At 45.0% G+C, this 288358-nt stretch overlaps 1 protein-coding gene across 2 annotated transcripts; it reads right to left on the bottom strand.

Moving 5' to 3' along the window:
• Window positions 1–106924: 106924 nt before the first annotated feature.
• LOC144792203 (stonustoxin subunit beta-like) lies at window positions 106925–239370 on the bottom strand. 2 transcript variants are annotated; one of them, XM_078667103.1, is made up of 3 exons: window positions 239258–239370; window positions 182837–184861; window positions 106925–108970 (listed from the first exon to the last, which is right to left on the bottom strand). In XM_078667103.1, exons 1-3 carry the CDS (start codon window positions 239349–239351, stop codon window positions 108873–108875), a joined length of 2217 nt encoding a protein of 738 aa, XP_078523229.1. In that variant the 5' UTR covers window positions 239352–239370; the 3' UTR covers window positions 106925–108872. The 2 variants fall into 2 exon arrangements, with proteins under 2 accessions (XP_078523229.1, XP_078523230.1); XM_078667104.1 differs by lacking the exon at window positions 106925–108970 and adding an exon at window positions 157719–158264.
• Between the last annotated feature and the right edge of the window lie 48988 nt (window positions 239371–288358).

The raw sequence follows: 288358 nt of genomic DNA, 5'->3' as shown, positions 1-288358 counted from the left end.
CATTTCCCCCTTCGCTTTGGCCTCCTCTTGTCTCTCGATCCTACCGAGAGACAAGATGGCAGCCGCTACGGACTGTTTGGAATGTTGACAGACGCCGGAGAACCAATCAGCTTCGCAAAGCTCCGTAACGCGAAAACTACGCGAAGCGGAGCGCTGTTACAGATATATATCTTTTTTTGAACGTTAATTTCTCAAAATCCACTGGAGCACATATATTGAGACCTAGCAAAGGCACATCGGGCTACCAGTCCCTAATATTTTGCCAAGTTTCGTGCAAATCCATTCAGCCGTTCGATTATTGACATTTAGATACGTCTACAGCCTGAATGGCTGAACGGAATTACACCAAACTTGGCAAAATGGTACATCAAACCTAAGAGGTCAGGGAGGATCTACTATGCCCCCTTATCGTCATTTGCCCCTTCCCTTTTGCCTCCTCTTGTCTCTCGATCCTACCGAGAGACAAGATGGCGGCCGCTACGGACTGTTTGGAATGTTGACAGACGCCGGAGAACCAATCAGCTTCGCTTCACAAAGCTCCGTTGCGCGAAAAGTACGCGAACTGGAGCGCTGCCCGGTCCGCTGTTACAGATATATATCTTTTTTTAAACGTTAATTTCTCAAAATCCACTGGAGCACATATATTGAGACCTAGCAAAGGCACATCGGGCTACCAGTCCCTACAATTTTGCCAAGTTTCGTGCAAATCCATTCAGCCGTTCGGGCTAAAAGTGAGGCCAACCGCCCTATGGAAAACTCAATGTTAAAAACACGTTTTGGGACCCCCCTTTTTTCTCGACCCCCCCTGGACGAACCCCCCCCCTTCATTTTCAAGGGCTGCTCAGAAACAAAATGTGCCATTTTCCTGAAAATTTCAGCCAATTCCGTCCACAAACGCCAAAGTTATTAGACATAGAATTTTCAAAAAACCCATAGAGAAAAAATCCTAACTATATATACCTACTGGCGACCGCCAGTAGGTAATATATATATATATATATATATATATATATATATATATATTACCTACTGGCGGTCACCAGTAGGTAGTTATAGTTAGGACCTAGTTTCCATAGAAAATCCGCAACATTCTATTGGGAATAACTTTGGCGCCGGTGGACGAATCTTCGCGAATTTCTCAAAGAAGATGGCCCGCTCCGCTCTGCTCCTTCCCTGAAAGTTTGGGGGGATGCGTCAAACGGGGGCCGAGATAAAAGGGGGGGCCCAAAACGTGTTTTCCCCATGTTAATTTCCATAGGGCGGTTGGACTCACTTTTAGCCCGAACGGATGAATGGATTTCCACCAAACGTGGCAAAATTGTAGGGACTGGTAGCCCGATGTGCCTTTGCTATGTCTCAAGATATGTGCTCCAGTGGATTTTGAGTAATTTAGGTTAACAAAAATATATATATCTGTAAGCGCGCCCCGGTACGCGCACGGGGGCGCGTACCAGCGCGCTATGCGAGTTCGTGAGCGGAAAGCTGATTGGCTTTCGGGCGTCTGTCAACATTCCAAACAGTCCGGAGTGGCCGCCATCTTGTGTCTCGGTAGGATCGAGACACAAGAGGTGGCAAAAACAAAGGGGGAAATTACCAAAAGGGGGCAGGGTAGACCCCCCCTGACCCCCTAGGTTTGATGTGGGGCCCATAAAAGTGCCCCGTGGGGGGAGCACCCGGTACGCGCACCGGGGAGCGTACCATGGGGAAAAAAGAATGACAGTTTTTTAAAAATGTAGCATTTTTTTATAAATTGGAGGTAGTTCTAAAAAGAACTGTTTTTTTATTCTTTTTGTTGTTTTATATTTTTTTCATTGTTTTTTTGAACATTTTTTACTTTTTTTGGCTTTTATGAACAATTTTATATTTTTTTTGTAATTTTTATGGGGACAAACAAAAAACAGGGAATTGTAAACGGCTCAACTGGAGCAAAAAAAAAACAGGAAAAAATTAAGGTTTTTTTGGGCACTTGTGGTTGTCACCAGCATGGTTGATGAGGTTAATACTTTGCTCACCATAGGTAATTGTTTTTCCACAAAATATACAAACAATTTTGTATCCACCAAACTTGGTTTAGATGTTTGGGAACATCTCCCTTGTCTCTGGACCCGATGGAGTAGGTTGTTTGCTTGTTGAGGTTCTGGAATAAGATTGGGGAAGGTTTCTGGACAGTTCTCTCACCTCTGCCGCAGAATAGTAGTTGGCATGCCTGCGTTGCATGTGGTGAATCATGGTGTAATTACCAAAAGAATACTTTTTTGTAGGGTTCCCCCTGGAAAGTTCAGTGTCACAGATCAGACAAGTCACGTTTGCCGCATTGACTTTCTTTTGGCCTCTTGGGAATTTAAAAAACTCCCACACAATGTGCTCTCTTGGTTTATAAGGGGGATTGTCTTCAGGCAAGAAGTGCCTTCTCTCCTCCTCCTCTTCCTCCTCCTCCTCTTCTTCTTCACCACCAATGTGGTGTTGTGGTGGTCCTTGTGGTGGTGGTGGTGGTGGTGGTGCAGATGCTCCAGCTGCTGCTGCTACTGTAGCCATTTTTCAATGAATGGAAACAGGTCATCCTCACTCAAAGAACAAAGTGAGAATGAGGAAAAAAGGTGGGGGCTTTCATCATTTGGAAAACAAAACTGTTCTGAACCAATGAAAAGTGTTATTTTCAGGTCACATGACCCGGGTTTTCATCATTTGGAAACCAAAAGTGTTCTCAACCAATGAAAAGTGTTATTTTCAGGTCACATGACCCCACGCGCTTATGCTACGCGCCCCGTGGCGCGCCCGGGGGTGCTTACGTTGCACGATCGTATGCGCTCGGGCGATTCCGGGTGCGCTTACGCCGTGCGTCATAAGACGCATCACGCGACTACGCGCTACGTCACGATGATGTTTTCGTTCGCGGAAATAGCGCTAACGGGACGCTCACCGGTACGCGCACCGGGGCGCGCCGTAACACTGCGCTTACCGGTGCGCTCACCGGTACGCGCACCGGGAGCGCACCAAGGCAAAAAAAAGGGGGAAATATACATAAAAAAAATAGTTTTACATAAATATACAATATAAAATTCATTATAAAAAATATTATATTTCATACCTATAGAGATTTGCTATTAAAAATCTTTTGAAATTCACTGAAAAACAACATAGGTTTGAGGCCCTATATATAGTTAGGAATTAGCATTTACAAAACCTATGAAATTCACTGAAAAAACCATAGGTTTCACACCAGTTATAGTTAGGAATTAGCATTTAAAAAACCTATGAAATTCACTGGAAAAACCATAGGTTTCACACCAGTTATAGTTAGGAATTAGCATTTAAAAAACCTCTTAAATTCACTGAAAAAAACATAGGTTTCACACCAGTTATAGTTAGCTGGAAATTTTACTCTCATAAAACCATTGAAATTCCCACGTTATAGTTAGTTGGACTCACTATAACTTGCGCGTGCAATGCACTGCTGATGACGTCACATATTACATCACTCATGACATGGTCAGTGACATCACTCATGACATCACTGATGACACCATCCTTGTGACAGAGTGACAGACCTCCTATCAATGTAATGTAACCCTTGAAACACATATTCAAAAATAGAAACTAACATTTTCGAAAAAAAGGAGATACCCATACCAGTTACAACAACCAATTCAATAATTCCACCATTTATATACACATGCACTCATTCACCAACAGTTCTATATAGTCACTCATACATATACTCACTCATCATATGTAGTGATACACCTATACATCCTGTTACACACCGACAGTCATCCAAAAGTTACTCTCACACATACTCACACATGCAAGTAAACTATTGAGCATCCATTTATTTGCATATACAGCTATACACACACTACCACCTTACTTCTAATGAAACTTACACATACTTACTCTCTTAAACAATCACTTATAGAAACACATACTTATTTAAACAGGAACTCTTACATTCTCTTACTCTCACATATACTCACTTATATACATCAATATTCACATATACTAGATTAAAACATATGTAGTTACTGATAAAGACACTAGTGAGACAGTCATTCACTCACTAACACACACATATACACACTCATCCACCCATACAGTCCTGCACATATGCTGTCTTCAAAACACATACAAAGAGAGAGTCAGTCATTCATGCATCTATGTGCTAAGTAATACCCCCACCAAACCATACAAACACTCATACTGATACTAAGAAAAACATCTAATAACCCATATACATACACATGTATCTACTCACCAGCCCATGCAGCCACTTATACACAAAGTGATATACTAATACATATATTTAAATATTTAAACATTACTCACTAATATATGTATTCACTAAGATACACTTAATAAGCCAGTTAACCAATCAAATAAAAAAAATCCATGTAAACACTTATTTAAACATGTATTCTTCCATCAACTTTTACATATACATATATAACACATATTTATTTTTCAGAAAGACACACATTCACTGGATGGTGTCATCAGTGATGTCATGAGTGATGTCACTGACCATGTCATGAGTGATGTAATATGTGACGTCATCAGCAGTGCATTGCACACGCAAGTTATAGTGAGTCCAACTAACTATAACGTGGGAATTACAATGGTTTTATGAGAGTAAAAGTTCCAGCTAACTATAACTGGTGTGAAACCTATGGTTTTTTCAGTGAATATATATATATATATATAAATATATATATATATATATATATATATATATATATATATATATATATATATATATATATATATATATATATTCACTGAAAAAAACATAGGTTATAGACCATATATAGTTAGGAATTAGCATTTAAAAAACCTTATTTTACTCACACAAAACCATTGAAATTCCATATATAGTTAGTTGCACTAACTATATATCGCGCACCCGCAATCCACTGCTGATGATGTCACATATTACATCATTCATGACATGGTCAGTGACATCACTGATGACATCACTGATGACATCTCAAATGACATCACTGATGACATCACTGATGACATCATCCAGTGACTGTGTGTTTCTGTAAAGTTTAAATATGTTTTACATATTGAAGAATGAGTAGATGTATAACTGTCTGGACGAAGGATATGGTAGGTGCATGACTGAATGTATGAGTGAGTGATTAAATGTGTCTCACTGAGTGCATGGGTTAGTGACTAAACTGTCTTAATTTGTGCATCATTATGTCTGTTGTTCTGTAAACTGCTGCATGTGTTGATCAGTAGCTATATGATTAACTATATGGGTTATTGATTGATTGTCCAAGTATTTGTATGGGAGACTGAGTGTGTGTGTGGCTGGCTGGGAGGTGTGTGAGTCTGTGCAGATCAATGTGTACTTGTATCAATGATTGTATAAGAAAGTAAGTATGTGTTAGTATATGTTTGAAAATGTAAGGTGCTCTATGTTTAACTGTATAGACAAGAAAATGGAAGTGTGATTGATTCTTTACAGGACTGACTAGGTGTGTGAGTAACTCCATGGATGAGTGGCAGAGTGTGAGTGTCTGTATAGGTGTATGAGTGCATATGATAGTGTTGTAAATATGAGTGATTGTATGTATGAATGATTGTATGGGTGAATGAGTGAATGTGTGTGTAGACGTAGGAATCAGTGAGTACGTATGTAGTAACTAGTATTGGTGTGTCAATGGTTTCAAAAATTATACTCTGTATTTAACACTGGGTGAAACAGAGGTTATATTAAAATGTGAGGAGATGCATTGTATTGTCACATGAATGATATCATCAGTGATGTGGTCATTGATGTCAAATGAGATGTCATCAGTGATGTCATTTGAGATGTCATCAGTGATGTCATCAGTGATGTCACTGACCATGTCATGAATGATGTAATATGTGACATCATCAGCAGTGGATTGCGGGTGCGCGATATATAGTTAGTGCAACTAACTATATATGGAATTTCAATGGTTTTGTGTGAGTAAAATAAGGTTTTTTAAATGCTAATTCCTAACTATATATGGTCTATAACCTATGGTTTTTTCAGTGAATTTTCAAGGTTTTGTAAATGCTAATTCCTAACTATATATGGTCTATAACCTATGGTTTTTTCAGTGAATTTCAATGGTTTTTTAATAGCAAATATCAAAAGCTGTCGAATGTCAAGTACGTGGTAAGTGAAAACATTTTCGTGTTTATGCACACTGATCTGCTTTGAATGGTGCCCCCCCCCCTCATTTCTATTAGGAGTACTCTCTCTTTGCACATAGTGAAGGGTAGTTAACGCAGGCCTTTGCCCCCGTTGTAATACGTCGTGCCTGCTTCTCTCTCCATTTGATTGATTGTTATCCAAGTATTTACTGTTTTAGAATTGGTTCTCTTTGGTTCATTCTCTATTTACAAACAAACACAGAGTCGCAATACTCTGTTTAGTCTTTGCAGATAACGAAAAATCGTGTAAAAAAAAAAGAAAAGGAATCGAGCAAAATCAGTAGGCCACTAATGGGATCTCTTTTTGACCTCGCTAAAATAGAAACATTAGGAACAACCCCTCATGACAAATACAAAACTAGTGAAATGAACTGAACTCCACACAATGATGGCTGCAAAACAGCTCGGCTCCGCCACCCACCCCGCCCAAAATAACGATAAAGAGCGGCTGCCATGATTGGTTGCGGAATGGCCACGACGGAGCTACGAAATGGTGCTGCTCTCATGCTAACCACAGCTTCAGTCTGAAACATCCAGAAACACTGTAGACTACCAATTCGATCAGTTCCGGTAGCGCCCCAATGTAACCCGGTAGAGAAGAACTAGCCCTCCCCTCTTTGACTAATGGTTCTTGTTGCCTGTCCCTTCTGTTGTCATTTAACAGAACTATTTAGCCTGCTGAAAGGGGTTGTGTTCCGACCGCTGGTTGGTGGAGACATTTTGACTATATTCTGGACCTGCGTTGTCGCGTAATGCGTCATATGACGCGCCGCGTTAGCGCATCCGGAAGTCATCCGGGGCGCGCAGCGCGTAAAGTAAGCATAACAAGTCATGTGACTTGTTAATAAAACTTTTCATTGGTTCATTTTACTTTTCTTATTCTAATGATGAAAGGCTTGGTCATATGACCTAAAAATTACGCTTTTTATTACTTCCGAACATTATTTTTTCTTAAATATATGTTATAATGTTCCAGGCTAATGTACTTTCCCGGAAAATGTACAACTGTCCTGCAAGTAAAATATATTCTTTTTTCGAGAAAAAGAGCGTTTCTTCGTCCCATGACGGAGCCGTTGAGCAAAAGAGGGTCGACCTGCTGTCTTAGTCGCCGATACGCCTGAATATGAGATTCTTATCGATCACTTTATGTTGCAGGAATAGAAAACACAACAGCCCATGACCATTTATCTTTACTGCGTTCCTTCGTATTATACCTTTTACCCTTCATGTAATTGGTCTGCTTTATTTCACTTGCCTTTTAATGATTCTAAAACAGTGACTATTATTAAAAACTTTACCAATGTATATACTACTACCATGTTTTCTTTTAAAAACCTTTATTGTGAAAATTTCATTATACAAATACGAGCCTATAACCACGTGGGCCGGCCACGGAGCAAACTGTAATCGTATATGATGAGTAGACATTTACACTGTAGAGGAACGTAACGGGCGGGCCATTAGGTTGCAAGAACTAAGGTGTCTAACAGTTACGGAATCGGTGGACGTACATTTTATAATTAAAATACGACAGGGCCAGTTACAATAAAATTATCTAGATATACATTTGCGGGCAAGTACCATGGGTGACGTTAATTCGAACTTTCAATAGTACAGTAATCAATAACACATCAGAACTTAATATCAATAGGGATGTCGAAATATTCAATCAATTTTCGTCCCCACCCGCCATGTGCTTCAAAACTGCATACGTATCTCGTGATTTCAAGGTTCTGCAACCAGTACACAACAAGGAGTTACGAGTCCCATTTATTCCGGCGCCATTTTTGGCGAGGACGGGCAGGTCCAGGATATAGTCAAAATGTCTCTACCAACCATCGACTATGATGATGTTCATATGCTGTATTTATTAGAGTAACACTCATCTGTCCACATGAAATTAATTTGCCACAATCTAAACATGTCATTTTAATCTTTCCAAAGTTCTTCTAAATATTTGGGACCGGTTCCCTTGCCTCTGATGCTGTCAGTGCCACTTCTTTGATGAATGTACTAGCAGGTCAGGGGTTCTCCTCCAAATCTCTCTTTTATGCAGCACTATAATGGTAAAGGGGCGCCCCACTACAGCAGACGAGCCTCCACCTAGGAAGGCCCGTTCACGCCGCCCCCCCCCCCCCCTTCGGGCACCCCACGCCGGTATTCGGAGCAGTATTGTAGGATGGCCACACCAGTGCGGCAACTTGCTAGACATCACCTCGGTGGTAACCGAATCTCAGCGCCTTTTGGTGTCTTCTCTTCAGAACATATTGTTGCGCTGCCTTTGGCCCCATTCGCACATCGGTCCGCTACTGACGCCATCTCACAGGCTAATGGGGCGCCCCACGCCGAGTTTCAGCATTGTAGGATGACCACACCAGTACAGCAACTTGCTAGACACCACCTCGGTGCCATCCGGATTTTGGCATCTCAACGCCTAGTGGTGTCTTCTATTCGGAAAATATTGTTGCGCTGCCTTTGGCCCCATTCGCACATCGGTCCGCTACTGACACCATCTCACAGGCCAACAGGGCGCCCCACGCCGACTTTTACCATTGTAGGATGGCCACACCAGTGCCACAACTTGCTAGACACCACCTCGGTGCCATCCGGATCTTGGCATCTCAGCGCCTTGTGGTGTCTTTTATTCAGAAAACATTGTTGCGCTGCCTTTGGCCCCATTCGCACATCGGTCCGCTACTGACGCCATCTCACAGGCCAACGGGGCGCCCCACGCCGACTTTCAACATTGTAGTATGGCCACACCAGTGCACCTTACTAGACACCACCTCGGTGCCATCCGGATCTTGGCGCGTTGTGCTGCCTTCGGCCTATTCGCACATCGGTCCGCTACTGACGCCATCTCACAGGCTAATGGGGCGCCCCACGCCGAGTTTCAGCATTGTAGGATGACCACACCAGTACAGCAACTTGCTAGACATCACCTCGGTGCCATCCGGATCTCGGCGCCCCACTGCAGATGAAGTGCCTCTCAACTATGAAACCACCACGGTGACATCCGGATCTTGGCGCGTTGTGCTGCCTTCGGCCTATTCGCACATCGGTCCGCTACTGACGCCATCTCACAGGCTAATGGGGCGCCCCACGTCGAGTTTCAGCATTGTAGGATGACCACACCATTACAGCAACTTGCTAGACATCACCTCGGTGCCATCCGGATCTCGGCGCCCCACTGCAGATGAAGTGCCTCTCAACTATGAAACCACCACGGTGACATCCGGATCTTGGCGCCTTGTGCTGGTTCCGGCCTATTCACACATCGGTCCGCTACTGAGGCCATCTCACAGGCTAATGGGGCGCCCCACGCCGAGTTTCAGCATTGTAGGATGACCACACCAGTACAGCAACTTGCTAGACATCACCTCGGTGCCATCCGGATCTTGGCATCTCAACGCCTAGTGGTATTTTCCATACAGAAAATATTGTTGCGCTGCCTTTGGCCCCATTCGCACATCGGTCCGCAACTGACACCATCTCACAGGCCAACAGGGCGCCCCACGCCGACTTTTACCATTGTAGGATGGCCACACCAGTACAGCAACTTGCTAGACATCACCTCGGTGCCATCCGGATTTTGGCATCTCAGCGCCTTGTGGTGTCAGTCAGAAAATATTGTTGCGCTGCCTTTGGCCCCATTCGCACATCAGTCCGCTACTGACACCATCTCACAGGCCAACAGGGCACCCCACGCCGACTTTTACCATTATAGGATGGCCACACCAGTGCCACAACTTGCTAGACACCACCTCGGTGCCATCCGGATCTTGGCATCTCAGCGCCTTGTGGTGTCTTCTATTCCGAAAATATTGTTGCGCTGCCTTTGGCCCCATTCGCACATCGGTCCGCTACTGACGCCATCTCACAGGCCAACGGGGCGCCCCACGCCGACTTTCAACATTGTAGGAGGGCCACACCAGTGCGGCAACTTGCTGGACACCACCTCGGTGCCATCCGGATCTTGGCGCGTTGTGTTGCCTTCGGCCTATTCGCACATCGGTCCGCTACTGACGCAAACTCACAGGCCAACGGGGCGCCCCACGCCGACTTTCAGCATTGTAGGATGGCCACACCAGTGCTGCAACTTGCTGGACACCACCTCGGTGCCATCCGGATCTTGGCGCGTTGTGTTGCCTTCGGCCTATTCGCACATCGGTCCGCTACTGACGCCGCCTCACATGCCAACGTATTTTCTCCGCATTTTATACCCTATGCCGCATAACAGGTCATGTGACTTGTTTATAAAACTTTTCATTGGTTCATTTTACTTTTGGTTTCCTAATGATGGAAGGCTTGATCATATGACCTAAAAACAACACTTTTCATTGGATGAAAACTTTTTTTTTTTCCCAAACGATGAAAGCCCCACCTTGTTTCTGGATGTTTCAGACTGAAGCTGGCGTCAGCATGAGAGCACCACCATCTCGTAGCTCCGTCGTGGTCATTCCGCGAGCAATCATGGCAGCTGCTCCCCACCAGAAGCCTACAGGAGTCGGGGGCCCCCAAAACTTTTGATGAATCCTCAAGGCGGAGGGGACGCTTTCGAGAATGGGGTCCAAGACCTAGCAGACAAGCGTCCGATTTCCAAGGTGTCCCAGGGCCATTTCAGTGGACCAGGCCCAAAAAGGAAACAGCCTGCCGCCATTTTGAGAGTCCTGTGACAGCCGCCTATCGCTGCACCGCAAGAGTGGGCGCAACTCAGCTGAATTGCGGCTTTTGACACAGTGGACCAAAAACGGACGGAATGGCAACTGAAACGGTAAAGGGGCGCCCCACTACAACAGATGAGACTCCACCTGGAGAGGCCTGTTCACGCCGCCTCCCCCGGGGCGCCCCACGCCGTTATTCGGAGCAGCATTGTAGGATACCAAAACCAGTGCGGCAACTTACTGGACATCACCTTGGTGCCATCGTTCTGCTGCCTTGGAACTATTCGCACAACAGTTTGCTACTGATGACCCACCCCCCGCGACGCCCCACGCCAGAAATCTGGACGTTGTGCTGCGTTGGGACTATTCGCACAGCCGACCGCTACTTCGTTGTTTTTCCCTAAAAATGTTTATATGTTATTACTGTTTTTGTTTTCTTGTATATATTTATAAGTTATTAAAGTTTTATAATCTTACTACTTTGTCGGAGTGCTATATATTTTTAATGTGACACATAATTGTAAAAACTTTGATGTACAAAGAGTCATCCCTGGAATCTTCCGCTTCAGGCTCGGTCCCCTCCCCAATCACAATACAGGATGGTTTTCAGATAATAGGAACGCGTCTGCTGTGACGGATCTCATCGAGTGTGGGCCTTGATCTACTATAACTCCTTTGAAGAGGGGTGATTCTTTACAGCTGGGGCCATAAACTACATCTACAGGGCTAGCTGATACCCTAGGACCGGCCTGGACAATCGGACACAGAGGAAAAGGAGTGTCAGAGGGTGCGGTAGTGAATAGGGCGAAAGGGAGGTGTCGGGCGGGCACAGGGTGTGATTCTCAGGGAAGAGCAGCGCAGATGGGGGGAGATTTATTACCCATGCATAAGACAGAGAGCGGGGGTGACCACTGCCTGGGGGAGATGCTTGCGAGGGTGGGGAGCCATGCTAAGGATCGACAGCGTGCACAGAGTGGGTCTGGTCAAGGCATCTAAAATGACTGCCGTGCACGACAAAAGTGTGGCATTTGAAAAAAGACAAGATGGCGCAGACAATGTTTTTCAACACTTCCTGATTTCCTTCTAATCGAACGTTAACAGACGTTGGGGCATATTACCAAAGTTAAGCGATATTTATCCCTAACGATGCTTAGCAACGATTTTTTTACCGCTAAGCATCGTCAGAAATTATCGCAGATAAACCTCGCTATTATCAAGGTTTATCGCAAATACGATAAAAAACGACCGCAATGCATTAATATCGCTGAAAACTCAGCGATATTCATGCATTACCGAGCTAATGCTCTTAGCCATGTTATCCACCTCCCATTGGATAACATGGCTAAGAACTGCTCAGGGCAGGTGCTAGCTTTTGGAGATATTCGCGCTTATCGCGAATATTTCCAAAAGTTGATAATAGGAGATAGCGATGTTAGCGACTGTTTCCAGTCGCTAACATCTTGGCATGCCCACTTTGCATGTCATTAGTGATAAATATCACTCACATGCAAAGTGGGGCCCAAGATGGTCGCTATCTCCTACTAGCCGTCGCTAACTGGTGTTAGCAACAGCTAGGTAATACAGATATAATTTTATCTCCGCGAAGCGGAGCGCTGTTACAGATATATATCTTGTTTTTGAACGTTAATTTCTCAAAATCCACTGAAGCACATATATTGAGACCTAGCAAAGGCACATCGAGCTACCAGTCCCTACAATTTTGCCAAGTTTCGTGCAAATCCATTCAGCCGTTCGATTATTATTATTATTTTTTTTGCCCCGCGGGGCCCTTTTAAAACCTCCACATCAAACCTAAGAGGTCAAGGAGGATCTACTATGCCCCCTTATGGTCATTTGCCCCTTCGCTTTGGCCTCCTCTTGTCTCTCGATCCTACCGAGAGACAAGATGGCGGCCGCTACGGACTGTTTGCAATGTTTACAGACACCGGAGAACCAATCAGCTTCGCAAACCTCCGTTACGCGAAGCGGAGCGCTGTTACAGATATATATCTTTTTTTGAACGTTAATTTCTCAAAATCCACTGGAGCACATATATTGAGACCTAGCAAAGGCACATCGGGCTACCAGTCCCTAATATTTTACCAAGTTTCGTGCAAATCCATTCAGCCGTTCGATTATTATTATTATTTTTTTTTTTTGCCCCGCGGGGCCCTTTTAAAACCTCCACATCAAACCTAGGGGGTCAGCGAGGATCTACTATGCCCCCTTATGGTCATTTGCCCCTTCGCTTTGGCCTCCTCTTGTCTCTCGATCCTACCGAGAGACAAGATGGCGGCCGCTACGGACTGTTTGGAATGTTCACAGACGCCGGAGAACCAATCAGCTTCGCTTCACAAAGCTCCGTACCGCGAAAAGTCCGCGAACCGGAGCGCTGCCCGGTCCGCTGTTACAGATATATATCTTTTTTTGAACGTTAATTTCTCAAAATCCACTGGAGCACATATATTGAGACCTAGCAAAGGCACATCGGGCTACCAGTCCCTACAATTTTGCCAAGTTTCGTGCAAATCCATTCAGCCGTTCGGGCTAAAAGTGAGGCCAACCGCCCTATGGAAAACTCAATGTTAAAAACACGTTTTGGGACCCCCCTTTTTTCTCGGCCCCCCCTTGACGAACCCCCCCCAAATTTTCAAGGGCTGCTCAGAAACAAAATGTGCCATTTTCCTGAAAATTTCAGCCAATTCCGTCCACAAACGCCAAAGTTATTAGACATAGAATTTTCAAAAATCCCATAGAGAAAAAATCCTAACTATATATACCTACTGGCGACCGCCAGTAGGTAATATGTATGAGAAAACAAAATATTATTGTTTCAGTTTTCCTCTTCATTTTTTTAAACCCATGTAAACCCTTTGTACAGGGTCCAAATCCTCAAACTGTGGTAAGAAACCTAAAAGTTGTAGCTGGAGACACAAATGATTGAATTTAAAAGAGTCCCTAGCACAACACTGGCAACAAACCACTGTTAAGGGTTATTCTGGTTACTGGAGCATTACTAGGCAACAGAACTCGAAGCTCCGTCTGCTATCCAGCAAGAAACAACCTCTACGTGCACATCCTCATGCACCTGCCCCCATGCACTGCTTGTCTTTGCAGTGCTCGTTCTAGATTGTTTCAGTAGTCTCCCAGCGCTGTCGACTATCCATCACCTTTGGCCCACCAGCTTGGGCACACCGCCTACCCCGAAAGACAATATCAAAAGTCTAGGGGTCTGGCTGGACAAATCCCTAACTCTCAACACTCAGGCAACCAAAACTTCTGCAACTTGCTTTGGCCTTATCAGGATGCTCAAAAAAAATCCTCCCAGTCCTTCCTTTTGAAGCAAAACAGATCGTGATACAGGGTCTAATACAATCCCGACTCGACTTCAGCAACGCCTTGTACGTGGGGGCACCAGAATGCATGCTGCAAAAACTCCAGCGAGTCCAGAACTGTGCTGCACGCACGCTGCTCCAGATCCCACGCAGAGCTTCAATAGAATCCGGACTGAGAACCCTACACTGGCTCCCAGTCAGGGAGAGAATAAAATTTAAAGCCCTGTGCGTATCCCATCAAGCCTTTTGGAGAACCGGTCCCAAGGTCAACCACTCTCTTCTTTCCCCTTACTGCTCCAGCAGGCAGCTCTGCTCCTCTCAAGCTTTTTTGGCGGTAGTCCCCCGGATCAAAAGGTCAAGAGCAGGAGGAAGATCTTTTACGTTCAACGCTGCTAAACTGTGGAACTCACTTCCTATACACCTAAGATCATATTCCAACCTGTCATCCTTCCGCAAACAGCTCAAAACCTTCCTCTTCACCAACTGAACTCCTCTCTATGCTATGGCCTCATGTGGCACTATCCTTCTTTTAGCGCTTGGACGCCTTAGGGGAGCAGTCGCGCTCAACAAAACCCCTTTTCATTTCATTTCATTTCAACTCATCATTATCTAATGATGTTCATGTGCAGGAAGGGAAAACGTCCTGCACATGAAGGACCTTCCTGCACATGAACAATCACTAATGGCGATTTGCTCTTTCTATATGTCCTGAAGAATGCAGCACACATAGAAACAGCAAAAACGAGGAGAAATTATTAATTTAGCCAGTGTAAGACTAGATTTTCCCTGGTCATATTTTTGTGCTGCCCCATATTTACGTCAACCTTGTAAATAGGGGGCAGCATCAAAAAGCAATGGGTGCTGTGGTGGAATGTCCACTGCAGCACTCATTGCCAGCCCATTTCAAGCTAAGTGCTGCGTGAATAGGGGCATTATTTACAAGGCTGTGTTAAGCCACGTTGAGTGGCTTAATGCCGCCTTGCAAATAAGGGGGAGGGGCCATCGCCAGCAGAACATCAAAAAAAGTGACATTCGATGGCAATAACCCCTGGTAAATATGTCCCACTGTTGTTTATTATGGAGCAGATAGGTGCGTCCTGTCCAGGAGGAAGCGCTCCAGCAGCTGACTCAACATGTACTTTATGATTCCATTACAAAAAGGAATCCCGAAGAGCTTCAAGTCACTACAGCAACCCTATTCAGTGGTGTGCATCCTGCAAGGTTAATTTACATACTTTGTATGAGCAAAAGCCGTGGCCCCGATTTTGTGCCTATTCTCAGCTTTCACACTAAATGGTTGCAATAGCCAAGTTTATCTTATTTAATTTGAGATGGGGCTTGTGCAATGAGGTAACTCTAGGCATTTGTTTGACCGACTGCTGCAAGCTCTTCCCAAAGGCACAAGAAGGATCTGTAATCATTTGACCTTCAACTTATCAGTATTTAAGTTCCTAGTACCAGGGCATCCAGTTCAGTAGCACAGCAGATGTATAAGGACATCTTCATGTGATGTCCCCATGTTTTTGTCTGTTAGGCCCTGGAATAAATCTAAAGTTACAAATTCTGCTGCTCTACCTGAACACACACCACTGCCCACCTCCAGCTCTCTCCATGCTGCAGCTATCACCTCTCTGTTCATGGATATCCTAGTGCTCATGGGTTGACCATGTAAAGTGATTTCCTGGGGGTCTAACGGAGCATCCATAGGTTGTACTTCTATTGTTCTTGAGTAGGTTTTCAAATAGTGATCTACTTGTGGCTTAATAGTTCGTCCAGAGGTCATGTTTCTATCAATCTTGGGTGGATTTCCACGTAGTAATCCTATCAGCATTGATCAGTGCAGAAGGAGTAAGGGTGGAGAGAGACAATGTGCCCTTTCAGCCTAACCCAAGTTGATAACTATTTTTGGCTGCGCCCTCAGAGGGTGATCCCCTAACAGAGATTCAGTCACTGGGCACCATGGATTCATTTGGGCGAAGGCGGCCCACCTGAGAAAAGTGCGTATGTTGCCTATAAGAAAATCTCTGTTCCTCTGAGGGGAGTAGATTGGGGTATTTACCAGGGACATTATACTGGATGGGGCTGACCACCGTGGCATTGGGGTATGCCCCCACACTCTCCAAAGAACAATCTTTCTGCACATCCTAAAGGGTAGATTGGTGTGTTTATCCCAAATCTGCACCCTGGGGTGGCTGAAATACCTCTAGAATCCAGGGCAAAAAAATAAAAAATAAAGCAGAGGGGGGTCAGCTCGCCCAGACATGGACCATACCTTTACCCAAAAGGGCATCATAGACTTTTTGCCCCCAGTGGGCAGAGTGAGCATGTTTATCATGAATCGTGATTTAAAAAGAAGGTGTAGAAGGGGTGGCGTGCCTAGTCATTGGTATTTGCCCTCACCTCATATCGAATCCAAAAGTAATTCTGTCCCCCACCTCTCTGGCCGGTGCACATTGAGGCTTACCACCAAACAGAAATAAAGGAAAATGGTCAAAAGAAAAGGAAGGGGTGGGGATGGCCTATGCAGGCAATGGGCAGCGCCCCACCACAGAATGGCCCCAGCAGACTTTCTCTCCTCTGGGTAAGAACATTGAGTGAGATCTATGCAAGGCAAGTCACACCTGGACTCCCTGGGTGTCTAGTTTTCAGAAATTTCTGGGTTTAGTAGGTTTCTCCAGGATGCGGCGAGGCCTAGGCCAAAATACCACCGCTACTCACTTCGACAAACTGGGTGAATTTTCATTGTGAAAATTTTATTTTTCCGCATGGGGTTTGGGTTCTATGCCTGTGCAGGCTCTAGGGGATGTATGGCGTTACAACGCAGGCTATTACAACGCCTGCCTTTACAACGCGGTTTTTACATCGCATACCATTACAACGCATAGCGCTTTTGGGTGCTGGATAGTGAATAGTTGAATTTACTATTCCAACTCCAGTCCCCGTGGACACTAGGGAAGGTTATTGGATAGTAAATTAACCTATTCCCTATCCTAGAGCGCCCCCCAGAGCAATGCGTTGTAATAGTTTGCGTTGTAATGACCGCGTTGTAATGGTAGTGCGTTGTAAAAGTTTCGTTGTAAGTGATGTTTACCGGCTCTAGGATGACCCTCACAAGTAGTGTACAGTTTTTCTCACTAGAAGTGTGGGGATAAAGACTAGTAGAACATTTGTTACTATAAATGTAATTTCTCTCCATGTATGACTTCTAAAAAATGCTGAGTTGTACAAATAACCACTGCTCTTAAACTCACAAAGGTAAGTTAAACTTATGAGTAATTTATACATGTAAATTTGCTCATACACTTTTGAGTCACTTAGGGGTTTATTTTCAGTCTAGCGGTCCGCAGACCGTCAGACTCCCAGGGACGCAGCAGTGGCGGTCTTCCAATTGCCCTAGTATGACCAGGGCAATCGGGCCACCCTGGGGCCATCACAACCACCAGGGATCAGAGATCCCTGGAGGTGTTGTGTGGTCTTGAGACCACAATATGCATGATGGGGCCACTGCAGCCCTGCCAAGCATATTATGAGTTTCCTCACAACCACAACTTTCAGGGCGGTGCGACTGCCATGAAAAGTGCGGCGGTGATGCAAGGAAGGAGGCCCTACAGGGCCCCCTGGTGACTCACGCCATATAGATAAACAGAGTGGGGCATAGCATTTGCCCCACTGTGTGCATGCACCCCAGGACCTACCCAGCATGGACTGCAGCAGACCAAGCCATGCAGGTCCTGGCTGCTACGGCCTGTGCCGGTAAGAGCGGTGGGGCCGGGTGGAGAGGGATTCCGACAGACGACGTAAGTGAAAATTAATATTTTATTTAATTTCCGCTCGTGGTCGTCTTTTGAATCCCCCATCCCCCTTTACTAATTTTGGCTATTCACAAAATCAACCTGAGTTTAAAGTTACAAGTCTCCAACCCTTCAAAAAGAGAGTGGAGTCTAACTTACAAGTGTGAGTTATGACTATAACAGACTAATACCACCCATTTCTAGTAGAGCTACACCATCCCCCCAAAAATAAAGGATGCATGGTAAAAATATTTTTTCTTAAAATATAAGGGTTAATCTTTTCAGGTCTTCAGGGAGGGGGCACATCTGATTTCTGCCAGAAGCTTGTTCCAGGTCTTGGCAGCGATGTAGGAGAAGGATTTTCTGCCTGCTTTGGATCGGTGGATGTGTGGGGTTTTGGCGAGTACAAGGTTGGCTGATCGAAGGTTTCTGTCGGGTACATGGAGGGTGATTCTGTCATATAGATATTTGGGTCCAGTGTTGTATAGGCATTTGAAGGCATGGTTAAGGATTTTGAAAGTCACTCTCTTCTCCACAGGGAGCTAGTGGAGCTTCCGTAGGTGTTGGCTGATGTGCTCGTGTTGAGGGATGCCGAGGATGAATCTAGCGGCGGTGTTCTGTATCATCTAGAGTTTGCGGAGTAGGGACTTGTTTATGCCGGCATACAGTGTGTTTCCATAATCCAGCCTGCTGGTGATGAGTGCGTGGGTGACTGTCTTTCTTGACTTGGGGGGATCCATTTGAATGTCTTATGGAGGATGCGGAGGGTGTAGAAGCAGCTGGAGGCGACGGCGTTGACCTGTCGGTTCATGGTGAAGGATGAGTCTAGTACAATGACGAGGTTTCTGACATAGTCCGTGGGGGTTGGTGGTCTGCAGAGGGCGGTGGGCCAGGAGGTGTTATCCCATGCTGAAGGGATGGTTATGAGGATGAGGACTTCTGTCTTCTCGGCGTTGAGCTTTAGGCAGCTGTTGGTCATCCAAACTGTGACGTCCTGCATTCCTTTCTGGAAGTTGAGTCCTCAGTGGTGGGGTCCTTGGTGAGGGATAGGATGAGCTGGATGTCATCAGCGTAGGGTACAATGTTGAGGCTGTGTTGTCGGACGATGGCGGTGAGGGTGTTATGTAGATGTTGAAGAGGGTCGGGCTCAGTGATGACCCCTGTGGGACTCTGCAGGTGATTTCCGTGGGATCGGAGAGGAAGGGTGGCCGTCTAATCCTTTGGCTTCTTCCGTTGAGGAATGATTGGGTCAAGTCTGGGTGGTGCCTTGTACGCAGGCATCGTGTAGTCTGGCTACGAGTGCGCGATGGGAGACTGTGTTGAAAGCTGTTGATAGGTTGAGTAGAATCAGGGCTGAGGAGTGGCCTTGGTTGAGGAGGGTGCGGATGTCGTCTGTTGCAGCGAGTAGGGTGGTCTCAGTGCTGAGTTGCTTAGGAATCCAGATTGGGACGGGTCAAGAATTGCGTTGTCTTTTATGAATCTCATCAGTTCCGCGTTGACTGTTTTCTCTGCAACTTTGGCAGCACAGGGAAGAAGCGAGCTGGGTTGGTAGTTCTTGAGGTTCGTGGGTTCAGCTGAGGGCTTCTTGTACAGGGGCCTTGCGCGTTTCCTGTCATCTGGGAAGGTGCCTGTTTCAAAGTTGGTGTTAATGGTGCATTGTAGTTCAGGTGCGATGGCAGCTTTGTGGTAGATGTGCGGTGGGTACCCGAGTGGATGTCTTTCATGGTCGAGGCGGTGTCTTCGGCTGTGATCGACATCTAGGAGGAGATTGTGGGCTGACTGCTATGCGTGGAGGGCAGACCGGCAGCAGAGTCTGGCGTATGGTTGATGAAGTTGTCGTAGAGGTTTCTGATCTTGAGGTGGAAGTAGGATCCAAGCTTGTCGCAGAGGTCTTGGGTTGGGGTGATGTCCGTGACTTCGCTGTGGGGGTTGGTGAATTCCTGGATTACACTAATAAGTTCCTTGGAGTTGCTGGAGTTAGCAAGAATATTGTATAATTAATTAAACAATATATACTAAAGTTTATGTCTGGTAACATTAAAATAGTTAATTTAATATGGAAACTACGGCAAAAAAATTGGGAGTGAAATGGGAAGTAGATCTCTCTTTCACAGCTCAAATTTGGCAGGTGACAGCCTCATGCTTCAGTAAATTAAGAAGCCTGAGGAAATGTTTACATCTACTGCCAGTGGACTGTCGCAGAGTCATTGTCCATGCCACAGTGACATCTAGGCTGGACTATGCTAACGGTCTATACCTGGGTCTGCCCATGTACCTAGTCAGAAGACTGCAAATGGTACAGAATGCGGCTGCGAGATTGATTAGACGTGTACCGTTTCGTCATCATATCTCTCCGCATATTAAACAGCTCCACTGGCTGCCGGTAGCAAGAGGGATTAGGTTTAAGGCTTGAACTTTGGCATTTTGGACAATATATGGCAAATGCCTAGTTACCTTAGTTGAAGATGCATAAGTTTTATGATCAACAGCTTATGATTCAATACATTATAGACATATTTTCTACAGGCTGAACTATAGAAGCTAAAAGCACAAAGACCAGAAAGAACATAAATCCACACATGTCGGGAAAAGAAAGCATGGCCTCACTGCTCATGGCGATGGTCTGTCTTTATTGCTCACACATTCAACACAATATCAACATTAAATTCCTGATGCTGGCACTTAGATTTGATTTCTTGCTCATGAATAAATATGAATGTACAAAAATCAAATTACAACGGGGCATTCGAGTCATCTGTCATTAGATTTCCTCTCGTTTCGAAGGTGGTTCAACTTTTCTGTTATTTTATTTGATATGAAATATATTTGTATATATTAGGGGATACATTTATTTTAGTATTCTTTTTTTTATCCTTTTCCTTTTTATGAATGTTTACTTAAAACACATTTGAAATAAACACTGATATGATGTTTGGATTATTTGCCACATATTTACAAAGAGCGCCCAGTATCCTGACTTACGGGCTCTGTAAATCGTATTTTTTTCACAGTTGAGGGGTGTGTTACGGTTACCTTGATCTCTGAGCACAACGGTAAGGGCCTGTGTGATAAGGAGTACACAGTTCCCTCTTATTAAGCAAACAAAGACAGAAATTTCTTCTACCCAGAACTTATTCTTGCTGATGCATGTCTCTCTGCCTGTTACACCCTTACAGTAGGTTGACAACAAGGGGGCCGTATCAATATTAGTCTGAGTCGAGTGTCAGCTGACAATAAAGGTGCAGGTGCACCATTTTAGCGCAGATTAAAGAGGCATTTTTTTATTAAACATACTTCATGCCTCCTTAATCTTCTACCAGACACTCCCTCCCCCTTTATCTCACCCCCTGCTTTCTTCCTTTGTACCAGTTTTTCCATCTGTGCTTTCCTCTGTTTTATTTATATTTTCCTCTCTTGCTTTCTGTAAATGTCTAATGCGGAAAAAAAGTGCTGGTACTAAAAAATGAGTGCCGGCCCATCGGCAACCGCAAGGCTCAAATTGAACACTGAGTCCCATATTTATCAATATTTATGAAACGCAGCAAGCCACCTGCATTGCGTGAATGGGAGAGGGAAGGAATGTGCTGGATTTAACATTATAGAGCCCATTCCTGTCTTTGCCTGCGCTGGCACACAAACTGCTGCCTAGCAGCAATGCAGGCCCTCTTGCACAATGGTGCAAGAGTGCCTGCGTTGTAGGCAGGATTATTTTTGTGCAGGAAGGGGTACCTTCTTGCACAAAAACAATCCTCTTAGGCATATTCCTCTTTCTAAGGTCCTCATGTTTGAGGCCCTACCGTCACTTTTGTGCCACCGGAATGTCACTTTTTGGATGTTCTGGTGGCGCAATGTGCCAATGGCATATTTATAAGGCCACGTAAAGCCACATTATGTGGCGTTTCATGGCTTTAAAAATATGTTCCCCTTTCATGCAAAAAACTGCATGAAAGGGGCATTCCATGTGTGTTGCTGGGGGCGATCCCAGCAACATCCATGGCTTTTTGACACAGCCCCAGATTTACGAGAAATCGTAAGTCTGATGCAGCTCCAAAAACATATGCCTCCCCAGGGGAGGCGTAAGGGAGACACAACGAGGAGAAATATCCTTATTTATCCTAATTTTTCTATGTGGGCTGCATTTTGCAGCACACATAGAAAGAGAAAAAGCCTCCCTTCCTGCACAAAAAGAATCATCCCCTCAATGCAGGCGCCCTTCCACCATGGTGCAAAGGTGCCTGCATTGGCGCAAGGCAGCCCATTCTGCGGCGGCGCAGGGAAAAAGGACAGGAAGGCGCTATATCTAGTAGATACGGCTCATTCCTGCCCTTTTCTTTTGCCGTAGGTCAGCGCAGCAGCACGGCCTGCTGCACTGACCTGGCAAAAAACCCGTAAATGAGGGCCTAAGACAAAAGCACACTTAGAAAGAGGAGAAATAAAGAGATTTCTCCTCACTGCATAGAATTCTGAAGCATTACCAGGTCTACCAGCGTTGGTAATTCTGGGAGTATATCATAATGCATGGGTGCATGCGTGGGAACACCCACACCCCAGCCATGGTACGACTCCCTGCCGCAGTGTAGCGCAAGGCAGCGATTTGCAGGGCCTTGCTTTACTCTAGATTTATCAAGGTGGCCTTGCGCGGTAAGTTGTGAATCACCCTTGTGTCCCTTTGCATGGCGTGGCAAGGGAAACGCAAAACCATGGTAAATCTAGGCCTGAGTATGCAGATGTTTATTGGGGGAAGCACTTTAAAATGGGGAGAACGTAGGGCTGCAGTGGAGGACGTACATACGTACATCTATCTGAGAATCACGGAGAAGTACAAGCAGCAGCTCTCGATCAGAGCAGTACTGTACTAGTCCCTTCTTAGCTTTCAGTTGAGATGCCATCTCATATCCGAAGTTATGAATGCTGAGATGCATTTCTTTACAATTTAAATCCCTTATACTCATGAAGGCAATTCATGTTTAGTCTGTATTTCCTTTTTAGGTATACTTTGCCTAGCTGAGTTTTTTTTAACATGTAAATGCACTATATTTACACAGAAAACCTAATTATACCTCATATAAATGCAATTGCATTTTTGCTCAAAATGTAAAAAAAGGTGCCATCATCGGACAAGTTGAAAATACGCATATGTTTTCCATTTAAGCAATTTTACTAAATATAAATATAAATATAAATCACCAGGAATGTGGATGTGTTCTCTGAGTTAATTGAATAGGTATCTCATTCCAAATAATACTATTCAGCCAAAAAAGACATTTGTGTCAAACGTTCAGTCCCAGCGTCGGCCTAGACTTCAGGAACCAGTTTATGGGTTATTGAGCCGCTGAATATTCTTTTCCTGAATACCTTTCGCCCTCTAGTGGTTCTTTTTCTTCACTGTTCTTTTTTCAAATAATAGCCCGGGTAGACTGATTGACATTACAAACGACAATAAACTTTCACCAATCCATTGATCCTGGCATTAGAAAATACACCGTGTGTGCACCTCTCCTCGTTTTCATTGAAAAAGGTAATTTCAGAAACTCGGAGATCTACCATGGAAATATTTAGGTATTTCCATAATTGTAGCGGCTATTTACCTGGTCACCTGGTAAATAGTGAATTTTCACTGCTATTCACTTGCCTGCTGGCTAAATAGTATAAATTATTTACTATTTGGCTGGCGTCCACAAATATCGCAGACACACATTCAGGGTCTTATTTATGTGGCCTTCTGTCACTTTTACGCCGCCGGTGCGTCACATTTTGTGATGCACCAGCAGTGTAAAAAATGCACCATGTTGCGTCATATTTACAAAGTGATGCATCTAGGTAGATGCGTCACTTTGGAAACCTCTGCGCCTCATTATACCTGCACCAGGTATAATGTATGTAGGAGAGGGCGTTCCGACGTAAGAAAGGGTAGTAGAAGTGATGCAGGGAAATCTATGAGATTTCACTGAGCCACTTCTAGGATGCAAATGCGTCAACATCTCACGCCTGCCTCATGGCAGGTGTAAGACTGATGCAGGCACAGTTAACATGGGACTTACCCATGTGTAATGACCTAAAGCTGGAGTTGCGTCACTTTTGTGACACACTCCAGCAATGCGTCATTTTTGCGCCTACAGATACGTCAGAAATACTGATGTATCTGTAACTCCCAGCAGCCTGGTAAGTAGAGAAGAAATTTCTATATTTCTATATTTTCCCAGCAGTCTGCTAAATTGTAGAAATGAGGTACTGTATTTACGATAATCTTGCAAATAACTTGAAAATAAACTTAATTATTTAGCTAATGGCTAGCTAAATAGTAGACAGTGTGAAAGACTTCAACATTGGCCATGCACATAGCAGAGGAACTTCACTATTTACCCAACTTCTGTCTAAACAGCTTACATTTTATTGTATTATGCCTTATGCAGATTTGAACAGGTGCCTAGACATCCGTCTTGTTATGAAAGTTAGGGTCCTGATGTATTATTTTTTCATTCGCAAAAAGTAGTTGCAAGTTATGCATGTAATTATTATGTGAACTATGTGAAATAAGAATAAAATAGTGTTTTACAAACTGATATATGTACTGTTCGGTTGGTTCACAAAATACTGAAACTCAGGGGCTTGCAGAAGGACCGGACTAAATAATCTTGATTAGGAAGGTGCCAATTTGCGACCCTCTGTGATTGTCTGTAATCACAGATTTGGCGGCCTGCAACGAACAGCACACCATCATCTCTATGACTACCTTCCAACTTTTCTTATTTTAAAGCAGACCATGTTCCTTAAAGGAATCACTGCTTGTTTGAAAAAATCAGTAATAGAAAACTTCCCCCTGTTGAGCCTGCCACTTTGATTCCCAAAGTGAAAGGGATCCTAGCGTTACCCCTTCCCCTTTGCAAATTAGTTATCACTCCGACCTGACAGTTGTTAGCCCATCAATAGTTTGCAACAGCAGTTCCAGTCACAAACTATTTACAAATTCCTTTCCAAATTGGAATGGGGAAGGAGGAAACCTCTTTCGTGAACTCTTCTATTTGCAATTCAGAATTGATTACAAAAGTCATTTTACTTGCTGAAAGCATTTTCCATCTCATAAAAAGGGGTTTCTACATGTGAGAGAGTGGGTTAATGGTTGGGGAGAGTAACCCTTTTCAAGCAATAGCCACAATATCTTTTAGGGTGAAACACAAAACGTCCCTAAATGTACCTGGGCTTAACCCTCTGGTAGCTTGGCACAAAGCACCCAGGCTTAACTTAGAGGCTATGGTTGAAACCAAAGTGACACAATTCCAAGAAACAAAACCGGAGCTATGACATTTTAAAGATGTAGGTGAAAATAGTGCCTAGAGCACTGGATGGGTACAGGGACCAGGTTAAGCCCCCTGAGAGGTGTCCCTTATGGCCTGAATGTGGGGCATGTGCCATACGCAGCAGTTTAGAGGAACGATACAGGAGTTCTGCGTTGAGTTGTGTCATACTGCATGGGTTCCAATGAGGAGCTGAGTAGGCTGGGAGGCTTGGTCCACATCGAGTTGGACTTTGCTGTATTGGTTCTGATTGGGATCTATGAGGACTGAGATGCGAGACCCTGCATCAAGTTGCATTGCACTACATCAATTCCAATGACAAGCTGCGTCAGGTTGCGTCTCACTCTTTCAGTTTTGATGGGGACCCCAGCCGGGCTGGCAGAGTGCATGCTAAAAGAAAATGTGTTCTTATTATCGCTTTTCATGTAAAAGACAAACAAATTAAAGCCTTACATAATGGCAAAACTGTAACTTTAAAGCATAGTCCTCCCAAAACACATAGGCAATACATACAGTGTCAGAGAGACAGTCGGCATTGGTGTCAACCTGACAAATGAGGACCAGGACTCAGCATTATCGGTGCAAAGGAGAGCCACTCTAACCCCCATTGTGAGGTACGGGAGGAGAGGGTGTTAGGGTCACTCCACCATCGACCAACCATTTGTAACCACCAGGCATACCCCCTATCTGAACTTGATTCACTCATCCTCTTGGGAGACATGGAGCAGGGGCTGCCTTCATTCTCCTCCAGTGTATCCAAGCATTCTATCATGTCTTCCCACATCTCTAGATCACGTTCTGTGATTTCATCCATTTGCACCCATTTCAACCTTCACTCATCTACCACTGTCCACTCTCAGAAGTACAACAACCATCTATGGAGTGGGGGGTCAAGGCACTGATCCAATGTATCACAATACACAGCCTAGCTAACACCAGTTCCAGAAATGCAAACCTATGTCTTATCTTTCTAGAGGAGTCCCAACAGGCGATGGAGAGCCGTCTTCTCCAGACAAACACCAACTTCTTCCCACAATGTCTGCACTACCACTTTCCAATAGGTCTGAGGTCTGTAGCATCCCCATATCATGTGGAAGAAGTCTGCAGGTGTTCTCGTGCCCCTAGGGCACTCACCAGCATGGTTCAGGTAAATTCTGTTCAGCCACTGCCGCATTAAATATGCCTGATGTAAATAATAAAATTGCATGAGTTTAAAATGTGCATTACTGGCGGTGTCTTTCACTTGGGCTCAGGCCCGTCTCCATTCCCTCAGGTCTGCAGTCCAGCTATCACCAACAGGTGTCATATCAATGCCCCTATCGCTTTTCAAGGCCACATATGGGCGGGAATTAAGACCTCTATACAAGCCCGGGACCAGCATTACAAACAGGCTGTGGGATTCATCCAACTCCTCCGGAAATGTATCCCTTCTCGTATTAATAAGGTGTGCATATTGCAGAAACTGCCCCTAGCCCATCACATATAGAGATTCTACTTCATCAAAAGTCACAAAATTGCCTTTCCCCTACAGGTCTGCTGCTCTCTGACAGCCACCTGCCATCTACTGCAACACGTCCATCAGTCTCTGTACATTCAAAGAAGGACATAGCCACCAAAGTGGAAGAAGCCTGGCATACGGCGATCTACCCACAACACTGAAATGGGTCACTGCAGGATCCCAAACTCTTGTCACTTGTTTCACTGTATAAGGAGCATCCTCCGCCACACCTCAGCTGCACATATACATCCTGGGGAGGTCTCCTTCCTCTACCAGGCCCGAAAGCAGTTTTTTTCTCACAGCCGCCACCATCCTTTCACCACAGCACCACAGTGTTGCATATTGTAATAGTCCCATATTATAATTCAATTGAAGGTCCAGTAGTCCCAGTGCTCCTCTATCAGGTTCTAATTTAGGGAAATCTAGCTTGAGTCTACACTTCTTGTCTGCCCACAGCCAATATACTAGGAGCCTGTTGAATTTCCTGAACAAGGTGTTAGGCAGGACACAGAAAGAATTCTGCATGACACACAGGCATCATGGCAACATTACCATTTTACATAAGGCTACTCTGCCCATGACGGACAATGGTAAGGTGTTCCAAAACCATATGGAGGCACACAGACTGTCTACTACCCAGCTCACGTTTAGGTCATATTGCTGCCCTGATCCATGCGCCACCTTGATACCCAATTATTTGAATTTCTCATTTTTTCAGGGGAGCCCCACCTCAGAAAGGTCTATCCGCTATTGGGTTGCCAGGTCCACCCGAGGAAAGATAACTTTCTTGTGTCTATTGACAAGGATTCCCCTTTTAAATCCTCCATTCCCCCATCAGCACTGGCACTGATCCTCCGGCTGAACCAGATATGTGAGGGTATCTTCTGTGTACTGGCAGAGCACTGTTGTCCCCACTTCCAGTGGTCCAGGACTAGGGATGCACCACTATGGGGGGTTAGGACTCAGAAGTAGTCACAGTCCAGGTGCAGGGTTTAAGTATGTTCTGGACCTTGGAATCACTCTGGTGTCAATGGTTCTCAGAGCATTTCTTCAGACAGGAGGGCAGCAGAGCAGTCTTTCTTGGAGGCACGGCATCAAAGCAGCTGGACAGTCCTTCTTCCAGCACAGCGGCTAGGGAGTAATTCATGCAGCAGGTCATGAGAGCAGCCCTTCTTCTGAGTCTTTCACAGAAGTCATCTGAAGAGTTGGGTATAAGGGTTCAATAGTTATACCTGGTGCCCACTTTGAAGTCGAAGAAGCTTCTGGAGTTTCCCCCTACAGAGGGGTCTGGAATTTCCTGCCTCCCTGTCCTGCTCCAGGTCTGTCAGGAGACATAATAGGCTAGTATGAAGTCCTTTGTGTGTAAGCTGAGCCAATGCCTTTGTGGTGTAAGTATGGTAGGTGATGGCTCTGCCCCCCAATCCTGGAGAAGACAGCCCATACTGCCAACACCCAGACCCTCTATTGTGATGCTGTCTGGGAGGAATTCAAACTGCACCTAGTCACGTGACCCAATTATCCGGGTTCAGGCAGAAAATGGTTAAGACAAGAAAATGCCAACTTTCTAAACCAGGACATATAAAACTTAAAAATACATGTCCACACTATTAAATAAAATGCACCCTGCCTTATGGGCTGGATAGGGCCTACCCTAGGGGTGAATTATATGTATGAAAAAGGAAGGTTCAATCATGCCAAAAGGTTTATTCTGCCAGGTCAAAATTGCAGTTTAAAACTGCATTCACAACCTGCAACAATGTTATCATGTTCAAAGGAGAGAACACAAGCACTTAAGTACTTGATAGCAGTGGTAAAGTGCATAGAGTCCTAAAAGCCAACAAAAATGGGTTCAGAAAACAGGAGGGGGTAAAGGCAAAACGCTTTGAGGTGAAACTGCAGAAAACTTTGTAAAAAAAACAGAACTGAAAGTGATGTATGACAGTGGCATAGATACATCTAATATTTAGGGTGATTTTATCAAACTAGAAACAATTGGATAGGGCCCCTTGTGAAGTGACCAACACAATATAATTGAGCGGCTTCATTCCCATTTCAGGACAAAGGCTAAAAAACTATGGGACTGTTTGGAGTTTTGAAGACAGAGTTAACTCCATCACGATGGTGGAGGACAATAACTTTGCCACCTCTGCCTGCAAAATTTAGAGCTGTCTGCAGGCCCTGTGGACAACTGTCTACATTGACATGAACTGCTGTCATGGTGGTTCCTGTCTATGCGCAAATATTTGTAGGTTAGTTCTGTCGGACATGAAGGCCAGGCAGCAAACTTTAAAAAATGTTTTGTTCTTAAAAAAAAAAGAAATCCCAAGTAAAACTTTGTTTTTGAAGCAAAAAATATTTAATGTTCCCACGTGCTGGGGTTTGTCTCCCAGAGTGATGGGGCAATTTTTTCCTCCTGTTTCTCACAGCCATGTTTTACCCTAAATATGGTAGACAGTATAAAGTCCTTCCTTCAAAGGCCCTACTCTGTTGAGCCATCAGAGGAAGTGTTCCATCAAGGAGCCACAAGCAAAGGAAAGGGACTATCATTAATTGAACTAAATGTCATTGGAATATATATTAATTTTCACAGTAAATCAGAAACAAAGACATTTAAGCAACAAAGACACAGAAAAAAAGAAACACAGAGATTTTTATTTATTGACTTTATTACAAGTATTGTAAGAAATAAGACACTGAATAAACAGAAATATTTTGCTCCATTCATTCCTATGACCTTTGGATCTATCATTTCACAGTTGGAATTTATTGCTCATTTCCAGACAGGGGATGTAGATCCACTATTGAGTGTTCTGAACTGATTTTGAGTGATTCTCTTTCAATTATTATTTTCTGGTTGTAGCTTAGATACAACTAGCCTAGACACCTAGCTTTGTGCTAGGTGATGGCTCTTGCAGCACTGGCAATAGTGATGGCTCCAAGCAGAAGTATCCAAAGCAAGGACACAATGAAGCATACGTTATCAGCACCTGATTGCCATCACCCTTCCTGAGCAGTCATCAGGCACAACAAAATGGCATGCCTTCTTAGAAACCATAATTTCAAAAAGGGGGTGGTGATGGACAGAGTGTCTGAATTAAGCAGACCACTCTTACCCAGTCCAAAGATCAGGGCTTGATCCATCACCGTTATTTAGCTCACTGCCCCATCCCAGCTCAGAACCTGGTCCCCGGAAGCTTGTTTCCTTCCCAGTGTAAGAATTGGCTTTTGTAGTTTGGTTTGCCCTGTTCCCATCATGCACTGGGACAGGAACAGACTAATTTGCATACAGCCAGGTTCTGAAACTGGGATGGTGCATTGAGCTAAAAAACGGTGTTGGATCTAGCCCTGATCTCTTGACTGGGTGAGAGTATTCTGCTTAATTCAGAGACTCTGTCCCTCACCACCCCTTGTTGTAAATATTTTTGTCCACCCTAAGCGTGGAAGGGTATACTCAGACATGAGTCCCTTGCTCATTGCACCATCAGGATTCAAGCAAGCCGGGCCGAAGACAGCTGTAATGCCAGAAACCGGTCCCCGGAAGCTTGTTTCCTTCCCAGTGTAAGAATTGGCTTTTGTAGTTTGGTTTGCCCTGTTCCCATCATGCACTGGGACAGGAACAGACTAATTTGCATACAGCCAGGTTCTGAAACTGGGATGGTGCATTGAGCTAAAAAACGGTGTTGGATCTAGCCCTGATCTCTTGACTGGGTGAGAGTATTCTGCTTAATTCAGAGACTCTGTCCCTCACCACCCCTTGTTGTAAATATTCTTAGAAACCATGACAATTTTAACAAGAGAAACCTATGACCTCCTCTTTACTCCTACCATCTACCCAATGGCATCACTCAGGAAGAACTAATCAACAGCCATTTGCTAAAAAGGTCTTCAGAGAATTTCTTGGGGTAGACGTTTCTCCATTCTCCCTCACTGCAGTTCTGGGTCTCCACTCTCCATCCACAGGTTTGCAGTCAATACACACCCACTGTGTAGGGAAGCTGGATCTACTCTCCATCATGTTGTGTCAAATGTACTTAGACTTTCATCACATATGGAGGCTTACTACTGCACACTTGCAGGATACCCACAGCACATTCACTCACATGGAATGTCAGCGCAAAGATCTGGCAGTCACTCAGAACCCCTCTTTGAGCCACCTGAGAGGATCAATGTGGTGCCTCTATTACCCCCTCGTCTGCTCATCAGCAGCTTCTTTGATCCTGAACTCCCCTCTGCTAATTGCCATAGCCCTTTGATCTCTTTCTTTAGCCAGTAACCATTCTCCCTGGCTTCTGCCATTTGAATTTCTAAAACCCTTTCTGCCACCCTTCACAGACCTAAGGAAATGGCTCTTTTTGCATGATAACCCCCAATGTCTTGAACTGATACTGCCGCTTTTTCAACTCTGAAAGTGCACTGAGAACTGCTAAAGAGACCTCACTATCAGTGTTCCAACCTCCAAAACTGTATGTTTAATTGGCTTATACCCGACTGACAGAGGTTTACTTACTTATAAGTCCCTAGTATTTGGTACCATCAGTACCCAGGGCCTGTAGGTTAGGTGGGCTGCAGCACTTCTTGTGCCACACTGAGTGTGACAAAGTAAAACATCTCTCAGTCTGCTATTGCAGACTGGCAGAGTAGTTTTAACTGATAAATCAACGTTGCCATTTCAACTGATGACAAAGTCCAGACCTCTCTTTTTAATATACATAAGTAACCACTAAAGTAGGCCTTTCTTCTCCTTGGGTAGGGTGCTGTATAATAAAAAGTAGGATATGCATTTTTATATACCATAACAGTTAAAAAAGCAAAACATGTTGTTTTTACTGTGGAAAGGCTACTAGTCCCACTGGCAAGTACAGGGTTATATGCTGACAACTCAGCTGGGCTACCTCCTGATTGGGATTACTAAACTTGGTACTTCAAGGTATCACATTCATTGTTACATTAAACCTGACTTGATGCCCAAGTTTAATTTACTGTACCCTTTGAGTAAATGGCAACTTAGGAAAAACAGCCTTCTGCCCTCCCAAGGAGAAGTGTAAATGACTCCCAGGAAAGGAAATAACAGAGGCCTGCCGTTGGAAGAGGGATTACCTCTGCCTGACAGAAAGCCACACAGGGTGTGAGCCCAAAAGGCGAGCTTCAAAGGGGAAGGCGCCTTTGAAGGGAAAATGGTGGTCACACACAAGACGGACCACTGTTTTGCTCAGGTAAACCAGTTGCCATCACGGACAGAGAGGGTAAAATAGTTACCAAACTGGTTTTCTTGTGGAAGTGTAGCCCTCGGGGAGCCACACCTCTAGGGTGGGCTACCAAGGTCCACACACCAACAGAAGGGTTCTGACATCCTGGGAGTGGGCAGAATATTCCATTCTGGGATAGCTAGATGCCACTCATTGCAGGAAGTTGTCATCAGGCGGGAGGGAACCTGTAGCCCCTTAGTTAGCAGTCACTGCATTCTCCATTGGCAAGTTGTGAGCATAAAAGTAGCACCCCTGGTATCCAGACCTCAGATCAAGTCTGGAGTGAAGAGAGGACTAAAGGACTGCCCTGCTGTTCCCTTGAGCTGGCAAAGAGAGTCTGCACAAAAGACTGGACTGCACCTGCTGCACCTAGGCTAGCAAAGAGAGGACTGTTCCTGTGGTGACCTGCTTGTGGAGAAGTCATCCCTGAGCCGAAGACAGAAGTGGTGAACTCCAAGAGTCTGGTGTCTGACTTCCTGATACAGCTTTAGGGATTGGAAAAGTTGGTATTTACAAGTGGTTGTTTATTACTGACTGCCAGATCAAAGAACAGTAGACCATACCTCGAAACTTGAAAATTGCACCTGAGTCTGCAGGCTCCAGGAGAGTTTTCAAAGTAAAGTTTGGTCGCTCAAGACAGACACTAGCCACATTTAAAGGGAACTGCTGGTTGCAATGTGACCTAAGGCCGATAGACAAGTGACAACTGGTTTTTGGCTGGCCTTTACCTGGACTTTGAGTGACATCAACCTCCGTAGCCAAAGTCTCGCCACCATGTTCGTGGACCAAGGGGGGCACCAGAAAGACCCATGTCCACTGGATCAGCATCTTAGCAACTTCAGCATCCTGTGTCCCTTGCATCAGGACCACTTCTTTGATGTCTATGGCAGTTTGCCCGTAGAACCTGGAATTGGAATGGAGACCATTTTAACTGCAAGAAAGCTGTCCTACTAAGCCTTACTGGCCCCCTTGACTTGCTGCCTGCCAGATTTGGTCACACAAAACAGGCTGGAGAAGCCAAACACAACTTTATTTAACTTTTTTCAAAAAAGTACCCAATTGTTTTGGTACTCCTAAAAGCTTTGCACTAGTTCCTTGTTAAAGCTTATTTGCTTGAAGCCACAGCTACCCAGGGTTGAAGTAACGTTTTTACAAAAGAGCCTGATAGGACCCAAGACAGGTTTGTGAGTTTTTACACAGTGAGATTGTATAACCACACCACATAATAAACAGCACTTCTTCACAACAGACCACACTCCTTTTCACCCCTCTGCCCTCAAGCCACTCTGCTAAATTCCAGTCTGTATACTCTCAGATCCACCCTCAGACTACTGTGCCAGCATCGGACAGCTTCTTCTATCACTCAGAGATCAGAGTCTAACAGTCCAAGCTTTTTATTCACTGTGCACGCTCTGATTTTTCAGAATATGCTTACCAGTTCTATACATGGGCGAAAGAGGTGAGGATTTCTTGGGGATGGAAACATAAGAAGCATGAATAAGAACCATTTACAAAGGGATATACTAATACATGTGACCTATACTCACATAGGTGTCCTCCTGCTCCCAGTCTTCTTCCATTTCTTCCAAGTCATTCTGTGACTTTAGCCATTGGTCCTCCTCCAAGTCCTGTTCCAAGTCCCAGTTTTCTGGGTTATCTTGGTCCTCATGATCCTCTTCCTGGACCTGGTCTAACTAGTTCTGACCACCGTTACTGGTTTCCTGAATCTGGCATTCCTGGTTATAGTCCTTTCTGTCCCAGGTCTTTCTAGTCCTGCTCCTGGCTTATCCAAGCATTACCCCTTCATGTATCAAATGATCCTGGCATGACTGATCCATACCCTGATTCTGCTCTTCTCCCGGGTCCTAATGCATCTAGCCCTGTTGTCCTGGTGCTGCTTGGGCTGGTATTTCTATTCTTCCTGGTTAGGGTAATCCTGATTATCCTTGCCCTGGTCCGTGTTGTCCACCTAGTAGTATGTCCACTGGTCCTGGCTCTCCTTATTAAGTCCTCCTGGTCATTCAGAACCTGGTAGGTCCTAATGGTCCTTAGGCTCTGGTTGTCCTGGTTCCCATGATACTTATCATACTGGTCATAATAACTCAGTTCCCAGTCCTCCTGCTTCACTTGGCTCTTTTGGTACTGGTCCCCTTGATTTTGACCTCTCAGGCCCTCCTAGCTCTGTTCTTGGTCCTGCTTATTCTGATCCTTCTAGTCCACCTAATCCTCCCCATCTAGTCACTCGTATTGTTGGCCCTCGTTTACCTGCTTCTTACTTGACTAGTTCTCTGGGTCCTCCTCCAACATGTCATGATACTATTGGCCCTGGTCCTCCTACTCATTGTCATCCTGGACTAACTTGTTCACTTTGTCCTGAATCTTCTTGTTCAAGTCATCCTGTTCTTAGCCACACAGCGTGGTCATCATGACTCATGTCACCCTGGCCTCCTTTGTCCTGGTCATCCTTTTCCACCCTGTTAGGGTCCTGCTGGTCCTGGTAAGCCAGGTCATGATACTCCTGGGCCTCAGCAACTTGAGCTTCCATTTCCCCTTGAGTGTGGTCTCACTTTTGCTACTTGTCCTGGCACTCATAGCTCTTTTCCTGCTGGTTCTGGTTACCTGGCCATCTCCTCCTGGTTATTCTCCTACTCTTCTTTACTCTCCATCTGCTTTGCCTATTCCTGGTCTTCACAAACCATATTCTGTTCCTAATGTTCTGCCGTCTAGACTTGATACTTTTGTTTTTGGTCCTCCTTGTCTGGGTTCTCATTTGCCTAATCCTCTTGGTGCTGGCTCTTCTGGATATCCTGGTCCTTTCAGGCCCCCTATTCTGCTACCAAGACATTTCAAAAAGCATTAATATGCCTTATACCACGATAATAAAGATCGTAAGTTATGCAAAATTAAAGACATATTTCCTTAGTTAATTTGAATTATAAGATATTTGCCAAGATTCGGGCATTACGCCTTGATCCTCTCCTCCCCAATTTAATTGGTCTCGAACAAGCTGGTTTTGATAAAGGTAGACAACTCTCTGATAATACCAGGATTTTCTTAGAGTAAATCTAAAGCTTATTAACATTCGTTAGCTGCCATTTCCTTGAATGCTGAGAAAGCTTTCTATCGAAAAAACTGGAAAGTTATATTCTCTACACTTTCATGGTTAGGTTTTGGGGAAAAGTTTATTAACTTAGTCTCCCTTTTATATTCTTACCCTTTTGAATCTATATTTATCAATAGCCTAATCTCCTCTCCTTTTCTTTTACACAGAGACAACAATGCTGTCCCCTATCGCCTCTTCTTTTTATTCTGGCTCTCAAAGCTTTTCTATCTACAATTTGACAATATAGTGCCATACAAGGATTCAAATATGGAGATAAACAAATTACATTTTCAGTCTACGCTGATGATATTCTTTTATATAAGGCTTCTCCTGATTAACCCTTTTTAAACGCACTTTCAGGTTATAAACTTAATTCTGACAAATGTGAAATCCTTCCACTTAACAAATGGTGTATCAAACCTGATTTCCTCCCTTCAGGATTTCTTTGGAGCCCTACCAAAATGAAATACTTTAGCCTTTGGTTCCCTACTTCTATAAAAGACACTATGGGCCAGATGTACAACTGTTTTTGCAGTTGTAGAGAGGCATTTTGCCCTTTTGCGACCGCAAAGATTGGTAGCACAATGTACCAACCCTATTTTGTGAGTCTCTAATGTAATAGCGACCCTCAAAATATGGTTAGCAACTCGCTATTAGGAAAGTGCGTTCCAGAAGCGTCCCTTACTAATAGCGACTCTGAACCCTAAGTAAGAATGTTTTGCAACCGCATTTGCGGTTGCAAAACACTCGCAGTTTACTACCCTTTTCAAGAGGGTGGTAAACCATTCGCAAACAGGAAGGAGTCCCCAGGGGACCACTTCCGCTTAGTGAATGGGTGCGCAAACATTTTCTAAGAGCAGGCAGTGGTCCCAGGGACCACTACCTGCCCTTAAAAAACTGAAACATGTTTCATTTAAAAAAAAAAAATGCATTTTGTTTTCCTTTAAGAAAAATGGGCTGCATTTTAAAAAAGAACTGCTTTATTGACAAAGCTGTCCCAGACATGGTGATTTGCTGACCCCAGCAGGATACCGTCCCTGGGAGTACCAGCCGTTCCCAATGGAGGTCGCAAATTGCGACCGCCTCGTAAATATGTATGAGGCATGCAATTTGCGACCCCATTGGGAATTCCAAACAGTGTCTCTGACACTGTTGTACTTTGATGTTTGCGACTCGCATATTGCGACTCACAATTTCATTCAATTTGCGAGTCGCAAACATCAATGGTTGTACAACTGGCCCTATATCACTCAACACTATGTTACTGTCTACTTTATCTAACCTTACTTAACGATGGAATCTGCTATTTCTCTTCTGGTGGGGTAGGTTAGATTCTCTTAAGATGATATTCGTTATAATCATTCTTTTTCATCATTCGGCAATTCCAATTAACTTTCCCATCTCTACTTGAAAAAAAAAAGTATTCTATTCTCACTACATTCTTATGGACTAATAAAAACCATTGTATATCTTTTTCCAAATTACAAAGGCAAAAGCAGCAAGGGGGGGTTACATTTTCCCATTTTCAATCTTATCAAAATGTTTTTTTTTTAAAAACAGTAAATACATTTTCAAGTTGGTCCACCTATAATTCCATCTCCCTTATGATCAGGATTGGAGTTATCTTTTATTCAACCTTTCTCTTTGCAGAATTTCTGTCGTTTACTCAACGCCCCTCTTCCATGTCTATTCCTATTCTCAAAAATGCTTGCAGAATATTAAGTCAATTTTAGATTTCTTCCCTTTCACCTCTAGATCAATTCCTTTAATCCTCAATCTGGTATAATACATATATTAAAATTAATAATAAAGCTATCTTTTGGAAAGCTTGGAGAGATAAAGGTCTATTATGGACTCCTCAATTGATACATAACCCTTCACCTATCTCTTTTTCACAAGCTCAAGACATGTTTTACTTCCCTCTTTTTTATATCAACACAAATTTCCATCTCTGATCTCTTCTACTTCTACCACATAGCTTTCACTTTATTTGTTACCCATTTCCCCACTTCCTTTTTCACCTATACCAACATTACTGCTAACTGCCCCTACTGCTTCTCATATGTATACCCACTTACCTCTCCCCCTGTTGATCGACAAAAATCAACCCTAGAATTACAATGGTAAGCAGATCTTCACACCTCCTTTCCTATTCCTTTGTGGAACAATTTATGCCTTAAAAGTTGCCAAACATCACATGCTGCAAACACAATTCAAAGGTTCTTTTTTATTTTAACTGCCTTTTAATCACGCCTGTTTCTTTACACAAACTTGATGGCGTCACTTCATCGTCTTGCTGGTCCTGTTCTGCATCAATTTCTGATATTAAACATATTTTATTTGAATGTCCCATCACCTATCAATTTTGGTTGCAAGTGTGGAAACAAATTAATTCTATTCTTCATACACATATACCATTCTTCTTTACTAATTTATTTGTAGGTAGTCTTTTTGATGATTGGCATTGTACTTATAATATACAAACTGTAGACTTATTAATTGCGGTTGCATTTCAACAGATTACTAAAAATTGGAAGATGCTCTGCATATCTCCTTTCAAGCACGGTGGTATGGTGTTTGCTATAACCGTAGACTAGTGTATACTGTCCCAATGTCTCTTACTATTAAATAAAATTCTCTCTGGTCTCCAGTAACCATTTTTCTAGATTCCTCTGTTTCACGGACTTTCATATATCAACACTTAACTGATGAAATATCTAAGTCACCTTAAATATATTATTTTTCTTCTTAGAGCTTCCATACTAATAGTAATATTTGCTTTTTTATTTCACTGATAATATGTACTCTATGATTTTTGTAATTCCACCACTGTTTGTATTTATGCTAATTTCATTACATGAGAAGTGCTTTTATTGTTTTCACTTTCTATTTTATATTTCCCCTCCCCTTCTTATCCTTTTTTCTACATATAATTGCAAACATTTTCCTATTCTACCTTATTATGGTTCAAATGTTTTCAATACATTGTTATATTATATTGTGAACTTGCTACCTGTTATTTCCCCTTTTCCTACTTAAAAAACTTTACTTTTAAAACTAAAAACAGAATGGGCCATGGCAACATGGTTGGGTCTGGCAGCCTATCCACCTCTGAAAGCAGACCTTAAACCTGCACACTATTAGTGAAAGCCTCACTGGAAGAATAGCCAGTTTGGCACAAACCCATATGAGTTTTCTGGGCCAGCTAGACGTTTGTTTTCCTCCAAGTATTGCACAAGCTTATACCATAGTAGAAATAATCCACATAAATCGATACAATAAAACATAAGCAAGTTATAAAAGTCACTTTTTAAAAGACAGGGGCAAATGATACAATATGAATGCAGAGTTGCAGAACAGAAGCTAGAAGACTCCCTGATAAACATCTTTTCCTGCCCCTTGGCCATGACATTTGATCTAAGGCACAAAAGATGACCACTCGGCTGTCAGCAAAAACAGCTGACTTCCTTGAACTTAGAACCAAGGTAGCTGTTGTCTCTGCAGAAAGCATTTTCTATACATTCAAGGAACGTGAGTTCGTTATTTTGGTGAGCCAGACCCACCCCCGCACCCCACCACCACCACCACATACCACCTCCCCTTCAAGGAAATTCTACTCAAAGGAGCAAGTGGACCGTGCACTATATACCTTTAACTAATTATGTTTGTTTTCTGAAATGTCAGTGATTACTTTTGTTTAGACATGATTATGATTGCTTGGGTCTCTATTTTTATGTCAATGGAGTTCCATTGATTCAATTTTTATAAAGTTGTAGTCGGACAAACCCTTTTGCAATTAGGAAGGTCACCATGAACATACTTGTCAATAAAGGTCATGCAATGTGGTTTCACACCCACCAATTAGCAACACCCACCAATTCCTTTGCCTGTGTCTCACCTCGTTACCTGGGAGATCTACCCTAGAAGGCACATTTCAGATTGCAGAAACGTAAGGGCTAAGTAAGAGCTTGAATGAGTACAAAGTTGCGGGCAGTGTGGAGCCCAGAGGCTCCCAGTGTACGGGTTCGAGAAATGGGCCAAGGGTCGGAAATGCTAGAGTCGCGAAGATCGTATGAAGGGGAGGGGGCGGTACATGTGGTGAATGTTAGTGTTAGTATGACAGGAGACTCCGTAGGTTGCATGTTAGTGTTAGTATGACAGGAGACTCCGTAGGTTGCATGTTAGTGTTAGTATGACAGAGAAAGTGTTTTTGCACCCACATGATGTCTGGAGGTGGTTCTTACCCGTATCACTGTGCGTTTATGACTGCTTAAGCATGGGATGAGCAGAAGACTGATCAGAGAATCGCATTTGCATAAACGTACCAACGATGGGAGGACGTGGGGCTTTAAGTGGGTTAAGTCTCATTTGTGCTGAGCAACGACACGTTTTTTAAAGGGGGGCTCGAAACGGGTCTCTATCGGGCGCTGTTTTGTGCCCTGGCACAGGCGGTCGGTTATTTCCGGACCGTAGTGACAGCAGGCATATCGATATGCGCTTCTTACTGCTAACTAGTGGAGATGTTACAGCATGAAGTCATGCCAGGTGAGCCTTCTAGGGGAAGGGAAATCCTTTAAAGAGAGTAATTTTCTCTCTGGATTTCCCTTCTCTTTTTGAAACACCAGAGCAGCAGCAACATTGTCGTGGTGTCACCAGGGCTTTAGTGGAAGCTTTTTCAATATTATACACAAGCCATAGTTCCTGCTTATTCATCTTATACAACTAACAACCATTGACAAAGCCAATAGTCCTGGTTTATTGTATTTATGATGTTACTTGTTGTATCATATATCTCGATGCTATGACAAACAGCAAAATACAGGTTGGGCGACACACTATGCTAAGCACAGATTTTTAGCTTATGTGTTTTTTAGCCTTAACTACATTGGCCACGCCTCTTTCAGAGACCACCCCAGTTTTTAAATCCCACTTAAAGCCCTGGGAGACGGATAGTAGCTACCCCATTGCTTGCATAACGCACGGAGCAGAAACTGACAAATGGCCCAGGTTTATTCCTGCCCGCCAGTCAAAGTGCATTTTGGGATGCGGACTCTTGAAGCACAATATCGTACAAGTATTTGCAATGCAATAGGTCTCGCATGTATGCACGTTTCAGTTATTGACATTTCAAATAACAATGCAATTAAAAAAAAAAAACGATAAATAAAAGTCATTGTCATTTACAATGCCAATAGCCTTAACTCGCGTAAATGCGAGACCGATTGCATTGCAAATGCTTTTTTTTTGTGAAGAAAGGGGATGTGTTATGTTATGTATTATAATGTATACAAACGAGTGTTGCTGTCCATCTGTGTCGTCTCTTGCTGACTTCACGCTCCATAGAATATGGAACGTGGAGCGAGCAAGAAGACTGATGGCAGATGATACCGGGACGAGTTACCAACCGAACCTAATATTTGTACCTGCCTAATTTCAATAAATTCTTCAACTACAAGAGCCTCTGCAGCCTTCATAACACCCCCTCCATCGCCCTCCGGATGACAGATGTTAGAGACGATGGTAAAAGCTGTCACCTGGGGAATGGAGTCACCCAACAAAGCAAGGTGATTAGTGGGCTCCGCGCTGCGGGAAGCCCCGTCTCCCTTTAAGCGCCTCTGGATGTGAAGAGCTGTCACTGGCGCCTCCTGGCGCACAGGAACCTGGGAAATGGAGTCCTCCAACGAAGGAAGGTTATTAGCAAGGTGATTAACGGCCTCCTTATATGCCTTATATGTAGCAGGTTTCTGGGTGATCACACTAACTCTCTAATATTGTAGTAAATGGAAGCTGTCTTTTTGTATGTAAGCTGCTGGCAGTACTGTGGTTCAGAACGAACATAATCTGTTATGCCTATGTTGGGTTGAACTACCTAATTGATTCGATTGGGTTGGACTTTGTTTTTTGTGGCAAAAAAAATGGCATCAATCGGAGTCAGGACTGTCAAAGGTCATTTTGATTGTTTGCAGGGCCTTGATAATGTTCTTCGAAGTCCGTAGTTCACATATCTGAAACATATTATCTCTGACATGGGTGTTCCCCAGTTTTATGATAACTCGATGGCTTAGGTATAGTCCCTAAAGCTACTATAATGAATTCATATCCAACAAATAGGGCTAGGATACGTAACCAAAAGGCAGAATCATTGATAACAGTAGCTGTGCATTTGGCCCTATGTGTTTCTGCAGGGCCAGAATCGTATATGATTTGTAACCAAGACTTTCAATTCCGATTTTATCTCGCTCCTTTTAGACTTAGTACTGTACATTTTTTGTATTGCTTTTCGGATCCTGGGCAGGTGGTTTGATTCACTCTCCAGATGTCATTGCGATCAACCCCAACCCCAAAGTCCCAGACACTTTATGCTATTTTGCACAATGTAGAGTGTTCCGCGTACGTGTTTTTTGGTACCTCATCTGAGCTGTGGATATTAGACATCATCACGCTGCTTTGGTATACCTATAGAAATTATCTTCACCTGATATATGCTTTGCTGTTTTATATTTTATCAGCACTGTACTTATCATAAGGAAGAGGTATGGCTCCTCTGTAATGCTAAAATGTTCTGCCTGTTTTTATTTTTCTGCCTTGAATATGCGTACAATTTTTATTTAATGTATCTGTATTTTGTTTTTATGGCTCTGGGCTGAATAAAGTATTTTTGTTCAATTGCAGAGATCCTATAACTTTTGTCTGAACCAGAGGAGAAATTCTTCATCTGCTCAGGGATTCTGGAGTGAGTGTAAGTATAACTGAAAATGTATGAGTAAATTTCAGGTAATAGAAAATCCAAATACAGCTGACAGAATCCTGGGTGTATGTGGTGGTATGACGGCTTAACTGAGTGGGTATTTTGAGTTTTGAATTTAATGAAAGAACATTATTTGAGGACGTTTATGTAGCTTTATAAGGATAAGCCATCGTTGGAATATCGGAACTAAGCTTGTTAAGCACAATGCAGCACATTTAGAAGTTGCAACTCGTCATTATCTAATGATGTTCATGTGCAGGAATGGAAAACGTCCTGCACATGAAGGACCTTCCTGCACATGAACAATCACTAATGGCGATTTGCCCTTTCTATATGTCCTAAAGAATGCAGCACACATAGAAACAGCAAAAACGAGGAGAAATTATTAATTTAGCCAGTGTAAGACTAGATTTTCCCTAGTCATATTTTTGTGCTGCCCCTTATTTATGCCAACCTTGTAAATAGGGGGCAGCATCAAAAAGCAATGGGTGCTTCGGTGGAATGTCCACTGCAGCACAGATCTTTTCCCAGTCCTGGTATGGGCGATCCCCCTCCCTAGGTGCTCTAACCTTTTTTGTTAGGTACAGGTTTAAGGAAAAATGAATTACTTTATGGTCTGACCAGGGGACAGCCAGCACTTCCCCAATTCTGATGTTAGGATTCGAGGAGAATATTCCGTCCAGGGTGTGCCCAGCGGAATTAGTTCCCTGGTTCACTAATTGGGACAAGCCACAGCTGGTCATGGTCTCTAATAAGGAACTCGTGATGCTATCATCAACTTTTTCCAAGTGGATATTAAAATCCCCCAAGATCTTAAAATCTGCCCTCGATAAGCTGGACTCTAGCGTTGGCCCCAATAGTTGTGCCAAGGGGATATTTGCCTTAGGAGGCCTGTACAGAAGATGGCCAGAGAATGTACAATTGTCAGTGATGCGAATTTTGAAAGGGAGTGTTTCACACTCGGTGGAATTCAGACCTCCAAACCCGGCACATGGAGTGAGTCCTTGCTAATAATGGCTAGGCCTCCTCCCCGCTTCCCGGTTCTGTCGGCGCGCAGGAGTGAGTATCCCATCGGCACTGCAAATGCAAGGTCAATGTCCGACGATTTATCTGCCCAGGTTTCAGTTACAAACAGCAACTCCAAGTTGTAGGTCTCAATCATGTTTGCCACTTCTATAATATGTTTCATAAGGGATCTCGCATTCATTAGGGTGGCCTTAGTTTGTTTATTTACTGGATGACCCAGTAGCTGGCAGCGAGGTGCTGCCATCCTACAACGCGCGTAGGAGAACTCAAGATGACAACTGGTACAATATTTGATTTCATCTCCTGGATTGAGGGGTGCACAATAGTGTTTTGGTCGTAGGTCCTTCAATTGAGAGCTGTTAAAGTGCTGCGTGAATAGGGGCATTATTTACAAGGCGGTGTTAAGCCACGTTAAGTGTCTTAATGCCGCCTTGCAAATAAGGCGGAGGGGCTATCGTCAGCAGAACATCAAAAAAAGTGATATTCCGATGGCAATAACCTCTTGTAAATATGTCCCACTGTTGTGTATTATGGAGCAGGTAAGTGCGTTCTGTCCAGGAGGAAGCACTCCAGCAACTGACTCAACATGTACTTTAAGATTCCATTGCAAAAAGGAATCCCGAAGAGCTTCAAGTCACTACAGCAACCCTGTTCAGTGGTGTGCATCCTGCAAGGTTAATTTACATACTTTGTATGAGCAAAAGCCGTGACCCCGATTTTGTGCCTATTCTCAGCTTTCACACTAAATGGCTGCAATAGCCACGTTTATCTTGTTTAATTTGAGATGGGGCTTGTGCAATGAGGTAACTCTAGGCATTTGTTTGCACATTTCTCTCCCCAAGAAGCCTCTACTTTAAAGCTGGTCTTGTCCACTCCCTTACCCCGACTGCTGCAATCTCTTTCCAAAGGCATAAGAAGGATCTCTAATAATTTGACCTTCAACTTATCAGTATTTACGTTACTAGCACCAGGGCATCCAGTCCAGGGGTCCAGTAAAACAGCAGCTGGATAAGGACATCTTCATGTGATGTCACCATGTTTTTGTCTGTTAGGCCCCGGAATAAATCTAAGGTTACAAATTCTGCTGCTCTACCTGAACACACACCACTGCCCACCTCCAGCTCTCTCCATACTGCAGCTATCACCTCTCTGTTCATGGATATCCTAGTGCTCCTGGGTTGACTCCGTAAAGTGATTTCCTGGCGGTCTAACGGAGCATCCATAGGTTGTACTTCTATTGTTCTTGAGTGGGTTTTCAAATAGTGATCTACTTGTGGCTTAATAGTTCGTCCAGAGGTCATGTTTATATCAATCTTGGGTGGATTTCCACGTAGTAATCCTATTACCATTGATCAGTGCAGAAGGAGTAAGGGTAGAGAGAGACAATGTCCCCTTTCAGCCTAACCCAAGTTGATAACTATTTTTGGCTGCGCCCTCAGAGGGTGATCCCCTAACAGAGATTCAGTCACTGGGCACCATGGATTCATTTGGGCGAAGGCGGCCTGTAAAAACCTGATTCGGGTCGGGGACAATCGATATTTGCCCGGCGGTATTGCCTCTGTGACCCTCTAGTTATTTAAATCAATGAAGAGGCAGGCGCTGGAGACTGGAAAGCAGGAAACAAGGTTTTTTTATTCTCTCCGGAGGAGAACACAACGAAACGGACAGAAGGTATCGTTCTGAGGTGCTCTAACTGTATTCCTGAGGCCTGGCCTCTTATACACACATTTATGACTTTATTGTAGATTACACATTCATGTTAAAGCTTTGATGAACGGAAAAGACATTCTCGGAACTCCCCTTTGGGCCCGTTCCCACACACATTTACAGTCGAAGTCCCCACCCTAGTCACAACAGGTGATGAGCATCGCGCAGCTGGATATTCCGCCGATTCAAGGAATGTGGGGGGTTTGATTGGATCTCATGGAGTGGGGGCTTTGATCAACCCGGGGATCCTTTGATGGGGGAAGCTTTCTATTGTACGGGGAGGGGCAAGGGATGGTATCGGCAGAGCTGGGTGTCGGCCTGGGAACGGGGAAGAAAAAACGGGCACACGGGGAAAAAGGGGGTTTGCATCTAAGGGCCGGGGATCATGAAAGGGAAGAAGGGAGGTGTCGCGCTGGGAACAGGATGAGGGCCTGGGGCAGAGCAGCGCCGAAGAGGGGTTTATGATTCAAGGCAGGTGCAAGCAGGGGGGTTGGTCAGCGTGCGGGCTTAGCGAAGGCGAAGGGCTATGTCAGGGGCCAGCGGCATGCAAAAAGGGTTCGTTCTGATCGGGGCATCTTAAAATGGCGGGTGCGCACGACAAAAGTGTGGCATCAGGGGAAGAGGCAAGATGGCGCAGATAATGTTCACCAAAACGTACTAATTTTCAACAGTCCTCCCTTTAACATATTCAAGACATCTTGCTGGTTCATTTTCTACTCGGTTCTATTGTGGTGGGCATGAGAAGGAAAACGGTAGGAACCCTAGGTGAAAAGAGTTGTAAACAATACATTTTAACATTTCTAGTTTTTAGGAGGTGGGCCTATTTGATAAACTTTGATAAACTTGTTCAGTAGGAAAGTCATAGGAATGTAATACAAAAACGGCGAGCAGCAAGTACATAACTGACAGGTTAATACATATTTCAGATTCGGATTGGAGCAGGATCAATACAATGGCGGCTGGGAGAGAAATGAGGCATAGAAAAAAACGGTGATTGAGGATGTCAAATGTTCGAAGTTTTACGAGTTCTCATTGTTCTTTGTGGTCTTTCGTTGGCGCTGTTGAGCACCGGCGGTGGAGCTACAAGTCCAGCTCTGTTCTAAGTTCTGCGTTGCAGGGCACGACCCTTTCCTCGCGTTTTCTGGCCGGGAAGGTCCTTTTCGCCCTGTGTCCTTTGAGGTGATAGTCAGAAAGTTCAGATGGAAGAAGAGCGTACAAAACAGTCCATAGGGTAGGTCAGAGGAAAAAGGGGGATGGAGCAAGGCCAAATTAGGAACAACTAGGGGAACGAGAGACTTCAGATAGGCGAGCATGTGACCGAATTCAGAGAGCGGGGACTTGTCGACAGGCACTGGACGTCGAGCAGGGGCATCAGGTCGACCCTTTCTCCTCATGTTGTCGAAAACAGTGCCTCGTCCTGCAGCTCTTTTCTGTCGTGGTCTCGCCTTGGCTAATGTCGCAGGTGTTCCTTAGTCTGCAGTCAGGCCTCGTGCTCCCACATCCGGTCCTTCTCTCCTCCAACAGCAGTACCCTTAAACAAGTTTGAAAAGACAGTCTTTAGAAAATTTGCAATGAAGATAATCAAAAAAGTCTATTTCTCTCCCAGCTCCAGGCAAAGAATGAAAATGCTCGTTATATTTAATGTTATGAATGACCGGTGACGGGCCTGTTGGATTTACTATGACTTTCCTTTACAATTATTTATTACAGTCACGACAGTTCATCTGATGGCGACCCACCTTCGTGAGACGAACCTGGCAAAGATATGCCGATCTCTAGAGTTTTACATTTACAAAGGGTACTGTGAGTCGTCAACATGGTAATACGCAGGTATTTTGCTGAGAGACGAACATGGCTAAACATTTATTTTGCTGAGAGACGAACATGGTTAAACATTTCCTTTCCATCGGTGCATCCTGCTTTTCAACTACTACGGGGTTCATTTCGATGCTTTCTTTACCTTGGACTAGTCTGTTAACCTTGTAAAACATCATTCTGGGTCCTACGTACTTAATTAGGAAGGACAGGGGTTTTATGGGAAACAACCAGGGACATAGGAAACTTGTGGCAAGGGCATAGATCGACCCATCTCTCACAACTGGAAATGAGGGGTAGTTTCATAATTCCAGTTTTTGGGCGGCTGATACAGGGGAGGTAACAGGGGTGATCATTTTTCCGGTTTGGGTTTTGCGACAATTCGGGGAGAGGAGGGTCGCGTATTCTGAGGTCCTTGTTTTATACTATAGGAGCCGTTGACATGTAGTTCCCTTATTTCGAGCCAGATTAGGGAACCTCTGCCGTCTTACCTGTCCTTTTTCTTACGGCCCAACCTGGGCTCATTGACTTCTAGCGGAAAAGGAGAGGTAATGACGCGGTCTCAGGGTGATTGTATTAAAGACTAGTTTTTGTGCAAATACTGACGGTATTTGAAGCCAATTAGGTGGTGTGCTAGGGGTGGCAATCTGCCAATTTCGGGGTTAATCACTCGGAAGAGTGGGAGCGCAAAGATAGAGGGAGAGAGAGAGAGAGAGAGAGAGAGAGAGAGAGAGAGAGAGAGAGAGAGAGAGAGCGTAACGGCAGGCTAAATAGTACACGTGCAACAGAGAGGGTGGCAGTGTATTCAAGAAAGGCTATTTAGTGCATTACACAGTAAAGGGCATTCACGGGTCTGGGTTAGAATCTTGTAATCATGCAGTTTGAGCATTAGACAGGGTAGAGGGGACGTGCCTTGAGAAAAAAGGAAAGAAGAAAGGAGGTACCATTTTGTCGCACTTTCTCGCATTCTCGGTCCTTCGACCAGTTGGGTCAACGTCTCAGTCACACACACACATTCCCTCATAGTTTCGCATCATACGTGACATGGGTTCATTCATCCGGTCTGGTTTAAGGGTGATCACTTTTTATCAGGTTGTGCTCATTTTTCGGGTTTGTTCGGTACGTGAGTAGTTTGCAGGCGTGCTTAGACACCACCTTGCGGTGCTAGTCCGCTTCGTGTATTAGGCATGGCAAGGCTTCAGATCTTCGCCACACCTCGGCTGTAATCTCTGATGTAACCTGCAGAGGGAGGAAAAAGGGGGTGGGGGAGACAGCATTCGCGCATATTCAAATACATGGATTCATAAGTCCTTTACTTACCTCTTACTCGTCTTTCCTCCTCGGGGCAGGGTCCCCGGGGATATGGTTTCTGGAGTCGAGGGGGGGTAGTATGTCCATATAGGTCGTGCACGGGGAAACGTAAAAAGGGAACCAGAGGCGCCTAGTGCGAGGTATCTAGTCAGAGGATATAATTTACTATCGGGATCCTTAAACCTCTTTCAACGCTGTGGCGTTCTAAGGTTCTTCGGTTCTTGGGTCAGCTCCGTTCCCTGATACTTTGGAACGTTGTACTTTATAATATTTACATTATTTTATTTCACCCTCCTTTTACATTCCCTCGTTTACGCCGTTCGTTTTACCCATCCTTGGAAGTCAAGGTCTTCTTCTACGCGAGAGTTCATGGGTCAGTCGCGTACTTTGAAGGCGGAGTGTCGTGTTGTCGATCCGATCCGTCCTCCAGGGCTGGGCAACCATCTTCTTTTAACCTTAAAGAGAGAGCAGAGTAGGGTGCACACAAAAAAAGCTTTCCCGCCGATCCCACATTTTTTTAAAATAAAGCATGCAATACCCGTCCATAGTTTCAAAAAAATTTTATTTTGCAAAATCATTTCAGCATATGGATTATGAGGATGCGGTCGTATTTGGCCGGTCGTGGCAATGGCTAAAGTGCGTACAGTGGGGGGTGTCGTTTGCAGCAATAAAAACATCGGAAAGTTTTACTCATTCATTTGTAAGAAACTAAAACGTCTATTAATTGGCTGGGGGTTCGGGGGCATTTATTTTCATAATTTAGAAGCATAATCATAATAGCTGTAATCAGATTTCCTATATGCATACCGTACGTGTGCGTCGTAAATGAGGTTTACATCAGTTATAAAAATATAATACATTGTACATTTGTAATCAACATTTGTAATGGGGATTCTTTCATACTGTTCGTCGAGTGAGTTCTCCTTGTCTTTTCTAGCCAAGTGTACAAAGGATCACAAAAAATCTCAGAACATCAAGTTTATATTAGTGCGAAGGAACACCACGAGGCGTTCGTAAGTTCCGATTGATACCAGCGCCATTTTGGGCGGGGCCGGCTCAGTCCGGAAGCAGCATCAGGGGAAATGTTTCTCATTACTGGCAGTTTGGACCAGAGTCCTTTTCGGCAGTTCTAGAATTCATGCTAACGGAAGGTGTGGCAATGTCATGTTTGTTTCGTTGGCGATCAAGGCAGCCGTCCCTTACCGGAAACCTGCAAAGGCCGAAGGTTCCGCCGGGGACCTTTGTAGGATCTTCAAGGCTGCGGAGATGCTGTCGGAGATGGGGGCTCGTGCTCCAGGGGGCAAATGTTCGAGTTATATTGCTGGACAAAGTTACTCTAGTGGCCGGGGCCCGCCTTCCAGCGGACCCAGACGCCATTTTGAGGCCCTACCGGGGCCATTCTCGTCGAGTTTGCAAGAGTGGAAGAGATCCTTCGGAGTGAAAGGAAGAGGTCCCTGTTTTGTGTAAGCGGGACGTTCAGCTGGGGTGCAGCTGTGATGCCCCCACCTGGGGGGCGAGGGAGACTCGTTCACATCGTCTCCTTCTCCCGGTGCACTCCATGCCGCTCCTTTTCATCGCCCCGCGTGAAGGTCTCTCCACATCCGGTGTTCCCCAAGTCCTGTGCTCGGTGCTGTGGGAGTATGGCCACCATTGTACGTTCGGTGCTGCGCAAGTACTTGGGTGCCACCATTGTGTGTTCGGTGCTGTGGAAGTATTGGCACCATCGCCTGACTGGGGGCGTTCGGCGTCGGGCCAGGGGCTGGGAAACCTCCTATCGGTGGAGGTGGGAGAGGCTCGTCCGCGTCGCCTCTCCCTCCCAGCCCAACTTGGACAAATTGTTGTGGGGGTACGTGCAGGACATCCCGCCGTCCAGGACTGCTGCGGCTGTGACGGAAGAGAAAAGGAAGAGGTGCCTCGTTCTTCTCCGGACATGTGGCGGGACCACTTTAGTCTTTCCAGGCCCGTTGCGGCCGGCCAAGGAGACATGTGGCGGGACTACCTGCAAATGCCCAGGCTGCGGGCTCCTGCCTCTCCTCCGGCTCCCCCATACGTTAAGATTTCCTGACCAAGAGTTGGCGGCCGGGCTCGCCTTATATGGGTTGCCGTTGGTTGGGCGTAGCCGTAACCCTGCCCTACTTTGGAAGGTTCCAGAATGGGGGGGGCGCGAATGTTCTGTTTGACTTTCATTTTCTACAGTTTACCGTTATTATTCCTTGTTTGTTGTGCTAAATTAAAAGTTCAAGTTCATTAATGGTCTACGGATTTTGTTTTACCATTTCTTTCTTTCCAGGTTGCTTTTTATGCTAAGTTTCTGCTAACAGAGGTTGAGTAACACGGAAACACGTGTAGAGGGATGACGCAGATTTGTACATTACATACACACAAACTCAGACGGGGGACAGTACAAGTACGACATACAAAGACCCAAGACAAATATAAAAACAGTTATTGGTCATAATTATCTCTTTCCGTCTGTGAATTTTAAACGAGGCTGGGTTCCCGTCTTGACATTGCCCGACCTAGGAGAACTTGAGCATGCCGCTGAGATTTTCCTGGCGAAATCTGTGCCATCGGGCATAATCAAACGTGGTAGTTCTGTCTGGTCTGTCTATGTAAGTCGGGTTCTTCTTTGTCTCGCGCTTTTTCTCGTACTGCCGGTTTGTCGTTCCTGTCGGCCCTTTGCCTTTACTCACGCTCAGTAGAGTCGGGCATTGGGCTTTCCAGTGTCCGACATACCTACAAAAAGCGCATTGGTTTGACCCTAAGTCTGGTCGTCCTTTGCATAGTGTCGGGGGGTAAGTCGTGGGTAGCGGTGTCCTGGGGTTGTCCTGTCGGTATATTTCTCTACTTTGTTTGTCCTCGTCTTTTCTCTGTCGTTGCATGGCCTCTCTGCGCCACATACCGAGACTGTCGAGCATAATTGGCGTTGTCTTATTATTTCGAAGGGCTATTTCTAACGTTTCTATTTTATCAAGGTCAAAGGATCCTGCCAGTGGCCACTGTTTGTCTTGGCTATCTTCGGTATACCTGTGCCATAATTTATTATAAGCTATGGTGACTAACCCATAGTTTATGAACATGTCCTTATTAGGGGTGCCTTCTAGTGGAGCTATATGGTCCACCTCTAACACCCGGTCCGGGCTAAACAGGCTATTTATCAGTGGGGAGAAGACAGACATGACGGCTCGTAACGAGGGACTAAAAAGTCAGCACTGCCTATCTTATCACTAGGTGCAAAGACTAGACAGAATATTTCTATTCTACGTTGTTTGCAGGCAGTGAATACCTCATGGACCAAAAACCAAAAGACCAATAAATATCAATGGGGAGAATGAGTAGGACCGCAAAGATCTGCGTTACCTACCCTTTTCACTATCTGCAAAAAGGGTGGTCACTTCCCTGTTTGCAGACAGGGAATCTCCAGGAGACAATATTTTTGCGAACAACAGTTCAGTTTCAAGCAATTATTGAGTGGGGGAGAAAGAAAACAAGCACGGCTGCTACCCTACCTATCCTCCACTGCTTGCAAAGAGAGAGAGCCTGTTGTTTCTCCGTTTGCAGACAGTGAATCTCCAAATAAAAAAAATAAAAATAAAACGAGCAATACTAGTATTTTGAACAATCAAGCAATCAAACAAATTTTTTCGCAACTTGTCGTGGCAACACGACCTTACCCGGACCATGTGGACAGTTTCTTGTCTTCCGAATCCAGCGCCCGATCGTCCTCTTTTTCTCGTATTTCTCACGGCACTCCTGATGGTTCCCAGTCAGGACCGTAGATCACTCGAGAGAGGTCTGTTCGGAACTAGTGAAGTTCGGATGATCGGCTGCCAGACGAGGGTCTATTGGGCAAGAGCTCTCCCGATCGTTGCAGTCGTTCACTCTGTCGTCGGGACCTCTCCCACTGGATCCACGAGTCGCTGATGGGCCCCACGCTTGGGACGCCAATTGTAAAAACCTGATTCGGGTCGGGGACAATCGATATTTGCCCGGCGGTATTGCCTCTGTGACCCTCTAGTTATTTAAATCAATGAAGAGGCAGGCGCTGGAGACTGGAAAGCAGGAAACAAGGTTTTTTTATTCTCTCCGGAGGAGAACACAACGAAACGGACAGAAGGTATCGTTCTGAGGTGCTCTAACTGTATTCCTGAGGCCTGGCCTCTTATACACACATTTATGACTTTATTGTAGATTACACATTCATGTTAAAGCTTTGATGAACGGAAAAGACATTCTCGGAACTCCCCTTTGGGCCCGTTCCCACACACATTTACAGTCGAAGTCCCCACCCTAGTCACAACAGGTGATGAGCATCGCGCAGCTGGATATTCCGCCGATTCAAGGAATGTGGGGGGTTTGATCGGATCTCATGGAGTGGGGGCTTTGATCAACCCGGGGATCCTTTGATGGGGGAAGCTTTCTATTGTACGGGGAGGGGCAAGGGATGGTATCGGCAGAGCTGGGTGTCGGCCTGGGAACGGGGAAGAAAAAACGGGCACACGGGGAAAAAGGGGGTTTGCATCTAAGGGCCGGGGATCATGAAAGGGAAGAAGGGAGGTGTCGCGCTGGGAACAGGATGAGGGCCTGGGGCAGAGCAGCGCCGAAGAGGGGTTTATGATTCAAGGCAGGTGCAAGCAGGGGGGTTGGTCAGCGTGCGGGCTTAGCGAAGGCGAAGGGCTATGTCAGGGGCCAGCGGCATGCAAAAAGGGTTCGTTCTGATCGGGGCATCTTAAAATGGCGGGTGCGGACGACAAAAGTGTGGCATCAGGGGAAGAGGCAAGATGGCGCAGATAATGTTCACCAAAACGTACTAATTTTCAACAGGCCCACCTGGGAAAAGTGCGTATGTTGCCTATAAGAAAACCTCTGTTCTTCTGAGGGGAGTAGATTGGGGTATTTACCAGGGACATTATACTGGATGGGGCTGACCACCGTGGCATTGGGGTATGCCCCCACACTCTCCAAAGGACAATCTTTCTGCACATCCTAAAGGGCAGATTGGTGTGTTTATGCCAAGTCTGCACCCTGGAGTGGCTGAAATACCTCTAGAATCCAGGGCAAAAAAATAAAAAATAAAGCAGAGGGGGGTCAGCTCGCCCTGACATTGGACCATACCTTTACCCCCAAAGGGCATCATAGACTTTTTTCCCCCAGTGGGCAGAGTGGGCATGTTTATCAGGAAGCGTGATTTAAAAAGAAGAGGTAGAAGGGGTGGTGTGCCTAGTCATTGATATTTGCCCTCACCCCATATCGAATGCAAAAGTAATTCTGTCCCCCACCCCTCTGGCCGGTGCACATTGAAGTTTACCACCAACCAGACATAAAGGAAAATGGTCAAAAGAAAAGGAAGGGGTGGGGATGGCCTATGCAGGCAATGGGCAGCCCCCCACCACAGAATGGACCCAGCAGACTTTCTATCCTCCGGGTAAGAACATTGAGTGAGATCTATGCAAGGCAAGTCACACCTGGACTCCCTGGGTGTCTAGTTTTCAGAAATGTCTGGGTTTAGTAGGTTTCTCCAGGATGTGGCGAGACCCAGGCCAAAATACCACCGCTACTTACATCGTCAAACTGGGTCAATTTTCATTGTGAAAATGTTCTTTTTCCACATGGGGTTTGGGGGCTATGGCTGTGCAGGCTCTAGGATGACCCTCACAAGTAGGGGACAGTTTTTCTCACGAGTAGTGTGAGGATACAGACTAGTAGAACATTTGTTACTATAAATGTAATTTCTCTCCATGTATGACTTCTAAAAAAATGCTGAGTTGCACAAATACCCACTGCTCTTAAACTCACAAAGGTAAATTAAACTTATGAGTAATTTATACATGTAAATTTGCTCTTACACTTTTGAGTCACTTAGGGGCTTATTATGAGTCAAGCGGTCCACAGACCGTCAGACTCCCTGGGGCGCAGCAGTGGCGGTCTTCCAATTGCCTTAGTATGGCATGGGCAATCGGGCCGCCCTGGGACCATCACAAGCACCAGGGATCAGAGATCCCTGGTGGTGTTGTGGTGGTCTTGAGACCGCAATATGCATGATGGGGCCACTGCAGCCCTGCCAAGCACATTATGAGTTTCTGCACCACCACAACTTTCAGGGCGGTGCAAATGCCATAAAAAATGTGGCAGTGATGCAACGAAGGAGGGCCTACAGGGCCCCCTGGTGACTCACGCCATATAGATGCACACAGTGGGGCATAGCATGTGCCCCACTGTGTGCATGCACCCCAGGACCTGCCCGGCATGGACTGCAGCAGACCAAGCCATGCAGGTCCTGGCTGCTACGGCCTGTGCAGGTAAGAGTGGTGCGGTCGGGTGGAGAGGAATTCCGACAGAAGACGATAAGTGAAAATTAATATTTTATTTAATTTCCCCTCGTGGTCGTCTGTCGAATCCCCCACCCCCAACCAGGCCCCATCACTCTTACTTGCATGGGCCGTGGCTGGTTACTGCTTTTGACATTCCCATTGCGGTGCTTATTTCTGGCGGGTAGTTTCTACACTGGTTTGGCGATGCAGGCGTGGGGTGGACTTGATCCCACATCGCCAAACTCATAATAATGCCCTTTACCACTTTTGGCTATTCACAATATCTGAGTTTAAAGTTACAAAAATGTTTAGACTTACATGTCTCCAACCCTTCAAAAAGAGAGTGGAGTCTAACTTACAAGTGCAAGTTATGACTATAACAAACTAATACCACTCCTTTCAAGTAGAGCTAGACCATCCCCCAAAAAATAAAGGATGCATGGTAAAAATATTTTTACTTAAAATATAAGGGTAAATCTCTTCAGGTCTTCAGGGAGGGGGCACGTCTGATTTCTTCCAGAAGCTCGTTCCTGGTCATGGCAGCGATGTAGGAGAAGGATTTTCCGCCTGCTTTGGATCGGTGGATGTGTGGGGTTTTGGCGAGTACAAGGTTGGCTGATCGAAGGTTTCTTCTGGGTACATGGATGGTGACTCTGTCCTTGAGATATTTGGGTCCGGTGTTGTGTAGGCATTTGTAGGCATGGTTAAGGATTTTGAAAGTGACTCTCTTCTCCACAGGGATTTAGTGGAGCTTCCGTAGGTTTTGGCTGATGTGCTCGTGTCGAGGGATGCCGAGGACGTGTCTAGCGGCGGTGTTCTGTATCATCTAGAAATGAGGAGTAGGAACTTGTTTATGCCGGCATAGAGTGCATTTCCATAAACCAGCCTGCTGGTGATGAGTGCGTGGGTGACTGTCTTCCTTGACTTGGGGGGATCCATTTGAATGTCTTTTGGAGGATGCAGAGAGTTTAGAAGCAGCTGGAGGCGACGGCGTTGACCTGTCGGTTCATGGTGAAGGATGAGTCGAGTACAATGACGAGGTTTCTGGCATGGTCCGTGGGGGTTGGTGGTCTGCAGAGGGCGGTGGGCCACCAGGTGTTATCCAATGCTGAAGGGGTGGTTCTGAGGATGAGGACTTCTGTCTTCTCGGCGTTGGGCTTTAGGCAGCTGTTGGTCATCCAGACTGCGACGTCCTGCATTCCTTTCTGGAAGTTGAGTCTGGCAGTAGTGGGGTCCTTGGTGAGGGAGAGGATGAGCTGGGTGTCATCAGCGTAGGGTACAATGTTGAGGCCGTGTTGTCGAACGATGGTGGTGAGGGGGTTATGTAGATGTTGAAGAGGGTCGGGCTGAGTGTTGACCCTTGTGGGACTCTGCAGGTGATTTCAGTGGGATCGGAGAGGAAGGGTGGCCGTCTAATCCTTTGGCTTCTTCCGTTGAGGAATGATTGGATCCAGTCTAGGGCGGTTCCTTGTACGCAGGCATCGTGTAGTCTGGCTACGAGTGAGCGATGGGAGACGATGTCGAAAGCTGTTGATAGGTTGAGTACAATCAGGGCTGCGGAGTGGCCTTGGTTGAGGAGGGTGCGGATGTCGTCTGTTGCAGCGAGTAGGGTGGTCTCAGTGCTGTGGTTGCTTCGGAATCCAGATTGGGACGGGTCGAGAATGGCGTTGTCTTCGATGAATCTCGTCAGTTCCACGTTGACTGTTTTCTCTGCAACTTGGCAGCAAAGGGGCGAAGTGAGCTGGGCTGGTAGTTCTTGAGGTTCGTGGGTTCAGCTGAGGGCTTCTTGTGCAGGGGCCTGACTTCTGTGCGTTTCCTGTCATCTGGGAAGGTACCTGTTTCAAAGGTGGTGTTAATGGTGCATTGTAGTTCGGGTGCGCTGTCGCTGGCGGCTTTGTGGTATATGTGTGGTGGGTAGGGGTTGGTGGGGGCCCCGAGCGGATGCTTTTCATGGTCGAGGCGGTGTCTTCGGCTGTGATCGACATCTAGGAGGAGATTGTGGGCTGGCTGGTGTGCGTGGAGGGCAGGCCGGCTGCGAAGTCTGGCGTATGCTCGATGAAGTTGTCGTAGAGGTTTCTGATCTTGAGGTGGAAGTAGGATCCAAGCTTGTCGCCGAAGTCTTGGGATGGTGTGATGTCCGTGACTTCGCTGCGGGGGTTGGTGAATTCCTGGATGACACTAATAAGTTCCTCTGGGTTTCAGGAGTCAGCAAGAACATTGTATAATTAATTTAAAAATATATACTAATGTTTATGTCTGGTAACATTAAAATAGTTATTTTAACATGGCAACTACGGCAAAAAACTTGGGAGTGAAATGGGAAGTAGATCTCTCTTTCACAGCTCAAATTCGGCAGGTGACAGCCTCATGCTTCAGCAAATAAGAAGCCTGAGGACATTTTTACATCTACTGCTGGTGGACTGTCGCAGAGTCATCGTCCATGCCACAGTGACATCTAGGCTGGACTATGCTAACGGTCTTTTCCTGGGTCTGCCCATGTACCTAGTCAGAAGACTGCAAATGGTACAGAATGCGGCTGCGAGATTGATTAGACGTGTACTGTTTCGTCATCATATCTCTCCACATATTAAACAGCTCCACTGACTGCCGGTAGCAAGAATTAGGATTAGGTTTAAGGCTTTTACTTTGGCATTTTGGACAATATATGGCAAATACCTAGTTACCTTAGTTGAAGATGCATAAGGTTTATGATCAACAGCTTATGATTCAATACATTATAGGCATATTTTCTACTGGCTGAACTATAGAAGCTAAAAGCACAAAGACCAGAAAGAACATAAATCCAAACATGTCGGGAAAAGAAAGCACGGCCTCACTGCTCATGGCGTTGGTCTGTCTTTATTGCTCACACCTTCAACCCAATATCAACATTAAATTCCTCATGCTGGCACTTAGATTTAATTTCTTGCTCAAGAATAAATATGAATGTACAAAAATCAGATTACAATGGGGCATTCGAGTCATCTGTCATTAGATTTCCTCTTGTTTCGAATGTGGTTCAACTTTTCTGTGATGTCATTTGCTATGAAATATATTTGTATAGATTAGAGGATCCATTTATTTTAGTATTTTTTTATCCTTATCCTTTTTATGAATGTTTACTTAAAACACGTTTGAAATAAACACTGATATAATGCTTGGATTATTTGCCACATATTTACAAAGAGCGCCCAGAATCCTGACTTACGGGCTCTGTAAAATCGTATTTTTTTGACAGACAATGGTGCAAGAGTGCCTGCGTTGTAGGCAGGATTATTTTTGTGCAGGAAGGGGTACCTTCTTGCACAAAAACAATCCTCAGAGGCATATTCCTCTTTCTAAGGTCCTCATGTTTGAGGCCCTACCGTCACTTTTGTGCCACCGGACTGTCACTTTTTGGATGTTCTGGTGGCACAATGTGAAAAATGGCATATTTATAAGGCCACGTAAAGCCACGTTATGTGGCGTTTCATGGTTTAAAAATATGTTCCCCTTTCATGCAAAAAACTGCATGAAAGGGGCATTCCATGTGTGTTGCTGGGGGCGTTCCCAGCAACATCCATGGCTCTTTGACACTGCCCCAGATTTACGAGAAATCGTAAGTCTGATGCAGCTCCAAAGACATATGCCTCCCCAGGAGAGGCGTAAGGGAGGCACAACGAGGAGAAATATCTTTATTTCTCCTCATTTTTCTATGTGGGCTGCATTTTGCAGCACACATAGAAAGAGGAAAAAGCCTCCATTCCTGCACAAAAAGAACCATCCCCTCAATGCAGGCGCCCTTCCACCATGTTGCAAAGGTGCCTGCATTGGCGCAAGGAAGCCCATTCTGCGGCGGCGCAGCGAAAAAGGACAGGAAGGCGCTATATCTAGTAGATACGGCTCATTCCTGCCCTTTTCTTTTGCCGTAGGTCAGCGCAGCAGCACAGCCTGCTGCACTGCCCTGGCAAAAATCCATAAATGAGGGCCTAAGAGAAAAGCACACTTAGAAAGAGGAGAAATAAAGATATTTCTCCTCACTGCATAGAATTCTGAAGCATTACCAGGTCTACCAGCGTTGGTAATTCTGGGAATATGTCATAATGCATGGGTGCATGCGTGGGAACACCCACACCCCAGCCATGGTACGACTCCCTGCCGCAGTGTAGCGCAAGGCAGCGATTTGCAGGGCCTTGCTTTACTCTAGATTTATCAAGGTGGCCTTGCGCGGTAAGTTGTGAATCACCCTTGTGTCCCTTTGCATGGCGTGGCAAGGGAAACGCAAAACCATGGTAAATCTAGGCCTGAGTATGCAGATGTTTATTGGGGGAAGCACTTTAAAATGGGGAGAACGTAGGGCTGCAGTGGAGGACGTACATACGTACATCTATCTGAGAATCACGGAGAAGTACAAGCAGCAGCTCTCGATCAGAGCAGTACTGTACTAGTCCCTTCTTAGCTTTCAGTTGAGATGCCATCTCATATCCGAAGTTATGAATGCTGAGATGCATTTCTTTACAATTTAAATCCCTTATACTCATGAAGGCAATTCATGTTTAGTCTGTATTTCCTCTTTAGGTATACTTTGCCTGGCTGAGTTTTTTTTAACATGTAAATGCACTATATTTACACAAAAAACCTAATTATACCTCATATAAATACAATTGCATTTTTGCTCAAAATGTAAAAAAAGGTGCCATCATCGGACAAGTTGAAAATACGCATATGTTTTCCATTTAAGCAATTTTACTCAATTTAAATATAAATCACTAGGAATGTGGATGTGTTCTCTGAGTTAATTGAATAGGTATCTCATTCCAAATAATACTATTCAGCCAAAAAAGACATTTGTGTCAAACGTTCAGTCCCAGCGTCTGCTTAGACTTCAGGAACCAGTTTATGGGTTATTGAGCCGCTGAATATTATTTTCCTGAATACCTTTCGCCCTCTAGTGGTTCTTTTTCTTCACTGTTCTTTTTATTTTTTTTAAATAATAGCCCGGATAGAGTGATTGACATTACAAACGACAATAAACTTTCACCAATCCATTGATCCTGGCATTAGTAAATACACCGTGGGCCTCATTTATGAGGCTGTGCGTCAATTTTACGCCGCAGGTGCGTCACTTTTTGTGACGCACCAGTGGCGTAAAAAATGCGCCTTGTTGCGCCATATTTATAAAGTGACGCATCTAGGTAGATGCGTCACTTTGTAAACCCTTGCACCACATTATACCTGCGCCAGGTATAATGTATGCAAGGGGGGCGTATTGACGCAAGAAAGGGTTGTAGAAGTGACGCAGTGAAATCTATGAGATTTCACTGCGTCACTTCTGGGACGCAAATGTGTCAATATCTTACACCTGCCTCACAGCAGGCGTAAGACTGACGCAGGCCCTTTCAGAAGGGGCTTGCCCCATGTGAAAGGACACATTGCTGGAGTTGCGTCACTTTTGTGACACACTCCAGCAATGCGTCACTTTTGCGCCATACAGATACGTCAGAAATACTGACGTATCTGTAACTCCTTGCGACATGATGCGTCATATTATAAATATGACGCATCAATCATGTCGCAAGGAGGGCGCACAGAGAAGTGACGCATCGCTGCTTTCACGCAGCGATGAGTCACTTCTCATAAATGAGGCCCCGTGTGTGCACCTCTCCTCGTTTTCATTGAAAAAGGTAATTTCAGAAACCCGGAGATCTACCATGGAAATATTTTGGTATTTCCATAATTGTAGTGGCTATTTACCTGGTCACCTGGTAAATAGTGAATTTTCACTGCTATTTGCTTGCCTGCTGGCTAAATAGTATAAATTATTTACTATTTGGCTGGCGTCCACGAATATAGCAGACACACATTCAGGGTCTTATTTATGAGGCCTTCTGTCACTTTTACGCCTCCGGTGCGTCACGTTTTGTGATGCACCAGCAGTGTAAAAAATGCACCATGTTGCGTCATATTTACAAAGTGATGCATCTAGGTAGATGCGTCACTTTGGAGACCTCTGCGCCACATTATACCTGCGCCAGGTATAATGTATGTAGGAGAGGGCGTTCTGACAAAAGAAAGGGTAGTAGAAGTGACGCAGGGAAATCTATGAGATTTCACTGAGCCACTTCTAGGATGCAAATGCGTCAACATCTCACGCCTGACTCATGGCAGGTGTAAGACTAATGCAGGCACATTTAACATGGGACTTACCCATGTGTAATGACCGAAAGCTGGAGTTACGTCACTTTTGTGACGCACTCCAGCAATGCGTCATTTTTGCGCCTACAGATACGTCAGAAATACTGATGTATCTGTAACTCCCAGCAGCCTGGTAAGAAGAGAAGAAATTTCTATATTTTCCCAAAAGTCAGCTAACTTGTAGAAATGATGTACTGTATTTACGATAATCTTGCAAATAACTTGAAAATAAACTTAATTATTTACCTAATGGCTAGCTAAATAGTAGACAGTGTGAAAGACTTCAACAGTGGCCATGCACATAGCAGTGGAACTTCACTATTTACCCAACTTCTGTCTAAACAGCTTACATTTTATTTTATTATGCCTTATGCAGATTTGCACAGGTGCCTAGACCAGGTAGAACTGCAAACAAGGAGTGAATACACTTGGCATCCGTCTTGTTATGAAAGTTAGGGTCCTGATGTATTATTGTTTCATTCGCAAAAAGTAGTTGCAAATTATGCACATATGAAATATTTGAACTATGTGAAATAAGAATAAAATAGTGTTTTACAAACTGAGATATATATTTATTTATTTTTAGTTTTATTTTAGCAGTTTTATATAGCGCTAGCTAGACCATAGGGTATCAAAGCGCTTCACAGCATATACAATACTGACCAGACATGAGATACAGGAGATTGGGGAAACATAAAGTTGAGGGGGCGAGGGACTGGCATATGGTCACAAGTTCATCCTTCCATAGTCTGTAATAGAAAAGTTTATACATAGAAAGGTTTCTTGAGCTGCATCAGAAGATAGGAACTGATAGTCTGATAGACAATAAGTTTGAACACCCAAGGATTTCTCGAACTGCATCAGAAGGAAGGATCTGATAGTAGTCGTAGGTAATCGGTAATCAGAATGATTATACATAAACGGATTTCTTGAGCTGCGACCATATTGTCAGTCTCAGGTATTAGTAAAGATGGAGTGTCGGTTGGGTGCCTAACCAGGGCCTGTCAGTTCCCTCGAGGGTGGTTGAGGAAGAGGGCTTTGAGTAGGCTCTTGAATTTTGGAAACAAGGGGATTGTTCTGATGTGGGGTGGGATGGAGTTCCAAATTTTAGGTGCGTTACCAGCAAACGATTTGGCCGTGGTTCTATGTTTGCGAGTTTTTGGCAGATGAGCAGTAGAGAGCTGGAGCTCCTGAGGTTTCTGGACTGGCCTGCCCTTTTGAGTTTGGCTGCCAGATATTCTGGTTTGCCTGTATGCATGGGCTTTGTGCATAAGGCAGGCTGTTCTAAAGCTGGATCATAACTCCACTGGGAGCCATCTGAGCTCTCTGAGGACTGGAGAGATGTGCTCGAACTTCTTAGCTCCGGTGACCATTCTTGCTGCTGCATTGAGTGCAGTCTTCAGGGGGGCAAGGTGGGTTTTTGCTGTCCCCATCAAGGTAGTGATCCCGTAGTCTATTCTGGAGAGGACCAATGCTTGGGTGGCTTGTTGGGGGTCCTTAGATGGGAGGAAGGGTTTTATTTTGTATAGTAATTTTAGGTTGAGAAAGGCACTTTTTGCGGATCTTGCGATGTGTTTCTTCATGTCCAGTTTTGGGTGTAGGGTGATCCCCAGAGATTTCACTGAATCTGCTAAGGAGAGGTTACCATTGAGGGCATCAATGGCTTTGAGCCATTCTTCGATTTGTGGGTTATAATCTTTGTTCGAGATGAGTAATATTTCTGTTTTTTCTTGATTCAGTTTCAGGTGATTGGTTGTGAGCCAGTGTTGGACCTCTTTGAGCGTGTTGTTTAGTCTCTGGATGTCATCAATCGAGGTCGTTTCCAAATATAGCTGTGTGTCATCAGCATATAGATGAAAGGGTATGTTGGATTTTCTGAGTAGAGAAGTGAGAGGTTCAATGTATATGTTGAAGAGCTGGGGGGAGAGTACAGACCCTTGTGAAACTCCTCTGATGACAGGGTGAAGGTCAGATTAAAAGTTTTTGATTTTTATTCTTTGTGAACGGTTGTGAAGAAAGGAAGAGAACCAGTGAAGGACCGCCTCTTGCAGACCAGCCCTTTCTTGAAGAACTCTTAAGAGCAGGTTGTGGTTTACTGTGTCGAATGCAGCCGATAAGTCTAGGAGGATAAGAAGGCAACATTGATCCGAGTCGAGTGACATGAGTAGGTCGTGAAGCCCGATTGTGGAGATCTAGTAATTTGATGTTTTCTAGGTGTTGGGTTAGCTGTGGGAGTACACATCTTTCCATGATTTTGGACAAAAAAGGAAGGTTCGAGACAGGTCTGAAATTGTTGAGATCTTCAGTGTCTAGCCCTGGTTTCTTTAATAGTGGTGTGACTTGCCCTGCCTTGAGGCAATCTGTTACGATTCCAGAGCTCAATGAGCTGTTGATGATCTTGCGCCATATTGGCGCCTAGACTTGCTTCAAGTCTTTGGTCAGGTGAGGTGGTAGCTGGTCCAGGGTGTGAGTTGAGGGCTTGGCGTTGGCGATTTGATTGATTATCTCTGCTTCCTGGATGGGAGTGAATGATGACCACTGTTTTGGAGAATTCACGGAAGCATTAACCAGGGTTTTGGGCATTTTTATCTCGCTGAAGGAGATGGGATTTAGGCCAAGTGCGAGGTCGATCTTGGTGATTTTATCGTTGAAAAAGGTTGCGAAGCTGTCGCATCGAGCTTTGGATGCCTGGGTTGAAGGAGGTGTAGGTTTGGAGGTTTGATTTCTTATGATATTGAAAAGTTCTTTGGGTCGGTTTTTTGCATTATCTAATGCCGAGCAGAAGAAAGCTGACTTTTTGATCTTAATGTGCTTTTTTTTGTATAGCCTACATGTTGCTTGAAGTTGTTCGCGGTGGAGGGCTGAGGGGTTATTCCTCCAGGTTCTTTCTGCGGCTCTGAGTTGTCTTCTTTCGTCGTTGATGTCAGTGGTGAACCATGTTCTGGATGGGATGTTTCTAGATTTCTTTAGTTTCAATGGAGCAATTTGATCCAGGGTAAGAGTCATATTGTCGTTGTAGAGAGAGGTGAGATCGTTGGTTGAGAGGTGATCAGTAGAAAAGGGTAGCAGAAAGCTGATTCTTTCTTCTAGGTCCGCTCGTGGTTTTTGGGCTGTGTTCCCGGCCCATTTTGGTGGGTCTGGCTTGGGAATTGGATTGGTCAAAATCGACTGGTTGATGTGAAAGAGGACTATGTGATGGTCAGACCAGTCAACAGGGAGGATGTGGTCGATGGAGATAGTCTTGCTTTCGGCTATAATAGCGTCAAGGATAGCTCCTCTGCGATTAGTTTCTTCTGAGCAGTGTTGGATCAGATTGTTAGCTAGAAGTAGGTTATTTAAGGTTTGAATAAGGGGATTCTTTGTTTCATTCCACCTTAGATTGAGGTCACCCAGAATTATGTTGTTGGAGTTGCCTAATGGGCAATGGGCAATTAAGTAGGAGAGGTGAACCCTGAATTCTGAAACTCAGGGGTTTGCAGAAGGACCGGACTAAATAATCTTGATTAGGAAGGTGCCCATTTGCGACCCTCTGTGATTGTCTGTAATCACAGAGATGGCGGCCTGCAACAGACAGCACACCATCATCTCTATGACTACCTTCCAACTTTTCTTATTTTAAAGCAGACCATGTTCCTTAAAGGAATCAGTGCTTGTTTAAAATAATCAGTAATAGAAAACTTCTCCCTGTTGAGGCTGCCACTTTGATTCCCAAAGTGAAAAGGATCCTAGCGTTACCCCTTCCCCTTTGCAAATTAGTTATCACTCCGACCTGACAGTTGTTAGTCCATCAATAGTTTGCAACAGCAGTTTAGTCACAAACTATTTATAAATTCCTTTCCAAATTGGAAAGGGGAAGGAGGAAACCTCTTTCATGAACTCTTCTATTTGCAATTCAGAATTGATTACAAAAGCCCTTTTACTTTCTGAAAGCATTTTCCATCTCATAAAAAGGGATTTCTACATGTGAGAAAGTGGGTTAATGGTGGGGGGGGGAGGAGCCACAATCTCTTTTAGGGTGAAACACAAAACGTCCCTAAATGTACCTGGGCTTAACCCTCTGGTAGCTTGGCACAAAGCACCCAGGCTTAACTTAGAGGCTATGGTTGAAACCAAAGTGACAACATTCCAAGAAGTAAAACCGGAGCTATGAAATGTTAAAGATGTAGGAAAAATAGTGCCTAGAGCACTGGATGGGTACAGGGACCAGGTTAAGCCCCCTGAGAGGTGTCCCTTATGTCCTGGATGTGGGGCATGTGCCATACAACAGCAGTTTAGAGGAACGATACAGGAGTTCTGCGTTGAGTTGTGTCATACTGCATGGGTTCCAATGAGGAGCTGAGTAGGCTGGGAGGCTTGGTCCACATCGAGTTGGACTTTGCTGTATTGGTTCTGATTGGGATCTATGAGGACTGAGATGCGAGACCCTGCATCAAGTTGCATTGCACTACATCAATTGCGATGATGAGCTGCATCAGGTTGCGTCTCACTCTTTCAGTTTTGATGGGGAGCACAGCCGGGCTGGCAGAGTGCATGCTAAAAGAAATTTTGTTTTTATTATCGCTTTTCATGTAAAAGACAAACAAATTAAAGCCTTACATAATGGCAAAACTGTAACTTTGCAGCATAGTCCTCCCAATACACATAGGCAATACATACAGTGTCAGAGAGTGAGTCGGCATTGGTGTCAACCTGACAAATGAGGACCAGGACTCAGCATTATAGTTGCAAAGGAGAGGCACTCTAACCCACATTGTGAGGTACGGGAGGAGAGGGTGTTAGGGTCACTCCGCTATCAACAAACTATTCGTAACCACCAGGCATACCCCCTGTCTGAACTCGATTCACTTATCCTCTTGGGAGACATGGAGCAGGGGCTGCCTTCATTCTCCTCCAGTGTATCCAAGCATTCTATCATGTCTCCCCACATCTCTAGATGACGTTCTGTGATTTCATCCATCTGCACCGATTTCAACCTTCACTCATCTACCACTGTCCACTCTCAGAAGTACAACAACCATCTATGGAGTGTGGGGTCAAGGCACTGATCCAATGTATCACAATACACAGCCTAGCTAACACCAGTTCCAGAAATGCAAACCTATGTCTTATCTTTCTAGAGGAGTCCCAACAGGCGATGGAGAGCCGTCTTCTCCAGACAAACACCAACAACATCCCACAATGTCTGCACTACCACTTTACAATAGGTCTGAGGTCTGTAGCATCCCCATATCATGTGGAAGAAGTCTGTAGGTGTTCTCGTGCCCCTAGGGCACTCACCAGCGTGGTTCAGGGAAATTCTGTTCAGCCACTGCAGCATTAAATATGCCTCATGTAAATAATAAAATTGCATGAGTTTAAAATGTGCATTAATGGCGGTGTCTTTCACTTGGGCTCAGGCCCGTTTCCATTCCCTCAGGTCTGCAGTCCAGCTATCACCAACACGTGTCATATCAATGCCCCTATCGCTTTTCAAGGCCACATATGGGCAGGAATTAAGACCTCTATACAAGCCCGGGACCAGCATTACAAGCAGGCTGTGGGATTCATCCGACTCCTCCGGAAATGTATCCTTTCTCATATTATTAATGTGTGCATATTGCAGAAACTGCCCCAAGCACATCACATATAGAGGTCCTACTTCATCAAAAGTCACAAAAATGCCTTTCCCCTACAGGTCTCCTGCTCTCTGACAGCCACCTGCCATCCACTGAGACACGTCCATCAGTCTCTGTACATTCAAAGAAGGACATAGCCACCAAAGTGGAAGAAGCCAGGCATACGGCGATCTACCCACAACACTGAAATGGGACACTGCATGGTCCCAAACTCTTGCCACTTGTTTCAGTGTATAAGGAGCATCCTCTGCCACACCTCTGCCGCACATATACATCCTGGGGAGGTCTCCTTCCTCTACCAGGCCCGAAAGCAGTTTTTTCTCCCAGCTGCCACCATCCTTGCACCACAGCACCACAGTGTTGCATATTGTAATAGTCCCATATTATAATTCAATTGAAGGTCCAGTAGTCCCAGTGCTCCTCTATCAGGTTCTAATTTAAGGAAATCTAGCTTGAGTCTACACTTCTTGTCTGCCCACAGCCAATATACTAGGAGCCTGTTGAATTTCCTGAACAAGGTGTTAGGCAGGACACAGAGAGAATTCTGCATGACATACAGGCATCATGGCAACATTACCATTTTACACAAGGCTACTCTGCCCATGACGGACAATGGTAAGGTGTTCCAAAACCATATGGAGGCACACAGACTGTCTACTACCCAGCTCACGTTTAGGTCATATTGCTGCCCTGATCCATGTGCCACCTTGATACCCAATTATTTGAATTTCTCAGTTTTTCAGGGGAGCCCCACCTCAGAAAGGTCCATACGCTATTGGGTTGCCAAGGCCACCCGAGGAAAGATAACTTTTTTGTGTCTATTGACAAGGATTCCCATTTTAAATCCTCCATTCCCCCCATCAGCACTGGCACTGATCTCTCCGGCTGAACCAGATATGTGAGGGTATCTTCTGTGTACTGGCAGAGCACTATTGTCCCCACTTCCAGTGGTCCAGGACTAGGGATGCACCACTAAGGGGGGTTAGGACTCACAGTAGTCACAGTCCAGGTGCAGGGTTTAAGTATGTTCTGGTCCTTGGAATCACTCTGGTGTCAATGGTTCTCAGTGCATTTCTTCAGACAGGAGGGCAGCAGAGCAGTTTTTTTTGGAGGCACGGCAGCAAAGCAGCTGGACAGTACTTCTTCCAGCACAGCGGCTAGGTAGTAATTCATGCAGCAGGTCAAGAAAGCAGCCCTTCTTCTGAGTCTTTCACAGAAGTCATCTGAAGAGTTGGGTATAAGGGTTCAATAGTTATACCTGGTGCCCACTTTGAAGTGGAAGAAGCTTCTGGAGTTTCCCCCTACAGAGGGGTCTGGAATTTCCTGCCTCCCTGTCCTGCTCCAGGTCTGTCAGGAGACACAATAGGCTAGTATGAAGTCCTTTGTGTGTAAGCTGAGCCAATGCCTTTGTGGTGTAAGTATTGTAGGTGATGGCTCTGCCCCCCAATCCTGGAGAGACAGCCCATACTGCCAACACCAAGACCCTCTATTGTGATGCTGTCTGGGAGGAATTCACAAAGTACAACTGTCAAACTGCACCTAGTCACGTGACCCAATTATCCGGCTTCAGGCAGAAAATGGTAAAGACAAGAAAATGCCAACTTTCTAAAATTGGCATTGGCAGAATCGTGACTTAAAATCTAACTTTACCATTAAATAGGTTTTAAATTTCAATTCTTCAGACTCCTAACATGACATTCCTACCTGCTCACAATCAAAATATATAACGTATGAAATGTAATAAGGTAACCCAATACTATACTAAGGGAGAGTTAGACCTTGCAATAGTGAAAAACAAATTTGGGCGTTTTTCACTACCAGGACGTATAAAACTTACAAATACATGTCCACACTTTTAAATAAAATGCACCCTGCCTTATGGGCTGGATAGGGCCTACCCTAGGGGTGAATTATATGTATGAAAAAGGAAGGTTCAATCATGCCAAAAGGTTTATTCTGTCAGGTCAAAATAGCAGTTTAAAACTGCATACACAATCTGCAACATCTCAGGCCTGCCATTGTACACTTTATATGGGACTTACAAGTAAATTAAATGAGCCAATTGGGTGTAAGCCAATGTTACCATGTTTAAAGGAGAGAACTTAAGCACTTTAGCACTTGATAGCAGTGGTGAAGTGCATAGAGTCCTAAAAGCCAACAAAAATGGGTTCAGAAAACAGGAGGGGTAAAGGCAAAATGTTTTGAGGTGAAACTGCAGAAAACTTTGCAAAAAAAACAGAACTGAAAGTGATGTATGACAGTGGCATAGATACATCTAATAATTAGGGTGATTTTATCAAACTAGAAACAATTGCATAGGGCCCCTTGTGAAGTGACCAACACAATATAATTGAGCGGCTTTATTCCCATTTCAGGACAAAGGCTAAAAAACTATGGGCCTGTTTGGAGTTTAGAAGACAGAGTTAACTCCATCACGATGGTGGAGGACAATAACTTTGCCACCTCTGCCTGCAAAATATAGAGCTGTCTGCAGGCCCTGTGGACAACTGTCTACATTGACATGAACTGCTGTCATGGTGGTTCCTGTCTATGCGCAAAATATTTGTAGGATAGTACTGTCGGACATGAAGGCCAGGCAGCAAACTTTAAAAAACTGTTTTGTTCTTAAAAAAAAAAAGGAAATTCCAAGTGAAACTTTGTTTTTAAAGCAAAAACTATATAATGTTCCCACGTGCTGAGGGGTGTCTCCCAGAGTGATGGGGCCATTTTTTCCTCCTGTTTCTTACAGCCATGTTTTACTCTAAATATGGTAGACAGTATAAAGTCCTTCCTTCAAAGGCCCTACTCTGTTGGGCCATCAGAGGAAGTGTTCCATCAAGGAGCCACAAGCAAAGGAAAGGGACTATAATTAATTGAACTAAATGTCATTGGAATATATATTAATTTTCACAGTAAATCAGAAACAAAGACATTTATGCAACAAAGACACAGAAAAAAAGAAACACAGAGATTTTTATTCATTGACTTTATTGCAAGTATTGTAAGAAATAAGACACTGAATAAACAGAGATATTTTGTTCCATTCATTCCTATGACCTTTGGATCTATCATTTCACAGTTGGAATTTATTGCTCATTTTCCAGACAGGGGCTGTAGATCCACTATTGAGTGTTCTGAACTGATTTGGGGTGATTCTCTTTAGATTATTATTTTCTGGTTGTAGCTTAGATACACCTAGCCTAGACACCTAGCTTTGTGCTAGGTGATGGCTCTTGCAGCACTGGCAATAGTACTTGCTCCAAGCAGAAGTATCCAAAGCAAGGACACAATGAAGCATACATTATCAGCACCTGATTGCCATCACCCTTCCTGAGCAGTCATCAGGCACAACAAAATGGCATCCCTTCTTAGAAACCATGACAATTTTAACAAGAGAAACCTATGACCTCCTCTTTACTCCTACCATCTACCCTATGGCATCACTCAGGAAGAACTAATCAACAGCCCTTTGCTAAAAAGTTGTCAGAGAATTTCTTGGGGTAGACGTTTCTCCATTCTCCCTCACTTCAGTTCTGGGTCTCCACTCTCCATCCACAGGTTTGCAGTCAATACACACCCACTGTGTATGGAAGCTGTGTCTTCTCTCCATCATGTTGTGTGAAATGTACTTGGACTTTCATCACATATGGAGGCTTACTACTGCACACTTGCAGGATACCCACAGCACATTCACTCACATGGAATGTCAGCACAAAGATCTGGCAGTCACTCAGAACCCCTCTTTGAGCCACCTGAGAGGATCAATGTGGTGCCTCTATTACCCCCTCGCCTGCTCATCAGCAGCTTCTTTGATCCTGAACTCCCTTTTGCTAATTGCCATAGCCCTTTGATCTCTTTGTTTAGCCAGTAACCATTCTCCCTGTCTCCTGCCATTTGAATTTCTAAAACCCTTTCTGCCACCCTTCACAGATCAAAGGAAATGGCTCTTTTTGCATGATAACCCCCAATGTTTTGAACTGATACTGCCGCTTTTTCAACTCTGAAAGTGCACTGAGAACTGCTAAAGAGACCTCACTATCAGTGCTCCAACCTCCAAAACTGTATGTTTAATTGGCTTATACCCGATTGACAGAAGTTTACTTACTTATAAGTCTCTAGTATGTGGTACCATCAGTACCCAGGGCCTGTAGGTTAGGTGGGCTGCAGCACTTCTTGTGCCACACTGAGTGTGAGAAAGTAAAATATCTCCCAGTCTGCTATTGCAGACTGGCAGAGTAGTTTTAACTGCTAAATCAACTTTGCCATTTCAACTGATGACAAAGTCCAGACCTCCCTTTTTAATATACATAAGTAACCACTAAAGTAGGCCTTTCTTCTCCTTGGGTAGGGTGCTGTATAATAAAAAGTAGGACATGCATTATTATACACCATAACAGTTAAAAAAGAAAAACATGTTGTTTTTACTGTGGAAAGGCTACTAGTCCCACTGGCAAGTACACGGTTATATGCTGACAACTCAGCTGGGCTACCTCCTGATTGGGATTAATAAACTTGGTACTTCAAGGTATCACATTAATTGTTACATTAAACCCGACTTGATGCCCAAGTTGAATTTACTGTACCCTTTGAGTAAATGTCAACTTTGGAAAAACAGCCTTCTTCCCTCCCAAGGAGAAGTGTAAATGACTCCCAGGAAAGGAAATAACAGAGGCCTGCCGTTGGAAGAGGTGTTACCTCTGTCTGACAGAAAGCCACACATGGTGTGAGCCCAAAAGGCGAGCTTCAAAGGGCAAGCCACCTTTGAAGGGAAAATGGTGGTCACACACAAGACGGACCACTGTTTTGCTCAGGTAAACCAGTTGCCATCACGGACAGAGAGGGTAAAATAGTTACCAAACTGGTTTTCTTGTGGAAGTGTAGCCCTCGGGGAGCCACACCTCTAGGGTGGGCTACCAAGGTCCACACACCAACAGAAGGGTTCTGACATCCTGGGAGTGGGCAGAATATTCCATTCTGGGATAGCTAGAAGGCACTCATTGCAGGAATTTGTCATCAGGCGGGTGGGGACCTGTAGCCCATTAGTTAGCAGTCACTGCATTCTCCAATGGCAAGTTGTGAGCATAAAAGTAGCACCCCTGGTATCCAGACCTCAGATCAAATCTGGATTGAAGAGAGGACTGAAGGACTTCCCTGCTGTTCCCTTGAGCTGGCAAAGAGAGTCTGCACAAAAGACTGGACTGCACCTGCTGCACCTAGGCTAGCAAAGAGAGGACTGTTCCTGGGGTTACCTGCTTGTGGAGAAGTCATCCCTGAGCCGAAGACAGAAGTGGTGAACTCAAGAGTCTGGTGTCTGACTTCCTGATACAGCTTTAGGGCTTGGAAAAGTTAGTATCTACAAGTGGTTGTTCGTCACTGACTGCCAGATCAAAGAGCAGTAGACCATACCGCGAAACGTAAAAATTGCACCTGAGTCTGCCGGCTCCAGGAGAGTTTTCAAAGTAAAGTTTGGTCGCTCAAGACAGACACTAGCCACATTTAAAGGGAACTGCTGGTTGCAATGTGACCTAAGGCCGGTAGACAAATGACAACTGGTTTTTGGCTGGCCTTCACCTGGACTTTGAGTGACATCAACCTCTGTAGCCAAAGTCTCCCCACCATGTTCGAGGACCAAGGGGGGCACCAGAAAGACCCATGTCCACTGGATCAGCATCTTAGCAACTTCAGCATCCTGTATCCCTTGCATCATGACCACTTATTTGATGTCTATGGCAGTTTGCCCGTAGAACCTGGAATTGGACTGGAGACCAGTTTAATTGCAAGAAAGCTGTCCTACTAAGCCTTACTGGCCCCCTTGACTTGCCCCCTGCCAGATTTGGTCACACAAAACAGGCTGGAGAAGCCAAACACAACTTTATTGAACGTTTTTCAAAAAAAGTACCCAAATGTTTTGGTACTCCTAAAATCTTTGCACTAGTTCCTTGTTAAAGCTTATTTGCTTGAAGCCAAAGCTACCCAGAGTTGAAGTAATGTTTTTACAAAAGAGCCTGATAGGACCCAAGACAGGTTTGTGAGTTTTTACACAGTGAGATTGTATAACCACACCACATAATAAACAACACTTCTTCACAACAGACCACACTCCTTTTCACCCATCTGCCCTCAAGCCACTCTGCTAAATTTCAGTCTGTATACTCTCAGATCCACCCTCAGACTACTGTGCCAGCTTCGGACAGCTTCTTCTATCACTCAGAGTTCAGAGTGTAACAGTCCAAGCTTTTTATTCACTGTGCACACTCTGATTTTTCAGAATATGCTTACCAGTTCTATACATGGGCGAAAGAGGTGGGGATATCTTGGGGATGGAAACATAAGAAGCATGAATAAGAACCATTTACAAAAGGGATATACTAATACACGTGACCTATACTCACATAGGTGTCCTCCTGCTCCCAGTCTTCTTCCATTTCTTCCAAGTCATTCTGTGACTTTAGCCATTGGTCCTCCTCCAAGTCCTGCTCCAAGTCCCTGTTTTCTGGGTTATCTTGGTCCTCATGATCCTCTTCCTGGACCTGGTCCAACTAGTTCTGACCAGCCTTACTGGTTTCCTGAATCTGGAATTCCTGGTTCTAGTCCTTTCTGTCCCTGGTCTTTCTAGTCCTGCTACTGGCTTATCCAAGCATTACCCCATCATGTATCTCATGATCCTGGCATGACAGATCCATACCCTGATTCTGCTCGTCTCCTGGGTCCTAGTCCTTCTAGCCTCGCTGTCTTGGTGCTCCTTGGGCTGGCATTTCTATTCCTCCTGGTTAGGGTCATCCTGATTATCCTTGCCCTGGTCCGTGTTGTCCACCTAGTACTATGTCCTGGCTCTCCTTATTAAGTCCTCCTGGTCATTCAGAACCTGGTAGGTCCTAATGGTCCTTAGGCTCTGGTTGTCCTTGTTCCCATGATCCTTGCCATACTGGTCATAATAACTCAGTTCCCAGTCCTCCTGCTTCACTTGGCTCTTTTGGTACTGGTTCCTTTGGTTTTGACCTCTCAGGCCCTCCTAGCTCTGTTCCTGATCCTGCTTATTCTGATCCTTCGGATGTATGTCATTAGCACGCATGCTTTTACAACGCATGCCTTTACCACGCAACTTTCACACCGCAAGTCGTTACAACGACTTGCGTTGGGGGGTGCTGGATAGTGAATAGTTTAATTTAGTATTCCAACTCCAGTCCCCGTGGATAGTAGGGAAGGTTTTGGATAGTAAATCCTAGAGCACCCCTCAGCGCAAGTCGTTGTAACGACTTGCGTTGTAAAAGTTGCGTGGTAAAGGTACTGCGTTGTAAAAGTTGCGTTGTAAACGCTGTTCCCTGATCCTTCTAGTCCACCTAATCCTCCCCATCTAGTTACTCGTATTGTTGGCCCTCGTTTACCTGCTTCTTACTTGACTAGTTCTCTGGGTCCTCCTCCAACATGTCATGATACTATTGGCCCTGGTCCTCCTACTCATTGTCATCCTGGACTAACTTGTTCACTTTGTCCTGAATCTTCTTGTTCAAGTCATCCTGTTCTTTGCCACACAGCGTGGTCATCATGACTCATGTCACCCTGGCCTCCTTTGTTCCGGTCATGCTTGTCCACCTTGTTATGGTCCTCCTGGTCCTGGTAAGCCAGGTCATAATATTCCTGGGCCTCAGCGACTTGAGCTTCTATTTCGCCTTGAGTGTGGTCTCACTTGTCCTACTTGCCCTGGCCCTCTTAGCTCTTTTCCTGCTGGTTCTGGTTACCTGGCCATCTCCTCCTGATTATTCTCCTACTCTTTTTTACTCTCCATCTGCTTTGCCTATTCCTGGTCTTCACAAACCATATTCTGTTCCTAATGTTCTGCCGTCTAGACTTGATACTTTTGGTTTTGGTCCTCCTTGTTTGGGTCCTCATTTGCCTAATACTCTTGGTGCTGGCTCTTCTGGACATCCTAGTCCATTCAGGCCCCCTATTCTGCTACAGAGATATTTCAAGAAGCCTTAATATGCCTTATACCACGATAATAAAGATCGTAAGTTATGCAAAAATTAAAGACTAGGGGCCAGATGTAGGTAGCCCAATACCGGTCGGTAACGGCCGAATTTACCGATTTTCGGCCGTTACCGACCGGTATTGGGCATTTGGGATGTAGGGGACCCAAAATCATCAGAATCGGTAAATTTACCGAATCGGTAAAGTTTCCGATTCGGAAACCTTACTGAATCGGAAAATATACCGAGTCGGTAAATTTATCGAATCGGTGAAGTTTCCGAATCGGAAACTTTACCGAATCTGTAAAATTACCGAATCGGTAAATTTACCGATTCGGAAACTTTACCAAATCGGTAAATATACCGAATCGGTAAATAAGAAATGATAAAAAATGAATTTCGAGATGTAGGTAACCTTTTAAATACCAAATTTGCATGAAATTCGGTATTTAAGAGTCGGTATTTACCATGGATTGAAATCAGGTGGTAACCAGGTGCAGGCTATAAAAAAGGCCCCAAAATGCAACAGTTTCACCAGAATGGCGGCATTCTATGTCATTGCGAGGCGGCTATGGCTTCAGGCAGAAGAAGAGAGGGTCTGGAGGAGGGAGGAGCAGGTGTACAGCCAGAGGATCACTCTTTTCCAGCTAACTGAGCCAGAGATCCTAAAAAGGTACAGATTGGCTCCCCAAACTATCCTGGACCTTATCAGGGACCTCCACCCACTGTTGGACCATCTAACCCCAAGGGCACACGCCATCCCACCCCATGTGCAGGTGCTGTGCAGCCTACACCTGCTTGCATCTGGGAGTTACCAGATTGTAGTTGCTGCGGTAGGTGGGGTGTCCAAGAGCTGTCTGTCCCATTTCTTAAAAAACTTCCTTGATGCCATGTTGCAGAGAATGCATCACTGCATCAGCTTCCCTGCAACGCATGCTGAACTGCTCAGGACAAAGACAGACTTTTATCAGATGGCGCATTTCCCAAACATCATTGGCTGTATTGATGGTACCCACATATCAATATGCCCACCTGCTGCCACAGAGTACATTTATCGGAACTGGAAGTCCACCCACACCATAAATGTACAGGTGATCTGTGATTCCAAGTACATGATCACTGACATAGTAGCCAAATTCCCCGGGAAGTACCCACGACTCCTACATCTTCCAAAACAGTCGTATCTACGCACGCCTGACAGCGGGGGAATTCGGCGAAGGATACTTGCTAGGTAACACACTGTGTGAAACTCCCTAGATACGTATTGCAGGTGGATGTGTGTGTGTGCATGTGAGTAATGTTTATTCTTCTTACAATTAGGGGACAGTGCTTATGCCCTCCGGTCCTTCATCCTCACACCCTACCTCAACCCTACAACACCAAGGCAGAGGAGATACAACAGGGCACACAAGACAACCCGAAACATTGTGGAACGCACCTTCGGTATGTGGAAGAGCAGGTTTTGCTGCCTCCATAAGAGTGGAGGGGCCCACCAGTACACACCAATCACATGCTGCAAGATGATTGCAGCCTGTGCAATGCTACACAACCTTGCGGTCAAGAAGGGCACCGAAGTGGATATCTCTGATTATGAGGACCATGACGACGAGGAAGCAGTGCCATCACCACACACATCTGGAGTTGCAACACCAACTGATGGCAGACACAGATGGGAAGAGATCACGCGCAACTTCTTTTAAGTAAGTAAATAGACACAGACAGGTGGAGTATGCACCCAATGTAGTTTAATTGTGTAATGACGTAGGTTACTAAAGCACAAATGTGCAACAAACAGCATTTAACTTCAATGATGTCAGTCCTGGTTCACTTCACCATGAACTGTAATAGTCATTTTCGTCCTCGCTTCCCAGTGCCACTTGTATGTTGCTCACTGTGCTCACTTTCTTGCTGGCCTGTTGCCTCAGCGTGGCGCCTGCTGCTCCTCCTCGTCTCTGGGACAAGGGAGCTTGCAATGCTGCTCCTGCTTGTGCTCTCCTCACTCACAGGCACATCCAGAGCAGCTGTCTGAGCAGTTTGGGCATTTAACAGCACCTCAAGAGCACTGGTCATCCTGCCCATGCCCCTAGTGACCTCATTGCTGTTTTGGGTCATAGCCTCCTGCATGTTACTGCTTCTCCTGCATAGCAGGGATATGGCAGTGGCCAGGCGGTTGTGAGCTTTATTTTGGCCATGAGCACGCTGCCTTTCCTTGCGCCTTGACTCAAAATCTGTGTCTAGTTTGGTGCATAGCAGCTGCACCGATTGGCTCATTTCGCGCATCCTTGCTGGCATCTCTTTGTTAACTTCTACAAGCTCCCTGATGCCCTTTCCTATGTCTCCTATGTTATTGTTCAGGGACCTCATTTGGCGTTGGCATGACTGGATGGCTCTTCCCTGCATCCTCTGGATTCTCACCATGCTCCCCTCCAGGCCACGGAACACACTTGGACCCTCCACAGGTGCATCTGCTGGCCTTTCTGCGGCGTCTTGCACCACTATGGCCCACCCCTGCACTGGAGTGCGTTGTGCCAGAGCTAACATCCACAGGCAAGTTGTGTGTTTCGTCCCCCTCCATGTCAGCTGCTGATGACTCCATTTCTACAAGTGGGGCCACAACATGCCTCCTGCTTTGTTGTGATGCAGGTGTTGTGTCATGCTGTGATGCTGGCATTTCTGGGGATGACAGCAACAGAGGGGATTGAGATCTGCGAGGGGACGCCGGCAACTCTGGAGCCATTTCTGAGTCTTGTGCGGGAGGCTGGCTACTTGGTGCACCTGTGTCCTGTGGTACGTTCAGGGTCGATGGACCTGGCTCATGACTCTCCTCCCTCTCTTGTGGTGTGCCTTCAGTCTCCTGCGAACACCTGCGTGACGTTTCACCTGTGGACATATGAGCGTAAATTAGCTAAGCGCTACTGTCTCACAGTCACTACAATTAAATATTTATCACTTCAGCTTTATTCTCTCTGCAATCATTTCCCAAACTACGTGGTTGCTGTGCTGTATGGCATGTTCATACCTTTCCTGACTACATATACCATGATGCATTGCTCCTGTATAGTGCTTGCAGTACTGGACTGGGGTGCACTTGGCCACATAGGGTACAGGTAAGGATGATGGTATGGGGGGAATGCTGTGCATTTAACTTACCTTTTTTGCTTGCAGACGCTGTCTGGTTCAATGGTTGAGGCCACTATCTCCTCCAGGTCAGTAAGGGGGTTGCTGGGTTCTTGCCTCCGCCAGTTTTTGTTGCCTGCTTGTGGTGTTCAGCCAATTTCTTTTTGGTTTGGTTCCTGAGGTTGTAGAATCGCTTTTTCAGGTCCTCTGTGTCTCTGGTAGTCACCCCAACTGCATTAACTTTGTCTAGTATGTCCAGCCAGAGTTTCCTTTTGGCAGATTCTGCCACAGTGAGGGACTGCCTGCCAAACAGTTTTTGGTGCACCTTCACCACCTCCTCAACAAGGACCTGCAGCTCCATGCTGCTGAATTTGAGTTTCCTTTTCCTCTCTGCCTGGTCTATTTCTTTGCTGCTTGCCATTTTGCAGTTTTTTAAAGTGCTCAAAACCCTTTCTGCTACTCAGGGACTCAGCTCAGCTCCAACTGCCTTTCCAGAAGCTTCTAATTAGTTGCAGCTGCCTCTGTAGCCACTTCCTGGTAGGGAGGGGGAGGGTGGTAGCACCTGATTGGCTGCCTACTTAAGTTTCACTTTTGTTTGCTTTCCGATTCGGAAATTACCGAATCGGTATTTACCTAATCGGTGTTTACCGATTCGGTATTCCCCATTCAGACCTATGGGCCAAAAGGCCCTTAGGAATGAATAGGGAATACCGAATCGGTAAATACCGATTCGGTAAATACCGATTCGGTAATTTCCGATTGTCCGATACCGAATTTTACCGAATCTGTATTTTTTACCAATTTTTTATCTACATACCATTTACCGATTCTAAAATACCAAATCAGTAAAATTCGGTATTTTAGAATCTGGCGCATATTTCCTTAGTTAATCCGGATTATAAGATTTTTGCCAAGATTCTGGCATTACGCCTTGATCCTCTCCTCCCCAATTTAATTGGTCGTGCACAAGCTGGTCTTGATAAAGGTAGACAACTCTCTGATAATACCAGGCTTTTCTTAGAGTAAATCTAAAGCTTATTAACATTCGTTAGCTGCCATTTCCTTGAATGCTGAGAAAGCTTTCAATCGGATACACTGGAAAGTTTTATTCTCTACACTTTCATAGTTTGGTTTTGGGGAAAAGTTCATTTACTTAGTCTCCCTTTTATATTCTTACCCTTTTGCATCTATATTTATCAATAACCTAATCTCCTCTCCTTTTCTTTTACACAGAGACAACAATGCTGTCCCCTATTGCCTCTTCTTTTTATTCTGGCTCTCAAACCGTTTCTATCTACAATTTGACAATATAGTGCCATACAAGGATTCAAATATGGAGATAAACAAATTACATTTTCAGTCTACGCTGATGATATTCTTTTATATAAGGCCTCTCCTGATTAACCCTTTTAAAACGCAGTTTCCACTTTTGCATCACTTTCAGGTTATAAACTTAATTCTGACAAATGTGAAATCCTTCCACTTAACAAATGGTGTATCAAACCCGATTTCTTCCCTTCAGGATTTCTTTGGAGCCCTACAAAAATGAAATACTTGAGCCTTTGGTTCCCTACTTCTATAAAAGACACTATGGGCCAGACGTACAACTGTTTTTGCAGTTGTAGAGGGGCATTTTGCCCTTTTGCGACCGCAAAGAATGGTAGCACACTGTACCAACCCTATTTTGTGAATCTCTAATGAAATAGCGACCCTCAAAATATGGTTAGCAACTCGCTATTAGGAAAGGGCGTTTCAGAAGCGTCCCTTACTAATAGCGACTCTGAACCCTAAGTAAGAATGTTTTGCAATAGCATTTGCGGTTGCAAAACAATCGCAGTTTACCACCCTTTTCAACAGCGTGGTGAACCATTCGCAAACAAGAAGGGGTCCCCAGGGGACCCCTTCCCCTTTGTGAATGGGTGCGCAAACATTTTTTAAAAGCAGGCAGTGGTCCCAGGGACCACTACCTGCCCTTAAAAAATGAAACACGTTTAATTTTTTTTTTAAATGCATTTCGTTTTCCTTTAAGAAAAATGGGCTGCATTTTAAAAAAGAACTGCTTTATTGACAAAGCAGTCCCAGACATGGTGGTTTGCTGACCCCAGCAGGATACCGTCCCTGGGAGTACCAGCCGTTCCCAATGGAGGCCGGAAATTGCGACAGCCTCATTAATATGTATGAGGCTTGTAATTTGCGACCCCATTGGGAATCGCAAACAGTGTCTCTGACACTGTTGTACTTTGATGTTTGCGACTCGCAAATTGCGACTCACAATTTAATGCAATTTGTGTGTCGCAAACATCAAAGGTTGTACATCTGTCCCTATATCACTCAACGCTACGTTACTGTCTACTTTATCTAACCTTACTTCACGATCGAATCTGCTATTTCTCTTCTGGTGGGGTAGGTTAGATTCTCTTAAGATGATATTAGTCATAATCATTCTTTTTCATTTCATCATTCGGCAATTCCAATTAACTTTCCCATCTCTACTTATTCTATTCTCACTACATTCTTATGGACTAATAAAAAGCATTGTTTATCTTTGTCCAAATTACAAAGGCAAAAGAAGCAAGGGGGGGGTTAAATTTCCTCATTTTCAATCTTATCAAAATGTTTTTTTTAAAACAATAAATACATTTTGAAGTTGGCCCACCCATAATTCCATCTCCCTTATGATCAGGATTGGAGTTATTTTTTATTCAACCTTTCTCTTTGCAGAATTTCTGTCGTTTACTGAACACCCCTCTTCCATGTCTATTCCTATTCTAAAAAATGCTTGCAGAATATTACGTCAATTTTATATTTCTTCCCTTTCACCCCTAGATCAATTCCTTTAATCCTCAATCTGGTATAATACATATATTAAATTTAATAATAAAGCTATATTTTGGAAAGCTTGGAGAGATAAAGGTCTATTATGGACTCCTCAATTGATACATAACCATGCACCTATCTCTTTTTCACAAGCTCAAGCCAAGCCATGTTTCACTTCCCTCTTTCATATCAACACAAATTTCCATCACTGATCTCTTCTATTTCTACCACATAGCTTTCACTTTATTTGTTACCCATTTCCCCACTTCCTATTTCACCTATACCAACATTACTGCTAACTGCCCCTACTGCTTCTCATATGTATACCCACTTACCTCTCCCCCTGTTGATCGCCAAAAATCAACCCTAGAATTACAATGGGAAGCAGATCTTCACAACTCCTTTCCTATTCCTTTGTGGAACAATTTATGGCTTAAAAGTTGCCAAACATCACATGCTGCAAACACAATTCAAAGGTTCTCTTTTATTTTAACCGCCTATTAATCACGCCTGTTTCTTTACACAAATTTGATAGCATCACTTCATCGTCTTGTTGGTCCTGTTCTGCATCAATTTCTGATATTAAACATATTTTATTTGAATGTCCCATCACCTATCAATTTTGGTTGCAAGTGTGGAAACAAATTAATTCTATTCTTCATACACATATACCATTCTTCTTTACTAATTTATTTTTAGCTAGTCTTTTTGATGATTGGCATTGTACTTATAATATACAAACTGTAGACTTATTAATTGCGGTTGCATTTCAACAGACTACTAAAAATTGGAAGATGCTCTGCATAACTCCTTTCAAGCACGGTGGTATGGTGTTTGCTATAATCGTAGACAAGATAGGGTGTAAACTGTCCCAATGTCTCTTACTATTAAATTAAATTCTCTCTCGTCTCCAGTAACCATTTTTCTAGATTCCTCTGTTTCACGGACTTTCATATATCAACACTTAACTGATGAAATATCTAAGTCTCCTTAAATATATTATTTTTCTTCTTAGAGCTTCCATACTAATAGTAATATTTGCTTTTTTATTTCACTAATAATATGTACTCTATGATTTTTGTAATTCGACTACTGTTTATATTTATGCTAATTTCATTACATGAGAAGTGCTTTTATTGTTTGCACTTTCTATTTTCTATTTCCCCTCCCCTTCTTATCCTGTTTTCTACATATAATTGCAAACATTTTCCTGTTTTACCTTATTATTGTTCAAATGTTTTCAATACATTGTTATATCATATTGTGAACTTGCTACCTGTTATTTCCCCTTTTCCTTCTTAAAAAAACTTTACTTTTAAAACTAAAAACAAAATAAGCCATGGCAACATGGTTGGGTCTGGCAGCCCATCCACCTCTGAAAGCAGACCTTAAACCTGCACACTATTAGTGAAAGCCTCACTGGAAGAATAGCCAGTTTGGCACAAACCCATATGAGTTTTCTGGGCCAGCTAGACTTTTGTTGTCCTCCAAGTATTGCACAAGCTTATACCATAGTAGAAATAATCCACATAAATCGATACAATAAAACATATGCAAGTTATAAAAGTCACTTTTTAAAAGACAGGGGCAAATGATACAATATGAATGCAGAGTTGCGGAACAGAAGCTAGAAGACTCCCTGATAAACATCTTTTCCTGCCCCTTAGCCATGACATTTGATCTAATGCACACAAGATGACCACTCGGCTGTCAGCAAAAACAGCTGACTTCCTTGAACTTAGAACCAAGGTAGCTGTTGTCTCTGCAAAAAGCATGTTCTATACATTCAAGGAACGTGAGTTAGTTATTTTGGTGAACCAGACGTCCATGGCAGGCACTAAGGTCAGGTTGTCAACTACCAAGGCTGCATAGTCTTGATTCCACCTCATGCCACTTTCATCCACTACAAAACACATTCAGCATCTTTATATTACTCCTGTAGCTAATTTGTCATCCGTTTCTTCCTCTGTCACTGTTTTCCATCTTTCTCCTTTTTTCCCCCTCTTATGTTTCTTTCTCTCCTGCTCTGAATTGAAGTCTGCTGAGGTAATGTGAGTGTCGGTTCCCAGAGATGAGTGCCTGGTGAGTATCACCTGCAACCACCAGCTCGAATTAAGCACTGGGTTATCCAAGTAAAGCAGAGTGCCTATTAAAAAATATGCATGCTATTGAAAGCACTACATTGGAAAATCAATGTCAGAATGGAGAAAGGTTGAAAATTGCCATTACATAACAACTATATAATATCAGAACTAATTTCAGAAGGCCACCCGGCAAGCAGGAGCTACTTGGCCCAACCGTGGGGGTTGAGGCCTTTCAATCCTGATATCCTGGAACCTGACCTACTTTGGGTCCTGAGAAAGTGGGCCAAGTACTATCCTGTCCATCAATTGACTCTTAGTGGTACTCTGAGTTGAGAAGTCAAAGGCTTTCCAGGTAGAGGTAGGTGCTAGGCAAACGCAGCCTGATAACTCAACATACAAATAGTAACAACAATAAGATGACTGTCCAGTCAAAGACTAGTTTTTATGACAAATGGAGTATTAATGTAAACACAAAAAGCATGTGATCGGCACACTAAATAATCCACACAGTTCACATAAGATAAGCATGCTAGCGCTCTTTGAAACAGAATTCCCTAGTCCCTCTGTCTCTTCTAGCAGGAGTGGTTATTCTCAATTCTATAGTGGAGGTGACCCCCTCGCTAGTCCCACAAAACAAAAGTCTATGTCAGCTGCTAACTTTGTGCAAGTCTCCTGTCAGCCCTACAGCTGCAAACAGTCTTACCCGTCCTGAAGGCAGCTGGTAATCTCCAAAGGAACGGAGTACTCCTTCACAAGCTCCAGTTTCCACTCGTTGAGGGTGCACACTACTTGAGTATTTTCCCGATGTTGCATCAGCCTCTTCGGACTCTGGACAACCACGATGGTGTCGCCTACACTTGGATACTCCAGCAATAAGTGTTCTCAGTGGTACCTTCAACACAACATGTGAGGGTGACAGCCCTGGCACAATAATGGCCCCCTCCTGGATCACAAAGGTCTCTGACTTCGGCTCCCTTACATTGATGGCCTTGTCTTCATGGTGGTCCCTCCTAGCACAGTGGGATTGGTGATTGTAACATTCACACAGACAACAGCCCGAACTTCATAGTGACCCCCACCTAACATAGGATGTCAATGACTACAGTGTATACTGGGGCAACAGACCCAATTTCAAAGTGGTCTCCTCCTGACGCACAAGGGTCAATGAGAACAGCAAATACACCTGGGCGATGGCCAAAGTTTCTGCAGAATTGGGTGAATTGCCCATGCTTTTGCAATGGTCCCAGCCAGAAAAGGTGTCTCACACTTTACTCATAGGGATCCATTCGACAGGATTCCCACTGGGCTTACCACCCTTGTGGTGATCTCACAAGACTCACTGGTCTTAGCAGGCCGGCAGACTCGAGGTGCTCCTCTCCTTACAGGATACTCTTGTCTTGGCAAGCAGGCAGAGAGTTACTGCTCCATGCACAGGGCAACATTGCAAGTGGTCTTGACTTCCAGGATGAAGTCCTCTCACCTGGCAGGGAGACTAGCAGACCGTGGTCCTCAGCCCTTGTTCCAAAAGCAAACATGTATTGGTGATCTTCTCTCGCCTGTCTAGACAGTGCTGTGCAACAAAGCTTGGAGCAAATACTGTCACCTTTATAGTCCAAATCCAGACACATATGTGATTCAGTGTATGGTCTTCAAAATTTGTGTTATGGATGTCTCTCCTTTTAAGTGATCTCCCTCTGCACTGCCCTTTGTCAAAGGGACAACCTTTCACAGCAGAAGTAGCTATAGTTCTGAGTGGGCCACAATACAGACCAACAGAATAACCACATCCCACACCTTGATATTAGCCTCAACTGAAATATCCCCATACAAAAAAACTGATTTATCAAGAAGTTGCATCAACCTTGTGCCATGCAATGGAGCGCAAGTGCTGTACATTATTCTTCATAGCTATCTACTATGTCCACACAAGGATTACATTTTATTCAACCCAAGGAATCTTCTTCACATCAAGCTTGGATGGAGTGGAAGGATATTTTATAACTGCTGAGGAAACATGTTTACACAAGAACGGAAAAAAATAGTCCATGAGGTTTGAAGAAATATTCTGGGGTACTTAAACAGTGTGGTGCGGGTGATGGAAATGCATATTTTGCAACGAAGGATGTATAAATATTATGAGGTATAACTTTTCCACAGAAAGCAGGATGTACATGAGAACAGTGATTAGCTATTGATTGTAGATTTGGCCTACTTCAAGAGGACTTAATTAGAGATCAAGTGGTAATGCATGCCACAGATCCCAGCATTCCAAACAAATCATGGTGTAATGGAGATGCGGATCTCAAAGACATATTGGCAATTGTACGCAAGACAAAATCTCTATAGCAGAAGTGCAAAAGCTATTAAATGTGATTGTGAACAAAACACTGAAAGGGAAAAAGTAGCAAAGATTAATAGCAAGAAGGAAAAGAGTAAAAAATTTAAATGTATTTTCAGTTGGTGGTTCTCAAAGGTGTGACCAATGTGATATCTGTGACCTTTTGTCATATTCAAAGACATGTCCTGCCTTATGTCAATTCAATTCAATACATCTTTATTCAATAGTTAAAATCAATGTCAGTAGCAGGCAGATGATTCATATTTGTGGCAAAATCTTGGTTGCTGTGGTTGGAGGTATAGTGTGTTGTTTTGGCTGTGAAGGTTCCATATTAGTGATCCCGTTTGTGTTCAAAGGGATGGTGGGGAGCTCTGTGGAGGACCTGGGATAGGGGCAGGCTCTGTCCTGATGTAGGCATAATATGGCAGTCTGGGCTGGTGTGGCCAATAGAGCTCATGAGGGGGGCGTGGTTAGAAAGTAATGTAGCAGTGTGGTCATGCTGTGGAGTAGGTGCTCAGTTGTGTCGTTAACATCAGCTTTTCACTAATGTTTTTGGGAATGAGACTGTAGACAACTTAATGGTTTCATTACTCCAGTGGCTATTTCCAATTTAAACATAAATCTTTAGAATTTTCTTCCATAGCATCCGTTTTTCCAAAGGCTTATGTTTAAATTGTTTCAGAAGTTTAGTGGTGTTCATTTTATTCAGGATGACATATTGATAAATAGAAAATATATTTTTGGGTATGATCAACATTAAGAAAAAAGTATGAAGCTTATTGACTGAAAAAGGTTCTACTATGAAGTAAGCTAAATGTAGATTTGCAGTAGAAAGCACGACATGTTTGAGACATAAAATTAGCCAGTGGTATAAAATCACAGAATCATTTGATAGAGGCTATAAAGCAAGTGTCAACCCCCTTGCAGGAGTCAGGCTTGCATACTGCGCTTGCTCACTACGCACTATATAGGTGAAGGTCTCACAAAATTTGCCTGGGCTGCTTTGGGTTCCCAGTCCAACCCTGACACTATGTCCTGATTTAGAGTCTGGCAGAAAGGGGATCCATCGCAGCTTTGATGGCATACTCTTCCTGCAAAACTGTGAATATGTGTGCCTGTCTCATTTAGAGGTAGCCAGCCCGAAAGTATGTCAAAGACGGAGCCTTCTCGAGGCTCCATCGCTGACATACTCCTCCGATGGCCCAACCGAGTACCCTGATCCACTTATATGATTTTGAGTGGTTTAAAAAATATGTATCTGGAATACAAAGGTCAGAGACCCTCTACATCTAGTTAACTGATCGTTTTTCTAAAGGATGAAGACCGGAAACTAGGGGAGCCCGGAGCTAACACACCATGCTGCACGTTTTAATCTGGACTCATTTGTTAGAGGCTATAAAGAAAGTGTCAAGCCCCCTTCCTGCAAAACTGAGTAGTATTTTCATATTACTATCTATCTCTTATGATAACTAGCTCCTAGCTGCTCAGCCTGTGTGAGTGTTATGAGTGGAATGTTTGGTGTGTGGGCTATGTGTGGAATGCTTGGGTGACTGGAGCAGAATGACAGTTGGATGGATGGGGCTGAGCAGCTAGCAGGCTGCTCCCGGTGGGACAGTTGATAGATATGAGAACTGCTGACAGAGATCTTCTTACCAGTTTATCTACTCTTCAATAAAGCTACGTTGACTTCATCACACCTGTGTTGTCCTGATTACTACACCTATTTTTGGCGACGATTTGGAGACGTCCCTACCCTCAACAGTGAGTACAAGTGGCATGAGAAACCTCATCAGGTTTTGTTACAATATCCTGGAGAATAGATACCACAAGTAACGGAAGACTGGTCAACGCAACAGAAACAAGATGCTACAGAAAAGAGTCACAAGAGGCCTTATAGGTATCTCTCTTTAAAGACATTCAGCTTCAAATGAAACAAAGGAAACAAGCACAAAGATAGCGCGCTATGCAGTCCCATCGGTGTCCATCACACCGGACAGCCCCCACACAAGCGCGCTGTACTCCATCTCCAGGAGCTTCTACAAGAACCTGCTTCAAGGATTCTGCACACACTGAGCCTTCTAGTACAGTAAGCCTTTTCTTTCACTTGATTGATGCTGCACAGAGTATGTGCCTGGGTACTGCCTGCATTGGAACAAAGCTTATCTACATGGATACTGCGCAGAATGTGTGCCTGACAACTCCTTGTGTTAGAACAGACTTTATCTACAATGACGCTACCCAGATTGAGTGTCTGTTCATTGCCTGCGTTGGAACTGAGCCAAGAAACATGTTTGAAGTTACTCTGTCACTTCATCTCAACAGTGGCACTGGCTGGGAGAATGATGTCAGGTGACAAGATGTTAAATGCCTACACAATTTCACTGAAATGCTTTCACAGGATATAAGTACAAGTGATCATTTGCAGCAGATACCACTTTCTGGATTCACCTTTCCATGTTCCACATGCCAGCTGACATCTCTGTTAAAGCAGTGATCAACAGAGTGTGTCAGCAGCCGGAGTGAACTTTTCAACCATGCTAGTCTTGACTCTTATTGATTTGACCTCTGCGTTGGAGTGTAAATCAGTCTGTGGCTTTCACATGAGAAATGTATTTTAACTTTATTGCTCTTGGCCCAGTGGATTTGTTTTACCGCTTTGGGAAACAGTCTGTTTTGAGTGGCACACAAATCGACAGACGAAGTGCCATCAGAGTGAACATTGTGTAATTTTCTGAACCTGTCAGTTTTCTTTGCATTGAGGCCACTAGGAACAACTGTTGTGCTAGGATTTAAATTACAAACTTAGCTCGCTCAGCTTACCTGGCTCGTACTGTGGCGTGGAGCAGCTACCGAACTCCTTGTGACATCTGCCTTCTTGCTGAGCACGCATTGCTGCCTATAGATGTATTTAGTGCTTGGATATGCCGGGAGCCATTCGGTGTGGCATAAGAATACGTGCCACCATCTTGCTGTAGACAACATTGCTATAGCATTGCCTTGCTTCACATAGCCATTTGCCAACTACACTCGTATTTGTCAACCACGTTCGTTTTTGCCAACCACGTTCATTTCACTGTAAATCAACGCTCGCTCACAGACAGCCATTTCATACTTTGTGTCAAGAGTAGAAGACGTCGAGGGTATTTACTCAATGTATTTATTGGCAGTGGAAGCTTTACCTGTTGTATGTGTGTTGTGCACATTGGAGCACCTGTACTTTGCCCAGACATTGCCTTTGAGAATTACATTCCAGTTTTCGTTTTACGTCTGAATAACATCATTAGTGACTCGTTTTGGGAAGGTGACATCCTTTTCTTGAGGGCAGTGTAGGACTGTTCTAATTTCTGAAATCTTGTTTTATTGCATTTCAGTATTCAGTGCTATGCTTCCATCTAGTGGCTGTTTCTCATATTGTTTTGGGATGTCTTATTTATATCACAGTTTAAAGTTTACAGTATTTCAGTCAATGCCTCACTGTTCAGTATGTATGTAGAGATCTTAAATGTCTTATTTCAATCACTGTTTTACAGTATTTCAGCTTCCACATTTCACATATTAAGTTTTCCCTTACGTTGGGGATGTTTTTTTTCAGTGATAAGCTGCACTTAATTATCCCTTACATGAGGGATAGCTATTTAAAAAATGTTACACATGGACTCTACACAGGGGTTAACCCTTACACGGTGTAAATGTTCCTTTACATGAAGGATGACCCTAAGTTGGGGGTAAGTTTTGGAATTTTTATGTCCAGTCTTACTACATATTTACATTTGTACTCTTACGTGAGGGTGGTCTTTTTGACTTCTTGCAGGGGTGGGTCCCTGCGTGCTTAAGACGCCTTACGCCGCATGAGTTTTGTTGCTGAGTTTTCACATTGTTTGCCTCCTGACAATGGAGAGTTTTCACATTTTATTTCACTGGTTTATCCCTTAGTTACTGCTGGGGCAGGACATTGAGTGCAAGTCCCTATGTTCTCATGACGTCTTATATTCTTTACATAGTGTGATTTTCTTTTCTAATCACAGGTTGTCTCTTTTGGTTTATAGGGGCAGGACATTGGGTATCAGTCCCTCTTGTCCACAGTCACATTCACGTTGTTCCCTGTTTGGGGTGGGGGCAGGAATTTGGGTTCCAGTCCTTCTTTCCACACCTTTACACGGAGTGTTCCTTACATGGGATTGTACACATTTTTTGTCATCTATTTATTGCCTTTATTAGGAGGGGGAGATTGGTATTTCGTATTTTATATAATGTACCTTTTTCTCTTCTCTTTTTCTCTTGCTTAGTCTATGCCCCTCTTGTGATGTTATTTCTGTCATCCCTGGGTTACTGACTATTTTACTTATCTTTTGCTGTTTTTATTACAGTCTTAAGATGTTTGGTATATGTATTTGTCTTATACATTTATGCTTGTAGTTTTAAGATGTTGTGATTATTTATCTTGATGTTTAGATTCGTCTTTTGCTTATAAGGAAAGAGATATGTAGTATTCTCTTATTACTATCTATCTCTTATGATAACTTTCTCCTAGCTGCTCAGCCTGTGTGAGTGTTCTGAGTGGAATGTTTGGTGTGTGGGCTATGTGTGGAATGCTTGGGTGACTGGAGCAGAATGACAGTTGGATGGATGGGGCTGAGCAGCTAGCAGGCTGTTCCCGGTGGGACTGTTGTAGGACACTTAGGACTGCTGACAGAGATCTTCTTACTGTTTATCTACTCTTCAATAGAGCTACGTTGACTTAATCACTCCTGATTACTACAAACTGTGAGTCTATCTGTCTGATTTAGAGGTAAGCAGACCGAAAGTATGTCGAGGATGGAGCCTTCTCCAGCTCCGTTGCTGACATTCTCCTCCAATGGCCGAATTGAGTATGGGTCATCTGAGGATAGCCATCTGACTGGCTGCACTAATGAGAGCTGGCAGTTAGATGGCTTTTTTTTGCTGCCCATCACCAACAGGTAAAACCTGTCTGTGAGAGTAAGTAAAAACCCCTTGGTGTGGGGCCATTAGTTTTACATTTTTCAATATATGACTCTGTTTTGGGAGTTTGTCTTTGAAAAATCTAAAACCTTTTAAAAGTTTAACAATGGGACATCATGTGTGATGAAACCATTCATCAAACTATTAGAAAATTGAATGCAACTGCTATAACAGTGGTTCTTGCCAATGTTAAGAGATGTTCAAGGGCCGGTGGACATCTCTGACTTTGGTAGACAGCATGTCCATGAGGGCGACAGAGTATTTTTCTCCATTACCCTGATGGACATACAATCACACATCAAAGTATAAATCAAGCCCATAGTCAGAATTAGTTTTCTTTGGGTAGAATTCAGGCCACTTTCTTGTATGCGTACCAGTGTTGTTCTGAGCAACTAGTGATGGTCAGGAAGATTGTCATTGTACATGGAAATATCATTAATGATATTCATAAACTCTCTCAATTCTGAAAGGGCTTCTCATATTGTATTCTAGAACACCTCCGCTGCTGACAAGACCCCAATACTGGCGCTTTACAACATGATTCTTTTCTAACATTTTACTGAAAAATTATATGTATTCCTATTAGTGCCTGATTAAGGTAACACATGGTATTGAGGTTTATAACCTCACACTGGACAATAACCTGGAGCTAGCATTAAGTACTGAAATGTGGCTGAAAGAGGATTCAGCCCGAGCATCACACTGGAAGTCCCAACGGCGAAGGCTGCTAGATTAGCAGCTTGACTGCTAGATTAGCAGCTTGACTGCTTTTCACGTCCTGGTGGCTGTGTTTGAGTAAGTTTTCAATCTACCAAAATCATATCTACCCTTTCCTTTGGTCAGATCAGTATGTGGAACCCTTTCCTGAAATGATAACCATCAGCCCTGTATTTGTATAGGGATTTGTAAAGCGCAGCAATCACCCCCAAAAGGGGTATCTACACGCTATAGGAGCAGGTAAGTCAGATAAGCATGGGCAGACAGGTTTAAGCTCTGAATAATGCTGTTTTCAGGAGTTTCCTGAAGCGCAGTAGATTGGAGCATTTGCGCAGGTCCTCGGGCAAGGTGTTACAAAATTTTGAGGCTAGATGGACAACGGTTTGGCCTCCGGTTCTAAACTTCTTAATCCAGGGGACCACCAGCAACCCTTTACCTTCCGATCTAAGATGGCGATTCGGATAGTAGATTTTAAATTTGACAGGAAGCTGGGGCTCGCTCTATATAAAGCTTTATGGGTGAGACAGCAAAGCTTAAAAATTAATTCTCTGTCAGATGGGGAGCCAGTGAAGAAGTTGTAACAATGGTCCTGCAGAAGTGCAAGGTGTTTTGTTTAGGGCTAGACAAGCTGCCTTATGTTGTACAATCTGCAGTCTGGTTAGTAGGGACTCATTTGCGGATGCCAGCAGAGCATTACAATAATCAAAGCAGCCAATGATCAAAGCCTAAATCAGGGTTCTTCGTACAGAGAGAGGCAGCCATTGGAAAACTCTGCACAAAAGGCTTAGTGTATGGTAGCAAGCCCCAGCCGTAGTCATCACTTGGTCCTTCATGGATAACAACACATCTAAGTGTACTCCCAGGTTTGTTGCCACCAAGGTAGGAGTGGGGGCAGAACCCAATGCTGCCGGCCACCACCTTGGGGACCATAAATTCTGAGCTGACCCAAAAAACAAAATTTCTGTCTTGGACGCATTTAGTTGCAGACAGTGGTTTGTCATCCACTCTGATATAGCTAACATGCCCTTAGTAAAACTCTGATCAATTGACTTATCGAAGGACAGGAGCAATTGGGTATCACCACCGTAAGAAAAAGGAGTGAAACCGTACTCCCTAATAACTTTGGCAAGAAGGGCCACATAGATATTAAACAAAGAGCCCCAGGGCACCCCCTTAGTAAGTTTCCAGGTTTGGGAACAGAATTGACCACGGTTTATGATCTGAGTGCGTTGGTCTAAGAAACTGACCAGCCAATCAAGTGCCTGTCCCTGCAAACCAGTCTCCCTCAGTTGAAAAATCAATTTCTGATCAGAGACCGTGTCGAAGGCTGCTGTCAGCTCCAATAAGACCAGTATCACTGCTTTATTAGCAGCCAATGCCATTTTAATATGATCCATAACCCCAATAAGGGTTGTCTCTGTGGAGTGGTTGGGTCTAAACCCAGACTTGGAGGGATCAAGAATGGAGTGTTTGTCGAGGTAGTCTATTAACTGAGTGTTAATATAACTCTCTGCCATTTTACTCATCAATGGGAGGAGTGAAATGGGGCAATAATTTGAGAGCGCATCAGTAAGCAGATGATCTTTCTTCTTAATAGGATGTACTTGAGCGGACTTCCAGTCAAGAGGCAGAATACCTTCACTTAAAGAGGTGTTCAGAATCTCAGTAATTGGGGCAGCTAGAAGAGGAGCAAGCAGAGAATATTTATGTGCTGGCAACACATCCAGAGGAGAGCTGGATTTCGCCGTACTAAGCATGGCTTCCACCTGAGAGATCTGAATACTTTTAAAATCACCCATGCCTGCAGCTAAGTCTTTAACCATTTGAGAACAAGAGTCTGTGGGCTCCGCGGGACAGGGGTTTTGAGGAAATTGATTATATATCAAATTAATGTTATCCTCCAGGTGCACAGCTATGTTGTCACACAGTTCTTGAGAGGGGATAATCTGTTGTGCGCAAGCTGTGGGCTTAATAAAAGGGTTAAGGACTTTATATAGTTCCTTTGTTGAGATTTCTGCCTGGTTCAGTTTTAATATAACATGATTTTTCTGTGCTATTTTTTAATTCTTGTGATAGGCAGCTAGAGCCAGTTTGAAGTTAGATCTTTCACTATCTAGCTGAGATTTGCGCCAGCTTTTTCCCAGCACTTTACATCTGGATTTTTCCATCTGTAACTCGGCAGTGTACCAATCTTCAATTTTGTTCCTGAGATTTATTAAGTCGATGTTTTAATGGAGCCAGTGTGTCAATTATTGTACTAATATTATCGTTAAAATCCATCAGCTTCATAGTACTGTCTATATGTTCATTGAATATCGGGGCGGATATAGTTTGCTAAAAGAGTCATACGTGACTTTATGCCATCATCTTTGAAGGGCGATCTGGGTGCCTCCAGCTGATTGCTGTCTGAGTCAGCTAGTGATTTGAAAAGGAATCATAGAATGATCCGACCATGTCAGTGGACAAGGAGGATCAGCACTTATGAGAGGGGAATTAGTGAGTATAATATCCAAGGTATGACCTGCCAAATGTGAGGGACCAGTATTAATCTTTCCCAGGCCCAAAGTGGCCACGTCAGCTAAAAAGCAGTCAGCTTCAGTGTTCTCTTTGTCCTCACTGTGGATATTGAAATCCCCTAACAGTAAGAAGTGATTGGAGGCAGTAATGTGAGGAGCAATTTTCTCAATTTGTTTTAAATTAAAATCTTTAAGTGGCCCTGGAGGGCAATATAAAAGCGCACCCTTTAAAGTTTCCTGATGTGACAGCTCCACTTTGAATATACAGAATTCCTAACCTAACCGCTCTATCAAGACTTTACTCATATGAGGAATGGTTAGACCTGACAAGGGTTTTCTTACATTCCTGCTGCTTGAGTCGATATATATGCTATTTGTTTGGAAACAGACGAAGTAATTGTTTTGGGGTATTTTAAATTACTTGTCAATGACTAATCAGACACTGCTGCCCAAGAGCTAAATGATCTTCCTCAATTAGTGTCTGGGCCACATGGCAGGCCATTTTATTGACCTCATCTTTACTGAATGATCTTTAATTCAATCCATTACCATATAACATGTGACATGTGACAGCGCTTAGAGACCCCGGTGGTTATAACGCGCTATATAAATTAAATAAATAAATAAATAAATAGTCTGACCATACGGCTATTCCATTCACTATTGTCAAGCCCACTTCATGTTAAAAGTGTCCCCTCGTCCAGGTAAGTCAGTCCTATAGTCCATGGACTAAATGAGATATCTCACACTTCTCCTCTAGTTTTGAATCTACAATATCTACTTTTTGCCTTGATGCTAACACAAATCATGATCTATAAAACAGGTGGGAAAATAAGACATTTGGTTCCACCATTCTCCTAAAACATTGCAGGTCCCATCGGGCTACACTCTGCATGGTGGTTCACTGACAAACTCTCTTTAGCTAAGAGACAGCATAAGCAAATTGAAAGACAGTGGAGATGGTCCTACAATTCTACCAATAAAGGCTTCTTTCAAATCTGAGCTATTCATGTACGGTCAACGTGATATACAAACTAGATCCAAGTTCTATCAAAAGTGTATTGATCTCACTATGGAGATTTTCTCTATATTTAACAAACAAGCTCCTCCTGCTGCAGCTTATACCAGTGTGACACCCACCCAGAATGTCTGCTCTCAACGTTCTCACATTTTTCCAATGAAAATTTTCCCACTTCAGAGTTCCTTTCCCTCTTGTATCAGCAGCATTCTATCAAGGCAGTCCGACAGCACCCTTCTGATACCTACCTGTTAAATATCCTCTTTTGCCTCAGTTATCCAAATTGAAAATACCTGTTAGCTCAACACTATCTCTTATGTATCACCTCTTGATCCTTGTCCCGCTAAGGTATCCCAGACAATGGCATCATCCGTAGTGACATTTCCAACACCCTGTGTAATTCTTCCTTGGGTTCCGGTATTTTGCATAGCTCCTGGAAAAAGGCCCGTATTGTCCCACTGCTGAAAAGGTCTACTGCTGACCTTTCTATTATGTCCAATTACAATCCCATCTTAGTTCTTAATGCCTTTGGAAGCAAAGATCCCAAAAATATTTGTCAACCAATAATTATACTCCTGTATTCAAGTTCAACATTATCACATCATCTGTCACTCAGACGTCCTCCTAATGTGATGAATGAGAATGTAATAATACCCACCAGTAAAGACATCAGAATGACAGTAGATGCTACAGGAACAGCTGCTTTTATTCTATGAGATCTCTCTGTGACCTTTCACACATAATCCCAAGATATTCTCTTAGACCACTAAAGTCTATCAGTGTCAAGGGCACATTCCGTAATTGGTTCTCATTTCACAAAGATCATTATCAAGCAGTTGTTTTTGCACCTTTTTTTCTCAGCATTCAAGGTTAACAAATTTGGGGTTCCTCAAGGTTCTTCCCTGAGCCCTATGCTATCTAATATGTTCAGTGCCTCACTAGCCACTCTCATTACATCTTTCATCCTTAAAGTTTATGCCTGACCCCAAGATCGTCCAGAATTCTTGCATACCTGGATTCTTTATGGAGCCCATTCAAAAATTGATTATGTCTAGTGACAAATTGAATGATTTCTAATTCCATTTGGCTCAACACAGACAAGACGGATGTCGTTCTTTTTGGAAAACCTACTATATGGGCCTCAAAGTGGTGGATGGATTCTCTGGGACTATCTGCTACTTCTGCAAACATTCTTGTAGGTCCAACATGTTTACAAACACTCCAGAATCATTCAGGGATGTGTCCTTTGAGTCTTGTATTGTCAGTTAGCATTTAGGTTGAGGGGGTCTAATTTTGGATGATCTGAATATATCTTCATCTTTGGGATCTACCATAGATAAGTCACTACTAGATGTGCTTGTCCATTTATCATGTTCTTGAAGAGCACTTGTTGAGTTCTCAGCATGTCTCCCTTCTCCATAGGGCACATACCTCAGCTGGCTCTTCTTTGATCATCAAATAAAATAAAGTGCGCTGGGTATGCCCAGATGTCAGTCCCTGGCTCACAGTGCCACTGGAACCAATCTACAACTGGCTGAAAAGCCCTAACTTGAGCAAAACCTGTCCTAGGTTGCTTGTGTTCCAGTTCAGGGAGAACCTTGCTTGCCAGTAGGGGTTGGACCTTTCCCACGAGGAGCAGGGTCAAGACTGATTTGCATATTGCTGGGTCAAAACTAAGGAGGTATGGTTGGCAAAAAATGATGGACTGCGATGCGGCCCGGGCAATTGCCAGTGGCTGAGATTAATCAAAGCATTCTATACATCACTTGTTGTTTTCAGAATTGCTGCTCCAAGTGTGTTGGGTATGCCCAGACGTGGGTCCCAGGCTCACTGGAACCAAGCTACACTTGCTGAAGAGCCCTAACTAGGTTGCATGTGTTCTGGTTCAGGGAGGATATGGCCCGGCAGTTTGGGCTTGACTTTTCCCAGGAGGAGCGTAGTCAAGACTGACTTGAATATGGCTGGGTCCAAACAGCCTGATTCATCATTCTCCCGTTTTGCGAGCCCCTAATAGTGAATCATAAGGAATCGCTATTAAGGACTTGCAAAACGGTATTCATGTAGGAATTTCAAAAAATATTGCGATTCCTACATGTTCCTTATTTGCGATTAGCAAATTGCTAATCGCAAATAAGGAATAACTCCCCATGCATTCCTATGGGCCTACAGGCCCATAGGAATGCATGGGGAGTTATTCCTTATTTGCGATTAGCAATTAGCTAATCGCAAATAAGGATGCGAATTCAAGGGTGCAGGGGTGTCCAAAGGACACCCTGTAGCACCCCTGAAATGTAATCTACATTGGTGTTGCCCATGTGTGTGTGTAACATGCAACTTAGAAAAATGCATTTAAATGCATTTTTCTAAGTTTTTGCTATTTACCGAGAGGTCTGACCTCTCGGTAAATAGCGGCCCAAAATTGCAATTTCGCAATTTTAAAATGATTCATGAATTGCATTTAAGGAATCTCAAATAGAGATTCCTTAAATGCAATTCTTCGCAAATGTGCGAATTCTTTAATAGCGAATTTTGCATTTGGGATGATGAATCCCAAATGCAAAAATTGCACTCGCAAAAGGCAAGATTCTGAGAATCTTGCCCTTTGCGAGTGCAATTTAGCTTGATGAATCAGGCTGAAAGTGAGGTGGCATGGTGGGAAAAACACAACGGACTGGGATGCAGCCCGAGGGATTGCCAGTGGCTGAGATTAATTAAAGCATTCCATCCATCACCTTGTTGTTTTTGCCATCATGAGAACTAGGCAGTAGCGGCCGGCACAGGTAATAGCAGGGCAGGTTGGGGGGGGGGGGGTCAAGTAATTCAACATATGACAGTCGAAGTAAAATTTAATTTAAAAACATGAAACCACTTACCTGGCGCTCGCCGCATCACCAAGTTGGCAATCCGGCGAGTGTAATATAAGTGTTTTTTTTTCTAAATGTAATATTACTTCTCCCGTCGTATGTTGACTTACCCGAAAACCACCCCGCCCCCTCCCTGCCCCACCGCCTCACTGCTCTTACCTGTGGGGGCCGAAACTGGAACTAGGGCATACTCTTTCTTCTCTGCCCATATATTTGAAAATGCATTCAATTTGTCAAGAGGGAAGACAGTAACAAGTGTCATGCAAACCTCTTGAAGAATTAGCTATAGCAATGATGATGAACATCAGTCCTGTATCAGCTGCACGCACCCTCGCCACTTTGACTTGGTAGGTAATCGATTGTGCATGTGCTAACAACTTGTTATTGTGGGCAACAATAAAAACTATCAGTTGATTTGCTCTCCTTCTGCTGTGTTTGTCTGGGGACAGTACTTTAACAGTCAGGGTTTATTTTGAGTATAAAGTGGGTCTCGAGCATCACTACTGCTGCATCATAGTTCATGTTATTACCTGTGTTCCGCAAGTTTAAAATTCTCCTCAACCGATATAGAAATACGATTGACCTTTTAATAACACCATCTGATTCCCTGGTGGCTTTAAAACAATTATTTAGGCAGCTCATGAAAAATTTCTATCTGGGGTCTGCCGTGGACTGTGCACCCAACTCACAAAAGGTGGTAGAGGACTCGAAGCTACACTGCCGTGATGCATGGTGAGAGCAAACTAGCCAACTGGGATGGTCCCATTGCCATCCACAAGTTCATTGTGACTCATGTTGTGATCTCCAGATTTGGTTTTGTGTATTTGCTAGGATTACTCATTCCTAAGTTAAAGGGCCTCATCCTGGTAGTGGTGCTCCCCACTCAAAAGACTCACTGCACTGACCATGTGCTGATAATGCCATTCTTATCAGCCCTTCTCCATGCTACCAGAGAGGACAGTGTGATTACCCATGGATCTGTGTGAGTAATAGTCTTTTTACTTTTACTTTTGGCTTTTCACGTGTTTTTCCTTTCATTCACAATGGTCTTCTTATCCTGTTAACCATTATTTTCTTCTCTTTTTCATAGAGCTTATGTACTTCATGGTGCCTTTCCCTGTTGTGTGTGGTTTTTTCACATTGCAAAAAGGACTCCATGCAGCAAATTGAAATGAAGGCTGCATCACTCCCTGTCTTACATCAGTTTAGTGCAGTATTGCAACTTCACCGCTGCATGGTGTCAGGTGGGTCACTGTTGCTCCTCTCATCCTCTGGCACATCGCTCCAGGCAGGCGAAATATATGGCTGTGGATTGGCAGGCGCACTGCACCAACAGTGTGTGCTTGCTTTCCCTTCTGTCAGTTCAGGTAAATGGTTGTTCTGTCTACTCCCACTCTTTGTCGCCAATGTAGAGCATGGAGAGAGGTTGGCACAAGAGAGGCAGGGCACACTGGTTCCAAGTGTATACTTACTGATCTTGTGTAATCGCAAAACCCTTTATTTGTACCACACTCGGTGGCCAGCAGTGTGGATTCATGCTATATGAGACGTCAAGGACACACAACAAGAGACTAAACTGTGCAATGGGGTGGGGGAAGGAACTGAGAGGTCCCATTCCTTCTTCCTCCCTTAGACTATCAACAGCTTTCTTTACGCGGGTTTTAGTGTTAGTGGTGGGGCAAAAGGTGGGAACTACAGAATTTAAACATGGCTGTATGAAAGCCGTTTTTATGGTCTGGCTTGACAGCACAGCTACAGCCAGACAAATATGTATCACTAGAGAGGAGCTTTAGCTCTGCCCACATGTTTTGATTGGACAAAAGTTTTATGCTTCCACAAAAAAGTATTGCCCTCCAAACAGCTGCGATTATTTTGTTTATTTATCCAGGTGCCTGAGTTTGAACTTTCAGGAGCACACTGATAAAACTGTAATGCTGTAAAAATGTCTTAGATAACTACATCATTTATGGTGTTTTTCTCTGGCAGAAGCACAGATTAGAGAAGGGCATTCATTAACCTACTTGGATTTTTAGATCTAAATTGACAGCGCAATTGTTACCTGACCTTTTAACCTACACCAAAATTCTTCTGCAGGTCTTTGCGCCCACACAAAACCATCTCTATTCCCATGCTACCTACATTTAATGCTTCCTATTACCATACAACATTCCTTTAAAGCCAGACCATGTGCCATTGCCAATGCTTGTAACTTTATATTCTTGGTGATGTAGAAGGACCTCTGAATCAGGCTTTGAAAATGCAGTGCCAGGAGTCACAAAAGGCAAGCCTGAGATAATAGCTGCTACCCCTGATGACCCACCAACTCATGTTCATGCATATTCAGATTCATCTACTCTGAAAGAGTTACATTCATTCTTTTGGCAAAAAGATAACAGAGGAGTTCTTTATATTTGCATTGGAGCATTCAAAATAGCAAAGGAGGTATATTAAATCAGTTGTGTTGAGGTCAGATGCAGGCTAGCAATGAGATCAATTTGGGGCGTTTGTTTGGATGATGTGTAAGGCAGGGTCAGAACTTGACAAGTTACTATTAAGACAGCTCCCATTCGCTTAATGGATTGGGTAGCAGGAATGCGGGTTGCTCTCTAGCTAATTGTGTACACCGAGGGTTGTTGAAGTGTTGATTTTAAATTTTTTTGTGCTTGGGTTTTAATGGCCCATTAAGGCATTCCAGGGCATTCCTTACCAAAACTGATTTAGTCTCCAGTGATTGGCAAGTCAAGACATATTTGACCTAACTGCCACGGCAAGTGAGGGGGGAGCAAAGTTGCAGCAGTGAAAAGGTTAGGACTGTGTGGAGAGACAGTTAATTGAAGGCATCCCACATGTTCTTCTAGTGGCTAGTGCGCCTCATTCGCTTTCATCATCGCCGTTGGCAGCAATGAAAGCTGAAATAAAGTGGCCACAGTCCGGTGAGGGTAAGTGCAGTGACACAGCTCTCTAGGGTCTGTGAGCTGTGCCATGGTAGTGGTATGCTCATGTGCTCTCATGGGGAAGGTTTGCCAAGTCTAATTTGTCTTGAGTGTGGGAAGGGAATCAGGGTGGTAGCAGAGATGAGAGAAGGTCTATGTGTGGTAGGATGGTATGAACTGTATAGGACACCTATGCAAATCATACATATCATTCCCTCTGGATGTCAACTGCCAATGTGATAAGGAAGGCTGATGGATTTACTGTCCTTATTGTGGCTACGTTTTCAGTGGTCTAACCAAATGTTCTGTTTTAGATTTTTTTTACTACTGGAGAGACGCTGATTGTGGTGGTGCTCTTTGCAGATTACTAAGGTATGGAGAGCGATCTCCGGTTCATATCAAAGACAATGAGTGGCATTGGAGGTGGAGTCAAGCCCTTAGGTCTGTCCCTTTCTCTGTATGCAGCTCTTCAGAGAAAGTTGTTCTATCTAGTTTGGACTTAACATATTCTCAAAAGATCTTGCAATTGAGAATTGAGATGCACAGTAGATTCAAGTGGATCTTGTTTGGATTGGAGAGCTGGGTGGAGTGGCTTCTATCAGAAGGCAATCCTGATTGGTAAGATCTCTCACAGGAGCCAATTCTTACCCAAAGAACCCTAAATATTTCTACAAAATGGAGCCATGATAAAAAGCACAAGCTTCTCATTCCCGGGCAGTTCCTATGCATTGTTTTTTTTCTTCTGCTGGGACACATCCAAACTTCTCCCATCTCTAAAACACCAGTCCACCTTTAGCCTTCTGCTTGGTCCAGCACCTCTGCAAGGTTCCTCTGCATTCAGGTGGTCGTGTGATGCCTCTGTGAGAGACCTGAAGCACATAAAGAGGAGCCCAGGAGCAGGGCTGTTGCCAGGAGGTGATGCAGTGGCAGAACACAACGGGCACTTTCTAAGAATCAAAAAGGATACATTTCGGGAGGAGTTATTGGGACAGAGCATTTTGTTGATACAGGGGGATGGGATGGGATACAGGCTTGGGAGGGGGATTTGGTGTTGAAAGAGGCCAAACCCCATGTGTGGGTGTGCACCAAGGGAGGCCATGGAATGTGCAGAGCCAGTAAACCACCCCGCATCCCTAGCACATGAACAAGTGACAAGACCTTCCTCAGTCAATCAATACCAAGAGTTCTTCCAAAGCCAAGCTAAAGTAACTACACTCTTTGAATACAAACAGAATATCTTTCCATCCTGGCTCAGCTGCTATAACCCCTGTCCAGATTCCAAACTATCTCCAATTCACCTTTAAGCAAGCCCTTCAATGTAGGTCACAAAAGCATTCTCAGAACCTTTCTCTTAACCGTTAGAAAATAAATTCTAGTAGCCCAGCTTCCCCCATGGCTCCAGAAATATTTGTTGAGATAATCAGTCTGTTTCCAGCGATGATACCAATACCATTTATTTCAAGGAAAATGCGGACACTGGAATTTCTGCCAACAACCAGCTCAATTACATCTAGTTTTGGAATAATTTCCAGAATTTCTCTTCTATAAAACACTGAAATAGAATATTCCCTTTGCCATTTTCTGACTCAAATTTCCCGGCCCCATTTGTGTTGATGTTTTAACTATAGGAAGACTGAGGATTCTATGTCCAAAAGAGACATTCAGAATATACAAGTTACTCAGACAGTTTCGAATGTTACTGAGACTCAGGGGCGTAACAAACGCCCCCGCAGGCCCCGCGGTGCGGGGGGGGGGGGCACTCTCTTCAGTAAATGAAGGGGGCCCCCCTGGCCTCAGCTCTTCAGTGAGAGCTGTAAGAGAGGCTTTAAAGCCAGCCTCTCTCCCTCTAAAGCAGGTGCAGGCTGTCTGCAGCCATCTCTGAGCCCCTTGCCCCCTCCCTCTGACTGAAGAGAAACAAAGTATCAACATACATTGTTTCTCTTCAGTCAGAGGTGCCAGGCCTGGTAAGAGGATGGGGTTGGGGCCCAGAGACAGCATTCCCCACAGGGCTCTGCTCCTCTTAGAAGAGCCAAGGACAAGAATGGGGTTGGGGGCCCCAGAGAGTAGGAGGCAGCACAGAGCACTGCTCGGGACCCTGACAAGGAGGTGGGGGGGGGGGGGGGGCGCAGAGAGAGCAGGAGGCAGCACATAGCACAGCTCAGGACCCTCACAAGGACGGGGCTGGGGGCCCCAGAGAGGGAGAGGAGGCAGCAGAGAGCACTGCTCAGGACCCTGACAAGGATGGGGGCTGGGGGCCCAGAGAGAGAGGGGGCAGCACAGAGCACTGCTCGGGACCCTGACAAGGGTGGGAGAGGGGGCCGCCAGAGAGAGCATTCTCCAGGGCAAAGCTCATATGAGAAGGGATGAGGCAGCAAAATGGTGCCCTCAGGTAAGCACTCTTGTTAGAAGCACCATGTGGGCGTCCGCAGAGGGGGTAAGGGGGGGCCAAGAAGGGTACAAGGCAGAGGGGAGAAGGGTGCAAGGTGGAGGGGAGATGGGTGCAAGGCAGAGGGGAGATGGGTGCAAGGCAGAAGGGAGAAGGGTGCAAGGCAGAGAGGAGAAGGGTGCAAGGCAGAGAGGAGAAAGGTGGAAGGCAGAGGGGAGAAGGGTGCAAGGCAGAAAGGAGAAGGGTGCAAGGTAGAGAGGAGAAGGGTGCAATGTAGAGAGGAGAAGGGTGCAAGGTAGAGGGGAGAAGGGTGCAAGGCAGAGGGGAGAAGGGTGCAAGGCAGAGGGGAGAAGGGTGCAAGGTAGAGAGGAGAAGGGTGCAAGGTAGAGGGGAGAAGGGTGCAAGGTAGAGAGGAGAAGGGTGCAAGGTAGAAAGGAGAAGGGTGCAAGGCAGAGAGGAGATGGGTGCAAGGCGGAGTGGAGATGGGTGCAAGGCAGAGGGGAGAAGGGTGCAAGGCAGAGAGGAGAAGGGTGCAATGCAGAGGGGAGAAGGGTGCAAGGCAGAGAGGAGAAGGGTGCAAGACAGAGGGGAGAAGGGTGCAAGGCAGAGAGGAGAAGGGTGCAAGGTAGAGGGGAGAAGGGTGCAAGGTAGAGAGAAGGGTGCAAGGTAGAGAGGAGAAGGGTGCAAGGCGGAGAGGAGATGGGTGCAAGGCAGAGAGGAGATGGGTGCAAGGCGGAGGGGAGAAGGGTGCAAGGCGGAGAAGAGAAGGGTGCAAGGCGGAGAGGAGATGGGTGCAAGGCGGAGGGGAGAAGAGTGCAAGGTAGAGAGGAGAAGGGCTTCAAGGTAGAGGGGAAAAGGGTGCAAGGCAGCAGGGAGAAGGGTGCAAGGCAGAAGGGAGAAGGGTGCAAGGCAGAGGTGAGAAGGGTGCAAGGCAGAGGGGAGAAGTGTGCAAGGCAGAGGGGAGAAGGGTACAAGGTAGAGAGGAGAAGGGTGCAAGGTAGGGAGGAGAAGGGTGCAAGGCGTAGGGGAGAAGGGTGCAAGGCAGAGGGGAGAAGGGTGCAAGGCGGAGAGGAGAAGGGTGCAAGGTATAGAGGAGAAGGGTGCAAGGCAGAGGGGAGAAGGGTGCAAGGTAGAGAGGAGAAGGGTGCAAGGGAGAGAGGATATGGGTGCAAGGTGGAGAGGAAATGGGTGCACGGCGGAGAGGAGATGGCTGCAAGGAAGAGTGGAGAAGGGTGCAAGGTAGAGAAGAGAAGGGTGCAAGGCAGAGGGGAGAAGGGTGCACGGCGGAGGGGGAGAAGGGTGCAAGGTGGAGCGGGAGAAGGGTGCAAGGCAGAGGGGGAGAAGGGTGCAAGGCAGAGGGGGAGAAGGATGCAAGGCAGAGGGGAGAAGGGTGCAGAGGGGAGAAGGGTGCAAGGGGGAGAAGGGTGCATGGGGGAGGGGGGGAAGGGTGCAAGGGAGAGGGCGAGAAGGGTGCAAGGCAGAGGGGAGAAGAGTGCAAGGGGGATGGTGATGAAGTAAAAAATGTGCCCCCCCCAGGAAACATTTCTGCGGACGCCCATGGCAACGTACACTACTTTGTGAGAGAGAGTGGAGAGAGAGTGGAGTGAGAGAGAAAGTGGAGTGAGAGAGAGAGTGGAGTGAGAGAGAGAGAGTGGAGTGGGAGAGAGAGTGGAGTGAGAGAGAGTGGAGCAAGAGAGTGAGTGGAGCAAGAGAGTGAGTGGAGCAAGAGAGAGAATGGAGCTAGAGAGAGAGTGGAGCAAGAGAGAGAGTGGAGCAAGAGAGAGTGGAGCAAGAGAGAGAGTGGAGGAGAGTGGAGAGAGAGTGGAGAGAGAGAGTGGAGCGAGAGAGAGAGGGAGTAGAGAGAGAGAGTAGAGAGAGAGGGTGGAGATAGAGAGTGGAGAGAGAGACAGTGGAGAGAGAGTAGAGAGCGAGAGTGGAGAGCGAGAGTGGAGAGAGAGAGAGTGGAGAGAGAGAGTGGAGAGAGAGAGAGAGTGGAGTGAGAGAGTGGAGAGAGGATAGAGAAAGTAGAGAGAGAGAAGAGAGAGAGAGACAGTGGAGAGAGACAGTGGAGAGAGACACTGGGGAGAGACAGTGGAGAGAGAGACAGTAGAGAGGGAGAGAGTGGAGAGAGAGAGTGGATAGAGAGGAGAGAGAGTAGAGAGAGACAGTGGAGAGAGACAGTGAAGAGAGAGAGAGAGAGATTGGAGAGAGAGTGGAGAGAGAGTGGAGAGAGTGGAGAGCCAGAGAGAGAGTGGAGAGAGAGAGAGTGGAGAGAGAGAGAGAGTGGAGAGAGAGAGTGGAGAGAGAGAGAGAGAGAGAGTGGAGCGAGAGAGAGAGAGAGAGTGGAGAGAGATAGAGAGTGGAGAGAGCGAGAGAGAGAGTGGAGAGAGAGTGGAGAGAGAGAGAGTGGAGAGAGGAGCGAGAGAGATTGGAGAGAGAGAGTGGAGAGAGGAGAGAGAGTGGAGATTGAGAGAGTAGAGAGAAAGAGAGAGAGAGTGGAGAGAGATAGAGAGTGGAGAGAGAGAGAGTGGAGAGAGAGAGTGGAGAGAGAGAAAGAGAGTGGAGAGAGAGAGTGGAGAGAGAGAGTGGAGGGAGAGAGTGGAGAGAGAGAGAGAGTGGAGAGAGAGAGAGAGAGTGAAGAGAGATAGAGAGTGGAGAGAGAGAGAGAAAGTGGAGAGAGACAGTCAAGAGAGAGAGATGGAGAGAGTGGAGAGAGAGAGTGGAAAGAGAGAGAGAGAGTGGAGAGAGAGAGAGAGAGTGGAGAGAGAGTGGAGAGAGAGAGAGGGAGAGTGGAGAGAGAGTGGAGAGAGAGAGTGGAGAGAGTGAAGAGAGAGAGAGAGTGAAGAGAGAGGGAGAGAGTGGAGAGAGAGAGAGAGTGGAGAGAGAGAGTGGAGAGAGTGAGCGAGTGGAGAGAGAGTGGAGAGAGTGAGTGGAGAGAGAGAGTGGAGAGAGAGAGTGGAGAGATAGAGGGAAAGAGTGGAGAGAGAGAGAGTGGAGAGACAGTGGAGAGACAGTGGAGAGAGAGCGAGTGGAGAGAGAGTGGAGAGAGTGAGTGGAGAGAGAGAGTGGAGAGAGAGAGTGGAGAGAGAGAGAGAGACTGGAGAGAGAAAGAGTGGAGAGAGAGTAGAGAGTAGAGAGAGAGTGGAGAGAGTGAGTGGAGAGAGAGAGTGGAGAGAGAGAGTGGAGAGAGAGAGAGAGAGACTGGAGAGAGAGAGAGTAGAGAGACAGTGGAGAGACAGTTGAGAGAGAGACAGCGGAGAGAGAGACAGTGGAGAGAGAGTGGAGAGAGAGTGGAGAGAGAGTGGAGAGAGAGGAGTGGAGAGCGAGAGAGCGGAGAGAGAGAGTGGAGAGAGAGAGAGTGGGGAGAGAGTAGAGACAGTGGAGAGACAGTGGAGAGAGAGACAGTGGAGAGAGTGGAGAGAGAGTGGAGAGAGAGAGAGAGAGTGGAGAGAGAGAGAGTGGAGAGAGAGAGAGAGTGGAGAGAGAGAGTGGAGAGAGAGAGAGTAGAGCGAGAGAGTGGAGAAAGAGAGAGTGGAGAGAGGAGAGAGAGAGTGGAGAGAGGAGAGAGAGTGGAGAGTGAGAGAGTAGAGAGAGGAGAGAGAGAGTAGAGAGATTGAATAGAGAGTAGAGAGAGTGGCGAGAGGGTAGAGAGAGAAGGGTGAGTAGAGAGAGAGAGAAGGGAGAGAGAGAGTGGAGAGAGAGTAGAGAGAGTGAGAGACATAGGAGAGACAGTATAGATGAGAGAGAGAGGCTGAGAGAGAGAGCCTGACAGAGAGACTGACAGAGAGAGGGATTGACAGGGAGAATGACTGACTGAGAGAGAGACTGACAGAAAGAGAGAGACTGACTGAGAGAGAGACTAACTGACTGAGAGAGACTGACAGAAAGAGAGAGATAGAGAGACTGATAGAGAGAGGGACTGGTAGACAGACTGACAGACAGAGGGACTGACAGACAGAGGGACTGACTGAGATAGAGAGACTGAGAGAGAGACTGACAGAGAGAGGTACTGACTGAGAAAGAGACCAACTGACTGACAGAGAGAGAGAGACTGACTGACTGACTGACTGACAGACTGACTGACTGAGAGAGACTGACTGACTGAGAGAGACTGAATGACAGAGAGAGAGAGACTGACTGACTGTGTGAGAGAGACTGACTGACAGAGAGAGACTGACTGACAGAGAGAGAGAGACCGACTGACTGACAGACTGACAGAGAGAGATAGACTGACTGACTGAGAGAGAGACTAAGAGAGAGAGAGAGAGAGAGACTGACTGAGAGAGAGAGAGACTGACTGACAGAGACTTACAGAGAGAGAGAGACTGACTGACTGAAAGAGAGATACTGACTGACAGAGAGAGAGAGAGAGACTGTGATGGAATTGGGGTCAAAGTGTGTATGAAGCTATGCAATGCCTGTTAAGATTGCTATTGTCTACTAATAAAAATGTATTATCAAAATGTGCTCTTTGTAGTTACATCTGCTTTTGAAATACTGCATTGTCGCATTGTCTAATGTTTTAAAACGGAAACGAGAAGGAGCAGTGGATGCACTTTTGTCAAAACTGAACGATGAGTGGGCCCGATGTTGTATATCATGACAGGAGTCTGCATCAGGAAACCCACCTAAAATTGGGCAAATTTCCCCGGTCTACTGATGGCAGGGCCCCTGTAATGAATGGACCGCCATCTAAGGTTGAGCTTAGTCTGCCTGCTGGCAGACTAAGCTCAACCTTTAACTCCACCATCCAGTGATACATATAACGGCTGTATTGGTGAAAGTGGCATAACAATAGCCCCGCTTCCCCTGTAGTATGGCGGGTCGCTGGCCTGGGGGCTCTAGTCTGGCGCGGAGAATGGGGGGGACCCCTCCATGTAGTTTGCAGGGGGCCCCTCACGTTTCGTTACGCCACTGGGAGACTTTAAAATTAACATGTTCAACATTATTTCGAATTTGAAGTTACTGCATAGGTAAATACAAAATTCATGCATAAGGTGGTAAATTATGGGTGACATTAAAAAGTAAGGCAAAAGCTTGCCTTTTAACAACGGTTCTGGGACCGTACGTGAGTTAAGAGCACAAACATATTAAGACACTTGTTTGGTTTTCGTACTTTTTATCATATTTTATAATTTACTTATTTCCCTTTCCTTTTGTTTATTATTTCTTTTATTCAGCATATTGTATATTTTTGCTTTTAGTTGCATTTTATATTTTCAGGTATGTATTTTTATTGGGTACTTCAATAAAAAGATTTTTACTGAAGATAGTTTCTGTTTTCAAAAATGTTAGAAAATATCTTGTAAGTTAGTAGAATATTTGTTTTACTGACAGAAATACATTCGATTCGTTTTTGGACAAATGCAAATTTAATCGATGACTTTCAAAAATGTGTTAATTACATACAATAGTGTCTCAAGCAGAGGACATACTTTAATAATACAGTCAATTGATTACTAGATAGAGGAACAAACCCAGTGCCCATTTCTTACTGTTTGGATTATTTTTTCAGTACTTTATGCAACATTATTTTATTAGTTTTTGTTACTTTAACACTGAATCATACTACCATTTATGGTCAGAGGCTTCTTTTCAGGAACATGATAAAAAAAAAACAAATTAAATAATGTTGCCTAGTATAATTAAAAAATGTCATGATATGGAAGGCCATGCACTGGTATCATCCTGTATACAGCTCTGTGCCTGAGAGTGGAAAGCGCATTGCAAATTAATATCACCAAAGGTTAATTTTAGTATGTTCTTTCAGACGGAGGGAGATCTACCATGCCACGGAATTATTACTCCCAGGAAGTAGAATGAAAAGAGGTGGTCATCTCAGGATTGATAATTGCATTAGGAGGACATTCAGGGCTAATATGAAACATAGCTTGTTCTCAAATAGATAATGGATTGTATTGGACTTTCTCTAACTATGAACCGTGAAGACAAAATCAGAAAAACAAATGTATTACACAGGCAATAAACAAAGGCGAGCAATAGTACTAAAGTCCAAGGAAATGTCCATGTGGTGTCAGTTCATAAGGACATAAGGAGGACAATTTAAGTTGGGTATGCCTTGGGCCGTATTATTACATGTGGTGTATTTTCTTTCATTGCATTGGGTGCTCCTAAAAAAAGGTGCGCCCTGCACAATGAAGGAAAATGCGCCATATTGTGATAAATGTGATGCCCTCAGGACAGCCAGAAACGTGCACTGGCCTGGGGACAGCGCATTCATTTGAAAAACTGAGCAGCTGCATTGAATCCTCTCTGTGTTTTCACAGTGCAGGCGACAACCCGCCTGCACTTTGAAGGGGGACTAGAGATCCCCTTGCAGGCGGGTGCAGACGGTGAATGCACCCACCTGCAAGGGGATGTCTAGGGGTTCTCCTCCCCCCCCTCCAGAGGGCTGCCATCAGGGGGAGCACTGACAGTGTGCCACGCACATCCTGAGAGCATCTTTGCCTCTGCGTTCACGTCTGTAATAGGGCGCAGGCACAGAGGCCAAGGGATTCCAACATTTGCATGGGGCACACCCCCATGTAAGCAAGGGGATGCCCTGTGCAGATAGTACTGGTTCTTTATGTGCGCCAGCGCTATGGTTATTACAGAAGGGGCCGCACAAGCATCTGCGGTCCCTATTGTAATACCAAAGTGCCCCTGGGGCGCGCAAAGCAGATGCCAATGCTCGCTGCACTACCCAGGGCACTTTGTGTAAAATGACCTGTGATATTTGCTATCTGTCAAAGCCATAGTGGTCCTTACAGCATTGTCACAGGATTCGTTTCCAACTTGTTTGATTTTACTTGACTCCCGAAAGCCATGGACTACCTCATCTTAGATATTGCAGCAGTGCTGCACTATCAGCCCCTAGTAACAAAAGCAGCAAGCACGCTTTTCCAGTCTCTTGGAGCCAGGCTGTACTTCCCCAGGGTATGACCCAAGAACATTTCTAGGGCTGCTTTGGGTTTCCAGTTGGGCCCTGCTTAGAGGCTAGAAAGAAGCTACTTGTCAGGGGTCATTAGCATGATTCCAGTTTGCGTGAACATAATTTGGGGATCTGCAGAAAGATATATTCTTACTACTATGCTGCACTGTGTGAATTAAATGTATGATTTTTAACTGTCACTACAAGATTTTAAAACCCCTTTCTAGTACATCTTTAGAACGAGAGGCTGTACAATCTGTCTTAGTGTGAAGTCAAGGAGATAAAAGGTCATTTCGTGTTACTCCCTGGCAAGGCATGAAGATCGTTTGTCTTATGATGTCATATCTGCTTTTCCGATGATTCCGATGAAATGGCTTCAGCGCTCATTTAGTGACCTGATAGGTCTAAACGGTGGATTGATCACAGGATTTGGAGCTGGTGCCGGGGCCGGTGGTGGTGGTGGTGCTTTCATCTCTGAGAAAAATAAAATGAAATATTTGTAAACATCTTAATTTATAGATTTGAGCAATTGTTTTGTATGAGTTTCATATACTAAAAGCACAGTTGAATAAAATGCCCTGATCAACTTCAGTACTGGAAAAAATGAACGGAATGGAAACCCGTGTCTTCTAAATACATTTCAATGTTTTTGATCAAATGCCTGTATTCCTAACCATTAAATACTTCCTCCCTTTACCATCTTCGCTGTTGATTCTTCTATCCTCTCCTTTCTTGTTCTCCAAAACCTTATTTGTTCCCTTCATTCCAGCTCTCTCAGTACCGCAGAGAACTTTAGCAACTTGATAACAGAAGAGAAACAGGATACATGATTGGTTTTACTGAATCCTCTACATACGTTACATATAAAGTGTCATTTTACCTCAATTTGTATTTAACTCAACAGCTTTCCTTTGCACAACGGATTAAGGGGCATATTATCAACAAAAGGCGATACATTATCGCTGCTTTTATCGGCAGAATACTACCGGTAAAACGAGGATAATGGGCTTGATAATATGCCCATGAGAATTCCCATAGAAGCCCATGTTCACACCAGAACATGGGCTTCTATGGGAATTTTCAAGGGCATATTATCAAGCCCATTATCGCCGTTTTATCGGCAGTTTTCTGCCGATAAAAGCTGCGATAATGTATCGCCTTTTGTTGATAATATGCCCCATAGTCTCCTACTGTCAATGCCACTATCTGGGGTAATGAGAAAGAATGATGCACACTCCAAGGTGCAGTAAGATGGTTTATGAAGTAGCTTCTATGAAGAGCCCCACCAGGAGCAGCCTCCCTTCTGCTCAGTCCATACTCCAACTGACACTCACAGGCACCCAACATTCCAATGCATCACAATGCACCAACATTCCACATAGCACACTTATATTGGCTGAGCAGCAGGTATAACACTTTAGCAACTTGATCACATGAGAGAAACAGGATACATGATAGGTTTTACTGTTTCCTCTACGTACGTTACATATAAAATGTCATTTTACTTCAATTTGTGCTTGGCTCAACAGCCTTCCTTTGCACAAAGGATTAATTCTCAAACTGTCCATGACACTTTTCTGAGGGTAATTTCCTTTCTATTCCCTCTTGCTCACTCTCCTCCTGGTTCCTCTTGTGTATTGCATTTTTACATCATTTTCTTTGCAAAGCATCTTATTTTCACTCTCACACTAAAGGCCTACTAAGCATCAAACCCTATAACACATTAATTTTTTTTAAATCTTTCAATAAAGGCATGGCCCCTTCTTGAATTTCTTGACATAGCAACTCCCACTGGATTATCTTCCAATTTGAGTAATTTTACACTACCCTAGTTTCTAGAACATTGCGGCAGATTTATAATTCCTTCGAGCAATGCAGCAAGCCACCTTACTGAGCTGCGCTGCATGAAAGGGAAATGACAGGAAAGTATTGTATTTAAATTATACGGTGCATCCCTGTCCATTCCTAGCGTTGGAGCACTTTGAGCTGTCTAGCACCAATGCAGGCACCCTTCCGTCAGGTTGCAAGGGTGCTGCGTTGTAGGCATGATTATTTTTGTACAGGAACGAACACCTTCCTGCAAAATAACAATCCTGAGAGGCATCTTCCTCTTTCTACATGTGCAGCAGAAAGCAGCACAAGTAGAAAGAGGAAAAAAAGGAGAAATAGATATACTTCTCGTTACCCCTTACCAGGGGAGGCATAGTATTTCGATGTATTCCCAGGTCTACACCTAATGGTAAATCTGGGAATGTGCCAAAATCCATGGGTGGATGTGTGGGAACACCCATGAAACACCTCCCTGCCACAGAGTAATACAAGGCAGCGATTTAGGTTGCCTTGCATTAATCTAGATTTATCAAAACCCTCAGGACCACGCAAGGTGATCGTGCCTGGCCTGATAAATCTCACTTAGGTTTTGCATCGCCTTGTGCACCCTTACATGGTGCAACGGTGAATCAAAACTGTGATAATATGCCCCTTAATTTAAAAATCCTTCCTCAGGCCTTGAGATTGTAAACTTCTGTTTGTCACGTGTAGGGTAAAGAATTGTCTGAGGAACTCCCTCAATTACCCGAATCTGCTAATACTTTATGTTACGCTCCTAAGGTAGACTAGTGAGCTGGCCCTGAAGATACTATGTCAGGTCCAGAGGTAAGCTTTATGCTTTCTGACATTTTTTAACCTCAACTCAGTAGCCACATTAGACATCAATAAAGAACCACAAGTGTAGAGCTAATCAGGCAAAAGTTAGTATTATAAATGAAAAACATGTAATCTAAACAGCCACTGACAAGGTCCCATCCTCAATAAAGTCCATCAAAGCATCTGTTTTAGCCCCTTTCTTTACTGGTCAGCAGTCATAGATCAGTGGCCTTATTTTCTGCCACTGATAATGTCTAGCACTTACTAGGCAATAATGAGGATAAAACGATGTACAGTGTGCTTGTTCTAATAGCTGTCATCTGTCCCTTCACTTTCATTGCAAGCAGTAAGTTCCTGTCAGACTATATGCACAGTTGTGATAACCATTGGAATAGAGGGACTGGGGATCATGAGTGGGAGTGGGTGGGGTGAGCGGACAGTATTGGTTCTGTACTGCAATGTGTGAAGAGCTGATACATAAGTCAGGCATGGTGTTGCATCCTCTTGTGTGTGAGGCATTATAGTTAGGGACTAGGGAGCCAGGTGGTCTTGGTTTACAGAATACGGAAAGCACCGGTAGTTCTAATTTCCTGCATGTGTGTGTGTGTGTGTGTGCTTACCATCTTACTGAGTGCACCATGGCATAATGAGGTCTTTTGGCACAGACTCTATGTTTGTTGATCCACATTCATATTTTGTCCTTCCCCCAAATTGGCACCATTTTAGAGAGGATTATTTTGGCTATTGTACACTCAGGGACAACTGCGAGTTAGATGTTTTCCATATAAATAGAGAAAGGAGCACAAGGAGGTTTTCCATGATGGTTTAGGATTGCAGTTTACAGTGGAATACACAAATTGGTCCGGTCTTCTCAGGCATTACTTTGGTCTGCATTTCTCATGTTTCTGGTTACCACGTCGATAATCTTGGCCTGATTGCAGCGTTTTACATGTCTGGTGCATAGTGTCTGCATAGCATGAACGGCTCCGAGGAGCTTTATTCAATGAGACCTTTCTTGCAATAAATATGTGTCTTTCACAGGTCACAGAAGTCAGTACAGAGCTGGAAAACATACTAAAGCCTTCAGGGAAAAGGAAAAAGGCAAAGGAGCCAGCCTATACCTCTTCCATTTTTTTTGTGTGGAGTTTTATATAGCGCTTACTAGACCCGGAGGTATCAGAACGCTTTACATGAGAAGCAGTTACGTTATGTACAGATGCATTCATTTTTGTTAAGCACGGGGAGATTAAGGGATTTGCTCAGAATCAGAGAATGTTGAGCGACCCTGCCAAGAATCGAACCTGGTTCCCCAGCTCTGAGGTAGCCGTAGCCGTTAGGCCACATTCTCTCCAATTTGAGTGAAATGGACACCAGAGTGGAAGACATGCCATGCTGAAGGGTAAGAACAACGCTCAGGAGCACTTTGGAGCTACTGAAAGGAAAGGCAACCTGATCCATTTATAAGATTTTGTGTGGTTTAAAAAAATATTTATCTGAAATACAGAGGGTCTGAGATCCTCCACATCTAGTTAACAGATTCTTTTTCTAAAGGATGAAGACAGGAACCCAGGGGAGCCCCGAGCTAACACACCACACTGCACTTTTCTATGTGGATATTTGTTAGTAGCTATAAAGCAAGTGTCAACCACCCTTGCAGAAGTCAGGCTTGCTTACTGCGCTCGCTCACTATGCACCATATGGGGACAGATCTGATCAAATTTGCCAGGGCTGCTTTGGGGTCCCAGTCCAGCCCTGAGACTATGTCCTGATTTAGAGTTTGGCAGAGAGGATCTTCCATTGCAACTTTGATGGCATACTCTTGCTTCAAAACTGTGAGTCTGCCTGTCTCATTTAGAGGTAGCCAGACAGAAAGTATGTAGAGGATGGAGTCTACTCTAGCTCTGACGCTGACACACTTCTCCGATTGTCCAACCGAGTATGGGCATCTTTGGATAGCAATCAGATTGGCTGCCCTGATTAGAGTTGCCAGTTAGATGGATTTTTTTTTGCTGCCCATCACCATCAGGTAAAACCTGGCTGGGAGAGACAGTAAAAAACGGATGGTGTGGGGCTATTAGTTTTACATTTTTCAATATATGACTCAGCTTTGAAAGTTTGTTTTTGAAAAATGTAAAACTTTAAAAAAGTTTAATGATGGGCCGTCCTGTGTAAAACATTTCCAACATTGAATGCAACTGCTATAACTATGGTTCTTGCCAATGTAAGAGATATTCACAGGGCGAGTGGTCATCTCTGACTTTAGTTGACGGCAAATCCATAAGGGTGACAGAGTATTTTTTTATTCTCTCACCTTGATGGACATACAATTGCCCGCCAAAGTATAAATGAAGGCCGTAGCCAGAAACAGTTTTCTTTGGGTAAAATCAGCCCACTTTTTTGAATGCGTAACAGTGTTGATATAAGCACTAGTGATGGTCTGGAAGATTGTCATTGTATAGGGAAATATCATTATTGAGATTCATAAACCCTCATCTCTGAAAGGGCTTCTCATATTCTGTTCTAGAACACCTCTGCTGCTGACAAGACCCCAGTCCTGAATCTTTTACAACATGAGTCTTTTATAACATTTTACTCCAAAATTAGATGTTTTCCTATTAGTGCCTATATATGGTAAAACATGGTATTCAGGATCATAACCTCACACTCGATAATAAACCAGAGCTAACATTTAGTACTGAAATGTGACTAAAAGAGGACTCAGCCCCAGTGCTTAATTTGTAAAATATGAAGTCCAGGTGCTCAAATGTTTGGTGGAGGCCACACCTACTTTCCCCCGGATCCACCCACTTCCTCCATGGGCTCCACCCACTTACTCTTGTTGGCTCCACCCACATCCTCTACTAGCACTGCTAAAAGTCAGATGTAATTCCCGATCTGAATTTCAGCTAGGGAGCATTCCTTATTGTAAGGTTTTGATAGGAGGTTACCCTGCCTTGTGGAAATGTTTAAAAAGATTACATCGCAAGTGCATTTAAAGCACAATTTGGAAGAAATTAGCTAAAATTACTAATGCATTGTAAAGGAACACTTAAAATATTCCAGTGCTCTATATGCCGATTTGGGGTGAATAGAGGTTTGACATTTTTAACGGAGTCGATGAGTTCAAAGATACAACTTTTACATAGCTAATGTGACAAAATAACCCAAAATGTACATTTCATACAACTTTGCACATAAGTACTGCTGCACTAAACAACACTGCAGTGTTCTCTTTACTGACTACAAATGCACTCATGCATGGCTGATGCCAACAGGGTATAATTACATCAACTCATCAACTGGGTTAGAGCGGGCATTTGTATTCTTTGAAGAAAGGATCACAACTTTGTATACGTAGTTGGGGTGGTTTGTCAAATTGTCACCCAGAGATTCTTTAAGGCATGGGCAAATTGGGCAATTAATCTGGGCCTCCACCTCTCAAGGCCCTCCCCCAGTATTCTCTCTCTCTTACTCGCTTCTATTTTTCTCTCTAAATCCCTCCCCCACCCCCTGTCTACCTTTAACTCTGATTGTCTTTCTCTACCTATCCCTCCTCTCAAAAACCTGTCTTTCTATATATCTTCCCTTCTTTCCTATCTCTTGCTCTGCCATCTCTCTCTGGGTATCTGACCTCACCCCTCTTTTCCCCCATCTCTCTCTGCTTCCTTCCTACCCTTCCACCCTACCCTCTTCTAAGTTATTCTTCACCTCACCTCCCTCTTTCTACAATGCTTCTGCCTCTCCTTCGGCCCCACTTTCTCTACGCAACCTCAATTTTTAACTGTCTTCTACTACCTCACAAATCAAATCAGTAAATCCTCATTCTTCTCTCAGCGCATTTCTCTATCGCTGTCTCTGACTACTTCCAGTTCTATGGCACTTTTCTGTACCACCGTCCACCTTTTTGTGCCCCGCTGCCACTTTATGTATTATGTATGTATCCATTCTTCACTTCACCTCTCACTTTTCCTCTCTATTTATCTCTAGATTTGTATGTACCTGAGTAACTCTCTCCTCTCTTAGCTCAACTCTCTCAGCCTCACTCCTCTCTCTCAGGCACATCTTTCAAGTGAGCCTCTCTCATGTCTCGGCCAGTCTCTGTGCCCATCTCTACCCTCTTCTCTTGACCTCACCTCCCGATCTGTTGTCCACCCTTTGCTGTGCACCACACCACACTGTTGTCATCATCTCCCTATCTAGCATCCACTTTCCATCAACCTCACCTCTTTCTCTAAACCATATTCCGCTCTTTCCCCCACCTATCTTTACCTTTCTGTACCTCACCGCTTAATTTTTTATCACTTCTCTAACTACCCACTCCCTCATCATTGTCCCCCTACATCATTTCTCTATGTCACATCTCACTCACTTCCTCATTTATTTCTACATAGTTTACTCTTGTCTCTCTCTTTTATCCTCTCGATTTACACCACCATTCATTGCTTACCTCTCCTCTCCCATCTCTCATGTCTTATTTCTTTCTTACTACACCTCTCCTACTCTAACTCTTTTTTTTCTGTCCCTCTCTCATCTTTCTGTGCTCCTTTCCCAGTATCAACCCACTCTCCCGTCCTCACCAACACAACACCCATCCCTCCACTTCTCCCCACTTCTCTCTCTCTACTTATTAACTTTTGTATATCACCTCTTACACGCTACCTCTTTACCTCAACCCAGTGTTCTCTAGCTATGATTCACTGGCTTCAGCTCTCTTTCACTTCCTCACCTCTGTCTTTTTTCTTCACCTCTTTTCTCTCAACATCTCATCTTTCTACTCTTGCTCTAACTTTTCTTTCTACCTCTCTTCTATTGAGGGTACTCTTTTACATGTTCCCTAATCATACAGGCAACCTATGAAACCTACAGCATTTAAAGGCAGAGCCTTCATGATTAAGTTTTGGCACCTCCTGCGATCACTGCTCGTCACACGATGGTTCTCTTCACAGTTCATACGCATGAAGTGAATCACTGAGTGAAGAGTCCAAGGCATGCCCTGAGCAATCATGCCTCTAGCACCGGGCACTGTGTGCAGCAGTAGTAAAATGCCCTTAATGGCATTGATTTGTTAGCGACTTGCCCGTGCTGCTAAAGTCTGGGGTTAAGTTAAAGGCCATGCACGGCCCCTGCCCTTCATCCAGCCTTGTCCTGGCCTGGGCAGTGGCACTGTAACCCAAGCATTAGAAGTTGATATCTGCAGCTATTATCTGTGTGGTGTTGTGCTTTAAGTGTGTGTTTCAAATAGAATTTCTATTTTAAGTAAAACACTGATTTGGACATTTAGTTATTGCACTGCTGGGTGGGTGTTGATTTCCGAGTTAGCGCTCCCTAATCTACATCAGTGGGAAGATCGTGACTGCAACGACAACTGAGACTCAAATTCTGGAGGAGTTGTACTTGGCCCATTTTACTGACCCACAGTGCAAAGGATCTTGGGACATCTGAGTCAAATGACTGCAGCCCCCACTGCTCACTGCTGAGTCCCAGCAGTCTCCTGCATGTATGTGACACCCCCCCCAAATGGAGTTTTAAGTTACAAAGTACCTCTCAAAACCCTGGCTGACATAAGGGTCGATGTCAGGCATCTGAAGTGTAGGCAGCTGCTCAGGGCCCCACCCTTAGTTCAACACCATGGGGCCTCACCCCAATATGACAGAAATTCCCTCTTTTTCACTCTTTCCTCAGCTCTGAGGCCCAGCAGAGTGAGTGAAAAAGGGGCCTGCCTCTTGACTTCAATGCGCTAGATTATGAATGCGAGGGCCAGATGAGAGGATCTCTCTTCCCTGGGTCTCACAGTGCTAAACCAAGACGGGGGTGGGGTGGGGGGCTCCACTAGGCTTGCCAACACTTTGTTATAGGTGGGTGACTCATGGAAGGGGGCTCTCATCCCCAGAGCATCAACATGCTAGCCTATGGCTGTGAGGCCCAGGGTAAGGGGGTCATGTACCTCACAGCACAAACCCATCACTGAGAGGAGCAGGAGAGGAAATCCCTCTCTCCTGAGCATTACAGCACACAACGATGGCTCCTTCCCTTCCAATCACTTGCCCTCCTCATCCCTGGAACTGGCAGCACTAGGTATAGCTACCAGGTCCTGGTCCAGAAAAGAGGGAATACGTCTCCAGGCATCTTAGGGCTTGCCCTCGGCTGCAAGGCCCAGTGTAGGGGTACCCTGTTCCTGTGGGCATCTGAGCTAGACAATGCCTGTGAGACCTAGGAGAGGCTACCTACCCTGCACATCGCTGAGTTGACTGTGGGCCTCAAAGCACTAAGTTATATCTGCAAGACAAGACGTAGGTGACTGTCAAGGTGTTTGCCTCACCTGGGACTCCTAGCGTTAGGTCATGGCTGCGAGGCTTGGGCCCCTTCCCCTGGGATTTGCAGAGGTAAAACATGGACACGACTGTGAGGCCTACTGAAGACCCATGGTCTCATATCTGATTGGACCGTGATTTTGCATGTGTACTAACCGGTGCTAAAACCAGTGAATGTGTTTTTTAACTTTCCAGAGCACTTTTCTGCTGCATAACGTTCCGTGCAGAGCAAGGGCAGTTCATGCACTTGAGAGAGCACAAATCTGAAAAATGTAGAAGTGCACCATATTTACAAGCATGTTGTATTAGTTTAGAATAGAATATATAAGAGTGTCAAACCTATAGAGTGAAGATATATATATGAGTGTTTAATTCGAATAGGGATACATATATCAGTGTGAAAAACTAATGTAGAGATTTGTAGAAATGTTAGGATGATGTTAGAGTCTCACGTTATGTGGCTGTGTGAAAAAGAAATGTAATTCTGCAAACCATGGAAATGTGTAGGCCACATGGCATTTCACAAGAAACGAAAGATGCTGCTACACTTTTAAGTAACTTGGATTCTAATGTCATTTTACTGCAAAGTATTATTAATCATAGAATTGAAATGTTTTAAATAGATGTGTTTCATTATAGTAATGTGTGTTAGTTAGAATACTGCTTAAACAAAGAAATTAAATGTGCATATTGTAGAGGCCCGTTTCATGTAATTTTAGTAGGCCTGAATAGATAAAGTTGCTTCTTTGATCTGTATGTGCTCGTTAGAGAAAAAGTTGTGTTAGGCACAAACTGTAAAGCCTGTTCAAATGGTTTATGACTTCGAGATATGGCGGAGGCCGGAATTTGGGGCCCACAGAGAAAGTGTCTTTTGCAGGTGCAAGGGGGTTTTATCAGGAAAGTGATGAATAGACTTTTGTTCAAGAGAGCCAGGCACAGGCCTGGAGGAGTCTTCAGGAATTTCCTGGGGGTACCGTCTTGCCGGAGAGAAGCCTGGAAAGCAAGGTCAACTTTAACGAAGGGTCCCGAGGAGTACCAGCATGGAAGTTGCCGCCAGAACCAACACCACGTGAGAGGCGTCTCCAGGGGCGTTCCTATTGGAAAAGTGGTTTTGTATTAGGGACAGCACCCCGGGGTGGAGTTAGAGCAGACGATCTGAGGAACCTAAGAGAGCGGATGGGTAGGCAGATAGAGAACTGCAAGACTTTGACTTTGAGACAAAGACTAAGGGAAGTGTGTGATCTTCTTTGGAAGTCACCACGGCTGACACCTTTTTAGGTAAAGATCTTGTTAAGTAGGGATGTCACTTAGTCTAGTGTATGGACAGCCTAACCTGTATTTTCCTTTCTGTAAATGACTCTTAAGTTGCAACTCGTAGCTATTCTCGCAACTTTAATGACCTTTGAGCTGATCTTGGTAATTCTATTCTGTCGACTACGAGCATTTAGGGATTTTATGTTTATCTTGACACCTGTATATCTTTTGAACCTCATTTTGAGATGCTTGTATCTCCAGATAGCTTTGGTTTTATAATAAACTTTTAAACCTTTTCCAGTGGTAAGTGGTTCTTTAGAGTGGCGTAAGTTCTTTCTTGATTAACCTAGTAGTGGATTGCCTTTTACTCAATGACAGGTACCAACGATTTAGTCGACCTGAATTGGGATCTGGATTAATGACAACAGGCCAGAAATCCCGCGTTAGCAGTTGGTAGCAGAGGATGGTTACCTTCTTGAGGAAGGTGATCTAGACTAGGTTAGTTTACCCCAAGGTCCCTAGAGATCGAGAGGTGGCCTGCCGAAGAAGGTGCTGACGGAGAGAGAAAAGCAGCAGTATCGGACGAGAGTGAGTATAAAAAGGGTCATGCGTGGACAGATTGCGGTGTTTTGTGTTGTATTTGTATTGTAATGTCATGCGGAGTTGAATGCCTGTAGTGTGATTGTGAGAAGGTTGTGAGCGCGCGCAACCTGGTAAAATCTTAAGTTCGGGGTAGAGCTTAAGTGGTTCGGGTGTATCGAACATCCAGAGTAATTGTCGACCAGAGTAAGGAGGTCATGAGGTACCATTGACCGCCGCAGGACCGAGATAGGGGGAGTGTAAGAGTGAGTGTGTGAGTAACGGACGCTGGTCGAAAGTTACTGTGTGTAAGTAACCTATCAGAGAAGGCGATTGTCTGGACGTAAACGGAAAGACATTTTCGTCAGTTAAGGTGACAATTACAGATAGACTGTGGGCGTACAGTCAAGAAAAGTGATCGCTTGGACGGAAGTAATAATTTTTCAGAGTATGAATGGGACGCATGCATGACCGCGGAGACGAGCTGAGTAAGGAGGGGAACTGCTGCGAAGGGGGACGAGTGACGTCAACGCGAGCCGCGCTGAGATAGGCCGGTTAGTGAGAAGCCGCGCTGTGATAGGGCGGTTGGTGTGACATCAGTGAAAAGCCGCGTTGTGATAGGGCAGTTAGCGAGAACCGTGCTGAGATTGGTGGATTGTCATTAGGAAGTAAACAAACGCGGAGAAAATAGAAATTCTGTAGGTTTTGAACATGAAGTGTTTTAAATGTTTGAGAGGGATTTTTAAGAGAAAAAGAAGGAACTCTTATTACGGGGAAGAGGCACCGCCAGAGGGTACACCAGCTTACTATATGGCAACGAATGTTGGCTTGCATACTATACTATGGATTAGTGAATGGAGCAAGATTTCGGAAGGGAATGAGGAACTGACGTTTCCTAAGTATGGAACGTTTAGGTTAGAGGCTTTACATCGGCTGAAAGCAATTATGTCCTCATTGAATCCTTCGCCTAGACCAAAACAGTTTGAGGCCCTTAATGCGTGGATTAGGGCGGCACACGATAGAAATTTGAACAGGCGCCAAGAAAGGTTGAAGCGATCAGTAAGGGCAGTGCGAGATGCCCAATGGGATGCGGACGCCAAGAGATGGAAGGTACAGGCTATTGAGGTGGATAAGTTGTACCCAGTGAGAGAGGTGTCAGGAGAAAAGAGGCTCATGAAAGAGGATGAGGAGAGCGAGTCGGAGGACAACTTGATAAACAGATTGCTAATAGATAGACCGCCTCCGAACGTTGGGGAGACAGAAAGTAAGGAACTCCCAAGGGAAGGTGGTGCTGCCATAGAGGGGTATAGATCACTCCCTATATCGGAGTGGACACCTACCAAAGGTGAGGAGACACCTCAACCTAGTACAGTACAGAGTGTAGTCGGAAGGTTTGTGGTACAGAAGACGCCAACCACTGAGAAGGTTGAGTCTTACGGGTTGCCAGACGCTCTACAAGTACCCGTTACCATAGGTCCTATAGTATCGATTTACAACCCCGAGAGAGACAGAGAGGAAGAACAGATACGGTTAGACAGAGAGAGAGTTGAAATGGAAAGGAGAAATAACATGACAAATGCCTGGAGGCAATTGCCAGGACCAGTGACGTGGAGCACCCCATTTGATCCAGCAGTGGGTCCCGCAGCAGAACAGGGGGGTCAGAGAGGACCGATGGACCTGAGGGGACCACGGCCGAAGTCCTTTAAGGAGCTGAGGGCCGACTTGAGAGAATGGGATGGGTCCACAGAAGCACCAGCCCACAGGTCAAGAACAGGGGCTGAGTGGGGAAGTTGAGGCGATGGAACATTGTCTCACTGCGGGGCTAGCGCAAGCAGTCAGGAGTGGGACGGTAAAAGTCAGAAGAGTAGAGGAGTCATACGTCATACAGACAGAGGAAATGAGCAGGAGCAAAGAGGCAGAAGTATGGAGTATGGGGAAACATCTCGTCTCATTACCAGTGAGGGAGACCGAAGGACACAAGAATACAGGGATAGGTTTAGATGTACTCACCAGGCACCTAATGATAATGTACAGCACTGGAGCCGTGGGAGCATGGGGAGCAGTGAAGGATCTTGCCATGGGTTGAGAGATCAGAGACTACCGGCAAATGACGAAGAAAGGGGGAATAACGGAATGCCTTACCATGCATCTAAGGAAACCATGCAGGATGGGACTTGTGGGATTATGAGAAATGGGAAAGTGTTTCACCATACACCCAGAGAGGATGGAACTGCATGGGACCTGGAGAGATGGGAACATGGGAGGACTCCCCATAACTCGTCTGAGCCTAGACGTAGGACTCGGAGCTGGGATGGGAGAGATGTGAATGGACCCCCTAGAGCTAGCATACTGAAAGCTGCAGTAAAGGCCAAAAGACTCGATGTCACTAGTTTAAAAAATGATCTGGACGAGATAATAGATGGGACGTTAGCCTTAGAAAGGATTGACTTGTACGAACAAGATGAGTTACTGTTTATAGCAAAGGATATTACCCGAAAGGCAAGAGCAATTCATGAGAAACTGTCTGAACTGGCAGAGAAGTATATGGTAGACTTGTCCAGAACAAAGACATTACAGAGTAACCATAGGTTGCAGTATTCAGACCAAGACCTAGATGAGAAGAGAACTACAGGATTAAAAACACACATAAGGGAGCTGATAACAGGAATAAGAGCGTGGAGAGATCTGGACAAATGGGAAGAGAGGTGGTCCAAAAGGGGTACTGTCAGGAGGAGCACGAGTGTGATGTCTCCGGAAGGAAGGGTAATGCAGATGGAGGCATTTCCTTTGAGAGAAATATCGAATGGGAACTATGTACATGTGCCCTGGAGTAGAGGAGATTTGACTGCATTTACCAACTCATTTCCGAAGTTAAGGGACAATCCTGTTGAGTGGTACAAGCAGGTAGAAAGGTTTGTGAAAATCTCAAAGGTATTGTGGATTGATTTGAACACCTTGTTTGACATTGTGGTGCCAGGAGATTTGTGGACAGCATGCAAGACTAGTGTCGAGTGGCCAACGGTAGAACCAGAAAGGAATGCTGCTACAAGTGGACCGTCTGAAATTGTAATGTTGAAATATGAAAGAGTAATAACTTGGCTGAAGGATAAGGTCCCACCACAAGACATAGATTGGGTAAAAATAGACCGAACAAGACAGGAACCCAAGGAGACAGTTCATGAGTTTTATGAGAGATTGCTGAAAACATTCAAACAATACAGTGGACTCGATGTAATGGACCCCAAGGATATAGGACAGTTTGTGTCAAAGTTTGTTTTGGGGTTGAGACCTGATATTTGTTTGATGATTCAGCAACATTTAATTTGTTGGCAAAACAGACCATTAGATGAGATTTTGAGGTATGCAAGGTACTGCAGTGACGAAATAGATTCCAAAGCAAAGAAGCTAAAAGAGAAGCTTATGGTGGTGCAGATGCAGTCAGCTGGAAAGAGCGGACAGCAACAGCAGGGGACGGGGACAATGAGACGGAAATCGAGCAATCAGAATAAGGACAGGGAGGAAAACGTGGGACCTAGAATTGACATTGCTACGTTGAAGAAAACGACAAAGTGCCACCAGTGTCATCAGGTGGGACATTGGAGACGCGAGTGTCCCTATAACCCTGAAAACGGGGAACTAGAGGTAGAGGAGGAGGTTCCAGAGGTTCCAGTTCAAGGGGTGACAGTGCCAAGAATTAAGGTGGCCAAAGGGGGGACTTCGGCTCCACGAGCTCAGTTTCCGCAGCCACCGAAGATTTCGACAGGGGGAAAGGTTTTTAGACAAATGCCTCTTTTCATAGATGAGGAAAAATGTTACTACATTGATCCCTTGACGGGACAACGTGTAAGCAAAGAAGAGGACTGTACCCTCGGGGCAGTTCTGGAAGTGGATCAAAGAGGACCGTTTGTTGAGGCTGAAGTGGCAGGGTGTCCTACAACATTCTTGGTGGATACTGTAGCTACTCGATCAACTTTGAGGTCGGCAGTGGTTCCAGGTCTACCAATGTCGGGGGAAACAATTCAGGTGGTAGGAGTCGCAAACAAGAGAATGACTAGCCCTTTGACGGAACCAGTGTCAGTGAAAATCGGAAACTACATGAATGAACATCAGTTTGTGGTGTGCGATTCTAGTCCTGTGTGTCTGTTAGGAAGGGACTTATTGTGCAAATTGAACTGTACCATATACTGCACACCTCAGGGAGTAGAGGTAGAGACGACAGATGATGACGCTACCTTCAAAATTGTGAACTAAAGAACATGCATAGAACTGTATCCTACTCTGACTGTGGAGGACCTTCATTGGGACTTACGCGAGGCAGTATCATCCAAGGTATGGGATTTTACAGGAGAAGAGATAGGGTTGGTCAAAGGGGTAGAGCCAGTGAAGATCATAGTGAAACCAAATGTCGATTATCCAAGAACGCCACAATACAAGCTGTCCCAAGAGACGATTGCAGGAATAAAACCTGTGATCGACTCTATGATTCAACAGGGAATACTGAAGGAAATCGTGGGAAGTCCATGCAACTCCCCGATCATGGGTTTGCAGAAACCTAGTGGGAAATTTAGAATAGTACAGGATCTTTGAAAAATTAATAACATTGTTGTTTCATGTTGTCCAGTGGTACCGAATCCATCAGTGATACTGTTTCAGATACAATTCCAAGCAGAGTGGTTCACAGTGATAGATCTTTGTCAGGCATTCTTTTCAATCCCATTAGATGAAGAGAGCCAGTATCTCTTCGCTTTTAAAATGGAGAATCGCGTTTTAACATGGTGTCGAATCCCCCAAGGATTTACAGATAGCCCATCAATTTTCAATCAGCTGTTGAAGAAAAATCTTGAAAGTCTGGTACTGCCCCAGAACTCGGTTCTGGTCCAGTACATAGACGACCTACTTGTTGCGTCAGGAACAGAAGAAGCTTGCAAGGAAGACACTATCGCCTTGCTGAACCATTTAGCTGAAAATGGACAAAAGGTGTCCCCGAGCAAATTGCAGTACTGTCTTACAGAAGTACAGTACTTGGGGCATCGGATAGTGAAGGGAAAGCGCAAGGTGTCACCAGATAGAATAGAGGCAATCATGAAGATGAACTCGCCTACAACACAGAGAGAAGTCAGGATGTTTCTAGGAATGGTTGGTTATTGCCGACAGTGGATAGCTAACTTTTCACTGAAAGCAAAACCCTTACAGAAACTGACGCACAAGGAGGTGAGTGATCCGGTACCATGGGACAATGAGTGCTTGATGGCGTTCCTACAGCTGAGAGATGACTTGTGTCGTGCTCCGGCTCTGGGGATGCCGGACTATGAGAAGCCATTTTCCCTCTATTGCTGCGAAAGGGAGGGCTGTGCTTTGTCAGTTTTAGTGCAAGTCCATGGAAATGCCCGTAGACCAGTTGCATACTTTTCGGCTACCTTAGATCCAGTAGCCGCAGCGTTGCCCGGATGTCTCAAATCCGTTGCTGCAACAGGTGTCAGCATTGAGCGTTGTGAAAGCATTGTGATGGGACACCAGTTAGTGGTGTATGTACCTCATTCTGTGGAACTGTTAATGACCAGGACCAAGACTCAGCACTTGACTAACAGTAGGCACACGCGCTATGAGCAAGTTATTCTTGCTGCAGAGAACGTGACCCTTAAGAGGTGCTCTGTCTTGAATCCTGCTACACTGATGCCACTTCCTAATGACATAGAAAGCGAAGACTGTGAAGATCACGATTGCCTTGATGTGACTGAACTATGCACGAAGCCCAGACCAGATATTGTGGATGAGCCACTGACTGATCCCGATGAAATTTTCTTTGTTGATGGTTCATGTTTAAGAGACGATACTGGTCGGTTGAGAGCAGCTTATGCTGTTTGCACCATTACTGGAGTTGTGGAAGCCGCTTGCTTGGAAGGAGTACACTCCGCTCAGGTAGCAGAAATCATTGCATTGACACGTGCCTGTACAGCAGGTAATAAAATTAGAGTTACCATATATACTGATAGCCAATATGGTTTCGGTGTAGTTCATGATTTCGGGCAATTGTGGTCTCAGAGGGGTTACATGACCTCCTCTGGTTCGCCAATCAGAAACGGAGAATTTGTACGACTGCTGTTAGAAGCATTACAGGGTCCTGCCGCAATTGCGGTTGTGAAATGTCTAGCTCATACGAAAAATACAGATTTTGTGTCACAGGGAAATAGATATGCAGACGAAGTTGCCCGCTATTGTGCGGAGCATGGTTATTCTTTCACGGAGGTGGAAGTAAGTGGGGCTCAGGAAAAGACAGAACTAAGCATGATGTTAGAAACTGTTGATACTTGGGAAGATTTGAAACACATGCAAGACAATGCACCTGAATCTGAGAAGCAGGCATGGGAAACAGCAGGTTGTGTGAGAAGTGAAATGGACTTTTGGGTTTCAGCAGATGGAAGGGCAGTGTTACCAGAGGAATTAGCGAGTCCAATGGCACGACAGATACATGGTCCAGTGCATTTGGGAAGAGATGCCATGCTGAGGGTGTTCAGGCAGACTTGGTATTGCCCAAAATTTAGGATTGCAGCAGAAGCAGTGTGTAAGAGATGCGTTACTTGTCAGCAGTTGAATATAGGGAAAAGAACACCAGTTACACTGAGACACATTGGGAGGTCTGGGGGGCCCTTCAACAGAATGCAATTGGATTTTATTGAAATGCCAAAGGTCAACCGCCTTAGGTATGTTCTGGTGGTAGTATGCATATTTTCCAGATGGGTTGAAGCATACCCTACACGCAGGTGCGATACACTCACAGTAGCAAAGTTGTTGCTTAGAGAGTTGATACCGCGCTTCGGGGTGCCTGCCTCTCTGGAATCGGACAGAGGAACACATTTTAACAGCGAAGTTGTGAAGATGCTTTGCTCTGCATTGAACATTGATCAGAAATTGCATTGTAGCTATCGATCAGAGGCTTCAGGTATCGTGGAGCAGATAAATGGGACGCTGAAATGTCGAATTGCTAAAGTATGTTCATCAACTTCCTTAAGTTGGCCTAATGCTCTTCCTTTGGTCCTTATGAGCATGCGTAGCACACCCGACAGGAGGACAGGTCTCTCTCCACACGAGGTGCTGATGGGGAGGGCAATGAGACTTCCAACTGTCCCAACAACCGCATTGTTGAACATTACAGATGACCTGATCCTGGATTATTGCAAAGGGTTGTCTGACGCCATTCATTCTGTGTCTCTTAAGGTACAGGCCGCAGAAGTTCCATCTTCAAGAGATCAATGCCATGACCTGTGTCCAGGTGACTGGATAGTGGTGAAGAAGCACGTCCGGAAGAACTGCTTAGGCGTGCGCTGGAAAGGACCTTACCAGATCATCTTAATGACGAACACTGCCGTGAAGAGCGGAGGGCTGCCAAATTGGATCCACGCTTCCCATACTCGAAGAGTTCCAGCACCCCTTGAAGAAACAGCTCCTCTCACAGACGAAAATCCAGTTGTGGAGGAAGAATCACAAGAGGGGATCAGTCAAGCTGTGGGGGTGTCTGAAGAAGTTGGGAGTGTCACAGATCCAGAAGAAGAAGAAAGACAGAACGGCAGTGAAACTGAAGTTGCCACTGAAGGAGAAAGCTGCTGTGAAAACAACTCAGACACAGAACAAGTTCAGAGTGATCAAGAACCGAGTGAACGGACAAGAATTAGGAGAACAAGGCGTGGAGCAGCTACCTGGCCTGAAAGAAAAAGGAGGCCAAGCTTGAAGCCAGCTCGAGAGGAAACTCTTGCTCCTATATCCGAAGACTCAGATCCAGAAGAAAGTGCACAAGGACAAGAACAGGAAGGTCCGAGAAGATCAAGGAGGGTGCGAGTGCCCTGCAGAAGATACGCTACTCCTGAGTGGACCTACCTCGCTACAGATGTCCGAAGCACGCAGAACTGGGAGGGTGAGGAAAGTGACCCTGACCAGAACTGACCCAATTATTTTTATTTTTTTTGAAATTCTTTTTATTGTTGCAGCAGGCGAATCATAATTACTAGTAACAAGACAGCGCGGGGGGGGCATCAACATTCCGCTCCACCCGCCTTTTCGCAACTTTTGAAGTAGTCAGTTACATTGCATTCATCATAACGAACTTATTTTTTATTTTCACCCCGAACTCCCCCCCCCCCCCCATCAACTATAAGTAAAGGCAATAACTGAGAGACCTCTCCTCGAAGTCCCCCTTCCCGTCCTCCCCCCCCCCCAAGCAGCATGTCACCCTCCTTAACCTCTCCTCCCCCCGACCCTCGTGGCTCTCGGTCCCCCTAAGTTGTGTGACATTGAGCATAGGCAATTCCCACGTCCCGAAAACCTTCAATGGTACCAAATGCTGGAATCAGCGACCTATGCACCTTCTCTGTGAATGATCCTACCACCCGTCCTCTTCCCCTACCGGTCCCATCCTTCTACTCCAACCCATGGTAGTGCCTCCACTTGGCCCATATTTTTCTAAATTTGCGGGGGCACCCTCTAGCCTTATAGGTAACTCGTTCAGCTGCCATATACATATCTAGACCTCTTCTCCATTCCTCGAGATCTGGTTTCCCAGGCGCCCCCCACAGTCTTGCAATGTCTCTTTTTGCGACCACCAGGGCCAGCAGCAGAAAAATGAGTAAGTATCGCGTGATATCCACCTCTGTGGACATTCCCAAGAGCGCCAGTTTGGGGTCCTTAGGTATCTCTATCTCCAGTACCGCACTCAATTCATTGAAAACCTCGTCCCAATATTCCTGTATCACTGTGCATCCCCAAATGATGTGGAAGAAGTCGCCTGTGAGGTGCTGGCATCGTAGACAGGTGGTGTTGGTAACGCTCCCCATCCGGAAAAGCCTCACTCTGTCAAAGTACGCCCGATGAAGGACCTTAAACTGGATGAGGCGAAGCCTCGATTTTATGGCCACTTCTCGAGGGTGCATGAGTATGAGTTCCCAGTCCAGGTCCTCCAGCGTACCCACGTCTGCCTCCCATCTCTCCCTGAGGGCCTGTAAATCACCCAACATGTTATTTGTCAGTGTTTTGTAAGTCAGGGATACCGCCCCCCTCTGTATCTGTTCTTGCAGTAGACGGCCCTCAAGTGGTGCAAACTGGGGAATGTCAGTGAGAGATATGTTTTGGGCACCCCATGCATGTCGTAGCTGTATGTATTTGTAGTATTGGGTTCCCTGGAGTCCAAATTCCTGCTGCAGTGCCTGGAAGGTTTTAAGTTCCCCCTTAGCTATGACATCCCCAACTGTGGAGATGCCGATGTCATCCCACCTTTGAAACCCACGCAGCTTGTTTAGTTCAGTCAGCCACCTACATGACCATAAGGGTGTTTGGCGGGTGAGTGTTTCATGCCAGCCCATTCGTACCGACGCTCTGCGCCACGCCGACAGGGTAATCTTAGTTGCAGGGAGAAGGTGGCGCTCCCTCCTCCCCCCATATAAGAAGTGAAGCACCGTCTTATTGCCCCACTTAGACCTCTCTAGTGCATAGGTGGGGTGGTCAGCCGGGGCGTGTATCCAATCGTTGATCGGGGTGAGGTGTTCCGCCCAATAATAGGCCTCCAGATTAGGCAATGAGAGACCCCCACTATATTGGTGACGCTGCATAGTCGTGAGTGCCACCCGGGACTGCTTCCCCAGCCACAAAAAGGAGCGGAGATCGGTATGAATTTTCCGCAGTGTCAGAGCCGGAAGGGGATAATACTCATTTTGCAGGGCGTATAAAAACTTCGGGAGTAGGATCATTTTATATAGAGCAGCCCTGCCCAACATGGTGAGCGGGAGCGTCCTCCATCTATCCATCTCCGCCTTTGCCGCCACCAAAACTCGGTCGACATTGTCCGTGTAGGAGCGCCGCTTATCTCGGGTGATAAAGACCCCCAAGTACCGGAAGCCTGCCGTGGTGTGGATGAGCAACTCAGGCAGCTCCTCCCCTCGCGGGGCACCTTGTGGGTCGTAAAGGACCGACTTATGCCAGTAAAGTCCCAAAGTCTTCTAGTTCCCTGAATATGGCCGGTAACGTCGTAGCCGGGTCTGTCACGTACAATAGTACATCATCGGCGTATAGGGAGATCTTCTCCTGTTCAGTAGCCGATTCCCCCCAATGGAAGCCAGTCACATCTCGGTTAAGCCGGATACGGATCGCAAGGATCTCGATCGTGAGGGTAAAGAGGAGTGGCGACAGCGGGCACCCCTGGCGCGTCCCCCGCTCTATCGCGAACTCTCTCGACATTCGCCCATTTATTCGCACTCTAGCCCTAGGTTTTGAGTATAGAAGTTTCACCCAGCGCTGGAAGGTGGGCCCAAACCCCAACCGTTCAAGGGTCCCCATTAGGAAAGGCCAGTGGACCGCATCGAACGCTTTCTCTGCGTCCAAGGAGAGGAACCAATGTGGCTCACTCCTGTCACCGACTTCTTGGAGCCAGTTGTGGGTGCGCCGCAGGTTGAGTTTGGTGGCCCTGTCCGGCAGGAACCCGGACTGGTCTGGGTGGACCAGGCCCGTTATTACCTGTCGTAAGCGCCGTGCCAGCACAGTGGCTAGGATTTTAGTCTCAATATTTAGCAGCGAGATCGGGCGATAGGAGGAGCAGTCGCCACGGGGCTTGCCTTCTTTGTGGATCGGGATTATGGTAGCTAAGGCCAGGTCCGGCGGTAGGCCTCCCGAGGCGAAAGCGCCCGCATAGAGCGACTTCAAGTGACGCGAAAGGAGGTCCCCCGTTCGTTTAAAGAACTCCGCCGGGAAACCATTCGGACCCGGAGCCTTCCCCGGTTTCAGGGCAGCCATCGCCTCTGCGATTTCATCTAGGGACAGGTCGGCTTCCAAAGCCTCACTATCCTCGGGGGTCAACTGCGGAACTTCCACGCTACTCAGGAACGACTGCACCGCCTCGTAGTCCCCTAGGTCCCTCGCCCTGTAGAAGTCTTCGAAATAGGTCGCAAATGCCTCTGCTATAGTGTCGTCCGTGGACGCCCGCGCCGTACTGGGGAGCTCAACCCAATACACCCACCTGGCAGCTTGCTCGCGCCTGCTCAGCCATGCCATGAGTTTACCAGATTTGTCTCCGACATCGTACAAGCGATGTAGGGTGGCCAGCGCCTGTGTACGCGCCTCGTCCGTGCTTAGCTCTCTATACAGCCTTTGGGCGTCTAGCAGAATTCTTAGATCTACCTCCTCCTTCGTTCTGTGATAGTCAGCCTCTCGGGTCAAGATGTTTGCCTCCGCCTCCGCTACGGCTTCCGTACGTTTCCTTCTGGCCTCCCCCACCCTGGATTGGAAGCGGTCCCTCAACACCGTTTTCATGGCTTCCCATAGTGTCACCCCAGACTGTACCGATCCCTCGTTTTCCGCCAAAAAAACTTTGATATCCGCTCTTATGCCCCTTAGAATTTCAGGAGTCTGTAAATCCCATGGCGACATATGCCACTGCGCCTGGCCACTCCCCCTTCCCCGACCTATGTGTACGAACAACGGGGAATGGTCCGAGATACCCCTCGCCCTGTAGTCTGCCTCATCTCCCGCCGAAAGTTCCTGTCTCGATGTGAAAATGTAATCTAGCCTAGAGAAGACCTTGTGGGCCCCAGAGTAAAATGAGTAAGCTGAGTGGGTAGGATGAAGCCACCGCCAAACGTCGGTGAGACCGATCGTGTCCATTCTACGCGCCAGAGCCGTCTCTGCAGCCGCTGTGTGGGGGTTCCCAGACCGATCGCGCATTGTGCACATCACGTCGTTGAAATCCCCTCCCACAATCTGTATCGTATCCGCCGTGTCTAGTAGAATGGTCGTGATCTCCTGCATTGTTCGTGTTTGTAATTTGGGTGGAGCATAGACCGACAACAGAGTGTACCTGCGCCTCCTCCATGTCCCCTGCACCCCTGCAAACGAGCCCTGTGGGTCCAACTATGTACGAGTGACTGTGAAAGGTGCTGTTTTTCTAACTAGTATTGCCGTGCCCCGTGAGTCCATGGTGTACCCCGCGTGTGCCAGAACTATGTAGTGCCCGCGCGCTAAAAAGGCACAGCGGTTCCCCCTCAAATGTGTTTCCTGCAGGAAAACTATGTCAGGTGCTACCCGCTTAATATATGCAGTAACCAGGCTCCTCTTAATTTTGGACCCCAGACCGTTTACGTTCCAGGTTAGCGCCTTAACCCCGGCGCCTTCATCGTGTGGTGTAGCTAGTGTACTTGCCAGTGTATCACCTGAGGACTGTCCAGTACCGGGCCCCAGGGCCGGGATGGTATCAAGGGTAAACTTTCCCGAAGTTGCTGCTGCATGCACACCTGTCTCCCTCCCTTCCCAACACCCCAACACCCCAACATGAGGTAAACTGTAACCCAACCCCTTCCCGCCCTCCCCTCCCCACCTCCCTCCCCGTCCAGTTGCATCCCAATCCGGGTCTCAACTATCCGTGGGAGAAGGCCTGTCGCCCTCCCACACATCCCACCCTCAAACAACCGCAACCAGTGTTAAGAGCACAAAAAACAGTAGTGGGGGTGTGCCAACTTGCTTGCTCCGCGTCGCCGAGCCGCCATCATTTTCCCATTCCCAGTATACCACAGTTCACGAATGTGAGTCTTGTGAGTCCACTTGTCCCTCACGGCCTGTAGAGTTTTGTTCCAGCTGCTGGATTTCTTTAGCCAGAGGGTGCAACGAGTCACTCCTTGCATCTTCCTCTTCCCCCCCGGACGCTCGGCCTTCCGATTCCTCCACATCTTCTTCTTCCGAGCGGATTCCATTTCGTAGGCCACTCATTCTCGAGCCCGCCACTGAATCGTTACCCGGCGACGCCGATCTGCCTCTTCTCTCGTTCTGTAAGTTCCTCGGCCTGTATGGAGTTCCCTGCGACATGTTCTGCGTCTTCCTCAGTCTTCGACGCTGCGGCTTCGGCCTCTCCCACACCGGTCGTTCCCGCAGTGATCGGTCTAGCGCCGCCCGGCCCGCCGCCTCTCTACTGGTCAGGATAGGGCGCTCCTCAAGCCACTGCCACGCGTCGTCTGGGTGAGTGAAGAAGATGGCTTTGCCCTGATAAATGACTTTGAGCTTGGCCGGGAAGAGGAGCATATACTGAATGCTGAGGGATCTCAGTTTTGCTTTTACGGCGTCGAAGGAGCGGCGCTGTTTCGAGACCTCCTGACTGTAGTCCGGGAAAATCATAATGTTGGTATTCTCGAAACGAATCTCGCCCATTACCCTGGCTTCTCGTAAAATCAGATCCCGATCTGCAAAGTTCAGGAATCGCGCTATGACCGGTCGTGGCCTCGCGCCCTCCGGAGGTTTGGCCAGAAGCGCCCTGTGCGCCCTCTCTATGACAAAGCACGAGGAGAATCGTGCCGTCGAAAAGGTCTTTTTGAGCCAGTCGAGGAGGAAGGCGGACATGCTCCTTTCCTCAATCCCTTCTCTAAAGCCCACAAAGCGTAGGTTGTTCCGCCTTGATCTATTTTCAGCGTCGTCCACCTTCCAGAGGAGTTGGCGATGGGAGGCCTGGAGCTCCGCCATGTCCTTCTTTAGTTCGGAGACCGACTTCTCAGTGTCTGTCAACCTCGACTCGGCCACAGTGACCCTGTCTGTCAAGTTTCGAAAGTCCTGTCGCAGCAGTGTCACCTCGGACCCTACCTCCCCTATCTTGGTTTCCAGGGCCGCTCGTGAGGCTTGGATGTCCGTCCTCGACGCCTGTATGGCCTCCAATAGCATGTTCGTGTCAGTGCGTGCGCCAGAGTGCGTAGGTTGTGGGTCCGCCGTAGGTCGCGTTGCCGCGAAATTATCCATTGGGCCCTTGCTCGCCGGTTTGGGCACTGTCTCCCTCTTGCCCATATCTGTATCTTCTGGAGGCCGGACGCCTCTGGGTCAGATCCCCGCTGCGCAGTGCTACCCCTGAGGTCGGTCCTGCGCCCGAGGCCGAGGCAGGGCCACAGGGCGCCCCGACCGGTCAGTTCCCGTGGGCAGCCTCCCCAGAGACTCTATATCCACGCACACCTCTCGTCTCGGGTGCGGTAGCCGGGCAGTGGTCCCCTCAGCGTGGCTCTTGAGGAGCCTTCTCTGCCCCCTCGCCCGGGGCACAGGCACCGGCAACAGAGCCCTGTGGCTGGGGGAATGAAGGTGCCGGTCAGCCGCTCCTCTATCTCGCACGGAGTCGCCGGCCTCAGGGCTACAGGGCCCGATCTACTAATTCCCAGAGGGCCCCCGAGTTCCTGTACAAAGCGATTGCCTGTCCCCTCGGCGTGTCTCACTGTGTGGTCCCCACGCTGGTGTATCACCTCCGGTGTGGATCCTCTCTCCCGGTGTTAGGCTGATCTGGGCTCACCTTCGGGGCTGGGGTGGATGCCGTAGGGGGCCCCGTCGCCTCCACTCTCTCGTCCTGGGATGCCAGGGAGGCACTCCGCAGCCTGCGCCCCGTGTTCGGCCCCCCCCCGGGACTCTCACCGCCTCAGTGTTGGGGGTCGCGGCGCCGTCCAGGCACTCCCGATCTGGGATGGGTCTCAGGGTGTCCGGGGCAGCACAAGCAAGTCTATCCCCTCCAGGCAGGCCTCGGTGGACTTCCGCGGCTGGAGAGCCGTCCCGCCTTAGTCCTTCAGCGCGCGGCCGCCATATTGGTGAAGGCGGGCGCCGCTTCTTTGATCAGTCCCGGGTCAGGTGCCAGACACAGGCGGAACTCCTCACCTCTGAAACCAGCTCGCCGCCGCTCTGTCCCCGCACCCGGCCGCAGCCACTGCACGGTGATGGGATCAACTTGGGGAACACGCCTCAGTCAGCACATTTTCGCCAAGGTGGCCGCCATCTTGGGTAGGTGTTCTGCGGTCCTCCTGTCCTGCTCCCGCTGTCCGGCGGAGACGGCGAGCGGCCGTCCGCCCGGCTGATGGTCACCCGGTCAAGGCTCCACCGGCCCGCGAGCCGAATCCGCTGGATCACCGGCTCTTGGCTCGCGCCGTTCTCCCCAGGTGCCTAATCCGCCATCTCGGTCGCCGGGAAACAGAGGAGCCCGCTCCACACACCGGAGCCAGACGAGGCAGACCCCGTTTCAGGACCACCGCAGCTCGCACCAGGTAAGTGGGCTCCAGTACCGCACCGTTGGACGTCGTTCCTGGGACTTGGGAGGGATTGTATGTCGGATCAAGTGCAGGCTCGACCGGAGCTCTAAGCAGGCACGTCTAGTCGGCCATGCTGCTGGCCACGCCCCCCCAGAACTGACCCAATTATAACCGTGGAAGTAGAGTTGCTGATACCAGGAGTGGAGGTCGAAGGGCTGCTGACACTCAACATCGTCTATCCTCCTCTTCTGAGCGGAATAAGAGAATTGATCCTAAACACAGTTGAATTTCCGTGTTGCTGTTCAAGGTGTCCAATACTTGAGGGAATCCTTCTTCGTTTGGAAATATTCGAGCAAGTGGTGGGAGTTGTTGGAACACGCATAATTTCGGATTACTAAAGACTTTGCAAAGAACTTTGTAAATACAGATTGAGAGATAACCTAGCGCCAAGTAGAAGAAGAAGAAGTTAGGGATTTCCATTTTAGAGGATGGAGAAGGACTAAGGTTGTCTATTGCTACAGAACTCAGAGACTGTTTTGCGGAGGGGATTTTCAGCTTCCAGGTGTGGTTCGAAAGATTGAAGAAGCAAAGAAAAGAGACTTTGTACTGCGAAAGAAAAACCAGAGCTACACTGTTTTGAGATCATGGAGGCTGGCAACCCGAACCGCAGGGCAAAATGCATAATAGGCACACTTTTAGTGGTAGTGATTTCTCTTATAGTTTTAGTGGTTACTGTATCATATGTAGTGGGACATGAAAATGATGTGAAAGCAGAAAAGGAAGCAAAGAGTGTATCAACACAGAAGCCTCCTACGGCTGGCAAACAGGGGGAAAACACAGCTAAAGAGAAAGCTTTGTTAGATGCTGAAATTAAGAGATTACATGCAGATGAATCACAGGGGAATTTTAAATCAAATGCTTATGCCAAATTGCTTTATGAATACATTGATGTCATGGAGGCGAAGAACTGCTATGTCTGCATGCAGTTGCCAGCCTGTGTAGATGAAGGCATCAGGTATCATCATCTTCCATTGACTTATGGAATCACGTGCAGTTTGTTGCTGAGCATATTTTATGAAAGGGATGGGTTCGAGTATTACTTCTCGAACTTTGACTCGATATTGCCAGAGGTGCCAAATTATAAGCACCTCAATAAATGGGATTATTACAAGAGTGAAGACAGGTTACAGAAATTGTTCCTTCCATGGAGGACATTAGATACTTCACATGCCCGAAGAAATAATTTGACTTGTAAAGTGTCCGAAATTGAGAAAAGATTTATAGTGCAGGTGGATGATCGATATAGAAGACAAAAGGTCCTAAAAGCTTCAGGACAGTGGAAAACTGATTGGACCGAGGAAGAAAGGGCACACCAAAGAAAGGGTAGCAATGGTCCAATAGCTTTAGACCGAGAGAAAAGGGGAAAGCTGTGTATACACAGAAGTCAAACATATTATGAGAATGTGTTTGTGGGAGAAGTCAGTTGTGAACATGCAGTCCAACTGGAGTATTACTCCAAAGATTTCCTAAAGGAAATGCAGGTGATTCCGAATGTGTATTTTGTTTGTGGAAGAAATGCATACGTGAAACTACCAGATAATTGGTATGGATCATGTTACTTAGCAATTGTCTTCCCCAAAATATACCATGCTGAGGACTTAGAAACCAAAAAGAGAGGAAAACAAACTAGAAGAAGAAGGGATGTAAACGCTGAGGAGGTAGTTGGAGATGTATTTGGTGCTATGTTTCCTATTTTGGGGATAGCACTAAATGATGTTAAGATAAGAAGATTGGCAACAGTTGTAGATAGACTATCCGCCAGTACTGCTAGATCTTTAATGCTGGTGGAGGGAGAGATGCAATCGATAAGGGCAATGGTTCTTCAGAACCGACTTGCTCTAGACGTTCTGTTGGCCAAAGAGGGAGGAGTCTGTAAGGCTTTGAAGGTCCAGGAATGTTGCACTTACATTCCAGACAATTCAAAACCTCTAGAAAAGTACATTCGAAACATTACTGAAATACACCATGAGATAGAGGATTTGACAAAGGTAACAGTATGGGAAAAAGTAGGTCAAGGAATGGGTAAAGTTGGAGGTTGGTTTGCCAACCTGGGAAAGAATATCATTTGGTACATATTGAAACCTATCATCATAATAGTGATTTGTGTAATCGCTTTGTGGGGGTTGGTGAGACTGTACAAATGGTATAGAGCAAACAGGTTGCAGAGATCCATGCGAGAGCAGGGGAGGAGATTAGCTGCGATGCAGGAGAATCAGTACCAGAGTCTGAGGGCTCTAGAGGAGATGAAACGAGGGAATATTGCAACGACTTCAGTTTGATACTCTATACCTTAGAGAGGGTGTTGTGATGATGATGACTACTGGAAGTCATCAAAGGGGGGATTGAGAGAGCACAAATCTGAAAAATGTAGAAGTGCACCATATTTACAAGCACGTTGTATTAGTTTAGAATAGAATATACAAGAGTGTCAAACCTATAGAGTGAAGATATATATATGAGTGTTTAATTCGAATAGGGATACATATATCAGTGTGAAAAACTAATGTAGAGATTTGTAGAAATGTTAGGATGATGTTAGAGTCTCACGTTATGTGGCTGTGTGAAAAAGAAATGTAATTCTGCAAACCATGGAAATGTGTAGGCCACATGGCATTTCACAAGAAACGAAAGATGCTGCTACACTTTTAAGTAACTTGGATTCTAATGTCATTTTACTGCAAAGTATTATTAATCATAGAATTGAAATGTTTTAAATAGATGTGTTTCATTATAGTAATGTGTGTTAGTTAGAATACTGCTTAAACAAAGAAATTAAATGTGCATATTGTAGAGGCCTGTTTCATGTAATTTTAGTAGGCCTGAATAGATAAAGTTGCTTCTTTGATCTGTATGTGCTCGTTAGAGAAAAAGTCGTGTTAGGCACAAACTGTAAAGCCTGTTCAAATGGTTTATGACTTCGAGATATGGCGGAGGCCGGAATTTGGGGCCCACAGAGAAAGTGTCTTTTGCAGGTGCGAGGGGGTTTTATCAGGAAAGTGATGAATAGACTGTTGTTCAAGAGAGCCAGGCACAGGCCTGGAGGAGTCTTCAGGAATTTCCTGGGGGTACCGTCTTGCCGGAGAGAAGCCTGGGAAGCAAGGTCAACTTTAACGAAGGGTCCCGAGGAGTACCAGCATGGAAGTTGCCGCCAGAACCAACACCACGTGAGAGGCGTCTCCAGGGGCGTTCCTATTGGAAAAGTGGTTTTGTATTAGGGACAGCACCCCGGGGTGGAGTTAGAGCAGACGATCTGAGGAACCTAAGAGCGGATGGGTAGGCAGATAGGGAACTGCAAGACTTCGACTTTGAGACAAAGACTAAGGGAAGTGTGTGATCTTGTTTGGAAGTCACCACGGCTGACACCTTTTTAGGTAAAGATCTTGTTAAGTAGGGATGTCACTTAGTCTAGTGTAGGGACAGCCTAACCTGTATTTTCCTTTCTGTAAATGACTCTTAAGTTGCAACTCGTAGCTATTCTCGCAACTTTAATGACCTTTGAGCTGATCTTGGTAATTCTATTCTGTCGACTATGAGCATTTAGGGATTTTATGTTTATCTTGACACCTGTATATCTTTTGAACCTCATTTTGAGATGCTTGTATCTCCAGATAGCTTTGGTTTTATAATAAACTTTTAAACCTTTTCCAGTGGTAAGTGGTTCTTTAGAGTGGCGTAAGTTCTTTCTTGATTAACCTAGTAGTGGATTGCCTTTTACTCAATGACAGGTACCAACGATTTAGTCGACCTGAATTGGGATCTGGATTAATGACAACAGGCCAGAAATCCCGCGTTAGCACACTTTACTGTAAACAGTTACAAAGCACTTCAAAACGGGTGGAATTTTGCCTCTCTCTCATTTCTACTTGAAAATGTTAGTTCCTGTCTTCTCTGTTGATATTTGTGGAAGTATTTGCTTTTAGGATAGTTTCCCACTTTGTAGTCAGACCATGTTTGGTGCTAGATTAAACAAAAATGCTTAGATATGAGCTTCCTCCTAGATTGTCAGTTAACGCCGGGTGTGCGTACCTGGGTGAGAGAAAGGGAGAGGAAGAGAAAAAGGGTGCGAGAGTGAGATAAGCAGAATGTCCACAATTTACAGGTCTAGTGCTGCCCTGTAGGCCTCACAACCATGTTTTACTTTTACCGCGGTGAGGCTGGAAAGTCCAGGGGAAGGGGCCCCTGCCTCGCAGCCATGACATAACTCTGGGAGACCCAGGTGAGGGAAAAATACCAAGGTTTACTGCCACTACCCGGCCCGGATGAAGGGCAGCATGGGCCGGTGCAGGGCCTTTTAAGTTTAACCGTATTACCCCGGAGTTCATCGCCGGGCGGGGGCCGGAGCTAGCCAACCATGCCAATTACTGTCGCAGACAGTGTCACACCACCCATCCACCACGATTAAAGAATAAAAAAGCAGCATTGCTACTTACGGTTTCTGCGGGTAGTGGTGGGCGGCCGGGCTCTGGCCTGCCTGCCTTTATTCAATAGGCAGCCTAGGCCTGCTGCTGCCTGCGTTCAAGGGGGCGTGGCAGTTTGTAAAAAATTATACGCACCGCACCATAGCTGCCAAGGTTTTAGATTGCAAAGTGTGACATTTTCATAATTTCTGTGTAATTATGAGTGACATTTCAACGACTATAAGTGGCACTTTCTCGCGCCAAAATCAAGCAATGAAGACACGGGAAACATTTAAATATACACCCATTGAGCAACGAGATGGTCTTTAGAATCAAGTGTTCAAACACATGTATGTAGTTAAGCAAAACGGGCGTGCATCATAACAAATATAAGCCCATGTCCATCTTGTGTGGGGAAAAGTGATGAGGCAGACCGGATATCACAGGGACCATGGCACAGTGAAAATCTCAATGTAGAAATTAATGTGAGTGGGCAGGATTTCTTTACATAGGAAGAAGGGCTCCTGACAGAACATATAAGTAAACATAATGGTGAATGGGTAGTAAGCAACATCATACATATGCTTTTACTCTATAGATACATGACTGTAAGAACAGTTTTATGAGTCATTGAGCACAGTACTCTCCAGTAACGTTATGCATATTTCATGCCATCTAATTAAACCGCCAACAAAAAGTAGTTATCTCCATACGCCAGTATGATAATGTATCCCTCTTATTTGTACACTCTTTAACTGCAAGTATAAGAAAGCTTTAAAAAATGTGTACGAGCTGCATTAATGATCATTAACTGATAAAGTAAAGAAAGACAGAAAAGCCATGATAAAAATAAATTAAAATGATTCATACAGACCCGATTCAGGTGTGAAACTCCCGTTTATTAAAGCCAAAAAAATGTCTCCCGCCTGAAATGTGGAAACCGTAGCCTCTGCCTCAAATTACAACACACCAGATGCAGCCCACTGCTACTATGATAAGCATACTGACATGGAACCCAATTCATCCGAACATAAAAATAGCCCTCATTATTACGTGTATATTTTGCCACAGAAACGAACACAAATTGAGGAAGTACTGATACACACTGCCACTTACAAGTGTGAACTCCAGGATATGACCGTGTGGAGGTGGTTTATCGGTGTTTGGCATGCTGTCGAAAGCCGAGAAGACGCGTGTGGCGCCGCTGCACTGCTGTAAATCAGTCAGTCGACCTGGAACCTTCATTTTCAAAGGGGTTGAGACCCGAGGAGGGGGGTGGCAAATGTGCGTGACTCCCGGGTCAGGGAGGAGCTGCTAGGCAGGCACTTCAGAAGCACCCCGGTCGGGGACTCACACTGTAACAAGGCGGGTAGGTGCTAATCATGTCACGAGTGTGCCACCACGCGAAAATCTTCCTTAGACTTCCGTTTCAGGCTGCTGCTGTCCTCACACAGTGGCGGTCAGTCATGGCTCTACGTGACACGTCCACTGCACTAATTCCCTCGGGCTGCTCGGAAATTTTAGCTTAACCACGCTGCAGCGGCCTTGATTATAATGGCCTACCGAAGACTGTGGCCGAGAGTCATGTGCGAGCAACAGAGCTTCCCCATGATTGCGACGACGTTCCTGTAGAGTAAACTCCCTGCTCTTTACAGCCCGCAGGACGTGCATAACCCAGCGGCGCCCTCAATAGTATCTGTTAGGCACCAGCGCGGTGACGCCAGGAAGGCGGACTCAGCGCCGCACGGCGCAGCGGGTGATACATGGTAGCAGAGAGCCTGGGGCTGGCAGGCCATAGCTTAGCTGGGATCACTGCCTCAAGACCACGGAAGCAGCGCGCCGGCACAGGCAGACCTCAGGCAGTGCCTGCAGCCAGCTGTCACACACAAGTTTGCAGCCATCAGTGAGTGTGCACCTGAGACTGCCACTATGCATTATGTGTGACAATGCATTTCAGTGCGGTGATGCGGAGCGCCGCACTGAAATACGTGAGCGTCACACATGATGCGTGATACTTGGCAGGAATCCAGCACAGCAACACCCACGCAGAGCCAAATCCAGGCCCCCTGCCCAATCAGTGTCCCACAGCCGCCCATCAGCAGCAACACTGAAGGGCCGCAGCCCGCCACCCGCAGTAAAGCAAATTTTAAATGTGCATCGTCAATAAATAAAATGAGTCAGACGGTCTGGATCAGTCAGTAATGATGAATCATATGTGAAGTGCACGCCGAGCCTGAGCCGGAGGTAATTAAATGTTATATACTGACTGTAGTAGTCTCTAGTCTACGCCACATTCACATTGCCTGATATATAACATGCAGAGTCAAAGTTGCACACACGTGCATGGTATTATGCAGACCCGACCCTGATAAATAAGTGCCGGTGCTAAGCACCCGAAAGCACCGGCACAAATTAAGCACTGCTTAGCCCCCAGCATCACACTGGCAGTCACTCCGGCAAGGCTGCTATATTAGCAGCTTGACTACCTTTCACGTCCTGGTGGCTGTTTTTGAGTAATTCTTCAATCCAACAAAATCATATCCACCCTTTCCTTTAGTCAGATCGGGATTTGGAATCCTTTCCTTTGACGATAACCATTAGCTCTAACCACTCTACCAAGACTTTACTCATATGAAGACTTATTGGACCTGACAAGGTTTTCTTACAATCATGCTGCTTGAGTTGATATCTGGCATTTGTTTGGAAGCGGACAACGTAATTGGTTTTGGGGATTTTAAATTACGTAAATCAAAAGACTACTCAGACATAGCTGCCCAAGAGCTAACTGATCTTCCTCAATTAGTGTCTGTGCCACATGGCAGGCTAGTTTATTGACCTACCCTTTGCTCAATGATCTCTAATTCAATCCTTTAACACATTATATGTAACATGGTCTGACCAAAAAACTATTCTGTTCACTATTGTCAAGCCCACCCCATGTAAAAAGTGCCAGGTAAGTCAGTCCTACCGCCCATGGACAAAAAAATATATTTCCCACTTTTCCTCTAGCTTAGAATCTACATCTACTTTTTACCTTGATGTTAACTCCAATCATGGTCTAGCAAACAGCTGGGTAAATAAGGCATTTGGTTCCACCTTTCCCCTAAAACATTGCAAGTTCCTTCAGGCTACGCGAGAGACAGCGTAAGACATGTGAAAGACAATGGAGATGGTCCTACAATTCTACTGATAAAGTCTTCTTTCAAATCTGAGCTACTCATATGAATAAAACTTGCTCCAAGCTCCAAGTTCTATCAAAATTGTATTTCAGCTGCAAAAATCACACTATGGAGATTTTCTTTATATTTAACAAACTAGCTCATCCTGCTGTAGTTTATATCTGTGTGACACCCACCCAGAATTTCTGCTCTTGACTTTCGCAATTCTTTCCAATGGAAAATTTCCATCATCAGAGTTCCTTTCCCTCTTCAATTAGTGGCATTCTCTCGAGGCAGCCAGACAGCACCCTTCCGATACCTAGCTGTTAAATACCCTTGTGGACCTATTTTACCTCAGTTATCTGAACTGAAATTACCTATAAGCTCAACACTATCTCTTATGGATCACTCCTTGATCGTTGTCCCGCTAAGGTAGCACAGAAAAAGGCATTATTCTTAGCGACATTTCCTAACACACTGTGTAATTCTTGCTTGAGTTCTGGTATTTTGCATAGCTTCGGGAAAAAGGCCTTTATAGCCCACTGCTGAAAAAGCCTCCTGCTGACCTTTCTATTATGCCCAATTACTGTTCAATCTCAATTCTGCCTTTGGAAGCAAAGATCCCAAAAATATTTGTCAAACAATAATTATACTCCTATATTCAAGTTCACCATTATCCCAACGTCTATCATTCAGGCTTCCACCTACTGTGATTACTGAAACTGTATTAATATCTGCCAGTTATGACATCAGAATGATAGTAGGTGCTAGAGGAACAGCTGCTCTTATTCTATTAGATCTCTCTGTGGCCTTTCACACATAATCCCATGATATTCTCACACAGTACGTAACTGGTTATCATTTCACAAAGATTGTTATCAAGCAGAAGCTTTTGCATCTTTTTTCTAAGCATTCAAGGTTAACAAATGTGGGGTTCCTCAAGGTTCTTCTGTGAGCCATATGCAATCTAACATGTTCAGTGCCCCATTGGTCACTCTCATTACATCTTTCACCCTTAAAGTTTATGCCTGATACTCAGATCATCCTCAGACTTCTTGTAAATCTGGATTCTTTATGGGGCCAATTCAAAAATATATTATGTTCAGTGACAAATTGGATATTTCTAATTCCCTATGGCTCAACACAGAAAAGACAGATGTCATTCTTTTATAGAAACCATTCTATATGGGGTATTCATTCAAAATATCGAGTTGGAAATGTCGTATAATATCGAGTTTTAAATATTGTGACACAGAAATATCGATAACAAGAATACTGTGGTCAAGAATATCAAATTTAAGGTAAGAATTATCGATGTAAAAAATATAGAAGTCATTAATATTGTTTGCAAAAATATAGTTGTTTAAAATATAGACTTTTTAGTGTTATGTATTTTAGTATATATTTTAAATGTATGTGATGAATTTTTTTGTATAAGTATTATTTATGTTTTTCAATATATGTGTTATATTTTTAGAAGTTATTAATTTTATTTGAATAATATTTTGTGTTTCTTAGTACTGTGTTGGGTTTGTGGGTTTATAGGGGTATAGGGTGGGAGGTAATTTAATTATGATAAATTAATGAATATTTTGTATTTATTAATATTTATTTAATTGAGATTTTATAATGTTAATTGTGTTTTTAATTTCTTGGGTGAATTTTAGGTGCGGGTTGTGGGGTTTATAAGGGTAAATAGTGGAAAGTAATTTGTTTGTAATTTATTAATAATTAGTTGTTAATTAATAATAATTAATTATTTGACAACTAATTATAGTAATTGTGAAATGAATGTTAGGTGTAGGTTATGGTGTTTATAGGGGTAAATTGTGGGAAGTAATTTATATTTAATTAATTTATAATTAGTTGGTAATTAATATTAATTACTTAATTGACAATTAAAAATGGAAATTTTGTAATTAATTTTAGTAGTGGGTTGTGGGGTTTTTGGGGGTACATGGTGGGAAGTAATTTATTTTTAATTGTTTAATAATTAGTTGTTTTTTTGTGTGTTTGTGTTTTGGGTTTACAGGGGTGAAGGGTGTGGAATAAATTAATTTTACTTACGTTATAATTAGTTGTTAAATACTATTAGTTATTTAATTGTTTTTTTTTAAAATTGTGTAATTCATTTTTTTACAGTTTACTTTTAGGTGTGAGTTGTGGGGATTATAGATGTAAAGTGTGGGAAGTTAATAAAATGTTATGTGTTTTAATTAGTTTTTTACTTAATGATAGTTATTAAATTGATAATTATGTTAAATATACAAACACATTTTTTTATTTTTGATGTGGATTGTGAGTTGTGTGGTGTTATAGGCTAGACAGTAAATATTTTTGTACTTACCATTATAAGTATAGGGTGTAGATTTTTTTCACATCGATATTTTGGTCACAATATTTTTGTATGGTCATGTTTTGAGTGTCGATATTTTCTCAGTTTAGCCTATGGATCTCAGATTGGAGGATGGATTCTTTGGGACTAACTGCTACTTCTGCAAATGTTGTAGGTCCGAAATGTTTACAAATTCTCAAGAATCAATTGGGCTGTCCCCTTTGAGTCTTGTATTGTGAGTTAGCATTTAGGTCTACCATAGATACATGACTACTAGATCTGTTTGTCTATTTATCATGTTCTTGGAGAGCCCCTGTAGAGTCCTTAGCATTTCTCCCTTCTGCATGGGGTACAAACTTCAGCTGGCTCTTCTTTGATATTCACGAAGACTAGCACTTTGTTCTCTGTTCAATTCTCACCCTACGTGCACTAGGTATGCCCTGATATGGGTCCCCGGCTATATGTACCACTGGAAGCAAGCTATGCCTGACTAAAATGCCATAACTAGGGCAAAATCGGTCCTAGGTTGCTCGTGTTCCAGTTCAGGGGAGAACCTGGCTTGCCAGTTCGGGCTGGACTGTTCCCATGAGGCGCAGGGTCAAGGCTAATTTGCATATGGCTGGGTCCAAACTGCTGAGGAGGCATGCTGGGCAAAACATAATGGATTGGGATGCAGCCCTGTGTAGTTGCCAATGGCTGAGATTAAGTCAAGCATTCCATCCATCACCTTTTTGTTTGTGGAATTGCTGCCCCAAGTGTGAGTATGCCCAGACGTGGGTCCCGGGCTCACTGTTCCACAGGAACCAAGCTACACCTTGCTGAAGAGCCCTAAATAGGGCAATACCAGTCCTAGGTTGCTTGTGTTCTGGTTCAGGGAGGACATGGCCTGGCAGTTCTGGCTGGACTTTTCCCATAATGAGCAGAGTCAAGACTGATTTGCATGTGGCTGGGTCCAAACTGAGGGGGCATGGTGGGAAAAAACAAAGGATTGGGATGTGGCCTGAGTAATTGCCCGTGGCTGATCAATCAACTTGTTGTTTTTGCCATCATGAGAACTAGGGCATCCTCTTTATTCTCAGCCAATGTATTTGAAAATATATGCAATATGTCAAGAGGAAAGACAGTATCAAGTGCCATACAAACCTCTTGAAGAATTAGCCATTACAATTCTGCTGAAAATCAACCCTGTATCAGCTGGCCCCTCACCTCTTTAACTGGATGGGTCATCGACTGTGCATGGGCAAGCAATTTGTTATTGCGGGCAAATGTAAAGGCTATTGATCAATCCATGTGTCTTGTATAGTGCAGCCTGTCACCCCCTGGGGTCTCCAGGCACTGGGTGGGAGTGTTGGCCATGTTCAGCAAGGTGGTGGTCAAAAAGCAAGGCCTTGAGAGGTTTGCAGATGTCCTTCAGGGATGGGGCGGTGTGGAAGTCGTTCCTGGACTTCGGGCAAGTTAGGAGAAGGTGCGACCTCCGAATTGACTGTGACAGAAGCGGGGAATGTGGACCAAGACAAAGGTGAAGGAGCTGATACCGAATTTGAGGGCATGGTCAATCAAGGATTGGGCAGGGCTGAGTGCAGACGGCCACCAGGTGTCGTCCCAGGGAAGGGGTTGTTTCTGAAGCTGATGATGTCTTTTTTGTCCAAGTTGAGCTTTAGGCAGTTGGACTTCGTCTAGGTGTCGACTTCGGTCACAGTGGTTTAGAAGTTGATTCTTGTGATGTCCGCGTGCTCTGTGAGGAATAGGACAACCTTGATGTCATCGGTGTAGGAGATGTGTGCGGACGATGTTTGCCAGAGTTGTCATGTAAGTGTTGAAGAGAGTGGGGCTGAGGGAGGAGCCCTGGGGGGTTGCGTATATGATGTCCTTGGGTGCAGAGGAGAAGGGTGGAAGGTGGAGCATCGGAGTTTGGCTGCATAGAAAGGAGGAGATAAATTCGAGAGCCTTGCCCTTGATGCCTATGTGGTGGAGTCTGGTGAAGAGGGTGTGGTGGGAGACGGTGTCGAAGGCAGGCAAAAGGTTGAGGAAGATGAGGGTGGCTGATCCACCTAGGTCAAGGAGGCATCTGATGTCAGCTGTTGCTGCGACTAGGGTGGTCTTGGTGCTATGGTTGGGCCAGAAGCCTGATTGGAAGGATTCAAGCAGGTAGTTTTCTTCAAGGTAGTCCAAGAGCTGGCGGTTGATGGTTTTCTCCAAGAATTCTGTGGGGAAGGGGAGGAGCGAGATGGGTCTGTAGTTCTTAAGTTCATTTGGGTTGGCTGGGGGTTTCTTCAGGAGAGGTTTGACCTTGGCATCCTTCCAAGCATCAGGGATGGTGGCTGTGGTGATGGAGATGTTGAGGAGTGCTATGAGGGGGTCTCTAATTGCTTCTCTTCCTAGGATGTAGATGTGGTTGGGGCAGGGGTTCAAGGGAGATCCAGAGGGAATGGGGTTCATGATAATGGTGGTGTCTTCAGTTGAGAGCTGCTTTCAATCGGGGACTCGGTGGGGGTGGGAGACTTTGGTAGCGTTCGGAGGCTGGTGGTTTGGGGGTCGAAGTTGCTGTAGATGTCAGAGATCTTGTGGTGAAAGTAGTCTGATAGAGTGTTTCAGAGGGCTTGGGAAGGGTGGATCTTGTTCTCCTTGGAGGAAGGGCAGGAGAATTCTCATACAATGCTGAAAAGTTCCTTGGTGTGGTTGGCGCTCACTTCGAGGCAGGTGTTGAGGGCTTTTTTCTTGGCTTCTCTCAGCCAGTGGTGGTAGTTGTTGAGGGTGGATCTGATGGAGTCAAGGTTGGCAGGACTCTTGTTGGAGCTCCACTGTCCTTCCAGTTTCTTACAGTGGCGCTTGAGGGTAAGAGGTTCTGGGGTGCACCAGCTTGCTTGATTGATGGCTATTCGGCAGGTGGTGTTTTTTTCTGGGCAATGTTGTCGGCTGCAGAGGAGACCCAGTTGGAGAAGTTCTATACTTTGGTTACAATGGCTTCCATGGGAGCTGGTCTTGATTCCTTGAGGCGGCTGTCCAGAGGGGTTTTGTGAATTTGCTCCAGTTGCGTCGAGGGAGAGTTTTGTCTCGACAGGGATTCCAGCGGGCTGTTGATGGAGAAATGGACAATGCTGTGTCCTGTCCAGGGCAGTTCGGTGGTGTGAGGGAACTTGGCATGGTTGGTGGTGGAGAAGGATGTATGACGGTACAATGCATACTTTCACAACGCATACCATTACAACGAAACTTTTACAACGCAGGACCCATTACAACGCATGCCTTTACAACGCATGCCATTACAACGTAGCTGCTATTACAACGCATGCCATTACAAAGTAAGTATGGGTAAGTATTTTTTTTTTAATTAATGGGAATGTAATAGTAGTGTAAGTGTTGGATAGTGTAGGGGTTAAAATTACTATTCTAACTCCAGGGGGGGCGTAATAGTAGGGTAAGTGTTGGATAGTGTAGGGAGTAAAATTACTATTCTAACTCCAGTGGGGCGTAATTGTAGGGTAAGTGTTGGATGGTGTAGGGGTTAAAATTAAATTAAATACTTACCCATACTTACGTTCTAATGGCATGCGTTGTAATAGCAGCTGCGTTGTAATGGCATGCGTTGTAATGGCATGCGTTGTAATGGATCCTGCGTTGTAAAAGTTTCATTGTAATGGTAGTGCGTGTTTTAGTAGCGTTGTAAAGGATGTTTCCCGGTGGAGAATATGCGGTCCAAGGTGCTGTGTATGGGGCAGGTGACTACTTGGGAGAGGCCGATGATTCTCATGTTTTTGAGAGGGTTGAGTTGGTGTCATTGAGGTCATCGAGGTGGAAGTTCAGGTCTTCCAAGAAGATGTAGTGGGAGGAGTCTACAGCCAGGGAGACGACAAGGTGAGGGTACCTCAGAGGGTTCTTTTGGTGGCTATTTTGATCTGGACGTTTTGGTGTTCTTTGAATGGTTCCAGGGCAACGCAGTTGAGGGAGTCCTTGTGGATGATGGCGATACCTCCGCCGGGTCAGTTGGGCTGTCATGGTGGATCATCTTGTACCCAGGGGTTGTAACAGTGGCTGTGTCGGGTGCGGACACAAGGGTGAGTCACGATTTGGTGATGAACATCATTTTGGTAGCTAGGGTGGTAATGGAACCCCAGATTTTCGTGGCGTGCTTGCCAAGAGATCTGACATTGAGTAGTACGCAGTGGAGCTGTGATCTATTGATCAGCAGGTTGGCACACAACAGGAGAGGAAAATTAACAATGGGTGGGAGAAGGGACTGAGAGGTCCTATACCTTGTTTCTCCTTTAGACCACCGACTACTTTATTTCCGCGGTTTGAAGGGTTGGTTGTGGGGTGGAAACAACAGAATGTAAACATGACTGTTTGAAAAACATTTTTTATGGCCTGGCTTGAAAGAACAGCTACTGCCATACAAATATGTGAGCACTACTAGAGAGGGGCTTCATCTCCGCCCATATGCTGGGAGCCAGGAATACATGTTTTGATTGGAACCAAAGTTGTGTGCTTCCGCAAAAAAGTGCTCACCCTCCAAACTTCTGTGATCATTTTGGTTATTTATCCAGCTGCCTGAGTTTGAACTTTCAAGCGCACACAGATAAAACTGTAATGCTGTAAGAATGTCTTAGATAACTAGATCCTTTATTGTGTTTTTCTTTGGCAGAAGAACAAACTAGAGAACTCCAGATAGATAGATAAGGCTTGACAATGCAACTGTTATCTGACCTTTTAACCTACACCAATATTCTTCTGTAGTTCTTTGCGTCCACCAAATCCATATTCATTCCCATGCTACCCACATGTAATGCCTTTAATTTCTTTAAAGCCAGACCAACTGGCATTGCCAAAGCTTGTATCTTTCTACTCTTGGTGATGCAGAAGGACCTCCGATCCGGGGTTTTTAATTGTATTGCCATGGGTCAGAAATGGTAAGCCAGAGATAGAAGCTGGTACCCCTGATGACCTACCAACTCCTGTCCATGCATATTCAGATTCTGATACTCTGAAAGAGATACAATCATTCTTTGGGCAAAAAGATAACAGAGTAGTCCTTTATATTTGCATTGGAGGATTCTAAATAGCAAAGGAGGTTTATTAAATCAGTTGTGTTGAGGTCAGAGGCAGGCGGGGAACATCCTTTACAACAAAACTTTTACAACGCAGTGCTGTTACAACGCAGGTTTTACAGCGAAAACCATTACAACGCATTGCGCTGGGGGTCGCTCTAGGATAGGGAATAGATTTAATTTACTATCCAACACCTTCCCTAGTGTCCACGGGGACTGGAGTTGGAATAGTAAATTAAACTATTCGCTATTCAGCACCCCAAAGCGCTATGCGTTGTAAAGGTTTGCGTTGTAAAAACTGCGTTGTAACAGCATGCGTGGTAAAAGCATGCCTTGTAACGTCATACATCCGACGCAGGCTAGCAATAAGATCAATTTAGGGCGTTTGTTGGGATGATGTGTAAGGCAGGGTCAGAACTTGACAGGTTACTACTAAGACTGCTACTATTTGCGTAATGGATTGGGTAGCAGGAAGGCGGTCTGCTCTCAAGCTTATTGATTCAGAAAAGGGGGTGGTGATGAACAGAGTGCCTGAATTAAGCAGACCACTCTTACCCAGTCCAAAGATCAGGGCTTGATCCATCACCATTTTTTAGCTCACTGCACCATCCCAGCTCAGAACTTGGCTATATGCAAATTAGTCTGTTCCTGTCCCAGTGCATGATGGGAACAGGGCAAACCAAACTACCAAGCCAATTCTTATACTGGGAAGGAAACAAGCTACCGGGGACCGGTTTCTGGCATTTCAGCCTCGTCGGCCCGGCTTGCTTGAATCCTGATGGTGCAATGAGCAAGGGACTCACATCTGAGTATACCCTTCCACGCTTATGGTGGACAAAATGATTCAGAAAAGGGGGTGGTGATGAACAGAGTGCCTGAATTAAGCAGACCACTCTTACCCAGTCCAAAGATCAGGGCTTGATCCATCACCGTTTTTTAGCTCACTGCACCATCCCAGCTCAGAACTTGGCTATATGCAAATTAGTCTGTTCCTGTCCCAGTGCATGATGGGAACAGGGCAAACCAAACTACCAAGCCAATTCTTATACTGGGAAGGAAACAAGCTACCGGGGACCGGTTTCTGGCATTTCAGCCTCGTCGGCCCGGCTTGCTTGAATCCTGATGGTGCAATGAGCAAGGGACTCACATCTGAGTATACCCTTCCACGCTTATGGTGGACAAAATGATTCAGAAAAGGGGGTGGTGATGAACAGAGTGCCTGAATTAAGCAGACCACTCTTACCCAGTCCAAAGATCAGGGCTTGATCCATCACCGTTTTTTAGCTCACTGCACCATCCCAGCTCAGAACTTGGCTATATGCAAATTAGTCTGTTCCTGTCCCAGTGCATGATGGGAACAGGGCAAACCAAACTACCAAGCCAATTCTTATACTGGGAAGGAAACAAGCTACCGGGGACCGGTTTCTGGCATTTCAGCCTCGTCGGCCCGGCTTGCTTGAATCCTGATGGTGCAATGAGCAAGGGACTCACATCTGAGTATACCCTTCCACGCTTATGGTGGACAAAATGATTCAGAAAAGGGGGTGGTGATTCAAGCAAGCCGGGCCGACGAGGCTGAAATGCCAGAAACCGGTCCCCGGTAGCTTATTTCCTTTCTGGTGAAGAATTGGCTTGGTAGTTTGGTCTGCCCTGTTCCCATGATGCACTGGGCCAGGGACAGACTAATTTGCATATAGCCAGGTTCTGAGCTGGGATGGGGCAGTGAGCTAAATAACGGTGATGGATCAAGCCCTGATCTTTGGACTGGGTAAGAGTGGTCTGCTTTAATTCAGACACTCTGTTCATCACCACCCCCTTTTCTGAATCGTTTTTAGCCACTATAGGTGTGGCAGGGTATACTCAGACATGAGTCCCTTGCTCACTGCTCCATCAGGATTCAAGCAAGCCGGGCCGACGAGGCTGAAATGCCAGAAACCGGTCCCCGGTAGCTTCTTTCCTTTCTGGTGAAGAATTGGCTTGGTAGTTTGGTCTGCCCTGTTCCCATGATGCACTGGGCCAGGGACAGACTAATTTGCATATAGCCAGGTTCTGAGCTGGGATGGGGCAGTGAGCTAAATAACGGTGATGGATCAAGCCCTGATCTTTGGACTGGGTAAGAGTGGTCTGCTTAATTCAGACACTCTGTTCATCACCACCCCCTTTTCTGAATCGTTTTTAGCCACTATAGGTGTGGCAGGGTATACTCAGACATGAGTCCCTTGCTCACTGCTCCATCAGGATTCAAGCAAGCCGGGCCGACGAGGCTGAAATGCCAGAAACCGGTCCCCGGTAGCTTGTTTCCTTTCTGGTGAAGAATTGGCTTGGTAGTTTGGTCTGCCCTGTTCCCATGATGCACTGGGCCAGGGACAGACTAATTTGCATATAGCCAGGTTCTGAGCTGGGATGGGGCAGTGAGCTAAATAACGGTGATGGATCAAGCCCTGATCTTTGGACTGGGTAAGAGTGGTCTGCTTAATTCAGACACTCTGTTCATCACCACCCCCTTTTCTGAATCGTTTTTAGCCACTATAGGTGTGGCAGGGTATACTCAGACATGAGTCCCTTGCTCACTGCTCCATCAGGATTCAAGCAAGCCGGGCCGACGAGGCTGAAATGCCAGAAACCGGTCCCCGGTAGCTTGTTTCCTTTCTGGTGAAGAATTGGCTTGGTAGTTTGGTCTGCCCTGTTCCCATGATGCACTGGGCCAGGGACAGACTAATTTGCATATAGCCAGGTTCTGAGCAGGGATGGGGCAGTGAGCTAAATAACGGTGATGGATCAAGCCCTGATCTTTGGACTGGGTAAGAGTGGTCTGCTTAATTCAGACACTCTGTTCATCACCACCCCCTTTTCTGAATCGTTTTTAGCCACTATAGGTGTGGCAGGGTATACTCAGACATGAGTCCCTTGCTCACTGCTCCATCAGGATTCAAGCAAGCCGGGCCGACGAGGCTGAAATGCCAGAAACCGGTCCCCGGTAGCTTGTTTCCTTTCTGGTGAAGAATTGGCTTGGTAGTTTGGTCTGCCCTGTTCCCATGATGCACTGGGCAAGGGACAGACTAATTTGCATATAGCCAGGTTCTGAGCTGGGATGGGGCAGTGAGCTAAATAACGGTGATGGATCAAGCCCTGATCTTTGGACTGGGTAAGAGTGGTCTGCTTAATTCAGACACTCTGTTCGTCACCACCCCCTTTTCTGAATCGTTTTTAGCCACTATAGGTGTGGCAGGGTATACTCAGACATGAGTCCCTTGCTCACTGCTCCATCAGGGTTCAAGCAAGCCGGGCCGACGAGGCTGAAATGCCAGAAACCGGTCCCCGGTAGCTTGTTTCCTTTCTGGTGAAGAATTGGCTTGGTAGTTTGGTCTGCCCTGTTCCCATGATGCACTGGGCCAGGGACAGACTAATTTGCATATAGCCAGGTTCTGAGCTGGGATAGGGCAGTGAGCTAAATAACGGTGATGGATCAAGCCCTGATCTTTGGACTGGGTAAGAGTGGTCTGCTTAATTCAGACACTCTGTTCATCACCACCCCCTTTTCTGAATCGTTTTTAGCCACTATAGGTGTGGCAGGGTATACTCAGACATGAGTCCCTTGCTCACTGCTCCATCAGGATTCAAGCAAGCCGGGCCGACGAGGCTGAAATGCCAGAAACCGGTCCCCGGTAGCTTGTTTCCTTTCTGGTGAAGAATTGGCTTGGTAGTTTGGTCTGCCCTGTTCCCATGATGCACTGGGCCAGGGACAGACTAATTTGCATATAGCCAGGTTCTGAGCTGGGATGGGGCAGTGAGCTAAATAACGGAGATGGATCAAGCCCTGATCTTTGGACTGGGTAAGAGTGGTCTGCTTAATTCAGACACTCTGTTCATCACCACCCCCTTTTCTGAATCGTTTTTAGCCACTATAGGTGTGGCAGGGTATACTCAGACATGAGTCCCTTGCTCACTGCTCCATCAGGATTCAAGCAAGCCGGGCCGACGAGGCTGAAATGCTAGAAACCGGTCCCCGGTAGCTTGTTTCCTTTCTGGTGAAGAATTGGCTTGGTAGTTTGGTCTGCCCTGTTCCCATGATGCACTGGGCCAGGGACAGACTAATTTGCATATAGCCAGGTTCTGAGCTGGGATGGGGCAGTGAGCTAAATAACGGTGATGGATCAAGCCCTGATCTTTGGACTGGGTAAGAGTGGTCTGCTTAATTCAGACACTCTGTTCATCACCACCCCCTTTTCTGAATCGTTTTTAGCCACTATAGGTGTGGCAGGGTATACTCAGACATGAGTCCCTTGCTCACTGCTCCATCAGGATTCAAGCAAGCCGGGCCGACGAGGCTGAAATGCCAGAAACCGGTCCCCGGTAGCTTGTTTCCTTTCTGGTGAAGAATTGGCTTGGTAGTTTGGTCTGCCCTGTTCCCATGATGCACTGGGCCAGGGACAGACTAATTTGCATATAGCCAGGTTCTGAGCTGGGATGGGGCAGTGAGCTAAATAACGGTGATGGATCAAGCCCTGATCTTTGGACTGGGTAAGAGTGGTCTGCTTAATTCAGACACTCTGTTCATCACCACCCCCTTTTCTGAATCGTTTTTAGCCACTATAGGTGTGGCAGGGTATACTCAGACATGAGTCCCTTGCTCACTGCTCCATCAGGATTCAAGCAAGCCGGGCCGACGAGGCTGAAATGCCAGAAACCGGTCCCCGGTAGCTTGTTTCCTTTCTGGTGAAGAATTGGCTTGGTAGTTTGGTCTGCCCTGTTCCCATGATGCACTGGGCCAGGGACAGACTAATTTGCATATAGCCAGGTTCTGAGCTGGGATGGGGCAGTGAGCTAAATAACGGTGATGGATCAAGCCCTGATCTTTGGACTGGGTAAGAGTGGTCTGCTTAATTCAGACACTCTGTTCATCACCACCCCCTTTTCTCAAGCTTATTGGGCGCACTGATGGATGTTGAAGTGGTAATATTAAACTTTTTTGTGCTTGAGTTTTAACGGCCCATTAAGGCATTCCAGATCCTTCCTTACAAAAACAGATAAAGTCTCCAGTGATTGACAAGTCAAGACATATTTGCCCTAACTGTTGCATGCCACAGCAGTTTGGTCAAATCTGTCTTGACTTGCCAATGTGGGGGGAGGAAAGTTGCGACAGTGAAGAGGTTAGGACTCTGTGTGGAGGGATAGTTAAGTGAAGGCACCCCGCATGTTCTTCTAGTGGCTAGTTTGCCTCATTCACTTTTCAACATCGCCGTTGACAGCAATGAAAGCTAAAATGAGGAGTCCAAAGTCCAGTGAGGGTCAGTGCAGTGACACAGCTCTCTATGGTCTGTAGGCTGTGCCACAGTAGTGGTATGCTCATGTGCTCTCATGGGAAGCTTTGCCAAATTTAATTTTCCTGGAGTATAGGAAGGGTAAGCCTGGTTCTAGCAGAGATAGCAGATGGAGACCTGATAAGTTTAACATGTATCTCATTCCTTCTGGATGTCAGCTGCCAATATGATAAGGAAGGCTGTTAGATTTACTGTCCATCAGTATACTAAAGAGACGCTGATTGTGAAGGTGCTCTTTGCAGATTACTAATGTATGGGAGCAATCTCTGGTTCATTTCAAAGACAATGAGTGGCCTTGGAGGTGGAGTGAAGCACTTAGGTCTGTCTGTTTCTCTGCACGCAGGTTGTTCGTTCTCATTTGGACTTCACATATTCGCAAAAGATCTTACAATTGAGAGCTGGGTTGCTATTGGAAGCCCAGAAGATTCTCCCTTGTGGATCTTATTTGGATTTAATAGAGACAGCTAGGTGGAGTGGTTGCTGTCAGAAGACAATCTTAATTGTTGAGATCAAGTCCAGGAGCCATAATAACCATCCAAATACAGAGAAGAACCATACATATTTTTGCAAAATGGAGCTCTATTTAAAAGCACAAGCTTCTTACTTCCAGGCAGTTCCTTTGAACAGTTTTGTTCTGCTGGGACATCCAAGCTTCTCCAGAACACTTGGTACCGAGGCTGCCAGGAATCATGTTGCATGCACAGACAACCTCTGCACCACCTGGGGAGTCTGCCTCATCCCTAAAACACCAGACCACGTTAAGCCTTCTCCTTGGTCCAGTTCCACTTCAAGGTTTTTCTGTATTCAGGTGGTCGTGAAACATTTCTGTTTAGAGACCTGAAGCACCTAAAGAGGAGCCCAGGAGCAGGGCTGTTGCCAGGAGGTGATGCAGTGGCAGAACACAGCGGCGCCTTCTAAGAATCAAGAAGGATACGTGTCAGGAGGAGGGACTGGGACTGAGCGTTATATTGAATTCGTGAAATGGGATGGAATAAGGGCCTGGGAGGGGGATTTTGTGTTAACAGAGGCCAGACAAAATGTGTGGGTGTGCACCAAGGGATGCCATGGAATGTACAGACCCAGTAAACCATCCAGCGTCCCATCCCTGTCTCTGGCCTGTAGCCCATGGACAAGTGACAAGACCTTCCCCAGTCAATCAATAACAAGACTTTTTCCAAACTCAATCTAATGTAACTGCACTCTTTGAATACGAACAGAATATCTTTCCATCCCGGGACAGTTGTTATCCCCTCTCTCCAGATTCCAACCATCTCCATTTCACCTGTACTCAGGCCCTTCCATCTAGTTGACAAAAGCAGTCTCAGAACATTTCTCTTAATCGGTGGGAAATAAATTCTAGTAGCCCAGCATCCCCCATGGCTCCAGAAATATTTGTTGAGATAATCAATCTGTTCCCAGCGACGGTACCAATGCCATTTATTTCAAGGGCAATGGGGACACTGGAATTTCTGCCAACAACCAGCCCAATTAAATTTCGTTTTGGAATAACTTCCAGAATGTATTTCTATAAAACACTGAAAATGAATATTCCCTTTGCCTTTTTCTGACTCCAATTTCCCGCCCCCATTTGTGCTATCTGTTTAACTATAGGAAGACTGAGGATACTATGTCAAGAAAGAGCCATTTAGAATATACAAATTAAGGTGACAGTTCCCAATCTCACCAATTGAGACTTCAAAATAAACACGTACAACATTATTTCGAATATGCATAAGGTTTGTAAATAATGAGAGGCATTGACAAGCAAGGCAAAAGCGAGCCTCTTAAAACGGTTCTGTGTCCGTAATAGAGTTAAGAACACAAACATATTAAGACGCTTGTATGGTCTTCATGCTTTTTATTACCTTTTTTAAGTTACTAATTTCCCTTTCCTTTTGTTTATTACCTCTTGTATTCAGCATGTTGTACATTTCTGCCTTTTGTATTATTTTCTATATTCAGGTATGTCTTTTTATTAGGTACTTCAATAAAAATATTTTTACCGAAGATACTCTCTATTTTTCAAAAATGTTCGAAAATATCATGTAAGCAGACTGTTTTACTAACAGAAACACATTCGATTCGTTTTTAGACAAGTACAGGTTTAATTATTGACTTTTAAAAATGTGTCAATTACATACAATATTGGCTCAAGCAGAGGACACACTTTATTAACACAGTCAATTGAGCGCTGGGTAGATGAATAATCACAGTGCATAGTTTTTACTGTTTGAATTTTTTTTTCAGTACTCTATGCAACATTATTTTATTCGTTTTTGCTACTTTAACTCTGAATAATACTACCATTTGTGGCCGGAGGCTTCTTTCAAGAAACATGAAACAAAACCAAATTAAATAATGTTGCCTAGTATAATTTAAAAAAATTATGATATGGAAAGACTATGCACTGGGATCATCCTGTTTACATAGAGCTCTGTGCGGGAGAGGGGAAAGTGCATTGCAAATTAAGAACATTAAAAAATTAATTTTTGTATTTTGTTGCAAAAGGAGGGAGATCTATCATGTAGCAGAATTATTACTCCCAGGAATTAGAAGGGACGATCTACCATGCCATAGGATCATTACTCCCAGGTAATGGAATAAAAAAAGTTTTTCATCTCAGGATTGATGATTGCAGTATGAGACTAGAGAGGACTAATATGAAACGTAGCTTGTTCTCAAATAGATACTGGATTGTATAGAACTTTCTCCCACCATAAACCGTGAAGATAAAAACTGAAAAAACAAATGTATTACACAGGCAATAAACAAAGGCAAGCAGTAGTACTAAAGCCCAAGGTAATATCCATGTGGTGTCAGTTTATAGGGTGTAAGGAGGTGAAGTCAAGTTGGGTTGGCCTGATGTTTGTTATCTGTCAAAGTCATAGTAGTGATTTGAGCATTGCCACGGTTGTCTTTTCTACCTTGTTTGATTTCACTTGACCCCCAGATGCCATGGACAATCTCATTTTAGAGATGAGGCAAATCCTGAATCTGCAGCTCTTACTGGAGCAGAGATATGAATGCTCTTTTGCACCAGGGCGGGACCGGTACGCCGCGCATTAGGTATTGGGCATTTTCCTGGGAGGCTGGGGCCTGGCAATATCGGCCCCCTGTAAAAAAAAAAAAAAAAGCAGTAAGCAAGCATTTCCAGACTCCCGGGGCCAGGCAGTCCTTTTCCAGGGGCTGGAAAATTTCTAGGGCTGCTTTGGGTTCTGAGTCGGGCCCTCCTTAGGGCCCAGAAAGAAACTACTGGTCCGGCCTCTTTGCCATAATTCCTGTTCGCATGGACATCATTTGGGTACCTGCAGAAAGTTAAATTCCGACAACTGTGCTACACTGTGTGAATTAGATGTATGATTTTTAACTGACAATACTGACAATACAAGATTTTAAAGCCCTTTTCTAGTATATCGTTAGAATGAGAGGCTGTGCGATTAGTCTTAGTGTGAAGTCAAGGAGATGAAAGGTCATTTGGTGTTACTTCCTTGCAAAGGCATGAAGTTCGTGTGTCTTATGATTTCATATTTGCTATTCCGATGATTCTGATGAAATGACTTCAGTGCTCATAGAATGGCCTGCCGGGTCTACTCGGTGGGTAGGTAACAGGATTTGGGGCTGGTGCCGGTGGTGGTGGTGGTGGTTTCATCTCTGGGAAGAATAAAAAGAAATATTTTTAAACATCTTAATTTATAGATTTGAGCAATTGTTTTGTGTGAGTTTTATATGCTTAAAGCACAGTTAAGTGAAAAGCCATGTACCACTTCAGTACTGGAAAAAATGCAAGGAATGGAAACCCTTGTCTTCATAACACAATTCAATTTTTTGGATCAAATGCCTGCGTTCTTAGTCATAAATATTCCACCAACCTCGCTGTTGATTCTTTTATCCTCCCCTTTCCTGTTCCCCAAAACCGTATTTGTTCTATTTGTTCCAGCTCTCTCAGTACCACAGAGAAATTTAGAAACTTGAACACATGAGAGAAACAGGATACATTATAGGTTTTACTGTTTCCTCTATGTACGTTACATATAAAATGTCATTGCGCCACTTCAAAATGTATCTAGGGTCTGGTGTAATACTTCTAGCCCCTATTCTCGTCTTCTCGCACCCAATGCATCCTTCAATGTCCCATGTACAGCAGGGGTTGACACTCCTATCAGTGATGCCACTTACCATGTCATCAGTGATGTAATATGTGACGTCATCAGCAGTGCATTACGGGGGCGCGAGTTATAGTTAGCTCTACTAACTATAACATTCGAATTTCTCTGGTTTTGTACTAGTGAAATGTCCGACTAACTAAAACGTCCCTAAAACCTATGGTTTTTTCAGTGAATTTCTATTGTTTTTTAAATGCTAATTTCTAACTATAACGTCCCTGAAACCTATGGTTTTTTCAGTGAATTTCAATAGTTTTTTAAATAATAATTTCTAATTATAATGTTCATTAAACCTATAGTTTTTTCAGTGATTTTAAATTATGATTCCATTCTCAACCTAGTGACAACAGCCGATATCGCCAGTTTTCCAGCAACAGCTTCCGCAAAAATAATCGCCACAAATGAGAGCAACAACTAACGCTAATAATATGCAGAGTAGGCGTTCCTGTGTAAAAATAACACAAAAACACCACTTCCCGATAACTTCAACGAGCAGCCAAATCTGCGGTGCGATCCAAACACAGGTGATAAGCCGCGTTAGCAATAGGACTCTAACAACTGCCTTTTACTGGTGTAAAGCAGGACGACTACCTACAGTGTGAAAGGGAGCCCAGCCCAGAATCACATCTGAAGACCAACACATGTCATAGAGCCACTGAACATGCATCTCCGACACCCAAGAAGGCCACAACACCCACTGCCACCACCCTCAGGACCTCCACCTGGACCCACTCCCCCCTACTACCATTGAGGTAGCGCAGAACAGGACAGCAGACCTTCCAAAAATGGCACGGTCCCTCAGCCACACAATAGCTTAATGTTAGAAGATGTGGCAACCAAGTGTGTGTGAAGGACGCAAGTCACCCATCAATAATAATGCACACAATACCAAGTGTAGCGGTGATGTGCTGGACAGACCTCACTATGAAGAGCACAAACCTCTCCATGTGGACATATACTGCTGGTACTTGTAGTGTTGTGCACAGTGGGCGCGACCATGCTACCTCAGGCAGTTGAGAAGATCTCGGTCATGTAGCTGTGTTGTCCCCCCTGGAAGCGGAAGTGGAGTGGGCTGGTCCAACGTACGCCACTCCAGCGTAAAAGTGTAAATAAATAGGCTGGGGCTCTGGGGGTAGTTCAATTGTGTAAAGGCCAAAGCGTCTACCAGAACGGCGGCCCTCACCCTGCCACGTGGCTGCTGCCATGACCACAGGCCTCCTTGACACAGGCCCCCTGCGAACACAGAGACACAGCACCGCAGACTTATGTCTGTACAGACTACTGCCTTCGATCTACCCTGCGGACAGCAGGGCTCACAATTCAGATGGAGTGGCGATTACAGATGATGCAGTCCAGAAGGCAAGACACATTGCTCCCAGTGCGGCCCGCCCGGACCACGCATCATCGCAGGCTGCGCACACGCTCAGTGCTTCATGTGCCACTAACTCAGTGCAGCACAAGTCATCGCCACATCGCCTTAATAAGGCAGAATTCATTAGGCAAAAGACATTGCTTCCAGTGCGGCGCCCCGGACCACGCATCATCGCAAGCTCCGCAGATGTTGGTTGGTTCATGTGCCACTAACCATGCAGCGCAACTCAACGCCAAGTAGCTGTAGGCCCTTCCTGACCGCTGCCTCCGGCCTACACTGCGGTCAGCAGAGCTCACAATTAAAATTGTGTCTTGCTTCATTAATTACTGAGACCAGTAGGCAACTAAGCATAACGTCCCTCAAACCTACATAACATCCTTTTAGTATCCTTGCTTCAAGAACTTGTTTTTATATCAGTTACAGCTTTACTACAATGACCATATTCATCTGCAAGTCCAAACGAACACTGAATGACAGTCTACACTGCGGACAGCAGAGCTCACAATTTGAACTATAATGTCCCTGATACCACATAATTCGACAATTTATTCCATACATATTTCATGTTTTCCTCCATACGCCTACACTGCGGTCAGCCGAGCTCACAATTTGAATTCAGTCTTGTTTTATTAATTGCAGAGAACTGTGCTCTATGTCCTCGGATTTTGTTAAGAGGATGTGACAAAAAGCATTCCTCAATGTATGTGCTGACTACTGCCTTCAAACTACACTGCGGATAGCAGGGCTCACAATTCACATTGAGTCGCAATTGCAGATGACGCAGACCAGTAGGCAACAGACATTGTTACCAGTGCGGCTCACCCACAACGCGCATCATCGCTACCTGCGCACATGCTAAATGCTTCTGATGCCCCTATCTTAATGCAGTACAAATCATGGAGCCTTTGTGATACAATGTTTTGTGTATAATTTCACATCTGCTGCCCCTATCTCAGTGTACCACAAGTCATGGACCCTTAAAATAGAATCTTTTGTGTATTATTTCACATCTGCTGCCCCTACCTTAGGGCAGCACAAATCATTGACCCTTTAGGATCGAATCTCTGTGTCTGATCCAATGATTACTGTTGTACTTGTTACCAGCACCAACCATTCCCGGAGGGCTGGCTTACACTCACCCCACATACATCCAGCACAGACATCACTGGGCAAGTCAAGTCAAGTCATACCATTTATATAGCGCACTACATACCCAGAGGGTTTCAAGGCGCTTAGGAAGGGGAGGTGGATTATTTGTCAAATATCCACGTTTTAAGCAGCTTTCTGAACGCAAGGTGATTCTGGGTGAGGCGAAGGTAAGCGGGGAGTGAGTTCCATGTTTTGGCAGCCAGGTATGAGAAGGATCTGCCTCCCATGGTGGTCTTGTTGATGCGAGGTACAGTGGCGAAGGCTTGGCTGGAAGAGCGAAGTTGGCGGGAGGGGGAGTAGAAGGAAAGTCGAGAGTTGAGGCAATCGGGTCCGATGTCGTAGAGTGATTTGTGTGCGTGGGTAAGCAGTCGGAAAGTGATCCTCTTATTGACGGGTAGCCAGTGGAGGTCTTTAAGGTGACCAGAGATGTGTTCGTTGCGTGGGATGTCTAATATGAGCCTGGCTGAGGCGTTTTGGATTCGTTGTAGTTTCTTCTGGAGTTTAGCGGTGGTACCTGCGTAGAGGGTGTTTCCGTAGTCCAGTCGGCTCGTGACTAGAGCGTGGGTGACTGTTTTCCTTGTTTCGGAGGGGATCCAGCGAAATGTTTTTCTGAGCATGCGAAGAATGTTAAAGCAGGAAGAGGATACGGCGCTGACTTGTCTGTTCATTGAGAGTGAAGAATCCAGGATGACGTGAGCATGTGACCCTGGCAAAAAAAAGAGTCAAACGCACGTGCCCGTACCCAATTCCACTATCTATCTGTGTCTGTGTGTTCATTATGTATACAAGCTGCTGCCCCTGGGCCCTACCACATTACATTGTGCTGTGGACAGCGTATGCAACCATGTTACCTTTGGCAGCGGGGGAAAACTTTGTTTATGTAACTTTTTCTCAGTCATTGTACAGGTACGTACATAGAGACTGGATCATTGGAGTACTGCAAGGAGAGTGGATAGTGAATTTATAAGTGCTTGGGGATTGGCGGAGTGATTGTATAACAACAAATGTTGGCACAACCTAACCCCGAACAAGAGCCTGGCTCTAATTGGCTGCCCTCCATGTGCCAAAAACTGAAACTTGAACTTTCCATCGCCCTGTATTGCTACAGCTGCAACACTCCACTGAATGTGCAAAAAACATTCATATCCACATATGTGTGTCATGTCCACCATCTTTCATGTGTGGAACTATAGATAAATGTAGGGTCAGTGATTCCCCGTATCTTCCATGTTGGCCATGTTGTGGGACTTGGCTTACAGAGTGACACATTGGTGCTTGCGACCCGGGTGACGGCAGCACAACACGGACACCCGCATCACTTGATTCCTCATACAGCTCACGACGGAGCCACGCCCATATCTCCAGTGTTGTTCTTCACAGCCTCACGCAGGAATGGCATATGCCAGGCCAGCCCACTCGCTTAAGCTTACAGGGAAGGACAACAATGCTACATGGCCCACGTTTTCATTGCAGTGATCTGCTGGTCACAGGCCTAGTTGTCAGTACACTAAAGCCACTCCCTCACGGCTGGTATACACCCAAACCACACCCATCCAGCACAGGCGTCACAGACATGTGACCCTTTCAATAAAAAAGACCGGTCGAACGTGCTCTAAGCTATTTCAGACTTGCTGCCACTGGATGCACTGCGGCCGGCAGAGGCAGACCGCCATAATATGGTGACTTTCGCTCCATTGAGTTAGGGGCACGGTAAGTGCTGAACAGCCTGCGATGATGCCCCGTCCCGGCGGTCCAGACAGGTCAGCTTTTGTGTGCCCTGCTGGATGGCAGTGTAGGCCTAAACCATCAAACAACGGGGGCCTACCGCCACGTGGCGTGGCCCCGCTGATCACAGAGTGCCACCAGAGCTCAGCGGGTATGCAGGCTCTGATGATGCGTGGCTTCGATACACCATCCTAGCAATCAAGACCCCATCTGAATTGTGAGCTCGGCTAGACCGCGTGTACACCACAGAGGAGGAGGTTGCTTTTGCACGTGGTTGACCCTCTTCGACACACGGCGGTGGTGAAACATTAGCAGTGAGGCCTGGATGTGCAGGGGTGAGCAGTCACCTCTGGGCTGTGGGAGTGGATGGTTTGCAGCAGCTTGGGTGCACAGGGGTGGGCACACACCTCTGGGCGGTGGGAGTGTGTGGTGGGCAGCAGCCTGGGTGCGGAGGGGCAGGATAGCGATGAAGGCGTGTGCCGTCGTATGTTCTCTGCCATTACTGATTCTATACTATGTTTCAGGTGACTGAGCTGGAGGGTGACAATATGTACCGGCACGTGGGTGGAGACACACCGGAGGCAGACAGGTGAGCTGTGAGGGTTTTGTCTACAGTGTAGGCTAGTACTGTCCCTCTACATCTCTTCCTTTCTCTTCCTCACACTCTTTCTCTCTCTCTTCCTCTCTCTCTCTCACTTTATCTCTTCCTCTCTCTCACACTGTTTCTCTCTTTCTCTCTCTCTCACTCTTTCCCTCTGTCTTTCTCTCACTCTTTCTTTCTTTCTCTCTCTTCCTCTCTCACTCTTTCTCTCTCTCGCTCTCCTTTGATGGATGCATGATGCACAATTTCATCTTGCTTTTTGTCTAGCAGGCCTGCAATGATGCATGGTGTTCCTGCAATTGTGTGAGGAGGTTGCTTCGGCACGTGGTGGACCCTCTTAGATACAATCTGGTGGCAGAAGGTGAGTAGAGAGGCCTGTTTGTGTAGTGGCGGGCAGTCACCTCCAGGCAGTGGGAGTGCATGGGTTGCTGCAGCCTGGGTGCGCAGCGGCTGTCATACACCTCTGGGCATTGGGAGAGGAGAGGGTGCAGCAGCCTGGGTGCACAGCGACGTGCAAACACCTATGGACAGTGGAAGTGGATGGGAAGCAGCAACCTGGGTGCGCAGTGGTGGGCAGACAGCACTTCCATTACTGATTCCATACTATGTTTCAGATGACTAAGAGGGCTGCCTTATATCCCTGCACATGGTTGGAGATACACTGGTGGCAGAAAGGTGAGCTGTCAGGATTTTCTCCACAGTGTCAACACTTACTCTCCCTCTCCATCTCTTCCTTTCTGTCACTCACACTCTTTTTTTCTCTCTCTCTCTCACTCTCTATCTCTTCCTTTCTCTCTGTCACACTCTTTCTCTCTCTCTCACTCTATCTCTTCCTCTCTCTCACACTGTTTCTCTCTTTCTCTCTGTCTTCCTCGCTCACTCTCTCTCCACTCTTTCTCTACTCTCTCTCCACTCTCCCTCTCTCTCCACTGTCTCTCTCCACTCTCTCTCTCTCTCTCTCTCTCCACTCTCTCTCCACTGTCTCTCTCCACTCTCTCTCTCTCTCCACTCTCTCTCTCTCTCTCTCTCTCTCTCTCACTCTTTCTCTCTCTCTCTCTCTCTCCTTTGATGGACGCATGACGCACAATCTTATCTTGCTTTTTGTCTAGCAGGCCTGCGATGATGCGTGGCCATCCTGCAATCAACACTGAATTGTGAGCTCAGCTGTGGGAGTGGATGGGGTGCAGCAGCCTCGGTGCACAGCGTCGGGCCTACACCTATGGAGAGTGGGAGTGGATGGGTTACACTAGCCTGGATACACAAAGGCGGGACAACAATTTAGGCGTATGTACTCTTCCATTACTGTTGCCATACTATGTTTCAGATGTCTAAGCTTGAGAGCTGCCCTATATCCCGGCACATGGTTGGAGACACACCGGTGGCAGAAAGGTGAGCAGTGAGGATTTTCTCCACAGTGTGAACACTCACTCTCCCTCTCCATCTCTTCCTTTCTGTCACTCACACTCTTTATCTCTTTCTCGCTCTCTATCTCTTCCTTTCTCTCTCTCTCACACTCTTTCTCTCTCTTCCTCTCTCTCTCTCTCATTCTTTCTCTTTTTCTCTCTCTTCCTCTCTGTATAACTCTTTCTCTCTCTTCTTCTCTCTCACACTGTGTCTCTCTTTCTCTCTTTCTTCCTTGTACCTCACTCTTTTTCTCTCTCTCTCTCCCTCTCTCTCTCTCTCTCTCTCTCTCTCTCTCTCTCTCTCTCTCTTTCTCTGTCTTCCTCTCACTCTTTCTTTCTTTCTCTCTCTCTTCCTCTCTCCTTTGATGGACACATGACACACAATCTTATCTTTCTTTTTGTCTTGCAGGCTGTGATTCACAAATTGTCGGGGGATGAAACATCATTGCTGTATCTATTTTTTTTTTTTTTTAAGAAAATGTTTTATATGTAAATCCATAGACGGCTGACATTCTTATTTGTCCAACCTCACATGCATCTTTTTTATTATAATTTTGCGACATCAGCGAATTTGTTACGTTCCAGATTTCCTAAGGTTGCTCTCACATTTGTTTGTGGGGGAGTGAGGGGGATGACGGACAAGGGGCAGGTGGCGGGGGTGTCATGGCAGTGTTTTAGAGTTTAGGCCAGTGCAGTATGTCTGGGTAGTGTAGGAGATCGTGCTGAGGATAGTGTTTTAGGGATTAGGGTAGTACTGTAGTATTTGGGTAGTGTAGGGGGTCGTGCTGTGAGTAGTGTTTTAGGGTTTAGGGTAGTGAAGTGGTGTTTGTGTAGTATAGAGGGTCATGCTGGGGATAGTGTTTTAGGGTTTAGGATAGTGCAGTGGTGTTTGTGTAGTGTAGGGGGTCCTGCTGGGGGTAGGGTTTTAGAGTTTACAACAATGCAGTGGTGTTTGGGTAGTGTAGGGGGTATGCTGAGAGCAGTGTTTTAGTGTGTAGGGTAGTGCAGAGGTGTTTGGGTAGTGTAGGGGGTCGTGCTGGAGGTAGTGTTTTAAGGTTTAGGGTAGTGCAGTGGTGTTTGGTCAATGTAGGGGATCGTGCAGAGGGTCGTGTTTTAGGATTTCGAGTAGTTCAGTGGTGTTTGTGTACTGTTCAGAGGTTTGCGTTGGGAATAGTGTTTTAGGGTTTATAGTAGCGCAGTAGTGTTTGTGTAGTGTAAGAGGTCATAGTGGGAGTAGAGTTTGAGGATTTCGGGTAGCGAAGAGGTGTTTGGGTAGTGTACGCTATGCTGGGAGTAGTGTTTTAGGATAGTGCAGTGGTGTAGGAGGTCGTGCTGGGAGTAGTTTTAGATTTTAGTGTAGTGCAGTGGTGTTTGGGTAGTGTAAGGGGTCATGCTGACAGACTGACTCACAGAGCTTCTAGCCGACGGACTGGCTTCGCCGTGACCTGGTGATGTTGGGAGAGGCAGCGTGAAAGGGGTATCTCACACAGATACACATGCGGAATATTTTCAGTGTGGCCTCGCACAGGTAGAATTAAGGACCCGATGGCTTGTAGAGGGAGAGATGCAAGCTCCCAGACTGAGTAACAAAATGTCTGACAGCCAGCAGACCCAGAGCTGCGAGCCAATGCACTGGCTTCTAAAACCATAACCGCAAACTGATGATGTGGGGAGAGGAACCGTGAAGGGGGTATCTCGATGATAGAGCTGCGGTATATTTTCAGTGTTGCCTCACAGAGGTAGAACTATGGACCAGATGACTTGTAGAGGAAGAGATGCGAGCTGACGGACTAAATCACAAAATACCCGCCAACACTTCCTAGTTTCAACAGTTCACAGCCAATGAGCCGCAAGCTCGTGCTCGCAACCCCTTAGCCAATCAGATGTCAGAATTCTCAAATATTGCTATCTGTAAAATTTGATCTTTCTCAAAAACTACTGAACAGATTTCCACCATTTAAACAAAAGCATGCTTTCTAGACCAAGACCTTTCTCCCTGCCAAGTTTGGCGTAATTCTGTTCCTATAGCCTTGTCTAAAGTTTCCAATGGAAATTGCATTGGGAAAACACGGTTTGGGACCTCCTTTTTTTCTCAGCCCCCCCTTAACCAATCACCCCCAAACATTCAAGATAGCAGCTGATCAAAAAAGAGAACATTTTGGAAGCTTTTGTCAAGATTCGTCAAACGACGCCAAAGTTATAAGCACATGGAAGGCTCCAGGAGGGGGACAGCACAACGCCCCTCCCAACTTGAGTGACGCCCCCGGGCTGTGGGGGCTCCAGCAGCCCCAGCGAGCCCCCTCTATTATTTTTTAAGAAAGGCCCCCAGAACCTTGCCCACCCAGGGGCCTCATTGAAATAAAACGCTCAAATTGCACTGATTTTGTTTTTGTTTCAATGCTTTTTTTGCCCTGGGGGTCCTTCTGGGAGCCCCTGGGCAGGTCTAGAGGGTCAGGGTGTTTCTACCCTGCCCTTTTCTCTTGTTTTATATCTTTTTTCTCTGTTTTCTGGTGACTCACTTCTACCGAGTCACACGATGGCTGCCAATACTTCCTGGTTTGGAGTGTTGGCAGGCAATCACAGTGAAGCTCGTGCTCGGGACTTAGCCTCCACCCAGATATCAAAACTTTTATTTGTCTAATTTCTCAGCAGCTACTGAACGGATTTACACCATTTAGAAAGAGGCTGCTATCTGATCCTTTTTGCCAAATTTGGAGTAATTCTGTTCAGTAGTTCGCGCTGTAGCCTGTCGCAAAATTTCCTATGGAAATGAACATGGGGAAAATGTGTTTTGGGATCCCCTGTTTTTTCTCAGCCCCCGCTTGATGAATCACCCCCAAACTTTCAGGGTGGGAGCTGACCTGGATAGAATTTTTGGGGGAGAATTTTGCGAAGATGCGTCAAACGACGCCAAAATTATTAGCAAATCAAAAAATGCTTTTCCTATGGAAACTAGGTTCTAACTTTAACTACCTACTGGGACCACTAGTAGGTAATATATATATATATATATACACATATATATATACACACACACATATTTTATATAATTATTATCATTACTGTTTTGTGAGACTCACTTTTTTTTCTAACATTCCGCCACATAAACTCACGGACTGTATCATAAAACCGGGATTTAAACAGCAACTCATCGTTCTTTCTCAAGCTCGGGTTTGTTTGTTCAAGACATCCATGCAGGTGTCGCCGTCCTGCACACATGACACCTGTACATCTTCTGTCCTGTACATACCTGGCTCATCTCCTGCACACATGTGACATGTTCTGCTTCTGTACTGCACATACGTGGCACATCTCGAGCCCCTGGCCTTTATACACGGCACATGTGACGCATCAGAGCTGGACATCCGAGACACGGGCCCTGATTATGTACATACGTGACACATGTAATAACTGCATACACAAGGCAAATGTCCTGCCCCTGTCCAGCAAATACATGGCACATGACCTGCTCGTCTACAGCATACACGTGGCACATCTCCTCCCACTGGCTTTCATAAATGGCACATGTCCTGTGCTGTACGCCATACACATGGCATACGTCCTGCCACTGACCTCTGCACATGCAGTACATGTCCTGTAGACACGTGAGTGTCCAGCTCCTGTCTTGTATTCACACAGTTAACGCCTTGTACATGTACGGCAGACACCGTGCTCCTGCACCGATTACACATGTTAAACTTTAAAATGTATTGGAATTTCACACTCATGATGTGCATCTTGTAGTACACACAGAGGACAATAACCCTAAACCTGTACTGTACCTACGCTGCACATGCCATGCCTATGTATTGTGCACAGAGGGCAAGCGCCTCGCACCTGTAATGAGCACAAGTTACAGGCCCTAACCGTGGCGTATGTGCCCCGTTCTTACATAAACAGTTGCATATACACCGAGCCACTGCACTGGGCATGCTTAAAATAAGCTCTGATGTACACAAGAGACAAGACATATTGCACACAGATGGCATACACATGGTCCCTGTGCTGCATAGTACGTCCCCTGCATCTTTACAGCCAGCAAAAAGTGCGTGCCACGTTCCTGCATATACACATTTGACACGCGCCCATCCCCTGCACCAGGCACGCGTGGCATACACAGGAGACAGGACATATTCTATACAGATGGCACATGCCCACTCCACATACTGCATACCCATGGTACTTGCCCATATCCTGTCCTGCATATGCCAAAATATGGTGAAACATGGTGAATGCACTGATGCACACACATGGCACATATGTGCTGGGCTCTGAGTTGACAGGCCTCATAGGAAAAGATTTGAAAAACCGGCCAGCTGCACCCCCCATGGCTGTGAATATTAAATTGCTGCCAGCCAGGTGGCACGATCTGGCAGCAGGGAGGGCTAGTACCTCAGGTTCCATGAATGCCCCATAACATACCCCGGGGGGCTCAGCCAGGCTGCTGCACCACAGCAGCCTTTAAGGAAAAGGAGGTGGGCATGCACGGCAGATACAGAGGGTCAAAAACAGACATAAGAGCACGGACATGGGAGAGAGGGCAGAGGAGAAAAGGATAAAGAACAAAGCGGGGAAGGGAGACAGCTTATTTATTTAGCTTTTTTTTAACTTCTGAAGTGCTCGTTTTATATGGTGCGTAGACATCTCGAGGCATCACAGCATTCTCGGCGATTTACAAACAGTAAGGAATACAGTAAAGCAATTCGCTAAAATCAATTAAAACAAGTGTGCCCCGGCGAGCCTCGCATACAGGAAGGGGAGTTGCCACGTGAAGAGAGAGGAGGACTAGGAGGCGAGCCTGTGAGTGGTGCGCGCGCTTGGGAGAGCAGTCTTCACTTTTTAAGCACTGCACTTGTGCTTGTGGAGTGCTGCTGCTCGCTCCCGCAAGGTGGATGCTGCCACAAACATGAGTGCAGTGCTTGAAAATTGAAGACCAATGACTAAAGGCCCTCCTATACAGCACATGCGTGTTGCGTAGGCGAGACCTAAAAAAGGGTAAGCGCATAAGGAGTAGCCGGCAGAGACCACCAAAGACAGAGGCAGGGACAAGCGACAGTCACCGACAAGGGTGAGTGCACGTTGAGAGAGATGGTTTTAGGGTAGTGAGTGTTAGAGAGGCATCTAAAGAGGCAGATACGGGAAAAAGAAGACAACGGCAGATAATGAGCAGAAGGCATGCAGGCTGATAGCAGTCACACAGACCAGTAGAAGCGGGAGCAGAAAACGCTCCAGGCAGAGAGTGCCTTATAAAGAGACATAGGTCATCAGGCACAACTTGGGTCAGCAAAGGCCAGAGGAGTAGCCAGACACAGAGAAAGGCATATGCAGACCGGAAGAGAAGCGGAAAAATTAGAAGGCCAGATCTGGAGCACGAGTGATATTCACCACGAAGAAGAAGGACGGGAGAGAGAAAAACACAGAGACAATGGAAAGAAAATGGGAAGGAGACTAGAAGAAAGGCAGAGTGATGCGATAACAAAACGTCAACCCAAGTCATGGAAAGGTACTGCCGTTTGGTACATGCGAGGTGCCCGTGTAAAGAAGCCCATCATGAATGCTTAAACAGGGCATTTCGGGGCATATTACCAACAACTAGCGATAATTTTTGTCTCTAACTTCTTTAGAGACAAAAATTATCGCCGCACATCGGCGATTTTTATCGCAGATAAACCTTGGTATTACCAAGGTTTATCGCAAATGCGATAAAAAACGGCCGCAATGCATGAATATCGCTGAAAAGTCAGCGATATTCATGCATTATCGAGCAAATGCTCTTAGCCATGTTATCCACCTCCCATTGGATAACATGGCTAAGAACTGCATATGTGACATTGCCAAAGTCTTAGCGATCTGAAAGGGCACTGCTAAAAGGAGTTAACGCTGCTGTAACCAGGCGCGGCATGGTGCACTGCCAGGGAAGCAGCTGACACGCCGGGGGAGGGTGATTAGAGAGGGGTTGTTGGGCCATAACACCCGGCTGCCATACACTCAACACTAGCAGAAGGTCATAACACTTCACAGTGAGTCACTGGCAGGGGCCTGCAGAAAAAGAGCGGAGAAGTGACGAGAATGCGCTGCGATGTGCGAATCCAGTATGACTATTAAACAATGGAAATGATACTTGCAAAGTGTGCACCTCTCGACCTCCAAGTCGCTACTGATGGGCTGTGTCAGAAAATAGGCCTAGAGCAAAAGTTGCCCTCATTAGTTAATCAGAGAGCGGAAAAAGTGGCCCATGTTGGCAAATTGTGACAGTTTCAACTTTTAAAGAAACCGAGTATAATAGTTTTGCAAGGTATGAGAACGCATTAATTTGGGCTGGCTCCAGACAATGCTAGCTGAAATATCAGGGAAACCAAGAGTAACAAGCACTGGCGTTGCCAATAGGTCTCGCAGTAGGAAAGTTGGAGCTATTACAATTGCAAATAACAATGCCTTTTATTTTTGTTTTCTTTTTTAAAAATTAAAGGGCTTTGTCATTTACAAAACCAACAGCTCCAACTTTCCTACTGCGAGACCTATTGGCAACGCCAGTGCTTGTTTTTAGTGCTACTTACATTGCATTTAAGGAATAGGTATTTCCCATTCCTTAAATGCAAGAGCAAAATAAGGAATGGCAATTTTGCGATTCCTTATTTTGCAAGTAGGTTTAAACTCACCTACATTGCTCCCAGCCAAATACTGTCAGTAACGCAGAAATTCTGCGAATTTCTGTGTTACCGCTCTGTATTTGGCCACCTTCATCTGGCCCAAAATGCTGTATTCATAAGCAATCACAGACATGGTAGTCTACTGACCCCAGCAGGCCACCATCCCTGTGAGTGCTAGCCATTCCTAATGGGGTCGCAAGTTGCTCGTGCCTCGTTAATATTAATGAGGCATGCAATTTGTGACCCCATTAGGAATCACAAACAGTGTCTGAGACACTGTTGTACATCCCAATTTGGGAGTCGCAAATGCAACGCAATTTGCAAGTCGCAAATTGGTGGATCATACATCTGGCCTCTAGTGTTATCATTTTTGTCTCTGTAAACCAATAAGGGTTGCTCGACTCTACACAGCGTACCTCATTTTGGTGCACTACATAGAGAGCCAGCTCCCTACAAGCACATATTCTGGATTGCATAATCAAAGACAAGTCGTAAAAAGTCCGCGTACAGTCAGCAAACACTTTTTACAAACTGTCTCTTAGTACATTGGGTAGCTGATTCCAGACAGCTACAAATAGGACTCGAGGTCAGACTGCAAAGAGAAGCCCAGCCGGCTTTGAACTGCCCTCAACCTGTATTTGCAGGAACTTGTCAACCATTCCCTTCCTACGCTGCATGTAAGATTAACAAACCCAAGTGAAAAAAAAAACAATAAAGGGAGTTACACTTCCTCACTACAGAAGATCACCCTCAAGTAGCCTCCTTATTTCTCGTCCAGCCACATACATGGACCACTTGGAGTCTGAATGTCAAACCAGTTGTGTCTACTTTTCTCTAAAGTAGCAAGCAGTTTTGCCACCCCTCCACCCAAGGTAGCGCTCAAGGAACTTGATCTGCCAGGGCTGAGCACATGCCTTGGTGCCCCGAGTAGTACGAAGTTTAAAGTAAACAGATTTCTGTTATAGACCTCCCATTATATACACTGTAGGTTCATGAAGTGGCAAGGATTCCTGCAGCGCATTACCATCAAGTCGTTTTGTATCTGCGGCTCCAGCATCCAGCATTATTGGGTGATTGAGTGATTCCTTCACAGTCAGCCCCAAAAAGAGGTCCTGAGGTTCACTGTCCATTCAGTACTTGTTGATCTCTCCGAATCTCCTGTTGGGTTACTTCCGGACTGCTCTCCAGACCTCTAATCACTCACATGCCAAATCAGGCATTGAGAAGTTCCAGGCCTTGTTTTCCACTATAATCTTGTGCTTTGCAGGAAACAGCATCATGTATTTGATTTCTAGCTCCCTTAGTTGTAGTTTTACTGCATCAAAACTTAATCTCTTTCTCTGCACTGGCATGGTGGAGTCAGAAAAGATTGGATGGTATAATTTTCATTTTGCACGTGCCCTTTCCTTTTGCCTGTAGTATCGCATCCCAGTCATGGTGCAATGATAGTGCTTGTTGCAGCCCCTCTCCTCACCAATGCCCTATGTGTCTATTCCACCGAGAAGAAGTTGTACAGTTCCTTGCGCTGCAGAAAAATGAGGATCTAATTTTCAACAAAGAATTCAGCACTAGGAGCCTCACTAGTTCTGCTAGTTCTGACACCCCCTCAGTGTGGATGTTATTTCTATGGGAACTTCCCACAGCATCTTCAACTCATGCATGTGTCCCTATTAACAGTGTCAATATTTTTTCTAACTTGTCTTTAGTGTCCAGAATGGCCAAGATGATGTCCCTAAGTGTAATCTCGTGGCCCCTGCCAGGCTGGGTCACAGCAGCTTGTCTGAGAGGCTCACCCTCCTTTGTGCCTTCTTCTGCCCTCAATGTCTCAGAAAGGTGTATCACTTCATCATACTCACTTGGGCGGACTTGGCGCCCCTTCACATCCCATTTCTGTTAGCATTATATGCCAGATGAGCCTGTGTTTCCCTCTCACCAGGTAGCTGAAAGTGTAGTAAACTCTGAAAGTGTGGGTTTACAATTTGTCCGCTTGGTTTCCCAAATAGTCTGGGGGGGTGACAGAGAAAGGAGCCAAATGACCTGATGTGGGCATCCTCCCAGCATTTTGATGCTGCTGCAGTGGACACAGTTTATCATGTGGCTGCACTGAAGTCACAAACTCTCAGCAGTTCAACAACTCCTCATCGATCAGGCAGTTTAGCAACCAAAACACTGTTATTCAAAACGTTTCTCCAAAATGGGCCCTTTGACACAATTAGCATTTTATAGGCCCCATAAAACTCTTATCCATGCAGTTCTATTCTCAACCTGTATCACTAGTCAGAAAATCTCCTTAACCGCACAGGGAGGGAACAACCATCATCTAAATAAAAACAGGAGGTAGGGGGGCAGGAGGCCCTCTGATTTTCTTGTCTTCAGCTCCAAGGTCTTGACCCGGGAATCCCGCACACCAAGGAACTACCACCATCCAGTCAGTCCCCAACTATGGTTTGCTGTGTTACAGCAGGCCAAAAAAAACTTTCCTGGCTATTACTGAATTAAAGGGTCAAGACGGCCTCTGAGGGCTCACACCCCTGGCATGGTTCACCAGGCCAGTGCACCCTCCTCCTCCAGTTGTACCTCAGATAGGCCTTTCAACAAATGCTGACTGTTGGTTCGCCATGGGTGAAAATGTTCTTGATGGCAGGGCGTCTGACAACCTTGCCGTCGGATCAACTATAGTTTACCTCAGACATTTTTAAGCCATTGTCAAATCAACTAACAGCTGAACAGAGCTGATTCAAAGTCCCTATCTGTGTATTATTTCAGAATTTGTGATATAAACTCTAGCAGAAAGTTAAAGCTGTATTTGCTCAGATATAAAAGTAAATGCTGCATTTGGAGAGTAGAAGTGGATTTACACAAGCTTATTTACTCGTACATACCTGATATTTTGGCATTTAACTGCTCATTTTCAAATATGTGAGTCTTAGTTCATTCTGACACACCCCCAACCTTTTGCCTACCTCTTTCATACTTCGCACCTTCTTTTGCTGGCTTTAGGACTCTGTGCAATTTACCAATGATAACCAGCGCTAAAGTGCTTGTAAGCTTTCCCCTAAACATTGCAGTATTGGCTCATCCACAATTGATACATTTAATTTACTTATAAGTTCCTAGTAAAGTACACTACATGTGCCCAGGGCCTGTAAATTAAATGCTACATGTGGGCCTGCCGCACATATTGTGCCACCCACTTAAGTAGCTCTCTAACCATGGCTCAGGCCTGCCAAAGCAATGCCTAGGTATGTAATTTGCACTGCTATTTTGACCTGGCAAGAAAAACCTCTTGTTAAGCCCAAACCTTCCCTTTTTGTACATATAAGTCACCCCTAAAGTAGACCCTTGACAAAGGCATTGACAACCAACAGGGCAGGGTGCATTGTATTTAAACGGCAGGACATGTACTTTCTAAGTTGTCCTGGTAGTGAAAAAACTATAAAATTAATTTTGACTATTGCAAGCCTTATCTTTCTCTTAGAATGACATTGGGATTACCCTAGTATGTTTTTAAAGTATAATTCCCCATTGGAAAGAGATGGACTTTTCAAGTTTGGAGTCTCAAAATTCGCAATTTAAAATGAAACTTATGGTGAAGTCATATTTTAAATTGCAATCCTGGAAATGCCACTTTTAGAAAGTTGCCTTTACTTACTGCAGCCATTTGGTGCCTACAGCCGCTCTCTAATACATGTCTGGGAAGGGTAACAGCTGGGCACTATGCATTCCCTGGTATACAGTCAAAACATCGAGTCAATTAATTATGTTAATTTTGTTAATTTATTTACTGTAGCGGGTTGTGGGTTTATAGGGGAATAGGGTGGGATGTAATTTAATTGTAATTGAATACATTTTTTAATTTATTTATTTGTATTTATTTTTAATTAATTGTTAATAAATGTTCAATTGCTAATTAATTAATAGTAAATTGGTAATTCATTTGTATTAATAGGTAATGATTTGTAATAAATATTTTTTATTTGTTAATTAATTTTTAATTGGTAGTTAATTATTTGTATTTTTAATGGATGAATTATCATATTATATTAAATTGGTAATTATTTTTAATTAATTTGTAATTGGTATTAATTTTTTTTTTCAATTAATATATGAAGTATTTACTTTCCCTACTGTTGCACTCACTGGAGTGGGAATAGTAATTTTTACCCCTACGGTATCCAACGCTTTCCCTACTGTTGCACTCCCTGGAGTGGGAATAGTAATTTTTACCCCTACGCTATCCAACGTGTTCCCTACTGTTGCAGTCTCTGGAGTGGGAATAGTAATATTTACCCCTACGCTATCCAATGCTGTTGCAGTCTCTGGAGTGGGAATAGTAATTTTTACCCCTACGCTATCCAACGCTTTCCCTAATGTTGCACTCTCTGGAGTGGGAATAGTAATTTTTACCCCTACGCTATCCAACGCTTTCCATACTGTTGCACTCACTGGAGTGGGAATAGTCATTTTTACCCCTACGCTATGCAGCGCTTTCTCTACTATTGCACTCTATGGAGTGGGAATAGTAGTTTTTACCCCTACGCTATCCAACGCTTTCCCTACTGTTGCACTCACTGGAGTGGGAATAGTAATTTTTATCCCTACGCTATCCAATGCTTTCCGTACTGTTGCACTCAATGGAGTGGTAATAGTAAATGTTACCCTTTCCGCTATCCTACGGTAAAAATATTGTATCATTTTTATTAATATTAAGTTCATAGATATATATATATATATATATATATATATATATATATATATATATATATATATATATATATATATATGTATATATGTATTAACAAAACAATTTGTAAGTTTTTTTTAACTTACATTAATTATTTATTAATTTTAAGGTTATTTAAGTATTTTAATTATGTTTAAGTTAATTATATTTATTATTTCATTAATTTTTGATTACTTTAAAGCATTTTAAACAATTCGATATTTTGACTAACTGTATTTTTTACAACGATATTTTTGATTCGATATTTTTGTACTTACCTGTTTGGAGATAGGCATTCGATATTTTGGCATTCTATATTTTTTACTCAATATTATGGTAGTTCTATATTTTTGTCATTGATATTGTTTCAGTGATCCGTATTCCCTCTAGACAGCCACACACAATGGGAACTTAGGTGTGACTTGATGGGCCTTTGTGGAAGGATGGGATAGGGGAGCTGGACCCAGCCTCACACCTGAAAAGGCTGTGTTCTCTCCCCACACACTTCACTTTGTGCATTTTAAAGACTAGCCTTTAAAGTCTGCTGCTGAAGGACTGCAACTTTTCTGGATTGCTGCTTAGCTGGACTCCAGCCTTGCTATGTTGCTCTTGTGCCTGCTGTTCCACTACCTGGGTGAGAAGGACTGGACCTTCATCACCTGAAGCTAGAGTGACTCCAAGCATGTTAGTTGGCTGGCCACCTGATCTGAAGTCTCAGGGACATAAAAGACTTGCAACTTACATGCTTCTGCACCTGGACTGTGCAATCGTGCGTTTGCCCTGCCAAGTGGTGCCACCCCAGTCCTGGACCCTTGAAACTGAGGCCTAAGGTGCTTGCTTCAGCAATACCATTGCATCCTCTATCGAACCCCGGCATCTTCTTCTTTGGGTGGATCGGAACAGGCGCACAGCTCCTGTTATGTGGATCAGAACCAGCACATCATTCGTGTTGTGTGGATCAGAACCAGCGCAGTGCCCCTGTTTTTGACCAGAAATGGCACATCGCCCTCGCTGTGCAAATCGGCCCTACACATTGACTTCGGAACCACTGCTGCTCAACGTCACTGCATCTCCGTCGAAGGCATCCTCGTCAAAGATGCTAAATCTCTACACTGCAGCTCTTCGCTCATCTGAGCTGATGCATCGCCACTGCTGCATGGATCAGGAATGGTGCATCACCCCCACCACGTGGATCGACGTCCAACGCATCACTCCGGCTGTGGCCCACATCTTCAAAGTCAACCCAGCCAGGATCAAGGTACTTTTGTTAATTCAGCCTCACTGTTTGAAGCATTGCACACATTCTTTACTCATTTCCTCTAAATGAAGCCAACATTGTCTCTGTGCCAAGCTACCAGAGGGTCACCACAAGTTAATTTAAGGTTTTCCTGCTTCTTAACCTGACTAGAATTGTGCGCTGCTACTTGACTGGGGTTAATAGCTTAGTCAACCTACTGCCAAATTCTAACACAGGCTTTTCATGATCTATATTTATATATTTGTATCTACTAAGCTTTAGCCTATAAGATTTGTGTAATGTAGCACTGAACCTAGACAATCTGTCTAATTCAAGGGACAACCCTGTTATCTGGGGTCTGTGATTTAAACATCTATGTAAGATTTCAATTTCCCATCCTTCTTTTTCCAAGTAGATTCTCAGTCATAGTACATTTATTTATTTATTTAGTGTTTTATAGAGCGCAAACCAGACCCGTAAGGGTATCAGAGCGCTTTACAGGAATGACAAGTAGTATACAAGGACTTAGGAGGGGTGGATACATTTGGGATAACATAGACGGAAACAGTTAGGATAAAACAGGTAGATTCGTTTTGCAAGAGACAGGCGGTCTCAGATCCAGGGTGGGATGTCCAGAGGTGCCAAGTGGGTGTCATCCAGACATCGTGAGAGCCAACTGGAAGGTAGCACAAAGTCGCTGAGGTGATTGTGATGAGGCGTTAGGAGAGGAATTTGCCCATATGGAAAGTTTAGGCCTCCATTTTAAAACGAGCCAGGGACGGAATTTTTTCAAATGGGGGGTGGGAGTGAATTCCAAATTCTTGGTGCGGCCCCGGAGAAGGCCCGATTGAACATTTTATTTTTTCCGCAATCGTGAAAGTTGGAGCAAAAGGTCTCTGGCGGATCGAGACTTTCTGGCACCTCTGGATACTACAAGTTTTTGGGTGAGGAATGCCGGTGAGTTCAAGTGTTGAGCCTTGTAAGTGATGCAAGCCAGTTTAAGCTGGATTCTGGCCTCGAACTGAAGCCAGTTGAGAGCTTTAGGTTATGTGGTCAAATTTCTTTGAGCCTGTTAGGAGTCCGGCGGCAGCATTAAGGCAGGCTTTTAATGGTGCCAGAGAGGTCTTGGGTAGACCTGCGAGGATAGATAATCGATATATTCCAGTCTGGAGATGAATAGAGCTGGATTGTCATTTTCAGGTCAGGAGTGTCAAGGAAAGGTTTTAGGTTTCTTAGGTAGCTCAGGTGATATCTGGCTGTTTTGGCCATCGAGTTAAGGTGGCGTGCATGTTCAAGCTGCAGTCTAGGGTAATACCAAGGGATTAAGCAGAGTCCACAATGGTTGGTGGGCACTTGCGCGCTGTGATCACCTTGATCCATTCCTGGATGTCAGGGTTGGTTTTAGGTGGGGAGTTTGGAAGAAATTCCTTTTTTTGCGTTAAGCTTGAGTTGGTTGGAGGTGAGCCAATGGACAGTCAGCTTCAAGGCCTCATTCAGGCAATGAATGTCCTTTGGAGAAGAGATTTTTTATGTAGATCTGGGTGTCGTCAGCATACATGTGGCAGGAGATATTGGCGGTGCATAGTACTTCTGAAAGCAGTTCAAGGTAAAGATAAAAGAGGGTGGGGACAGGGTTGATTCTTGGGGGACTCCAACCGTGATCGGAGAGGGAGCGGATAGGATGCCGTTGATTAGGAATCTCTGAGAGCGATTCTGGAGGAAGGACCTAAACCATTCAAGAACGGGGCCATTCAGTCCCATCCTGGTTTTGAGGCGTTCGAGGAGTTTTTCATGGCTGACTGTATTGAAAGCTGCGGATAGGTCTAAGAGGATTAGGAGACAGGTTTTGCCTTGGTCAAGTGTTTAGAGAGCATCATTCACGATGTGGAGGAGGGTGGTTTCAGTGTTGTGACCAGGTCTGAATCCGGATTGGAAGTTGTCCAGTAAGTGAGAGTTGGTGATGTGCTGGCTCACACATTTCTCCAGAACTTTAGCAAGGAGTGGGATATTAGATATAAGTCTATAGTTGTCAGCGGAAGCAGGATCCAGCGTAGGTTTTTTTAAGCCGGTGGGGATTGGGAGTAAGTGGCTTATCTAAGTTCATTTCCTATGGCAATGATCTTGTCGGAGAAGAAGGAGACTCCTCGCAAGATATCAAAGATTTGGGGGTTTCTTTAGAGGTTTTTGCCGGTTTGTTAGATTGGTGTTTGACCAGTTCGAATAGTTTGCGCGGTCTGTTCTTGGCGTTCTGCAGTTCTGTTCTGAAAAGTTATTTTTTGAGTTGAGGATTTTCTTGTTGTAGGCATTTCTGGACTGGTGGAGAAGTTTTAGATGGTCTGATGATGGGTGCTGTTTGCAGTTTCGTTCTGTCTGCCGGAGGGCTCTCCTCTCATTGTTTAGGGATCCGTTGAACCAGGGGTTCCTGTCTTTGATTTGGGTTCTTTTTAGTTTTAGCGAAGCAAGGTCATCTAGAATGTTGGACATGGTCATGGAATAGTGTTCAGTGAAGTTGTTGGCTGTAGTGATATGAGGGGGGGGGGGTTCAGTCTCACAACAAGTGGCCAATTTCCTAAGATCCAGGTTCTTGGTGTCTCTAACCCAATGTTTGGGAATCACGGGTTGTGCAGCCCATGTCTTGGGGGTGCCAGGTAGAAGGAAGGTGATAGCGTGGTGGTCACACCAATCGCATGGGTCTATAGAGATAAGCTTGACCGTTGACTCCTTCGTGATGATCCAGTCCAGAGTGGCGCCTTTCGAATGAGTTGGGAGTGTGCAGACTTGGGTAAGGGCTTGGTCGGCCATGAAGTCTCTGATGGTGTTGACCTGAAGGTCCTTGGGGTCATTCCAGTGCAGGTTGAAGTCGCCTTGAAATATTTCTTTAGAGTTTGGGGAAACCTTGGCTGTGATGACTTCCAAGTGGTGGTCAGTGAAGGTATCGTTCCTGCCTGGGGGTGGTAAAAGATGTGCAGTCTGCACAGTTGGGTGGTGTTGCTGCACACGGACAGTGCCTGGTATTCGCAGGAGTCTGTGGGATCTGCCAGCAGTTTGGTAACATGGAGGTTGGAGCAGTGGATGCAGGCAATGCCTCACCCTTTTTTTTTACGATATCATAGTTGGGAGTGACTAAGAGGTCTAGGCAGGCTGATGAGGATTCATAGAGCCACGATTCGGTCAAGATTGCTAGGTCTGATTTTTGGCTCAAGATGAGATCGGCGACATCAGCGGAATGCTTTACTGCTGACCAGCAATTGATTAGTAGGCCGGATAGTGGAGTGTCGAGGTGAGTGACGTGGGTTGGGGCAACGATGGGTACTAGCGCTAGGTTGCTATTAACGACTCCTCTGCTACGGAAGGTAGCTGTTCTGTTGGGTTTGGTTGCTACCATGTGATAGCATGTTCGTCACTCAGGTCTGAAAGGCATGGTGTTATCAGGGCAGAATTGTAGCTAAGCAGAAGGTCAAGAACTTCTTCCTCCGTGAGGTCTGGTGGACTGGGAGTTACAGGCGGCGATGTGTACGTAAGGAGGAGGGCCAGAATTTCTTCCTTCGAGAGGTGGCAGGGCATTACATAAGACGTAATCTACTTGTGAGTAAGTCTGGGTGGTGAACTCTGCTCCACTCGCAGAGTTTGCAGAGTTTTACGTGCTCTGCGGAGCTCACGGAGTTCCACAAAACTTTGCTCCACGTAGTGGAGCAGAGTTTTTTTCCCTCACTCGTGTTCATCAACATCAAGTTTGGCGAGCATGAGCTAGGAAAATCCAGTTCCTGGCGAGATTTTTCCTCATTTGCGAACGTCAACATCATGTTGGCGAGTGCCTGTGTGGAAAATCAACCTCCCGTCAAGAACTCCCAACACGGGCGATTAAATTTCTCATTGCAAGTGGTCGCATATTCTCGCGGCCGCTGGAGTTGAGAAACCGCCAGTTCGCGTTGAGAAAGCTACTGCTCGAGTAAAAATCTACTTGAGCAGCAGAAAGGAAGCAGCAGGGCGGGACTGACTACCGGGCAGTTTGGAATGCTGCTAAGCTGGGAGCTGATTTGACTGTGGTGGGGGTTGATTTCGTTCATGGAGACCTGCGTGTGCTTCGAAATAATTAAAGCAAAACAAATTTTGTTTATCACACGCAGGTCTGCATGACCGTAATCAGCCCCCAGCTGAGCAGCATTCCATACTGCCCGGTAACCAGTCCGGCCCTGGGAAGCAGCGCCCTCTTGCGCTGTGTATGGTGCCGTTCACAATGATTTCACAGTGCTGACAAACACCTGGCACTGAAAAACTCCACCCAGGCTTACTTGTGAGTGTCAGAACTATGGAATAAGTGAAAGATAGAAGTTATGGAAATGACTTTATACTTCTTCAAATTGTTGGGGCAATTTCAAACTGCAATCCAATATTAGTTGAACTGTCTATAAAGGCCACAACCTTTTTATCGAAACAGTGATTTAAACCGCATAATTCGGTTTCATATGTTTTCAAATATGTTTTGAGAAGGAAACTCTCGCAAACACCTGGAATGGTTAGGCTTGCTCAGAAGAAAATGAAGTTTTAGAAGACTTAATGAGTGCCCTTTAAAAACTGTTTGTGAAGCCTTTGGGTTTTACCTTTTGCTAGTAAACTCGGCTTTATGGTGCAACATTTGGTCCAAAGTTTTACAAAACGATTAAAAAGGGGATAACTTGCCCAGACAACTTTGGATACATCAAGCTGGATGTCCTTCCTGTTAGTAACTTCATCAGGCCCCACTACTGTAACTCAAAATTAACATATGTGTAATGTAAAAACCAAATCTGTGCAATGTACTGCCTTCAATTACATGATCCCACGTCTGCCTCATATCATATATGTAAACCAATCCCAACAGGAACCCACAAACTATGATACAATAAATACACCACCATGCCGTATCAGAAGTGCCAGCTTCAGTAACAAAAAAAGCATTTCTAAAGAACCTGACGTTTCCTTGGGGCTAGGCCCATGTTTTATAAAGTCCATAACAAATAATGATGAATAAAATAACGTGACATATGTGTGCAACGTTTAGATTAATTCTAGACTTGATACTGCATCCTTCAGTGGCAATGTTGGTGTGAATAATTATTTTCTCAGGTGAACAAATCATATGGACGCTTAAAGAAGTAAACACCGTTTTGTGAAAGGGATATTAGAGTACCCAAAAGGCAGTAGTGTTCAGTGGTCTTACCTTGAGTGGCCGTGCAGACTCGCACTTCACTTGGAAGACTTCTTTCGCCACTCTCACAGAGGGCAGACACTCGGAAACAGTAGGGAGTATTAAGCTTCAGCCCATCAATGGAACTCTTCAAGGATTTATCTGGAACTTTCTGCTCAATCCATTTCTCTTTCCCATCTAGACTTGCTTGTTCAGCCTGCTCCTTGTATTCTATCTTGTATTCAGAAAGACGGTAGCCAGTTGCAATGACTGCAGGTTCCAGCCAACTCAGGGTGACAACTCCAGCTTTCTCCTTAACTTCGTCAAGTTTTCTGGGTGGGCTAATAGGGCGTGTAGACAAGAAGTTGGTGCTGTCGCTGGGAAAGCTGAACCACTCATTGTAAACTGCAGATTGTCTAAACTGATACACTGAATTTGCAACTAATCTGGTAACTATGACAGACTCCTTGCTGCTGGTTGATGTTGCCAGTGTCCAGTTATCCTCTTCTCTGCTCCTGTACTCCACCCTGAATCCTTTGATTTCATTTGATATGGGAATAGTGAACTGGGCACCATCATGGGTCATTGTGTTGACAACCAGAACGTTTGCTGTTGGTGGCTCAAATGCTCTGCTTTTTATCTTTGCTGCTTCATACCAGTAAATTGACACTCCTGGATTACTGAGATCTTGTAGAGAAGACACAGTGAACTGAAGCTTCCTATTAGGCACAGTTCGGTTCCATTTTTCAAAGTCAATGAATGCCTTCACAGCCACTCGGCTCTTTCTGATTATGTCTTCATCACTGAACCACCGTTTGAGCTTTTGGGTAATGGCTGCTTTGGCTGGTGTTGGGTCAGATGTTTTTTTAAACTGCATCTGAAGCCACTGTTTTTGCTCATTAAGATAGGGCTCTTCATCCTGCAGTGAAGTAAAGGTGAATGAAAACACACAGTCGACCGTCGGATTTATTTTTACCTGATTTAATTCACTGCTAGTGGGTGTCAGCTTAATGTCTTGCAGCACTTTTAAGTAGGCATTCACAAAATTAATCTCCTCCTCTTTGGCCTCCAGGAACTCAGTGAGTCGCAGAGTGCTGAAAGGGGACTGCTCCTTGGATTCTATCAGGTCCACTAGTGCGATTTCCTCTTCTCCGGCTCCACGGATAGCGGGCAAAAGTCTGGCCACCTCCTTCTGGAAAGTCAGGCGGAAGTTCATGCAATTCTTTTGGAAGTTTTTAATCTTTAGCTTCACATCAGGGAAGGTGGTGGCAGCGGGCTCTTTCAGCAAGTCATTGCATTCCATGTCGAAGTAGCTCAGTTCCTCCAACACATCCTGGACATTATCGATCAGTACAGCGCTAAGTGTGCGCAGCATCTGAGAAGGCTTAGAATCAAAGTCATTTATTGGATGAAGCCAAACCTTTACTGGAATGGAACTTTTTTCAACAAGAGATGGAAGAGTTGAGAAAGCTCTGATTGCATCTTGGTAAGTCACAGGATTGAATGGAAGAGCAAAATCCCCACAGAAGGTGCAGCTGAATGTATTCATGTTTTCTTTAATTTTCTCATTCATTTGAAGTGATCCTTCCCCTTCAATTGAGAAGCTCGGTATGCTTTTTACTGCAATCTGTAAGGTACCTTTTACATCTTGCATACTCTCAGAGGCAGACACCTCACGATCAAACACAAAGAAGGCTTTTGCTCCATACAACACAGCAGTGACAACATGAGTCACATCCTTCTGATCAAACACACTGGGGTACTGAATGTTCTTTGGCCCAAGATGATTCATAGACAGTTGTTCAAACTTTGTGGTCGCTGAGTATTGGAGGGTGACCCGGGCTTGGTTTCTGGATTTCTTTCTGTCATTCAAGTATTTAGCTGACCCACCAACTTCGATCAGACCACCAAGAAAACTAGCCTTCAAAGAAGCAGAAACATTGAGGGAGGAAGCCTTGTCGTCCATGGAGTCAGAGGCCACAATTTTAAATTCTGTGTTTGGTTGAAGTGATTCACGCACATCATTCTTTATGGCGGCTTTGTCCCATAGAGTCATTCCTGGAAAAACATAAAATAAAGTGTAAGAAAGCTTAATAACACTTTAGATTGATTTCACCACTTTTCGCAGTGATTAACAGAAAAATTGATTCAAATGAGGACGACTGACATGAGGATGGATCACATATTTCACTTGGTATACACTCAAAATATCGGGTTTTTAATATCAATTTGCATTAATATCGATTTAAATATATAGAATGGACACAATATCGAATGGACAGAATATAGACTACAAAAATATCGAATAGAATAGCATTAATATCGAATCCAAAATATAGAATGGACAAAATATCGAATGGACAGAATATAGACAACAAAAATATAGAATGGACAGAATATAGACAACAAAAATATCGAATTTGTGGTAAGTAAGTTAATATACATTTTTTAATAATATCCAATTTTTTCAAGGTATTTCATGTGTTAGTATATGTGTGAAAAGTGTATATTTATTTTAATTAATTAATGTTATGGTATTTAATTTTTGCGTAAAATAATTCTGTAGCGGGTTGTGGGTTTATAGGGGAATAGGGTGGGATGTAATTTAATTATAATTAATTAAATATGTTAATTTATTTATTGATATTTTTTTTTAACTAATAGTTAATTAATTGGTAATTGGTTATTAATTAAAATATAATTGGTAATTCATTTTAAATAATTATTTAATTGATTAATTGATAATTATGTTAATTTTATTAATTTATTCATTTTCTGTAGCGGGTTGTGGGTTTATAGGGGAATAGGGTGGGAAGTAATTTAATTATAAATAATTAAAATGTTTAATGTATTTATTGGTATTTATTTGGAATTAATTATTTACATTTTTAATTGGTAATTAATTAAAATATAATTGGTAATTAATTTTAATTAATTGATAATTATGTTAATTTTATTAATTTATTTTCTGTTACGGGTTGTGTGTTTATAGGGGAATAGGGTGGGAAGTAATTTAATTGCAATTAATTTAATATTTTAATTTATGTATTGTTTTTTGTTGTAATTTTTTTAAATTGTTAATTAATTAATTGTTAATTGGTAAATAATTTGTATTAATAGGTAATATTTTTTAATAAATTGGTATTAATATTTAATTTATTTTTATTCATATATGAAGTATTTACTTTCCCTACTGTTGCACTCTCTGGAGTGGGAATAGTAATTTTTACCCCTACGCTATCCAACGCTTTCCCTACTGTTGCACTCTCTGGAGTGTGAATAGTAATTTTTACCCTCCCGCTATCCAATGCTTTACCTACTGTTGCACTCACTAGAGTGGTAATAGTAAATTTTATGCCTACGCTATCCAAAGCTTTCCCTACTGTTGCACTCTCTGGAGTGGGAATAGTAATTTTTACCCTCCTGCTATCCAACGCTTCCCTACTGTTGCACTCATTGGAGTGGAAATAGTAATTTTAACCCTACACTATCCAATGCTTTCCCTACTGTTGCACTCACTGGAGTGGGAATAGTAATTTTTACCTCTACGCTATCCAACGCTTTCCCTACTGTTGCACTCTCTGGAGTGGGAATAGTAATTTTTACCCTCCCGCAATGCAATGCTTTCCCTACGTTTGCACTCACTGGAGTGGGAATAGTAAATGTTATGCCTACGCTATCCAACCCTTTCCCTACTGTTGCACTCTCTGGAGTGGGAATAGTAATTTTTACCACTACGCTATCCAATGCTTTCCCTACTGTTGCACTCTCTGGAGTGGGAATAGTAATTTTTACTCTCCCGCTATCCAACGCTTTCCCTACTGTTGCACTCACTAGAGTGGGAATAGTAATTTTTACTGCTACGCTATCCAATGTTTTCTATACTGTTGCACTCACTGGAGTGGTAATAGTAAATTGAACCCTCCCGCTATCCTACGGTAAAAATATTGTATATTTTTTATTAATATTATGTTTAGATATATATATGTATTAAAAATGTAATTGTTTTTTTAAGTTACATTAATTATTTATTAATTTTAAGGTTATTTAAGTATTTTAAGGATGTTTAAGTTAATCATATTTATTATTTCATTAATTTTCAATTACTTCTAAAAATTCGATATTTTGACTAACTATATTTTTCACAACAATATTTTTGGTTCGATATTTTTGTACTTACCTGTTTGGAGATAGGGATTCGATATTTTTGCATTCTATATTTTTTACTCGATATTTTGGTAAGTCTATATTTGTGTCATCGATATTCTTTCAGTGATCCATTTCACTTTAAAGAGGTGATTTAATTAAGGTGAACACCATTCTGACTGAACCAAAATTATTTAATACACGTTGGTGATCGGTTGCTACTTAGTACATACAATGAAGGTGCACTCTAAAGCACTGGTAGGTGTAGTCCTGAATTAACAGCTTGGAAATGTTGTTGGAGTTGGTTAAACAGATGCAGTGTCGGGTAAGGAGAAATCAGGAGTCCATCATCTGCTGACCACGTGGCAATATTTTGTGCATGACAATGCAAGGTACATTAGAAATTGTTCAATTGTGAGCAGATTTTGAGAACGACAACACCTTACCATACGTAACATTTGACACAGGAAGTTAAATTGTACCATAATCGAATAAATCTGCAAAGCTGAACCTATGCAGTCCCATGGCAAAGCTAAGAGCTATTACACCAGTATTTTAAGCGTTGTGTAGAAACATCGTTACAGCATCAGTGAAAAAAAATGTTGCAGAACACTCAACATGAGCTTCCCCCACTTGGTACTCAGGACATGCAGTGATGGAAGAGAGGGTGTGCATTTACGCTGGTCCACCGAGACGAGGTTGGAATTAGCTGTTGATTGATCCCGTCGGAATTATGAGGAACGTGGGAACCCCCGGATCTGTTTACTTTCACTTGGATATTTTGGGTGAAAGCAGCTAAAATCTCCCGGTAAAAATGTGAGGCAATATGAGGAGCTTCTAGGTGGAATCGAACCCCTTACTAATGACTTACACAGTAAACAATCATTTCTCGGGGAATTCTAATTGGTCAGTGTAGAGTACTTGTTAACTTCGCACCCTTGGACAGGGAAACAAGATACCCGGCATTATTACCTTTGATGGTTAAAGAATTAACAATCCCTCATCTGGAGCACTCCTAACGGACAATGCAAATACAGTGCAAAGAACAATTCAAGTAAGAAAAAATAAAACATCAAGCTATGTAATCCATGGAACAATTATATGCTTAAAACACAGTTCAATGGACAAAGTCGTGAACATAGCATATGTGTGCCGTGGTAGTGGAGGTGTGTGCAGTGGACAGTACTGCAATCTCCTGAGAGTATGTTCTTAATTTAAGTGGCTTACCCTGCACTACAGTCCCTGCATGTGACAGCAGCTAACAAGGCCCCACGTTTTGCCCCATCTACCTACCAAGAAGGCCAGAATTAATGGGGGACCTCAAGTCTCAAATTAAAAAGTTCAACTCATGACTATTTTGATCTAGCAACTGCTCCCCCATATCTCTTGCGTGTTTTAGTCTACCCGGAAACCTTCTGAGCTTAATGCTACTTTATATCTATGTGATAGGCCTTGGCTATCTATATTCCAAAAGAGGAGAGGCATTGCACCTGCCTTTGAGACATCTATCGATGATCATATCCCAATCAGTGGGAGGGGCAGTGGGAGGGGCAAACATACCAGCAAACACTCAAGCAAAAGGTTTTGAGAGGGTGCAGGTGATTGATTTACAATGTCTTATTGGATGGATCTTAAACAAGGGAGTTAACAATGATAAAATAACTCAATCTTCATGAAAACCATTTGGCTCCACAATAAGAACCGGGAATCAGTAATGAAAGTTGAATAGTTTTATTGCCAGTTAATAGACAATTCAATATATGTTCATGTCAAGAGAATATTAAAAATATATAAGATTATAGCTGGCAAACTGAAATATCACAATCGGTTCAGTCTCAGTAGGATAAGATGCAAATTAATCACGGCCACAGCAATACAGAAACTTAGAATTAGAAACAGGTGTTCCTTAAAGAAACTCTGATTCTCTCTCATAAAGTTTTAAAGTTCATCTGATCATAGTTCTAAGTTTAGAATAACAATGGTTCTTAGAATAAGGTCTCAAGAAAATTCGTAAGTACAAGAAGGTGTCAGCATAATAAGACTCCAGTAGAAGTCTCCCAGAGTTGGTTTAAGAGTTTAGCATGATGCTTCACATTTGCAAGAATAAAGGAAGCAGCGAGGTCTGTACCCTTTCAAGTCTAAGGGAATCTGTTATAAAATCTAACACTGTGAACATTAATTAAAATAACAGGCACTTCAGCAATAGTTGTATCTCATCCCACCCCACCAAGAACCAATCATTGAAATCCTCCGGTTGTGCATTTGCAACACTACTAGACTTTCCCATCCCACAGAACTTGGAAAGTTAATGTAACTTTAAGCATCCCCCCGTTCCTGATACTCAATGAATAGGAAGCATCATCTGCTCATTACATTTTCACGTTTCTTGCCAAGATTTCTCTTCTCTGGCCTTACTATCAAGAAGCCTGTACAAACAACAATATTCCTTTTCCTAGCGAACTAGCTCATGAGAACACACCTGCAAGGAAAAGAACAACTGGCAAGGGAAAATACGTTTCGGTTAAGGCCTGTTGTCAGGTTAACTTTAAATAAACATTTATTGTGCATTTCAATTATAGGATTATACATGCACATATATACCTTTCAGACTAAATGCAAATATAAAATAAAGAATGAAAGTTTACTTAATGCAAATATAACTTGAAATATAAATGTAAATGATGAACACATGCACGCATTTCAAAAGAACCTTAGTGCACACATGTATGAAGCTTCAGTTTCTCAATAGTTGCATTTCATGAATGTGTTTTAATGTTCCTACATGTTAATATTACGAAGGCACACAGCAGATACAATGTCAAATTATAAATGAAAATTGTGCAATGATAATGTGTAACGAATGGAGTCTTTATTGCCCTCCTCAAGTTTCATGGCTTTTATATTTATTTAGCCATCTTGGTTTTTCACACAATGTATACAAGACAAAAATATATATACTACATGTTAGACCTGGCATTCTTGGCATGGTTTCTACCTAAGTTGTTGCCTATAGACCTCCTGTTTATGCTGACATTGTTTTTGCCGTCCTTAGGACTCCGCACACTTTACTACTGTTAACCTGTGCTAAAGTGCTTGTGCTCTCTGCTTAAAACATGGTAACATTGACTTATCCCCAATTGACCTATTTAATTTACCTTGAAGTCCCTAGTAAAGTGGTACTACATGTGCCCAAAGCCTGTAAATTAATTGCCACTAGTGAACCGGCCACCCACTTAAGTACCACTGTAAACATATCTAAGGCTAGCCATTGCAGGGCATGTGTGAGCAGTTTGAAATGCCATTTTGTCCTGGTAAAATAAACCATATGCAAGGTCCAAACCTGTCTTTCTAGTACATATAGGCCACCCTTAAGGTACGACCTTGAAGCCCCAAGGGAAGGTTGCAGTGTTTTTAAAAAGTTGGACATGTACTTTTAAGTTTTACATGTCCTGGTAGTAAAAACCTCTTAAATCTGTTTTTCACCACTGCAAAGCCCATATTTCCCTTAGGATAACATTGGAGTTCACTTATTACATTTTATAAGTGTAATTACCAAATAGCAAGAGATGATTGGTTCATGTTTGATGTCTTTGGAATGAATCCTAACTTAAAATTCTAACTTATAGTGAAGTCTGATTTTTAATTACAAATCTGAAAATAACACCTTTAGAAAGATGGCATTTTCTTGCCTTAGACTTTTGGTGCCTGCAGCCTGTCTTGTGTCACATGATTCTGCCTAGTAGGCAGTTAGGCTTCGTGTATCCCTCCTAGACACCCACACACAAAGGGAGCCTAGGTGTGACTGGATGGGCCATCACTCGCAGGATGGGAGGGAGGAGCTGGGCACAGAAAATCAGAGTGAGCACAGCAAGGATCGATCATCGTTAAGGACTGCCAAGGCAAATTTCATTCTGCCCGTCCGTGACACCCAGTCAGCTCTTTGTGCCATGCCAACCACATCCAGCAAAGGTTTCTCTGCTGCCCGCCACCCTCTCCAGCTCAAAGGGGACTCTTGGCATAAAAGTTCCGGTAAAGGTAAACTTCAGGTAAAGGTAAAATTAAAACTTCAGCGGTACTAATATGGCACTGTATTCGACCCACGCTCCATTGCAGTCCGACAATTCCAGCATGGCACTTTATGCTTTTAGTTGCTATACTGCATTTTATTCTTGAAGAATTCATAACTTTGGTTCTACTGATTGGACTTTTGTTGTTTTTGTCTTGTTTTATTTAACACATTGTTCTCTTTTATTCTAACCTGGTGTGGGATCTTATTGTGTGGTGTTTTCACTGTTTGAAGTGTTGCACAAATACTTTACACATTGCCTCTAAGTTAAGGCTGACTGCTCTGTGCCAAGCTACCAGGGGTTAGCATAGGTTAATTTGGGGTTCGCATGTGCCTTTCCCTGATTAGGATTGTGGTTGCTGGTTGACCAGGGCTCACACACCAGTCAATCAGTAACCCAGTTTCCAACAATACCACTTTAGACTTCTTTAGATAGTAACATGGTAATGAATGAAACAAAATATTCTAACATAATCTCATGTAGTATGTCCAGTTAATCTTCTGATGAACCCTTAAAGTTTGTGTCAGAAGTGGGGTTACTTATTAAGGAAGAGGGCACCACTACCAACTCAATAGACTCACTCTCATAAGGTCTAAACGCAGTTCTGATAGAATCTCTGCTCAACCCCTCTGAGCAATCTCCCGAGAAATGTGTGTGCCAAGTTCACACAGTGACAAGAATTTTAAAGTAAATGCCACATCTCAATAACATTTCCAAACTAATATTGAAACATAGAAAAATGTAATGAGCAAAAAGACACTATCAAAATAGGTTAAAGGGAACCAGAGATGTGAATATTTAATGGTTTTAGGCAAAAAGTGTCTAGAAAAAGTCAAGCACTATGGTAAAACAACAGTTTGTGGTGGAGCAGATTCTAGGTTCAATTTCAGGCCTACTGTGATGGAATGAAGGTCCAATACCCAAAGCAGGTTATCCCAGTCCAAGTTTTTACCTTCTGACCCAATTTATTCTTGGCAGTAAGAATACTTTGTCAAAATGGGTTATGGTTAATCATGGTGGATACTTCTCTGCCTCTGCTGAAATTAATCCCCTCTGACGGCCGTGTGGAGTAAGATCCGTGAGAGGCTGACCTGTCATTCTACCCGTTTAATTTAGATGGGGGGCGGAATTACAAGTCAGTTTTCTCTGCCCTTCACCAACAGGAAAACCTTGGTGGTTAGGGGCAATTACATTTAAAAAATGCTCCTCTCACCATGGGAGAGGACCCCCATGGCGAAGGGAATATTTTCTTTTTTGTTTTAAGAGACAAAATCCTATTTCAGAGGGGTTTTTTTGGGGAAAAAAAGGAAATGTTTGTAACAGGGGTTTGTCTGGCTGACGGAGTCCTGTACCCGACAAGAAGCTGCATTGACAGGAACCAACATCACAGTGGTTCCTGACAATGCTTCATAAATGACTGCCAGATTTACCGTCATATATAAATTTGGTGGGAGGAGAAGTCTCTGCCTGGCAGAAGTAAAGTCCTCCGCCAGGCCAATGGAGATTACTTCATTTGCCAAAAAATAAATCAGGCCCGTAGTCTCCAACTGTTGGTAAGGATTATTACAGTCAGACTGGCAATCCTTATCTTTTCAGGGCAGGCTTCTGGGCATCAGAGCTCTCTCTTCTTCTGCAGGGTCCAGTCTTCTTTAGTCAGTTAGGCCCTCTTGGAGTCAAGAGTCAGATAAGCACAAGCTCAACCACTAGACTCTTGGAGAGCAATTCCAGTTCCTCTGTGTCAACAGGTTTCAGTGTGTGAGTACGTGTGTGAGTCCTTCTTGCTGCAGGAGCCAGAAGTCAGAAGTCAGAATTCTTCTTCCTGCAGGGCCATCTTATTCATATGGAGTTTTCCCAGGTTCCGGAATGGACTGAGGAGTTGGTGGTACAAGGTTTATCCTGTGCACTAGTCAGTGTTTGGAGGAATTCTACTACCTAATACCAACAATTTTCTTGCAGTACCCCTACCTCCTTTTGCATTTCTTCATCTTTTCCTTACTTCAAAATAACACAGCAGCCCCCATTTCAAGATTACAGGCCCTAGTTGCACCAGGCTTCTTGATCACTCTCCTACCTTACAAGGTGTCAGGAAATCGATTGCCAGCATTTCTGAAAGTCCACCTGAGCTTAGAAGAAGCAAAAATTCCTGGTATCCCCAGTGGTTGTGGCGACATCCCCATCTCTGCTTGCTGTTTCGGAGACTGTTGCTTGCAATCTCCCTTACTAGGAAATGACGATCCAAGATGGCAGCTGCCATTGTACCCAACATCAGGGCTCTAGTCTTTTGCCTCTGGCACTCTCGCTCTGTGAGCTGCGCACTTCAACCGTAGTCTGAGGAGAAAGAGCAGTGTTCCGATATTGCGCTCACTCAGCGAGTGTTTCCCTAGTTGTAAATTCCAGATTTTTGGTCTCCGCCATAGCGGAGCGGTGTGTAAACACCTGGGATATTCCCCATTTTTGAAGAACTTAGTGGCTCAAGATTTTCCGAGGAGAATGAGCTTTCGTGAAGAGCCGAATCCCTGAAGAAGCATTCGCTATCGCTGAAGGAACTTCTAGAGGACAGTAAGATTAGAGCTAACATAGAAAGCAGTGGATATTTTGTATTGACTTTCATATTGACTTTCACATTTGAAATGTACAAAAGCTTATGTCAACTTGTAGTGAATCTTCACACCACCAATTATCTGATTCTATTCCTGACAGTGCGATTACTTTAGCTTCTACTAGCACGCTTGCAATTAGGTCAGCACAAGTTCATAGAGAGAAGCAAGCCTACGAGTGACTCAGGTAGATGAAGGAGTTGAGTGGAATGAGTCAGAACAAGAGTGAATAGAGTAGGATAGAGGAAGTAATTTTCTCCCATTCCCTCTACAGGTCTCTCCATTACCTCTCCCTGCATAGAACAAACGTGCATCTACATACACAGAACAGAAACGAATTGGGAGTTTGGCAAATACCTGATCCTGAAGGCAGTCTCTCTTTTTCTATTCCCATTCCCCTTTCCCCCAGTGGGAGTGAGTGTGGAACTTTTGTTCCCACTGGCAGCTGCAGGAGGGACTGAGGAGTTCCTGTCGATTCTGGCACGCAGGTAAGATCTTGACACAAGGTCAAAAAAGGTTTTCCCTCCTACTCTGGCTGGGACCTAACTGTCTAGGTGGTCCTGGGGCTGACTTGGCACCCCCAAGTCAAACTTGGTAATGGTAAAGCTGCCCTTTGGTTGTCGTGCTGTTCCTATCCACTTCCAGGTGGCTAATCCCTGCTAAGTTATCAGTAATTGAAACCCATTGAATTTTCCTGGGTCCAGAGGCAACCTACTGTCCTCTGAGCCAGAGTTGGTTAATCTCTGAGCCAACAATGTATATTTTAACTTGGGACATGTGGTGGGTGGCAGAACTGGTTTTACCCCCTACTGTGACTGGAGGAGGTCAATGTAAGGGAGCCTTGGGCAGTAGCGACCTGTACTTAAGTGCAGAAGGGCCTCACCTTATGGTCAAAATAAAGAGTGCCTGTCTAACTGAGCAAAAGGTCTGCCTCACAGACACTTTTATTTTCAGGTAAGGCAGGTAGGAGCTAGACATGCGTTAAATGTGCAAGCACCTGGATGCCTTTGCTGAACTTTTCTGGGCTGAAGATGCCATAACCCAAGGGGTGGGACCTCCTCAGCTCGGCAAAGAGCCTCTAGGTCCTCCCCCTCATGACAATAGAGTGTGATAGCCTTGGTCCTCTGCATTTCAGTTTTATGCCCTGAAGTGCCCAAGGTAGTGTGTCTATCACTGACACCTTGCCACAGAGTGGGGTGGGGTAGGCAGTCTTACTGACCCCATCCCTTCCTGTGACAAGTAAGGGACTGCTGCCTCCTCTCATTGGCTGACATAATATTAGCCTACGAAAGACGGTGGCAGTCCTAACCCTGCTGGTAACTCAAAGGCTTAACTCCAGAGAAGCTGCAGAAAGTAAATGTCATGTTTTTATTTAATCTTTGGTAGTTGAGTGTATGTATGAATGTATGTGTATATGTGAGTGTGTGATGTGAACATGTGTGTTTGTATGTGTGAATCCATCCTAGAGCTTGCTAGATCTCATTTTTATAAGTACTTCAATGCTGCTTTAACCAGATTGAAATAGTTTCCAACATTGTTTGCCAATATGGCACCTACGCTTGTAAGGCATGTTTGTTATTGCCTGCCTCCTTATCACATTGCAATCTCAAATTGTATCTGCAGCAGAATCTGGACTTTTGTTGTTACTTTAGGGTGTGTAATGTTGAGTCTGCTGTGGAAGAAATGTTATTCCCCATATATTAGAACTGCTCGCAGTTTCTTGAGGTAATTCCCATACGCAGAAGTTTCTGTTTGAGCGCTGTCATTGATAAGATGTATTTTATTGTCAACGCTGATCAGAGATGTATCTTAGTCTATATTGTTAGGGGTGAGTGAGCCTGAGACTTCCCAAAAGCCATTGTGGTGTACTCAACTAAAAACTACAGAAAGCAGGCTGGACCAACAGCTGTGGGAATAAAATGCTGGGATAGAGGCAGTAGTTCTGAGCTATTTAGAAAATTACATACTTGGTAGCTTTAAAATATATGTATAGGGATTAGACCCAAGTTAACACAGCAACTAGATGGATAGGAGTCATGTTGTATGCCTGAAAGTGCCTAAAGTAGAATATTATGTATATTGTTGCTGAAGGGCAGTGTGTGAGTTTAACGTGATCTGGATGTGTTGCTGAGGAGGGACATGCTTCGCCTGCTGAATGGTTAGGAGACGTTTGTGTCCATAATGGTGCCAGGATTTATGTTGAAAATTAAATTTTGATGTGTTGCAGCTGTTCTACCCATGAATATCTACTAGATGTTGGGCTGACCTGTGGGAGAGAAACATAAGGAGAGAAAATGCAATCTCCATAGCCTCAAATGCATAGAAACCTACAGCAGTCATTTGTTTATGGTATGACATTGATTAAATAAATAGCCTGAAATGGGCTACCCTACTTTTGGTTTTGTGTAGGATAAGGAAACACACATGCTTCACTAACCTGACAGGTAAAGGATCCTTGCCCTCTGTAAACAGAGCTGCTGCATAAGTCCTCATGCCTCCTGTGTCCAGAGCAGTGCTAGTAATATTCCAGGAAGGCCAGGAGTGACAAAAGAATTCCATGTATAGAGTGTAGACATTTGGGCTAGGCAGTGTCAGATAGGAACTGTGAAAGAGTGATGCCCCAAACAGACCACAGCAGTGCGGTGGAGCATCGTCCCACTGCTTTGCAGCAGTGCAATAAAGGAAAAATAAACAGATAGTAACTTAATGCCATTTTCATTTTATTTGTTCCTACTGCTGCAGTTTTGCATGGAAGGTCAGGCCTGCTCTGCTCATAGAGGAGCAAGAGGAGGACTGGTGAGCACTCTGTAAGTGTGCCATGGCTGTTTGGTTGGCCCTCTCGTACCGGCCAAACAGTCATGCACACTTTGCATGTTCTCCAATCAGGCTGCATTACAGCCTGGGTAGAGAATAAGCCCTGTGTTCCATTCCCTGGCTGAGCGCTGAACCATGGCACTTAGACCAATCACAACACTGAATTGCAGTGTTGTGATTGGTCAAGGGTGCCTGGGTGCCACCTGTTCCTGGCTGGGAGGGACCTGGCAAGAAGACGGAGGATAGACGGGGCAATGACGAAGGAGAGACGCAGCGAGGAGGTAAGGTTTTTTTCCTTATTATTTTACACCCCTCGTACACCCCCACCCTGCCCCCTGCCTCATCACTCCCAATCTCTGCAGGCCGCCATTGGACCACAACTCCATCTAATGACTACAGCCCATTAAATACTCCACAGGATTTTGGGAGTTCACTAACCGAAACTACCATCAAAATAAACCTCCCACCTCAGACTGTTGATCTGTCACCTGTCATCTTCAATACCCACTGAACCAGAAGTGAGGGGTCCTGAAATAGGTATCAATTATGGGGAATACTGAAATCAAGCAGTCGGTCTCTATGTAACAAATTATTTGGCCTCATTCTCGTTGACTAATCAGTAAATACAATTTTTGCTAAGCACACACATATCACAACGACACTGATACTTTTCTTGAACACTTACCATTTTTGGAGATATCCTACGTGTAGGAAATCAGATTAATGGTTGAGGGGGGTGAAATTCTACCTAACCAGCAACCACACTTCTTCTCTGGGTGAAAAACAAGCAAACTAGCATGGCATAAAAGCAGAAAGAGTTCCCTTAGAAAGGCTAGCATGAAGAGTCCAGTTCATAGGGGAGGGGGCCATGAGGAGCAGGGAGAGGCGTGAATAGTCGTCACTGTAGCACAAAGAGCAGACTGGGCATCACGGAAGGTCGTCGCTGTAGGTGAAGATCCTGACAGGCATCGCAGACTGTTGTTACTGGAGATTCGCACTGGTGGTCACCGTGGGCTGTTGATGCTGTAGCAAGTCCAGATCTCACATTGCTGGTCGTTGCTGGCAGTCAATATAAAACTCGAAGAGTCAGCTTCACCGAAATTTCGCACTGGGGCTCGGCATGGGTGTCAAGATCTTGGCACGAACTAGGCAGTTCCCGGTCACAAAATGCCCCAAACCTCAGTATTTCTCCTTTCTTCAAGGAGGAGCTCAACTGATGCCACACCAAGGGTTCAGGACCTGTGGGCCACCTCTTTTGGATCAGGAACTCACTCCAGCAGAGGCCAACAAGGCTCAGCAGCTCCAGTGGCAGTTCCAGTTGCAGGTCAAGGAACCACATCAGCTCGGAAGTTGTAGGGAGGCCTCTAGGGCTTGTTATCTTTCTGTAGCTCAAAACAGGATGTCAGTCAGCTGAACTTTGGAGTCAGTTTCAGTTTCATCTACTTTTATTCGATTATAAAATTTTGTATAATCATAAAAAGTACAATTTTAAGAAACACAGTGAAAATACATATTCAATAGCATATTAGCACAAAATGTTAAAAAGCGATTTTACGACGTATTGATATTACTATTTTTAAAAAGATCGCTATCAACTTCGCTTCATACGGGGATTTCGGCAATTGAAGGCAAACTAGTGCTGGATACGATTGTCTGAGTCCACTTGAACGGAGGAGGGGCAGAACTTTGGAGTCACTTCTGCCTGAGATGAAGGGTGCAGGTCCAGTATTCCTTCTAAGTAAACAGGACCTCCTTCTTCTGTAGTATCCATAGGTCCGGGATTATACTGAAGAGCTGGGTCTGGGAGTCAAATAGTTCAACTCAGCAACAGCTTTGAAGAATGGAAAACTTTTAGAGGTTTTCACAACTTCCAAGGTATTTGAAATGTCCTTCTTCCCTGCCCTGGCCACAGCTATGCTGGGGCACAAAAGACTTGTGAGTGTGCTGAGACAGAGCCTATGTGTTTTGCAAGTGTGGTGGGTGACAGCTCCTCCCCACCACCATTGGTGAGAGATGGCCCATCCTGGCAACACCAGTTCCCCCTCTGTCTTACTGTATGGTAGCAATACACAAAGCCCAACTGCCAGCTACACCTAGGTATTTTAACAAATATACAGCCTTCAGGCACCAAATGGTTGGGACACTAAAATGCTGCTAACTTTCTAAATGTGGCATTTCCAGAACTGTGACTTAAAATCTGACTTTCCCATTAAGAGGGTTTTGAATTACAATGCTTTAGACACCAAACTCTACTACCCTACCTGATTCCAATTGTAAGTTATTACTTATGTAACAGCTAACATAATGTTTCCTATGGCAGAGGTACAACTTGCAGTAGTGAAAACTGAATTTAGGAGTTTTTCACTACCCGGATACGAAAAACTTAAAAGTACGTGTCTAACTTTAAAAGTACACTATGCCCCGCACTAGGGGCTGTTTAGAGCCTACCCCAGGGGTGAGTTATGTGTATTAAAATAGAATGTTTAGGCTTGCCAAAGATTCATTTTGCCAGATCAATTTGGCAGTTCAAAACAGCACACACAGGCTGCAATGACAGGCCTGAGACATGTTTAAAATGGCACTTAAGTGGGTGGCACAATGAGCCCTGCCTACTAGCAGCATTTACTTTACAGGCGCTTGGTACCACTTTACTAGAGACTTGCAAGAAAATTAAATGTTCTAATTGGGTATAATCAAATTTACCATGTTTAAAGAAGTGAGCACTTTAGCACTGGTTAAAGGCCAGTAGGGTTCAGAAAACAGAAGTGATAGCAAAAACTTTGAGGATGAGCCTGCAGAGTGGGCCAAATCTAACACTACAATTTTCAGAAAGAGTAATGAAATGGTTATTTAGTAGTAGTAGTTGTTTTGCAGCCTTAAGACATGCTGTGCACCCAATCCGCCATCTAGTGGTTGGGTCCGGAATTGTTTTTTGCCCTTCATCTGTTTCTCTCTTCTTTTTGTGTGTGGGCGTCGTCGACCACCATTTGGTGGTAAGTCCATACCTCGTGTGACATTAGACGGGCCCCAGAATTCTCTGAGCATTGATGCCATCTTCCGATTCTTTTTTCTCCTGGTGCATGCTGTTCTTCGAACTTCCTTTACCTTAAATTGCTGTTCTTCTCGCTTGTTTGCTCTTCCTCCATTTCTTGGGAGGTGGGGGTTGCATTTGAATCAGAAACCACTCCACGCTACAAAACTACTCCTACTGGTAAATGTTAGATTTCGGGGCCTCTAGTTGGCAGAGGTAGGTACTTGTGACAAATAGGGACCCTTGCCTCTGGTCAGGATAAGGGGATTACAATCCTAAAATAACCCCTGCTCACCCCCTTGGTAGCTTGACACAAGCAGACAGGCTTATCTCAGAGGCATTGTGTAAAGCATTTGTGACCACATACAGTAACCCAGTGACAACATTACAGATGGACTCCACACAAGGGGGCATATTATCAAGACAGGCGATAAAATAATCGCCGTTTTAGCGGCACAAAACTGCTGCTAAAACCACGATAATGGGCTTGATAATATGCTCTATGGAATTCCAATTGAAGCCCATGTTAGTTGGCCTTCACATTTAACATGGGTTTCTATTGGAATTCCATGGAGCATATTATCAAACCCATTATCGGCGTTTTAGTGGCAGTTTTCTGCCGCTAAAACGGTGATAATTTTATTGCCTGTCTTGATAATATGCCCCAAGGTTTTATATCAAAAATAAGTATACTTTATATAGATTTACCACTAGACCATAAACGACAAAAATACACAATACGGTTACTTTAAGCTGGTATATTTAGCCTAGTTAAGTTCAGTTCTTAAGATGCGACACTTGGCGTCAATGTACCTTACGATGCGTTGCGCTTCCACGACAAGCAATGTCGCAGCGAGTGAAATGCGGCAAAGTTCAGGTGCAAAGAAATAAAGAGGTGAAGATCTTCCAGATGTGGCATGCTTCTCTGGGGATGCGAGAAGTTCTCGGTTCGATGCGTGGACTGCAGCAGCAACACCCATGTTCAGAAGTGCGAGGGCAACAGCTTCAGCTGCAACACTCTTCTCCCACGTTTGCATGAAGCTTACGCACAATGCGACAACTACAGCATCGACATCTTTGTTCAGAAATGCGACGGCAGCAGCTCCGACGGCGGCGTGCTTCTCGGGGGATGTGAGGCGCTTTCCTCGATGCGGTGCAATGCGACCGTTCCACCGGCGACACCCTTGTTCAGAAGTGCAACAGCAGCGACGGCGACACGCTTCGACCTCGTTGCGAGACTCTTCTCTCGATGCGGTGCAGTGCGACAACTCCAGCAGTGACACCCTTGTTCAGAAGTGCGACGGCAGGCAACAGCGACAGCGACACGCTTCCTCTTCGTTACGAGCCGCTTCCAGCTCCTTGCGACTAGTAGTTCCTCAGAAGGCCCAAAACAGCAGCAGGCACTTTCAAAAGAACTCTGGGGAGCTGGGGGTTGAAGTCTGTTGTCCCTGAGACTTCAGCAGGACGCCAGCTCTTTTCCAGGCCCTTGGAGATCCTTCACAAGTTGAAAGCAAAGTACACAAAGTTCATTTCTCCTCTCTTTGGCAGTAAGGCAACTACTGCAGGCCAATGCCCTAAGCAGCACTCCAGCTTAGGAATAGTCTCTCCTCAGTTTCTTCAGGCTCTTCTCCTCAGCAGAGGTTTCTTCTTGTTTGACCAAAAGTGATCTAATTTCATGGGATCAGGGTCCCAATATTTATACCCCAAAATTCTTTGTTCTCTGAGGGGAGAGGGGCCTTTGCCCAGTCCAAACCATTTCCAAACCAATTCTGAAGCACTCTGTTTACCAGACTTCTTTCCTTTCACGGTGCAGGGCAGAAACATCAGACGCCCCACAGGAGGTGGAGCTAGCATTGTGGAAGGCAAGTACAGCCCTGGATTGGTTTTCTTGCCTACTTCAATATTTTCACTGACTTGTGGGACAGTAGAAGGTGACAAAAATTCTAGGATTTCAGGAGCCATGCTGCTAGGTTGAGTATGGCTGGTGTTGGGTGACACACTCCCCTGTTATGCATAGTCAACAGGTCCTAAGTTGCTTTGATTGGAGTGAGTTGTCTTCTGGACTTCTCTTCTGGATCCAAATATGATGTCTGTCTGGCCCAATTTGGGGTGATTAGTATGAGAGACATTCCCAGTTGTCTGGCCTTGTCCAGTAACCTTGGGATCAGGGGAATCAGTGGAAAGGTGTAGGCAAATTTCCCTGACCAGTCTATCAACAGGGCATTCCCTCGACTGGTGGTGTGGAAGTTTGGATGCTAGATTTTGGCATTTTCCATTTTCCGTAGTTGCAAATAGGTCTATTCTTGGCATTCCCCACTGTCTGAACACATTGTCCAGCACTCCCTTCTTTATCTACTACTCATGGGAGGTGTTCCCTTGCCTGCTCAACCTGTTTGCTTCTGTTTTCGACTTCCTGGGAAGGTTTATTGTTCCCAGGGTCATTCTCCATTGGATTGCAATGGGAATTACTTTGTTACCACCGCTTGTTGAGATAGAACATAGTTGTTGAGTTGTCTGCCTGTACCAGCACTGTCTGCCATTTAACGTTCACCTGAAATGCTTTCAGTTCCAGTTAGTTTGTGTTTCACTGCTTCGTTAGGGGTCCAGAGAACCCGGACCTTGAGATTCTCCAGCCCTTGTTGGACACATTCATTTCTTATGGTCAGCATGGGAGATGGTAGCTTGAAAGGTCTCCCCACACTCACGTGTGTCAGGTTCCACCATTCTATCTCCTTTTGAACCCTTGATAGGAAAACCGCTAGATCTTTCCAGCTCCCCGTGGCTTTTGACCATCCATTGCAGATCCATTCCTGTATTGGTCGCATGTGAAGTCTTGCATGTGGCATGAGCGGAATGGTGGATGCCATTATGCACATCAGCTTGATGACAGTACTCTCTGTCAGAGCTTGCCCCTTCGAGTAGAGGAAAGTTTGCTCTGCCATTGCTGATGCCCACTTAGGGACTGGGTAAGCTTGTGCTGTCCTTAAATCTAGTGTTGCCTCCAGGAACACCATCACCTGCTCCAGAAGTGGTGACGCTTTTTCATGGTTTATGGTAAACCCAAGGTTTTCAAGCATGTTGATGGCTGTTTTGTATTCCTCCTGAGGCACAGCCGGGAGAGTGTTCTTTGTGTTCATGCTTGTGTTTTAAATTGCTGAAATTGTACTTTTCTAACTGCACGCTCCCCCTGTTTCCTGCACACGATTACTGTGTGAAGGCACCTGTCCCTGGCGAAAACGAGCGCTGGGAAGGCTACAGTTTAGATCTTGTGGATAGCCCACTTCCCCCCGCCCGGAGCAGGACACGCCCACTCCGAGGCCACGCCCCCTAGCAGAACGCATTTATAGCGCGCTGAGTCGCGAGTGCGCTGGTATCTGTATTCCTCCTGAGGCACAGCCGGGAGAGTGTTCTTTGTGTTCATGCTTGTGTTTTAAATTGCTGAAATTGTACTTTTTTAACTGCACGCTCCCCCTGTTTCCTGCACACGATTACTGTGTGAAGGCACCTGTCCCTGGCGAAAACGAGCGCTGGGAAGGCTACAGTTTAGATCTTGTGGATAGCCCACTTCCCCCCGCCCGGAGCAGGACACGCCCACTCCGAGGCCACGCCCCCTAGTAGAACGCATTTATAGCGCGCTGAGTCGCGAGTGCGCTGGTATCTGTATTCCTCCTGAGGCACAGCCGGGAGAGTGTTCTTTGTGTTCATGCTTGTGTTTTAAATTGCTGAAATTGTACTTTTTTAACTGCACGCTCCCCCTGTTTCCTGCACACGATTACTGTGTGAAGGCACCTGTCCCTGGCGAAAACGAGCGCTGGGAAGGCTACAGTTTAGATCTTGTGGATAGCCCACTTCCCCCCGCCCGGAGCAGGACACGCCCACTCCGAGGCCACGCCCCCTAGCAGAACGCATTTATAGCGCGCTGAGTCGCGAGTGCGCTGGTATCTGTATTCCTCCTGAGGCACAGCCGGGAGAGTGTTCTTTGTGTTCATGCTTGTGTTTTAAATTGCTGAAATTGTACTTTTTTAACTGCACGCTCCCCCTGTTTCCTGCACACGATTACTGTGTGAAGGCACCTGTCCCTGGCGAAAACGAGCGCTGGGAAGGCTACAGTTTAGATCTTGTGGATAGCCCACTTCCCCCCGCCCGGAGCAGGACACGCCCACTCCGAGGCCACGCCCCCTAGCAGAACGCATTTATAGCGCGCTGAGTCGCGAGTGCGCTGGTATCTGTATTCCTCCTGAGGCACAGCCGGGAGAGTGTTCTTTGTGTTCATGCTTGTGTTTTAAATTGCTGAAATTGTACTTTTTTAACTGCACGCTCCCCCTGTTTCCTGCACACGATTACTGTGTGAAGGCACCTGTCCCTGGCGAAAACGAGCGCTGGGAAGGCTACAGTTTAGATCTTGTGGATAGCCCACTTCCCCCCGCCCGGAGCAGGACACGCCCACTCCGAGGCCACGCCCCCTAGTAGAACGCATTTATAGCGCGCTGAGTCGCGAGTGCGCTGGTATCTGTATTCCTCCTGAGGCACAGCCGGGAGAGTGTTCTTTGTGTTCATGCTTGTGTTTTAAATTGCTGAAATTGTACTTTTTTAACTGCACGCTCCCCCTGTTTCCTGCACACGATTACTGTGTGAAGGCACCTGTCCCTGGCGAAAACGAGCGCTGGGAAGGCTACAGTTTAGATCTTGTGGATAGCCCACTTCCCCCCGCCCGGAGCAGGACACGCCCACTCCGAGGCCACGCCCCCTAGCAGAACGCATTTATAGCGCGCTGAGTCGCGAGTGCGCTGGTATCTGTATTCCTCCTGAGGCACAGCCGGGAGAGTGTTCTTTGTGTTCATGCTTGTGTTTTAAATTGCTGAAATTGTACTTTTTTAACTGCACGCTCCCCCTGTTTCCTGCACACGATTACTGTGTGAAGGCACCTGTCCCTGGCGAAAACGAGCGCTGGGAAGGCTACAGTTTAGATCTTGTGGATAGCCCACTTCCCCCCGCCCGGAGCAGGACACGCCCACTCCGAGGCCACGCCCCCTAGCAGAACGCATTTATAGCGCGCTGAGTCGCGAGTGCGCTGGTATCTGTATTCCTCCTGAGGCACAGCCGGGAGAGTGTTCTTTGTGTTCATGCTTGTGTTTTAAATTGCTAAAATTGTACTTTTTTAACTGCACGCTCCCCCTGTTTCCTGCACACGATTACTGTGTGAAGGCACCTGTCCCTGGCGAAAACGAGCGCTGGGAAGGCTACAGTTTAGATCTTGTGGATAGCCCACTTCCCCCCGCCCGGAGCAGGACACGCCCACTCCGAGGCCACGCCCCTTAGTATTCTCAGCCCATAAGAATGTGCATGTACAGGAAGCGCAGCGGACGAGCGCAGCGGGCGCGACGATTGCGCGCCGAAGGCGCGCATAAGGCAAGCTCGTCTGCGCTCGTCCGCGCCGAGACCGGGCCGCGGGCCACTCCCCTTACCCCACAGTTGCCAGCTTATATACACTACTCGCCAACCAGCCTATATAAATTCAGGCCTCCGGTTAACTCATGCCCTAGACACTCCTTCCAAGCCATGAACCTTCCTCTAATTTGTCCTATCTGCTCCGCGCCTCTCAAACCTAACCCTAACCCGAACTTTACTGCCGCACAGGAATTTAAAATGCTCCTGCTAAATTGCCGCTCGCTGCCCAAGCACAGCACAGAAATGGCCATATTGATAGAAGAGCACACTCCGGACCTTATGTTCCTCACGGAAACTTGGCTTACTACTGATTCCAACCCAGCGATAGTCGAGTCCCTCCCCACCGGCTATCAAATATTACGGCAAGACCGGCCTAAAGGGAGAGGAGGTGGCCTTGCGATTATTCACAAGGACCAATACCTGTGTCGTTCCTCTCCGGAGACCATCTCGGACTGCGAAAGCATGGGCTTCAACATCAACCTCTCGCCCAACATTTGCCTCTCAGGCACTCTTATTTACCGCCCGCCCGGTCCCCCGAATCAGTTTCTTCTATCCGTGCCATCGAATGTGGCCAGTAGAGTCAGCACCTCTTCGAACTATACTGTGCTGGGTGACCTGAATCTACACTTTGATTCTCCCTCAGACCATTCAGCTGCTATCTTATCAGACGACCTAGCAGCTCTACAACTCACTCAACGCGTCCCTTCTCCCACCCATGAAAAAGGTCATTTATTAGACCCAATTTTCTCAAACTGTTCAGAGATTACAGTGGACCCAGGCATCACTCTTCCATGGACGGATCATTTTCTAATCCCCTTCAAATGGACCACACCTAAAGTCGTCCCTCCGGCTCCTACCACCAAACTCAGGCGGGCCTGGACGCGCCTCGAGGTTGATAAATGGTGCACAAAAATGGCTAGCTCACAACCAGAAATTCAGGATGACCCCGCCCTAGCAAACCAGGCATACACCAACTGGATCTCCCAAAACCTTGACTCTCTTCTCCCAATGAGCAAGACTGTTCTGAAGCGGCCTCAAAAAACCGCCCCATGGTACACCCAGTCCCTCAGAGAAAAAAAGCGTCTCTGTAGAAGGGCCGAAAGACGCTGGCGCTTAGACAAATCAGCGGTTAACAAAACCCGGTATCGTGAAACTATCAACGAGTATAAAGCCCAAATAAAAGCAGCCCAGTCGACTTACTTTGCCGAGAAAATCCTGAATGCTAGATCCAAACCCAAAGAGATCTTTCAGATTATTAAAAAACTAACGAATCCCTCCCCAGCGGTGCATGTCGAGAAATCTGTCTCTCAGTGTGATGACATCGCCGAATTCTTCCACCAGAAAATAAACAAAATCTATTCAGCCTTTTCCCCTTCAAACATTGACCTGTCCACTCAACCTAATAACCCCTCTAGTCTGCCGCACTCCCTTCCCCCTTATAGTTTAACTCATTTTCCCCCACTAGACCTCGCCACTTTAGAATCACTGGCCCTCAGTATTAAATCAGGCTCCCCATCTGATCCTGCCCCTCCTGACATCTTAATGGCAGCATCTCACATTATCCTGCCCGTCATCAGAGAGGTACTAAACTCTTCCATCTCTTCGGGCACTGTTCCATCGGCATGGAAGCAGGCCATGGTCAGGTCTCTGATCAAGAAACCCAATCTGGACCCGTCTGATCTGGCGAACTATCGCCCCATCTCCCTGCTCCCTTGGCTGAGCAAGGTTCTGGAGAAACATGTGAACCAACAGCTGGTATCCTATTTAGAGGACTACCAAATACTTGATCCCACTCAGACGGGTTTCAGACCACAGCACGGGACAGAGACCGCCCTCCTCATGGTCGTAGAGGAAGCGAGAAAAATCTTGGATCAGGGAGGATCAGTGGCAGTGATCCTCCTTGATCTAAGCGCGGCCTTCGACACAGTGTGCCATGACACCTTATTAAGTCGCCTGTCTAGTGTGGGGATTAAGAGTGGAGCCTGGGCATGGTTTGAGTCCTTTCTGAGGAACAGGTCTTTCAGGGTTTTTGACGGCGACTCAGTCTCCTCCAGTAGACCGCTAAACTGTGGAGTTCCTCAGGGCTCGTCTCTGAGCCCTGCTCTGTTCAACCTATACATGAGGCCACTGGCCAATGTCGTCCGCCCTTTTGGAGTTAAAATCATCTCATATGCGGACGATACACAGCTGGTGGTCTCACTGGCGCAGGAGCCATCTCGTACTGCGCCAGGCGGGCTCAGAGAATGCCTGGAGGAAGTGAGGAGCTGGATGACGTCATCATCCCTGAAATTGAACGGAGGAAAAACTGAGCTAATGCTCCTAGGACCCTCAGAACCGGCACTGCCCCCTTCCCTGTGGCCCCCAAGCCTAGGACCGCCGCCAACCCCAAAAAATTCCATCAAAAGCCTTGGGGTATGGATGGATAGCTCACTTTCCTTCAACACCCAAGCCACCAAACTCTCAGCCACATGCTTTTCCATTCTAAGAGTGCTAAATAAGATCTTCCCTATCCTCCCCCTGGAAGCCAAACAGGCGGCCATTCAGGGACTCATCCACTCCCGGCTTGATTTTAATAACGCACTCTACCTAGGTGCACCGGAATATACCCTGCGAAGGCTGCAAACTGCTCAAAACAGCGCAGCCCGCCTTCTACTTAACATCCCACACAGACACTCAGTTAGGACCGGGTTAATAAGCCTTCATTGGTTACCGGTCCGGCAAAGGGTTCTGTTCAAGGCGCTGTGTATAGCCCATCAAGCCTTTTGGGACAAGGGTCCTATCATCACCCGTAACTTGATCACTCATTACATCCCAAATCGGAATCTCCGTTCTAGTCGGACCCTCTTGGCAGTGGTTCCAAGAATAAAGAGATCCAGAACTGGCGGAAGGACGTTTACGTACAACGCAGCTAAGGCCTGGAATGCTCTACCTTTCCATCTTAGAGCCACCCAGAGCCTTACTATGTTCCGAAAACAACTGAAGACCCATCTCTTCACAGCTGCCTGCTAATCCGCTATCTCTTTCTCCCCCTCCTGTGCCCTGTAGGTTCACGTTTCCCTAGCGCTTGGACGCCCTCGGGCATCAACTGCGCTCTACAAATCCCCAAGTTTACAAGTTTACAAGTTTTGCATGTCTCTGTGGCATTTCTGCTTTTGGGGTTGCCTTTACCAACCGGTCATCCAGGTATGGGTAGACGTTCATATCCTGTCTTCTGAGGTGAGCTTTCACTTCTGCCAGACATTTTTCCACCATCAGTCGTAGCAGTGATTTCACATGACGATGATGACAGAGTAGATTGGAATAGACTGGTGCAGAGTAGAGTATAATGCCGTAGAGTGCAGGGGCATAACGTGGAGTACTACAGAGTAGAGTGGCATAGAATGCATTGGCTTAGAATGCAGTAGTGTACACTAGCGTGGGGTAGAGTGCACTGGTACAGAGTAGATTGTTGCTGAGTGCAATGGTATACAGTGGCGTAGTCTGCACTGCCATAGAGTAGAGTGGAGAAGAGTAGAGTAGCGTAGAGTGCAGTAGAGTAGAGTGATGTAGAGTGAGTAGAGTGCAGTGAGGTACAGTGGAGTGGAGGGGGTAGAGTAGAGTGGACTGGTGTAGAGTGCATTGGTGTAGAATGTTCCAGAGTATAGTGCAACAGAGTGAAGCAACATAGAATTCATTGACATGCAATGCAGCATTGTAGAATGTAATGGTAAAGATTAGAGAGGTGCACAGTAGAGTTAAGTGGCGTAGAGTGCAGTGGTTAAGAGCTGAGTTCTGCAGAGTAGAGTGACATAGAGTGCAGTGTTGTTTAGTACAATGGCATTTAGTACAGTGTGCAGATTGGAGCGGAGTGGTGTATAGTAGAGTGGCATCGAGTGTAGTGAAATAGAGTGGAGTGCTGTAGAGGCGGTGCAGTTTAGTAGCGCAAAGTAGAGTGCAGTGTTGCAGAGTAGAGTGGTGTAGAGTGCATTGGCATAGAGTGCAGTGGCATAGACTACCGTGGCATATACACACAAGGGGGGCCTGAGGAGTTATGAGGGACCCAGCAAGGCCAACCTCCCCAGTTAAAGACTCAATACACACAGAGCCCTCTGGTCCTACGCAACAAAGTAGTGTTAATAAAGGGAAACAAACTGACTGAAAGGGGGGTTTCCCTTTTTGCTTCATCATGGGGAATCCTCCTAGATCATAAAGCCTAGTCATGATGCGGGCTACAACCCCCTCGCTGCGAGGGGGGAGCTCAGGGATGATTTTAGATATGAGGGGTATTACTAAAACCCAATGTGAGCAAATAGGGCGATGGGAAAAGTGCAGTGCAAGTAAGTGAGTGAGTAAAAATAGCCACAAGGTTAGCCTGCTGAGCTTTATTCTTGCTACCCTGTGCTACAGTAAAAAACAAAGAGCAAAGAGTACAACTGCCATGTTTGTGTACTTTAACTACAACCGTATCTCCTAATAGAGCTAGATTCAGTCTCCACATCTCTTTTTATGCTTGTCAATCCAATAACATAGGTCAATATTTCTTTTAACGCCACAACCTTGATTTAACAGGTTGGAGGAGTGTGTGCACCTTGGGCAATCTGCCTAGGACAGATGTGTAATTTTACCTGACTTCTGCAGGTGAGTGACTTCGTTTTTAGATATTTTGGTACAAGGGCACAATGTATCTGAATACAGCACACATACTTTGTGAAATAATAGACGTGATTATTTCTTTAACAAGTGATGTTGATGAACTTAATGTTGTTTTTGCTTACTTAGGAATGTCGAACATGGGATAATGTATAACACATTTTCAAACTGATTTCATTGCGCGGTTTTTTGTTTATGTCTCACCCACAGGTCCTACTCTTGAATCAGTTCGTTTGAACTGCTTGGATCTCTGGTTTAGTATCTCACATCCAACACACCGATGCGTTGTTATTTTTCTTGTTTATGTTTTACTTTCACACAACAGTTGCAATTATAGAGATCCTGATGAAAGCCAAGACACTATCTAGGCTGAAACATGTCAATCACTACTCAGTAGGACTACATCTAATGTCTGCATTCTACTCTTTGTTTTTAACCCTAGCACAGTGCAGCAAAAATAAAGCTCACCAGGCTAACCTTGAGGCTCGTTTTACTCGCTCACTTACTTCCACTACACTTTTCACATCACCCCATTTGCAAACATTGGGTTTTAGTAATACCCCTCATATCTAAAAACATCATTGAGCTCTCCCTCGCAGCGAGGAGGTTGTAGCCCGCATCATGACTAGGCTTCATCATGCGAAGAGGATTCCCCATGATGAAGCATGACACCTTTAGTGCATGAGGGAAACACCCCTTTTAAGTCAGTTTGTTCCCCTTTTTTGACACTACTTTGTTGCGTTAGACCTTAGGGCTCTGTGACTATAATGTATAGACTACAGTGGTGCATATTAGAGTGCAGTGGCATAAAGTACATTGGCATAGAGTGCAGTGGTTTAAATTAGTGTGTTGTAGAGTGCAGTGGTGTAGACAGCAGTGGCATACAGTAGATTCTTTCAGAATAGAATGAAGTTGGGTAGAGTGGAGAATTGCAAGGTAGTGTGAAGTGGTGTAGAGAGGAGGGGTGCAGGGTGGAGTGCAGTGAGGTAGAGTGGTTTTGAGTGCAGTGATACAGAGTAGATTAGAGTGGTATACAGTGGATTGGCATTGAGTGCAGGTGGGTAGAATGGAATGGTACAGAGTAGAGTGCATTGGCATAGAGTGTATAGGCATAAAGTGCAGCGGCATAGAGGGTAGTGTTTCACAGTGGCATAAAGGGGAGTGATGTATAATGGTATTTTGAAGAGTAGAGGAGAGTGGCCTAGACTGAAGTGGTGTAGAATAGAGTGGCGTGGACTGCATTGGCATTGAGTAGAGTGGGGCAAAGTAAAGTAGAGAGGCATAGAGTGAAATGTCGTGGAGTGGAGTAGAGTGTGGTGCCATGGTCTAAAGGAGTGTGGTGCAGAGTAGAGTGAAGGTGTGGAGTGATGCAGAGTAGAGTGCAGTGGTGTGGAGTAGTGCAGAGTAGAGTAGAGTAGAGTGGCGTAGAGTGGAGTATGCATGGTGTGGTAGTACAATGTCATTGCAGTCATTTCCAAATGAAATAACCATTAAATATGCACAGACATATGGTTTTCTTAATAAAACCACATAGTGCACAATTGATAATGTGTGGAAATGGTGTCACCTAGTGTATTGATTTGTTTTGATCATATTAAAGTCTTTATTCCTACCACACTTTAAAATTAACAAGAACGATGACTTCATTTGTGCTTTGCTTATCCTGATATGTTTTGAAATACTTGCAGAGTTAATTTAAATGTTGCTGTGTGCTAAGAAAAAACCCTTACCTCTACCCCCAGTGTCCAACAAGATTGTCACATGAATAAAGCCAGAACATAGAAAGCAAGAACGTGTGAAATACAAACCACAAAGCCCATGGCAAGCAACAGGAGGAATGGATTCCCAGGGAAGCTTTCTGAATGTCCACAAGATGTCTTTAGCAAACTAGAAAACTGTGCTGCCTGGTAGGCTGCGATCTAAAAATGAGTGGTAGGTCTGTCTGTGTGCCATAAAATATTTTTTACGTTTTATCTGAGGTAGTAATTTTGCTCTGAGAATGGACCATAAATCCCTGGTGAGAATTGCGTCTCCTGAAGGGGGTAGAATTATACTGCAGGAATAGAAATATGAACATCGAAGTTTAATGGCATAGTTCTGCAAGGAATATGTGCTAAGTAAAATAAATATAACAATATATTTTTTGTCCAGGCTTCTCTAGGACTCAAAGGAAAGTGTAGGAGTGAACATAGACAAGGACGTGGTATCTATGATGGCAGGCGTTATTGTAGAGGTTTTTGGTGGGATTGACGAAAATGACTGAGCATGACGGATAGGAAGAAGGAGTTGCACAACTCTATGAGGACATGGGTGACAGAAGGGAGACCAAACCAAAGACGTTTACCTATTTATACCCTTTAATTTTGGCAGTTTTCTGACAAAGTGGTAGTTGATAGAGGGTTCCTATTTAATGCAAGGGGTGTGTACCAACAAATCCTGTATGAGACAGTATATTGTGCCTTGACTATTTAAGATTCATCCAGGCATATCCTCTATGAAAAGGTTGTCAAGAAAGCATTTCTGGTCCAATTTACCAATCTCTTGACATGTATACTACTGCGATTTTGTGTCTGAAATACACTAGACGGTATTGATGTGTTGAAAGGTATAGCAAGACCCTCATGATAGGATTTCAATATAGAAATACAAATATTAAAAAAGTAAGCAGTCCTGGTGGCCTGGGTTAGATATGATAGCAGACAGCTGGGCGAGGGAGTGAAAGGAATGCAGTAGTAGTAAGAGAATGTTGATTGCTAACTTTGCACCTTTTATTCCCGTGGGTTTGACTGGGCAACCCATTGACTCTATTGACCAATAACAATGTCCAGATGGATTCTCAAGAAATGAAGGTTTTGTTGTGTATTATATCAAGTAGAGGGATGAAGAGCAATACATTTCAAGAGGTCCTACGCCTATGCTCCTCCTAGGAGTAAACTGACTAACCATCAAAGTAGGAGTAGTTCCTCATAAGCAAAGGGATCACAAGGTGGTGAAGCCACAAGTCTGGTCAATATTGTCTCTCTTTTAAGTCGGACTGATTTTTTGTTGTTAGTTGAAGCACTTTTTCAACTTTCCAATTAGTGACCAATCAATGTTGTGGGTGGTTTGCACTATTACTGTAATGTGTGGCTATCTGAGTAGTCAATGTTCCAACCCTAATGGTACTTTTATGTCTACAAATTCATTTTTTATTTTCCTATTAGCCATTCATAAGTTGTGAAGGTCACCGGGCCAGGTTGGTACACCACACTCTGGACTTGCAAATCCATATTTCCATTCCTGATTCTCCTGCTCATGCACCCTACACTCTACATTTATTTCTAGTTACACTACTCATGCACCCCTTCTCCCTTCATCGCTAAAGCTGATTTGAAGAGAAAGCCCTAATTTGGTCAAAACCAAGTAGAGGTAGAGGATCATGTGTTTGAAATGGAATTACTGGATAGGTTTCATAGTTCAGCAACTGAGAAAATGCTCTATTCACTAACGGGCAGGGCTTCTGTTTTATCTCTGTAAGCAATGATTTGTCTTCAGGCATTCTGTCCTCCCAGATGACCTTGATCATGCTCCTCCTATCTATCGTCTTTCTTATTGCTCCAGAGACTAGATTGCCCAGTCACTCGTCACCTGGACCCATATTGTTGCCCCAACACCCAGATGTGCAGAGAATAGCAGGCCTAGGCAAGGGTTATTCACTGCTGCCAGGGTTGCAAGACAACCCAAAAAGACGGTACCAGACAATCACATCCAACCGGAATGTTAGCCGAACCGCTGAAGTGTGGTGCAGTTCACTACTGCAAATGAAGAGTACAACCTAGGAGGCGATTCGGTTCACAAAAACACACTATACAGTCCTCCACTCATTAAAAAGCACATAAAGGTGGTAGTGAGATTATATTCCCTAATTCTTTCCCCATAAACTCACTCTGGAAAATAATGTGTTGACAGAATTACAAAAGAAACAAGCATTTGCAATGTAGTAGGTCTCGCATTTGGGAGAGTTTGAGCTATTGGCATTGTAAATGCCAATGCCTTTTATTTATGTGTTAAGCAAACCCTCAAAGTACAAAGTGCGTGTTTACGCAGTGCTGCATGCAGGTTTTTAAAACACATAAACAAAATGCATTGTCATTAAGAATGCCAATAGCTCTTTTATATATTATTGTTGGAGCTGCTTTATGAATGTTCACATAATTACATTTCATTAGGTGAAAAGTTATAGCATGTTTAGAAACTAACTTCAGTCACACAAATACTGAAATTACAAATCTTGCTCAAGGCAAAGGTCGATTAACATCAGCAACAGCCATGAAATATTCCAACAATGTCAAAGTCTGCACTCGGCAGTCACAAAAACACAATTTTACCTTGTCACTGTGTAGGAGAGTAGGGTCTGCTATCCTATGGTCAGCCCAAATTGTTGCTTTTTTGACTCACAGGTTTATATGTGCCCAGATATAGGTTTAGATATAGGTATACTATATCTAAGCAAGAGGTGATTACACCATCTTGCCCCAGCTGAGTGATCAGCCAGTTGTGTCAATTTAAGAACCAGCCAAGGGTGGCAAAAGATATGCTGCAGCCCCTGGTAGGCCTTGGTGGCACCTATGCCCTGAGCACCTATAGTGCATGATACAGGGGCTGACAAGGAGTCCATTTCCAATTGTGGTATGTACCTATAGCACATGTATTATAATTTAGAGAGAGAACAGCAGGCTGGGGGTCTGATTAGCAGGCCCACAGCCTCAGTAGTCGAAAACCAGTGAAGCAAAAAAGCAAAAATTTGGGGTGACCATAGAATAGCAGACCCTACTCTCCTACACAACCCCCCCCCCAAACGCAGGGACATTAAACTAACCTTGACCAGATAAGTCTTCATGTTCTAAGTGGAAGTACCTGGAGAGACCATCTGCATTACCATGGTCAGTCCCTGGGCGGTGCTCCACTGTAAAGTCCATCCCGTGTAGGGAAATGGACCACCTGAGCAGTTTGGGATTTTCACCCTTCATCTGATTTAGCAACAAGAGGGGCTTATGGTCTGTCTGAACTAGGAAGTGAGTACCAAACAAGTATGGCCTCAACTTCTTCAGGGCCCAAACCACAGCAAAGGCCTCCCTCTCAATAGCTGACCAACGTTTCTCTCTGGGGGTCAGCCTTCTGCTAATAAAAGCAATGGGCTGGTCTTGACCATCTTGATTAAGTTGTGAAAGCACAGCTCCCACCCCCAACTCAGAAGCATCAGTCTGTACAATGAACTGTTTGGAGTAGTCAGGACTCTTCAGGATAGGTGCAGAGCACATGCCTTCTTCAGGTCATCAAATGCCTTTTGACAGCTAACTGTCCACTGAACCTTTTTTTGCATCTTCTTGGATGTCAAGTCATTTAATGGTGTCACAATGGACCCATAGTTTTTCACAAACTTTCTGTAATGCCCAGTCAGGCCCAAGAAGGCTCTGACTTGTGTCTGGGTAGTTGGAGGAGCCCAGTCCTGTATGGTCTGGATCTTGCTCTCCAGTGGCTGAACCTGACCCCCACCTACTAGGTGGCCCAGGTACACAACCTTGCTCTGCCCTATCTGGCACTTGGTAGCCTTGATAGTCAGGCCTGCCTTTTGCAGGGCCTCCAGAACTTTCTTCAGGTGGATCAGGTGATCCTCCCAGGTGGAGCTAAAGACAGCAATATCATCTAGATATGCTGCACAAAAGTCATCCAACCCAGCAAGGACTTGGTTCACCAACCTTTGGAAAGTGGCAGGTGCATTCTTCAAACCAAAGGGCATTACCACAAACTGATAATGTCCACTAGGGGTACAGAATGCTGTCTTGGCTTTTGACTCCTCAGCTAGTCTGATCTGCCAGTACCCAGCTGTCAAATAAAATGTGCTCAAAAACTTGGCAGCAGCCAATTTATCAATGAGCTCATCTGCTCTTGGAATGGGATGTGCATCTGTCCTAGTGACAGCATTGAGACCTCTGTAGTCCACACAAAATCTCATTTCTCTCTTTCCATCTTGGGTATGAGGTTATGGCACAAGAACCACGGGGCTTGCCCATGGGCTCTCTGATGGCTCAATCACTCCAAGCTCCAACATCTTTTGCACCTCAGCCTTTATACAATCCCTGACATGGTCAGGTTGCCTGTAGATCTTATTCTTCACAGGCAAACTGTCACCGGTGTCCACCTCATGGGTGCACCAGTTAGTTTGACTGGGTGTGAGTGAAAACAAATGTCTGTGGGCTTGCAAAACTTGTCTGCAGTCCATCTGCTGCTGGTCAGTGAGGCTGCCTGCCAAGGCTACTCCATCAACTGAACCATCATCAGGGTTCTGGGAAAGCAGGTCTGGGAGAGGGTCACTCTCTTCCTCCTGTTCCCCATCTGTGGCCATGAGCAAGCTCATGTCCTCCCTGTCCACAAATGCTTTCAAACGATTTACATGAATTTTTTTATTTGAATTTAAAAAGACTTGTAGAGCGCACGTCCACTGAATCAGTTTCATGGCGCTAATGAAGTCACTGAGTGAGAGCAAGAAGAGAACTAGGAGCCGAAAGCCTGCTGAAATAGGAAAGTTTTTAGTGCCCTCCGAAACTCCATATAGGAAGAGGAGAGTCTTAAGGATAGAGGGAGGTCATTCCAAAAGGTGGGTGCAAGTACAGCAAACTTCTGCCCCCCTGACCGTTCCTTTTGAAGAACCTGAACATGAAGCGCCCTGTGGGGGCTCCTAGGGGTTCCAAAGTCAACCAAGTAGGTGACTTCTCCCTTTTTCTCAATGATAGGGTAGGGTCCAGTCCATTTGTCCTGGAGTGCTGCTGGGGCCACTGGCTCCCACACCTTCTGCCCTGGCTGGAACTCAACCAGAACAGCCTTTTGGTCATGCCAAGCTTTCTGTAATTCTTGGCTGGCCTCCAGGTTTTTGGATGCTCTCTCCATATACTCAGCCATCCGGGAGCGGAGACCAAGTACATAGTCCACAACATCTAGCTTAGGCTTTTTGAGAGGTAACTCCCATCCTTCCTTCACCAAACATAGTGGACCCCTCACAGGGTGGCCAAACAAAAGTTCAAAAGGGCTGTAGCCAACCCCCTTCTGTGGGACCTCTCTGTAAGCAAAGAGCAAGCAGGGTAAAAGGATGTCCCATTTCCGCCTGAGCTTCTCTAGTAAACCTTTTATCATTCCCTTGAGGGTCTTGTTGAATCTCTCCACAAGCCCATTGCACTGTGGGTGATAGGGTGTGGTAAACTTGTAGTTTACTCCACACTCCTTCCACATTGCTTTTAGATAACCAGACATGAAGTTAGTGCCTCTGTCTGATAGTACCTCCTTTGGAAAGCCCACTCTTGAAAAAACTGCAATGAGGGCTTTTGCCACCACAGGTGCTGTGGTGGTCCTTAGGGGAATTGCCTCTGGGTACCTGGTGGCATGATCCACTACCACCAGTATAAATCTGTGCCCAGATGCTGTTTGAGGATCCATGGGACCCACAATGTCTATTCCAACACGTTCAAAGGGGACCCCCACCACAGGTAGTGGCATGAGGGGGGCCTTTGTTGTGCCACCTGACTTACCACTGGCTTGGCAAGTGACACAGGAGCGACAAAACTCCTTGACATTTTCTGACATATGAGGCCAGTGAAAGTGTGGAACAAGCCTGTCCCAGGTCTTGTTCTGGCCTAAGTGTCCTGCAAGGGCAATATCATGGGCCAAGGTGAGAAGGAAACCCCTAAACTTCAAAGGTATAACCAACCTCCAGGTAGTACCAGGCTTGGGGTCTCTAGCCTCTGAGTAAAGGAGTCCATCATCCCAATAAACTTTATGTGCACCTTGAGCATTCCCTGCAGCCTCAGCAGCAGCTTGCTGTCTGAGGGGTTCAAGTGAAGGGCAATCTAATTGAGCCTGCCCCAGGTCTGCCCTTGAGGGTCCCCCTGTCCCCAGAAACTCAACCTGATCAGGCTCCAGTTCCTCTGAGACAGTCTCCTCTTGGACTGCAGAATCAGTCTCCTGTGAAATCTGATCCTCAACCTGGGGCAAGGGGGAAGACATAGCCTTAACCCTCTTGCTCCTTCTCTTGGGTTGTGGTTGGTCTATTGTTCCAAGATCCACCAGTGGTTCAGGAAGGCACTTCTTAGCCTGAGTCCTTGTCACTGTAAGGACATGTGCTGAAATCCCTAGCATTTCTGCATGAGTCCTGTACTCCACTTCTGACCAAACTGAACTTTCAAGATCATTGCCTAACAGACAGTCTACTGGGAGGTCTGCACTCACAACAACTTTCTTTAGGCCATCTACCCCTCCCCAGGAGAAGTTCACAACAGCCACACTATGTGAAGTAGTGGAGTTGCTTGCATTAGTCACTAGGTAACTTTCACCTAGTACAATCTGTCCAGGGTCCACAAAGTCAGGTGTCACCATTGTGACACTGGCACATGTGTCCCTGTAGGCCTGAGCCAGTTTCTCATTTATCAAAGGCGTCTGCCTATATTTGCCCAGGTTACTGGGACTCACTGTAGTGGACAAAGCTAGGTCCACATCATATAGGAGAACTGCCTGAGTAGGGATTCTGACTAGGCCAGATTCCATCTCAGTACCCAAGGTTAACCCCACTATACCCTTAGGTTGTGTACCACCACTGTTAACTGTACTAGGGGGTGCAGGTGCTTTAGGAGCTACAGTGGTGGGGACTGGATTTTTCTTGGTGCAGTCACTGCCCCAGTGTGAAACTGATTTGCAGGTATTACACCAAGGTTTCTTTGGGCCATCATTCTTCTTTTTCTTGTTGCCATTTTGGGAACCACCCTCCTTATTACTAGTTTGGGGGCCTGAAGACTTCTGGTCCTTTTCTTTATCTTTCTGGTTCCCACCCTTCTGGTCTGTTTTCTTCTGGTCACCACCCTGGTTCTGGGGTTTCTGCTTAATCCTTGTTCTGACCCATTTGTCTGCCTTCTTTCCCAATTCTTGGGGAGAGGTCAGATCAGAGTCAATAAGGTATTGATGTAACAGCTGGTTCTGACAGTTATTAAGGATCTGCTCTCTCATTATAAGATTGTACAATCCTGTATAGTCTGAGACTTTACTTCCCTGCAGCCAACCCTCCAGAGCCTTAGTGGCACAATCAACAAAATCAGTCCAGTCCTGAGTCTGTGCTTTTTGGGTGTCTCTGAACAACAACCTGTATTGCTCAGTGGTTAGGACAAACCCTTCAATAAGAGCACTCTTCAGGACAGAGTATTTTTTTGCATCCTCAGGTCTAACTGTGAGGAGCCTATCCCTCCCTTTCTCTGAAAAGGAGTACCATAAAATTGCAGCCCACTGATCCTGAGGAACCTGCTGTACCATGCAGGCTCTCTCAAGTGCAGTCATCCATTTGTGGATGTCATCCCCTTCCTTGTAGGGGGGCACAATTTTTGTCAGGTTTCTATTATCATAGCTCCTGTCTTTCTCTCTAGGAATTATGCTGCCACCAGTGGCATCTAAGCCACACAATTTCTGCTCTCTTGCCAAGGCAAGTCTAGCTTGAGCCAGGGCTACCTCCTCCCTCTCTATCTGGAGTTTGACAGCCCTCATCCTGGCCCTATGTTCTATCTTCTGAGAAGAAGTCATTCCTCTCTGAGATTCTCTTGAGGCACTAGAAATATGAGAGTCCACTGATGGAGATCTCACTCTTCTGTTGCCTGGGAGAATGATATGTTGGGTTCTGGGGAGGTGCTGGCCTCTACATTCCCCCGTAGGTCTAAGTTGGCCTGGTTAAGCCTGGCAACTACAACCTGGTTACCCCTCTGATCCTGATTTTCTAGATCCTCTACATCTGAGTCATCCTCCTCCTCCACCTCCTCTTCTTATTCCTCCTCTGGAGTGGTATCAGTTACAGGGGGGTTCACTCCATCTCCTGACTCTAGGGGAGCTGCACTCGCCTTAGCTAAGTCATCCTGTTCTAGAATGGCTATCAGGGTAGGAATGGTGGGACCTCTGCCCCTTTTTAGCCCTCTTGACATGCACAAGGCACACAAGTCTTTGTGGCTAAGTTTGTCATAGCTGGAAGTTGCCTTGGTAAGGTCAACTGTCACAGGCAGAGAGATTGGAGCTTCACCTGTGCCAGACATGACTGCTAGTGAGGTGTAAGTGGTGCACTTACCTACACTAAGTGTTTTCCTACTGTACCTTGCTAGTGAGTTGTAGTCAGGGTGTGCTAATCCCTTTAATCTACAACTACTAAGTTCAGTAGAACTTAATATGCTAAGCTTTTGATTTATATGTACCTAAGGTACTTGATGTGATCTTTCAATTTGATAAAAAGATTGCAATGGTAAAACAGCAAGCTCAAATCCGCACCGCTGCGCACCAATGTGAGAAGTTGGCCTGATATATGATGTTTCCAATTCTGGAACCACCTTGTATCAGTCCAAGCAAACCCTTATGGTGTCTGGTTGTAAGTCAACCTTGTAGACAACTATCTTAATGGTAGCATAGACTAAGCAGCCTTGAAGGCTTAACTCAAGAGGTCGTGTTAAGCGAGCTGTTTTACCAATCACAGTCCTGTAATATCAAATGAAAGGACACCACACAAGTATATATTATACAAATATATGTATTTATTACTTAAAATAATCCCTAGTATTCTTTATGAACAAAGGGGCACAAGCGTTAAATCAAAAGCACAGTATAACATACAAAGTTGCACAATTATGGATGAGGGCGAGGGGCCACTCAGACCATATATAAAGAAAGTGGTATAAGAGATACCAATCGAACAGTGGTTAGGCCTAGGGAATCGCTGGGAGCAGTCGGGACAAGCAATGCTGAAGTCGGGAAAAGCCCGCGGGATTCGGGTGCAGTGCTTAAAGCACACGCATGCACCAATGCAAGTCAATGGTGCGTAAAAGTTAAGTAAACAGAGTTTTAGGATACTTCCGATGAACCTAGAAAGACAAAACTTTAGACACAGACCCTAGAGGTGTGTACCAGTGTGGGAACACCGGCGTTGCAATGTTACCTCACCCACAGGAAGCGGGTGCATAGGGTCGAAGTGGCATCGGGTTTCGTCACGCAGGTTCTGGGTGCTTGAAGCTGAAGATGCTGCAGGCGCTGTGAAGGAGAAGTGTCCGGTGTGATCCAAGGGTGGATCAGAGTCGAAAAGTACCTGAAAGCAGAGGGGACAGAGTCTGGGTCACTCAGCAGTGACCAGGGTGGAACCAGGACGGAACCAGGCAATGTCGGGCGCAATCAGGTAGTTGTCGAGGAGCTTCTCTCCGCTGTCACGTGGGCTCTGGGGCATCTACGACGTCCAGGAGCAGGTCACGATCTGTCCCACGAAGGCTCTCGCCGTCGGCGCTGTCGGCTTCAAGATTGGAGCAAACAACACTTGGCAAAAGCAATCCACGCGGAACTGGAAGATTGCTTCTCACTCGGGTCAGAGTGGGTTCTCCTTTTCAGGAGAGCAGGTGCAAATCTGGAGCAACCAGATTCACAAGTCGTATTTCAGTTTTCGTAGGCACAGGTGATAGAGCAAGAATTTGCATGTTACGCAACTTGCTTGAGTCATGAACCTCGAATCTGTCATAACCCGGTAACAAAACCGTATGTTGTACTAAAATTTCCTTTATTTTTACTATATTCATGTATCTTAGGGATGCTTGCCTATGTGTTTTACTAATATGATTAATTTATGTTTCTAAAAATGGCCGCCGTTTAGAATATTGCTTCTGCGCATGCGTTAGTCATACTCACGTGACGTGACGTAGTTGTGATTTGGAGGGAAAGGGTGCGCATGCGTAATAGCCACAAGATGGCTGCTGGTGTAACAACATGGTGAAGCTTGTGCAGATGATCTCGTGTTATTGTGTATTGCACTAAACCATAACTGCATAGTATATTTTATAGTGATAAATCATAAGTACACAATCATGTTATGTAGTTTATTCATTTATTTCTATGTTTTAATTTGTTTTCGCTTACTTTTCATGTACCGTGATAAACGGGGGGTCCGAATGGGTCGTGAGCCATCTTGAAGGTCCCTTCTGCGCATGACCGCGCAGCGCAGTGAGCAATAGCCTTGAGCGGTGGAACTCAGCCAGCTGGCAGCCACAGACAAGATGCTCCTGAGAAAGCCACCTCTGACCCAGGAGGATGGAGAAATTGTGTTCCTAACTTGCTACATTGTAAATTCTCTATTGTATTCTGTGTTACTTGCCTGTGGGAAACCTAAATTGGCTAGGCGGTACCCTAGAATGTAAATCAGGCCTTAGAAAAGTCTGTTCTGATTGGTGTGTTAACCTAGCCTACTTTGGGACCAATCGAAATTGGGGATTCTGACACTTTGCAACATTGGGGGGTGGTACACTGACCCGAAAACAGTATATCTAGCCTAGGTTTAGCTATAGAATTTGTCCGACTTGTCTGAATAGCTGACCTGTCACTGACCCAACGCACTCAATAGGTGACTGAATACAGAGGTGCTTCGGAGCACTCTGTCTGAATTTGACTATAGACTTCTGAAGGTTTTACTAAACCTTAAGTGCTGGCGGAGCATTTTGCTGGGGAGTTCGCTAACCCAATCGGGGTTTTGACTGATAGCTGCAGAGAGGGTGGAGCGCAGGCGTTGCTTCCGAACTGCGGGTGCTGGTCGTGCCTTGGTGGTCCTGTCCTGATCCTTATCTGGGTTTCCTGTCCTGTCCTGGGGTGTCCATTCTGCACCTGCTGTCCCATTGATGACTGCTATTCCTTGGGGTATTTCCTGTCCTTGACTGATCCGTGGCCAGGGTTGGTTTTCACACCATTCTAGGTAAATATATAGATAGGGCTGAAACTCTATACTGCACCTTTCTATTTTCTGTCTTTGCTTCAATAAAGACATACCTTGCACATGTTATATTTTTCATGCTTTCCGCAGTCTGCCATATGAAAACCTATTGCATTTTATTTTCATAGTATGTTCCTATGTTACCCTACCTTTTAGAGCACATTATTCATGTTGTCTATGAATTATAAATGTGGTTTATAATTTCCTCTTGAACTCTGATTTTAGGTAACGTTATTAGAGTCATAGCGTGTTCCATTTTACCCTTTATAGTTTGGTTAAGGATTCCAAAGTTCCCATTTATATTCATGTAATATGTCCAAATAGTATAATTTAGTACGTGCATAAAACCTGCCCAATTAATAGATGTCCATTCTAGAATTCAAAATTTCTCTTCTTAGCATGTTCCCTGTTTCACTGTTTCTAGAAACCTAAATGATTACCCTTACATTTTTCTTGTATGGTCATGTGCTTTTTGTTATCTTGATTATTGATTGCCTTTTAACTGTAAGCCAAATACTCGCAGATACTGATTACTAGATAAAATCCTTTAAAACTTCTTAGTTGTCCATGGTCATTTTATGAAAGCCAAAGGTATTTAAAGTTGGGTTTGTATTTTGCCTGCCTTTCTTCACAGCTAGCTCCCTGATCCATTGTGGTCATAGGTACCCGTAACGGTGGATGGTAAGTCGGGTACACTAGAATACAACAGGAAGGAATTAGGGTGCTGATGGTAGATTGTGAGGTCGCCTGATTAATGTATATGGTGAATTGAAATTTATGGGCCCGAAAACTATATGGTGAAATTATTGGTCAGGTGACCCCCGATCTCTATCAGTATTTCTGGTAGCAGAGAGGATGGTTAGGGACTAGTTAAAGTTAGGTAGGACTAGATAAGTTAGATGCTGCTAAGTAACAAACCTTGTTGCTGCTAAGAGGGTAGGCAGTTCGGGTGAATTGATCGCTCACTTGAAATGTTTGCTTTGAAAAATTATGAAATGTTTTAAAATTGTAATTCTTATTATTATACTGTTATATGTATTTATCCATTCATTAGTAAAACGTCTTAAGTGTTGTTGGGAATCCCCGGGGAATTGAATAGTGAGTGGTGAAGAGAATCCACTTGCTTTGAGGTCACTTACTCCAGGAAGGTTAGTGTAGGTTAGGTAGAACTGGAAGCACTAACTAGGGTTTTTTCTGAATATATGTTTGAATAAATGTTAGCAACGAGGTTCATTGGCAAAATTCCTATTGTGGCATAACCTAGTGAGGGTCACACCGGAAAAGTAGCAGGTTCATCGGAGCTTGGGTGAAAAGCAAAGGGGCTCGCTGGTGAAACTTTAGACTTGAATATATCCCGGAAAGGTGGATGAGTCTAGGGAAGTAGCAGGTTCTTCAATGCTTGTGTGAAGGGTAGGCAGAATAGATCTACCCGTAGCGTGTGAAAAGTAAATGGAAGTAGTTTACTTGCAGTGAAACAAATCTTTCCTGTCTAGACACTTGAGTACAGTGGCAAATGTGTATTCGTTGTAAAATAACCAAGCACTAGCACTTTAGAAAGAAATAAAGTTTCCGTTACCTTGTAAAGGAGGGAGTCAGTCGCGAAGCTGCTCTGACGTCACTCCGTGCCGCGCTGGGATTGGTAGACGCAGCGGGTGTGTAGCGGAGCTGGAATTGTAAAGGAGGGGTGAGTGCCGAAGCGTGAGAACCTGTCTCGCGAAAGGCCGCGCACCCATTGGTCGAAATTATTTGAATTTGTGCATTTCATTGGTCGCACGAAAATAAGAGACGCCCTAGGATTGGGAGCGACTTGTAAACAAAGCCGCTCGCACAAATCATATGTGGCATTCGTACAGACCGCATACTAGACCTCATCCACGGCATATGGGATTTGAGAACGATCAGTGGAAAGGTGTTAAAAACGACATTATGTATGGAAATAAAAGAAAAGTGTCCCTTGTAAAGAAAGTAAAGAATTACTTCAAAAAGGACAAACAGATTAGAACCAGAGAAGGTGTTGTCATTCCGCCACCAAATACTCCCGCATCTTTCATGCTGTTTGACAAAGGGTACCATACCTGCGTATGGTTGGAAAATTGGGTAGAGTACACCAAGGATGACGGAGTATTGGCCTTTCCGTTAGACGGTACATTTAATGGCAGAATTCTATTTAATTTGAGAACCCGAATGAATGATTTACATCCCAGACCTAGATTAACGCAGTACGAAGCACTAGAGGAATGGGAAATCGAAGCTTTTGAAAGGGATAAGCCGCGAATGGATAAAGGGTTAACTAAATTTTATCCAAAACTGAAACAAGAGACCCGTGACAAAAAGATGAAACAGTGGAGACAGAATATGATTGTAGAAGGACTGTTTCCAATGATGCCAGCGTGTGGTCCTCCTGGGGGGGAAAAGAAGACAGAAAAGTGTAAACATTGGGTGCCTATTGGAGAGTCGGATGATGAATTGTTAGATGACCTGTTTTTAAGAAGTCCACCTCCTTATAATGAAGGACACCGACCTTCTAGTGAAGGGGATAATTCTCGAAGACCTCAGCCCCAGGAAGAGGCCAGATCTGCCAGTGTGGGAGGGGGTTGCTTCATGCCTCCCTATACCGAGAGTTTAGGTCCGGTAGATGCCAGGGATATTTATCCAAGAATGCCAGCTAGTGGGGACGCAAGATACTCCCGGGAAAGAGACTTTTGCCCTAGATCTCCCTATGAAGGTGAGGCAAGACCATCCGGTTCAGGAATGCCGTTCCTAAACCCTCCATATGAGGAAGAACCCAGATCCCTAGGTACAGGTACTTTGCACCCTAGACCTAGTTATGGTGAAAGACCCAGAGAGACACCTCCCCCTGCCCCGAGTTGTGCTCCGACTTTAACCCCACAAGTATTACATGACAATTCCGTTGAAAGGATATTGGAGGACAGAGAACGAGAAACACTAGCTAAGCAGAGAGCTGAAATAGTTCAGAGGATTTCTCAGTTAAATGCAAGTCCTGAGTCTTTAACCATTCCGGTTACTATTGGACCAGTGGTTCCCTTGTATGGGGACCGACAAGGAAGTCCAAGAACTCCAGTTATTACCCCAATTGTAGCCCAACCGAGATCAGAGCCTTTAATTGTAGACGACTTAACGAGTGAATGTGAGTCTGAAGTGTCGCAAATGGATCTGCCCTTTAGGGAACCAGGAAAGAGGATGCAGAAAAGACATAATCCTTTTAATGTGAGGGAGATTCAAATGGAATCAACTTCGGGTACTAAGAGTGTCACGGTAGTAACTCCTGAAGAAATTGAGAGATGGAGTTGAGAATTAGAAAAACAAACTCTGCAGTCAAAACCTCTAGATCTCTACAAACTGAGAGTAGAAATAGAAGAACTTATGGCAGGAAATGTAGGATTAGATCGATTAACTACCTACACAGAAGAAGAGCTGTTGTTTATCTGCAAGAGCCTTACTCGAAATGCCAGGGTACTCCATGAAAAACTAACTGACACTGCAGCTAGTATGGGAATTGATATCTCAAAATCAAAGCCTTTGCAAAAGCCGTACAGAGCAGATTTTTCAGACAAAGATCTGGAAAACCTGAACATATCAGGGAAGAAGGCACAGGTCAAGGAGTTATTGACAGTATTACAAAAATGGGGAGATGTGGACAGATGGAAAGCCAGGTGGGCCAAGAAGAAAGATGAGGCTAGATCTAAACAAGTGACTCCTCAGTTCGTTCTAAAAGAAGCTGATAAACCAGAGCAGTTATGTCCTATGCGTGAAGTGCCAGGTGGAAAATACGTACATGTTCCATGGTCCAGACAGGATATTGTGTCTTTTACAAATGATTTCCCAAAATTACGAGAGAAGCCTGTGGACTTGTACAGGCAGGTGGAAAGGTTTGTAAAGGTACAAAAATGCCTGTGGAAAGATTCGGATGGGTTCTTTGATATCGTAGTTCCGGTAGACTTATGGACCGAGTGTAAAATAGCCATAGCATGGCCTAGTGAGGAATACCCGAGGGACTCTGGAACAGGGGAACCCTCCAAAGAAGTGATGAGAAAATATGATCAAGTAATTCAACATTTGAAGCTAAAAGTGCCCGCAAAGGAAACTGATTGGACAAAAATAGATAGAACCACGCAGGAAAGGGACGAGACTGTGCACTCCTTTTATGAAAGACTGTTACAGGTGTTTAAAACGTACAGCGGTATAGATAATATCGAGATGAAGGACATGACCCACTTCATTTACAAGATTGTGAACGGTTTAAGACCCGAAATTTGTCAGTGGATCAAAGATAACAAAATCTGTTGGCAGTCCAAGAAAAAAGACGAGGTCCTACGGTGTGCAAAATACTGTGAGGACGAGATGGCAGATAAGAAAAAGGCCCTCAAGGAAAAAGTGATGTGGGCACAGGTAAAGCTCGCAGAACAACAGGAAAAGAAATTCAGTAAATTGAGTAAAAGTACCCAAAATCAAGGCCCTGGGGGTGGGGGAAAGCCAAAAGTAAAAATGAGCAGAGAAGAAGCTAAAAAGAAATTCCCCTGCCACCAGTGCGGGGAAATTGGACATTGGTGAGACGAGTGTCCGTATTTACAGCATGATAATACCCAAACCCCTGATTTAATTCCACAGACTAAGAATGAAAGACCAAGAAAGACCCAGCAGCAGGTAAAAACAATCCAAGTGCCCCGAGCACCAAAACCTAATTTTAAGGGAAAATCACCACAGGGTGACAACATAGAAATCTGGGGAGGTAATGAGAACAGAAATGCAGCAACTTCGCAGTATTTATTAAATGACACTTTTCTCTGTGACGACGAGTACTGACGGGGCCTGAGAGGGGAGGACAAGGAGTGTGTACTTGGCGCCTCCTTGCCGGTAGACCAGTCAGGGCCATACATTGAAGGAAAGGTTGATGGAAATGATGTCACCTTTCTGTTGGACACTGGTGCTACCCGTTCTACTGTGAGAACAGCGGACGTTCCAAACCTACCCCTCTCGGGAGAAGCAATCCAGGTAGTAGGTGTATCTAATCAATTGATTAGTACCCCAGTTACTGAGCCCATGGAGATTTCAATAGGGAACTTTAAAGAAATGCATAGATTTGTCGTTTGTGACACCAGTCCAGTAAACTTACTGGGACGTGATTTGTTGTGCAAAATGAACTGTACTGTCTTTTGCACACCAAAAGGCGTTGAAATTCAGACCCCAGACGAAGATGGCATCTATAAATTAATGTTAATCAGACCTGACTCAGAGATTAAACGACTGACTGTACAAGACTTACCCGAAGAACTTCAAAAGACAGTGAAATCAGAAGTATGGGACTTTACTGGAAAGGATGTAGGATTAATGGCAAATGTAGATCCCATAAAAATAGCCATGAAAGAAAATGCAGTTTACCCTAATACCAAGCCTTACAGAATGAGTGCTGAAGTGAGAGCAGGAGTTGCCATTGAAATACAGAAATTGCTAGAAGCAAACATCATACAAGAGGTGATGAGCAGCCCATGTAATTCTCCCATAATTGGAATCAAGAAACCTAGTGGCAAGTACAGAGTAGTGCAGGACCTGAGAAAGGTAAACAAGATCGTTGTTCCTTGCTGTCCTATTGTCCAGAACCCCGCAGTGATCCTGTATCAGATTCCTTGGGATGCTGAGTGGTTCACTGTGATTGACCTATGTCATGCATTCTTTTCGATCCCATTGCATCCAGATAGCAAATTTCTTTTCTCATTTGCTTTCAACAGTCACGTGTACGTTTGGAATAGGGTCCCCCAAGGGTACACAGAAAGCCCCTCTATCTTTAATCAGATCCTGAAAAAATGCCTTGAATCCCTAGTCTTACCTGGAAAGTCTGTTTTGGTACAATATATAGATGACCTTTTGGTGGCGTCTAAAAGTCATAGGGATTGTGTGATTGACACCATTGCCTTGCTGAATCACCTAGGTGAAAAGGGACATAAAGTGGCCCCTGAGAAATTGCAGTTCTGTTCCAAATCAGTGAAATATCTGGGACACCAGATAGAAAAAGGCATCAGAAAAGTCACTTCAGAGAGAGTCAGTATAATTCAAAAGATGCAGTTACCCCGTACTCAGAAAGAGATCAGAATGTTTCTTGGGGTTGTAGGATACTGCAGGCAATGGATTGTGGGATTCGCAGTCCTAGCAAAGCCCTTGATAAACATGACCAAAAAGGGAGCGAAGGACCCAGTTGAATGGGATGATGAAAGCCTAACAGCATTCACTAAATTACGAGACTGCCTGTGTACAGCTCCTGCTTTAGGAATGCCTGACTATTCTAAGGAGTTTGCCCTGTTCTGTGACACACGAGACAATTGTGCATTGTCAGTCTTAACCCAGGAGCATGGGTTGATTAGACGCCCAGTGGCATATTTTTCTGCCACTTTGGATCCAGTGGCTGCTGGATTACCTGGATGTCTGAAAGCAGTGGCTGCCACTTGCACAAGCTAAGAGCAGAGTGAATCCATTGTAATGGGACATCCTGTAACTGTATATGTTCCACATGCAGTTGTAATTTTACTGACCCGAACCAAGACTCAGTATCTCACCCCTAGTCGGCTGACTAAATACGAGAGGATTCTCGTGGGTGCTGCAAATGTAGTTATTACTCGGTGTAATATACTGAACCCAGCCACCCTACTCCCTGACTCAATGGTTGTAGAAGACCAAGGAGCAAACGAGCATGACTGCATTGACCTGACAGAATTCAGTACCAAACCCCGCCCAGACATTAAAGAAACACCTTTGCCTGTACATGATGAGCAATGGTTTGTGGATGGCTCATGTATGAGACACGAACTTGTAGGCCTAAGCGCTGCTTATGCTGTAGTCTCTTTAATCAGCATTAAAGAAGCATCATGTTTATTTGGAGTAAAGTCTGCACAAGTAGCCGAATTGATAGCATTGTTAAGAGCTTGCAAATTGGGAAAAGACAAAAAGATAACAGTCTATACTGACAGTCAGTACTGTTATGGGGTTGTGCATGACTTTGGCCAATTATGGCTACAAAGAGAATTCCTGACTTCATCAGGTACTCCCATCCGAAATGGAGGGGTTGTACAAAATTTACTAGAAGCAATCCAATTACCAAAAGAATTGGCAGTAGTCAAATGTGTTGCCCATAAAAGAGGCCTTGACGCTGTATCTTTGGGAAATGATTTTGCTGATCGAGTGGCAAAACAATGTGCTATGGATCGCATGTCAATAAATATCAGACTGGGAGGGACTGGAAACAGCTGCCAACTTATGATGTTTGAAGAAGTACCTACCTGGGATGAAGTGAGAGAATGGCAGCATGCTGTGCCTTGGGAAGAGAAAGAGAAGTGGAAGGAACTTGGTTGTCGACCAAGGAGTGAGGATGGTGTCATTGTGGGCCCAAAGGGTATGCCTGTGTTACCTAGATACCTGCTCTCCTCTATGGCAAGATTAATACATGGAAGTTCACACACTGCTAGGGATGCCATGGTTCTGGTGTTTCAACAGACCTGGTTTAATCCGAAGTTCAGGAAGGTAGCAGAATCACTCTGCCAGAGGTGCTTAATATGCCAACAGTTCAACGCTGGTAAAAGAACGGTAGTTGAACTGGGGAAAATTGGAAGGTCAGGGGGTCCCTTTGTAAGAATTCAGATTGACTTCATCACCATGCCTCGTTGTGAGGGAAAAAGATATGTCCTTTTCATTGTCTGCCTGTTTTCAAAATGGGTGGAGGCTTACCCTGCCCCACAGAATGATGCCATAACTGTAGCCAAACTGTTACTGAAAGAATTGATACCTAGGTTCGGGGTTCCAGTCATGATTGAATCAGATAGAGGCGGACATTTTCAGAATGAGATACTGGCTCAGCTCTGTAAAGCATTTGGAATTACACAGAAGCTGCACTGTGCACATCGTCCAGAGGCTTCTGGAGTAGTCGAGCAAATAAATGGCACTATAAAATCGAGATTAGCAAAAATATGTGATTCTACTGGCATGAATTGGATTACTGCCTTGCCTCTTGTTCTGATGGGACTCAGAAGTATTCCAGATCGGAAAACAGGCCTGAGCCCCCATGAAATCCTGATGGGAAGAGTGATGAGACAAGCATGGGTACCAGGATACAAACTGTTAAGCATTACTGATGATTTGGTACTTGAATACTGCAAGCAACTGGGTGACCAAGTGCGTTCTATCTCTCGCCAGATTGGGGAAGACGCCGTCGCCAACCCGACAACTCCAGTTCACAAATTGGTTCCTGGTGACTGGGTTAGAATCAAGAAGCATACTCGTTCGAGTTGCCTTGAACCAAGGTGGGGAGAAAAACGCCAGATAATACTGGTGACCACGACAGCAGTGAAGTGTGTAGGCGTTCCCAAGTGGATCCATGCCAGCCATACACAGAAAGTAGTTCCAGACGAGGAACCTGGAGCTGAAGGTTGTCCAGCTGAGGGGTCTGCAGACGCCGGTCCTGAAGTAGCTGATGACGAACAACCGAGCACCAGCCAAGATGATTGGATACCCATAATCGACTTAACTGAAGACCCAATAAGAACAAGAGAGCGAACACACGAAGATAGAGAGTGGAATAGAGAGGAAGAGATAGGCACAGGCGAAGACCCTCAGATCATTGAGATTCACATCAAATCTGAGGACGAAGAGGGAGGTCAGACAGGGACAGAACAATTGATCGATACTCCTCCACTGACTCCTGAAATTAAAAAGGGACAGACTAGAACTAGTACAAAAGTTCGAGCAGAAGAAAATCAAGAGATCGAAGTGCTTGAACAGGATCAGATAGAATTAGAAGAACGTGTTCAGGACACAGAAACAGAGACATTCGAAAGCCAAAATAAAAACTCACCTGAACAAGGCCAGTTTAGTAACCAGGCAGAAGAAATAGATACAAGACCTGGGATTAGTCAGATAGGAAGGGAAGAGACAGAAACAGAAGTGCCACAAACAAACGAAAATAAAAGAGTATTAGAAGAAAGCCAAAATACAGTGCCAGCTAAAAGACTCAAGAAAAATACAAATATTGAACCAGGATTTATTAAGAAACTGAGACTGAGAATAAAAACAGTAGAAGAAAAACTTGCAGAAAGAAGGAAAAGTCCTCGAATTTCAGAACAAGCTGGAGAAAGCTCCAAAAGAAGGAGTGACCGAATAAAAAGACTGAACGAGAAATACCAAGATCCTGAATGGACATTTTTAATTTTGGAAGATTTTGAGGATCTTGCTTTAACTGACGAAAGTGACGGAGAACCGATTGCTGATCAGTCTACAGAAGAGGAAGACGAATTAACCTGAAGTTGCACAAAGTAAGCTAACTGTGCAAAGATACAGAGAGGGGTTGAGAAATCTTCTTCTGAACGAAAATGTCTGATTCAAACGTGAATAGAAGGCCTAGTCGCAGTTGTTGCAAAACATGCTGCAAAGTATGTATATGTAGTATAGCTATAGTGATTATAATTTGGATAGGACTAACAGTTTTCATTCCTTTTATGGTAAGCAAAAATACTAATATTGACCCTACTCAGACTTAGACCACTGACACTGAAGAACTGACAACACGAAGTGTAGAAAGACGTGAAAAAGCACTCAGACAAACAAAACGAGACTTAGAAGCATCAGATGAGGAAGGACTACATTATCATGGAGTTAGAAACCAGACACAGTTAAATGTTTTCGCTAATCTTTTAGTGCACTATGTAGAAACTATGGAAATAGAAGACTGCTATGTCTGCATGAAGCTACCTACTTCTGTAGCTGAAGGCGTGACTTATCATCACCTACCTCTGACCTATGGAATTTCCTGTAGCATTTTAGCAAGTTTATTTTACAAAAGAGGACCATTACAGTATTACTATTCTAATTCAGACGTAATATTTTCTGAACTTCCTATACGTGGAAATCTGAATCCTGTACATACTAAAAGTGACGTTACACGTTATATGGGAGAATACTTTCTGACTATAGGTACCATAGACTTAAATGAAGCACACAGAGACAATTTGACCTGTTCTTTACATGAACAAGAAAAAATATTTTTGAACATGGCAGAGAAAAGAAGGGAGAGTTTCCAAAGAAAAGCAAATGACAAGAGACAGAAAACTCCTAAATGGGCTGAAAATATGGAAGGCACCTCAAATGGTGGGAGTGGTCCTGCTCTGTTGCTGGATTTCGAAAGGAAAGGGAAACTCTGTCTTCATCGCGAGAAGACTAGTTATTATAATAACATTTTCATTGGTTCCAGTCAATGTGAACACAATTACAAGGTAATTGGAGGTTGGGGTTTCAAAAATGGGTCAGAACCTGTGTTTCCCGGAATTTATTATATATGTGGAAACAAGGCTTATTTCAAATTGCCGGATCACTGGTATGGAAGCTGCTACTTTGGCATTGTTTTCCCGAAAATATATCATGTGAAAGAAGTTGCTGGAAGCAATGAAAACACTAATGGCTTAGTGCGTAGTAGAAGAGAAAGCGTAGGTGAAATAATGGGTAGTATTTTTAGTGCACTGATACCTGGAGTGGGAGTGGTTCTGAAAAACACACAGAATTTGCAAATTATCCACAATAGTGGATGTGTTGTCTACTGACACAGCTCATGGATTCCTGCTGGTCAATACCGAAATGGTTGCGATCAGATCAATGGTTTTGCAGAACAGACTTGCTCTAGACACCTTATTAGCAAAAGAGGGCGGAGTCTGCCGGATGCTGAATGCGCAACATTGTTGCACTTACATACCGGATAAAAGTGTACAGATTCAAAAATATGTGAAAAACATTACTAATTTGGAAAAAGAACTCAAACCACTGTAGGTTGACAGTGCCTGGAAGAGACTTGTCGATGGTCTCTCCAATGTAGGTCATTGGTTTGCTAATTTAGGTAGAAGTTTATTGTTTAGGGTACTGATGCCAATTGGAGTTATAGGTCTCATCGTTTTCCTCATATTTGTCTGTTGCAAATGTCGCAAACACACAAAGAAGTACACGGTGGATAGAAGGGGTGTGAAACGGAGTGTGGATGAGCTTGAATTGGAAGAGATGAATAATCAGATTTACAAAAAGGTGAAAAATTCTAACCCTGATAAAGATGTGAAAGAGAAATTGAATCGCTTGTTGGAAGAGATTGAGATGCATAAGGTGTGAGAAAAGTTGGCATCTGGTTCCATTTTTTTTGTGATGATAGTAAATATCATCAAAGAGGGGATTGATAGAGCAAGAATTTGCATGTTACGCAACTTGCTTGAGTCATGAACCTCGAATCTGTCATAACCCGGTAACAAAACCGTATGTTGTACTAAAATTTCCTTTATTTTTACTATATTCATGTATCTTAGGGATGCTTGCCTATGTGTTTTACTAATATGATTAATTTATGTTTCTAAAAATGGCCGCCGTTTAGAATATTGCTTCTGCGCATGCGTTAGTCATACTCACGTGACGTGACGTAGTTGTGATTTGGAGGGAAAGGGTGCGCATGCGTAATAGCCACAAGATGGCTGCTGGTGTAACAACATGGTGAAGCTTGTGCAGATGCTCTCGTGTTATTGTGTATTGCACTAAACCATAACTGCATAGTATATTTTATAGTGATAAATCATAAGTACACAATCATGTTATGTAGTTTATTCATTTATTTCTATGTTTTAATTTGTTTTCGCTTACTTTTCATGTACCGTGATAAACGGGGGGTCCGAATGGGTCGTGAGCCATCTTGAAGGTCCCTTCTGCGCATGACCGCGCAGCCCAGGGAGCAATTGCCTTGAGCGGTGGAACTCAGCCAGCTGGCAGCCACAGACAAGATGCTCCTGAGAAAGCCACCTCTGACCCAGGAGGATGGAGAAATTGTGTTCCTAACTTGCTACATTGTAAATTCTCTATTGTATTCTGTGTTACTTGCCTGTGGGAAACCTAAACTGGCTAGGCGGTACCCTAGAATGTAAATCAGGCCTTAGAAAAGTCTGTTCTGATTGGTGTGTTAACCTAGCCTACTTTGGGACCAATCGAAATTGGGGATTCTGACACTTTGCAACATTGGGGGGTGGTACACTGACCCGAAAACAGTATATCTAGCCTAGGTTTAGCTATAGAATTTGTCCGACTTGTCTGAATAGCTGACCTGTCACTGACCCAACGCACTCAATAGGTGACTGAATACAGAGGTGCTGCGGAGCACTCTGTCTGAATTTGACCATAGACTTCTGAAGGTTTTACTAAACCTTAAGTGCTGGCGGAGCACTTTGCTGGGGAGTTCGCTAACCCAATCGGGGTTTTGACTGATAGCTGCAGAGAGGGTGGAGCGCAGGCGTTGCTTCCGAACTGCGGGTGCTGGTCGTGCCTTGGTGGTCCTGTCCTGATCCTTATCTGGGTTTCCTGTCCTGTCCTGGGGTGTCCATTCTGCACCTGCTCTCCCATTGATGACTGCTATTCCTTGGGGTATTTCCTGTCCTTGACTGATCCGTGGCAAGGGTTGGTTTTCACACCATTCTAGGTAAATATATAGATAGGGCTGAAACTCTATACTGCACCTTTCTATTTTCTGTCTTTGCTTCAATAAAGACATACCTTGCACATGTTATATTTTCCATGCTTTCCGCAGTCTGCCATATGAAAACCTATTGCATTTTATTTTCATAAATGATTACCCTTACATTTTTCTTGTATGGTCATGTGCTTTTTGTTATCTTGATTATTGATTGCCTTTTAACTGTAAGCCAAATACTCGCAGATACTGATTACTAGATAAAATCCTTTAAAACTTCTTAGTTGTCCGTGGTCATTTTATGAAAGCCAAAGGTATTTAAAGTTGGGTTTGTATTTTGCCTGCCTTTCTTCACAGCTAGCTCCCTGATCCATTGTGGTCATAGGTACCCGTAACAGTGGATGGTAAGTCGGGTACACTAGAATACAACAGGAAGGAATTAGGGTGCTGATGGTAGATTGTGAGGTCGCCTGATTAATGTATATGGTGAATTGAAATGTATGGGCCCGAAAACTATATGGTGAAATTATTGGTCAGGTGACCCCCGATCTCTATAGGCACCACAATGCTTTTCTTCGGCTGCCCTCCAGATGCGGGCTGGAAGTCCTGGTGGCCAGCGGTTATGTTTCCACCCTCTGCCGCTACCTCTGCGGCCAAGAATCTTGGAGTAAAGGTAGACAGCAGTCTTACTTTGAAGCCACAGATCCTCGGCCTTGTGGGAAAGTGCTTTGGTCTCCTAAAAATGCTAAGGAAGTGTTTGCCAATACTATCTCTCACACATAGAAGAACCACTTTCCAAGCTCTGATAGGCTCACGCCTGGATTATGCCTACGTGTTATACCATGGCCTCCCTGAATTCCTTTTATCGAGTTTGCAAATTGTGCAAAACTCTGCGGCGCGAGCCATCTTTGGTCTGCACCATAGATCCAGTGCAAGAGACCTTTTAAAAGCTCTTCACTGGCTTCCAGTTTGGGTTTTAAGGCACTTCATGGCACAGGTGCCAAATACATCAGGAAAAGATTGGACTTTTATCTGCCTTCGCGGTCGCTCAGGTCATCTTCTTTGGCCTTGGCTTCTGTCCCAGCAATTAGAAGAGCTCGTATTGGAGGCAGCTCCTTCAAACGCTTGGCGCCACAACTGTGGAATGCCTTGCCTCTGTCCTTGAGGAAGAATGCCAAAATCTTGGCCTTCAGGAAAGACCTCAAGTCGTGGCTTTTCGTATAGTAAGTTTGCCATCCTCTCCTGCTCCGCACCTCTTTGGGTTTGCAGCGCCGGGACACTCTTCTGAGTAGCTGAGTGCTATATAAAACTCATTTTAACATAACATAACATAACAAGATGCCCATATATTGCAACTCGACCAAGCAGAAAACAGTTGTAACAGGTAGACTGGAATTTTCGGGGGGTGGGAGGGGTGGAATTTGAGTGATGGAAAGATACCACTATGCATAGTGCACAGGCACCTTGCGTCCATGTGAGCGCGGGCTTGTAACACCTCATTATTTTTTATGTCGTTTGATAGATACCGATTTAAAAGCAGTGAATTAAAATGCACATTTGCAAGCACTGCCAGGCCACGCCCCCCACGTCATGAACATCATGGCCTCAACACGCTCTTCAGATATGAGTTTCGGAGGGTGCGCCTCGATATTAATTATCGCTGTGTAACACCGTGATCCGCGCTGACCTCTGGGCACATGCAGGAGAATGAGCGCTAGTGAAGAGGCACAAGAAAGTAGCCAGAGTGATATATGACTGCAGGGAGAGCGGGGCAACAGGAGAGTCTCCAGTTACAGACGGAGGCTACAGCATGAGAAACAGATGGCACACTGCAGTCAATTAAAAGAGGTGTAAGCAGAGCGGACTAAAACTGTAGTTAGCCCCGCTGATTTGGGACTACACAGAAGTTAGCAAATGATCAACAGCCAATAGAAAGGAAGATAACAACAGCAATACCACAAGTAAACCAATAGCAAGCAGAAAAGGAAATTACATGGAGTTTAAAACATTGAAAGCTCTCAATTATTCAGCACATTGAAGATTATCAACTATTCTAATCATTAAAGTGATCACTTCATTATAACGCAGCATGTGTAACATTTTAAGTCCTTATATAACTCCTCTTTAGTTTCAGAAAGACAAGACAAACAGTTTGTGGATACTCTAATGATCTAACCCATTAAACATTTTAATACCATAATACAGCCGTCACCATGTGGCTTGGATTGCAAAATCTGCATTCTGGCCTTGGTCCCATGCCTTTATGGAAGGTAATGACCTTAATGGTAACTCAGACGTTACATTGGAAGGAAATCTATCAGTATGGCGAGTACTTCAGTGAAACCAAACAGGAACAGTTGCAAACTTATGCAGGACAAAGCGAAAGACAATGCGCAGCGGGGCTTAACCACAAGCAGTTGTTTGGGCACAGGACAGATCTGGAGGCCGTGCACCACTTTTTTGCAAGGCAAATGGTTGTGCGCAGGAGGGGGGGTGAAATCAACTACATCATTAAACAAGCAGTGAGTGCATTGCCGCTGCAGCATCCTGTGATTCTGGGCAAGTCACTCATCTCTCGGTACCTAAAAAAGGGAGAAAAAAATCACAAGTGCTATAGAGAGAGCAACAGGCAGGGGAAGTGGGGGGGGGTAAAAAAGTCCATCAATCACATCTGGAACAGTGGACCGGTGCCGATTAACCTGAACCGATCTGTGCTCCTCCTTGACCCACAACATTTGGTTGGCCATGTAAAATAGAAATGATGTCAGCTGCCTATCCGTTTTTTACAGGTTTTTAGGTCTGGCTACCTACAGTTGCATTGTCTACAACCATCTCATGTCATTACAAAAGAAACATATAGAAACCACCCAAAAATTACAGAAATTATTATTTTAGGATGAGCTCTCTTAAGCTGGGTTGCTTATGTTTAGGTATTAGCCCACAGTATTTAATGCATGTATCCAATTTCTGCAGTTCTTTCTAACACAAATTGGTGATGGAGTACATATTTGGTTTTTTGCATTTGGTTTATTGTCATATTTGTAAATAGAACCATGTGGTTTGTTATTCTTGAGTGCATCAGTGTTTGGTTTTTCTAGCTTTATGCTGCAGTGGCAGATATTGACAGCAACTGTCAGTAGAGGTGTTCGAGATCAATGCAGGACATGCCTTTCTCACTGATCAAGCTGGCACCTCCTCTCAGGGCTACTTACTCAACAGCCCCTTCTATAAATCACATCACATATGAGTACACATGTATCATGGATGCAGTCCAGAGTGTCTCCTTTCAGGCCTGCAGCCTCTTCTGCCTTAAAAGCTGTCATCTCTGCTCCCAGAGCCTCCCATATTGTGTTACTCACCTTGCTCTCTGGCCACAATTCCAGCCTGGCCATACTCTGCCTCTTTAGATCCTTAGACAACACTATCTGTCTCACCAGGAAATTATGCAAAACTGGCATTTAAATATTCTTCACTGCTGACACATTTTTCTGTTATTGCAGCTATTGTTGTTCTTTCATATGCCAGCTATTAAAGGCCCGCTGCAGCGTTAAAGGCCCGAGCAGAAGGTGAGGGACTTTAACAAGGCAGCGGGCCCTGCTACGAAGGGCTATACAGCTTTTAGAACATTCTGCCACTAGAGGGCAGAATGTTCTAACAAATTAAACAAAGGTTTCAGGGAGCACGAGGGGATTGAAATCCCCTCAGGCTCCCTGAAGCCTTTATTCACAGCCACAAAGAAGCGTTGGAATGTTGGAGCTCCGGGCTTATACCAGCCATTATAAGCTCAGAGCTACTCCATTGTTTTCAATGGAGCTTCCAACATTCCAATGTTCTAATATAGCCTTTTAGCCCACCGTAGTATTAAAGGGACGAGCCGAAGGCAAGGGACTTTAACAAGGCAGCGGCACTTTAAAAGCCGGTATAGCCCTGCTAGGAAGGGCTATAAGGCTATTAGAACATTCTGCCACTAGAGGGCAGAGTGTTGTAACAGATAAAACAAAGCCTTCAGGGAGCGCGAGGGAATTGAAATCCCCTCCGGCTCCCTGAAGCCTTTGTTCACAGCCAGAGCTGCGGACAAAGAAACATTGGAATGTTGGAGCTCCGGGCTTATACTAGCCATTATAAGCCCAGAGCTACTCCATTGTTTTCAATGGAGCTTCCAACGTTCCAATGTTCTAATACCCATTAGTTGCAGAATCTGATCAGCAGAACCACAACACAATCTCATTACATAAGCCCATAGTCTGACGGAGTGTAGACCAGAGTGCAAGGATCCAGAAGAATCTCCCCTGTACATTTACAATGTAGTAATAAATGACTGAATCTGCATTTATCATCTTAACTCTTGTAAACGTATGTCACGATTGAAACAATATCAATAATGATTGAACTTGACTTTCTATAAACATCATGGTTAATGTGTGATAGCTGGACACATAGTTTTTTACCTGGAACGATTGCATCACGACGGATGTCATACAGCATTCCAAGGGCAAGGGGGCGCCCCAGAGTCAATCTCTCTATTGTTTTGTCAGACGCCATTCTTTCGCTCAGACAGCCCAATCTGAAATCAAAATCAAAAATGTTATATTTTCATATATTTCATTCTATGGAAGTGAGAATATTTCCCAGCATTTAAGATACGTAAAAGGCCAGTGTGACTGAGGCTGTGTTATTCACATACCAGAGAGGCCTCTCTGACATGTGACTCCTTGTATCCGATTAATATGGACCATTTCATGTAGGAGAATCTCAGGTGGGGATTTCCTATGCTCCATGCATTCTGTAGGGTAAACCTGTTCATATATCAGACATGAGAAAGAAACGGTAGGTGTAACCAAGCTTTTCCATGAAGAGGCTGGTTACTAGTGCCCTTTTGAATTGTTGGAGATATTCTCTCAGATACTATTGGGGTTAATAAAGTTCACTAGGACATGGGCTCGAAAAGGTGCAAAAGAGCCCCTTTAAAATTATCCTTATTAGATTAGACCAGAATCAGATTGGGTGTACTTGGTAATTCCTCTGAAGGAGAATGGCAGATTCTGTACTGCCTGAAGTCTGGAACAATTTGTATGATGGGGATTGGACAACACATCATTTCTTTGGTTTCAAGGTAAGGAGAAAGACACACCATGCAATGATTAACATCATCTTTAGACAGGGAAGATTCTCCTCTCTAATTCACCCATGACAGAGCCCACAATCCCACAAGGTGCAACCCAGTACTCACTGAATACAAACTTTAGACTTCAGGGGGCATGGGCAGTACTACATAAATAGCATTGTAATTCAACATAATACAATACATTGTTCATAATCAACAATATCTTAAAGTTGGATACGTCAAAGATAGCTGTGTGTTTGGGGCAGAGATAGCAATCCAAAAAGCTTTCAAGCACTTACAAATAACTCTGAATGCGTTAGTATATTGCAAACTGTTTGCAATCAGTACAGGCCACTGACGGTTCAATGTTGTTCCCATGAGTAACAGCAGACGCTGCTCCAGAAGCATCAGTTACAGTTGAGACAATATAAATAAGGGGCTATTAATACATTGGTCCCTTCGACCTAATTTCGCTGCAGCTTGAAATTAAAAGGCAAAGGGGTTGCTCGATGTGCCTGAGCTCTTGCATAAACAATAAAGAACATACGCATCCACCAGAAACGAGAAACACAGACCAGAAAGCCTAATGCTGTTAAATAACAAATGGCACATGGGCTTCAGTTCATGCAAGTCCAGTGTACTGGGGCTTCGTGATGCAATGCTAGTTACAGGGGATATTGGACACAGTTCAGGTCATGAGGGAAATCAAGAAAGGGGCCTAGTCCATGTTCAGGGTGCAACTTGGCACTAAAAAATGGATTGGTACCTTGCAGATGTCACTTACCGGTATCGCCAAAATATAAGGTCCTCTGTCTCCATAATGGCTGACATCGGCTCATAGCAGTGGCACCTGTGGGCATGGGGACACTTAGTAGGGTGTGTGGCACTAACTGGGGACAAGAGGGGTATCCATGATTGGTGCTTGAATGAAACCTCTCTTTCAAACTATGATTTGGAGTTAGGACAACCACCTTTATCCAGTGGAAACACTTCAGCTGCCTGGGGTATGTTCCTGAAAGTACATGTTGATCCCCTTAAAGTCAATGAAGGATGAGTGGCATTGGAATCTCCCCAGCACATTCATTTCCTCGACGGATCATTCACATCACTTTTGTGATATGGATTGTGATCTCCTTTGCAGGTTTGGCCAAAACAAGGTGCACCTGCTCACAGCTCCTTTGCAGTCTCTTGCACGAGGCATAGCAGAAGGGCTTCTCCAGGGTACCTAGTACTGGCCTACTCTTGAGTGGATCAGCAACGCTACTTTCTAGTCCTGGTTAGATTACTTCTGTGAGGTGTTGCGCCAAAGTACTTCAAAGGTAATACAACTTACTGGCTTCAGATGACCAGTATTTATGGCAAACTGAGGATACTGGCAGGGGGACAGGGCCAACAAATGTGTGCCATGTCTAAAAGCTATACCTCTATCCGAACTTGTTGAGAACGTATATTCCGGCAATTTCTCAAAAGACAGTTGAGGGAGGAACACCAAAAGGTCAGAGAGAGATGGGCATTGAGGGGGCTCAGGACAGATAGTTTCAACAGGGTCTCTCTATTAATAGACAATTCAAAAGACAAGAGGAGAAGAAGGAGAACCAGTGGTCACTTTGCATGAAGGCAGGCAGAACGTGCACATTCCAAGTGTGGTGTAGGTGCTCATCTGTCTAGCTGCGGATTCAGCAGCCAGTGTAGTCAAAATTATTTTGTTCAAAGCAGTTCTCCTGTTCTGGTAGCAGGTAGATGTGCATTCTCCTAACTCAGCTACTCAGTAAATAGGATTGCTATGTGGGAAAACATTGAGCTGATAGGGAGCCTCCATTTTGATCTCTAACTACCCTGTCCTCACACAGGATACCCTTCACACAAGACACAGACTCCCAATCAAGTAAGCTCAACTACCACCACACAACGCAAATTACAGTGAGGTAAAGGCCTGCAGTTGCATGTGTTTATTTCTTAGAAGGGATTGGTGCAATAGGTACTGGCAAGCTAGAAAAGTAAACAAAGCAGTGCTGCATAACCCTTCATTGAAAGGAATGTATTCTTTAAATGAATTGCACATAGATGGATAATACATAGGTTAATTTTGATTAGATAAATCCGCAGGTACAATGTTTTACTGAGCATGTATTGTTCCTATGAACATACAGAGCAAATCCGATTTACACAGCATTAATCAGATTTAATGCTCAATATGTTTTACAGATCGCATTATGTATGGCATCTACAAATCTGTTACTGAAAATAGAAACCCGACATTGTACAGAATGTCTCCCTTTAAAAACAATAGGGGCTACCCTCTCTATTTATCTTGGTGGGGTCGCCTTGACACCATTAAAATGATGCTGTCTCCTGTAATCCTTTATACAATTTCTAACATTCCTCTCCCTATTCCCCCCAAATTCTTTAAAAAAATTAATACAGTCTTATCTTCCTTTTTGTGGAACAACAAAAAATCTAGGATGTCCCTTGCTAGACTTATTCGCCCTGCTTCTGAAGGCGGAGTGAATTTTCCCGACTTTCCAGCTTACCAGAAAGGCTTTTTGTTGCGCCAAGCTTCTTTTTGGTTGCAGGATCCCGCCTCTCCATGTCCCTTATGGGCTAAGATTGAGCGCCTTTTCCTGTCTCCCTTCACTTTTGCTGAATATCTCTCTTTTTCCCGCAAGCCCCATTCACTCTCTACTCCTATTCATAAATATACCACTAAACTTCTCCTCTCTTCTAAACCCTCTCCCCCTGTCACCATTGCTGATTTTCTCTCCTCCACCATTTGTCACAACATTCATCTCCTAATTCGCAGTAAACCCTTTTTTGGAAGTCCTGGAGGCATAAGGGGTTAGTTTGGATTTCACAATTATTTTCAGGCTCCACCTTTTTGCCATTTTCGACTCTTTGTTCCTCTTTTGATTTATCTTTATCTTCTGCTCCTAGGTATCTCTTACTTAAGGCAGCAGTGATGTCTACATATGCCCGGCTCCTGCAGGCACAGGCGCCTACCTCTTCTCCCTTATCTACTGCATGACTTCATTCACTCCTACGTACTACTCCCAAAGCTTCCTCTCTATACAAATACCTTCATACTCACGAGTCTGTCGGGCCAAGTCCAAGGTAGAGGAGCAGTGGGAGCATGACTTCGATACTTCTTGGCCTATATCCACATGGGACAAGATATGGACTAAGATTCGTAAGTCATCTAGAGCGGCGACCCTAACACAGTCTTTATTCTTCATTTACAATAGGCTACTCCTCACTCCCTTTACCCTTCACAAGAGGTTTTCCACCACTCCAGATGCTTGCTGGTCCTGTTCCTCATCGAATGCTACCCTTTTCCACATGTTGTTTCTTTGTAAGTCTGTACATGATTTCTGGATACAGGTCTGGGCTAAAATTAATGTCATTTTCAGCACACACATCATCTTTTCCCCTGCTCACGCTTTCCTAGGAAGCCTTTTGCCTTGTTGGGAAGGCGTTGATCTTGATGTTCGCATTGTTGACTTACTGTTGGCTGTCGCATTCCAACAAATTACAATTAATTGGAAGGCTTCATCCAACATCTCTTTCAAAGCATGGTGGTATAATGTTTGCCATAATCATAGGTTGGATACTGCTTTTGTTTTCCCTATTCGTATGGCTGCGAAACGTGCAGAATTATGGCTTCCTGTTACATTGTATTTAGATAAATGTTCTCTCTGTTCATTTCGTCCATTGCCAACCCAACAAGAAGTTCCTAAACCGCCCTGAATACCCTTTGCGTTTCCTTTTTCTCTCCATTATCATATGGTATTTATATATTTCTACACGATTACATGTATAACTCTTGTATTACTCTTGTTGTATCTATTATCCATGAATTGCTCATGTCATTGCATTTATTGCATTGCTTTTCCTGATTGCTTTTGTTTTCCCCTTCCCCTCTTTCTGTTCTCCTTCAATTCTATTTTTCATGAATTGCTAACTGATACCTTGCATTTTTGACTAATAAAGTCTTTTTGAACTTAAAAAAAACAAACAAATAAAACAATAGGGGCTTCGCCCGGGAATACATACTCATTCCAATTAATGACCCATAGTTGTCTTTTTTACGGAGAACGAAATCTTATGAAATCTAGGTTGATCCAGTTATTGTCTGACAGTCAAATCCCAAGTTGATAAAGTTATTATTTTTACTGCAAGAAAAAGCTTTCCACAGTTATGCTGCGTTGGTCACAACCTCCTAGCAGTCCCTATACCTCCTGCACAGCATCGAGATTCAGATCTTTCCAAATATTTGAACGTTTTCTTTGTAATTATCTCCCATATCCACATGCAATCTCTGGACTCCCTTAATTCAATGTTGACCTTAGGGGTCACTTCCAAATAAAAGGAAACGCTCATAATTGTCATTCTTGTGAGAGCACAAACATGTCCAATAAAAGGCCCCAATTCCCTTATATTCCCATCATGGTTACCCCGACTAAACTGTTAATGTGTTTTATTTGCAGAGTTTTATATAGCGCTGGCTAGACCCGGAGGTATCAGAGCGCTTTACATGAGGATCAGCGAGTTTCAGGTTACACAATTACATCAGTTACAGGAGCCAAGAGTAAACATAGAAGTAAAACAGTGATTACACAATATCAAGAGATATTAACCCATAGCATAGCCAAGACCCACGTCATATGGGAAATGGAAGGCAGAGGGGGAATGGTAAAAGGGGTAAGGAATGCAGATAGTGTCCGGCAGACCAGCAAGGGGAAAAGTACTTCAGAGGGACAAAAGCAGACAAAGTGAGAGACAGACAAACTGGCTGGGGACCAACGATCCAAAACACGTGTGGGGCTGGCAAAGGGGAAGTAGACACAGGATCACGGAGCGAGGAGGAGGGGGAGGGAAAGTAAAAACAACGGGGAGAAGAGGAAAACAACTATGTGTATCTGTTGTCTGTAAGTAAGGGGGACTCTGCCAAGATGACATGCTCGCTGTGTGTTAATATGTTTTATCTGCAATGTAATGGTTCAGCCTAGCTCTTTATTCACAAAGCATGGCCCAGGTTGCGGTGGCCCAGCGGCGCAGCTAGGGGGGTCCGCCGCAGGCGGCACCATTCTTGTGGCGGCCGCGGCCGCGTGGCACGGGAGGCCCGTTTTGCGGCCGCGGCGGCCTTTATAATTTATTTGGAAGTGGGCAGTGGCCGGCCGATTTCACAGTGTGTCCCCCAAATCAAAAATAAATTATTAAGGCGGCGAGGCCTTACTTACAACGCTCGTCAAAGAGCAGTACGGCGGGGCTCAGGAGATTTCTGTAGATTGAAGGTGTGCTGTGCTCTCATTTAAATATTTCCTTAACTTTAGTGTGCGCCTGTGTGTGTATTCTATTGTAACATTTATAAAGCGCTTACTACCCTTTATGGGGGCGCTGAGGCGCATGCACAGTTTAGTTCTAGGAAGGTGCGCGAACTCTGCACGTTTGAAAAGACTTTCAGGCCAACCCTATGGGAAGAGTTCATCAGTTAGAAATCAAGGGTGCCCTATCAGTCCACACACCGAGGAAGGAATCTTAGGGCCTAAGGCATTATGGTTATATTAATAATGAATAACACTCGTATAGCGCATATCACAATTACAGCTGCCTCTTGGCGCATAAGACCGGGATTCTACAGGAGTGTGTCAGTTAAGGTGGTGTTTATGTAAACGAGGATGGACAGTGCAAGAAACCAGCGTCTCTTGTTCTTTTCCTGCCCCCAGGGTTGGGCGTGGTGTGCTGCAGAGGAGTTTTAGCTGTACTGAGTGTGCTGCTTCCCTCTGCAATGGCTGTTAGGCGGTTTGAAGCTAATGGGAGGGGATGCCCATAAGCCACAGTGTGGGTGAAAAGCCTGTAGTCTTCCTACCAGCCTCTACCTCCAAGTCGGTCTGAACCTAGAAGGCTGGCAGACTCGTGGAAGAAATGACAGAACCGGCAGTCTTTCCTTTCATGACTGGAGACAACCAATACCCGCCTGCAGAACACTTGCCTTAAAATGTACCCTCAGCAGCACCTGGGGCTGTGTCAATCACACCTCTGCTGGACTTGCGGCTACAGGATGATATTCCCCTCCTGTATTGATGTTGAAGCACACACAGAGAGGAAGACACACACCCAACCACACTAACCCTCACACCACACGCAGATTCAGACAGAAGGTCAGACAGAAAGATGCTCACAGGCGGCACAAACACACCCACTACGCACAGGCACACGCACACACAATCACTCACATACACAGTTATATAAGTATATATAACACGTAGACACACTGGCGGACAGAGAGAGCTGCATATAAACACAGATACGCGGGCACACAAAGCATACGCTTATCCCCATCCCCCACATAGAGATGCACACATATTATTCTACATGAACATACACACACAAATACAGAAGCACATACAGACAAGCAGGCACTTCCAATAAAACAATTCACACAGGCAGCGATGAATAGGGGAGATAAAAAGCACAGTGTGTGTGTGGGGGGGGAGGATGCAGAGAGAGAGAGAGAGAGAGAGAGAGGATGCTCAGAATGATAGATAGACAACCGAAAATAGATAGATGGATAAATAGATAGATAGATAGATAAATAGATAGATAGATAGATAGATAGATAGATAGATAGATAGATAGATAGATAGATAGATAGATAGATATGTTATGTTATGTTATAACAATGTATTGTGCGCACTACTACCAGGGAGGTTGATAGACAGACAGACAAACAGGGAGGTCAATAGACATACATACAGACAGATAAATAGATAGACAGATTGACAGGTAGATAGATAGATAAATAGATAGATAGATAGATAGATAGATAAATAGATAGATAGATAGATAGATAGAAAGATAGATAGATAGATAGATAGATAGATAGATAGATAGATAGATAGATAGATAGATAGACAGACAGACAGACAGACAGACAGACAGACAGACAGACAGACAGACAGACAGATGGGTAGTTAGGGAGGCAGCGGCGTAGCTAGGGGGGCGGTCGGCCCCAGGCGGCACCATTCTTGAGGCGGCCGCACGGCACTGGAGGCCCGTTTTGCGGCCGTGGCGGCCTTTATAATTTATTTGGAAGTGGGCAGTGGCCGGCCGATTTCACAGTGTGTCCCCCAAATCAAAAATAAATTATTACGGCGGCCCCAACACCGGGCTTCCAGTGCCGCCCCCGTGCCCCACGGCCCGCCGCCCAGTCACAGTGACAGAAGTGGTGGCAGTCAGTGTGGCAGACAGTGCACTGAGTGCAGTGCAAAATAGTGCAGCGCGCTCGGCCTAAGTCCCGCCGCCGCGTTAGTAACACACTGGTCCTGCCTCGCTCCGACCGTTGTTGGCAGACTGGGCAGTGCTTTATTAGGCAGAGAATGGCATTGGCAGCTAGAGACAGACAACTGAAGAGGTGAGTGAGAGTCAGACATCTAGAGATCATTTTCGTTCATCGGCAATGGCATTGGTTGCATTTCAAGCTTGGATCGGATGCATTGCTTGCTCTTGAGCGACCTTACAGGTGCAAATGTTAAATATTCCTGCATGACATGACTGTACGGCCCCACCAGTCCCTCTCACTCGAGAAACTTCTACACAGTGCTTAACATGTAAAAAACAAAGTACCAGGGCCCAAGTCAGGTGGCCATGGCAGCCAGCATTGCCCATTACCCTTGCCAGCGCTGCTAATGACTGTACCAGCACTACCACTATCCATCTCACTCCTAAAAGTCTGCAGCAAAGACTATTCCAGGCCACTAAAAGCTACAGGAATGCCTCAGGCAGCAGGCATTTGTCATTTGTAATTAATATTACATTATTAAATAACTGTTGTTGTGCTAATTTCAAAAGTAACAAACACCACCCCCATGTGTCTGACTGCCATAAGAGCCGATGTTGACTTTTAAGTGCAGGTGCTGAGCACCGGAAACCTCTAGCACAAATTAAATACCACTTCTACACCTCTGAGAGCAACGTCTGTGGTACATCTTTTAAGCTGCAGGACTCTGCACTGTACCGGGTGCACGTTTATGTTGGTGTGATCCATCTGTACTGTGGGCCCATTTGAGTGCTGGTATTTCATGTAGATGGGCAAGCTAAGGTAGGCACGACACGAGACTGGCACGAGACTTTGAGTATGGAGATTTTGGCCAGCCCTCGCCGAGTCACGGGCAGTAGAACGTAGCAGTGATGACACGTTACGCGCTCACTGCTACGCTCTCGTCGTGGTCGTGTGACTCTTGTCGGAGACTACTTTAATTAATTCTGGCCTGGGGGCACCGGCGGGCACTGGGCAGTGCTTTATTCAGCCAGAGCAGAGAGTGGCATTGGCAGCTAGAGACAGACTAGACTAATTGAAGAGGTGAGTGAGAGTCTAGAGATCATTTTCGTTCATCGGCATTGGTTGCATTGATTTCAAGCTTGGAAGCATTGCTCTTGAGCAACCTTGGGGTGCACGTTTATGTTGGTGTGATCCATCTGTGGGCCTATTTGAGTGCTGGTATTTCATGTTGATGGACAAGCTAAGGTAGGCACGAGACTGGCACGAGACTTTGAGTAGTGCTGGGATATTGATAGTGATAATAAATAAAATATGATTCCATGTGTGAAGTCTTCCTTGACCTTGCTCGAACACTTTCAGATCCCAAATCAGCATATCCCTCTCTTTTGGGATGCATAGTAACACTATTTTGACTGCTGTTTCCCATATTCGGCACACCTTTCGTATTATAAAGTGCATCCTTTTTCCCCAGCAACCCCCCAACCAAGGGGCGGCAACCTGAGGGATAGTCCCGGGCGCCACAAGCTCTAGCTACGCCCCTGCGGTGGCCCACACAAAAACATGTCCGAACAAATTAGGATTCACACAAACTGAATCAGGTGCACAAAAAATTGAAATGTGTCTTCTGTATGGAGAACAGAGTCAGCGGACTGGTGCCTGCTGGTGGTTACCAGCACGTTAGGGGAAACTGGAAAATAATACACTGCCCCCATTTTTGATTGTATGTTTTACCACGGATGGAGGGCAGCAACACCCAAACGTTAATGGTAAGCTGTAAGTTGAAATCAACATAAATACATATTTTCTTTTGCTCTCATCAGACAAAAAAGCAGCGGCAAGGGGAATATATACAACAATCTATTTAGGTTCACACACAATTTGAGAGTAAGAGAGACTGAGTGAGTGGGATTGAGAACGGAAGAAACTGCAAAAGAATTAAAGACTTTGAGAGACAGAGCGAGTGGGAATGAGAGTGGCAGTGATAGAGTGTGAGAGAATGACAGAGTGAGATGAGCTAGATAGTGAGGGAAATTAGGGGCTGGTACAGGATTGAACAATGGAGCTGGGACACCAACAAGCTGCAAAGCGCCTACGAATTTGGTGAGTAGCTGGGAAGACAAGATGCTCTAAGGAGTACTAACAGCTTTCAGACAGATGAGAGCTGCAGAGGAACTCAAAATTAGAGGAGGTGGGAGAGTAGAGGGTGTTAACAGGGTGATGAAGTTGGTGAAGGGGTTAGGAGAGCCCAGTTTATCAACAGCACTGTGGGCAGTCAAAATATCGAATTTTAAACATCAACCTACATTAATATCAAGTTTTTAATATCGTAGGGAGAGAATATCGAAGTCAAGAATAACGTTGACCAGAATATTGACCCCAAGGTAAGTAATATAGTTTTCTTAAATATCGAGTAAGTAATATCGAAGTAAGTAATATCGTAATCAAAAATATCATTGTTAATAATATCAATTTGTTTTTGGGTGTTATGTATTTTAGTATGTATTTCATAAACTTTTTTTAATGTATTTTTATTCATTTTAAAATGTATTTTTATTCATTTTAAAATAAATGTTTAGAAATTAGTAATTTTGTTAAAGTAAATTTTGAGTTTTAGTATCAGAGCAAGTTGTGGGTTTATGGGGGAATAGGGTGGGAAGAAATATAATTATAATTAATTAATTAGTATGTTTTTATTAATTGGTATTGATGATTAATTAATTGTTAATTATTCATTAGTAATTCGTTTTTATTAATTAGTTAATAATATTAATTAGAATTAATATATTATTAATTTTTATGTATTGTTATTGTTCATTAATTTATTGTTAATTATTAATTAATAGGTGAATAATTTTTATTAAGTGATTAATTGATAATTACATTAATTATGTGATTTTTTATGTGTAGTGGGTTGTGGGTTTGTAGGGGAATAGGGTGGGAAATAATTAAATTAAATCAATTCATGAGATTGTTTTTATTTATTGGTATTTATTATTAATTAATCGTTATTTAATAATTGGTCATTAATTTTTAATAATTAGTTAATCATTATTATGTATTGTTATCGTTAATAAGTTATTGTTAATTAATTATTGATTGGTGATTAATTATTAATTGGGAATTAATATTTATTATTTTGTTGTTATAATTATATTAGTTTAATATTAATTGTTATTAATTGATAGTTAAATTAATTGTGTTTTTTAGTATGTCTAGTGTGTTGTGTGTTAAAGGGGGAATAGTGTGGGATGTAATTTAATGTTATTTAAGTAAATATTCATTTTAATTTATTGCTATTTATTAATACATTTTTTGTAAATGAATTGTTATTTTTTTTTCATAAAAGATTATGTAATTGATAAGTATGTTGATTTAACCCCTATGCTATTCAGCGCTTTCCCTACTGTTGCACTCTCTGGAGTTGGAAAATTAATTTTTACTCCTACGCTATCCAACGCTTTCCCTACTGTTGCACTCCACTGGAGTGGGAATAGTCATTTTTACCGCTATGCTATCCAACGCTTTCCCTACTGTTGCAATCACTGGAGTGGGAATAGTAATTTTCACCCCTAAGGAATCCAGCGCTTTCCCTACTGTTGCACTTTCTGGAGTTGGAATAGTACGTTTTTACCCCTACGCTATCCAACGCTTTCCCTACTGTTGCACTCACTGGGATGGGAATAGTAATTTTAACCCCTACATTATCCAACGCTTTCCCTACTGTTGCAATATGTGGAGTAGGTATATATATTAATTTATATGTAGATGTTTATTTAATGTTAACATTATATGTATTAGTTACTATTTTTTAAATATATTTTAATGTTTATATCTATAATTTTGTAAATTATATTTATTTTTTACTTATTTTTACATTATTATTAAAACATTTTAAAAAGCAATATTTTTAACATCGATATTTTTGACAATGATATTTTTGTTTCGATATTTTTGTACTTACCTTTATGTAGATAGGACTTCGATATTTTTGACATCGATATTTCTGTGCCAATATTTTTGTAGGATGATTTTCTGTCTTTCGATATTTTGTCATACAATCCAAAAGCAAAGAGGAGCTTAAACATTGAAAGGATTAAAGGGGCATAGAGACACTAGGAAATAGAGAGTCTATAGAGGAGAGCAATAATCAAAGGGTGAATGAGAAACACGGAACAAAAGAATGCTCCTGTCAAATATTCTTTCAGAGGACCACAGGGTAAGAAGGGATTACTAGGAACCACCATGGGAGTTGTGGCCTTTTATTCTTGCAGCCCTGAAGCCGGACCTACTGTGGGTCCTTGGTAATGTGTCAATTACTGCCAATTCGGCACTTCAATCTTAGTGGTGTGAGTTGGGTAGTCCAAATCTCTTCAGGAGGAGGTAGGCACCATATTTGTGTAGGTTCAGAATTCAAAATCCCCACAGTGACCCAATTATTGTCCAGTCTGATTCTTAGTTTGCGTAATAAACCAGTATTTATTGTACACACAAAATCACTCAAAAATAAACCAGACAGTCTTCTCTCAAAGGCTACCATCCAGGTACTGAAAGGATCTATCCCTTCCTATGGGTCCTCTCCCCCCATTTCAACTCCACACTAAACGCTGCATACCTGGCCGGTTTTGGGAAGTGATTCTAGATGCGACACACAGTAGCGGTGTTCATGAAAGCCTGGCTTTGGCCTTAAAAGGTCAACACGTACGGTTGTAAACTGCTGAGCTTGGGCAAGTCTCAAAAAGGACTGTGACCCTACTTTGCATATGGCCATGTCTGAACTGGGGTGGCAGAGTGGGCTAAAGAACGGTGATGGATTAAACCCAGATCTGTTGACTGGGTGTGAGTGTTTGATTGGTTCAGATGCTCCGTCCATCACCACCCCCTTTTGTACCACTTTGTTCGCCATAAGTTGGCAGGGTATGCTCAGACGTGAGTCCCTTGCTCACTTTGCCACTGGATTCAAGCAAGCTGGGCTGAAGACGGCCGAAATGCCAGAAACCGGTCCTCGGAAGCTTGTTTCCGGTCCAGGGAAGGCATGGCTTGGCAGTTCGGGCTGGACTGTTCCCATGAGGCACAGGGTCAGACTGATTTGCATATGGCCATGTCTGAACTGGGGTGGCAGAGTGGGCTAAAGAACGGTGATGGATTAAACCCAGATCTGTTGACTGGGTGTGAGTGTTTGATTGGTTCAGATGCTCCGTCCATCACCACCCCCTTTTGTACCTACTTCGGTATTACCCAACCAAATCCTTCAGAAATGTCCAGGAGTCGGGGTGTCTGCCCGGCACTGCAACCATGAGAGTTGGCACTGTTTTCTCCTGTAGTCAGTGGGGTTGGTGCATCGAAGTTGTCGTAAATGGGGATGCGTCCAGGTGATGTAGAAGCGGTGATGCTGTAGAGTGGTTTATTGTATTGCCCATGAGTCCCTCCTCTGGTCATGGCGACTCCTCTGGCAGAGGCAATGGCCCAAATGGTCCTAGGGGTTGCCCTCCTGGCGAATGGAACTCACAGATGCTAGCAAAGGCCCATTTAGTGTCAGTTGCAGTGGGCAACAGCCACAACAGTCTCAGTGGCAAAGGTGATGACTCCACAAGCCTCAGTGGCCAAATCCCTGCATGTAGGGTTCACAGACACTGGCGATGGCCCCACTGAGATCAGTGACATGAGAATATGACATACAACTTCACAGCAGCCCTTACTGAGGTTACCAACTTTTGCTCTCGCCACCCTGGTCCCAACTGTACTGGGCACCTCACACTCTGCTCACCAGGATCTACTTGTCAGGATCCCCATGGGAACTTGCTCCCTCTAGGCTCTCTGCTCCTCCTGCAAGGGCACACTAGTCTTCCGAGACAGGTAGAGGCTGTTACTGAGCATGCACAAGACAAGTGTTCTTAGTTTCCTGGGTGATGATCTCTCACCCATGTGGAAGACTGGTGACCACTAGTCCCCACTTCTCCTAACAGATAAAAATCCTGACAACCTTCTTTCAACTAATGAACAGAGCTCTTGAACAATGAGTGGGTCTTAGGCTCCCACAATGTAAGTCAAAATCCAGACACAAATGTCATTTAGTGTGTGAACCGTTGAAATTCAGAATGTGGGGTTCAGCTCCTTTGAAGTGCTCTCTTTTATGCACTGCCCTCTTGTCAAATGGACTGCCTTAGCAGGAGTGGCTTCAATCTGATTGACACACACAACAGGCCAAGGGAGTGACCGGGGATGCCTCCTAAAGTTTTCAATGCTTAAGCTTTCCTCTCTATAAAGAGTTCTTGGTACACATTGCCAAATGTATCATCTCTTAATCTACCTGACAATGAGCCCAGGCCCCAATGACCAGTAAATCTTCCTGGAATCACAGAGACCCTTGATGTGCACAGAGGGGAGGGCGGGGGGGGGGGGGGGAGAGAGAGAGAGAGATTATCTTATCTGAACCAAGCTTGAACGTCCCTCTATCTTGTATTCACTTAACAGTGAACAGAGAATTAATGTTTTAGCAATAATTCTCACTTACAAGAAAAATGAAAAGAATACTTAGCTAGAAACCTGAAAGTAAATGCTTCTGTCTTTAGTATAGTTCATTGTCACACAGTGAAACATTGAATAAATGGTAGAATAGATTCTGCACTAAGTTTCTCTGGGAATGAAGATTAATGATTCCAGAAACACAAATGTTTAGTGATGTCTGTTACATATTTGATACTACTACACCAGTAGCTGCTCCTGGAGGGAGTGCTGCGGGCGGTGGGGCAGGACACGGTGGGGGTAGTAAACTCCAGCATACGGCCGAAGGGCGGTAAGTACATGAATAAATAAAGAAAATGAATTACATTGTGCATGCTGCAATGCCAAATGGTGATACGCTTGCGTAGTGTAATTTGTTTTCTTTATTTATTTATGTACTTACCTCCCTTTGGCCGTATGCCAGAGTTTACTACACTCGATCCTGGCCCTCTTCTGCCCCGCCTCACCGCCCGCAACACTCCCTCCAGGAGCCGCTACTGTACTACACATATTTTCCATGGGAAAGAAAGAACAAAGTCTTCTTACCATTGAAAGATGCTTTTTCCATTGGACAGAAGTGATTTAACCTACAACAATGTTGTTTATATGTGTTCTTGCCTTTTACATTAGTGTGTCTAGATAGAGCTTCACCATTTTTTTCTGTTGGAGGAGATTCTCCTAGACTCTCTTGGAAAGTTTAAACAACCTTCTTGAACCTGAAGGTTGTAGCTACTTCTTCATCTGTTGCCCATATTTTCCGGTTAAGGTTTTATTTGCATAGATTGCTACTGTAACTCTATGCTGATGCATTTTGGATATTGAGACTCGGCTGAGTTTCATGAACTGCTCTATATGGAGAGTTTGATTACCTAATTTCATTTTAAACTTCATGCTCCTTTGAACTTACTCTTTTCTTGAACCCTTTATGAGTTCTATTACCTTTTGATTTTGAACTTCTATTTAGCACAGGGATCAATTCCTTTGGGACACGATTGTAGTTTTTGCCTTATTAATGACTAACTATTATTTTTCTTGCTACATTTATGTCACGGATTTTATCTAACTTACTAATGGAATAAAAAGATCAAATACTTTGACTAATCTCTTTATGAGAGGAAAGGTTTTCAAAACCATTCTAAACCTCTCATTATTGAGTGAACTTAAGAACTGATTAACTTTGATGTTTTAATTTAGCTGTAATAAAAAAGGGTGGCAAAGACCTATCAGCCCAGAGAATGATTTTGCATGGAGTCAGAGCCCATTTTTGTAAGTTACATGTTGAAATGATTCTAGAAATTAAAATACTGTACTCTTTCTATGCTATTAGTGCTATCCATCACATATTGGTTCACATTTCTTCACATCCTTTGCTCCCAACCGTACCATAAAAGTGGTTATTCTTAGCATATTGTTATATTATGTTATGTGTGTTTGTAAAGTACGCTATCACCCACGAGTGTATCCCACAGCTAAGCAGGCGTGCGTGACTAGCCCTTCCTACAGTAGGTTGGTTAATTGAAAAGTCAAGTCTTTAGCTTCTTTTGAAATTCAAGAAGAGATGAGGGGGCTCTGGTGTGGAGTGGGAGTCAGTTCATGCTTTAGGAGCAATGTAGGAGAACTCATGTCCTCCTGATCTGGTTCTGTGTATGTGTGAGTGCAAAGTCCTGTGGAGTGGAGGTATCTGAGTGGTTAGTGAAGGAGATCTGCCAGCCCAGGTGGGTGGGTCCTAAGTGTAGTGTCTTTGAATGTGTGTGTGATGAGTTTGAAAAAGCATGTTGGTGTATTGGGAGCCTGTGTTGCACCATGACGTGTGGTGCGAAGTGAGTTCAGTATGGGAGACTGGGGAAGAATCTTCTAGTGAATTGCTTGATGATTCCGGCATAGGTGGTGTTCTAGTAGTCCAACTTGCTGGTCACTAGGGCATGAGTGATGTTTTTTCTGGTGTTATTTGGCTGCCATTTGAATATCGTCCTCAGCATCTTCAGGATGTGGACTCAAGATGCAATGACGACGTTGACATGTGTGGTCATATCCATTCTGCTGTTCATGATGATTCCAAGGTCCCTGGTATGTGTGCTGGTTGTGTGTCCGAGTTATTGTGGGCATCCATGGCCTGAGGTGTGATATATGGTTTGTAAGCCAGAGTTAATCCATATATGACAGTATTAAATGTGAGGTCTTTGTGCATAATATAGGTTAATGTAGGAGTGCAGAGCATGTATTTCCCAAAAATTAAAAACTAGTATTTCTAGTAAGAAAATGTTTCTAATTCATTTGTTCAACTCTGGCTTATGTACATTCGTTTATTGTTCCAAGAGGAAAAGCATGTTTTTTTTAGAGAAAAATGTATGTATTTTCATAGAGTGACATGCTGATGCCTGTGAGCAAATTGATTTATTTCTGAATATGTATGTAAAGCAGATGGTTGAATGGTAAGTAGTAATGCTTTCTGAGCAATGCTGTATGATCTAGTAAAATCTCAGATTTTACTCTACGAACTGCCTCAGTTTACAGAACATGATAGAGAATGTACTTGTCTTTGGTAACCTATTGGCTTTGACAATGGTTTGAGCCATGCTGCACAGCATCCCTGATATTGTGCAACATGGCTAATAAACAGGAAAAGAAAACCTATGCGGCTGGCTGGGTCACTTTGTAGGCGCATGCATCCAGCATGTGTATGCCTACAAAAATACACAAGTGTTTTTTTTTACTGATCCAAGTTGGGTCAGTTAAATAAAATAGAAAAAGCCACAAAAGCAGGGGAAAGGACCATGGGTGGAAAAACGAATAGAGGTGAAGAAAGCATCGCAGAGGGTGGAATCACAGAGCACAGGGAAGCAGCAGATGGGCAGGGGTAGCAACACAGAGGGCAGAGAAAGTTAACATACGGTTGAACCGGTGAAGAAACACAGGAGGACATCATGAACATCATGTACTGCTGGGCATAAATCACAGTTGGAATAATTCCTAGCAGTACTAGGCCCCACGTTGTTTGAATGACATCAGAAATATGCACCCGTAGGAAAATTCTATTCTATACCCCCGAGCAACCTTATGCCGTGTAACATGTTGTCCATCTCAGGCCCTTCCTATCAATTATTGTAAGCAAATACCACACAGTCAGAGGGTGCACCCCACGTCACACCGATATCACAAATAAGTAGTTTGCTGCGGGCGCTGTGGATGACGGCTCTCGGGGAAGCTGTGAGAGAGGCCGAAACTTCCAGTTGGAGTCCTGCAGGTAGTTGTCTTGCCGCCCATACGCTTGCTACACTGAGGCCAGCAGCGGAGAGGAGGGAGCCTGTTGAGGGCAAGTGGGGATTGCGGGAACAAGGACCCCGGCTGCCCGCCTCAGGACCTCCCGGCTTAGCCGGTGCGGAGGGAGCCTGCTGGCTGGCTAAAGACATCGTGGCGGAGCTGGATTTGAGTGGCTGAGGGACGCGGCGAGGCTGTGAAATGCGACGGGAAGCCGAGTCGGCCCCATCCCTGAGGGGGGGTCCCGGAGAGTGAAAATAGGCGGTGAGTGGGGCCTGTGGTAGACTGTGGGGCCTGCTGCTGAGACCGGGACAGATAGTACTGGGCCTGATGTGCGAGGCCCTGGGCGGCTCCGCTTTCCGCTATCGGGTGGAGGTCGAGGCTGAGGGTGACCTGTGTGTGCAAAGACTTTTGGTGAAGCTGCATGAAATTGGCAAAACCTGTTCTGGATTTTGTGCCACATATACACTGCTCCTACCCTACACAAGACTAAGGCTGCAACTAGCACGGGGAAGGGGAGAAAGTCAACAACTGGTAGCGTGGTGGGGACAATAGACCAATTTTTAACCAGGGCAACATCTATGCTGCAGCGAGAAATAGACCTTACAGAAACAAGCATTGAAAATGCAATAGGTCTCGCAATAGAAGAGTTTGACATTTTTCGTTTTGCATATGGATGAGTGGCGTTGCGTGGATGAGTGGCGTTGCGTGGGTGAGTGGCGTTGCGTGGGTGAGTGGCGTTGCGTGGGTGAGTGGCGTTGCGTGGGTGAGTGGCGTTGCGTGGGTGAGCGGCGTTGCGTGGGTGAGCGGCGTTGCGTGGATGAGCGGCGTTGCGTGGCTGAGCGGCGTTGCGTGGCTGAGCGGCGTTGCGTGGCTGAGTGGCGTTGCGTGGGTGAGTGGCGTTGCGTGGGTGAGTGGCGTTGCGTGTGTGTGTGGCGTTGCGTGTGTGTGTGGCGTTGCGTGTGTGTGTGGCGTTGCGTGTGTGTGTGGCGTTGCGTGTGTGTGTGGCGTTGCGTGTGTGTGTGGCGTTGCGTGGGTGAGTGGCGTTGCGTGGGTGAGTGGCGTTGCGTGGGTGAGTGGCGTTGCGTGGGTGAGTGGCGTTGCGTGGGTGAGTGGCGTTGCGTGGGTGAGTGGCGTTGCGTGTGTGAGTGGCGTTGCGTGTGTGAGTGGCGTTGCGTGTGTGAGTGGCGTTGCGTGTGTGAGTGGCGTTGCGTGTGTGTGTGGCGTTGCGTGTGTGTGTGGCGTTGCGTGTGTGTGTGGCGTTGCGTGTGTGTGTGGCGTTGCGTGTGTGTGTGGCGTTGCGTGGGTGAGTGGCGTTGCGTGGGTGAGTGGCGTTGCGTGGGTGAGTGGCGTTGCGTGGGTGAGTGGCGTTGCGTGGGTGAGTGGCGTTGCGTGGGTGAGTAGCGTTGCGTGGGTGAGTGGCGTTGCGTGGTTGAGTGGCGTTGCGTGTGTGAGTGGCGTTGCGTGTGTGAGTGGCGTTGCATGTGTGAGTGGCGTTGCATGTGTGAGTGGCGTTGCATGTGTGAGTGGCGTTGCATGTGTGTGTGGCGTTGCGTGTGTGTGTGGCGTTGCGTGTGTAAGTGGAGTTGCGTGTGTGAGTGGCGTTGCGTGTGTGAGTGGCGTTGCGTGGCTGAGTGGCGTTGCGTGGCTGAGTGGCGTTGCGTGGCTGAGTGGCGTTGCGTGGCTGAGTGGCGTTGCGTGGCTGAGTGGCGTTGCGTGGGTGAGTGGCGTTGCGTGGTTGAGTGGCGTTGCGTGTGTGAGTGGCGTTGCGTGGTTGAGTGGCGTTGCATGTGTGAGTGGCGTTGCATGTGTGAGTGGCGTTGCATGTGTGAGTGGCGTTGCATGTGTGTGTGGCGTTGCGTGTGTGTGTGGCGTTGCGTGTGTGTGTGGCGTTGCGTGTGTGTGTGGCGTTGCGTGTGTGAGTGGCGTTGCGTGTGTGAGTGGCGTTGCGTGTGTGAGTGGCGTTGCGTGTGTGAGTGGCGTTGCGTGGCTGAGTGGCGTTGCGTGGCTGAGTGGCGTTGCGTGTGTGAGTGGCGTTGCGTGTGTGAGTGGCGTTGCGTGTGTGAGTGGCGTTGCGTGTGTGAGTGGCGTTGCGTGTGTGAGTGGCGTTGCATGTGTGAGTGGCGTTGCATGTGTGAGTGGCGTTGCATGTGTGAGTGGCGTTGCATGTGTGAGTGGCGTTGCATGTGTGAGTGGCGTTGCATGTGTGAGTGGCGTTGCATGTGTGAGTGGCGTTGCGTGTGTGTGTGGCGTTGCGTGTGTGTGTGGCGTTGCGTGTGTGTGTGGCGTTGCGTGTGTGTGTGGCGTTGCGTGTGTGAGTGGCGTTGCGTGTGTGAGTGGCGTTGCGTGGCTGAGTGGCGTTGCGTGGCTGAGTGGCGTTGCGTGGGTGAGTGGCGTTGCGTGGCTGAGTGGCGTTGCGTGGCTGAGTGGCGTTGCGTGGTTGAGTGGCGTTGCGTGGTTGAGTGGCGTTGCGTGTGTGAGTGGCGTTGCGTGGTTGAGTGGCGTTGCATGTGTGAGTGGCGTTGCATGTGTGAGTGGCGTTGCATGTGTGAGTGGCGTTGCATGTGTGTGTGGCGTTGCATGTGTGTGTGGCGTTGCGTGTGTGTGTGGCGTTGCGTGTGTGGCGTTGCGTGTGTGAGTGGCGTTGCGTGTGTGAGTGGCGTTGCGTGTGTGAGTGGCGTTGCGTGTGTGAGTGGTGTTGCGTGGGTGAGTGGCGTTGCGTGGGTGAGTGGCGTTGCGTGGGTGAGTGGCGTTGCGTGGGTGAGTGGCGTTGCATGGGTGAGTGGCGTTGCGTGGGTGAGTGAATGGTTAGCTGTTGCTTATGCGACGTATAGCACTTAATACTAAAGTAGGCAGACCTTCTTAGCCTTTGTGAGAATAATAGCAAAATAAAAATAAAAACCAGATCAAGTCAAGGACGCAAACGGCACCATGCTATTGTTTATTTACTCAGATGATATGCATAAAAATGTAACTTGTGAGCACGTTTCTCTAACTCTCCAATAATCCCATTACAACACTTTGTACAAATGAGATTGGGACTCATCCTTCCGAAGTCGAGAAAAATGTGCAACGCTGTGTTGAAGTTAATTTTTTTAATTAACAAAATGCAAATAATGTGGAGAGATTTCAAGTGATTCAGGAATGGGGGCCCTTGTAAAGAGAAAGTACGGCCGGCCTGGGCAGTGATAGGGGAGGAGGGAGGAGAAATGCGAGTCACGGCAGCAGCAGCCTTTGATGTGCCTGCCGGCCGGCCGTGAATAATTAGGGGGTGAGAAATGCGCTCGGAGGGCTGCCTTTGATGTGGTAATGCGAGGCAGGCAGGCAGGCGGCTGGTGGCATTGTGCACGCGCTTTTTAGGGCTTGCGCAAGCGCAATGACCTAAAAAGCACATGCACTTGAAGGAATCGCCAGTGGAATCGCCAGTGGATAAACACTGGATAAGCCCCTATAGAGCTTCGCCAGCTATGCGCTGAAGCGCATCAGCAGGCGAGCCCTAAAAAGGCTATCTATGGACCCATCCTTCGATAAGCGAACCTCATTGGGTCTATTAGCAAATGCCCAATCCCCGGTGCTTTTAGCCCTGTCTCAGACGCAACCATCCATATTGGATGAAACGGCTGAGACAGCCCCCGATAGATCGAGAGGTGAGGGGAATCAACTGGCTGAAGGGGCTGATAACCTGAGCAGTACCGTGGTAAATATGGCACAACCAGCCGCCATACCAACTGCGCTCCATCAAAGCCCGGGAACAACCAGGTCTGGACTGTCGATTTGGTCGGCATTGGACGCCAATGTAGGGGCCATTAGTAAAGTGCCTGAGCAAGTAGTTAGAAGAAAGCGTGGCAAAACCGCACTCAAAAACAGGAAAACAAAATTGCAGAAACGTGCTAACATGGAAAGCGATCGAATTACCACTGCCCGTGATGGACCACTGCTTGTAACTAATGAATTAATGAATGTTGAAGTTGCAGAAGATAAAACTCCTCCTGAGAGCGGGGGCGACTTTTGGGCAAAAATGGAGCAGATATTCACAGAGTCCTGCCTACCCCTCCACGAAAGACTGAACTCTTTTAAGTTAAGACTATCTCGCTTGGAATCTTTGTGTTTACCTAAACAGGGTGGGGAGGACACGTGGGCTGTGGGACCTGCAAGCTCAAAATCCTGGTGTTTACCTAAACAGGGTGGGGAGGCCATGCGGGTTGAGGGGTCTGTAAGCCAAGGTGGGGGTTCTCTAGGCCCCAGTCATGTTGGTCCCCAGGGTGTATCGTCGCTGGGTAACAATATAGATAGAGCCAATTTGGCCCAACCAGGCATAGTGGCGAACAACCTAGTCCCGCAGCCTGAACTAGGTGTACCTGAAGCCCCGTTAAATACACATACTTTGGGAGGAAGGAGGGATATAGGGGAATGCAGGACCGATTTAACTAATAATACCAGAAATTTACCTAGAACCCTGGATGCACAAAGACCTGCCCTACCTCGCTTAGATCTGCCCCCAAAATCCATACCATATTAGGTGGTCCTTGTGGGGGTTCCTCCCCTGAGAAAAACCAAAGGAAATGATGGATGGAGCGTTGACAATACAAGCACTCACCCCCAGTCAACTGATCTGGGTTTAATCCATCACCGTTCTTTAGCCCACTCTGCCACCCCAGTTCAGACATGGCCATATGCAAATCAGTCTGACCTGAGCCAGGGCAAGCTGGAGGACTACAGAGACCTCAAAAACAAATGCATCCACTGGCTCAATTATAATAGACCACTCCCAAACCAGGGTTCAAGTGAAATCTTATTTGGTAGACGAGTATACTGGGTGGGGTCTCGAGGGGAAAAATAGAAGGTGACTGTGTTGTGATTAACTTCAGGAATCCATGGACAGTGAAACACATTTGCAATCTGGAGACTGGTAGCCCTGAAACAACAATAAAGTCCCTTCCACTAACCTATTTTTATCCGGGCAATGCATATTCAATACCCGATAGGGGATGGAAGACCTGGCCGGGTAGAGAAATGCAGGTTGGCAACCACATTATGGGCAACGTGTGCTGGAATGGGCTACATCAGCCTTTGTCACTTGACATCTTTCACCATAATAACAGATTCAGTCCATTGGAATCAGTAGACTGACTACGGAAGATTAAGAAAATTCATAATTATGTAGCAGCTAGTAGGAACCAATTAGGGGCAAAAGAAATCTTTGTTGAGTTTAAGCGTAACATTATCCAGGATGCGCAGCTGGAGCATTATTGTAAATATTGGGATAAAAAGGGCCAACAATGGGGCAATCCCACAAGTAATAATGGTGGACCACCTAGGATATAAACACTGGCAGCAGGAGTATCTAATGAAATTGACGGGGTTGGTATAGCAGTTCCTGGGATATGTGGTGATAGAAGCTCGACCAAGGTGGGGGAACTGAATTCATGGGTGATACGATACCCAGACAAAACAACTGTGGGCTTACTGCTAGACCCCGGTTGGAGGGGGCCACAGGGAGTATCAACATTTTATCCTGGAATATCGCTGGGCTAAAAAATAAATTGATATCCGAAGACTGGGGCAAGTTTGTGGACAAGCAGGATATCTGTCTCATGCAGGAGACGTGGGCCACGGAGGACATCCAGCGATGTGGATTTGCGACATTTAATTTCCCTGCAATAAAACCAACTAGGGGCAGACTGTCGGGTGGATTAAGTATAAGGGTTGCCACCCACCTGGGAGCTAGAGTTAAAGTGCTCCCCTTAGACTCCCTTGACATTCAATGTATTTTGCTAACAATGCTAGGGAACAAACACATTGCTTTAATACATTTATACTCTAGGCCAACCCAGAGTGGGCAAGAGTCAAAGGTCATTGAGCAGCTGAGCGAATTCATGCTGACACTTGACCCAGATTATGGTATAATAATCGGCGGCAATTTCAACTGTCAGTATGAGCCTCTCAAAAATACGGGTATAGATGACATTGACGAGGAGAATCAGTACTGGAATATTCCTGAACCAGTGATTCCACCAGTTAAAGCATGGACCCCGTTGGTCTTACAAATTACCTCCTTCACCCTGTCCACTTCCCTGAGGTCTTGCAATGGCCGATTGCACTCAGATAGACCAGGTGCTGCGACTTTTAATAGAGAACGACACACTTCGATCATAGATTATATTATGATCGAATCTAGATCATGGGACAAGGTCTTGGATTTTCGGATCCATCAACGGATGGACAGCGACCACAAGGCCCTGGTCATGACTTTAAAGCCCGGTAGTTGGGGTATGTCCAACAATCAGAATGATGCGAACCAGGTACAACAGCCTCTCCTTCTCCATAATAATAGGCAGAGAGTTAAATGGCCCTATATAATGGGCTCTCCTCGTAGGCAGTCCGAGATTTACCGCCAGGTTTTACCTCACCTTAATGAAATGGCAGAGTTGGCGTTTTTGGGATTAGGAGATGGGAGGAACAACAGGCCCATAGAAATTCATAATGAACTAGAATCCAAAATGTTAGAGGTATTTTTCCCTATTATGAATGCCAAGGTAAAATCAAATAAGATTCACCCATGGTATAATGCGACGTGCCGGAAAAAGAAGAGGGACTTGATCAGAGCAATTAAGGCCAAAGACAAACCCAGGATCAAGGCACTCCGGGCCCAGTACAAACAAGCCATTGAGAAAGAGAGAAAATCTTGGGAGGCGGATCAATGGGAGGAATTGAGGTTCGCTCTACAGCACAGAGATCTGAAATTATTTTTGGCAATTGTTAGCAACGATGGGAAGGGTAAGAAGAACGCAATTAGCCCTAACATAGCTCCAGCGTTATGGGAAGACCATTTCAGTCGTTTATACGCTAGTCCGAGCGTTGACGTCCCTGCACTGATGTCCCCATGCCTCCCTCACGAGTGTCGACTGGGGGGGGCCCAGGTGATATCAGTACTAGAAGTGGAATCTGCCATCGCCAAGTTGCTTCCAAGCAAAGCCCCCGGGCTTGATAAAATCCCTCGGGACTCAATCTTAATGGGGACGGATCCACCAGAGACTTGCCGGGGAGCGGAGATAGTCCCTATCTTTCAAAAAGGCTGCCCCTTGCAACCCTCGAACTACAGGCCCATCAGTCTGATAGATATTGCACAGAAGGTATTGGGACGTATAATCCTGGACAGAATCCAGACCTGGGAAGAGGAAAACGAGATTCTGAGTACCTTACAGGCTGGATTCCGTACAGCTACGTTAACTGTAGATCAGATTTTCCGACTCCAGGTCCTTTACTGGAAATCGGTGAGTGTGAAGGGTGGCAGCCTATACCTCATTTTTGTGGACCTGCGAGCCGCTTTCAACCTTGTGCCAAGCGACAAACTGTGGAGAGTCCTCTATAATCTCGGTATTCCTTCTTATTTCCTGGGAGTGCTGAGAAAGCTCCACAGGTAAAACTTCACTCAGGTGAGATGCAGGAGGTCGAGAGAACTGTCAGCACGGTTCCCTGTACAAAGGGGGGTGCGCCAGGGATGCGTGCTGGCTCCCACTCTCTTCTGTCTTTATATTAATGGGCTCATACAGTATCTCAGAGGTATAAAGTACACCGATGCCCCGAGACTAGCGACAGCCCGCACTAATGTTCGCTGACGACGCCTTACTGTTGTCCCGAACATCGACAGGCATCCAACGTACTCTGGATGTATTTTCAGACTTTTGCAGGGAGAGTGGTCTGGAGATTAATCTAGCTAAGACACAATTTATGATATTTAACCCCCCAAGGCAGACATGACCAAACCATATTTTGAATGGTATACCCCTCGAGAGAGTAAACACCTTTGAATATCTAGGTATTACTCTCGAGGAGCAATTGGGGTGGGATGCCCAGCTAGCTAAATCTGCCCTAAAGCTGACTCAGACAGTGGGTGGTCTATCAAAAATGTTTGGGTCTTCAGCCTTCAACCCTGCTGCCCCTGTTGTAGAAATATATAAGGCGCAAGCAAGAGCAGCCTCAATATACGGGGCGGAACTCTGGGGCCACTGTAGGCCCAAGAACCTGGCCAGGGTCGAACACTTATTTATGAGAAATTTGTTTGGTCTACCAGCCAATACTCCGCTGGTGCCATTAAGGTTCGACCTAGGGCTGCTCCCGGTAGAGGAGGAGGTGGCCTTGAGGCCCCTAACATACTGGAGAAGACTCTGGTCTGTTCCGGAGCTGGCTCCATACCGTACTGAGTTTTACGGAGGTGTGAGTTGCAACCAAATCCAAGAAAATTCCATGGTTAACCCATATCAAGGACTTATGCGATAGGATTGGGGTTCCCGAGTTATGGACAGCACTGGAGACATCTTGTCTAACTTTTGCCAGGGCCGACTTGGTAAAACAGTATAGATATCACAATCTGTGATTCTCCAAGCTAGTTCATCACTCGGAAGACTGACATCGCAGTTTCTGCATATAAAAGTAGAGTACAAGAGGGAGGAATTCCTAGATCTGATATACCCTGCACAAGCAAGAAAGTTGTATATGCAACTGAGAATGGGTAGTCTGCCACTCAGGTTATTCACCAGTAAATGGGATGCAAACAAAAAAACTAAGTGTCCCGCATGCAAACACCCGTTGGAAAACGAAACTCATATCTTCTTCTGCCCAGAATATGAACTGATACGCAAGCGTTGGGTGAAACCCATCTGCAGGAACTTAGGCTATCGTAACTGTGAAAATGCCCTTAGAGTACTTAAATATGATAACAGCGCCCCTATTGTTTTCTCGGTTTCCCGCTTTTTAAATTGTATGTGGATAAAACGTAGAACCTTTATAATGTAGTAAACTGTGATCAAAGGACACCACATACTTAAATGCACTTCCTTGATAACTATCTGGTTGATTTAACTCTATTTTACCTATGAGTTTTTATGTTTGTAAATAGGTGTATAATTTCTTTTTAATACTTATTTATGTACTATTGATGATGATTTTTATTGTGTCAATGTTCGTTTTTATATGCACTTTTATGACCTAGTATGGTCGAAATAAAGTTATCAAAGTAAGTAAAACAAATAAGTACATACTCAGAATTAAACCACTTTTTAGCAGCACCAAAGGTAGAGGTTGTACAGCTTAATGCTTTCAAAACCAGAAATCAATGTGTAAGGCAAATTGCCGGCCAGTGTTGTGAATCACAGGCAGTTTACCTACTGTCACTCCTCTTACATATACATCTATGCTAGGAGGTGCAACGGATATCAGGCAGGTCCAAACGAAATGTATTCACACACATACACACCCCACACCCTAATGCAGGTCAACCAATACCAAGCAAGTGAGTTGGTAACACGCTGTAGACCCCGTAGCCCCAAGCCACCCTCCACCGACTAACTCACCCTGACTATCCTACACCCCCGATTGAAGACACCCCGTCCTCTTCCCAGGCACTATGCCACACACAGCCAAAGTCGCTCTTAGGGTCCCAGGGAAGCAGGTGAGGGTAGGTAGAGGGATTAATTAGGAGGCAGTCTTCAAAAGGTGTTTGACAACCACTCGAGAAGTTAAAGCCACTGGATGTGGAGCAGGAACAGGCTGAAGTCAATAGTGAGTCCCACCACAGGAATCCACAAGGGCCTTTCGGCACATGCCCAGTTCCGCAGAGCACAGGGGGGGTCACGCAGTCTCTTGACCCACTTCCAATCATTCTTGAAAGCGTTCCTCCAGCCGAGTCAATCACTCTCACCACCCAGGCCGTAGCCAGGCAATATTACCTGGCAACACAATGTCGTCAAGTAAGGCCTCGTAAGGAGAGGGCAGTTGATCTATTGCGTTGAGGGCCACAAAGGGAACAGTCGAGGAATGGAGAATGAAGCTGGGGAAGGGGGCCTCTCGGGAGGAGGAGGCTCCCTGTCAGGTACATGCTGATCAGAGTTGTACATAGGAAACGCTGGCACATCTGGTGAGTGATGATACGGGTCTCACCAGACCGTCTAGGTCACACACAGCGAAGAGTTTCCAAATCAGTACTTCTTGTTAAATGAGGCACAACTTCCGGTGCACTGTAATGTTCTTCACACCAGACAGCCCGGGGACGTCTGGTGCACAATGATACGAGTCGAACCAGGTCGTTCTGGTCACACACAACGAAGAGTTGCAAATTCTGTACCTTCCTAGAAATTAGGCACAACGTCCGGTGAACTGTGATATTGGTCGTACCAGACAGTTCCAATCACACGCACAGGTACACACTGATCAGAGTTGTACCTAGGCAGTGCTGGACTTCTGGTGAGTGATGATATGGGTCTCATCAGACTGTCTAGGTCACAGACAGCGAAAAATTTAAAAATCAGTACCTTCCATTGAATGAGGCACAACTTCCGGTGCACTGTGATGTTGGTCACACCAGACAGCCCGGGCACGTCTGGTGCACGATGATATGAGCCAAACCAGGCCATTCTGGTCACACACAACGAAGAGTTGCAAATTCTGTACCTCCCAAGAAATGAGCCACACCGTCTGGTGCACTGTGATATTGGTCGTACCAGACAGTTCCAATCACACACACAGGCACAAGTTCGGCAATGTCTCACGAGGTAAAATGAGGCACTAGTACAGTAATGCCCCCACCTACACCAAACGCAATGACCATGCAGTTGGCTTGTCACAATAGAGAGATACGGCACGATCGATAAAGCATTCAACACTGGGACCTATGTTTGAAGACCATTGGGTAAGCACCTCTTCCTAACGTGTGTAAGAAGGTCACGCACACTTTCACATTGCATTTACACTGGGAAAGTACCTGGGCCAGACTGGAAACCGAAACCGGCCCTGGCAAACTGCTCATCTGGCCCCCCTCAGGGGGGTGCGGCCAAGCTGTTTGCTAAGGCCAGTTTCAGTCAATTTTGTTAAAGGGGGGCAATATTACTGGCCCCTGGTAACAAAAACGGCCTCCCAGGGGCCCAAAACCAGCCCTCACCCTGGCGGGAAACGCCCAGTGCCTGCTACGGCCAGTCCGGCCCTGGAAAGTACTCCAGGCCCTAAGGCCACAATCAGGAAATTAGCCATACACGGGAGGTATCCCCCATAGGAAGAGCCAAACCCCCTAGGTAGGGGAAACCCACATGGGGATTCGCCCCTACCTGGGCAGTGCAACCGCAGATGTACCTACCCGGCCCCTCACATATCCCTGTGTGGTGGTAGTGAGCAGCCACCTCAGGGTTTCTACGGAGTGGACCAGGCAAACCTGAGCATGAGAGATTTTTGATAGGCTACTCATGGGGGTGGCACAATCAGTGAGGCATCCCCCCCCATTAGCCAGTGTAGCTCCCGCCCTGGGGAATACCTTTACAACCCATAATGCTTTTGGGCGCTGGATAGTGAATAGTTTAATTTACTATTCCAACTCCAGTCCCCGTGGATAGTAGGGAAGGTGTTGGATAGTACATTAAACCTATTCCCTATCCTAGAGCGCCCCCCAGCGCAATGCGTTGTAATAGTTTGCGTTGTAAAAGTTGCGTCGTAAAGGCACTGCGTGGTAAAAGTTGCGTTGTAAAGGTTGTTCACCTATCCTGGCATGTGTGGGAAGGGTGTACGCACTTTCCCACTGCAGTACTGTGGGAAAGTGCCCAGAGTCCTCTGTTCAGGAAAAAAGAGTGTGTAAAAAACAGGAGGACAAAAAACAAAACGTTTCAAGGAAATCTCCCTACAGAATGGCCATGTTTAACAATCTTAAATAAAAATATAGCACCAGTACCACTTTTAGAAATTTAATTTATATTTTTTACCCTCGCCTAAATGTATGGGGCCCTTAATATATGTAGGTAGGGCTGTATGAGACTGCCTCACCTGTACCTTCAAAACTTGTCATTAAATCCCCTCAACTGTATACAAGTCAGCGTGCTTGGGGCTGAAATCCTGCACAGTATATCATATCTGGGTTTATTCTTTGGACTGGAGGGTGAGTCCTTACCTGCTATTTACTCTTTTACCCTGAAGGAGGGACTGCATTGCGCGTTTTTCACCACCAGATCCAATTAAAGATACCCGAAATGGTAGTGCAGAGGCTGTGAGTCCTACCAAAAACCAATCAGAGGAACTCATCCTTTACACCGTGATATACTGAGGGTAGTGCTCTGTAGGAGGGGACTCTCTGGGGGCACATTTAAACGTGCCCTATGACCTCTAGTCTTCGGGGCCCGTAGACCACCGGATTCCCTACTTGGCCACCCGCACTGAGCTCCTGTGAACCTGACCTGCCAATGTCACATCCAAGAAACACTTAAAACCCATTCAATTCCCTTCTATTCCAAAAGGATAAATGGTCCAAAGATGATGTTTACCCAGCCTATAACTACAAGTCCACATTATTCAAGCTGCCACCCCTCTACGGTTGTCCTCCCTGCACTGTCCCTCTCAGCTCCATCTCTCTCAGGCCTGTCTCTTCTGTGGGAGTGAGCTGCACTGATCAAATGTATTCCACACTAGCGTAGGGAAGCCTGAACAAAATCCTTCGGAGGCCCTATATGTTTTTTCACTGTACTTTCCCAAACCCTACAGGATGTCCATCCTCGTTGGGACTGGCGTGTCACCCAGGAGGAAGGAGTGAGCAGACACCTGTTTATCAAGCCCGGACACCAATCCTAAACCTTTTTTTCAATCACTAGACTGAAACGTGCTTAGAGAGTTCAAATTTACATGTTAAATGTAGTATATATTTTGCTAATTCACGCCTTTAAAACGAAGAATCCAAAAAAAAGTCGAAGTGTGGTTTTACCTCTGCTCTCTCTTTAGCTCACTGTCCAGGCTTTCTACTGAAATATTCGCATGTTAAAGTAAAGTCATCATGAGCTATACAATAATGTCGCGTGTAAATTTCATAATGCATACTTGCCAGATTACACCGTTATGTTTAACTGTTGCATTGTTCCTCATCTGAACATTCCAGTTCCCCAAACGGTTCTGCAAGACCCTGTCTCTTTCAAAAGTGTTGTGTACATTTCTACTGAACTGCCATGTTGAAAATACGAGCGGGTTCCAGTTATAATGGATGGATGCCTTTCACGGTGCCTAACAGTATTTATTTTCGATTCTTATTTAACCAGCAGAACTGACCCACAGGTGGCCCAAAAAAAAGCATTTTTAAATGGTCTACTGCCATTTCCCACCAACAGTGAATTGGAGAAGTAAAAGAAAATTAGACTGATAAAACAGAATATATTTTCATATTTTGATTCAAAGAGGTGCAATACGTGAAAAAATAAATCAGGTCATTGTTCTGAAAGAAGTTCACACATGTTCAAATGCCTTTTTTTTTTTTTCAGAGTTTTATAAGGGGTGAACTCCACCCGAAGGTATCAGAACGCTTTACATGAGCACCAGGTGCGTTACAGACGGATACATTCATTTTTGTTAGGCACAGGGAGATTAAGTGATTTGCCCAGAATCACGGGATGTTGAACGTCGTTGCCGAGACTCAAACCCGGTTCCCAGATTCGAGGTCCACGGCTCTAGCTGTTAGGCCACAGCCTCGCCTTCGCCTTATAATTCTTGCTCCTCTGCAGCCACTGTTGTGTGACAACCATGCAGGAGTACATAGTCATTTAGACAAACAACCAACAAGTTTGGATCTAGATCCAGAGGGGCCCACTCAGGCTTTCATGTTACTGAGATGTTGACTAGGAGACTTTTGAACTAGGTACTATCGACAACAGTTACTTACTATGCATGTGGCAAAATAACAGTAATAATAACAAGTGTTCATATTTTTATTGTTGAATTAGTAGTAGTAGTAATAATATGAATAATTATACTGTTATTGATATTTTTATTATTGCTGTTATTATTATTACTATTATTAGCAAGACTTGCACTGAAGGGATTTAACATATAATAATACTAACAATAATAAGTATTATTATTATTACTATTATTAGTCAAATCCCTTCCATGCAAGGCGTGTTTAATTTCATAAAACATCACGTTCCCATACGAGATCCAAGGCGATTAGAATACAACCTACAAATGTGGATTTGAATCCGACAGGGCCTGGCTGGGCGTTCATGTTTGTGGAATCTATAACATAGACCCCTTGGAAATGGGTACTGGTGCTTTTAATTATTCACACTGCTATTGCGTTCAAAGACTATAGCAACAAGTGTTATTTATTATTTGAATAATTATTATTGTTGATGCTATTGTAGGGTGCAGAATAGTTTAGGGGGAGCAGTCCCTTTTTACATCCTTTGAACATGGACATTCTCATATTGACTAACAAATGCCAAAGGGAAATACGATCGATTCCTTCATCAATATCCAATAGACTTTCAGCTAATCGAAAGGCCCATTGTCTTTCTAACAGCTAATCATTTATGCAGGCCTCTATACAGACAACTTCAGTTCCCTGTCGCAGACTCGTAGTATACACTCAGTACTGCACATCGTGGGCTCTGGGTCAGCCACCCCTTGCTCTGGCAAGGAGAGACTGGTTGACTTTGCATATGCTTGTTTAATTCCCGCTATCATTAGGAAAATTAAGCAACGGGGTTTTGTTTGCCTTTTTTAACTTTCTTGATCTTGGCAACTGAGCAATTGTTGCACTCTGTAGAGCTGCACAGGGGCGAGTGTTCTCTTGAACGGCTACACAAAAGTGCACAAAGCGAGTAAACGGCAACTAAATGGAGCTAGGTCGAGAAATTGAACATTATTTTTTAATGTCCACAAATATAATTTCCCAATTTATGATCATATCAATTCTCTCTCCCTCTTTAGCCGAAACTGCTGAGCAAAATTAAAACTAACACGACATGAAGTTGCATTTCAAGCTCATGAAAGTCTGTGTGAAAAGTATCTATTGATAGAAAATTCCATTAAAAATCCTTGGAAAATGGTCTATATAGATATACATGAAGCAATACAAACTTTGGGGGAATTACTGTGTTTTGCAGGGCAACAATGAGAAACCACCACATCCTGGCTTATCGAAATATAATGTGAAATTTCGGGGGAAATATCCACGTAGGAAGGGTAAAAGCACCCTCATTTGTCCCTACATTAATGACCATATGCGCCTATGAGGGATAAAATCATAAAACCAGAAGGTAAATTCCTACGGGAGTATATTGTGGTATTCCCTAGCAAAATAAAACAACGAATGCTTGTTGCGTGCCATAATTGTTCCTCGAGCAGAGGCTGAACGGGTGCTGCTTACCTGCGGTTGAGCGGTGTTTTCACGGGGCCTCGGGGAGCATAAACCGGGTCCTGCTGAGGAAGACAACCGAAAGGCAGAGAGGGCAGGAAGAACGGCTCCCCCGGGCTTTATTCACAAAGCAGGCTAGGTGCGTCCCAGTGAGACAGGCTGACACAGGGTTAGCCACGCCCACAGCCCACAAACCACACTACTCTGTTCCTGGAGGGGGTGAATTCTGGTGTTCAGCCCCGGCAGCTCCTTTGTACCACTAGAGCAGACGAGTTAAGAGGCTTTACTCATTAATAAGAAAAGTCGAACTCGTCCTGTAGGACAGGCAACTCTCAATCGTGAGAAATATTGTGTTTCATATACCAGGTCCGCGTATGTTTGTGCATCATGATATAGAATTAATCAGAGCTATGCTATGCTTCAATTTCAGGTCATGTTAGTTATGCCATATTAGATCAGCCCAGGTTAGATCGTGTCATGCCATCCCCTTAGGCACGATGTATCAGGTCATGTTATGTGGTTAAAGCATGTCGTGTTAATGTACATAGGGTTTTTAACCTTTTCTGGTTATGCTGGGTTAAATAATATGTCATGTTTAATATTTTTATATATTCTTTCAACAACGTCATATTCGGTGCAACCCATTTCGGTCCTGTCATTTATTGCACGGATAGGCGTGTTCTACTAGTGGTCCTTTATTGATGGTACAGCCATTTAAGATCATTCTTGTCATGTGACGATATGGTAAGGACGGATAGGCATGTCATGTTAGGTTGACTTACTTAATATAAAGTCACGTTACGTCAGACTCGCCGGGCTTCAGCGAACGCCCCCCCCCCCCCTCGTGTGTGGCAGCCCGGGATGAGACAGATCCCGGGCACACACACACACACAGCCACATCCGAACGTTTCACAGGTCTTTAAAAGACCATTTGAATGTTAATTAGGCCTTGCTGTTGTTTTATCCCTTGTTGGAGGCCCTGCAGCTCCACTCTGCCTACTGATTAAAGGTTCAGCCCCCCCAAAATGTTTTCCTAGCCCCCCGAAATTTGGCTCTAGTTGCGCCTCTGCGTTACGTTACGTCCTATCACCTGCATGTGTGATATACCTCCTTAGGTTAAACCACTGACTTCCGGCCAGTTTGGAGCGTGTTATGTCAGGGAAGTACGTACTTAAGGTTATGTTGTGTGTCAGTTCGTCCATGCAAGGTTAGGTGGGTGGGTGTCCTCATCTTCTAGTATGAAACCAGGATACCTGGAGCAGGGCGCTCTTCCGCCCCTGCATGCACACCCCTCCCCTCTCTTACCTTCCCCCCACACCACCACTCGGGGGCGCATCTGTAATCTAAACTCTTGTCAACATAATTCAGGAGTGGAAAGGAATGTCTTTTGTTCTGGATGAAAGGATTACATTCACCTATAATTCCCCCTTCCAGTCCCTTCTCTTCCGTTATCATGTTTATAATGCTCAATTCGGGGCCCGAGTTCTCGGAGGTTAAGAAATAACTACGGAAACCAGCTGTGTTCACCAAGAAAGAAACTCACAATGACCATGCAGTATTGCGCAGTTAACGCACCATTTTGAAAGGAGTCTCATGCTACAAGTCCTCTCTTTCTTAAATCTCTTGCAGGTACTTGCGATGCAGACAGCTCAATTAGAGGGTCTATGTGTTAAAACATGAAGTGCCTGATTCACAAACGTTAACTTACACTTTTGTGTAAATGTAACATTTTTTGCTGTTCGCAAACTCCAATTTAGTAGTTTGCGCTTGACGAGACTTCTGAGCTGCAGGGGAGAAGTCCGCTATCCTTTCTTTTTATGTACGGTATTCTCCTCTCCAATCGTGTAGCCTCTGCAGTCTTAAACATACCATTAACTCAGGCATGATTCACAAAAGGAAACTTACACTTTTGTGTAAGATTAAAATTGCCGTAGCATCTTTACTACTTTTTTAGAATTCAAAAAACATTTATCCCTAACAGCTTCCAAATGGCAGTGTTCAGGAACAGCTCATCAGCAGCCCCTTGACATCAAAGTCTTCATTGACTTTCTAAAGGTTGCCCTGTCACCATCCTCCTCACTTCGGTATTTGGTTCTACACCCCTCAGCCACAGGAATCAGGGAATAAACTTCCACTGACTGACAAAAACACATGTGCTACAAGCATCTTACACAGGCACACGCTCTCCGCAAACTCACTGGATGTAGGTGCACGGTTCTGGGGTTTCATATAACAGCAACATTCTACACAAGATGGGCCAGTAGGCTATATTTTCAATAACGCACAGATGATCAATCAATCAAATCAGTCAGAAGTACTCATCATGGGCCCAAACCCCGATGCCTGGAACGACACCTGGTGGCCCCCCGCCCTCAGAAGCCCGCCCACCCCAATGGACCTTTCACGCAACCTGGGAATCATCCTGGACTCCGAGCTCAAAATGGACTGCCAGGTCAACTCTGTCTCGTCTTTCTGCTTCCACAGCCTCCCCCTCCTACGTAAATTCTACAAATGGATCCCCCTTGAACACAGAAAGACAGTCACTCACGCCCTGGTTACCAGCAGACTTGACTATGGCAACGCACTCTACGCCGGAATAAACAAAAACCTCACCCGCAAGCTACAGAACATCCAGAACGCCCCCGCAAAACTGGTCCTCAACCTGCCACGGCTCCCCATCGAGGCTAGAGTTACCTTCAAGATGCTCACCCATGCACACAATGCCCTCCACACCATCGTACCAGCATACCTGAACTACCGACTCAAATTCCACGCACCCCAAAGGACCCTACAATCAGTCCAGTCCAGAGAGCAGAGAGAGAGCGGGGAGCGGAGAGAGGAGAAGCAGTTGAAGCAGCAGCGGGCAGGACGCCGTCGCCATTCTCAGCAGTGCGGCGCTTGAGGTCCTGCCAAGCTGCCAAGCTGCCTAAGCTGACCGCCGACTACCGCTGGCAAAACGCCCCCCCTGGAGCGAGCTTCTGACGTTAAGCCGGGGGGCCACGGGACATCACGAGACAACCGGACAGCAGCGGGTTCGGCAGTGAGGCGAGGCGAGGCTCATTGAATCAGCGTTTCGGAACGCTCTGCCTCTAGCCTCCTGCCAGCCCCTCCCGGTACACGGACACAATCCCCCCACCCGCAAGTGAGTTGGGGAGGGCGACGGAGCACCTTGGCGGACGGTGGACAGCCATCACAGACTGTGGTCAATGACGGATATCTGCACGGATATCTGCAGATTACTGACTATTGACGGCGAGTACCGATGAGTGGGGTACGAGTCAACTTCATCCAGCATTGTTTAAAAATAATTCCCCGCTGGCACCTTGACTGCTGGCGACGATCTATTGAATCTATTGACCAGTGATGAATGTTTGCTGCAAGTGGCCAGTAGAGCGCAGCAGTGAGCAGCAGTGAGCCGCAGCAACAGTGAAAGAGCGACAGTGACAGAGACAGTAGCCGTACAAATCGCCAGCCACAAAACGACAGCCTCAGCGGACCAGGCTACGGATTACAGCTACAGCTACAGCATTCCGGGTCTACATCAGGCCCCCACGGGTGAGAGGTTTTAGCACCAGCTGCATTATTGGCAGCATCTTAAACGCGTTAACAAGCATTTTTAAGCATTTTATAAGCGTCATTAAGCTGCCCATCTTGAAAAACATGTAACATGTAACTAAGGAAAGTCCACCTGACAAGCTACTTAACAGCAGCAGCAGACTAACAGCAGACTAACAGCGTGTTAAACAGCTCACGCAAGTGGGACCGTGCTCCATCGGGGTCCATCGTAAACCTGGTAAAACTGACTTTCCAAGTGCTTTTTCAACATCAGTAGTCACCCCACCTCATATGCTACATACTGCAACCACACCTCGCTAACCTCCCTGATGCCAGCTGATCCTATTCAGAGGGGCAGACAGGCTTGGGAGGGTGAGTGGAGGTGGAGTGGTGTGGGAATTGGAGCAGAGGTGGCACAGGTGGCACAGATACCAGGATACCAGGAGCACTAGAGATTATAGGCAGGAAAAGCAGGGCTCAAAAGTGGATGCTTAGGACCTCGGCCATACAAGTGCTGTGGAGGGCTTGGGAAGGCCCGGTAAATATATAAATACACGACAAGCCTACAAATCAGAAGGAAGCCAGACAGAGAATAAAACCAAAAAAAAAAAACCTTGAAGCCGGAGTTCCAGGAACACGCAAATTAGACGGATCTTATTAAACAAACCGGAAAGAACGAGATCTGGAAAAGTGCGGCAGAACATAAGTGTAAGGTAAAAAAAAACGAAGAAGATAGAAACCAGGACACACAAAAGTCAAGTAGAAAGAGGAAGAGGATGGCACAACAAAGAGAGAGACTAGTGTCAGCACCTGAGCTAGCAGTTCCAAGTCCAAAACAAAGTAATATTGGGATCCAAAAATTCTTTTACCTAAAGGACCCCATGGCGGCAATCTACGGGCAAACACAGGAACAAGCCCTCCAACCTTGCCCAATCACACCGGCACCAAGTGTAAAGGAGAATGTGCAGCTGCAATCAAACAGCAAGAAGGAGAAAAAAAAAGATTCACAAGATACTCATAGTGAGAGCAATCCAACAAACAATCCAATAGACTAGCCACAAACCTCTCGGACTTTCGCTTAGCAAAATAGCAACATTGGCCTTGGCAAGTCCCTTGTGGTAATAGCCCAAATAAATAAGAACGACTCCCAAACTCACGAAAGAGACAAGGAAATAAAGACCAAGGATAAGGGCAAGGTGAAAGAAAAAATAATGGGGAATAAATTGGTGGCTGGGCACAGTGCCGCACAGGACGACTCATGGCCAACTTCCCTCTCCCTACCTGAAGACATAAGCTTGGACAGACAAACAGGAATGGAAAAAAACACCCAATCCCAGTTAGAAGCATACCTAAAGATCAGCCAAGGTCCGCAAGCCAATTGTAGACCACAAGAAGATCAGGAAAACGGACCAGGTGGTAACGGAAGGCTGGAATCTACACCATTGCATCCAAACGTCAACCCCCATGAATCGGACAAAGGCCAAAATAATACTAAAGGATGGTCTAAAAACAATCTAAACCTAGAATCTCCAATTATGATAACATCTATGAGTAGGTCAGATGAAGACTCATATGTACTGGAAAAACCCCCCAGAGAAGAACACAAGGCCCCATGGAGTAAATCATTATTAAACACCTTAGACCAAGCAATTAAAGCACTGAATTTCCAGTCAGATAAAATGGACGTTCAAATCGACCTAATAAACCTTATTGGTATACACACCAGGCTGGACTACATGGCAACCTTGCTTCTAGGGAGGGTTGACAAGGGACTCCACACAGAGACCATCCAGACAAGCTGTGTATGCGGCAAATTAGTGGACAATATGTCAAATTTACCGGTCATATTAAATGACTTACTAAGGGCGGTTCAATCATCAGTGGATACAAAACATAACATCAAAACCACGAGCCATACTGGGGTAAAAAATTCTGATGTGGAAATTGGGAGTCAACACATAGTAAGAGACCCTACCCAAAATAGCTACGTAGAGGAAGAGATAAGTAAGTTAAGTGAAGAAAAATCCGACAATGAAGCAGGCCAAATAGAGGAGGTACAATGCGCAACAATCCATACTAAAGTCAAGTTAACAAAAAGACAAAGAAAGCGCGCTAGGAAAGGGAGGGCACAACTTAAATTCCAACCTTCAACAGACATTCATACGTATCTCATCTTTCATCATACCACCTCTAAGAAAGAGAAACCATCTTCTGAAGTCACCATTTCAAAGCATATAGACAAGTCCCCAGACCAATCAGCCCAGTCAAGTGAAGTGAATGGGAATAGCCTGTTCACAGAATCACCAACCCGCCCTACCTCCACAAAATCAAAACACACACAAGGGAGTAAACATTTGAATAGTCATAAAAAAACAAAAAAAAACATACGAGCTCAGGATGAAGACAAGACTCAAGACGAGGTTGACGAAAGGGTTTTAGTCCAGGAGGCCTGTGTAAATCGGATAGTAACGACTCACCAGACAGATGAAACGCAAATACCTGAGGTCAAACCAGCAAACCAAGAAATGAGGTCCCAAAATGCCCCAATCAACGCGGATACTAAACAAAATATAATAGACAAAACTAACCAAAGGCAATCCATGAAAAGAGTAGACGAAAAGGGAAACATAAGAACACCAATAAAAATTAATTCAAACGAAGATGGACGAACCTGCAGTATTCATCAAGCAAACAAACAAACAGCGTGCACTCAGATAGTCCAATATACAAACATTGACAAAAACACGGATAAAATAAATAACAAGGATTACAAGCTGAACACGGACAGGATTAACGAACCCATCACCCATCCTAAAAGAACAGACGATTCAAATGAAGAAATAACAATAAAAACTCTGAGCCGAGGGAGAAGAACAAACGTAATTGGTGAAACAACACAAGATACTAAATCGGAAGAAAAAAAAAAGCGAAATTGAGTTCACAAACACAAGCAGAAACAAACAACAAACTGGCATTCATACCCGAATATCAGACAACGGGGGCCAAGACTTCTTGAACAGAGGTAACATAATGCGGCTGCTAAGAGAAATCCCAGAACTGGACAACATAGTATCCCAAGATCTTCTGTCTGTAGAATTTAAACGCACAAAAAATAAATCAGAGGTAGAAGAGTCTTTAACCACCTGGTCGTCTAAGGACATAGTTGATAGAATACTTGCTACGAGCATGTCTTTTGAAGCTTGGGGCATAGAACTAAGGCGGGAAGAACGGAAAAAATATCCATTTCCACTTTTAAAAAGCATAACCATAGGTAAAATGAAAATGGAAGAGGGGAATACCCAAAAATCATGCTTAAAGGGAGCTTGTTCAGTAACCCCGCAAAAAATATCACAAAACATAAGGAGACATGAAAAGGCAGTGGTGCAAGGAGGTGCTCAGGAACAGATTACTGACTGGTCCTGGGTGGCATCGGTTTTGAGCAATAAGTGTTCCTAGCAAGTCCAGATATTTAAAAGAAGATATTCAAACAGATAATGCCTCACCCATGTCAACATCCATATATTACGTGGACCGGGTAGAGATATACATTTTCAATACTACCTGGAATATGTCCAATAACATAAACCAAAAGGTCTGGATGTTTTCTTTACAAATACAAATATAAAATCACACAGGACCAGATCATTCACCCAAAGAAAAGTGTGAAAGATAGAGAGAGTACCTCACAGTAGAACAACCCGAGGGGGTTCCCGGTTAATGATTCCCGGTATACCCACTTCTCATCATTGGCGACTCTCTCTATTGTGAAAAGACAAACGTGCACTCAACAGAAGAGTAGTGCGGACGTGAGAATAGTGAAGGAAAAACACAAATAGTGACCAACGTATCAGCACATTGATACCTGTTAAAAGTGTTCAGTGACACGTAACAGAACCCCAAACAAACCACACCAAAAAAACGAATAAATTGTGTAGTGGTGCTTTGCTTGCTGATACCGTTTTATTCTGATGCAGCAAAGCACTACTGTTTAAAAATGGTTACTTATGTACCATCAAAGTTTATCTCCTCAAGCCGACATGTTTCATCGCTCCTTCTTGTGGCGATTTCATCAGGGCATATGAGGGGTTTACTATTCTCAAACTTTTCACGTTATACTGGACCTGTGTGATAAATAAAACAAAAACACGCTCAAGGCGTGATTCAGATACCTCACCGAAGAGGCACTACCAGTGCAGCGTATATGGACACACAGTTTGAGGCTACTTTACCTGGAGTGCGCTATGTCAGCACATACCAGCGTCACTCCTCAGGACACCGTGCCAAATGTTCACGTGTCCGTAACCGTGACCTGAGCAAATCACAGTCACCTGTTCAAGTTAAAAACAGCAACAGTTTCAGAATCACCACAAGTATGCGAGTAAAGTCACTCCATTACACATACCTGGAATTGATGTCCATTCATATGATGACCAGCGCACTCCACCTTCAATGCTATATCTGTGATACCTGGCGATAAGATATTATAAATTGCCAAACGTGCCAACCAACGTTGTTCGTCATATTAACCTGCAGACCCAGCGTTTATATACTGCATGTACTACATCTATTGTTTCGAGTTTCCTCGTATTTAAATCCGCGTGGCATGATGTAACCATATCCACACCTTCCCTCCGTATTTAAAAGAAGATAGAAATGACATCTCCAGATAACAGTTGGTAACCAGAAGGAATCCATTGCTGCAAACCCACATATGATCAGCCTCTGATCCTGGAATGTTCATGGTTTTAATAGTATGGGGCACGACCATGAAACCGCAAACTTCTTGGAACAACACGACTTAATATTGCTACAAGAAACCTGGAATCTGTGCCAAATTTCCATCCCGGGTTATATCGAGTTTCACGTCCTCGCCGAAAAACTCTCAAAATTTGGACATCCGAGAGGAGGCTTATCAACGTATATCGCCCAACAATACAGATGGCAAGCGGAAGAAGTAGACACTGGGGTAAACTGGACACAAGCAATAAAACTTACGGAGAAGTTGGACTCAGGTTCATGTATTCGCAACCTATTAGTGCTTAATGTTTATGTACACCCGGAAAAGAAAGAGAAAAATGAAAAGCTGATAACACTACTAAGCTTGATCAGGGCATTGCAAAGCACTCATTAGTCGCATTCTATGATTATCTCAGGGGATTTTAATAGAAATTTAACAAAAGATGACAAAATAACTCAAGCTCTTGGAGAACTGGGCCTTTTAATCCTGAATAAGAAAGATAATGGGGACAGCGGCATACCTATAACCTTTGTAAGCGGCAACCGGAAGTCAACAATAGACTTCACAATAATGAGCAACAATTTGATATCGATGGTGAGTTCATTTTCGGTGGGGCAATGCGTGGAAAGCAATCATCTTCCACTAATCACCAAAATAAAAATGTTGGTCAACAAGACGGAAAAACAAAACACCGTCATTCAGTATACCGAAAAATTAAATCTACGTAAACTGAAATGGGGAGGGAAGGATATAAAACCAACAATGGATACATTTAAAAATGAACTGCTCAGACTAACACCGGAAGAAAAAGAAAACCCGATAAAAACATGGGAATATCTATGTGAAGCCGTAACAAGAAACCCCCCCAACCACAAATCAGAATGCGAGAAGAATCAATACTGGGAAAAAGCCTTGGTACAACATTACTTTGAGAGAGGAAAAAAGGAAAATCGCACAAGAAGTCCGGAAGCAGGTACTAATGATAAAAAGTGGAATAAAACCAGATAAGTCAAAATTGAAAGTCATGCGGAAAAGATACAAGATCATGCTGAGTAGCGCAAAAACATCGTACCAAGATGAAATGTGGACAAAATTACTAATTGCCGGGAAACACAAAAACGCCCGAACATTTTGGGGTATCATTAACAAACTGACAAAGGGTAATACCCTAAGACAGGAGGCAGGCATTGGAGAAAGTAAGTGGATCCAGCATGTCAAAAACATTTTTATCGACAGGGTGGATGGACAAAACTGGCCCTGTATATCAGGGTGCAAACTATGCAATAGAAACTTTGAACATGCGGGATCTATCTTAGGAACAGGAAACAGTCTACCAGAAGAAACCCCGAAGATAACTTCGGGTTGTGAAAATATAAGGAAATCAGAAAACACACTCTCTAGTAAATCAGAAAAATTAGTAGACATAGTGCTTTACACCCTAGTAACAACAGACCAGCTCAAAGCTATAATAAATCGCCTGAAAAAAGAGGGTGCAGCGGGTCCTAACGGGCTTCCAAACTCTTTATTCAAACTTTCGCCTGAATTCTGGGCAGAATATTTAACACCACTCTTTAATTCAAATTACAACCAGAATAAACTGCCTAGATCCTGGAACGGGAGCATAATTCACCCCATTTTCAAACAAGGTGATCATAATGAGCCGGGGAACTATAGGCTGATTTCGCTGATGGATGTGGAGGCAAAATTATATGGGTCATGCTTACTATCACACCTTCAGGACTGGATGGAAGACACGAGTATAATATCAATGTTCCAAACGGGTTTCCGGCCAAGGACCGGCACACTAACAAACTTGATAACCCTGGCTCTCCTGAAGGAAAAAGCAGAAAAAAGGAAGACGAGACTGTATGCTTGTTTTATAGATCTGCGAGCAGCCTTTGACAGGGTGAACAGAACCCGACTATGGGAAAAACTAAGATCATGGGGCCTCCCGAAGAAGCTACTGGAGGCTAATATAGGCTTGTATAGTAACACCTGGGCTCGAGTTAAATTGGGAGACGGTAGCAGCGTAACAGCCAAAATTAGAACACAACAGGGCTTAAAACAAGGCTGTGTACTGGCCCTAAGCTTATTTAACCTTTATATGGCAGACATCGTCAGTCACATGGAGGTCAGGGAAGGCCATCCACCCTACCTGTCAAAAATTCCAATCCCCTTCTTGCAGTATGCGGATGATATTGTTGTTCTGAGTCAAACGCCAATAGGCCTGCAAAGGATGATCAACAAATTGGTAACTTATTTGGAACACGAATGCTTGGAACTGAATGAAGACAAAACCAAAGTGGTCCGCATCGTGGATCCGAAAAAGCCAACATTCAAATGGTACGCAAATAGCACCCCAATAAAGGAGGAAGCATCATACAAGTACCTAGGTCTGAAATTGGGGCGAGGCCAAACGAACAAAGAACACAAAACAGACCTAAAAGCCAAAGCACAGTCCCTGATCTATGCATACCGGCAATTACAAAAAATACTAAGCTGCCCCAATTATACACACCTGCTGAAAGTTATAAAAGCACAAACCCTACCCACTTTGTCATACGCATTGGTCACCTGGTGTGGCAAAGAAGCAGGGCTGTTAAACAGTTTACAAAAAAAGATATATAAGGCAGCCCTAAACCTCCCAAAATCGTCAGCACCGGCGCAGGTTCGTCTAGAATTTGGACTTCTGAATCAGAAGTTTCGCAGTATGGGAACCTTTGTGAAACTCTGCCATAAAATACGCATGTCAGAAGAAGGCTCACTGGACAACCTGTGCTGGAAAGAGATCGATACCCAGCAGAAACAGCACGTGCCAAACAGTTGGGGAGATGTCTTGTCCCAATCCTTGAACTGTACAGGAATCGAAGAAACTTGGGACTTTATGCCAGATAGACATACCTTTGACAAAATTGCAAACAACGCAGTCAAATGGGAATCCTATCTGGAAGATAAAACAAGTACCGCAAAACGACGACACGGGTGGACCATGATAAACTCATACTCCGGGATAAAGCCACAGACCTATCTGGAAAGTCATTTCAATAAGTTCCTAAAACAAAGATATATAAAACATCGATTAGGCCTCCAGTTTTCAAAGGATTTGTTACCATCCTGGAAAAACTGTCACATTGACCCTCATTGTCGTCTATGTGGATATCCAAATGAAACATTAACTCACTTACTATGTGTTTGCCCGGCGCTTAAGGATTTGAGGAGACGGCTTTTAAAGAACATTTTTAACAAATTGAACATTCGGACATGTAGGCAAGCTGTAATTCGATGACTAGATGGATCATCTCCTATGTTGGCTTGCAGGGGGTTAAATAAATGATGAAAGCACAATCTCTCCTACAGCAAGCTGAACAGGGAATTATAGCACCAAATTGAAATATATGACATTTTATTTTTCATACTGCCAACAGATTCTAATAGTTAATATTTACACAGGTGTTTTTAATGCTCTATGATGATGGAAATGCATTTTGTAATAATGTTTAATAATTTTATACAATAAAACTTGACTTGACTTGACTTGACAGTCCAGTTCTCCTACGCTGTGGCCCCCCGCACCAGAAAGACCAGATCAGGAGTCCGCTCCTTCTCCTTCCTCGCGGCCAGAGCCTGGAACGCCATTCCGCTCCACCTCAGACAGACGACATCGCTCCCCATCTTCGCAAGAAACCTCAAAAACGGAGTCTTCGACAAACCCCCTCCTTGATGGACTGGAACCTCCACACCTCCCTACCCCAGCACCTTGAGACCCTTACAGGTGAGTAGTTGCGCTCAACAAACACCTGAGTGATTGATTGATTGTGCACATGCAAGATTTACGTGACACCAGGGATGAAATAAAAGCCAGGATACTAGATACACATTGGGGATTCCAGTTTGAACAGAAATAAATTCTAGTGGCAGATAGACCGTTTCGTCTGATTCTAGTGCCATTCAAATGTTTTTTTTCCAGTTTCTTTCTACAGTTTTATATCCTCAGATTGCATGCTAACCCAAAAAACCTCCTTCTGCTATGTTCTAAAACTTTGCATGAAAATATTACTTTGACTCAAAACCTTCAATTGTTCCCTCTTTTTTTCTCCCTCATTTCCTCCATCTTCTTGATGCCTCCTCTCTCTGAAAATCACATAGACTTAGATTACATGCCTATCTTGCTCAATCTCTTTTATTGTATTTCTAAAAATTGTATAAAGCTCATTTCATCGACCAAAATCCCCTTTATTGGAACCTTATTCATGCACCTTCATAAGACCTAATTTGGCATAGCCTATCTGTTTATCCCGCCTACTACTTACAAAGCTCCACTAAGGATCACATCAAATCCCTTTTAATGTAATCCTCCTAAAAAAATACTGGAGCACATGCATGGAAGTATTTTCATTGAAGCCCAAGACTATTTTCAATGAATCAGCATAAAACATATGGGATGTGTGTTAAAGTAGTAAATGCATTTTTCAGTGTAATGAGAGTTTATTTGGTCAATGCAAACACTGCAGATGTTTCTCTGTGTAACCAGTCACAGAAATAAATTCTGGTTGGTTCACTGGGCAATAGTGTAATACATTTATGGTGCTTTGAGATCCCATCCTGGGAATGAAAGCACTGCGAATATGCAAGTCATTAAAAAACGAATACATTGACAGATTTTAAGATGGGCTGAGGCACATGTAAAGAGAGATTTAGACCCTGGTTTACAAACACCATTCACCGGATTTGTGTCACAAAACTGACGCAAACCCAGCACAAGGTCAATCAATCAGGGCTGTCTAAAACATGGCTACTCACCCATGAGGGTCTCAAGAGACTGAGGAGTGTAGGGGAGGCTGCTGATCTGGGAGCTGGGGTTCAGTTGAAGAGCCAGGTCTTGAGACCCTTCCTAAATTGGGTCAGCAACAGGAATTGCCTGAGGTGGAGAGGCAGGGTGTTAAAGGTCTTGAATGTGTGGTAGTGAAAAGATCTTCCTCCGGTTATGGTCTTAGGGATCTGTGGGACAGCGGCCAGGGCTGGTTGGGTGGAGCGGAGCTGTTTGGTGGATACGTGGAATGAGAGACGGTGGTTCAGATATGTTGATCTTATGTTGTGGAGGGCTTTGGAGGTGCGTATGAGGTATTTTAAAGTGAGCCTTTTGTTGATTGGGAGCCTGTGCTGTTCTCAAAGTTGTTAAGGGATGTAGCTGTGGTGGGGAATGTTGAGGACCAGTCTGGCTGTGGCATTTTGAACGTTCTGCAGTTTTGGGAAAAGTTTCTGGGTGACGCCGGCGTAGAATGCGTTGCCGTAGTCAAATCTGCTGTTGATGAGTGCGCGGGTGAGTGATTTCCAAATATGGTGAGGAAACATCTGAATGTCTTTCAAGGTAGGCGAAGCGTATGAAAGCATGATGAGGACACGGCGTTGATCTTGTAGTTTATTGTGGGTGAGGAGACCAGTATGATGCTGAGGTTTCATGCTTGGTCTGTGGGAGTAGAGGGGTTACAAGGGTGGTGGGCCACTATGAATCATCCCAAGCTGAGGGGGCGAGTCCCAGGATGGGAACTTTGGTCTTCTCCAAGTTGAGCTTCATACATCTGTCTTTCATCCAGGTAGCAACAGCCTTCATACCACTGTGGAAGTTGGTTCTGCTGGCTTTGGGTTCGTTGGTGAGGGAGAGAATCAGCTGGGTGATGTCGGCAGAGGAGACAATGTTGAGTCCGTGGTACCTGAGAATGCCTGTGAGTGGGGCCACTTAAACGTTGAAGAGGGTTGGGCTCAGGGAAGAGCCATTGAACACTCCACAAATGATGTCTGAACATTCTGAGAGGAATGGAGGTAGTCTGACTAGCTGTGTTTGACCAATGAGGAAGGAGTGGACCTAGTCCAGGACCTTGTTGCAGATGCTGGCATCGTGGAGCCTCCTGATTAGGGTGCGGAGGGAGACAGTGCCCAAGGTAAACCAAGAGGTCCAGAAGGATGATGGCTGCTGTTTCATCCTGGTCGAGGAGGGGGCAAATACTTCCGGTGTTGGTGAGGAGTGTGGTCAAGGTGATATGGCTCCTTCTGAAGCTGGACTGGGAGATATCCAAAGCGCGGTTTGCTTCAATGAACTCGGAGAGTTGGGCGTTGATGGCCTTCTTGATGAACTTGACTGCGAAAGGGAGCAGGGGGATGGGTCGGAAGTTCTTGAGGTCTGTCGGGCCAGTGGATGGCTTGCTCAGCAGGGGGTTGACCTTTGCGTGTTTCCAGGGGAAGGTGGCGGTCTCGTTAGAGCAGTTGATGGTGAGGTGTAGCTTGGGGGCGACGGAAGCGGCTGCTCTATGGAAGATTTGGAGCAGGGAGAGGTTCAAGGTGCTTACAGATGTGGATGCTCATCATGGTCTTGAGTGTGTCCTCTATGGTGAGCGTGGTCCAGTTAAGCAAGGTGTGTTGGGCTGTGGTGTGGTTGGGTGCAGTGGTGGTGGGTGTGATGGGAGTGTCTTGGGTGGCGAAGCTGTGGTAGATCTGCATGATCTTGTGATGGAAGAAGGTGCCAAGTTTTTTGCAGAGGTCTTTTGTGTGAGAAGTTGGCCTGATATGTGATGTCCACTATTCTAGTGGGCACCTTGTATCAGTCCAAACAACCCTTATGGTGATGGTTGTAAAGTCAACCTTATAGACCAGCTATCCTAGTGGTAGCATGGACAAAGCAGTCTTAGGCTAAACTCAAGAGGGCATGTGAAGCCAGCTCTTTTACCATATATAACCCTTTTAATACCAAGTGAAAGGACACCACACAGGTTGTATATCACATATATATGTATTTATTTCTAACACAATCCTCTGAACTCTTTATGAGGTCAGAGGCACAAGCACATAACAAGATACTCAATTATAATACAATAAGTTTCACAAAATACAGTAATGCCCTAGGGGCACTTCGAACCATGTACTAAAATAGTGGTATAAGAACCATGTCACGAGCAAAGGATAGGCCTAGGGCCTGGAGAATCGCTGGGGCTATGCTGTACTACCAAAGGATAGGGAGCAGGAGGCCCACGGGATGCGCGTGCAGTGTCTTTAAACGCACTCAAGTTACCATAGAGGTACAATGGGAACAAATGAATTGTAAACTAGTTCTTTTAGGTCACTTCCGGATGGACAAGGAGAAAGCTACTTGAAAGTTAGACACTAGGATAGTAAATACCCACAGGAGCACTGAAGTACTCGCGTTACCTCACCCACAGTAAGCGGGTGCATAGGTGTCAAAGTTTGTCGGTTTTCATAGCTGATTTCTATGGAGCCTTGGAGAAAGATGCTGCAGGCGACCAGGAGGGAAGTGTCCGGTTGGATTGAGGATGAAGAGTACCTGAAAGCAGAGGAGACAGAGTCTGGGTCACTAGCCAGTGACCAGGAAGGAAACAGGAAGGAACCAGGCGATGTCGCGAAGCAATCAGGTGATGTTGTGAAGCTTGTCTCTGCAGCCACGTGGACCAGGAGGTGTCGACGATGACCAGGAGATGGATACGGACTGTCCCACAAAGGTTCTCGCTGCCGGCGGTGTCGGCTTCCGGATTGGAGTCAACAAGCCTTGGCAAAGGCAACCCACGCAGGAATCGAAGATGGCTTACGCATCAGGTCTGATGGACTTCTCCTTTTCAGGGAAGCAAGGGCCAGTCTGGAGCAACCAAACCTGCAGTGTAAATCAAAAGGTTCATCGTCACAGAGTCCACTAGCCAACGGGCAAGTGACCGGACAGACGCGTCGAGCAGAAAAATGCAGAAGGGCCCCACGCAGAACTCATGGAGTGTGGAGGGTTGCTCTTTGGTGCAGATGATGCTCGGGCCTGGGACTTTCAATCCCCAATGCACAACTTCGAGGGTGCCTCAGAAGTTGCACGGAAAGCATTTCGCTGGCTTTCAAGATGGACATTCCCACGTCTCTCGTCGCCTCCACGAGTCTCAGCTCAGCTGTGACTGTGGATTGATTGCTTGATGG

The sequence above is a fragment of the Lissotriton helveticus genome, chromosome 11 (genome assembly GCF_964261635.1).
Source record: "Lissotriton helveticus chromosome 11, aLisHel1.1, whole genome shotgun sequence".
In the NCBI taxonomy this organism is placed as follows: domain Eukaryota; kingdom Metazoa; phylum Chordata; class Amphibia; order Caudata; family Salamandridae; genus Lissotriton; species Lissotriton helveticus.
This window is presented reverse-complemented; position numbering and strand designations above follow the sequence as displayed.

Excerpts from the sequence above, each read along its gene's own strand:
- LOC144792203 (XM_078667103.1), bottom strand. The coding sequence starts at position 239,351 with ATGGCGTCTGACAAAACAATAGAGAGATTGACTCTGGGGCGCCCCCTT. Across the intron at positions 184,862-239,257 it reads TCGTGATGCAATCGTTCCAG|GAATGACTCTATGGGACAAA; the intron begins GTAAAAAACTAT and ends ATGTTTTTCCAG. Across the intron at positions 108,971-182,836 it reads AGTCTGCACGGCCACTCAAG|AGATGAAAGCACCACCACCA; the intron begins GTAAGACCACTG and ends TATTTTTCTCAG.